Source organism: Gymnodraco acuticeps, unplaced genomic scaffold (genome assembly GCF_902827175.1).
Source record: "Gymnodraco acuticeps unplaced genomic scaffold, fGymAcu1.1, whole genome shotgun sequence".
In the NCBI taxonomy this organism is placed as follows: Eukaryota; Metazoa; Chordata; class Actinopteri; order Perciformes; family Bathydraconidae; genus Gymnodraco; species Gymnodraco acuticeps.
This window is the reverse complement of record NW_022992250.1, coordinates 2,413,661-2,652,389: the sequence shown is the minus strand read 5'-3', so window position 1 is coordinate 2,652,389 and position 238,729 is coordinate 2,413,661. Positions and strand designations below refer to the sequence as shown.

The 238,729-nt window shown below is 40.2% G+C and overlaps 6 protein-coding genes across 17 annotated transcripts in view; 2 read left to right on the top strand and 4 right to left on the bottom strand.

Moving 5' to 3' along the window:
* Positions 1-929: 929 nt before the first annotated feature.
* LOC117540213 (cytokine-like protein 1) lies at positions 930-9,927 on the bottom strand. The gene is made up of 5 exons (XM_034206787.1): positions 9,775-9,927; positions 9,349-9,393; positions 8,922-9,068; positions 7,714-7,859; positions 930-1,762 (listed from the first exon to the last, which is right to left on the bottom strand). The coding sequence occupies exons 1-4, from the start codon at positions 9,925-9,927 to the stop codon at positions 7,803-7,805; spliced, it is 402 nt and encodes a 133-aa protein (XP_034062678.1). The 3' UTR covers positions 930-1,762; positions 7,714-7,802.
* A 4,919-nt stretch (positions 9,928-14,846) lies between these two features.
* On the top strand, positions 14,847-84,152 carry stk32a (serine/threonine kinase 32A). The gene is given in 14 exon segments (XM_034206467.1): positions 14,847-15,141; positions 16,236-16,742; positions 27,192-27,247; positions 28,930-29,081; positions 42,603-42,735; positions 42,737-42,777; positions 56,079-56,116; positions 61,910-61,999; positions 64,339-64,442; positions 67,495-67,611; positions 69,473-69,598; positions 71,768-71,896; positions 79,809-79,873; positions 81,593-84,152. Coding segments are annotated over 13 exon segments (1,218 nt in total). The 5' UTR covers positions 14,847-15,141; positions 16,236-16,690; the 3' UTR covers positions 81,708-84,152.
* Positions 84,153-94,906: 10,754 nt separating this feature from the next.
* dpysl3 (dihydropyrimidinase like 3) lies at positions 94,907-130,165 on the bottom strand. Of its 4 annotated transcripts, none has more exons than XM_034206623.1 (14): positions 129,796-130,165; positions 116,317-116,405; positions 114,528-114,712; positions 112,700-112,864; positions 112,522-112,583; positions 111,246-111,326; positions 109,981-110,049; positions 108,988-109,108; positions 107,527-107,683; positions 107,135-107,276; positions 104,749-104,919; positions 100,972-101,151; positions 99,340-99,511; positions 94,907-96,737 (listed from the first exon to the last, which is right to left on the bottom strand). In XM_034206623.1, exons 1-14 carry the CDS (start codon positions 130,159-130,161, stop codon positions 96,643-96,645), a joined length of 2,055 nt encoding a protein of 684 aa, XP_034062514.1. In that variant the 5' UTR covers positions 130,162-130,165; the 3' UTR covers positions 94,907-96,642. The 4 variants fall into 4 exon arrangements, with proteins under 4 accessions (XP_034062514.1, XP_034062515.1, XP_034062516.1 ...); XM_034206624.1 differs by having other exon boundaries at positions 99,358-99,511; XM_034206625.1 differs by lacking the exon at positions 129,796-130,165 and adding an exon at positions 125,344-125,538.
* Positions 130,166-134,576: 4,411 nt separating this feature from the next.
* Positions 134,577-166,865, bottom strand: jakmip2 (janus kinase and microtubule interacting protein 2). 2 transcript variants are annotated; one of them, XM_034206605.1, is made up of 24 exons: positions 166,720-166,865; positions 155,727-155,974; positions 154,726-154,980; positions 152,918-153,160; positions 151,981-152,190; positions 149,594-149,692; positions 149,285-149,431; positions 149,033-149,173; positions 148,533-148,589; positions 147,318-147,440; positions 147,025-147,153; positions 145,316-145,399; positions 144,696-144,758; positions 144,362-144,460; positions 142,715-142,816; positions 142,418-142,471; positions 142,259-142,324; positions 142,097-142,165; positions 141,769-141,846; positions 141,410-141,460; positions 140,738-140,890; positions 140,493-140,558; positions 140,056-140,132; positions 138,783-139,067 (listed from the first exon to the last, which is right to left on the bottom strand). In XM_034206605.1, exons 2-23 carry the CDS (start codon positions 155,853-155,855, stop codon positions 140,082-140,084), a joined length of 2,469 nt encoding a protein of 822 aa, XP_034062496.1. In that variant the 5' UTR covers positions 155,856-155,974; positions 166,720-166,865; the 3' UTR covers positions 138,783-139,067; positions 140,056-140,081. The 2 variants fall into 2 exon arrangements, with proteins under 2 accessions (XP_034062495.1, XP_034062496.1); XM_034206604.1 differs by lacking the exon at positions 140,056-140,132 and having other exon boundaries at positions 134,577-139,067.
* A 2,121-nt stretch (positions 166,866-168,986) lies between these two features.
* Positions 168,987-181,974, top strand: LOC117540110 (sodium- and chloride-dependent GABA transporter 2-like). Its single transcript, XM_034206606.1, has 14 exons — positions 168,987-169,176; positions 169,308-169,442; positions 169,784-169,924; positions 170,231-170,318; positions 170,653-170,785; positions 174,020-174,154; positions 174,252-174,355; positions 174,982-175,106; positions 176,134-176,246; positions 176,328-176,462; positions 177,756-177,858; positions 178,046-178,146; positions 178,348-178,518; positions 181,852-181,974. Exons 1-14 carry the CDS (start codon positions 168,987-168,989, stop codon positions 181,972-181,974), a joined length of 1,797 nt encoding a protein of 598 aa, XP_034062497.1.
* A 39,731-nt stretch (positions 181,975-221,705) lies between these two features.
* p4ha2 (procollagen-proline, 2-oxoglutarate 4-dioxygenase (proline 4-hydroxylase), alpha polypeptide 2) overlaps positions 221,706-238,729 on the bottom strand; it is a 39,915-nt gene continuing 22,891 nt past the window's right edge. For 3 of the 8 annotated variants that reach the window (XM_034206627.1, XM_034206628.1, XM_034206632.1), the window contains 12 exons: positions 238,544-238,681; positions 237,118-237,357; positions 233,887-234,086; positions 233,066-233,242; positions 232,594-232,664; positions 228,610-228,709; positions 228,000-228,053; positions 225,896-225,949; positions 225,761-225,826; positions 224,428-224,496; positions 223,024-223,120; positions 221,706-222,830 (listed from right to left, as the gene is read on the bottom strand). In XM_034206627.1, the coding sequence (XP_034062518.1) occupies positions 222,754-222,830; positions 223,024-223,120; positions 224,428-224,496; positions 225,761-225,826; positions 225,896-225,949; positions 228,000-228,053; positions 228,610-228,709; positions 232,594-232,664; positions 233,066-233,242; positions 233,887-234,086; positions 237,118-237,357; positions 238,544-238,681 (1,343 nt within the window). In that variant the 3' untranslated portion in view covers positions 221,706-222,753. Of the gene's footprint in view, positions 222,831-223,023; positions 223,121-224,423; positions 224,497-225,760; positions 227,041-227,999; positions 228,054-228,609; positions 228,710-232,593; positions 232,665-233,065; positions 233,243-233,886; positions 234,087-237,117; positions 237,358-238,543; positions 238,682-238,729 lie in introns of those variants that run through there. The other 5 variants (XM_034206631.1, XM_034206630.1, XR_004568122.1 and 2 more) reach the window with 5 other exon arrangements.

Here is a 238,729-nt window from a genome sequence, read left to right as displayed (position 1 = left end):
GCACAGATACAGATAGACAGAGCAGTTTTACCAGGGACTGCCTATGATGAATACATAAGTATTGTTAAAATGATTGACAGATTTTTTGAAAGACGTATCTTAATAATCGTTTAAATCTTTAATCAAGTAAGATGTCCAACATTCTTAATACTTCCCAAATGTCATGATTTGTTGTTTTCATGGGTCATATTTGATAGTAAAAATAAAAAAGCACAACCAATTTCAAGATATTACCTTAGACTTTTGAATAATATCAATATGTTCTTGTGATAATAATAAAAAAATCAATTAGCCCTACAGTATATGATCACAACATCATGATGACAGCTAATTGTCTGTTTGAATAGTTTTTTTGGTCTAATCTTTTTAAAATTGCATTTCTGCTAAATAGAAAGGAATATGATTATATAACATATTTTATTGAGAGAACTTCAGACTTAAAGAAGTTTTCTTTAAGTCTGGAGCTTCTTTTTTGTTACCTTTTAGCAACTGAAGAACTTCTGTATAATATTACAAATCAGCAAAGGCATTTGAACACAAATTCTAAAATAGTCAGTGGAGAGAAATGGTCTATTCTATTGCGCTTTTGTTTATTAACATCACATTAATCCCCCCTCAGTCTTCGTTAATCAGTTTAACTTAAACACTTTAGTATTTGTATATAACAAATATTTAAATGGAGGGGTGAAGTACGTTTTGATATCTTTGAGCAACGTGTCCGATGTGCAGTTTTGTGTTATCAACCTCAGGTGGAAGAAGAAAACATGTGAGTTAAAGTCTGGGAAGTCAATTTCTGAGGAGTGCCTGATCCGCTGTTCTCTGTACAAATGATTGTTGTCAGCAAAATTAAATTCAAATCAATGCTGACATTAAGGAGGATGTCTTATTCTATCAGTCCATAAAGCCCTTCTAAAGGAAACTCATTGACCTTCATTTACCACCTAATTTGCATGAGTAATTCTCTCTCTGAGTTCTATTATATGAAAAGATTAGCCAATTATGGACATGAAGATTGGTTGAAGTGAGCGGTTTAAATGGGTTGGAAAACAGGATTTTGCATGTATTGTTGCAGTTTTCTTTCCCATTATCCATCATATATTAGGCAAATTTGTCTTATTTCCAATGTAATGCAAAATGAATCACTTTGTTAAACGTTCTCTTAATGTCACTTTGCACTCTTGATACAAAGTGAAAGAGAGATTTCATTCTGTAAATCCCTAGAGCCTGCAGTAAAGAGACAAGCTCATGCAAGTCCACACCGGCCCACAGAGGTTACTTATCCCTTCACTCTCATTACTTGCAATTGTGTTTGTACTTTGTACAGTTCCTATGACTACAAAAAGTGAATGAAGCTCCAGCGTGTTAACTTGATGCACTTTATCTTCCTCTAGCACCCCTTGGATTCACATAATGTATTTCATATTTAAGTTATTAGAAAAAATCAAATGTGCATTTTATTGTTAGATGTAAGACAATAGGGTATTTTGTTTTGTTTGTTTTTGATGCTTTCAATTATATGCTTATGTTTTTCTATACTACTCTGCTCTTGTGCCAAAAACATTCTTGACCAGTGGATGATGAAGAGCAGAGATCTTGAAGTAGACCTCTTTCACCTCTTAAAAAAAGGAAAGACTGGACAATATTGCAGTCTGTATTGAATGCAACTAACAAGCTTTTGTACAATATGATATCATATACTTATATCAGAATAGAAGGCATTTCCATAAAGTTTATTATGTGTTTCCTCAGTCTGATTCCACAGTTCAACCCGGAGAGACGTGATGTAAGAATTACATATTTATTGTTTACACGTCATATGAATGAAATGATTGCCATGATAGTACAACAGGAGAATGTAATGGTGTTTGGCGATTAGGCCCCCGGTTTGCAGGATAATCATTCAGGAGGGAAAGCACCGCTCCGATGAAATCCCCGGGGTCTAGACACTGGTGGTGGTGATGAGTAGGTGAGACCAGTCTGAAGGAGGAAGGTTTAGCTTTGTCCTGAAGGAGACGGGAGGCGAGAGGGGTGGAGGCGGGTTGCGTGTGATCATCTGCAATGACAACTGACAGGGAGGAAGAGCAGGTATTTAAGGCATTTAGCATGTGCAGCGATTGGCTGCTGAGGCATGACGCCCTCATATTTAATGAGGGGGGAAGGGAGCCATAGAGTGACGTGTGAGTGACTCGAGTTAGGTCTTCCTTATTGAACTTGCGCTAAAGCTTTCATTTCAACCCGGAGAGACGTGATGTAAGAATTACATATTTATTGTTTACACGTCATATGAATGAAATGATTGCCATGATAGTACAACAGGAGAATGTAATGGTGTTTGGCGATTAGGCCCCCGGTTTGCAGGATAATCATTCAGGAGGGAAAGCACCGCTCCGATGAAATCCCCAAAACCAGTGAAGTATGAATACTGAGATGAACTGAGTTGCTTACCTTGTGGGGTGACTGGTGATCTGGGGAGGAGAGATAATAGATTAACACGTATATGAGCGACACTGTGCCGGAATCACTGCCGGAGCTTACTGGTCATGCTGAGACTCTGACTGCCGAAATCAGTGCCGGTCTTATCTGAAAACGACCTGCGGGTCGCATGCCTGGCCAGCAGGGCTTGACTACGCCGAGGAGCGAGCGGTTTCGTTTTGTAACGGTGGCCCAACGTCCACGACACCGAAGTGTACGGTAGCCTTCCGCTACGACACCGAAGTGTACGGTGGCCTTCCGCCACGCCTGACTTCGCAGGCTATATATATATATATTTCTCTTTATTCTTTTTCCTTTGTTTTGTAACTGACACCGAAGTGTACGGTGGCCTTCCGCCACGCCTGACTTCGCAGGCTATATATATATATTTCTCTTTATTCTTTTTCCTTTGTTTTGTAACTGACACCGAAGTGTACGGTAGCCTTCCGCTACAACACCGAAGTGTACGGTGGCCTTCCGCCACGCCTGACTTCGCAGGCTATATATATATATATATATATATATATATTTCTCTTTATTCTTTTTCCTTTGTTTTGTAACTGACACCGAAGTGTACGGTGGCCTTCCGCCACGCCTGACTTCGCAGGCTATATATATATATATATATATATATATTTCTCTTTATTCTTTTTCCTTTGTTTTGTAACTGACACCGAAGTGTACGGTAGCCTTCCGCTACGACACCGAAGTGTACGGTGGCCTTCCGCCACGCCTGACTTCGCAGGCTATATATATATATATATATTTTTTTCTTTATTTCTTTTTCCTTTGTTTTGTAACTGACACCGAAGTGTACGGTGGCCTTCCGCCACGCCTGACTTCGCAGGTTATATATATATATATATATATATGTATCTTTTTTTCTTTACTCTTTGTTTTGTAACTGACACCGAAGTGTACGGTAGCCTTCCGCTACGACACCGAAGTGTACGGTGGCCTTCCGCCACGCCTGACTTCGCAGGCTATATATATATTTTTTCTTTACTCTTCATTTCTTTTCCTTTGTTTTGTAACTGGCACCGAAGTGTACGGTGGCCTTCCGCCACGCCTGACTTCGCAGGCTATATATATATATATATATATATATATATATATATCTTTACTCTTTCTTTATTTCCTTTGTTTTGTAACTGACACCAGAGTGTACGGTGGCCCGAGTCCACGCGGACTGCAGGAAATACATTTTACACTGATGCGTTTGAGCAAGGCCTGGGAATGAAATACCTGTGTGCCGGAGATGAAGCCCATTACCTGTAGTTGCGGCGTGAGACGAGACATTATTCCCTGTGGGCGGGGCCCGCGGAATTAGGACAGGAATGCAGTTTTGAATATCGGGAACCTTAGTGAGACATGTATACTTGTGAATGTGTTTGAGCCACCACCAGTTATATGTATAACTACCATAGTTGTTAGGGTCTGAGAGATCTTTGGGAAGCCCGTACGGCGCTGATGTCCGGACGAATGAAGGTTGTGAAGGCGGAGGAGGACCACCGTCCTAGTTGTTGTAGGGATGAGGTAGAGAGACCTTGATTAGCAGCAGAGGTGGCTGCACCTATCCTGAAGGAATGCCCGGGTATGATATGGGTGATAGGCTGGATTTAGTGAGAACTTGCTTGGGTAGAAATTGACGGGGGCCATGACCCTGCGAACCACTCTCCCTGGAAGAAACCCCCCAAAACCCATGGATGGGCGGCATCCGTGAAGACCTCATTGAGTCAGAGGAACGCACGAGGCCATCGTAAATAAAGTAATTCCGTTCCAGTGGGCGAGCAGGAGGGACCAGAACCGAAGGTCTGAACGGCAGCCTTCGTCTAAGAAAACGCAGTCATGGAGGTTGTCGACCGCTGATGCTGCGTCCAGGAGGCGGGAGATGAACGAGCGCCCCTGGGGGATGACGTGCATGGCGAAGTTGAGGTGTCCGAGAAGGGAGAGCAACTGTTGTTTTGTGATAACTTGTTGCTCGCAGTATGACTTGGTGATGTCCTGGATGCGCTGCGATTTGTCGGAGGGGAGAGACGCCTTCATGTCTATGGAGTCGAGGATGATGCCTAAGAACTCTAAGCGTGTGACGGGACCTAACGTTTTCTCTTTGGAGAGAGGGACACCTCACTCCTGAAGCAATGTTTAAGCTTGGCCAGTGAGATCCCTGAGCTGTCCTGTGGCGGGTTTATGGGGAGGAAGTCGTCCGGTAGGTGAAGGACGGAGGGGATTCTGACGATGTTCAGCAGGATCCAATGGAGCGCTTCCGAGAAGGAATTGAAGATGCAGGGGCTGCTTCTGCACCCGAAGGTCGTGCGAACGCGAAGATAGAGTTTGGACTCCCACTTAATACCGAACAAGTTCCACTGAGACGGATGAATGGGGATGATTTGAAGGCATCGGTAATGTCCGCTTTGGAGAGCCGAGCTCCGTGCCCTGTGAACTTGATCATCTTTATTGCATTATCCACTGAGGCATGGTGAAGGGAGAACTGATCTGGAGGGGTGATGCTATTGACGCTGCAGAATGGGCCGGAGCAGGGAGCGGACAGATCGAAAATCAGCCTTTTATTTACGTGTGGCTATTCCGATGGGATTTGAACGGAACACTGAGAAGGGGGAGGAGCTAAAAGGACCGATTATATATCCTTTGAGAAGTTCTTTGTCGATGAGCTGGGAAACTATGTTGGGTTCTTTAGCGGCTGTAAGTTTCTTGCTACGAAAGTCACTGTGGGAGATGGGAGGGCTCCTACCCTGAAGCCTTGGGAGAGCCCTGACGGGAGATAGTCAACGAACACGGAATCTGTAGATAGCGCAGCTGCTAGCTGAGGGATGTTAATGGGAGTGGAGGGGTGATATTCCAGAATGTTTTTTTTTTTTTTTTTTTTTTATGTTTCTGGCGCAGAGCCACTGTGACGGCCCGTCCACACGGTGGCGTGCGTTACAGATTCCGACGCTTCTGCCCATTCACTTTGAATGGGGTGACGTCACTTTTAGTAGAACTGTATTTTGGGAAGCGACGTGGAGCGTTTGCTGGCGTTGCTCGCTTCAAAAAGTTGAGCAATGTTCAACTTTTGGCGCCTCGGCAGAAGCGTCAGCCAATGAAGTCCCGTTTATGCAAATCTGCCGGTACAAGCGCTAGCCAATCAGACCGCGTGTATGTTGGGAGAGACTACGCAGGTAATTCCTCATATTCCAAAAATGTGAGGGAAAATTCATTATAGCGGTAGTGAATCACCCGGTGCTGTATGATCAGTCTCTGTTCATCTACCGGGATACAAACCAGAGGAGCGAGGCATGGAGGGAGGAGGCAGGGACAGTGGGTGAAACTGGTAGGTTTTCGCCTGTTGGGGATTTTTTTTTCCTTTCCAGTTTACTTAGTTTTAACATTGCTATTGCTTTGTGTGTCGGGCAAGAGATTCATGTGATTGGTTGTTGCTGCTGTGCGGACCGTAGCGTAGGCAGAAATTTACTTTAGGGTGGGCCTGTAAAAATATAGGGTGGGCCAGATTTTCTTCTGCGCATCGGAAACTAACCACGATCCCGCCGGTACCGGTGGCAGATTACTTTTAGAATACTTCCTTTCCTCTTCTTTTTCTTCTTTCCTCCTCTTCTTTTTATCTTTTCTCCTTTTCCTCTTCTTTCTATCTTTTCCTTTCTTCTTTCTCTTTAGAATACTTTCTTTTCCATAACAGATGGGTATGTTTTGGTGAACGGGAGACACGTATTTTACTGTTTTAATGGCTTATGAAGAGCACGAACACGACATTTTAGTGTCATTCTTGACAGCTCTCTCATCTGCACCGTACATAAAAAGAAAAACTCACCCAGACTGCATTCTTTGTACTGTCTTAAAACCTTTCCTTGGAAAAGTGTATGCATTGTAAGGTGTCCTTGGGTGCTTTGAAAGGCGCCCCTAAATAGAATACATTATCGTTATTATTTATTATCTGAAACGATGTAATCACTTTTAAAACTTTTCCCAGTTACTTGCCCCATGCATTCGGCAGCAGCAGGCCATTCAGTTAGATTTGATCCCGTTATGAATGTCATAATTTCGACAATACATAAATGCTACGTAAACGTTATCTTCCACGTTTTATCTAAACATCTCCGTTTCTACCTTCCAATATGTTTTGAAAGAGAACTCTCTCTCTCTCTCTCTCTCTCTCTCTCTCTCTCTCTCATCTGCGTGCGGGGCGGGGCCTCACGGACACGCTACATCTCTCGCTCGCAGATACGCTGCAGCGCTGTGCACACGGTTCTGCCGGTAATGAATATTACATTGTGAGGAAACTTTCCACCAATAATTCCAATAAGTATTCACTTCAGGTTTACGAAAGTAACTGCACTCAGTTTACTCGTTTTTTCAAATGTAACGCCAGCTGAATGTACTGATTTTTTTTTTTTTTTTCTTTCTTTTTCTTCCGATTACGTAACACCGTTACATGTATTCCGTTACGACCCAACCCTGTGTAAGGGTCGAGTGCAAACGTTTTCGTTAAAAACTAGTACCTGAGTGCAACGGAAGTTGAAGCTCCTGTGGCGGAGTCTTCCAGAGCCTGGAGGCGAGCATCGATAGCTATCATGGAGCTAGCCAGGGATTGCAGGGAGCCGGCCGCGCTACTCTCCATAGGGGTGTGTGACGCTCCCGGACTGGCGAGCCTGAGAAGGGGTGGATTTTTTGGAGGGGGACGGGATCCTGGAGGGCTCGACTTCCTGCCCTTTTTTTACCTCCGCGGCTGCGGCCTCGTCCTGCTCTCTGGGAAGCTGGCTGGAGCTGCTGCCCCGGACTGGGGAGCTACGCTGGAGACCTGGTCCGAGAGCTATCGCCGCTGAGAGAGAGTGAGGCCTGGGGCTGTGGGAAAGCCCTGCTGCAGGAGCCGGGCGATGAGGAAGTCTTCCTCTGTTGATAAGCCGCTGTGGGGAGCCGAACCGGGATCGGAGACTTCCAGAGAAGGTTCGTGTTCCGAATTGTCCGAGTTGGACATCTTGAGCTAGTTGTTTCTTACGGTTTTTCTCACGAGAAGCAGTATTGTATTGCAACTACCATTGCGTGTGATCATCTGCAATGACAACTGACGGGGAGGAAGAGCAGGTATTTAAGGCATTTAGCATGTGCAGCGATTGGCTGCTGAGGCATGACGCCCTCATATTTAATGAGGGGGGAAGGGAGCCATAGAGTGACGTGTGAGTGACTCGAGTTAGGTCTTCCTTATTGAACTTGCGCTAAAGCTTTCATTAGTTACCATAGATTTAGTCTTGCGTATTTTAGTTATTGCCCATGCTTAAGGAAGGACTGTATAGCTGTCAGACAGTAATATTGATATCTCAGTATCCAGGGTAGCGCTCCAGCACAGCACAGTCATAGATTGTGAACACCAAGTCCTGGAAAAATATCAAATAGATGTTTTTAGTTAAAACAAGTGCAATTGATTTAGATATTTGAATGCAAAGTTTTTATTGTTGGCAGTAGCTCAATTTCAAATGCAATTCAATCCTAATTCAATTCATTGTTATCTGAAATTAAACATTCTAGTAAACAGAAAATCACCAATATGCGTGTGTATACTTACACCCACACATTGTAATTTCAGGCTATTGTTGACATTAATTCTAGGTCAACCTTTTTCTGGTAATTAAGCTTGCTGAAATGACCGTAGTGAAAGTGATATAAAGCTGTTAATAAAAAAATAACCACAAACCAACACGAGTTGTCTCCACAGTTCAGCAGAGAAGGCTCAAATATCCAGAGTGATCTGAATGTTTTCCATAATCTGAATCATAAACCCTGTTTAATCCCGTGATATGACCCACTGAGTGACCCATTAAATGTTTTTTCCTTTTCTGTTTTATGTTGTGCTGCAGTGGTGCAGACTTTGGCTCAGTGTAAATGCAGTAGATAAAGGATCAGTTGTACCATTTTGTTTTCCCTCTAAGTATAATGTTCCAATAACAAAATATAACTACTGTAGAGTATTGGGAATACAGGAACAACAATTGGGCATTTAATAAATGATGTTATATAAATACCTATTACCGTAAATCCTATGTACCTATGTTTTTAAGATTGGGAGTCACCTTATTTTAAGATAAGCAGCACAACTTCTACTAACAATACAATATAAACAATTACTACTCAAAAACCTCCTCTATCAACAGAAAAGGCACATGTTGAGGTCCATTAAAAGTACAGACAATGTAAAAAGAATAATTTCTCGGCAATCTTATTTAATGTTTGCATAAATGTATCTTTATATGTCAGACGTCAGAGCGATTCATTTGAAGCCTGTTACATCTACTGTCACTGAATGCTCATGCTACAGCCCCAATGGCAAACTATAAATCCCTTTATATTCTGCAAGATGTTTTATTTTGTGTCCCCATATAATATAGTGCTATTTGAGGCTCATTGTGTTGAATCTATTTGGACCATTTGTCGCATCTTACCCCGCGACATTTCTCCGACATGAAGATGAAGAGCTGTCTGAGAGTGTACCCCAGCTTCATCACTTCTCTGGTGTAAGCGCAGCGGCGGTCTCGCAGGCCTTCCACCAGGGAGATGTAGGTCCTCATTTTGTGCATCACACAGGCATTCTGCATTCAGCATGAGTAGCAATTAGTGTCTCAGTGCGTGATTTACAGCTTAGGTTTTCAGACAAAATACCACAGCTGTTAGTGTGGAAAAATGTTGGACAGTGATACTACTCAAAACAAAAAGTGATGGATGAACAACAACTAAAAGTAGAAGATAAGAAAACTATTTTTTTTACCATGAAATAAGTAAATGTATACATGCCAATCATGTAAAATAACAAATACAATCTAGCATCATCAACACATGTGACAATCATGGGGAATTTAAAATCATACTTACATGGACATCAAGGTAGAGATCTGGCATGTGTGCCATGCAGTAACTCTGGATGCAAGGAAAACATATAATACATATAACATTCAATAATTCAGCATTGACAGGATAATATTATGTAGTTCTTTAAACCTATCCATTATCTTAGAAGTCACAGTTGCCAAAACAAACCCAACTGAAATGTGTCTACAAATTACAAGCTCACTATTGTTTTGATTAGATTGGATTAAACTATATTGATGCATATTTGTATCTAGAAAATAAATGAAGGAATACTATCACTATTTGTCCAAAGTACAATAAATAAAAAAGCACTAGATACTGAAAACATCACAGAAAATGTTTACACAAAACAATTTGAGAATATATGCTAAACCAAACTTTAGTGTACAATGTAATCGATATAGAGCAAACATGCAGCAGCGGACTTACAGTTTCATGGCCCCTCTTCAGATCTGCAGCCATCTGGGTGAGATCTCGCGCCATGCTCAGCACCTTGCTGTCGCATGTGGGGGGGAAGAAAGGGTAGCTCAGTACCAGAGGCACAAGAGACAAAACAAGAAACAAGTGTTTAAAGATCGCCATGACTCCCTGACACCTACTTCACTAACTGAAACGATGTTTGTTTGTGAACTGATGCACACACGCAGCCACGTATGCATGGAGACAGATTACAACACACCCTCTGTTTACTCCAAAATAATTATGCAACTGCAGGGGATTGACAGGAGACAACCCATTGTGTAAGATGAGACAGATGGAGAAAGCAAAAAAAAAGGCTAGAGAGAAGTGTGAGCTGTACATTTTTGTCAAAGATCTCTATACTGGAAAGACATACATTCATAATAATCTCAGAAATGAAGGGATATTCAGCAAGGTATTTTTTATTTCAGAGTGTAAGTTGTTGAATAAGAAGTCAAATTTGAATTTACTTTAGTAAGTGTTACGAATGGGTGAAGCAGGTAGGACTCAAATGCAGAATTTAACGAAAACCGAGCTTTATTAAATAATAAAAGCTGTGGCAAAAAAGGCAGTATCCAAAAAATCCAAAACAAACGAGCAGCACAAGGAACACAGACCGTGGAATAACATGGAGGGGAAACAATGAACCAACATGGAAGACTAGACTACTCACAGGACAAGACACAGATGGGCAGGGGAGGGAGAAACACAAGGGCAACAGGTGAACACAATGAGACAATCAGACACACCAGGGAAACTAACGACAGGGAGGAGGACCAGACAAAACACAAGGAGGAAGACAAAACACTGAATGAACAGACTTACAAAACCCATAACCAGACAGACAACACTAAAACCGTGACATAAACCTAGGAGTGTGACAGTAAGAGTATCAACACCACAGTGTAGAAATAAATGCTCCAAGTCATGCTTTTACTTCACATGTCAAATTCTATACGCAAACATACTCGAAATGCAGAAAAGACCCTTTTAGAATATTGTCTATTGTGATATTGTAATATGTAATATAATCATCAGTGATGCTTTACTGTCTAAATAATTTTAACCTTGGTGAACGTGGGCCTAATATTACATTATTTATAGACAGCTGAGTAGTTTGTACATTTTCCCAAAATGATCAAATGCAAAAAAGTCAAAAAATTGCATTTATGTTTTAAATACATTATCATTTTTCATCGGAAAAGTTAAAATGTCTCAACTTAATACATTTGACTGTGTAAAAATACAATAATTTCTGATTATAGTCAAGAATAGTAAATGCTCTTTGTTACTTTCCACTAGTCAATATTAGGTTTCATATATTTGATCTCTTAGTATTTGTACCACAATTATAAAAAAAAACATGACAGTGACTGTCTCTAGATAAATCTCTAAATTAAAAATACATTTAAAATGAAACTGCTGCATGTTTTAAGTGTCTTTGACATTATTTGCTGCTGTTTGCATTTACATTTTAGGCATATTGAGTTTTCACATTTTAACTAAATGTGTCATATTACCCAAACTGCCAAGCCAGGAAGGATCCAGACAGCCCTGAGGCGGAAAAGGGACCAGATCATTCAAATGTTCAACCTTAATATAGAAAAAGAACAGCTTTAATAGCCTGTACCCTGATACGCGTGTTCCATAATCTATCATCTCTGCATTGGCCAGGGGAGTGTGGTGTTGAGACCCCGACTGTAATATTGATCATGGCAGTGATTTATGCTGTTAAATATGTTCCTTTAATACCTTTGCTGTATAAACACCAGATGCTGTCATATCCTGTTATGTCTTTTTTTCTCACTAGATGGGGCTAATTTCACAGAGTTAAACACCTTACATCTTCATGAGCAGTCCAGCATGCTTAAGTGTCATGTTGAAATTCAGCAAAGAAGTGTCTTTTCTTTTTACAAGCAAAATAATATCCTCAATTAGGACAACATTGGCACACGCTGCCTGCCGTAAGTTAAGTGTCTGTACTGTGTTTCTCTCCAGGTGTGATATGACACTGGCATCACTCATCTCATCTAAAAGAGGAGTACACCCCCTGATGCCGCAAAGCGCACAATACAGGAGATGAGTGATGCTCGTCACCTCTCACAGCCTGTGTTGATAGTTTGAGGTCTGTCCCCTTCCTCTGTATGAAGATGGATGGCCCACACCGAGTGTGCCCTGGCATGACGGAGAGGCGTTAAGAGGAAGAAAAAGTGCAGCGTGGGCTGTAAGCATATCTCTGGTCCCACAGTCCCACCACTCAGCCGTTCTCCTCTCGACCTTGGCCTACTCAATTAACAGGGGACACGGGTGACAGTCCTTGTAATGGAAGGATGTGTTTTACAGTTAGTAGTTAATGGCCATGGAAGGTAATGAATTATTAGAGATTGGACTACAGGAATCTGTCCCTAATGACAGAGAATTCCAATGCGGCAAATCCCTATTATGGTTTTTAAGACCATAGATATTCATTACATATATCAGGTGACTCACATGTTTTTTTTATCTTTTCCTCTGTATTTGAAAATGTAGGCTCATGTATGGAGATCATCTTATAATTGAGGTTTAATACATCCGTTAAGTTGTAGAACTCTATCTCGATAACATATTTTCAAAAGAATAGGTCATAATGATATAATCCTACATTTTATGAAATAATAAGTATTGCAGGCCCAATGTAAGGCAAGGCAAGGCAAGTTTATTTATATAGCACATTTCAACACAAGGCAATTCAAAGTGCTTTATAAAAAACGAAAGACATTAATAAAATGGCATTTAAAATCAGTCATTAAAAAGAAAATAAACATTAAAAGAAAAAATACATGGATAAAAGTTACAGTGCAGTTTAAGATATGAATAGTTCAATTAAAAGCAGCGACAGAAAGAAAAGTCTTTAGTCTGGATTTAAAAGTAGTCAGAGTTGCAGCGGACCTGCAGTTTTCTTTGAGTTTGTTCCAGATATTTGGAGCATAATAACTGAACGCTGCTTTACCGTGTTTAGTTCTGACTCTGGGGACAGAAAGCTGACCAGTCCCTGAAGACCTGAGAGATCTGGATGGTTCATAATTTAGCAGGAGGTCAGAAACGTATTTTGGGCCTAAACCATTCAAAGCTTTATAAACTAGCAGCAGTATTTTGAAATATATTCTTTGACACACAGGAAGCCAGTGTAAAGACTTCAGAACAGGAGTGATGTGATCCACTTTCTTAGTGTTAGTGAGGACTCGAGCAGCGGCGTTCTGAATCAGCTGCAGCTTCCGAATATATTTTTTAGTGAGACCTGTGAAGACACCATTGCAGTAGTCGAGTCTACTGAAGATAAAAGCATGGACAAGTTTTTCCAAATCCTGCTGTGAAATTAGTCTTTTAATCCTAGATATATTCTTTAGGTGATAGTAGGCGGATTTAGTAATTGTTTTAATGTGACTGTTGAAACTCAGGTCAGAGTCCATGACTACACCTAGATTTCTGGCTTTATCTGTTGTTTTGAACATTGCAGGCTGAAGCTCAGCACTAACTTTTATACGTTCTGCCTTGGCTCCAAAAACCATTACCTCAGTTTTATCTTTGTTTAATTGGAGAAAGTTCTGACACATCCAGTCATTGATTTGTTCAATGCACTTACACAGTGTTTGAATTGGAGCATAGTCTCCTGGTGAAATTGTTACGTAAATGTGTGTGTCATCCGCATAGCTATGGTAACTTATGTTGTTGTTTTTCATTATCTGAGCCAGTGGTAGCATGTAGATGTTAAAGAGAAGAGGCCCCAAGATGGAGCCTTGAGGTACCCCACATGTCATATTTGTCAACTCAGATGTGTATTTACCTATAGAAAGAAAGTTTTTTCTGTCCTTTAAGTAGGATTCAAACCAATTTAGAACTGTTTCCGAAAGTCCCACCCAGTTTTCTAGTCGGTCGAGTAATATGTAATAATACTAACACTGAAGTTCTGCCACTGTCTGTGTTTAAGTGGATGTCATTGAAGACCTTTACAAGTGCAGTCTCAGTGCTGTGGTTTGGACGAAAGCCTGACTGGAACACATCGAAACAGTTATTTAAATGCAAGAAATTACTCAAATGTTGAAAGACTACTTTTTCAATGATTTTACCTAGAAATGGCAGGTTTGATATGGGCCTGTAATTGTTCAATGTAGCCTACTCTGTGCTTACAAGCATAGTATACAGAGCATCTCAAAGGGATATTGCATTATTGCCTAAGGAGACTATAAAAAAGGAATACCATAAAGCACATAAGGTCAGAAAAGATTAATTATAGAACACCATAAAGACATTATCCAATGTTCTCCCAGTATAATTACTATTTCCATATAAGTTTTAAGGCTATTATGAGACAGCAGGCTCAGCTCGTGTATAAAGAGGCTGCCCTTCACCTGGGGGGGGGGGGGGGGGGGGGGGGGGGGGGCTGGGGGGGGGGAGGCGCTGGGGGCACGAGGTTGAAACAGCATGGACGACAATGTGCCTGGCTGAAAAGCCTTGAGCAGAGTGGTAAAGCAGTATCAGCTGTAGGGGGTGCTATGCTAAAGCTGATCGTGACCTCTGACTCCATGCTGGCACCATGAGAGGATTTAACTGCCTGCAGAAATAAATAAGGTGGAGTATTTTTGAGGCAATGCACATTTTAAAGTGACAGGCATAGACTTTTTTTAAGCTAAAAGTGCATACATTATCTGATTATGTCACTCAACCCTCATTTGGGGCTCTAATGTAAGCAAGAAAAAAATCACTACAGGGTATTTTTAGTGACTCTGGGGCCCTTAAAGTGAACTTTAACTATGACAGGAACACTCGTTTACTTGACTTTATTTCCTAAATTAAATATTCAAGTTATAACCAATAAGGCGTATAGCCTATATGTGGAATTGTTGTAGAAATGCATCACAGAATACCATTGTTTAGCTAAGTGTATAATAACGACATGGGAACCCCCAGTCCCCCGATCCCACAGCAGAGCAGCCTGACCAGCCCGTGAAACGTGCCTCTCCAGACGCACGGTGCTGGCCAGCAGCGCATTACACAGGCGGCGATGTGGAGGTCAGTCGCTCATCAGTGCCGAGCAGTTTCCCCCTTAAACCCCTATCTCTACTCGTCGTCCAGAAAACAAACGGGATTTCTCATCTTACTCCATCGGTGCAATCCCGCAAGTCACGTCTCGCTGTATGGTTTTCATTTTTCGGGTGGCAGGTGTCCCGGTGCGTAGTCGTCCTCACACCGGACAAGTGATGCTCTGAGCTGCGCTGTTGCTGCGCTGTCGCCTCGCATCTCTGCAGCAAAGCGGATAGGGAAATGGTGCCAGGCTCAACTCTCCGGCGGCATTCAGAGGTAGGTACCTACAGCTGCCCTCCTGCATACATGCACACAAGGTGGGATACTTTCTAGTCAATGCATGTTTGTCCCATTTGATCAGATAACAGAGGCTCCGAGCACAATGTCCTCTGCAGGGAGCTCAGCACTGCGTCTCCACGCACTACTTTTTGAATATTTAATTTAACCCAAAATCGATACACAGATATTACTGTGGTGAATGACCTTATCATATAGTCTAGGAAAGGCAAACATGGAAGGGTTTCCCCTTGCGGATTTATTGTTGCAACGATGACTTGAAGTTTGTCTTTTTAACCCTCAAATGCATCTCAGTTACTCAGGGCAGTCATTCATTCTCCTGTTAGATATTATTATTATGTCATACAGTTTAAAATGATACCATTACAAACCAAAGCTATACATATTGTCATAAGATATTGGAGAAAAAACAAAAAATGTGGCATCCTGAATTCTTATATTCTTATTAATTTTATGTTTTGTATTTCTTTGTAATCGATTCATGAGGCAGCAGAGTTCCAGTTTTTTGTCTCTAACAAAGCGTAGTAACTATCATAATCTCACGTCCTGAAGAGGGTAGCCTGAGGGATCCCATTTACAGTACACAATGCCAGCAAACTATAAATCAAAAAGCCTCCCATTTTTGTTCCCCTAATGGGAAAACTGATCATGCCATTCATTACACATGCACTGCAGAAGGTGCTCCACTGGGATGAGATTATGATAAAGATATGAAAACATAATAATTGATAAATGACGGATTAAGTAAAGAAGAAAGGAAAGGAAGGGGACCTGTACAAATAGAAATGAGGGTAATTTCCCCTCCTCTTTGCTAATCAAGTTGATTTCTAATCAAGTCCTTAGCATTAATTCATACTACCTGCTATCACAGGTATTTTAAGTTGGCAAGCATGTGTTTTTCTTTTTGAATCTTAATTAAACAGAATGTGTCAGTCTTTCCATTTATCATTAAAAGCTGTGTCATTAATGTCTCAGAGGCTCTACCTTTCCACTTGTCCTCCCTCCCTCCCTTCCCTCCTCCCTCCCACCTTCACCCTGCTGATGGTGTCATGTTTTCCTGCCTCCTCTCACAGGTTAGACTCTCACTCATCAGAGGGTCAAAGCCACAAACACATCACCCCCTCACCTCCTGCCTGGCGAGGGTCCTCCTTCTGCCTGCATCCATCTGAACTGCAGCGAGGACAGACGGGAAACTTACACAGTAGTGGAACTGCGTGTGAGTGTGTGTGTCAGCGCCTCAGTGCCTCTAGTGTTCCCTCTAGCCCTCCACTGTGTGTGCAATGAGGTTTGTGTGTGTCAAGGTGGAGAGTTAAGAAGACAGGACCTGTTCAAGTCAGCAAAGTCTGCAAGTTCGTGTCAGGGCTGAGCAGTCCATGCACGTGAGACTCTGTGTGATTGTTTGTGTGTGTGAGTGTGTGTGTGAGGGGCTACTGTTGACCAGGCAATGAGTGCGTCTCAGAGGGAGAGGCCATTCGATGCTGAGTTGAGCTAAGGGAGCAGAACAGGAGAATCTGTAAGAGGAGCAGCCATGGGGCTCGGACAGTCCAGCAAGGCTCCGGTCACCGAGGAATCAGACGATGGTGAGTAACTTTTAATATTCTTATACGATTTTCCTCATTTGTGCATCTTTGTTGCTCTACTTTTGAGCTCCACCGTTGACTGCCTCATCCAAGGTTGTCCATCTTTTCTGCAGCCTTATCAATGTGTTAAGCTATTCCTATTAGCTAACAAAATGAAGTGCACTTACAGTAAATGCTCCTGACGGATGTAATGCTGATGAGGTCTGCCACTACTCTTCCTCAGCAAATGGAAAAGAAGGAATAACCCTTGCTGTAGCCAAAGTTTGACTTTGATGTGGCCACAGCATTATATATGAGGCAATATAATATAATAGAATCAAAAGTTGATTAAGATATCCATGAAATGCTTCTGGACATGTTTCAGTAATGTTAGCTTTTGGCTTCATCTTTATAATTCCTGAAATTGGCATGAATCTTGCCAGGCTATTATCTTAATTTTGAGCTTTTTAAGTCAGCATTCAAATGAGTTATAACTTTGATTGGCACAGCTCTTGGTTTAAATGTATGTTCCCTTTTCTTGGTGACCTGAGTAGATAATAAAATGTGAAATGTATTGATTTGCGATTTCGTCTCTGAAATGTATTCCACCGGCTTCCCCCAAGGACTTCAAATAAGTCAGTGTTACATGAGTCAGTGATTTAGTCTGGAGTGAGATGGCTTCCCCAGGTGTGTCCTTACTGTATATATGTTTTCTTTGTATCTGGTATCCTAAATGACCTGATGCATGTGTCTTTTTATAGAGTTGTAATATCTGTGTTTTTGGCAGTGTTATATTTAATTTAAAAAAAGGTGTTCTGCTTAAATAAGCGATTTAGTATTGTTAGTGGTATTTTCTTTAACCACAACTGTGTCAAATAGCAGCATCCCATGGTGAGGAAATTCATATTTTCTCTTTTTTACTGGAGGTAACCTCTATGAAATCCTTATCCACGGTTAACCTTGCTGCTTGGTAATTTTGCGGGCTGTTTTGCAAATGTCACTCACAACACAGCGTCTCTGAAGTCTGAGCTAATGCAACAGTGAGTGCACCTTCCTGACTTCTCTCTAAAAGAAAAACAGCATGGGTGATTTAACCGAGGGCAGGAAAATAATAAACAAAGAGACCCATCGTTTAGATTATAAAAAGCCCTTCTCACAGTATTCCCCTCACTGATGAAAGTCCCGCAGACACAGGCCGGGTTCTCGTAGTGAGGTCAGAGGAACCGGGCAGGTTAACATCGTATACATCACCCTCTGAGTAGCAATAAAGATGCAAATTGAGTTTTCACTTTACACTTCGGGAACAGTGGTGGATCGTTTGTTTGTCAATTCAACAGTGCACATTAATAAATAATGGCATTTTAAAATATATATTATTACCAAATGTAAATGCTCCGAGGGTAGCTCACGGTGATTTTCATCTGAAGTTTCTGTGCACCTGACAGCTTTAATTACAGTTGTGGGTAAAGCTATTAAAAACATTTTACTTATTTACAAGGATGGTTGAGCCCTCCAACCCTTACTTGCAGTTAAGATTGTGGTTGCATATCAAAGCTCCACTAAAGGACAGGTCTGCAAAAATGTGGCACTCTCCCATATTTCACATACAAAATATCAGTGTTAATTTTAGAACATATATGACTCGAATAAATACGGATGAGGATTAAGGCCACGTGTTAATTTTTCTTTTAGATCTGACCACAAGAGATTTTTTTTTGGTTTAAGTTCTTGTCAGAATTCTTACTCTTTCATCAGAAATCCGATTTGTTTAATACATTTTTCTGACTTCTCAGAATTCTGACTGTCACTTTGGGTCAGATCTAAAAAAGATTATTACATCTGGCCCTCCTCTTTCATAAATAAGTGTGAAATTCTGATAAATTAGTTATGCCCCTTACTTTTCGTGTTTGCCGCCTATAATCTAATTGTGTCTAAAAGGGGGTAAACAAATCAAATTGATGTCATATGCCACCTAGACATGTATTTCACAGTAAACGCAGCAGCAGAAAAGTTATCCAAAAATAACATTATCATTTTTAGAATAAGTTATTGCTATTGGATGGTACAGACAGACTGCTTTCCTTGCTGGAGTCAGTGATGCATATGTTGCGGTTCAAACTCTGAGTAGATTTACAGAGAGGCATGTGCATGAAGGTGAACTCTGTCAAGACATGTTTATCTCCTCTGAGAATGATGTGTGTCCCACATGTGCTCCCCCATGTGCCACATACGTTTTTCACCCTGTGAGCAGGAGGGTCTGGTTAATGGACAGACCTTGTTTACTGCTGATCATGCTTTATTCACATCACCGTGGCACATCGACCCATGGGCTCTGTTTCAGTTGTCAGAGCAACAGCATGAGCGCTGATGTCCCCATGTTGGTGGGTCCTTAAGTGATTTACAGGCGTCAGTGAGAGAGGGGGGGGGGGGGGTTGAGAGAGAGAGAGAGAGGCAAATAGAGTGAGACCGTGCGTCCACAATGAGACGGCTAATTTTGAAGACGTGATTTATGTTTACCGCACAGAAACACTTAAACAAGAAAATAATGGATAAATCAACCTTTCTTTGTTCTATAGAACAACACCGTGCATCACAGTCAAACTCTGGTATTGAGGCTGAGCTAGTTTTACTCTTCTTAGTCCCCTTCTGCTTTCTGTAATCACCTTTTCTTCACTTTATACGGACTCATGATTTATTTGCCCTTCATTTACATATTTGTCTGTTTCTGTACATCGGAATTACCACGACCAAGTGCTTTAAGGGTCATTAAGCTTCCTTTCAAACCATGCAAACACATTGCTGCATCGAGTCAGTCAATCACTTTATGATTGAAGAGTTTTGCAATATAAAAACAAAGACATGAGCCACCGTATTGCAGTGGTCCTTCACTAAGATGAACATAAAACACTTTAGTTTACTTAAAGCTGATCCATTCTTAACAAAAAGTACCAAATGTGTATTCCACCACTGAAAATAGAACACATCTGTTGAGATACTTTTACTAAATTAAACCAAAAGTTATTTTTGTTGTCGGTTTTCAAAGGAGGTCAGGCCGATTGTCGAACCTCAGATTGAGGAGGAACAATGCGGATTCCGTCCTGGTCGTGGAACGACGGATCAGCTTTTTACTCTCGCAAGGATCCTGGAGGGGGCCTGGGAATACGCTTATCCGGTCTACATGTGTTTTGTAGACTTGGAGAAGGCGTATGACCGAGTTCCCAGGGAGTTACTGTGGGAGGTGCTGCGGGAGTATGGGGTGAGGGGGTCTCTACTCAGGGCCATCCAATCTCTGTACTCCCAAAGCGAGAGCTGTGTCCGGGTCCTCGGCAGTAAGTCGGACCCATTTCCGGTGAGGGTTGGCCTCCGCCAGGGCTGCGCTTTGTCACCAATCCTGTTTGTAATATACATGGATCGGATTTCGAGGCGTAGTCATGGGGGAGGGGGTCTGCAATTCGGTGGACTAAGGATTGCACCACTGCTTTTTGCAGATGATGTGGTTCTAATGGCTTCATCGGTCTGCGACCTTCAGCACTCACTGGATCGGTTCGCAACCGAGTGTGAAGCGGCTGGGATGAGGATCAGCACCTCCAAATCTGAGGCCATGGTTCTCAGCAGGAAACCGATGGACTGTCCACTTCAAGTAGGGAATTAGTCCTTACCCCAAGTGAAGGAGTTCAAGTATCTCGGGGTCTTGTTCTCGAGTGAGGGAACAATGGAGCGTGAGATGGGCCGGAGAATCGGAGCAGCGGGAGCGGTACTGCAGTCGCTTTACCGCACCGTTGTGACGAAAAGGGAGCTGAGCCAGAAGGCAAAGCTCTCGGTCTACCGGGCCATTTTCGTTCCTACCCTCACCTATGGTCATGAAGGATGGGTCATGACCGAAAGAACGAGATCGCGGATACAAGCGGCCGAGATGGGTTTTCTCCGCAGGGTGGCTGGTGTCTCCCTTAGGGATAAGGTGAGAAGTTCGGTCATCAGGGAGGGACTCGGAGTTGAGCCGCTCCTCCTTCGCGTCGAAAGGAGCCAGTTGAGGTGGTTCGGGCACCTAGTTAGGATGCCACCTGGGCGCCTCCCTAGGGAGGTGTTCCAGGCACGTCCAGCTGGGAAGAGACCAAGGGGTAGACCTAGGACCAGGTGGAGGGATTATATCTCTTCGCTGGCCTGGGAGCGCCTTGGGATCCCCCAGTCAGAGCTGGTTGATGTCGCCAGGGAAAAGAAAGTTTGGGGATCTCTGCTGGAACTGCTACCCCCGCGACCCGACCACGGATAAGCGGAAGAAGATGGATGGATGGATGGATGGATGGTTTTCAAAGGAACTGTAGTCCTGCATACACACCATATAATTGACACACACCATATCATTGACACTATCAACTCCATTTCCTGCGGAAATTAAATAATCTTGCTTGGTGATTTCAACAAAAATTGGTTGTATAAATCATCTGATAGAGAGAAAACATTTTCAGTAGTCTAAATTAGGGCCGGGACTTTAACGCGTTAATTAAGATTAATTAATTACACAAAAATTAACGCGTTGAAAAAATTAACGCATTTTAATCGCACTTATTTTTGCACCGCGGAACGTTTCTCACTGGATGAGTTTCAGGCGTACCGATTATACTGGAGCACCAACTAACGTTCATGACTTCAGACAACAACAAACCACAGTGAACAACAGTGGGAAATGTTGTTTTAAAAAACGGACGGATGGAAGCGTCGATAAGAGCACGGTTGTGTGCAAATTATGCAAAAAGGAATTCGCATATCACCGCAGCACATCAAGCCTCAAGTATCACCTCAATGCAAAACATATAGCAGCTAGCGTGGAAGCTAGCGTGGACGTTAGCCTCTTTTATCGCGTTCACACCAAAAAGAGCCGGTACTAAAATTAGTTCAAGCTGCTGGGACTCCCAGCAGCTTCTACTGAAGCCAGTCCCCAACTCCGGGGACTTCCGGCCGGGGACTTTGGGTGGCAGTATACGCCGTGAAGTGGTTTGCGGCCTGCCAGTAAACCCAAAGCAGAAGAAGAAGATGTGACGTCAGCGGCTTCATTTGCCTAATCCACCCCCAGGTTCAAAGAGTTCTCATGAACTAAATTCTCATGAACCTTTGTGGGAAAAGTACTGCGGTGCGCCTAATGGTAGGGGTGCACCGAATGGGAAATTCTTGGCCGAAACCGATACCGAAAATAGGAAACAGTTGGCCGAAAACCGAATGCCGAAAGGCCGAAAATTATTAATAGAAATATATATATATAATGTATACATTTTTTACCAATGTTGTTCAGCTACCTGATTATGGAAATAGACATGATTATGGCAAAACTTAACTTAAATAATAATCACTATTATGGGTCCATAAAACATTTATTCAGCACTTTTGAATGCATACAGTACATTTATATATGTCATGTATTATTGCTAAAAAACATTATATCGCAGTCTTAGTGTCGCCAACTCGTTTCTAATATGCAAAGACAACAAATGCGTCTATGATGTATTTTCGATCAGACGAGATCTCTCTCCCCTGTCTGTGTGCGAGGGGGCGGGGCAGTTTACACACACGCAGCTGCTACATGCAGCGGAGCGCACTGCGGAGATGGCGGAGAGAACGCGCTCCGAGGTGTGGTTAAACTTTACCCGTCTCGATGTGGAGAATACTTGTTACCATAAGTGCAATAAGAGTTTAGCATGTAAGCACGAGCAATTTGTCTAAACATTTAGCAAAAGTGCACCGCATGCAGACGGAGGAATGTACCGGGTTCGACTGTCTTTCTAGCAGCTCTGTAGCTCCATCACGAGTAACGTTTCCACGTCAGGTGTTATGTATGCTAGCAGCAACACACAGAGTTAACTACATTATACAAACATGGGTTAATGATTAGAGGAAACTGAGTTATTTAGTTTGTTAAAATTTCAGCTATTCTGTTTACAGTCTGTCATCAGATTATTTAATACGATTTGTTAAAGGCTCAGGGCAATCTCGATGACAAAGGTCAATATCCCCCCCCCCCCTGTGAGCCAGCCGCGAGCATGGTCGCCGCGTCTTTATTACGTCATCACAACAACACGTTAGGTTACCAACGTAAGCCTGTTCTGACATTCGGTGATTTTTTCGGCCGAAAGCCGAAAGGGCCTTTTTAACCATTTTCGGCCGATAATTTTCGGTGGCCGAATATTCGGTGCATCCCTACCTAATGGTATACTAAAATCCATGTGAAAAAAATTGCTTCTCACTGTTCTCAGGTCAAATATGTATATGTGATTAAAAATGCGATTAATTTCGATTAATTAATTACAAAGCCTCTAATTAATTAGATTAATTTTTTTAATCGAGTCCCGGCCCTAGTCTAAATGTTAAACAGCTAATTAATGAGCCAACTCGTATCACTCTTAGAACCCAATCTCTGCTTGACTGGATACTGGTGTCACATCCTGACAGAATCTTAAAAACTGGTGTCATGTTGGATTGCTTCAGCGATCATTCAATTGTTTATTGCGTATGGAAAATCAAATTAAATTAAACTACCTCCAAAACTAGTCAAAATCAGACAATATAAAAAATGGAATGTTGATTTATTTATTAATGATGTTGTTGCACTTAATTGGGACAGATTTCAACTAATACCTTTTGTACAAGATGCTTGGGATTTTCTGCATAAAGAGCTCAGCTCACTGATGTCATGAACAAACATGCACCTGTGAGAACGGTTAAGGTCAAAGGTCAACATCTCCCTTGGATATATTCTGAACTCATCAGTCTCTTTAGGGAAAGGGATAAAGCATGGTCGATATATCGTCATTCAAGAACTATAGCCGATTGGGAAGTATACAGGCATCTTCGAAATCTGAGTAAAACTATAACCCGAAATGCTAACTCGAACTATTATAAAGAATCTCTCACATCGGACTTTAAGAATCCCAAGCAATTTTGGACTAAAATTAAATCTATTTTAAATAAATCAGGTAAACATTCTATTAATAAAATAAAAACTGCTGATACAATAATTCATGACCCATTATCCATTGCCCAAATATTTAATCAGCATTTTGCTAATGTATGTTCCACACTACTATCTGACTATTTGACGACTGGTATTTCTAATAGTAACTCATACTGCAACAGTTATTTTTCTTTTAAGAAGATTCTACCACACGAAGTTCATAATGCTATCACAGAATTAAAAGTGGATGGCAGTGCAGGACTCGATGGTATAGAAAACAGGTTCATAAAATTGGCGTCCCATATTCTCATGTACCCACTTGCTGATTTGTTCAACCTGTCTTTGTCCACCTGTGAGTTGCCCACTATTTGGAAATGTGCACGCATCATTCCACTGCATAAAGGTGGTGATTTACTTGATACAAATAATTATAGACCAATCTCTATAATCTGTTCTATTTCCAAAGTTTTGGAGAAAATAATTTATAATCAACTGTTACATTATCGCAATACTTATAATATTTTATCTCCAGTTCAATCTGGCTTCAGGCCTAATCACTCCACAACAACTGCCCTACTTAAATTTACGAATGACTTGTACTCTGCTGCAGATGATGGTGAACTCACAGGTGCCATTTTTATTGAGTTGACAAAAGCCTTTGATTTCGTTGATCGATATCTGCTCTTGGATAAACTTCACGGCATTGGCCTTTCTAATAATACAGTGTTATGGTTTAACTCGTACCTTCACAGTAGAAAGCAATGTGTGGTTGTTAATGGAAAACAGTCTGACCTGTTGATCCAACAAAAGGGTGTACCCCAAGGATCAACTCTGGGCCCAATTCTGTTCTCTATTTACATAAATGATTTATCTTCTTGTCTCATTAATTGTTGTACTCACCTTTATGCTGATGACACTGTCATATACATCCAAATCAGATTTTTCACAAATTCAGATCTCTCTTCAATCAGATTTTAATATCTTACAGGACTGGCTATCACACAATAAACTACTGCTTAACAAAACAAAATCTTATACCATGGTCTTTGGTACCAGGCAGAAGCTCAAATCCAAACCTAATGTAGTAATAACATGTAAGGATGGCACTTCTCTGCATAAAGTTGATAGCTTTAAATATATTGTTGTATGGCTAGACTCTGAACTTTCATTTAAACTACACATAAAGCATGTAATACAAAAAGTCAATTACGGAATCTGTGTTTTACACCGCTCTCGCAATTGTTTTACGCTCAGTGTCCGAAGAATTGCTTCTCAACTTATTCTTCCGATTATGGACTATTGTGATGTTGTCTACCAAAATGCACATAAATCAGATCTTGCTCCACTCAACATAGCCTACAACAGACTATGCAGATTTGTTCTTGGTTTTCCTTTTCGTACACATCACTGCACAATGTATAACCAACTTAAATGGCCTACTTTAAATGTAAGAAGACACACGCATTGGCTTCAGCTGATATTTAAATGCATTTATCTTAACTATCCCCCTTATTTAAAGCAGTATTTTGTACCCTACTCACCAAATCATCAAGTTAGACATTTTGTTCAGATGTATTTCTCTGTCCCCTCTGCAAAAAAAATTGATTGGCAGAAGAGCGTTCATTTTCAAAGCCAGACTGGAATACTTTACCTGCTGCTATTAGATCTCTTGCATCATTGGGTATGTTTAAACATGCATTGTTATCTCACTTTCAACTGGTCTGTACTTGTTATTAACTGATATTGATGAAACTGATTTGCTTGACTGTCTCAAATTGTAATGATTGTGTGCATTGCTTGAATTGTACTTAACAGTGGTTTGTCTTGTGTGTCATGTTTTGCATTTTGTCTTTTTGTTTATGTATGTCTGTAAGTTGTTGCTATTGTCGGGACCCCCTTGAAAACGAGATGGTGCATCTCAAAGGGTTTATCCCAATGAATACACATTTCTATATAGTGTGGATGAAGGGTAAGATCAGAAAACATTTTTAAAATATTTTGTTGGCTTAATTTGGACATACTAAAATACAAAGATGCAAGACAGGCGTATACCCATACAGTGCAGTCATACAGAGAGCCTGAAATAGTGTGAAGCCCAAACTGAACAAGCGTGGTTACTTCAATCCAATCTGATTAGCGTGTGTCAGTCAAATTCAAATTGACTAGCAGCTGAGGTCTTCCATCAGATGGTTTCCTCAGTTAGTTTAAGCCATGGAAAAGCTGCCAATGTGTCAATTCCAATCATGTGCAGAATTCAATCATTACACGCTCTGTTACTCATGTGTTCATCATTTATTATTGCGCATTAAACCCTTCAGTGTTCTGCTAGTAAAATACGAGTCCTCACCTCACTCCCTCCCAATCTCTCCATGTTGGCCTTGCTCTCTCTCCCTTTCCCTTTGTCCGTCAATTTGAAAAGAAAAAAAACAACATAGTTGAATCTCCAAGTAGCTCATGTATATCCGAGTGTGTGACTGTGTGTATGCTTTGTGTAAGTCTATGCATGTATCTATGCTTCACATAGTCCCTTTGGTTGTGTAAACACTCCAACATAGATAATGTGAGAGAAGTAAGTGCCAGTGATACATGACTAACAGAGCATAACATTAACTGTCACATCCAATAGATCTAGTGACTGCAGGCAGAATGAGAAAGTGTGTGTGTGTGTGTGTGTGTGTGTGTGTGTGTGTGTGTGTGTGTGTGTGTGTGTGTGTGTGTGTGTGTGTGTGTGTGTGTGTGTGTGTGTACCATTGCAAGAGAAGTAGATCATGTTTATGTCCAATATATGTGTGTATTTTGATGAAGGATTGTGAATACAAATGTGTGCAACTGTCTGTGAGTGTGTGTGTCAGACGAGTGCAGAGAGTGGGAAGCAGCTGTTTCTTGCTCGGGGTAACAACAAGAGGGAAAAACCTTCTGTCCTGGTTGTCATGGCAGCAACAAAATAAACAGCCCCATTTGGTACCAATTGGTAATAAAAGTTGCTGATAGATGGAGGAGAGTGAGAGATGGAGGCTCTGTTTTTTTAAGGTTGTGTGTGTGAGTGAAATCTTGTTCAATAAGTGTCCTGAGGACAGGCTGAGAGGATGTCGAGCTTCAAAAAAGATAAAGCTTATCGATCTTTTGTTCAGTGGGAAAACATGCAACGATCATAAAATATGTCTTTGTGCTGAAGCTTATTTGAAATCTCTGTTATATTGTCGGTGACCTGTGGTTGCCCTGCTGCCTCAGGTTGACCGTCTACTTTCTTCAAATGAGTTCAATGAAACCTCACAGAGTACCAACTGTAACTGTACTGAAGCTTAACCTTCATCTATTGCCATTGAAGTAAGGCAATGACCTAGTTTAATTTAAAAAAAGGGTTACTTTACCTTGCATGTACAATTCATTTTTCAAACTTTTACCATACAGCAAATACATTTAGGCCTATCTGGTATTGATCTTGTGAAGTAATCTTGTAGAGAAAAAACTTTTCCTGTTTTGTATTAAATATAAAATTAACTGTTTTCTACTTTTCTTTCCCTCAGTGAATTTTGACCACTTCCAGATCCTGAGAGCAATAGGAAAAGGAAGCTTTGGAAAAGTAAGTCTATGTCTTGATACATATATGAAACATATATTTATTAATGTCCCAAGGGGAAACTAGTTTAGTAAGCTATATATGTGCAAAGACAGATGAAGCACACACAACAACACAATACTAGTACTGACACACAAACAAACACACATTCAAGGAGAACATAATTCATACCGTAGTATTTCTCAGGAGAGCCTGCCAGTTCAATAAACTCAAACATATAACAATATGTGAAAAAAAACATCCAGTATAAAAGACCAGTCCCGAGACGAATAAATATGCAATACGTATACAATGTTGCCTTAAAAACATATTCAATCTCGTTGTACTGTATATTAAATCTCCACACATCATCACGTGATTCCAGGGGTGCAACTCTTTTTTGTTTCATCACGCATTAATTTGCCTATTTTCTATATAACTCAGTTAATCTTTGATATCGTCAAATACATTGTTTTGTCTGAACAATATTCCAAAATCTCAAGATGTTGAATTTACAGTTAAATTAGACAATAAGCAGCTGCTTCACAACGTTGAAGCTGTAGGCAGGGGAAATTAAGAATTATCGCTTGAAAAATGATATAGTGTAAACCAAGTGTATAACGGGCAACATATTGTCAGTATAATACCAACATAGTCTAGTATAGCCTTCCATTTTAATTTCCTTCAGACCAACCAACAGCTTTGCAGAAACACATCTGAGTCGATTGCAGTCGTGTGTCCTCTTGCTCTTAAGTCATAAGGTGCAGAGCAGGTCACAGCAGCACTTATAGTAAGCACATATAGCAATGCACACTCACATGCACACAGTCCCACAAAGCATCCACACTCCAACAACAGATAAGCAGTCTAATCACAGAGGATGGAAAGCTGTTCAATGGGAGGAGTGATGTGATCAGGGTTTGGCTGATTAACTGTGCCAGCTGCTCCACAGATCATTCCCTTAGATAGCAGTAATCACTGGCTTATTGACATGTGTAGCAGACAAACACTAGGACAAATAAACATAGGGAAAAACTCCTTTGCATATTACAAATAGTGTCCATTCTTAGACACATTGTTAAAAGGGTTGAAATGTCATGCATTAACAGCTAACACTGCACCAGGTGTTATGTTCTTCATGTTGCTGCGTACTGCAATTTATTTCCACCGACTTAAATACTGCGAGACTTGTGAGCAACCGCAGCCTCAAACACTATTTAAAAAGTTAAATTATGTAACATTGGACAATCCAACACGATACAAAATATATTAAAGACACATGTAGGTTGAAACCATTAACAAAATGTAATTTATTATTATAATTAATAATTTTTCATTCGGTTTATAAACAGGAGGTTAGAGATGTATCTTTAGCTACAAATAACAGATGGGGGTAGAGTGAGACATTTTGATATTACATTTTTAATACAATACATTTGTATCCAAGAGAAATGTCTATGTAACAATACTGTTAGTGAGGACTGCAGTCTTTACTGTATGAATGGATGTTTGCAGAAAGCCAAGTTTGTGTCACCTTGAACAGCCTTGAAAGTACTGAAGGCTTAGCCTTAGACTAACATATAGTATACAGGCAGAACACGAACAAATTATTCCAACCATGTTGAGCAAAGACAGTGAATTCCTGTGATCTAGCTGGAAGGCTTTCAGCTGGAAATTAATGGACCCCTTTGTGATCTTATCATCAGGTCTGCATTGTGCAGAAGAAGGACACTAAGAAGATGTACGCCATGAAGTACATGAACAAGCTGAAATGTGTGGAGCGGAATGAAGTGAGGAACGTCTTGAAAGAGCTGCAGATAATGCAGAACCTTGAGCACCCTTTTTTGGTCAACTTTTGGTAAGTCAATGTGCTTAAGTGAATATGTGAATGTGGGAATGTCTATCAATTCATGGGGACATACCATTTAGCGCTTGTGCTGTGACATTTGGGTATTTGGAGTGCGTACTAACCAACATAAACTGCAGAAAATACAAACCCTTCCTATGTCATATGCAGGCTCAGTGGATTAATACCAGCCCCTATCTGAGTATCTCCACCTATAGCATGAGAACGACCTATGCAAAGGTTGTACCATGTTTTTTTCTCGCAAGCCAATCAGAGCAGACTGGGGCTTTTCATGAGGTGTCCCCTTTGGGTCTGTGAGGTTTTTTTGTTAATGACAAATAACCCTAAATCCTTCCTTACTTAGTGTTTAAGAAATAACTCTAGCTTATTTTTGTATTCAAACTGACATCCACTGAGTGACTTTGACAGAATAAGCCTCTCAATCCCTTGAATATGAATATAAAAAGCAGCTGTGTAACATTTTAAGCACACTAGAAATGGTTTCCACTTCAGCAGATTCGCCTTCACAAAGGCTTGTATACACTGGTTATTACCATCAGCCGTAGCAGCCACTTGAATGATTTTGTAGTTCATTTTGTGTCAACCACATGTGAATGCACAGACACATAGAGAGACCATGTGCTGTTAAAGAAAGCTCTGGATTGGGTCTCTGGATGCATTCAGAAAGGTGTATTTGCCCACTCTCAAGCCTCTGCGTCATCATCTCACTCTTTGAAGTTGCTAAAAGGAAAGTGTAGTTTGTTCACTGATCCAAGCTCCACTTTTATGGGTCCAACTCTCCTCTCTCGGCAGCCTCTTGTTTGCCTTACGTTTTAGCCTCAACACTGTACAAACTTATTTAAAAAGCAAGTGCTAATCTAAGATGACTCATCAGGTATTTAACAAACTCATTCATCATAATTTGAAAGCCTGAGCTTATTTAGCACCAGGAATCATACTTTTGAGATCCCTGATAAGTATGGCTTGTTAAGTTTCAGTCTGAAAGGCGTCATTAATTCTTGATAAGCACTCTGCAACGTTTGAGAGGAAGCGGTTTTCTTTCTGTCAAGCAGAGAGGCAGAGAGGAGGGAATGTCTGTGCAAGCACGACAAAGAAACTTCCAAAGACGTAGTCTTTTTTTTGGTATTTTATTAGTATTAAATATAATTCTTTTTTTTGTTTACAGGTTAACTTCTTGCTCATTGTGGTTCAGGCAGCTCCATGTAAAATAATCTGCAAATGTGAACACTTAAAAGAGATTATATTCATGGGATAGGATTTTCCTTTGTCTTCTGTCCCACTTTTCTGTCCTCTATTCACCTACTTCCCTTTTCTTCCATTTCCATTTAATATATTTTTGAAAGCTTTGTTTTATCACTAATTTAGGGGAAACAAAACTCTTGCCACAGTAGGAATGAATTAGAGAAGACAAACAGTGAGAGGAAGAGAAAGGACAGCGAGTCGCAGGAAAAGGGAAATCAGGCACAGAGCAGAGAGGGAAAACCACTGAAGAGGTGAACAGAGGATAGAGAGATGTGTAGTGTACGGGCTCATCAGACAAACAACGCCAGCGCTTGCTTTCTTGCTTGATTGCATGCTGTGTTGAACAAAAAAAAATGGTTGGAAGTTAATGCTTTTGGCAGCGTAAATCCCCCTGGGTGGAGGTGATTTCCTCCAGAGATGTGCTTGGGTCAGCGCTGTGTCCCTCTCTCTTTCTGTCTCTCTTACTGTGTTGACTTGGCATATGTTTTGATTGTACCGAGGTAAGCATTCAAGGTCAGCCGATTACCCGCAGCATATGGACATCACTGAGTCACCTGCATGCAGGAAACAGGCTTGTTTTTCTTCTCTGTCCTCTTTTCTTTCACCTCTTCCTCTCCTCTCTCACCACCTGCTTCTCTTCCTTTGCTCTCCTCTTGCTGTCAATGCTACTGGGCATGACCTCAGGTGTCTGTGCTCTGCGTGCAGCCAGGCAACTTCACACTTTGAAGACAGGAGCAGAACAAATAAAATAAGTTCTAAACAAGTCATTGTCCCTCCAAACTATTTAGCCTGATATTAAAGGTCCCCTATTATACTGTTTTTCATCAATATATTATAGATCTCAGATATATACAAAACATGTCTCTCAAGTGTTTGGCTCAAAATACCAAACAGATCTTGCATTGTAGCATTCCATAATCCCCTCTGTTTCAGCCCTGTTTCAAAAGTGCTGATTCTGGGTCTGTTACTTTAGATGAAAATAAGGAGCCACTCCCCACGCCCCTCTGAGAGATGTTTGGTTAAAAAGAACACCATGGTGCTCTAGGAGGAGATTCAGGTGATAAGGTGGGTGGGTGTTACCTTGGTTGGTGATGGGCTAATGGTTACACAAGCCAAAAAATCGTTATGACATCATAAAGTGGCCAACATTCTGATCAGCTCATTTTCAGACAGGTTTTATATAAATGGATCAGCGAATATTTTTCCTGAAACGTTTCAGAATCTCTTTACACAGAGGGGACCACATGTTATGTATAAAAGACATGAAAAAGTGGATTTGCATAATAGGTGACCTTTAAGTGGTGATTTTGAAGAATCTTAACATCCCACATTGTGGTCCGGTCAGTGTATTGTTGTGCCAGCTGTGGTAGGGCAGACGGTTGTGCCTGCACTGCACTACAGTATGTCCCACTCTGTAAGAGGAGCCTTTACTGGCACTGCCAGAGACAGACACATACAGGGAGAGATTACCAGCATCAGATGCTGCTGTTTTCAGCTTTCAGTCTTGCTGCCTCTTTATCTGCAGATTTTGCAGGTGATTTGTTTGTTTGCAGTAGGGAATGTCACAGAGGAAGAACTTCTTGAAACTATGCTTGTGGAGAAGTTGGGGGAAAATAGAGACAAACAACATCTTTGTGTACAGCATGTGTGTCCTTCATTTAGTAACCAAGAAAACACAAGAAAAGTGTTGGAATTTCAAAATTCTAAGATTCTAGGATTAGGAATAAAGAAATAAGTTAGTTATAAATATCATTGCCAATTTTTTATTTTATTATGATTAATAATTCACAAATGATCTGCCTTTTAACAGTGTACAATTCACTTAATTCCAGCCCATCAGCAATGTCTAACCTCTGTGAAAAGTAATGCCATGATGCAACATGCTTTTATAAGTCATTTCATAACTGTCAAAGGGAAAATAAGAACATTAACAAAAGTCTGAGTTACAGGCTTCACTTGCTTTAGGGAGTCCCTCGTTTGTGTTAAGTTATTATGCAATCTCACTAATGCAGTCCATTTCTATGCAGAGCAAGACATCATTCAATGTTACACTAGATAGATAGATTGATGGCTTTTATTGCACCACAAAGGGAAGTTTACTTCTCTCAGGTCAGTACTAACAGACAATACATGTTACATATTAATCCCCATTCAAACAAAAATAACGTATGTCTCACAAAGGCAATGATTTTCTAAAGAAACCAAGAGAAGAAATCCTCCAAGCATTCTGACATAAAAGATCTAGTTCATCTTATGTGTTGTATTGCACTGGCATTATAGTTTTCTAAAATATAGGGTATATTTAGAATGAATGGCATAAGATAAACTAAGGTTGATCCCAGAGCCCATATTACAAGTTAGTAACGCTAAGATGTTATTGTAAATAAGGTATAAACTCTATCCCTGTGTTTATACAAATGTGCACTACAGTCATGCATTACACTTTAAATGCTACAGCCATTGCTGAACACCAGAAAGCATCATGTCAGCATGTCAAGTATTTGGATTTATGTCAAGGTGACTTGCGGACATTTGTGATCATACAATCAGTTGGGTTAGGAACAAAAAGTAATTGTTGGTTGACTATGTGTGGATTTTAAGTATATATTTTACAGGTGATAATTAACTTTCTGAGCTTTCAGTAAGAGATGAGTGTCTGTAATTGGCATTGCTGCGTCTGTGTGTGTGTATTCTCGTGGAGCATTAGACACAGACTGATGGGAGCTGTCACTCAAAGGAGGATGTGGGAGATGGGTTGGAGGAAGGTCGGAGGGCTGTCGGCATCGATCCAGCATGTCACAGTCTGAGAGGCTGGCCGGCTGTGTCGGTTTCAGCATGGGGCTTTAATCCGAGTGTGTGTGTGGAAATGTGTGTGTGGGCTCATGTATGAATAGTATTTATATTCAGTGTAATTGTGATACATTGTGTAGAACAACATATTCGTGACTAGCCATTTATTGGTGTGGATTCATGTAGTAATTCATTGCATAGATGGTAGCACAATCACTATAATTAACATTAAGGAGGTTTCATTTATTGTATAAAGGTATTTAGGTTATGGGTTATGGGTAACTGAGTGGGAAAAACAAGTCCTTATTCAGGAGAACAATATCATTACACTAATTTAAGGCTGGGTAATATGCCAATTTTGATGAGACTATATATTATTGTAGATTCTATATATTTTTATTTCACATTTTCTTTAAGAAAACAATTACACTATAATTGACAAGTAGGTTTCAGTATTGCAATTAAAAGTGAAGATTTGCACACATTGTAAAAGACAGAATCACCTGTCTTTCGGATTAAATACAGTACTCTAGTTTAAAAAAGGCTAATTATTATAATTATGTTTTTATCATGTATACAAATACTAGTTTGTAGGTTATGTATTATTTCAATTACCAGTGTGTCCACACATGTATGTTCTGTTACCTTTGAAAGGAAGAAGGACATGTTAACAAAAGCTGCTGAGACCAAGTGGTTTCTGGAGACTTCCATTACTGAAGTGGCCTGGGGCCTGAGCCTCTAAAAGCTCCATGCAGGATGCTCTCCCAACAGACTGACTGCCTGGAAGCAACCAAGAGGTCACATTGAAATGCATGTGTGGCGCAGCAGATATAGACTCTGAAAGAAAGACGGAAGGAGACAGAAGGAGAGAGGGGGCAAAAGAGGACAAGAGAGACAGAGAGAAAAGACGAGAGAGAACCAGCAAGGTAAAGAGAAACCAGATGCCAGCGAGGCTAATAAAAGTCTGCACCAACATAATGTACAGATGCTAATCTGCTGTTCTCTACACTCCACCGAAATGCTGGTGGAGGCAGCAGCTGCTAATGATGCTTGAGAGCATGTTCTGTCTCTCTCTGTCTTTTTCAGCCCATTGCCAATTGAAATAAAGACAGCTAAGTAGTGCTGTAGACAAAATTCAAACAGACAAAAACACTCACTGGTTGGCTGATTTTTCCCACTTCATACTTACACTGAACAAAAATATAAATGCAACACTTTTGTTTTTGCTCCCATTTTTCATGAGATGAACTCAAAGATCTAAACATTTTCTATATACACAAAATAACCATTTCTCTCAATATTGTTCACAAATCTGAAAAAATCTGTGATAGTGAGCACTTCTCCTTTGCCGAGATAATCCATCCCACCTCACAGGTGTGGCATATCAAGTGCTGATTAGACAGCATGATTATTGCACAGGTGTGCCTTAGGCTGGCCACAATAAAAGGCCACTCTAAAATGTTCAGTTTTATCACACAGCACAATGCCACAGATGTCGCCAGTTTTGAGGGAGCGTGCAATTGGCATGCTGACAGCAGGAATGTCCACCAGAGCTGTTGCCCGTGAATTGAATGTTCACTTCTCTACCATAAGCCATCTCCAAAGGCGTTTCAGAGAATTTGGCCAGTACATCCAACCGGCCTCACAACCGCAGACCACGTGTAACCACACCAGCCCAGGACCCTCCACATCCAGCATGTTCACCTCCAAGATCGTCTGAGACCAGCCACTCGGACAGCTGCTGCAACAATCGGTTTGCATAACCAAAGAATTTCTGCACAAACTGTCAGAAACCGTCTCAGGGAAGCTCATCTGCATGCTCGTCGTCCTCATCGGGGTCTCGACCTGACTCCGGTTCGTCGTCGTAACCGACTTGAGTGGGCAAATGCTCACATTCGATGGCGTCTGGCACGTTGGAGAGGTGTTCTCTTCACGGATGAATCCCGGTTTTCACTGTTCAGGGCAGATGGCAGACAGCGTGTGTGGCGTCGTGTGGGTGAGCGGTTTTCTGATGTCAATGTTGTGAATCGAGTGGCCCATGGTGGTGGTGGGGTTATGGTATGGGCAGGCGTATGGTATGGGCAGGCGTATGGTATGGGCAGGCGTATGTTATCGACGACGAACACAGGTGCATTTTATTGATGGCATTGTAAATGCACAGAGATACCGTGACGAAATCAACAACCTGATCAACTCTATGCGAAGGAGATGTGTTGCACTGCGTGAGGCAAATGGTGGTCACACCAGATACTGACTGGTTTTCGGACCCCCCCACACCCCCCCCATAAAGCCAAAACTGCAACGTTTCAGAGTGGCCTTTTATTGTGGCCAGCCTAAGGCAAACCATGTGCAATAATCATGCTGTCTAATCAGCATCTTGATATGCCACACCTGTGAGGTGGGATGGATTATCTCGGCAAAGGAGAAGTGCTCACGATCACAGATTTATTCAGATTTGTGAACAATATTTGAGAGAAATGGTTATTTTGTGTATATAGAAAATGTTTTAGATCTTTGAGTTCATCTCATGAAAAATGGGAGCAAAAGTGTTAAGATTAAGTGTTGCATTTATATTTTGTTCAGTTGTACTTATCTGTTTCCAAGACTGCTCACTGCTCCATCTCGGTCTACACAGGATGCATTCAGGCACAGTATTCAAGATGAAACAGGCTCTTTTAAATCACATTAGTCATACACAAATACAATATGTTGACATATTAACGATAACTTAGTTAACTTCTGTGATCCAGTGCCGCCCTGTGATGAACAACCTTAATGGGTACCGTGTCTAATTCATTTTGACAGCAGTGGCAGCACGCCACTTCATTCATATTCAAACAACTTCTAAATACTGCGTCGACATATGAGAGTGAGAGAGAGGGAGAGACAGAAAGAGAGAGGAAGCATGCTTACTTGTTTTGAGAAGAAATAGGGGTTGTATTGAGCAATTTACAATATAATAGATTGGGTATATTGCTTAAGGAGCATAGAGCTGAATTAGCAGTAGGTCCATCAGTCCCCAGGGGGATGATGTTGATTTGCAGCTATGATATCAAACATACAGTATGTATAGCACAATAAATGATTAATAAGTGCAATAATGTGCACTTTTGTAGATAGTTTAGATGCAGGAGCAGTTACAAAAAAATGACTACTATGTTTTATAGATCTATGTGTTTATCTATATGTATTTCTGCTTGTGTGTAGGAGTATGTCAATATGTACATTAAATATGGGACTTTCTAAGACTCAAATGCCATCGGATCTCAATCAAAACAAAGCTGGCTCATACAACAGGTAGTTGAGTGGAGATAGTATGCCTGGGTACACGTGTGTGTGACTGTGTGTATTCACATTATCAGAGTTTACTGTATGTGCCTCACTGCGTGTGTCACCACGCCAGGCTGTAGACCCTCTGTAAGGGGGCTTTTTCAGCAGGAACAATGTGAGAGTTTGCGGTGAATCAGTCAGTCTAGTTTTCTCAGAGGACAGAACTAGTCCCTCCAAAAAATGGCAGCCAAGCCCCTTTTCTGTTTTTACTACTTAGCTTCCGATGGGACAGAAAACACGGAAGCTTCAGTTGAGCATGAGAGCTGGTTTTCTACTCGATGGAACTGGTTTCATGCAGGGCTCAAGTGTGCTATTGACTTGATGGACCTGCTGTCCCTCTTTTACACTGAGCAGAAGTAGTATGTATTGTAAATGAATACATTGCTTTTTCAGATTATTAGCAATATTTCCTTTAAATTAAGTGTACTAGTAGCTCACCTGGTAAAACGGGCTCCTTGTAGTAGGGCATAGAAATGATTGCAGTTGCCAGATGTCGAATCCCATCGATTGTTGTCTCCCCTTTCCCTTTCTCTCCTATAAAAGGCAAGAAAAAATAATAAGTTGATTTATAGACCTGAATATTGGTTGTCAGCAGATACTCATAAGGCTTTTTTTCTGCCTCCTTAAGCGAATATCTAATAATAAATACATACCTACTTAAACAAAACAAGGCATTAATGATAAAAGGAGAAATTAAGTTAAACCTTACAAACATTATAAGTATAGATAGAGTCATTGAGTCCCATTGTATACATTAAATAATGTAGCAACTAGGAAACGGCAGTTTTCTGAGAAAGAAGCCAAGGTTTGTCTACCAGGAAAAAGAGCAATTACAGTTCAGTCTGTGTCCCCTAAATGTTTGTGACAGCAGCTTCTTGGCTTTTTTACCACCTTAACTACTTCTGCTGGGCGTGTGTGTGTTTGTGAGTGCAAATGTGAGTGTGCGCGCGTGCTTAATGATTAATAGACAGAGTTAAATGGTCTCCATTCTAGCAAACACACACTGCTGTCTAGCTCTCACTCAACTAAGAAGCTTGTTTCTCTTGCCTTGGTTTACAGTTTTTAACCAGACTTTGGTCTATGAATATTTGACAAACATTTAGTTTTGCTTTTAAAAAATATATATGTTTCACATTTTTGCATCCTATATCTCACACTACTGCCTTAATGTTTACTTGCAGGCTTGTCACTGTATTTAAATGTTTTCTCTTTTATGGCTATTATGTGTATCCTAAAATTAAAGCTTTAACTTAATGACCAATATCCAGACTTAAAGAGGAATCCCTGCATTGTGTTACAGAACCAGAGCAGGCCCATCGTTAATAATCTGAATGTTGTGGCCATGGCCGTATCTACCATTGAGGTCACCGAGGTCCGGACCTCTGTAATATTTTCCCGAGCTGTGTATAACAAAACTTGTGAAATACAATTGCACTAACCGGCATTCTTTGTAGTACTTCCATTTACTGACCATGGGGGCGCTCCATAACTACGTAGCCTCTGTTAAAGCAAACAGAAGAAGACGACATGTATCAACCGTATCAACAAACCTCCGCAGCCCTGTACCGGAGCAGCGGAGGAATGATGAGGTATCTTAAGATCTGAGTCCAGCGGGCTGCTTGTGTTTCTGCTCATCAGGACATCATATGACCAGCAGATCCTGTGTGAACGCTCTACGTTAGTCAGTGGACGTCCGACAACATGCACACTAACTTATATTGCAGCTATAGGCTATACTTTGGTTTAAATTGCGTGAATAAACTAGCTAGAGAGCTAAAGTTAATTACGTTCATCCAATGTCAGAAGGATGACCTTTTAACAAACGTTGTAATGCTTTTCTTTCATTTCAATTTGAGTAAAACATTGAAGATATAACATTGTATTGTTTTCTTTTTACACTGACTCAGATATAATGAAAATACTGTCAGTCGAAGCTCAGCTTTGGTAAGGAAGAGACAGGACAGGCAGAGAGAAAGAGAGAGAAAGTGATGGAAGTCAGGGAGGAACTGGAATCACACAAAAATAATGTAGGCTTATTAAGCCCATCTATTTATCTATCTATGTATCTATAACAATAGTCTTCATTTACAATAGGCATAATTTTAAAACATACATAACTGTCATAATAACATACAATTGTATAAAACACCATTTCCTTACATCTTTGTTCTCTTTTGAGAATCAAACAAAACAGATTTAAATTTAAAAAAGAATGCAAACAAACAAGTGAAATGAACTAAATAGCTGAATTGCTTTTAATTCACTGGCAGGAGCAACAAGTGAGGAGGAGCAAAAAGTGAACAACGAGGGAGAGATTGAACAAAGAGAAAGAGTAGAGGACAGAGAGAGTAATGAACAGGAAGAAGACAGAGAGACTAAAGACGATGGAAGAGAGGCTGCAGGTTATGGAAAGGAGAGAGACATGGAAAATGAATGTTGACAATGTGTTGTGATCATTTTAGCCTCTTCTGCATGTCCAGATCATTAATAGTAACAATCAACTGATTCTTATGTATTACACTTTAAAAATAATTTATGCTGACATTGTCAGCCCACTGACATGGGTTGAAATCAATATATTATCCAATTTGTGACCCCACACAGGACTTAAAAAGCACCTAACTAGATCATAAAAATCTCGGGGGGTATCCCCCGAACCCCCCTAGCATGTTTGGACCTCTGTATCTAGGAAATCCTGGATACGGCCCTGGTTGTGGCCATCCATGAACTCAGTCAGAACTGTGTTAGTCTCAAACACTACAAATCCTGTATCAAAGTGAAGCAATGCTTTGATATCTAAGTGAATGTGATTTTAATATGATCTCTGCTTGATCTGAGCTTTCTCTCTGCATGCCAGACTCAAGTGTCACATCATTTTCAACACATACTCTCTCGCTCTCACATGCATGCACACACACATTAATCCACTTTGTTGCTTTGGTTCTCTCACCCTTGCATCTAAAGTGTGCTAAGTCTTTATGGACTCCCCTTGAAAGTTCCTTCTTTTAAGCATATGTAATGTTGTCTTCTTACTAAGAGGCTCTAGATTACTTTTTTGCTGATTGATGGGAAATAGCATGTAACATATAGAATAGGTTTTGGGCAAACAATTATCAAACATCACATCACATACTGAAATATTTTTTAATCCATCTCACATTGACTGATTTACTTTTTATTTTGTTCTTCACTTTGAAATAAATGTGTTATTGATAACAGAAAAGCCCATAAAGGTTATACAAACATGATATGCTGTTTTTCACAATTAAATAAATGAGTAAATTGATTACAGCAAAGCCCAAAACGTTACAGACGTTAGCCACAACTTGTGAATACTGAGTTATATATGCATTCCCTATAGATCTCTTTAGGGTACATTAAAACGTACATGTTATATAACAGATTCTGACTTAGCTGGTCATTAGCTTTGGACTGTAACTATTCTCAGAACACACTTTAAGTTCTACAGAACAACACAAATCTAATTATCATTCCATTATGGTATCAAACACATTATAAACTTTTGCTAAAAACTTGGAGAACGTTGGTGTTTGCAGGCGTGGCTAAGACATTTCTGCTCGTCTGAGTGATTGATAGCATTGCAGCTGGTCGCATCCATTCAGCTATATTACATACTTTAAGTGAGAAGGGCCGGCCTCTTCTCATTCCTTTTGTTCCCTAAAAATGATATTCATTAGTAGAAAGCTATGTGGATTGTGCATCTGTGTTTAGACTCATTCATATTCCAGATGTCATATTAGTATTTGCCATATTTTAGAATAATACATCATAATACTTAATGCATGTTCTAACTGAAACCAAGCAGAAAGGGGAGGAGGACAGTGATGCATGCGTATGTACCTCTCCATGCATCTCTTTGTGATTGTGCTAAATGTGCTTGTGTATTTTCAGGACGGATGTCTAGTCTTTCCACACTCTGAGGCCACTGGCAATTAGATATTAAGTGGTCTCAGCATTATCTGAGCCTTAGCAGACAGTTTTGAGTCAGCTCAATCAATCCCCATCCATCCATTGCAGAAAAAGCACCACCTCCAGTTTATTGGAGAAGGGCCCCTAGGAGGAGAGTTCACCAACGTGGCAAAAACTACCCTTGGTCACTGAGCACTGAGTTTGAGCCAAGATAATGGTCCTTTCAGGGACGTATCCGCAAGTGGAAACCCAATGGAGTCTGTGGTGACAAAAACTGCAACCCTCTCAAAGTGTTCAGTGAAATTGTAGCCCATCAGGAACATGATGAAGGATTTGAGAGCGGTGGTAGTGTAGTATTTTATGGAATATCAGAAATTGCCAACGCTGTTTTGCACACAGGGAAATGTTGTTGGCAAGCCAGGAAATGTTGGTTGCTGGCTGCAATTTTATATAATATTCTTTTTGCATGAATTAGTTCCTTGTGGGAGGGAAACTAATTAGCTCATCGTTTAGAGGGGAAGAAAAAAAAAGTGTGGCCCCAGTGGGACGCTCAGCACGTTAAAATCAATGGAGATTTGTGCAACAGCTCATCAAATGGCAAAGCAGGGGGCCACATGCTGATAAAGGCTTGCTGTGGATGACAGTAATGGATGGACGGATTTATAGATGGATGACCACAAGTAGCATTACTACTATCATACATCACACACCAAGAGAAGACTGAGGAATATTTAACTAAAACTATGTACGGTCACCCTTACTAAAAACTAAACAAAAAAATATGAAGAAGTACAGACCATCAGGCAAAAGCGTCACGCTAGCCGATGTGCTAAATCTGTCTGGGTGTGAAAAGTGGTGGGGGGGAGCCTCTTCTTCTACTGTCAATGCCTTTGCGTGGACCAAGCCTATCTATCTTTGCTCAGCCTTCATTTTCAATCTCAACTTTCAAAGTTTGTAATGCCAAATCTTGTTCCTGGTGTGTAAAGGGGGGTAGCCATTGAGTTGAGAATAAAAAACGTTTTAAAGTGTATGTTATTTTATGCATAAATAGAGGAAGTGCCATTTTGTGTGACTTTGACACTTTTCTTCCAGCAGAGAGCAAAGCAGTTCAGTGTTGCCAGCTAAATCTTTACAGCACACACTAACATAAGGGAAATGTAATACATGTAATGGCCTGCTTTAATGAAATGGCAAGACACTCACCAGTCTGATGGGAAAACCTGTTAACTCTCAGTAGAGATAGGAGCAGGGCAGCGAGCCATCTGAGCAGACAATGTTGCTGAGTGGATGTAAAATTGTGCTCAATATATGACCTCAAATATTTTCATACCGCCAAAGCTGATGGAATAGCAGAAGTATACATTTTCAATAACACAATCACTTCATGTAATATAAAAAATAATAGCCAGGGTAGCCTGAATGCTAATGTAATCACAACAGAGATTATGTTTTCTGTGTCAACCTTATTTGCTGTAGAAAACAATGAGCAACAAAACAAGGATTAAACTATAATGATGATTGTGTCCTGAATATATTTAAAAAGATTAGATTTAATTTAACTGTTACAAACAGTTTGGTAACCAATTGATATTTTGTAGCTCAGTTTTGTTCTTCTTTTCTTTATATTTGCCATTATTAATATTCATTTGTCAGCTATATTACTGGTATTAAATGTGGGCTTTCTTCTTCTTTGAATAAATAATACAACTAAACTAAAACATGCCTAAACACTATAAACAAATATTGTAACGTTTAAAAAGGAAAGGGGGAAAAATACATCCTGTGAAATTGCATGTCCTTCTACTGTATGCTGTAAAAAATATGTTTAAACAGGAACACTGTAACCTTTCTCCCAGCCTCTTGTGTACAATGTATTTAAATAGATGTGTTACCTTATTAGCCTTAAAGACAGGATAATGAGCATTGACTCGGGCATTAGCCAACAAAGTGGCTCCCACCTGTATTATGAAAGAGTGTGACAAATCTATGTAAGTAAACAAGTATATGTCTTTTATTATTTCCCATTCTTTTTGTGACCAGTGTTATATTAATTTCCTTTTTAGAATTCTTCTCCCACTCCTATTGCATATACCTCTCTTCATTCAACCCTTCCTGGTATGCATCCTCATTTTGTAATCTCCTTTGTCTCCAACCGTCCTTGTCCTGGCGTCCCTCTGGATTTGTCACCTTTCACTCCTGACAGTCTGCTTTCCTCTGCAGGTATTCCTTCCAGGATGAGGAGGACATGTTTATGGTGGTGGACTTGCTCTTGGGAGGAGACCTGCGCTATCACCTCCAGCAGAATGTCCATTTCTCAGAGAGCACCGTCAAACTCTACATCTGTGAGCTGGCCCCTGGCCCTGGGTTACCTCCGTACGAAGCGCATCATACACAGGTTAGATACTCAGTCTGTACAAAAAACACGAGAGGTATAGGCTTTTTACTGGTTGCCCGTAATATCTCTTTCTTATATAAATCATGTCCCACTTCTGACTCTCTCCATTGTTTTTCACCACCAAGTCTAAGTATTATCTTTCCCGGTGTACGTTTCTCCTTGGCTGTCCACTTTAATATTATTTTCTAAGATGATTTGCTCCAACATTGAGCAGAAAGGTCTAGCAGTGTCGACATGAAGGTCACACCTGACACAACAGTTTACTATGAACTGCAGACTATGGCCCATCATGAAATGCACTATTTATGTCCCTGCTGCTTTGTCAATGCCTTATTTAATTGTAAAATGCAGGTTAAGTGCTTTTTAGGCCGAAATATCTGCTGCTATGGCACAGCCAATAGTTTCGCAATGGCCAAGAAAGACATGGCTACAGCCCAATATTATTATTTTAAGTTGTTGAAGTGACTCAAAGGACATCCTGTTACGGCCAACAACGCTGCCAAAAGTACCTTTAATCCTTACAGTGGTATCACATGACTCTTTCATAGAGGGACAATGCAGATAAGATTAAACAGCTTGAAAAACAAGGTCTCAAACCACATTTTGTCTGATTGGCTTTACCAAATATATTACAAATTCAAGTGTGTCATTGCAAACCAGTCAAAACTGAGGTCTTCAGTGTGGTGGTTGTATATGGGAACACATTTTGACATGGAGTCAAGGAGTTGCATCTAGCATCCCATTTGTTGTTAAAGTGGAATATTTACCCTCAGTCGCAAATACAATTAAGTCTTTCGATTTGTAATCTCTGCCAGATTTGTTAAAGGTCCCATGACATGGCAGGCTGTTCGCCACACACTCACAGCCTGAGAAAAGTTAAGGCTGAGTGAGTGTGTGTCCGCGATCCCAACTCGTCTATTACCAACGTTCAGGGAGCTCTATGCAAGTCAATGGGACTCCCTGATAGTTGAAAATCGACGCTAAAGGTCCCCCCACTGCGTTTGATAGCCAAGGGATCCTGGTGTGTGACGAGCTCCACGGATTGGTCCATTTGGACCAATTGGTCCATTTGGGTTTGGTCACGTCACTATACCCAGGAAGAAAAAAATGGAAAAAGAAAAATCTCCAACGAGGCGTTCTGGGGCAGCATAGACAGGTATTTTCTGTGTTAGAGTTTTACTCGCTACAGGGTGTACTTTGAGGGTTTGTGACTTTGCAGACCGTTTATATGCAGAAAAAGCTACATAACACACAAGGGGATGGGTAATAACCGGAAAAGCATGTCATGGGGACCTTTAAGTCTTCCATCTTTTTTTTATTATTGTAAATTTGGAGAGTATTACATTAACAAAAGGAATTCTGGAATGACATTATAATTAAAAAATATAGACAACTGCAGCACAATATAACAAATGATTTATTCCTTTCATGACCCTTTCAGTATAAGTGCATACATTTGTAGCAAATACGACCTAAATTGTACAACCTTAGTGCTTTGCTCCTATTTATGAGGCACTGTTCTCTACTCTGTTGACTGGGCATGAGGTAAACACAGAGTCCTTCTCAGGTTTTGACTAATAGAAAACAAAACCGCAACAGAGAACACTAATTTATCAACACCCCCAGATAACAAATTACACCATTTAACAGAGCAGAGCACTTGCTCTTGTCCACACTCCCAACTTTAATAGGAAGAGAGAGAGAGAACAATTAATAGAAGGGTTTATTAATATATGTATTTATTGAGTCCATTGAGGGATATGAATATTTAAATTATGATTTATATTTCAGTGCTGAAGAGGACAGACTTGATGTGCAGGTGTTGGGGGCGTTTGTTTGGATGGAATCAACATCTTTTCAATCTGCATTCATTAGCTTCAAATAGGAAGTGGGGCTGAAAGTAACTCTCAGCTCATCTCTATGGAAATTGAATAAATAATTTCCTCCATCAGATGTGGACGTGCTGACTTCAGTACAGCAAGTGATGCACTTCAGAATGTGGTTGTGTATATGTGCAGTGTGCACATGTACATGTAGGTAAAATGCAGGATATACATTGTTCTTCTTCCATTGGTCTGTGATGATATTGATTATAATGAGGAGATTAATCGAGATAATGACATGAATCCTATGTGAAATGGCAACAATGTAATGATGTTGTTCAAGAGTGTTTGACCATAACTTAGACAGAATATGCTTGAGAGTAGTTTGTTTCAGTATGATGGCCAGATTTCCACATTATGTAATTTTAAAAAAGTGTTATTCATTTGTATTTGTATGTCTTTATTCGACAGGACCTAGAAGCAGTCTGGATACAGGTTATGTTGCATTCACTGCATAGCATAGCATGAAAGATATTTTAGCTAACCTGTTCTGTGATGTCATGTTTATTCACTTTGAACACAACAAAATACTTGAAATGATGATGATAATGATAAGGAAGAGGAACATTAAAATGTTGTGCACTTGTGAAGTCCATAGAAGTTGTGCTACAGAGTGCAGAGTTAATAGCATGGGGCCTATTTGTGATCCCTGCTGGATACCTTTATTAACTAATTCAGGACTTCAACTAAAACCATACAGTCTACATGTATGTTTAAAACCAATGGCAACAACAAGAGTATTGATCCCACATGGGTAGAAGACAGTAGCAGAGGGAAAACATTTTTAAATTCAAGAATATGAATTCAATGTATTGTATTAGTGTTCTTACTGCTAAATTGAAATGTAGGTTTTGCGGTGCAGTCCAGGTAATGTTTACTTCCCTTTCTGTATCCATATTGAGATGCATGATAACATTACAGCTACAGGGACAACAACAGACATCGCTGTGATTAGCTGGTCCAATTATTTTCAATAATGAGCTCCTGCATTATATGACACTGAATGGCAAATATGAGCAATCTCAAGGCAGTTGGGACAGAGCAGCAGTGAGGTTAACAACAGCAGTTAGGCTCATCTTGACAGAGCCTGGATGGAAAATCAAAGAGACAGCAGCGTCATCATGGGACATACAGGAGCCTCAAAACATGCAGTATGATGCAAGGTGGCTAATTGAATTACACTGTGTTATTAAGAGGGACATTGATTTATTTTGAAGCCTACAACGTTTAATGATGTTTGCTTTCAAATAAAAAGTTATAATCAACTATACCAAGTAGCAATAGAGAACAGCTTTTATTTGTTTGCCATTATTAGATTTTAATGTTGATTCCAGAATAATGGCTGTAGAATAATGAAATAATCTGTGTTTAGATTGGTTCACTATAAGTCATTTTGCTAACAGGCAACTCAACAAACGAGCTTGAGTATCCCGAGGTAGTGGACTAACTGGATTAATATTATCTTTGAAAACTCTTCCCGGCAAAATATCCCTGTTGGCGAAGTAGGAAAAGGAGAGGAGATGGGAGAACGGAAATAAATGTGTCTTGTTTTACCGAGATAGTTCAGTCATTCCTAAAAAATCTGCAAATTATAGCATCTAAGAATAGGGTTCTATATATTTGGCATTGTTAAACTTGTTTCTTGTGGACAGTAGCTGGGTCATATATGTGGTTTTAGCTTAATACAGTGAGGTTAAGTCAGTATGTTTAACCCTAGCTCTCTTAGGAGTATGCCTTATTGACAATAGAATGAGTCTCAATTAGATTACATCTCCAGAGACGTAATGGGTCTCTCCAAACAACAGGAAAGATAAATGGCAAGTGTGTGTCAGAGAAGGTATGTGTGTGCATCTATACATTTACCTCACCACAGCCTCTTTGACATCAACAACAATTATCTCAGGCTGAATCCCCAGGTGCATTATGTTGCCTAACGGATTCATCATAATGGAAAGACTTGCTTGTTGTCAGCCAGCAGATGCTCTTAACAAGTCAATATCCCTTACTGTTTCATTTCAGAAACACTCTGCCCAGTAAAGTGGTTAAGGGACTAATCATTAGCTTCTTATCAAACTGACAGACATGGATGAAGATACTGCAGACAGGCCTTAGTCTACAGGTAAAATGGAAGTTAATCTTGTGAGACCAACTGTGAAACATTCACAACAGCACAAATGTAGTAGATTGGGTGGTAGAATTATTCTCCCATCAAAGTCAAACAGCCTTGAAAACAGACTCATTCAACAACCTGAAGAAAATAGATTAAATAAAACCAACAGTTTACAAGATAGTGCTTCAGCTACTTGGATGCGATGCGAAGCGTGCTTTCATCATTTTTTTGTGAATTATTATTACAGATAAGGTGTTTAGTTTGACTATTTTTGAAGTATTTGTTGAGTAAAAGAAAAAAGTTTGACATTTTAAAATGATCTGATTGTCAACAAATCACATACAAAAAATGCTTATCTATATTTTGCTTTAAGTGAAAAAAAAAATTCAAAACCATTTCATCCCCACATGCACTGTCTGGCAGTGTATTAATCCATAGCTGAAAATAGTCCCCAACAAACCGTGCTGCTAAAAAGAACTACAGTGCCCAGCTTAATCTATAGGCATGATTGGTAAATATAGAACTATATGGGCATACTTTGTGACACATTTTTTAAGATTTGTATCTGCTGCTGGAACAAATGAGCTCGGGGCTGAGTGCTACTGGAAGTTGGAAAGTAGGCCTATTGAGAGACGGACTAACACATTGTTGGTTTTATTCGTTTCATGGAAATTGTCCAATGTATTTATTCAGTTTCCTGAAGCGTACTGAGACCCAGCTGTTGCAGCAGCACGCCTATTTCAGCCAAGGAGGATTCTCTACTGCAAGCTATGATCTCTTATCTCTATCTCTCTCACACACACACACACACACACACACACACACACACACACACACACACACACACACACACACACACACACACACACACACACACACACACACACACACACACACACACACAGTAGCCTACACGGTGCTTATTCCTCATAATCTCTCTCGTTATCACTCCCATTTGTCCTTTTTTCTCTACGTACTATAATTTCATTTCTTCACAATGTTCTTCTCTCTCATCCTTATTTCTTGGTCTCGGTTGTGCAGAATCTTTCTTTGTCTCCGAGGGAGTGGCACAAAGCGTAGCTGTGCTTCAAATAATTGATTTGCTCCTTCATCCCGTTCTCCTCTAGCGGCCTTTTGCCAGGCAGCCAAAAGGGAATATATTCTTAATTCACCTATCTGGATAATTGAAGGTGAAAGAGAAACACAAAAATAGTCTCAGTGGGTCTTGTCATGGATGGTTCTTAAAATGAAGAGATAATATACACAACACTGCAGATTGCAGGGAGGCAGACTCCGTCATTACTCTTCCTCTCCATCAGCTGCTGGGAAAGGCGAGCGTTTGTCATGTCTTCAAGTGAAGTATTCTTTATTCATGGAGTGTGGTAATGTTTTATTTCCCAGCAGAAGAAGAAAAATATGAACAAAGAGGGAGGGAGAGTAGAGAGAATGTATACACTTATATTTCATAAATGCAGATTAAGGTACCAGCTGATGCCAGCTCACTGATTTCCACAACAAAATGGTGAATTAAGCATTATCGTTGTGAACAATCTCCCTCGGCTCACCCCAGCAGATTAGTGATGGGAGGAGGTCTGAGAATGTTTACTCGCTAGTCTGTAACAAAAAGATCGCTAATTGCCTGCTTGTGTATCTAACTCACGTGTCTGCCTGTGGGAGAAAGAAGGAGAGGGTTTTTGGCTACAATCATTGTATCTCAGCAGTCAGAAAGACAGACATGCAGACAGACAGGAGGATCTACCGGCAGATATACCGAGTCAAAGAGCGAGGAGAGAGCTGACATTCTTTGTAACACTCCCCGAGTGTTTCTGACTCTGTGAATTATTAATCACTAGTAATTGTGATGTAAGTTTTGGCCTTGGCTTTTTAGCGCCGACTGGCTGCTTTCAGTGTCTGCTCGGCGCTCTCCCGCCTCCCAAAAATCAGCTCCAAATTAGACTGGGGACTTGTCAAGGCCAACTTTTGTCAACCAGACGCACTCAGTAGCAGATATGTTAATGAATAAGGGATGAACATCTCTCAGCTCAGGAGTTGCTACTCTCATCTACGCACACACACAATATTTACTGAAGTGCGTAAACAGGGTGGCAGACATGCTCGCGTACACCTGTGTTGTTCTCACTCTTGTCAAAGCTGCTTTTCTGTAACAGCGAGAAGAAAGGGTGAGCGGGACACGCAGCAGTTAGACTCTGTGGGTCTAGTTGAGTTTTCAATTCACGTTCAAAGGCAGCGGCTGTCTGACTCGCTATTCAATGGCTGGTGGGCGTGGGTACTTAGAACTGAGGGATTCTGTAACTGTGCTTATCTGTGAGTGTGTATTTGCACAAACTGTGAGTTACTGTGTTTGTGTGTGTGTGTGTTTACTGTATGTGTGTGTGTTGCTTGTTTTGAGTAGTTGATGTAGCTGCTGTGGGCTAGGGCTTCCAGAACTCCACTCTCTATTGTTACCAAGAGGGAGAGGCACAATCTCAAACAGCTCTCCATTTTATTGTGGAGTGGAGAAGAGGGTTACTAAAGCAGCAGAGCCATAATAGAGTTTCTGATTAAACTGCCAGTAATCTACGGCCAGAAAAACAGGACAACAATTTCACAGCAGCTATGGATTAAAAAGTAAAAATCAACGAATTTAATATTTTACATTGTCTGAGAACATTACGTTAATATTTCATTTTGCCCCAGGACAGAAAACAGGAAAATGGCAGAAGTAATGTAACAAGGGGGCTGTGCAACACACCTTAGTTCTTCTGGTACAGTTTGAAATGTGTCCGTAGCACATGACTTAAAAAAAAGATAAACTAGAACAAATATTCGATACATTAAAGTGTCTTCTACTAGATGCATCTGTTTGATAGCTGGTTCATTGTTTAACTCATAATTGTAAACAAAACTGCCTTCTAATTTATTTATCTTTCACTTTTTATTTTATTTTCTGGGTTTTAAACTGTGATATGGTTTAGAGAAAATTATGAGGAAACATTCAAAACTAAAATATTTTATTTTTAACATTTTACAGACAACTATTATTTGATAAATAGAAAAACATTCATTAATAATGGATTATAAAAAAAAGTTGCAGCTCTATTATCAAGTTACAATGCCAACATCAAATGTCTGCTAGAAACTGTAATCTTGTTTAAATACTTTTTTCATCAGCTTGTTTATTTAATTTAATTATCTTGTGCGGCTGCCTGTTGACAGTATGATAACTTATTTACTTTACAGGTGTGTGTGTGTGTGTGTGTGTGTGTGTGTGTGTGTGTGTGTGTGTGTGTGTGTGTGTGTGTGTGTGTGTGTGTGTGTGTGTGTGTGTGTGTGTGTGTGTGTGTGTGTGTGTGTGTATGTATGTGTGTGTTCTTATTTTAACTCTACATGTGAGTGTGGACATGTGTATGCTTCCTTCATCTCTCAGTGTGTGGTTGCCTGACCTGTGTGTGTGTGTGTGTGTGTGTGTGTGTGTGTGTGTGTGTGTGTGTGTGTGTGTGTGTGTGTGTGTGTGTGTGTGTGTGTGTGTGTGTGTGTGTGTGTGTGTGTGTGTGTGTGTGTGTGTGTGTGTGTGTGTGTGTGTGTGTGTGTGTGTGTGTGTGTGTGTGTGTGTGTGTGTGTGTGTGTGTGTGTGTGTGTAAGCCTCCGTTCTCAGGTGTTTTGGCCCGCTCCAGTATCAGTGCACTATCATATGACCAGGTACAGGCTTCAGTTACTCCTGCACCTCTCATAGAAGGCTGTAATGAGGCCATTAGATCCTGCTAATAGCTTGTAGGGTCAGTCAACCGAGAGAAAAGCCAAGGGGATCAGCTTGCATCCAGCTATCCTGGCCTTTCGTCTCACTCAGAACAGCCCAAAATGTTTACCTGCATTACTTCCTTTTCTGTTTTACTCACTTGATTCCTTTAGCTCAGTTTGCTTTTTGAAGTCTCTTCCTCTTTCTTGTAATTTACCTCAGCGCTCTATATCTCACTCCTCTTAACTTTTAATCTAATTTGTCTCAATGACTCTCCATTTGATTCTCTCAGTTCATCAGTACAGAAAGGTATTAAACATTGTTTTCTATAAAATGTTCCTTCTAGTGCCATTAGCTCCTAATGTATTCCTATATCTTTTTAACTCTTACTCAATACATGTTGAGTATAGATGTCTGCATTATTTAGTCTACCTGTTCCCTCTTATTTTGGCCATAAACATAACATGTTATTACTTTCTGTTTATCTTCAAAAATGTTATACTTTTCTATTACCTGTTATTCTTCTATTTTTCTCAGCAAGTGATTCATACAAAGCTGTCAATTTCAATGTAAAGAGCGGTGTACATTATAACAGTTTCTCCTTATTTTGAGATTTAATGTCTTATAAACAGAAAGTCTGACTGCAAGATGTGCACATTAAAGTGGAACAATTTCAGGTAGCATTGCAGTGACATAATACAAATTGCTGTCATGATTTGGTGGTTGTCAGAACCCGAGCAGGATCTCAGTTTAGAAGCTGAATTCAAGTATCTCCTCAAATAGTTTTTTCCATCACATTTCATCTCATACAACTCTGACAGTGTTATCTAGACGCCATTTTGTTGTGTCACCTCTGAAAGCATCCCGTTCCAAGTAGTAAATGCTTGCAGATGGTTGAGGTGTCACCTCGCCAAGCAGGCCGTCTCCACACAGCTCCGTGTGACCGGGGCGGCAACACATCCATCTGTTTCTCTCACTTATAGAAGCTGCAGAGCACTTATACCAGCTAATAAACACAGGGCATAACTGCCAGCTGAAATGAGCAGGTGACAGCTTTAAGTACTCTTCTCTTCGCTTTAGTAAAGAAAGTCTATTTCCAATTCACACTGCATTTAACAACTTCATTCTATCAATGGGGAAATGGATCAATGGAATTCCTTTCTAAGAAACCTTCTCAAAAGTGTTTCTTATGTTTATTTATGAGTCATCAAAATGATTGCACGGGTAAACCAAAGACTTTAGTCTTTTAAAGAACAAAAACATATTAGCCAGACAACATCAATACAGAGCTGTCTGTATACTTCTCACTGTGTCTTCTTTTTTGGATATAAAGACTTATTTTGCTGGATAATTACCTCCTAATATAATTTAATTCATAGATCATTAAACTGAGAAACTTAGTATTGATTGTGACTGTAAGAATAAGCCACATAAGTCTCCATATAAGGATTATAAAATATTTACTTTTTTATGCAAAACCGCTACACATTCTAAATCCAAGGCTTCTTAGACTATTCATTTGTTTTTTTTCTGTGATGTTTTTAATGAATCTCATTTTCGTATTTTGTGCATCTTGTTAAACATTTGTCATCCCTTTGTAGTTTGCCAATAATTGCAGTTTCAGGCAGCTTTGTTCTGTGTTTACTCAGAGACAAGTGAAACATTTCATTGAAAAGCCATGTTTGTTTAGAAAGCTGTAGGAGGCTTATGGAGCCTTGATGAGAGGCTGACACGATTTTGATCAACCCTCATTTCCTCGAATCTCAATGGATAACGAAAGTGTACAATTAGTAGAAACAATAGCCCCACACTTGTATAATTTAGCAGAAAGAACAAATATTAAATTGAAATGTGCTCAACATTCACTTTTTCAGTTTACTGCAGAGTCACTTTGCCTGTCTTAAGTGTTAATCTGAAGACACCAGGAGGTCATGATTATGTGATCAAGAGCTGTAGCTGACAGTGTTGAACCACACTGAATTTTTAATGCAAATGCAGATGTCTTGCACCACTCAGACACATCTGCTCTCGTGACATGTTCCATCTGTCTCACCCTTGGTGGTGCAAGCTAGTGTTTCAAACTAGTATGGCTATACCCATTTCTTTAAAGGAGTAAGGGGCGTTTTGTATTAATCTCCACTGTCAGGAGACCCGGTCAGTGGTCGTCATCATCATCATCATCATCATCATCATCATCATCATCATCATCATCATCTCTACCTCAGCAGCATGGCTTTTACAACTCGCCACCTCCTAATGAGGCTTTCTGCTTTGCTTTATCTCTACAGCCAGTTGTCTCCTCTTGTCCTGTGGCTTGACAATGGCAGCATGGCCTTTAGCTAGAAAAGATGCCTCCTTGTTCTGCTATTTTAGCCGTGACACGTGCCCCTCCTCTCTCCCCTAGTGCCAGCCTTTGACGCAAATGTCAGCTAATTAAGGGTTACATGGTCGACCTTTCTCCCCACCACCTGGGCCCCCGCGCATTCAACCCGCCAAAGCTGCCCAGAGCCAAGCGCCATGCTACAGGTTGTCTTCATGAGTGTGTTGCTGAAACACACCTGTGCACACACAGACACGCAAAACGCAGGTTGGCCTTTGATATGCTAAATGCTGCTGGGGTCCTACAGGGCAGTGGACTCAATTAGAGGAGACACCTACTGTCTAACACTGAGGATGTACAAAGACATACCCTAACACCACAAGCAGATTTTAAAAAATATGTAATTTTCACTTAATCAGTCTCATTCAAACCAGAGTTGGTGATTGTAATAACAGTGGAAAGGCAAAAAATATATAGTTTTGACGAGTCTGAATTTGTTTGTTTCTTTTTTAATGTCATGTAAATCTACTGATGTCTGACTCAAGCCTGGTGTCCTTGAGGAGAGCATATTGATTTATATTGTGCATGTTCATGAATACTTTTAAAAGCCCATTTTGTTACCTTTGTATCTGCATTACGCATTATTTGTTTACTGAAATCCCCTGCTGGTCTGATTACAATTTCAGTCATATTTTAAACATGAAAAACTTGAAAAAATCACATTAACTTCACTCACTGCTAATGTATTAACAATTTAAACTGTCATCGTTCGTTAATGTTGATGTCAATTTAAAAATGAGCACTGCATTTGACCATCATGCACAAGTGGAACATCTGAGAGGAGCTCTGAATATTAAATATTGTCTCTCCAGTTCAAAGCATCTTTACATCTGTGGGGTCACGTTCCAGAGAAGCTAGAACAAAGAGGAGCGAAAACCACACCGAGCCTTTCAACTACTGAAGGATGAAAAAACTATGAAATACAAATCTTTGAAAATATAATAAATATCAGTCTGACCGTCTCTAAAACTTGAATTGTGTGGTAGTAAAGGCATGTCTGTGTGTGTCAGTGGGCAGTGGTGGAGACTAAAAAGGAATAACCCGAGTGGCAAAGACAGTGTTAGGTACAAGAAAGAGAACGTTTCAAGGGCAGATAAAGATCAGCGGAAATAAGAAGAAAGAAGAGAATAATTTAGCTTTGAATAAAAAATGTCACTGAGCTCTGAACTGTTCTTCGTATCAGCTGATCAGGTCAGCTGGGATGTTTGTATTATCACTGGTGTCTTTATGACACTTTGTAACAATTTGGGAATCGACAGTATGTGTGGCTTTGACATCTGTTGAGAAAATGTATTGTCTCTATTATTCACTTTTTATGGTTCCGCTACAAAGCAGATAAATCAATAGACTATCCCTAGTGCATTCGATTTATGAGAAGATAGAGGGATTCAGAAAGGAGGGAATTGAACAACAATCCACAAATGTGTCATCAAAACAACAAAAAAAGACATCCAGATGGAAAATGAAAAAAGGAATGCAGTAAATCAAACACGAACTGGGCTATGACCATTTCAAAAAGACTGTGTTTGTAAGGAAACTAAATGTCATGTTATTGAAAATGTAATCCATTAATCCTACACTGTTTCCAATAAGGAACAAGTAAGTAGTTACTGAAGTCTTAAAAACAGAGCAAATACATATTCAAATATACAGCTGGTTTTCTGCTTCCAAAAACAACTTGGAAAAAAACAACTTGGAGAGAATGGTTTGGTTCCGGATGCCATTTGGATTTGATGTGTATAAATCAAAAGAAAGAAGATAGGTGCAGACAAAACATCTGTTTAAAAACGGAGAGAAACTGGAGAAAAAAAGATGACGCAGAAGCTGTGCCCTCAGTAAGAGCTTCAGTCTACACCTGCTCCTCTTCTCATGTTTCTCATCCACTCCCACAGCCTAACCTACTGCCCTATCTCTTTTCCCATTTGTTTTCCCCACCTGGTGAAGTAGTGCAGCAGAGTACCATTTAATGGTTCGATCTACTGTATTATGTCCATTTTTGTGTTTTCCTGAAGTGAAATGACTCATCATAAAAAAAGAGTCAGCCTACTTGTACATTCACCTCCGGGAAGCTTTTGAATTTGATGATCTGAGCACGTAGTTCTTTCGGTAAGACTTTCGACACACAGGAGGAGTTTTGTTTACTTCAGCAGTATAAAAAGTGGTTTGTTAAGAACAAGTAAAAGAAGAACTAAACTGATATGAGCAATGTAACCTCCATGGAAGGACAGAAAAATATGAGGGTGCCACCTGGAGAAACTCAAGCGTCATCAGTGGTAAATGAGACATGAAGTACCACCCACTGGGTTTGAGTCACAGGTGGACTGAGCGCTGCTGAAACAATATGTGCTTATCATTATAGATTTTACCACAAGCCAAAATGAAGGATCTTGAAGATTACTACTCTAAAAGCACATTTCCCATAATGAATCTCACGGGACCAGATGTGAGATGATCTGATGAGACTTGTGTTACTAATGGCGTCATTTCAGTCTGTCACCACTGGCAGAATTTTCATATATTTAGTTGCCGTGTTAAATAATTCCTCTGGCTGTCTTATGGTGTCACTAAACATTTGCATACTTAAACAAATAAGCAGGCTGTTTGTCAGTGCATTCAAATGATCCAAAAACAACTTGTATGAATGTTTTATGATGTGTCATGTCATGCTTATATTTAGGCAACTAAAACCTTGCATTTTCTACCTACTTTAACTAAAAGGGCTGGTCTACAATGTCAAAGTAATTATGTAACAAAGATAACCAATCTTCCACGCCCACAGGAACAGCATTGTACTGTTACCTCATACTAAATAGTTTATCATCCATTTTGAGTCATGAGAAAAAGCCTTAAAGACCAAACTGGGCTTCTTTGCATTGTATTACCAAGGTTTAAGCTTGATACATATCAAGGACGCTTAAGTATTAACTAATTATACTAGACTGGCTTTTTTCATATTCTCACTTTACACATTTTAACTGCTGTAGCCTTAAGACTCTAGCACTGACTCTATTCTACTACTGTAAAAGCAATGTGCAAATCCCAGTACTGCTTGTTCTCCAAACAATATGAATATGAATTTCAAAGATCTGTTCATGAATGACAAATACAATCTGATTCTGGTTTTAGTTTCTACATAAAACCACAAATATACAGGGAAACATACTAATCCAACAGAACTGTTTTCCCTTTCAGAGACATCAAACCTGACAACATACTCTTGGATGAACATGGTAAGATCCCTTCTCTAATTGTATTTTCAATTCACTCATATTGGGGTCAGGGTTGGAATTTAAAGACTGTGACAATAAGATTTGTTTGAGTTTTGGTACCTGTTGACATATCATGATACCATTTGACTGACACACAGAGACCTGACTTGCTTTTCTAAATTCAAGACTGAACATCTCCTGACTAAGGATTTTATTGAACCTCCAACCCATGGGATCACTTCTGCAAACATCAAAAAGAGATGCAATGCTCACTCAGAGGCAGGTTACACAGATAGGGCTTGCAGCATAAAAAATACCTTATACCGTATTTTAAGAATTGCAACATTGGAAAGAAGTCGACTTTTTTATGCCCACACTGCCAGTCTGCATTGGGTTGAAGCACTGTGACATTAACATGGTGTTCTTTCCCACTGAAATATTAGATGAAATAAGACAGAGTGATGTAACAGTGTGTGAGAAGGACGGCATGATATTAATGATGTCTGCTTCTCTGCTGTGAGTTAAAATCATGCTCTGAATGATTGATTAGGTTTCATCAGAGGCTTTCATGTCAGTTACAGTATCAAACCAGCAGACAAATGCACATTACCACACATACAATGACCAACAGTGTGCGTTTGTATGCATGTCAAAGGGAGGGAAACAGCCCGGCATGAAGAGTAAATGCCTTCATTTATATATGTATCAAAAAGAATGTTAAAGTACTTTATGTTATGATCAATCTGGGATAAACACAGAAATCCTAGAAAGATGGTACAGTATGATCATACACTACATGGCCAAAAGTATTTATGAACAATACAACTACTTTGAAACTGTCCTTGTGGCTTTTACTTAGAGGGAAATCCTTCACATAGTTGTTGTTTAAAAGTAGTCTAAGCTGACTGCCTGGCAACCTCACAGACAGAGACAAAAACACTCTAGGAAGTTCCTGCACATACTGTACTGTAGGAAGTAGTCTGGCGTGCAGGGGTATTTATATGATATCGTTCACGGACAAATTCATATAGTTATAATGGCTTTATTCCAACTTGTTTATGTAGTAACGTCATACCGTGGCAAAACTGTTACTGGCTTGGTGAGCTTTATAGGTGATGGTAGGTGGATTTGTTACCTTTGTACAGAAATATAAATGTCCCCGTGTTTCTGGTCCTGTTTCACCAAGCTAAGCCGCTGTATATTACTGTAGTATAGATATGAGAGTTGTGGTTAATCTTATCATGTAACGCTTTGCTAAAGCAAAAACCTTATTTCACAAAAAAGCCAACTTTTCCCATCACTACACACTTTACTAGGAACATAATGAACCAAGTTCTTACATGTAACAAAGCATTGCCTGATATTCATGATAATCAGTTGGGCTACAATGGATAGAAAAACTCATGGACCATCTCTGCTGTCCTGTAAGTAGGTACTTTATTACAGCACTGGCACTGGCACCAGGAAGCCGACTCCACACTTCTAATAAAGTATAGTGTCAGCTTGACAGCACACTTTCAATAGCCCCGTTATACCCTCTCTGCCCAGATAAGATAGGTTCTAAGCCCTCTAAAACAGAATCTAGTCAGAACCAGATAGCAACAAATCTCAAAATGAAGACATGAAAAGGTTATCTAAACCTGTAACTGACTGTTTGAACATTCACTTGAGTTGAAAGGTTGGAACGCCCCGCTTCATAAAACATATGGTTAAACAGTAATTCAGCAATTTACGCTGATATATATGGTATTTCATTAATTTTATAACACAAGACTAAACCTTGAATTAACTGTCCATCTGCTGAATACAGACATTAGAAGTGAAAGACTCTTTGAGAATGAACTTTAAAGTTTAAATTACATAGGTGCACAATAAACTAGAAGGGTGTGCTACAGCTTCTGAACAACAGCTGTGCTCTTCCAGCACTGAAATAAAGAATTGAAGACATTTGTCAAAAGTCAAAAAGAGTAATTGAGTATTACCGAAAAGGTCTCAAATCTATATTTACTCCAACAAGAGAGTCTAGGTTATGTTCCGCACTTTCCTGAAAATGCTGCAACATGATCACGTTGTGTAGTAGATTTATTTATGAGCTGTTGAAATTCTAATGCATAAACAATGTTGTGATATTTAGCATTCAGATATTTGTTTGTTGGAACTTAACTGTTTTGGCCTGACCTTGAAAGAACAACCCAAGACCAAAAGTTTTCAGAAATGTTTTACATACACACAAACACACTCACTAAAGTCCTGAGACCTTGGAGGTTACTGGGCAGCTGCTAAGGGGATATGTGGGATGGCAGGCCTGCTGTCGCTACAAAATGGAAGCAGACAAAAGGGCGACAGACGGAGAGAGAGGAAGAGAGGGCTGAGATGCAAAACAGAGCGAGAATAACAGGGAGGGCCACGAGGACATGACAAGAAAGAGGAAAGTGATGAGCAAACATTTCTGGAAAAAACAGATTTGACAAAGGAGGGAGAACAGGGTAGACACAGAGAGAATGAGATATGAGCGATAAAGAGGGAGAAGATGGAGAAAGGCAGCCTTGTCATCCTGATTTCCACAGGACAACAGACGTTCACCTTAGCTTTAGCTTTATCTCTCTCTCTCTCTCTCTCTCTCTCTCTCATCTCTCTCTCTCTCGCTCTCTCTCTCTCTCTCTCTCTCTCTCTCTCTATCTCTCTCTCTCTCTCTCTCTCTCTCTCTCTCTCTCTCTCTCTCTCTCTCTCTCTCTCTCTCTCTCTCTCTCTGCATGCTTGCCTGTCCTTGCAAACTAAACAAACAGTTATTTCCTCATCATGCATTCTACTCGCACTTTTTCATCCTATGCAGATATTTAGTTTACCTCACCACTTAAGGCTAAAACAACGGGGGGAGGAGGGGGAGGTTGCTTTTGCAAACCATGTCAATTTTGCAACCTGGAAATTGATCCGTTGCTCAGGCGTTCCTCTGGGAGCTGCTTTATGGAGACAAAAACAATTTACTCACGCACATGCAATGTTGCTTTGTTAAATGTAATGGCCCCACATTGCTGAGAGAAGCTCCAAGAGGCTGTTTGTTATCCACTGTGAGCCTGTACGTATGCTTTAAAAGCATGCGGTACATTGAGTCGATATTGTAAGTAAAACCACAGCTCTGTCCTTTACTCTCCAACTGATAAACTGCAATGTTAGTGCATATGTTTGGCTCTTACACACTCATGGGAAAAGTCTTAAAAATACGGAGTATAGCTTTTAACAACAAAAACAACAATTGGAAATTCATAGGAACAATACATGCAGGCTAACATGGTGTTAACAATGCATTGGAGAGCTCTGTGGCTTCATTTTATCCTGCTTCATATAAAACGCCAATGTAGTTTTAGTCATGTTACATAAAGCTTCTGTATTCCTGTTCAAAGGTCTTAAAATACTCATGTATGTAACACATGTGTCCTGAGTTGTGCGGGTGTTTTGAGATAGTGACAAGATAATTAAAAATAGATGAGACATGCAGTAGAGTGACATAACCTAAGGATCAAACCCCTGACATTTGTGTAGGTAATCCCAGTAGAACACATTAGATAACTCAGTCACCACGGAACCTGCTGTACCATCGCTCAGCCATCACACACCAATCTCACACGCAGGGAACAGTTTGACTGCAGACAAGCAGGGGTTAATCTCATTTACTGACTAAAGGTTTTAAATCAAAACCTTTAGTTGGAATTTTAGAGAATAGTACCACTCTGACCTACAAGTGTTATTTGACACAATTCAATGTGACGCTATCATTTAGAGCACACACATAGTGAATGGTCTCCATAAAAAGAGTCAAATAGAAGCTTAGATTTTTTTTTAAATGCAACGAAGTACTGTAATTAAGGCTTAAAAACATTAATATCATTCAAAAGCAGATAATCCAGTCATATTCAGGCACTCTAAAACACCGCTTTGACCCGAAATAACATGTTTATATCCTAAACGGTAAAAGGAACAAGACAAAAAAACAAAAACCACAGAAGTCATTTTCAGCCTATAGCCTTCATTTAAATATTTGACATCACAAATGCTGACAGTGGCTGATGGTCACTCTATAGTACTTTAAAATCAAAGCACTCTCCCTGTCATCCACTTTGATTAAATGACAATGGGTCCCACCAGTCAGGAAGCAATGTCTAAACAGCCATTTACTGCAGCCAACAAGTATTCTGAGAACGCCACTCTGATGTACAATTTCCATATTGCAGATTTGAAAACTGTGTCATAGCTCATCTCTTAATCTCTCTCTTACTTATTCCATCTCTCTGACTCGTAATGTGTGTCCTGTTACAACCATATATGCCCTCTCTTTAAATAAACTACTCTAAAAATACACTCACTCTCACTCACTCTTATTCTTACTATTGGAAATGAACAATTCATTATTCAAGAGCAAACCCAGGAGTCTGAAAGCCTTGTATTGATCACCAGAGGCTGTATGTCTAGTTGCAGTACACCAGGTAAAACGTTTAAGCATTTTATTTTACTACTTGATACTTCTGGCCCAGCAGCCTACATTTTTGATGATGGTTTCTCATTTCTTCCTGCTGACTACCGTGTAAAACTCCTGTCCTAAATCTGTCTTCTCCAAATCTCCGAAAAAAAGGAAGATAAGTATGCAACAGAGACAGGAGACATTATTAAATATGAAAACAGAAAATAAATTCTTCTCTTACTCAAGCTTCACTTAAAGTCGGACGCTTCAGCCCTGCTGCACCTTTGACACAGTCATCAGGCTGCATTAACAATGGTCCCCTCAAAGCAACCCCCCTCTCACTGCACGGCTACACCCATACACCACAGCTTTGAGTAATGCATGCAGGCGTATTTCAAACGGTAAAGGACACAGAGGGGTAGAGGGGCAGGCATGAGCATAAAGTAACAGGAATGAGATGTAGGGTTTTTGGAGGGAAAATAAAATGAAAACACGAAGCTAGAGGAAGATGTGGGAGGCCACAAGGAATAGTGAAACGGTGGAATATAAAAGACATAAAGAAAAGGTTTGATAATGGAGAGTTAGGAACCATTGAATGAGGGAAAGGGAGATTTGTGTCCTCTTATCTGTAGAGATTGTGGCCAGCTTGTCTCTGCTTAATAGTCACACAGTTATCTGTGTTTGTTTCTGCCTTTAAATAAAAAAGTGTACAGTATGTCTGTTCAGCCTATGTGTGGATTTACCACACGTTCCTGTGGTTAGTGGGGACATCCTTTCATCCAAACAATCACTCTGCGGCAAAAACTCAGTATGAAGCACACACACTCTCTCAAACCCCCACACACACACATACATTGAGCTCATTAATGTGTACTCAGTGTGCATGGAGAAGACCATATTGCAGCACGGCGAGACACAGGTCAATGGTTTGACTTTGAAACCACAGAGGGTTCCCACTTAAACACCTTTTCAGCTCCGTGATAACATAATCAACAACACACATTTTATTCCATTTAAATAAAGCTACAGATGATTTGCCTTCGATGCCCTTTAATGATATCAGTGTGGCAGCGTCATGATTGCAAGGTGAGCTTTAGGCAAACGTATTATTTGAATGGATTACGTTTTTGTTATAAAATCCTATGATCCTGAGTTTTGCATCTCTAACACTCACTTAAGCAGCCTAAAGTCTGGCTATGTGTGAGCTGGGGTTGAATTTAATTGCAAAGTAAAAAGCTTGAACTTCATACTGATGGTGTTCGTAGAGAGCTCTGTGATCTTGTAGCTCTGTGACACTTTAGGATTTAGGGAGAATGGTCTGTGTTCTTTTGAGTTAATATCGTCCCTCTGTTCTACAGGGCACGTCCATCTGACAGACTTCAACATCGCAGCCATCGTAAAAGAAGACCTGAAAGCGACGTCCATTGCTGGGACCAAGCCATACATGGGTAAGAAAACACATTATTTAAAACAGAAGCTAAAGGAAACAGTTTGAAACGATGTGCTGTACAGAAACAAGATCAAAATCCATAGAGGATGCTTATGTTTCCAATGACAACGAGGAGACTAACTTTGTTAAGCCCAGCTTCCTTTCACTGAAGGAAGCATCCTCCCTTTGCTGTTTTGAGACTTTTTACTGTTCATTCATCACTTGATGTGAGGGGCCAACGCCCAACACTAAGAACAGATTCAGGTTATGATTCTGTCTACAGTTTCAAATACAAAATGTTTGATTCAAGAGTCATTTAAAAAATAATGAAGGAATGACTGATGGATTGACAGACACATAAGAAATACTTTTGAGCTTTAAGAAGAAAAGTAGAACATGCTCCTGTTCAACTTGGCATGATATATTTTTTCCGTTTAAAAACCATAAAGCCAAGTTCACAGAGTTTGACTTTTGTCAATATTTGCCGCCCCATTGCCAGGAACAAGACACAGCTAAAAATAAGTGGCTGGTTATTGACCAAAATGCTAGTACTTTGTTGTGAGGCACAAAGTGAAGGTTGAAGGCTTAGGGAGCTTAATGAATAAATAATACTTAGGAGGCCTTTTATGTTACAATTATTAGCTTGGATAAAGATAATATTGATACATTCCCCTTTTGTGTGTGCTTTTCTTCTGTTCCCAAATAGAGTATGCATCTTTGTTGAATTTAAATGCAGGGGTGTTAACATTTTAGATATTGCCTTTCGAAACCAACATTTTCAGCAACGCTGCATCGCCCTCTTCATGACCCTTAAGTACAGAAGTGATGTTGATGTGGATTCAGCTCCTCAGAGATCAGATAGGAGCTTAACAGGATTTCAGGGGGAAATGAATGACGAGACAGCGTGGGCGTGTGTGTGCGTGCGCATGTTGTTAAGTGTGTGCTGACTGTGCTCATGATAGAAAATGACTTTGTAACCAAGTGTGATTTCAGGCAAATACTCTGTAGTGTAATAGATCATTTATGGGTACACTTGGAAGAAGGAAATCATGACTCTTTCAGAAGCTTCAGTGAATAAACTAAACTTTTTCCTCTTCAGCAAGGGAACAAAGCAAACCTGATGGCAGGGAAGAGGGTGTGTGTGGTGTGTGTGTGTGTGTGTGTGTGTGTGTGTGTGTGTGTGTGTGTGTGTGTGTGTGTGTGTGTGTGTGTGTGTGTGTGTGTGTGTGTGTGTGTGTGTGTGTGTGTGCGTGCGTGCGTGCGTGCGTGCGTGCGTGCATGCATGTGTGTGTGTGTGTGTGTGCGTGCGTGTGTGTGTGTTCATGAGTATGTATGCTTTCTCTCAGTTAAGATTGTTGACAGTGGAATGCAGATAAAGAAGAAGTGCTGTGTGATGAAAATTGATCTTGGCCATTTAAAACCAGATTACAGTTGAACCACCTTTTCCCTATAATAGATTATTCATTTCCTCAGGAGGTAGAAAAACCTAACCAGCCAATTTAAAGGTGTTGATAGCTCCTCAATCCCAGAAAAACTTGTCTCATCAATGATTCATAAAAAGTGCATTATAATTCTACATTGGCTCAGATAAGATACTGATTATCAGTACCTGCCTGTGGCAAAAAGGGAGACATTTATGTTATTTTTATTTCAGATGTTTCCTATTCTGTGTAACAGTTTGCTTCAGCTTTTCAGAAGAAGCTGAAGTTACAACAGGTCTTACATATTCTGTACAGCTCGTGCTATTCTGCTTCAAAAACCCCAATGCATGCAACTTGTTATTTAAATGTGACAGCACCTTTACACATCAGTCTTGTGTATGAATAAACACCCAAATATCATTTTACATCAAATATTATCTGACTGGGTTTGGCCTGGTAACACTTCTGTAACACTTCCAACATCCAAAGTACTCCCAAGCTATTATTTCAGCCTTAATCTATGGCAATTGCATCTGATGATAAACCTGATGAGAACATTCATGAGGGCATTCACTGTGAGAAGAGGGAACGAGTGTCCAGCGTAGTAATGATGGTCATTAATTAAGACTTCTTCAACTGCAAAGCAGGTTTTAAAGTCTATCACTATTCAACTCCTTCTGCAACAGTTCTGCTACAGTATGCCTGAATATAGACATTATGGAACATTTATGTAAGAAGGACTGTGTCTGAATTACAAAGAGACAAGACTTTAAAAGAGGGGTGAAGCCAGCTATGTTATGTATTCCATGTCTGAAAGGGCTATAGTTCAAATACACTCTCCCTGACTAAAGCCCCTTAAAACAAAAAAAGGATCACAATATACACACTAAGAAATATACTATCATTTCACTTTCTGGTATATATTTTTTTCCATCAGCTCCTGAGCTGTTCCAAACCTTCGAGGGGTCCCATCCCGGCTACTCCTTCTCAGTCGACTGGTGGTCGCTGGGCGTCACAGCTTATGAGCTACTAAGAGGACAGGTAACTAACGCCATTTCGTCATATGAACACCATCAACACTTCCTCTTTAAAGGTCACCTATTATGCAAAATCCACTTTTTCATGTATTTTATACATACACGTATACTCTGTGTAAAGAGATTATTAGAGTTTCAGGAACAAATATTCGCTCACTTTTTGTCCTGATCCATTTCTATAAAAACCTGTCTGAAAATGAGCTGATCAGATTTTGGCTTGTGTAACCATTAGCCAATAACCAACCAAGGTAACCCCCACCCACCTTATCACCTAAATCTCCTCCTAGAGCACCATTGTGTATTTTTAACCAAATATCTTTCAGAGAGGAGTGGGGAGTGGCTCCTTATTTTCATCTAAAGTAACAGACAGAGAATCAGCACTTTTGAAACAGGGCTGAAACAGAGGGGTTTATGGGATGCTGCAATGATCTGTTTGGTATTTTGAGCCAAACACTTCAGAGACATGTTCTGTATATATCTGAGAACTATAATAATGAAAAAAAGTACAATAGGGGACCTTTAAATTCTCTGGCGAATGAGCAGCTGTATTCAGACATGGGCTCGATCGATTACACAGACTTGGTACTTGGAAGTTAGCTTGGTTACATCCGCTAAACATCAGTGTTCAACTGATTTTTTGACGTTTGCTTTCCCACATTCTGATAATGTCTAGATCATTTTAAGGTTGGAGTGTGTTAATGAAAGGAGCTTAAGAGACACACCCAGAGGCCCTGTTCTGATTTGGCATGAACATGCATCCTTTTTTAAGAGATCACAAGCTTTCAGTTCAAAGTAAAAGTGTGAATGCACCCAAGAGACCCCGTTTTGGGGTGGTCTAGGCAGCATAGGGCGACACTCTTCAAGCAGTGTCTAGTAAATATGTCCTCGGCCACATTAAAGGGTTTCCTTCTCAACTGATGTTCTAGGCATGGGAAAAACTAAACGACAACTCGCTGGCTTTGTCCATGACGTCGGTAGGGGTAGAATATTCTTCTGTTCATTTTTGTTTTTAAAGAAAAGTATTTTTGATGTATTTCTTATGTCACATAAACCACCAAGATCTTTGGTTTCATTACAAAATGTACCCAAACATCCAAACTTACCAAACACATATTGTTGTCCAGTGAAGAAAAGAACGCCTTATCGACACACAGACAAACACTGTATATAATGTTTAGTTTATGTGGGAACTATCACATGAAATGGAAACCAATTCTATTGCTAGTTGTCAACTGACATACTTCCGAGTTCTCCACTTTTGACCACATCACAAAAGACTGATATTAATGCTAGGTCTGAATAAGGCCAGAGTACTTTCCTGTTGTTTATATCACAATTCACTTCAGCATGGCCTTGCACACTTTCTGCAGTGAATAATACATGACACCTAAAATAGTGTTATTGATTCGCGAGTCATTTGCCTGAGCCTTGACAAAATAAAGCAGGGGTGACGTTTTAATTGAATTTTAAGTTCAAGCTAACCTTACTGTGAAGGATGATGTTCAAATGTTTAGTCATGGTGAGAGACAATTCGGTTCAGGAGAATAAGAAAATAGAGCTAGCCACATAATTGGAATTGATTTTTTAAAAGTATTATTTATTTATTTCATGCAGGTGCCATTTGAAGAAGTTCAATTCTGATGTCATGAAAATAAACACAGGGTATAATGCTTCCACTCAATACCCCAGCTATATCTGGCAGAGTCTTAGACAACAGTCTGTATATTTAGGACTCAACTTAGGCTGCAGCTCCAGAATGTTCTCTCATGTTTCAGGATGGTGATTACTCAAACTACAGTACCCTCTGTCTACACTGACAAGGACCCAGAACACCTGAAACTGATCTGGAGCTATCATCAAGTGATACTAAAATCAATAATCCTATTGCAACATTGAAGTGCTCTCACTTTCAACCTCATCCATAAAACCGTTGACAGTTATTTTACCCAAAGACTTTCTGTCTCTCTTTCTAATATGCATTCTGTCCTTTCTGTTATATCTTACTCCCACTGAAAAAGCTTTATTTGAGCAAACACCTTCCAATGAACAGCTTACATTCTGTCCTCTTTCTAACCTCAAAGCTGCATCACACCTACACCAGTCTTCTCTCTTACCTGAAAGCTGTGTCCTGTGATTTTTCAAGAACTTTCAACCTTCACTCATTCAAGACAGTATTGCCGAGCGTACACTTAAAGAGCTGGAAATTAACCAGTGTGACAGAGACGTTAGCCCCTTTTCCTAAGTTCCCTCTCCTAAACTTTCTTTCACCCCTCTCTCTGCACTCCTCACTGTCTCCCAACACATTTATGTTCACTTCATCCCTCTGTATCCTAGGGACTTTCTACTACACCTTTCAAGACTTTTCTTTGACTCCCCCAAATGTTGTATCATCTATAATGTATAAATCAGTCTCAGGGCATTAAATACCAGCCTGCAGAATTATTTGGCTGTTGAAAATTGAGTGCTAGCTCAGTTATCTAGCTCCAGGAGCCTTTTCATCCCTTCTCAACCATTACTTTATCTTGTTTCTTCCTAAGCTCCAGTAACCACATCTTACTTCATTCATGCTCTGCTGAGAAGATGGACCCTTCTCTCACTAATCAGTGTCAGGGTTGTATTGTAAACAAACAATGTGGGAGACGCAGGCAAAGGGAAGGACTGCCCACCTTCAACCAGTCTGACCCAGCTGTGTCTTGACATTCTCCAACTCGAGTTAGAGGAGTCTTTCCGTCCCAGACTCGAGAGTGGAGAAGGACTGGTGATAAGAACTTTCAACAGGCTTTTCCTTGTTTTCTGACCCACAAATTGCCCACTCACAATCAAAAGCAAAGAGTTGTAGTTCTTGGAGAAGGGTCCTTTATTCTCTGTTTCTTCTATCATTTGTTCTCATCAGTGCAGAAAATGGGTTCACAGAGGGCGAGTACAGCATAAGAGGAACAGAGTGTAGATAGGGCTAACTCTATAACAAACTTTGAGACTGTTGTGAAACAAACTCCTCTTGACACTGAACACAAGCTTTCTGTAACATATTGTCTCCTCTCCTCCCCTCTTTTCAGAGACCATATGTGATGAGATCCAGTACACCGGCTAATGAGATCCTGCAGACCTTTCACAAGGTCCATCCCAGCTACCAAGCAGCCTGGTCTTTGGAGATGAAGTCTCTACTCAGAAAGGTAACCGAGTGGCGTGTCACATATGCATAATGCACAATATACTGTAGGAGCAGATGGGTCTCTCCTTTTTGTTACTTTATACTTATCCTCCTACCACCACTCATGTACAGAACAAAACAAAACAACAACAATTACTTCCCAAAAGCCATTGGACTCAACAAAGATCTGTACAACCAGGGCAGGGGGTGGATTTTTCCATGTGTGCGAAAATGTTAATACATTACTGTAAAAGTATTGTTTGACATCTAGTAAAACCACACTGAGCAGCATCTGAGTCTGGCCCTATACATGCTTTATTAAAAAAAAAAGTTTATTTGATTATCACGTATTAGTTAATGCCGTTTCTCTTCATCCCTTCAGTAATATGTCAAATGTCTGCCTTTCAGTGTTGTTGTTAATATGTCTTCCCCATGTGAACTGACAACGACTTATGCGCCACTCCTACATAATAAATATGGCGTGTTTAGTGTACAATATGTGCCTTCCATCTTAAGCTCAGGACATGGAGTGACTACCCCCCCGTGATTTTGTAGTGTAGGGCTGATCTCTGTCCAAACTGGGTGGGTGGGGGTGTCATATTGTACAACAGATAGTTCTTAGAATTTGGTCCACCACGCCTCCACAATGAACTGGTCATTTATTTCAAACAGCACTTTTCACATAGATTATGCCTGGTGGCAAAAAGCCAAAACCACACTACTCAATACTACAATACTGTAAAATGACATGGAAAATGTTGACCAATCTGACAACTTATTGTAATAAATACTTATTGTAATAAATAGTTAACAGACGAGGGAGGGGCTAATCTTGATGAGTATAGCTTTTTCTAAGTGGCCCCTCTGCTACTTTTGGGGGGATTTTGCTCTTCAGCTTGAATCCTTTAGTTCCAGTGGGAATATAACTATCCATACCTGACACCAGCATTTAATTTGCACACAAAGTACATCTCCAGAATCTTAATTAGGGTAACTTTAATTATTGCAGCCCTATTGTGTATTCTAGTGTTGTAACGTAAGCAAAACCACGTCTGACAGTGCTGCTTTAGAATGATTAAAATCTAGATTAATTAGTATTCAAAAAAAGACATTGTTAGTGAAGAACTGTGACTCATTGCATTATTGTTATATGATGTAAAGGTACAGTGTAAACACACAGGGCAGTACAAATCTTGGCACTGAAAAAAGTGAGTGTTCATTTCACTCCTTAATTACAATCATTTAGAAGTATTTTCATTTAAGCTTGTATATTAGCATATCCTTAGATCTTAACAGCCTATGCATAATTAACTGCAAAAGAGTGTTATTTTTGTTTCAATTAAGCCACTGGCAAAGCTAACAGACACACTGTGGCTGTAGTATTTGGGTTTTGTCTTGGCAGCGATCCACTGCAGTCAAACTGTTGCATTGCTTCGTGCTCAGACTCCCTGAACCTCATTGGCATTCCAGTGGCACGTGTGTATGTGTGTGTGGGAGTGAAAGAGAGAGTGTGTGAAAAAGGAGAGTTAAAGAAAAAGAGAGAGATGTAAAGAAAGTGAGAATGTAAGGGGAGAATTCCATGCTCCATATATTTGTCCTTCACACTTCACGACCCCTTCAATCTTCCTCAACACCATTTCCTTCCTATATGTTCGTCATTAACTTTTCCTCCTTTGCTTTCCTCTCCCTCCCTCTCTCTCCATCCTCTATTCTCCTTTCCTTTAAAGTCTTCCACCCCCATCCTCTTCATCGCTGTATTCTCATTCACATCCTTTAGGGCAAACATGTGCTGTTGTCTCAGTGGGACTAAGCCTCCAACTTTTCTGCCATGCCTCCCGGTGGACAATTGTTATTACTATTATTAATCATTTTGTCTCCCTCAGTTGCTGTGCATAGATGTCCAGATTCGCATTTCCTGTCTAGCAGAGCTGCAGGATCTGGACTACATGTCAGATGTCAACTGGGACGCTGTGCTCAGCAAACTGCTTCCTCCAGGCTTTATTCCCAATGTGAGTATCAGAAATAAACTGAGCTACGACTCAGTGTTCTACCCAACAAAATGTTCAAATCTGAAGAGTGTTTTTCTGACGTCGGCAAAAAGTACAGCACTGTCCAATGCTTTCAAACCAAAACCACACTCGCAAAAAATTAAGAAATACGATAAATTACATTTTTGACTATGAAGGCATGATTTTCTTTTTCATTTATATATATTTCAGAATTTGAAGAAGCCAGAGCTACCCACTCCCCATCTAATATGTTCTATTTGGGCTGTAGACACCCCCCTCTGCTGGGCTTAGGTAGATCTCCCACTGAGTGTGTAAACATCCGGTTTCAGAGACAAAGACAAATAAAAAACACAGCCACACGCCTCAGAGAAAGCCTCTGCATGTCTACCTCTGCAGTCGGTCTCTGGATTGTTATGACGAGTAAGGGGAAGATAGTGTTTGCCCGATACATCAACATGCTGTGAGTGTAGCTGCTCGGCTGTGCTTTCTCTGTAGTGTCAGCTCTTTAAATTAGCTGCACTGATTAAATGTCCCCAGTTAAAGCTGGTAACTGTGCAGACTCTGAAGGTGTGACACAACATCTGAATGAAAGGTTACACCAGTAAAAAGGCCAGTTCATTTCATTCAGTTTGACAACTGCCTTAAGAAATAAACAAAAAATACAGATGTCACTGGAGTATTGAATCACCCTGCATGTATACCTCCTTTGAAATACTGTATCCATGGAGCTAACCAATGTTCCTTAATTATGGGCACAGATATTCATTATAGTAGATACAGTCATTATGGCTATGCCTCCATCTAATGATTATACTTACAATCTACTAATTGTTTTCTTGACAAATAAAAAAACAGTTTGTACTATAAAGTGCCCATCACAGTTTCCTTAAAGGTGGGGTAGGTCATTTTGGAGAAACCAGCTTGAGTGCGCTAGAATTTGAAAATACACAGCCGGAGGAAATCTGCTACTTCCTTACAGAGCCCCTCCTCCAACACACACGAACGCACACATGACCAATGAGGGCACGAGATAAGTTTGTGCACAGATGGAAGGCTGACAGGCAGGTAGGCCCATCCAATCATTTTAGCCGGCTAAAATGATTGGTCGTGCTTTTTACAGTACTACGGCTTCCACAGATGGCATTTTTTTATGGATTTTTTGTCAAAGCACTTAAGATATTCATTGCTATCGGGATGTTAAGAGCATTCCATGGAATTTAACAAAAAGTGTATCTCGAGCCGGTTTCTCAAACTTACCTACCCCACCTTTAAGTGTAAAATAACATCTTGGATCTTGTTTTATCAACCTACATTTAAAAAAACAAAAAAAACAGAGTTTTGGTTGGAAGATTACTTTACTGACTGATAATTATAGCAATGATCGAGCAATACAAAAACTGAATTGTTTTAGTGAAGCAGCAAGGTGACCATAACTGTCACTCTTTAGTGCCATGGTTGAATATGTGCAGAATAATGACTCTGAAAAGGAAAAGATGACTAAATGAATTTATCACATTTTGAGTGTGACTGTGCAGAGCAGCGGACATCCCCAGCGGGCAGGCTGGCACATCAGACGAACAGTACAGAGGATCGATAGGGAATTGACAGTGTCTATCTAATTATAGGCCTATCCTCTGTCTTTAGTCCTTTACAGACTATTATAATGCCGGAACAGAAAGGGAGAACTCTCTCCTGATGCTGTGTTTCCTAACTTCCCAGTCTGATTTGACCTGCTTGCTATCTGAGCCTTGTCTTTTTGTGTAGAATTAAAAAGGGGCACATTATTCTGTATTCCCTTTGCTTTGATCACATACAGTAAGCATACATCTTGTACTGTACACACACAGTAAGACAAATGTAAGCAATAAACAGCTCATTAAAGCACTTAAAATTGCTGCTGTCAATGTCAAAAGTGCGTATTTTCAGAAACAACAACAATGATCCTATTACTTTAACAGAATACCCGAGCAAAATGAACTGCACTTTACAGTCATAGTTCATATACTGACTTATTGACAGTGCACTGCAGAAACAGTTATAATAACCATCATTGAAATATTTTGGCATTTAGAGTTTGTCTTTACATTTGAATGAGATTCAATATTTGGACCCATTGATCTGTTGGTTGTTGGTTTTAATGTCTGCCTGCATGGTTCTGTGTTTCTGTAGAGGCGGAGATTAAACTGTGACCCCACATTTGAGCTGGAGGAAATGATCCTGGAGTCCAAACCGCTTCACAAGAAGAAGAAAAGGCTTGCTAGAAAAACCAAGGACCAGGGATCTGATGGCTCCCCACAGGTAAGGTGTTGGGAAAATACTCTTCTAATATCAGAGTAGCACATGATAACAAAGGCCCTACGTAGCTGTGTACGTAACAGGATGTATGAGAAGAGCGTCAGAACACGCTTTTTTAGGCATGATAGCTATGTGACAACCATTAACATGATGATTCAGCCTCTATGGAGTTAGACATATGACTGTCATGTGTATTGCTTATGCAGGCCTTAGCTAATCTGAAGTAAACATTGAATACTGCTTTGAACCGGCATTCTCCATCTTGTGACTGTGTAACACCCTCTCTTGTATATGCATGTCAAGGACACTTTTCTGGGAACTAGTTTTACCACGCAGCTCTGTGTGTGATGACTACTTCCATTCTTGCAAGGATAATAAATACATGTATCTTGATATTGAAGACCAAGCCGGTGACGAGTGATATTTTTCCTAACATAAGGCGTTCAACTAGAAACACTAAAATCAGTAATTCAGTACAGCTGAAATGGTTTGTTCCAAATAAAGACACCTGATACTTGATTGGGTAACAAATACATACTGTTCAAAAGACATTGGAAAACTTGACCTAGGTTTTGATTTTACATAATTTATAATTTGGCTAATAATTTGGCTGCTATGCATTTTTTTCCCGCCAATATTCCCCAGTGTTCTTGTGCATGTTATATCTTAATTTCAACACAATTTATGATGTGTATCCTGTCCTCTGTGGATCGCATATGCCTTTTAAAAAGGTGTCTCTCCCTCTCAGTGCTCGTGATCATTCATTTGGAGATTGCTGAACGCTGGTTCCATTTGACCCAGTTAAGGGTGACAAGTGTCTCCTCAGTTTGTCTTTTAAATGGGTCTGGGGTGCTATTAAGAACGTTAAGGACACATTTTAGAGCTCTGTCCTGCCTCACCTTCATCAGAATAAATGGGCCCCCTACCTGATGTGTGTATGGGGAAGGCAAAGAATGCAATCTCCTAGCTGGAGTCTTCCCCCCCCCATCCACATAAATCAGCTGTCTGGGTGTTTATACAAAACAGAGAGGAAATCACTGAAAGGTTAATTTGATCACCCGGCCAAGTGCGACGAGGGAGGGAACAGCACGCACACACACACACACACACACACACAGACACACACACACACACACACACACACACACACACACACAGTCATAGTGAAAGCAGTTATGCTGTAGTGATTTCATTTTTGCTTTAGTGCAGTAGTGGGACCTGATCAGTGCTGTCATTCTTGTTTCAAGGATAACTGCACCTCAAAAGAACTCAAGTCATCTGTGTTTACCTTCTTAAAAGCTTGGAGGAACCAAAAAACCTTTCTGTGTAACAAGAAAGTACGTGTTGTCAAGTTATTTTGCAAGGTGTTCTTCGTGGTGTATATCCAAAACTGGTTCGCTGAAACGAAATATTTGAGGGGAAGATTATCTGCAATATGTCTTGATGGGATATCTTCATTTGTCACAACTATGATCAATTGTTTGACCATTGCCATATAAGTATAGCTTTTCAGTCTTTCGACAACTAAAACTGCCTTTACACTAGATGTTCACACATTCGTAAAATGCACATCTTATGTTATGCTCATTTAGACACACATGGAAACACCAATGACAGACTTCAGTAGCAAGTTTGGGGTCTAGTATCTTTCTCAAAAAAACTACACATGCAAACTTAAAGGGGACCTATCATGCAAAATGCACTTTGTGATGTCTTTTATACATACATATGTGTCCCTGGTGCGTCGGGGAACTCACGCAGCATCAGAAAATAAAACCCTCTCTCTTTTCCTCCGTACCCAAATCTTTTAAAAACGGGTGTACAACGAGCGGTTACAGATTCCATCCGAACTGACGTCAAATCAGCAGCGGACCCACAGAAAGTTGCTATCAGAAACAATGCCTGACGTGTTTTGGCAGGGCTGCCAACACTCACGCATTGAGCGTGAGAGTCACGCAATCAACCCATATCTCACGCACTCACGCCACACTTGCCTTTCCTCACGCTAAGTTTTCGTCCAAAATAAATGTATATACATTAAAAAATAAAGTGAAGGAACAGCAAACCGAGCAGTCTATGAAATGAGACGGTCTTCTGGCTTAGTTCAGTAAAGTTGGAACGATATTGGGAGATTCTGATTTCACGGATCAATAACTCATGAACAAAACGTTATTCAGACACAAATGACGTCTCCTCAGTACCATGGTAAGGTCGACAACAAACTACAATCACATTTTGATCAAAAAAAGCCAACACGTGCCGTCCTCCGAGCTGGACACATTACATTGGTCTCTATCCACAGCCGGAGAAGAAACGAGTGCTCAGGGACCGTCTGCGAAGTGCAACTCCGAAAAAAGAGAATACAATAATATTCAATCACTATTATACAGCTTATTACTACCAAACTCACTACACACATCAATAGCTTGTGTGTCATACTACAGCAAGGAGTTTGGAAGAATATACTTTTGAATAATTTTAGGGAATATTTATAATGTAAAATCTTCAATAAATATGGCATCATCTTAAATAACTTTACTATTATACAGTATATTTCTACCAAACTCACTATTTGCATTGTTGTTGTTAGCATCTGGTTAGCTAGCTGCGCTAACGGATATTAGAAGCTGTTTCTAAAACAAGGAAAGGGAGAGCTCTGTCCTGTCAGACTGATAACTACAGCTCAGTGAGGTAAGGGACTCTCTGTTTAGATAGTTCACTTTAGTCTAGTTATCTCAGTGGGTCTCAAACGTTTTGGTCACCATTTATGAGAATAAATGAAAAACAGTTATGAAATACTATATGACAGTAAAACAAGAATACAGTTTAAAAGGCGAGTGATTTGTAAAATATCCATAAAGAAAAAGAAAATCTGTTTACCATAAATTCATTTTGCTCTCAAAGTGCACCAGGTTGATGCATTTAACTTCAATATTTAAAATAAAAAATCTTCCCAGGGGAGCATGCCCCGGACCCCCCTAGAGGAGGTGAGGACCCCCCCCCCCCCACTTATAAAATAGCACTTTACCTCTGCTTACACCTATATGCCATTGTATATGCTGTGAGCTGATTATCGAGCCTTCATTGTAAGAGTCGCCTTCATTGTAAGAGTCGCGGGTACACTGTGTATATGTGCGTATTCCACTGTAGCGCCCGGTACATTAATGGGAAACCCTAGTTTGTACATGTTCAATACATTTGTAACACTGTACACATGAACGTTTCTTTTTTCGGTTCACCCAAAAAAAAATCTCACTCCAAGCTGAACTCAAATGTTGGCAGCCCTGGTTTTGGACGTCTTTGTTTACATTAGCAAGCCTCGCTAACACTCAGAGCTAACCTGTACTGAAGAGCACATGTGTTTAAACAGCAGGAAATAAAAAAAAGAACTCACCTTGTGATAAACCTGCAAGAGAAAAAGCATTTGAGCTCCATACTGTTTCAGAAATAATCCTTGACGTGATTTAAACAGGATGGGGTTTTATCACAGCAGAATTTTAACTTTATCTCCGGTATAATTCTGATCAGGCATTAGCTCCGCCTCCTCTTCTTTTCTTTTTTTCATGCTAAGGACCCAAGATCTGCGTTTCTCTAACAGGGCTTCAAAAGAGGGGTTTGAGCAGAATGAGGGATGGCTACAATGGGTGAACTGTTTGGTATTTTGAAAAAAAACTTCACAGACATGTTTTGTATAGGTATGGCCCTACAATATATGTTTCAAATATAGCATGATAGTTCCACTTTAAGGAGCCTGGGATTGATCAGCCGATCTCCCAATTACTGGTAGACCTGCTCTACCTAGTCAAGAACTAGTACAGAGAGTTGTTTCACCACCTGTCCATTCAATAGTCTTTCTCTTATACAATTACTTACTTAACAGCTTTAAATGCTCATGAATTATTACCTTGCCCAAGACTGATTCCAGAAATGAACCTTTAAAACAGAAAGTCAGGTTTGTTTATCAGAAGAAATGTATTTACAGTACAGGAGTCCATTGATTGTTACAGCGGGGAAGAACCACCCTGACTTCTGGGCTCCTGTCCAATTTTAAATCTTATTTTCCATGGAGACAGTGAGAGCCCAGAGATCCGGCAGTGATTAGAAATAAACAGATCATGGTTTCATTTGTGTGCTTTATCAGTATTTGTGCTATTGTGAGCGTCTGCCTGCTATCCAACAACATTTTGCCCGACCATTGGCACTTCACACATACATTAAATCTCTGCACACAACCTAACCTATTGCATATACAACCTATGTCATTACAAAGTTAATACGTTTGGACCCTCTCCCACTCGATGGCACATTACAACAGTTTATGGGACTGTTTTCTAATAGAAGTAAAGCAATTTGTGCTGTCTAGACAGCTTGCAGTAAGAATTCAGCACTGGCCCAAAGTGTTCCATGTTTTATGAAGGTTGACAGCTGCTTGTGGAGACCTGCCTGTGTGTTTATATCAGTGGTATCTTACTGTGCAGCCAAGCATTTGTCATCCCCACGCCCGTTCAGACAAAGAGAAGGTCTCTATTCTAATGAAATAATGATGGTAACCTTTCAGGGAAACATTTATTTGTATGGACACAGATGAAGTACTGGAACAGGGTATGGTCAGACTATAGGATTCTAACATTAAATCAATGAAATGGCATTCCACTCTTTTGTCTTGCATTTCCTAATTAAATCAATGTTTGATTTATGCAGTTTAACATTAACCAGGGTTAATGTTATTCAGCTGTACAGGTCTTTCACATGACAATGGAGAAAGCAACTCCATTCAATTATTTCTGACAATAAATGACTATACAGTATGAGTCTCATTACAAGAAATATTAATGTTGTTATGTATTCTCGGAAAGGTCAGTAATTGTTTAGTAAAGCAATGTGTTGAGTATTGGAACGCATGTTAAAATCCCAGTGAATGGCACCAAGCTAATTAGCTAAATGACCCATCATTCCTTCACTTATTAGAGGGAAAATTAACTCAAATATATACATTTAGTACTGAAATGTCCTTTCAACATTGTTTAATGTGCATATTATTCATTCCAACTAGTGATATTTGACATGCCTGGTCTGTCTGAGATAATATTCTCTTCAATGTCTGTGTAGTAAATGTGAGTTTTTTGGTTTGTTTTCAATATCCTTTTACAAAGGTACCAGTGGGGCCACTTGTGATGAGTGCAAGTAAGAGAGAGGCTAAGAAATATAGTGATATGTCTTTGTCCATGCATGCATGCATGAGAAAGAGGGCAGGAGATGTGCAGCATTTATGAAGCATAGCAGATCAATATTGAATGAAGTCAGCCAGTTGCCCTAATGCCTGTCCCGGGCATCTTTCACTCATTACCCTAAGGCTGCTCTCCATTCTTTGTGCATTCCTCCCCTGCTCTCCAACCTTATTTCTCTTCTCTTATCCTTCAAAAATAAATACACTCGTCTTGTCTTACACTCCTTCCATAAGGCTGTTAAAAGTTAAAGTTAGGGTTAGTAAAAATATGTTTGCATATCAGAGCAGTTAAGAACAGATATGACCATAATACTAATAACAATAATAATGAAAATGTTTATAATGTCTAATTCTTCTAATAAAGGTTAAGGACTACTTGCTTGGATTAGGTGTAGCTGGTGTCTCACTGGGATGTTGCTATGATGTTTTGAGTGTGCTGCTTCATTGTTGTATACAGTTATTGTTAGGGTGTTTCCAGCTGCTGTAGGTACAGATTCATGTGTGCCACTTTAAAAAAAAAATAATAAGTCAGAGCTTGTTTTCGTTTTAGTTCTAAATGCTGAAATATCACCAGAAGAAGTCACAATTGTAGCTCAAATTTGTGACAGGATCAGCTGGAGATGTATTATAGATTGTTTAAATACCACATGTAATTCTTCATCACCTACAATCATTTTCAGATGTCACAATAAAACAAAAGCTGATCCTATGTTTGGGCAGAAAGCGAAGATAACGGCAATGAGAAATGTCCCTGTTAGGCTTCCGTCCAGCAGAGCACTCCCTGTTGGTTTGTCTCATTAAATGGAAAGTGTAATCACGCAGCTGAAGCAATAAGCTTCTGAACTGCCTTTTTAAACGCTGGAAATGGAAAGAGAGAGAGGGGGAGGAACAAGTGAGGAATAACTTGTTTTTTATGCAACATCTCTCGGCTAGTTGTATCCCTCTATTCCAGGAAAGCAACAAATAAGGTAATGAAACAAGGAAGGAATATCATAGGAAATATCAGGAATAAAAAAGACCTTTAATGTATTTCTCACCTCTTTTGTTATTTTTACTCATTGCTTCCTAGTCCCAGTCCTTCTATCCTTATTTGTGTCCTTCCTTTCCTTCTTGCTTTTTGTAAGTCCTTGATTGCTTCTTGTTTTCCCTTCCTTAAGTCCTTCTTTATTTGGTTTCTTGTTTACTTCCTTATTTTCTTCCCTCACCTCTTCTTTATTTTAGGCCCTTTTATAAAAAACAATACTCGTTATTGTTTAGCTGGCATGCAGGTTAAAAAATAGTTATTTTACTGAAGTCTGGAGGGAAGTGACAGGAAACCAGATTGGCTTTTAAAATGAACTGGTCTATAGGGAAAGGTTAGACAATGGTGGTATTTTTTCTTTTTTTCATCAGGTTCCGTCAAAGAATATATCATTATGACCCCATCAGAGAGAAATCAGACCATTTCTCTCATTCGCCATACAACTTATGTATCACATCTATCACTGAGGTTTGACAAATGATATATAGTAGTCCTCCTCTGTCTCTGTCTGCCTGTTGTTGTTTTTTGACCTTCCGGTAGGCTTCATCCCCCACACTCAAGGACAGCCTGATCTCCCTGTCCTTGACTAAGTGTCTAGTGGTTGTGTAGCTGTGTGTTGCTACAGTGTCCATACAAATGTGCAATTGTCCTGTGTGACACTGCTGTGAAAGGGTCCATCAACCGGGAACCCACAGGAAAACGCTTACTTCATGCATGCAAAACGATTACACAACTCAGTCTACACTTCCTGTTCTTTACATTTTCTTTTCTTTTCTCCCACCCTAATTGGGTTTATGGCTTTTGGTCTGCCAGTGTCTGCCCCCCACTGTGACAGCACCTGTACACAGCCTCTCTCTGAGTGACTGACTGCTCTGAAAGGAAGTCAGCCTCCTGAAGAGCTTTCCAGGAACTTGGAGTTTTGAGTGCCAATCTAACTGGAGGGGTGTTTCGGGAATAATGAGCCATGTGTGTTTGCATTTGCATGTGACCCTTTTCCTTGAGGATAAGGAGAATGCCCTTGGATGCCCTTAGTGAAGCATATGGAGGGCCCAAGTGTCTGATTTGGAGTTTAAATGTTACAGTTGTACCTCATTTAGTATGCTGTAAACACAAAGTATGGTTAATCGTGAATCGTTATCTGCACAAGAAAATTAAAGAACCATTTTGTTCATTTTCTCTTTTTGTGTTCTTGAGTCTCTGCTGGTTTGTCTCTGTCAGACACACACACAGTGTACAGTGTCATAATGATGATGTATGTCAATGATCCTCTCCTCACTGTCTCCTTGGGAGAATGAGAAAGCACCTGTGTACTTGTCTTGGCCCTTCAGCAGTGTGAGGACACACTGGCATGACAGAGCTGGATGTTCTCTCATGAACAAATGAGCCAAACACGTGTGAATGCATGAAGCTTTATTTTTATTTTTTAAATAACAAAAGAGTCATATAAGGAAATAAAGTGTGTACAGTCTACTGCCTGTAAGACAAAGCTTTTATTTACTAACCGCTGTCGCCAGGAGTTTTTATTTTTACATTCAATGTAGCTAAATGATTCAGAGATTGTAGCCGAGTACAATAATGACGAATAATCAGCCCAGAATTTGTGTTTTGTTTTTTTTCACAGCATTGATCATTGAGTTGCTGATGTTTTATGTTTGTCTCTCCTCCAGAACGGTCAGTTGCAACAGAGAATGGATAATGTCCAGAGAGACTTCATTATCTTCAACAGAGAAAAGTAAGGAACCTCCATTTCAGAGTTCCCGTTAGAATATTTTTTCGCCGGTCAACATGTCCGTTAAAGTTTAAATCTTCCGGACAAAATGAGAAAAGTACCGGTCAAAGGTCTTCTTTGTTATTTATTGTGCTTTAAAACAAATTGATATGATTCGATATTAAACAAACTAATTATAGCAGATTAACTACATTATTCAAAAGTGTACAGTAATTTACAATAACACGGGAATAATAAACGGAGCGCTCTCCCTCTCCTGACAGCCCGTCAGTATCATGCAGCTCGCGGATCCAGTAATGAGTGACCCGACAGTAAAACTAAACATATCTATAACTAGTTCAGGTAGTTTGAGAGGTCATTAAAATAGCTACGTGTGATATTCTAACCTGGTGTGTGTTTTGTTCCGCTCACCGCTGCATGTGATCATGCAGAGCTGCGTGTCGACTCGTCAGCAGCAGCTGATCTCTCTCTCCCGTCAGATTAGACTTCACTCGCGTTTCTGTCCATATCGATCAGATCTAGCTAGTTCTAGTTAATGATAGGACTACCTGCTTATCAAAAGACACCTAAACAATAAGTGTCGCTATGCAACTGGGTGAGGCCACAAAGTATAGCGCAGCATTATGCATTTGTTTACATGCCCACCGGAACCCCGAGGCATTACCAACAGATCAACGCACAATCAACCCATACAGGACATCTCTTTCTCCACATTAAGTGTTAGACATTATAATTGACTATTCTTGTCTGTCACATACTCTTTTGTCTGTCACATAAATGGCGCAAGTTGCGCAACTGATGTGGTATTGCGCTAAACGGAAATTATTTTGAACGGACACTTTGACCGGAGAGATTTAGATTTGCCGGTCTTCAGCATATTTTACCGGTTGTAGTCCGGTAATTACCGGCTAACGGGAACTCTGCTCCATTTCCCACAATACTCTTCATTTTGATTAGTTGGCATTGTTGTCTTAACTTAACGTTTCAACTTTCTTTGTTGTGAAACCCAAAACAACTGTGATACATTTTTTTTTTAAGTCAAAGGAATATATAATCTACTATAGTATATACTATAGTATTGTCATACTGATATTTTGTACAAACTGTAAAGTCCACTGAGACAAATGTAACATTTGTGATATTGGGCTATATAAATAAACATTGATTGATTGATTGATATTATTTAATAAATACTATGTTTGATAGGATTTATATAACTTTATGTTGTTTTTTGATTAGATTTAGATAAGTGTGGCATAAGATCCAGCACATGTATGTGGGTGTGTGATTAAAGCAGAAACTCTGCAGCTGGTAGAGTTTCTGGAAGTTAATCCAAAAACGGTCAAGTTAAGGATATAACGCTGTTGATTTGCATGAGGAAATGTTTAAACAGAGGAGACACCAAAACCATACCAAGTAGATCCTCAAGGTTATGGAAATAAATATAAGATTTGAGGAGTTCGGAAGCAAGATTTGGGTACTTTATACTTTTGTCCCTTTTTTGCCACTTTAAAGTAATAGCTATACACAATACAAACAAAGGTAGGTCAAATGTCATGACAGTTAAATGGCTATGTTTAGCTAACACAAGTATTTGGAAAAGGTACAAAAATAATGTCTAATACTAACCACTATCTTTGCCTATCCCAGGCCAAAGGATAAATTAAAATGCTAGAATAAAAAAAATCACGTGTTTTAATGATGATGTTCTTTACGCAATAGGTCAAAGAAAGCCGTGGACTCAGACTCCTCTGGGCTGACAATGACTGAGAAGAACAAGGCAATAGAGGATGGACAGAACAACAATGTGGAGCCGGTGGCCTTCTTATCAGGATAGGTCTCAAGACCTGAGACCCCTACGTAGTCCCTTATCACCTGCACCTTCCCACAGCTTGTAGATCAGCAATTGCCACCTATGTTCTATCAGCACAGGCACTCACAGGCCGTCCTTCAATGTTCCTGCACCACTGCATCGCTTCACAAACAAGAATGCTTGTGCTTCACTGTTCACCCACAAAGAAAACACATCAAGAACTGCAGGAGAGAAATGGGCTCTCAGCAGAGTGCCGCTCATATCCTGCTCCCTAACATCACTCTGGTGCTCTGAGGCCTGCTCAACATCAACTCTGGGCGCTGTGCTGAAGTGAAAAGGAAGTCACTGCCCTGTCAAAAAAAAAGGAGACAATGGCACACCTGCCCAAGCTGCTGCTTCCTTGGGTGTGACACTCAGATTTGTAATATCAGCAGTGCATATGCTAGTTAATAATAGTTATTTAAACAACAATGGTTTCCCAGTGCTACATGAACCTAATAATAATTGGCATAAGGAACTGGGTTGGCACCCTATATTGAAAAACAAACACTTTGACAGCTTTTTCCCTTGTTATTTACAGGACTTGAGATCCGAGCATGACACTAGTACAACGTTTAAAACAGAGAGGTCAATAAGGTCAAATGAGGCCTTTCTTTTTAACAGAGCAACCACAGATTCATCTTATTGAAAATGAAGAGTTGAACTGTAGGCTTGAGCCCAAATGGCTCACTTTATCAGCAGAAACACGGTTGTAGTGGTCATTGTGCTTAGCTTTGCTAGTAAAGCTTAAAAAAGATGGTAGGACTGCAACATTGGTACAATGTCCCAGCTCCATCAGCTGAAGATATCAGCAAAACCTGCTACAGGTCGAATTCACTTTAATATGCTGAAATTTGAAATGCAGGTAACATAAAATAATCTGAAACATTTTCATTCAAACAAAAGTATTTGAAGTCAAAAATATATCGCTGAATAAGGTAACACAATGGTGATTGTAGCTTTAACCTTGAAGGTCTATTCTTGACCTTGGAAGTCTATATGAAGTGTAAGCCATCAGATGTGGTTGAAAGCTCTGGGCACAACGACTGGACCTTTCGATTATTTATTTTGTAAAAGAGGTTTTAAACTCTTTAAAAACACTGACATCTTTGGCTAAGCTTTGCCTCAATTTGCAAATGACCAGCGGCGTCTCCAAATAAAGGTTTATCGCTATGAAAACGTAGAAAAGGTAACTGGTAGATGTTATATGTTCTGCACTGAACCTTGCTTTGCACATGCTTCTTCATCAACTGTAGCATTTATGCACAGAGAGACAAAAAAAATCTAAAGCTGTGAGTGACTACTTATTCCCTTAGGGATGTTTTTTATAGACATGGATTAAGCTGAGACCTAGATAACATTTATTTTTCAGTCACTGTCTGCATTGAAATTGTTGTCAAATAATGTGTCTATGTCCTTCCTCTTTTGTGTTGAATACAACCAATTACATGTACCCCCGGATAAGCCTGTATGTTTGTATTTGCAATTAATAGAAGAATACATTATGTGACAATATTGTTGTGCAGATGGTATAAAACAGGAAATTTAGCACCAGCTGACGGCGGGAGAAAAATCTTAATTTAGATTTTCACATTCAAAGTGGTAAATAAGAAAACATTGACAGAAACAAATAATACCCCAGGCTAAAACAATGTCCGACAAACCAAACCTGCCCCTGAAGCTTTCAGAGGGAAGCCTTATACCATATGGCACACAGTTTGATCCCTAAAACTATGTCTAAGTAGCTAAGTAGTACAAACCTGAGCTTTTTCACAATCAGTAAGTAAATGTGATTTCTACAAATGTCTAGTCATTCTATTGAGTCTGATTTATCTATCTGCAATACAACTCAATCCTTCAATTCTATACTTGATTACATTTAAAACATATTTCACTCTATTCAATTCATTACTGTTGGCACTTTTCTATTGAGAATTAGTACAATGTTTTGACTAAACTGTGTATTGTTGTGTTTGATGTTGTTGTTGTCATTGATGTCATTTTACAGAACCAAAATTAAGGTCTTGTATAAGATGTTACATTTAGTGAGATAGGATAACAGATGGAGTGATCCGAGATTCTTGGGGTATTTTATTTGGGAATAATTATCTTTTGTTATGTAACAGGAATCGATCGGATGGGGTCATTGCGAAAATCAAATTATGTGACAGATTCAACCCTTCAAAAAAATTAAAGTATACAATAATAATTTAATAGAAATAGTATTGACCTAAGTAAAACCATTTTTCAACAAAACTGGCCTATCTAAAAAAAAGTCTGGGAACAGCTTTGTTCCACACCTGTGAATCTCATTCCTATTAAGGTTTTGTTGTCCTTCAGTTGTCACTGTGTGTTTATTGTATTCAAATATGATGGAGTTGCAAACTATTAAGGTGTGCCTTAAATAACAACTTTCTTTTCTGAAACAAACTGACTATGCCTTGTGCTTTATTTCACTTCATGTATTTTTGAATGATCATATTATATTGAACAACGATTATAAGTCAAATTTAACAAAGGATGACATCACTGATATACCATTTTTCATCAAAATCAAGAACAGTGAAAGGGTGTAAAAAGAGAAAATATGTCTGAATGAGGCTCAAAGAAATGTGGATGTACTGCTTGTGTTGGTTGCTCACCACTATCTTTAAGATAATGCTGCCCCCCAAAGGCTACTAAAGAGTACTACAGTTAGTAGCATAAAGAAGTAGGTATACCAATCCATAGTTAATTTGTAAGTAAGTAATTCTAAATACAAGTGAATACAACTGGAAACAAAAACGATGTTTAATCTTCAACTTTAATGGCTGCTGTTTATCTTCAAATGTAATTGGTTCTAATTTAGCAAAGGGTTAGAAAGCAACACATCCTCACTCCCAGGTCGGCCTATGTTGACGTTATGTCAAGTCCCCTGTCGGCTTTTTCCAACGCAAGGGGGGGGGCCTTAGCGTCCATTTTCAACGCAAGGGGGGAGCCCTTAGCGTCCATTTTCAGCTTTCCGGGATGTCCATATGCTTCTATGGACGCTCATGGAAGCACGGCGTTCGTTTGTGTCGGCTGCCCTTAAAGGCAATGTGAGCGTCCATTCTCATTGGATAACGGAGAATTGTACACCCGGAAGTAAGTATTCCCCTTACTGTCGATTGATTTTACAGTGATATCTACACTACTCATCGACTAAAAAACACCAGATTATCCTTGTTAATTACACAACATTGATTGGTTTAAATTGTGTGCAATGCTTTTGTATTTTTCCCCTTCGATTCGGAGAAAGAAATATTTTTTCGGAGTAAAGGATGGCAGAAGACACTACACTACCCAGAATCCCCAGCTATCGTTTGGACTACACCATGTGCTCTGTTTGACGTCACGTGATCTTCAAATTTCTCCCTGCAGAAAAAAAAAACATGGCCGAACTTCGTTTTATTCTCGGTGGAAAATGCCTATTTTAAAGTTAGTTTGGCCATTAAAATGCGTTTTGATGTCATTTGATGCGAGAAATATGAGTTGTTATTTCAGATTATGTGTGCAGTGGATGTACATGATCTTTAGTTTACTAGTTATTACGAAGATTACTTCAGGAAATTGCGTCCATAACGTTTTCATTATTACCAAGGTGGTTGCTAGGGACGCTGCTATCGATATTATTTCTGTTATGTTGTGTAACTGTTTAATGGTGTTATCTTTATTGCTACCCCCTTCCCCGTCAATGTATAGTGTTGGTCCACAGCGAAAACATATTAGTTTAACAAAATCCGCATCTAAAGATACGTTATTTTCCCCTGTGCAATTCCAGTCTCACATCTCACAGCACATCGTCATTAACAAATACCGGAAACAGACCGAAAACATTTTTAAAAAATAAAATAATACTTTATTCCGAGTGTGCTTGCTTTTCTCTTTGAAAGTCATCACATACCGGCATTGTAATACACGGTTCGGCTGCATTAAATATTACATATCTGCCGTAGTTCTGTATTAATAGAGCCCTGATGAGAAGACTTCTAGACAAACATGAGGAACTGAAAACGTGACGTGGGTCATAAATATATCAGCAATTAAACAACATCTTACATTTCTTTTCACACAATACGTCTCCTTGCAGTGTCAACACTAATTCGGCTGACTTTTATATTTGATCCAATTGGTAGATAGGCTGTATTTACACCATAAAGGTGCACAGCTGATATAAAGGGACACCTAGTGGTTAAAGCATGTTATTGAATTTCATTATTTTTATTATTAGATATTAATAGGATCCCTATAAAGTATATTCATTACTCATATTCTCTACTAATAGTTAATTAAAGACTGTATATAATGACTATTTTGCACATCCCTTTCAAGATTTCAAGATTTTCTAAGGTTTATTGACATATCATATAGGCCTACACAACTATGGTGTAGTTATGCATTGAATGAAAAACTTGGATCGCAGGTTCCTCAATAGTGCATTACAAGACATCTATCAATATGTGTGCATACCTCCAGCAATGTTAACTATATGTTGAAGCATTTATTTTAACTGATATTATACATAATGTATTATACTCTTATAAGATGTATGTAGATATTTAATCTCCGGCCTTGTCAGGTATTGAACAATCAATAAATAAAGAACACAGAATTGTTGAATATAAAACACAGAATTTGTGTGATTATACTAAATGATTTACAAATAAACACCACTGCATATTTAACTGTTACACATGCTGATGTAACGCAAATGTTCCAACTTGGGATCAATAAAGTATATCTTATCTTAAGCTGATTGATGGCTACTGCCATATTTGCAAAATGTGCCTCTGAACCTTGACAAGTGCATATTTCAGGCTTATCAATTAATGTAATGTTATCAATTAACAACAGGGGTCACAAACATAAGACCAGCTGTTAAATAAAGCTCTTCTGACCTTAGCTGGCATGTGTGTATATATATTAATGCTGCCCATTATGGGCACAAGCAATTTTTACCCATTTATTAATTATATGTTTTAAATGTGAGTGTTTCCTATCCCCTAAACCTCCAGGGATGTACACAGTTTAATACTGGCAACTTCTTATTATGGGAAATACGAAAACGTCTTTTAAAACTACAACTCCCAGTAGAGACGTGCCATAGATAGAGAACATGTTGCGAAACAGAATAGCCAGCATGTGTAGTTCTGGGGACGCGGTGGACCCGTTCAAATCCAGTTTTGGACAGTCTGCCGTGATTCCATCCCATTTCAAGTGCTGTTCGAGGCTCGGCGTAACCCTCGGAGCACACTCTCCAATCACAGAGCTTGAGGACTATCACGGGGTTTGTCAAACAGAGCACATGGTGTAGTCCAAACGATAGCTGGGGATTCTGGGTAGTGTAGGCAGGGCCGTATCCAGGATTTCCTAAATACCGAGGTCCAAACATGCTAGGGGGGTTTGGGGGATACCCCCCGAGATTTTTGGGATTTTCATGATCTACTTAGGTGCTTTTTAAGTCCTGTGGGGGGTCACAAATTGGATAATATATTGATTTCAAACCATGTCAGTGGGCTGCAGCATACATTATTTTTGAAAGTGTGATGCATAAGAATCAGTTGATTGTTACTATTAAAGGTGGGGTAGGTAAGTTTGAGAAACCGGCTTGAGATACACTTTTTGTTATATTCCATGGAATGCTCTTAACATCCTGATAGCAATGAATATCTTAAGTGCTTTGACAAAAAATCCATAAAAAAATTCATCTGTGGAAGCCGTAATACTGTAAAAAGCACGACTGCCGCCCCTGTCTGTCAGCCTTTCATCTCGTGCACGCACAAATGTATCTCGTGCCCTCATTGGGCGTGCCGTAATTGGGCGTGCATTGCGCGTTCATGTGTGTTGGAGGAGGTGCTCTGTAATACCTCATTCACACCAACGCAACTCCGGTTCAAGCTCCGTGCTAGAGCTTTTCAGGTTCAGAACCAGTTCTTCGGTTTAGCTCTGGCTCTTTTCACACCGCCCAGAGTCCGACTGGTAATGCGTCGTTGCGTCATCGTTTGCGTCATGACGCAACCGTTTGCGTGCCTGCTTCATAAAGCCAAACCGCGCGGATGAAATCAGTTGCATTCATTTCTTATGGCTCTATCTGCAGCTTTTCCGGAGTCATTTCTGTGGTTTAGTTATATTCTTATAAAAAAATGTACTCGTGTCAATAAAGGTTTTTTAAAACACAACTGCTTCCGAGGTCGGTCTTATTTATTAAGGTGGACTGAACCATGAGTGTGGAGTAACGTTGTATCTTTCATTTAAATGAACTGTAACCAGGGCCGGACTGGGACAATAAGTCAGGCCGGGAATTATACACCCAGTCAGGCCACTACCAGTTTTTTGTGCCATTTTGCTGGATTTATTTGTCAACTTTTACAGCGTTCCTGCCCGTAGTGATAGCCCTCTAAATCTACTACCCAAAAATAAACATATGGACATGGGTTACTATTTTAAAAAATGCGCAAATCTGTTTAGGAACCTACGTGAACATATTTTAAGTCGGGGTGGACCTCAAATCCTATAGGGGGGCATGCTCCTCCGGTAAGATTTGTTTTTAAATGTTGGACTTAAATGCATCAATCTGGTGCATTTTGAGAGGGAAATAAAGAGACTACACCCATATGAAACATAACTGTATACATTTAAAAAATCATAAAATCATGGCCATAACCAATAACATACCATATCCAATATGAAAAAACATTGAAACTTGTTTATTTATTTGTTTTTGGTTCATTTATAGTTGTGAGTGTGTCTGGGCTCCTGAACCAGCCTCACCTGTCTCCCTCCTCTCCCCCTGCTCCTCTTTGAGGCAGAAGCAAAGACTAGTTCTAGCTCTCAACAAGTTTTAATAGTTTATCTTGCCTTTTTTCACCTAGTTAACGTTTTTTTTTAATATTATTCATGCATATTTTACTAATCACTCCCCCCTCAAATGGAAATATGTGTTTTACATAAATGGTGACCAAACCGTTTGAGACCCACTGAGATAACTTAGACTAAGTTAACTATCACACTCAGAGAGTCCTTTACTTCACCTGAGTTGTAGTTATCAGTCTCTCAGTCTGACAGGAGAGGACTCTCCTCCACCTTGTTGTTGAAAAAGCTCCTTATATCTGTTAGCGCAGCTAGCTAGCACCAGATGCTAACAACAACAATACACGTAACCGGTGTGCGCGCTTTATCTCACTCGCTCGCGCCACACATACACTAACACACACCCTCCCGAGCTTGAATGACACACAGAGACCAATCGAGGGCATTAGTATGATCTGTATGAAAGTGGCCATGTCAGCAGGCCACATCATGTAGACAGCCAGTCACCCTCTGTGAGGCAGAGTCAGACGAGTCAGACCCACATTTGCGCAGCGTTGCGTTCACAATACATACATACAAAAAAAAATCCTCAGGCCAGCAGGCCACTTAGCAGGCCAGACAAACCTCCCGGTCCTCCCGATGGCCAGTCCGGGCCTGACTGTAACCTTCACCCAGGTATGTAACAGCTGTTCTCAAATGAACACGTGAAGTAAAGTTTAATATTTATAGTTTTATAGATTTATAATGAGAGGTGATCAACGTGAATGCTCAGGTTCCACCTTAACACGCAGACACGTTGCTTCACCATGAGCAGAAACCTTTATATATACAGTCTATGGCAGAAACACTGAAACTCTTGTTAAGTTTCTCCATCGTTGTGTACAAACCAAAACGCGGGCTTTTTGTTGTTGTTCAGGAGTTGCCCCCGCCTCGACGTAAGCGTGACGTATGTGGTGCTTTTGCTCTGGCCAGACAATTTTTTGGTGCTTGAAACGAACCGGATTCCGGAGCTAAGAGGCTGCTCCGCTGCGGTGTGAACAGGAAAACCCGGTGCTTTTCAAGCTCCAGCTCCGAACCGGCCCTGAAACACCGTTGGTGTGAATGAGGTATAAGGAAGTCTGAAGGAAGGGGCGGATTCTTTTCGGCTGTGTACTTTCAAATGTTAGTGCACTCGAGCCTGTTTCTGAAACTTACCTACCCCACCTTTAAAGATCTGGACATGCAGAAGAGGCTAAAATGATCACAACACATTGTCAACATTCATTTTCCATGTCTCTCTCCTTTCTATAACCTGCCCCCTCTCTTCCATCTTCTTTAGTCTCTCTGTCTTCTTCCTGTTCATTACTCTCTCTGTCCTCTACTCTTTCTCTTTGTTCAATCGTTCCCTCGTTGTTTACTTTTTGCTTCTCCTCACTTGTTGCTCCTGCCAGTGAATTAAAAGCAATTCAGCCATTTAGTTAATTTCACTTGTTTGTTTGCACTTTTTCTTTTATTTAAATCTGTTTTGTTTGATTCTCAAAAGAGAACAAAGATGTAAGCAAATTGTGTTTTATAAAATGGTATGTTATTATGACATCATAACTGCAATAGATGTATGTTGTTTTAAAATTATGCCTATTGTAAATGAAGACTATTGTTATAGATGGATGGATGGATGGATGGATAGATAGATAAATAGATAGATATATAGGGTTATTAAGCCTACATTCTTTTGTGTGACTGTACCTGCAGTTCCTCCCTGACTTCCATCACTCTCTCTCTTTCTCTCTGCCTGTCCTGTCTCTTCATTACCAAAGCTGAGCTTCGACTGACGTAGTCTTTTCATTATATCTGAGTCAGTGTAAAAAGAAAACAATACAATGTTATATCTTCAATGTTTTACTCAAATTGAAATGAAAGAAAAGCATTACAACGTTTGAAAAGGTAATCCTTCTGACATTGGATGAATGTAATTAACTGTAGCTCTCTAGCTAGTTTATTCACGCAATTTAAACCAACGTATAGCTGCAATATAAGTTAGTGTGCATGTTGTCGGACGTCCACTGACTAACGTAGAGCGTTCACACAGGATCTGCTGCTCATATGATGTCCTGATGAACAGAAACACAAGTAGCCCGCTGGACTCAGATCTCTAGATACCTCATCACTCTTTCGCTGCTCCGATACAAGTCCGGGCTGCGGTGGTTTGTTGATACATGTCGTCTTCTTCTGTTTGCTTTAATCGAGGCTACGTAGTTATGCAGCGCCCCCATCGGCAGTAATTGGAAGTACTACAAAGAATTCCGTTTAGTGCAATTATTTCACAAGTTTTGTTATACACAGCTCGGAAAATATTACCGAGGTCCGGACCTCGGTGACCTCAATGGTGGATACGGCCATGAGTGTAGTGTCTTCTGCCATCCTTTACTCCGAAAAAATATTTGTTTCTCCGAATCGAAGGGGAAAAATACAAAAGCATTGCACACAATTTAAACCAATCAATGTTGTGTAATTAACAAGGATAATCTGGTGTTTTTTAGTCGATGAGTAGTGCAGATATCACTGTAAAATCAATAGACAGTAAGGGGAATACTTACTTCCGGGTGTGCAATTCTCCGTTATCCAATGAGAATGGACGCTCACATTGCCTTTAAGGGCAGTCGACACAAACGAACGCCGTGCTTCCATGAGCGTCCATAGAAGCATATGGACATCCCGGAAAGCTAAAAATGGACGCTAAGGGCTCCCCCCTTGCGTTGAAAATGGACGCTAAGGCCCCCCCCTTGCGTTGGAAAAAGCCGACAGGGGACTTGACATAACGTCAACATAGGCCGACCTGGGAGTGAGGATGTGTTGCAGAAAGCACTCTCTTTTCCAATGTGTCAAGGGCATTCTTAGATAATGCACGCTCAGCATCAGATATGCACCATATGCTTTTCCTATTCTCTCTTTCACACACACACACACACAACCGATTTTCGTCCATCACTTACTTAGGTCATCTAGAAGGCAAAGTCCTCTTTTAGACACAGTGGGTTGTGATGAGGCAGCACATTTGCACATTAATATCTGATCTGAGGGGTGACTCCAGTTGATAAGTGCGTCCCCATTCTGCTTAGAATCACAACAGATAAAAGCAGCAAACCTTGGTTTATCACATGAAAGTTAATATATTCTGATATACATTTGCTTCACACACATACATACATAGCCTATACACTTATCCTCTCCTGAAAATGTTTCTCAAAACAGTCATACACTCTCATTCTGTAACCAATGCCAACAAGTAATCGACACGCACACATCACTGTTTATAATAAAGTTGCTGACTCATCTCTTCATCCAGATATAGTCTGCATTTACCGGTTGTCCACTCTGCGATCGGACAGGATGACATTTTGTCATTATTGTCATCAAATTTCTATTCAACATTGAACAATGCCTGAGGGACCTTGCAGCAGTTTTACTGTTGGACCACACTGAACTCCCACTACTAAGAAACACAAAAGGACTGAGTGGATACATTAGTCAATCAATCAATGTTTATTTATATAGCCCAATATCACAAATGTTACATTTGTTTCAGTGGTCTTCACAGTGTGTACAGAATATCAGTATGACAATACGACACCCTCTGTCCTTAGACCCTCACATCGTACAAGGAAAAACTTCCGGAGAAACCCACAGTTTAAAGGGAAAAATGGGAGAAACCTAAGGGAGAGCAACAGAGGAGGGATCCCTCTCCCAGGACGGACAGACGTGCAATAGATGCCGTGTGTAAATTGAAAAGATAATACATTTGCGTAGTCATTAGACCACACAGGATTGTCATACATTTATTTGTTTTAAAATGTACACCCTTTCTTATCAGTAGCCTATATTGAAAGACATAGTACAGATACGACAATAACATATCGTGACTAATCTGATCCCTCTCCCATCTCAGCCCTAATGATTATCCATACAACAGGAAAAGGTAAGACATCTGACTTACCTTTGTGAACTGCTGTTTTGGCCTTCACCCAAACTGCCATAAGTATGTGTTTGAACACAGCTTCATCTTGTATCTTCACACTAGGTTATTTTGAAATGTCTTCCTGAAATGTTGGCAAAAATAACCTTAACCTTACTGTTCTTTTATACCCAGAACATTTATTAATTGCAACAGCAGGAAGTGTTTTATGAATAATTTCAAATTAAAACGTATCCAAGGAAAACACTATCAACAGGGCAAACGGCAAGCCATGACAATGTTGGTAGACTATCTTCCTAATCCAAGAACTCTGTAATTGCCAAACTGTTTTTGAAAGTTTTATGATTATTGGCATGAATGTTGTTTTTGACAAATTAAAACAACACATGTCACAAAATGAATGCAATTACCTTGAAGTCAAATTCCTCAGTCGGAGGAAATTGTTTGCTAGTAGATGTGTGCTAATGTGATTTTAGTTAGCTAACACTACCAAATAAACTAGCTTATTTAGGTTGAGCTAGTTTTCAGGACTGTTATAAGTAGCACAATCCTGTAGGCTTCGTGAGGGAGGCAAATAAAGTGGTTTATTGGATTTAAAAAAAAAATGTGATTCAACCACGTACTGTACCAATGAGGTGTAAACTATCACTACTTAAGTGTTTCTGAAGCAGTGAATGTCTAGCTCAATGCTGACCATAGTATGGATTGCATCAACATAGCAATACTACACTTTAGCTAATATTATTTAATGCAGCAAAAAGGAGTCAATGACCCAGTGTTTATTTTAAAGAATATTCTTATTTTAAAATACAGATACATCTTGCATGGTCACCCTAATTTTGACAACCCTGTGGCTGGGACATATGAGGTCAATTGTCCCTGAGATTATGGATGTGTCAGAGCTTTTAAATAAAGCATGATGTTGCTTATATTGCACATTCTGCTGATTCAACATTTCATGTGTATATTTCTGTCAGTAACTCATTGTCTGAATAAAGTGACAAGTCATCATACAAATATGAAGAGGGATATAGAGCCCAATAAGTGGAAACTTTAGGCGTGTAAATAAGTAAAGGATGTTGATAAAGATTCATAGTACCCTGGGGTTTTAATTCTGGTTTATTGAAAAAATTACAATTAGGTTTTTATAGACTCAATATGTCAAGTTATTCAGCCTAGACAGGGGCGGCGCCAGGGGGTATCTTGGAGTTGCTGTAGCAACTCCAACAATTGGCCTAGCAACGGCTTAGCAACCCCATTGTTTTGCACTCAGATATATTGCTGCTTACAGATTTCCTGTGTTCCAGCTTAAAGCCTTCTCCTCGCATTCAGGCTGTTTCTGTGCGCTGGTGAAATGTCTGCTCTCAGATTTCTTCTGTGCGCGCTCGGATCTTTTGTGCAACAACCCTGTCAAAACCCCTCAACCAATAGGAAGCCAGGTGTCCTTGCGGGTGCGTTCGCTTTACTTATTAGAGCGTCCCGTAAGGGCGGTTACTCTTTGGTTTATAAACTACCGCCCTCCACGGCTTTATAACATAACATAACATGTACTTCACTTGTTTGATTTACAACTTTTTGGGGGGGAAAGCACAGTTAGTATATATATACCAGCACCTTACATAATAGCTACTTTCAGTGGCGCACTGGGACTAAAAACGTGTACATTTGTAAAGTTATTTAGGCAATGTTGTTGGTGGGAGTAGAGACCGCCCCTTCCAGGTGTGTGCGTTTTCGGTGTGAGTGTGGAGGGAGTACGAGACGGTAGGAGTTGTGGTCGAGTGTGGGGGAAAGTCATAATGCGTGTTATACTATTGATTGGTTCTGTAAGGCGTGGCTGTGGCCGTCAATACCAGAAAATAAAGAGAACGTTTTCGACATTGAAGGCTCGTGATCTGTGATCTTGAATAGCGGTGAACGAACGCTACAATATGAACAGGCTCGTGCTTGGCCCACTGGTATTGTTTGTTTATTTATTTTGAAAATTAACTAGCAACGCCGTGCTGTCATATAGCAACTGCTAAGCTACTGCAGCTAACAAATCCTGGCGCCGCCCATGAGCCTAGATGGTGTTTATATAGTGTATCCACTTACATTTTCACGGCTGCATCTGCAAATTAATCGTTTGTTTAAAAAGGTATTCTAAAATGCTATGGATTCATTTAAAATGTATTTTTTCCAGGACACTTATGAGCACATTCTGTATATAAGCTGTATGTAGTGCTTTCACATGATTATTTATGGAGAGATAACACATTGATTGAGATTGATATCGACACATTTGTATGAGTGTTTTTTGACTAATGGGTTCTTTTTTGGATGACAGCCCTACTGTTATTTGCGTATGTCCATCCTTAGTGCATATGCCTTGTTAAATGTAATAATGTAAATGAGATATTTCAGTCACTCAGTTGCAACTCATGTTTATTCAGGAAACAAATCATACCTCCACAACACACCTTAGTTTTGACCTGCCATCTCTGGATTTTGATACAACAGTAAAAAAGAAACAACGTAATAACAAAGGTTGTCAAATTAACATAAATACAACAAACCACTACTCGTGCCTGCCTCAGAGTCTGCCCTACCACTGTCAAATAAAAAAACACGATCTCCTCCCCTCCCTCCCCCACAGTGGGACAGTGAAGAAAAAGCTTCCCTTACTGCACGGCAATCCTCTGCCTTGTCAAAAAACAGCACAGACATAAAAGCCTCTAAGGCCCCCCAACAGCATCAGAGTGTTTCAGGTCAACTCACTTAGGCCCTAGATATAATCAGGCTGGTGATAAATAACTATTGGTCAGGATTACATTAAAGGGACTTTGTTGGGGGGGACAAAGGAATGATGGTATTCCTCTTGTCTTAAAATCAGAGCCCAGTTTGTTAGGAATGAAAAAGTAAAGCAAGGTGAAGTGCTGTTATCTGAAAGCAGACATTTGTTGCGTATTCATTTAATTGCATCTGGTTTTCCTTGTTTCCCTCAATTGCAAAGCTCATAGTTAAAAGTTGCAGATGGGCTGCAGAGACAGTTGCATGTTTCGTACTTCTTGTGATCAGGTTGTTTTTTTGTTTTTTTTTATCCTTCCTTCGTTCTCTTCGTTTATCTTTGTCATGATGGTTTTAGGATAACAGTAGCAGCCAATTAGCTAGAAGCAAATGCAAAGGACGGTTTCTTACAATATTGTTGTTTGGATGGAACGCAGGTAAAATAAAAACTCACACAACCTTTTCAGGGATAAAGATTATAAAACCCTTCCTAAAATGTCAAACTTTTACATTTGTTGTTTCGCAAAATCATTTCTTAAGCAGACAAGTCTGTTTTCTTTCTTTTTTTAACATCCATAATTATTCAATCAATACATCAAGGGGATGGTATTCATCAAGTAACCTCAGAGTAGGAGGGGGGGGAACATGAATCACATCACTCGTATTATTGTGGCCCAGGCAGCTCCATGTCCAACAGCACTCCTGCTCTGAGACTTGATAAATACCTTTGACTTGGTCCAGTAAACACCAACAGGCTGCAGCAACATCATTCACAAAGCTACATTACATCTACTGTATATACAATGCCACCTAGAGCTAATCAATGGTACTGCATGATAATACATGGCTAATGTGGGATCTAGTGTTGTGTTTTGCTGACAAATGAGAAAGCAGACAAGTAAAAAGGGGGTGACATTAAAAGCCAAACAGGATGAAAGAACCATAGCATCATTCTGAGAAAAATCAGTATCCATTTCCCTTTGGGAACACAGTCTGAACTATGTTGGTTCGATGTGATGGTATGACGTGTGTTCCCATTATGAAACCATTTGTGGTATATTCTAAACTGAGAGGTAAGAAGGCTAAACACTAGTGATGTGAATTGCGCTGTGGGATGGGGGTAACTTTAACTATCAGTAACCATGTCTAACCAATTCAATTCAATTTACCCAGGGAAATGGATATAGTTCTCATCTGAGCATGGTCAATTAGTGACAGGTAAGGCATGAGGATTCAGTGTTTTGCTTTTTGTTTTACTTGTAACTAATCATGGTCCTCTGCATCTGCTCCTCCCTCCCCTTTTTCGTCCCTCCCACCCTCAATCCTGCTCTCTGGCTGCTGTTGTTTTCCGGATGCCTCCCCTTGTCTTTCTGCTGTTTAGCTGAGGGATGTGATGTTGGAACGACCACCAGGGGGCACTACAATACGGCGGCCAGCAGGCCTGATGGGGATGTCATCTGGGATGGTGGGACCTGAGCAGAGAAAAAAGGAGAAAAAGATAAAGTGAGTTACATGGAAAAAGAGCAAAAGGCATGTAACATGTTGGGCAGAAGTAATTGGGGGGAAAGAAAAAGTCATGCAAATTGAAAACCAGGAAAAGGAGATTATTAATTGGAGGCATTTTAAAAAAACTGTGGTTTGTATTCATGCTGGTCTGAGGGGTTTCCATATATTTCTTATCTTTGCAGAAGACACAATCACAAGGAATTAATAAATACAGGATTTCCATGCACACAATTTATAACAAACGATGATTGATATTTCCCCAATTAATTGATGTATTCACCGACATGTAAACAAACGTCGAAATTGTGTTTGGACTAACGTAGCTAAACAATTATTCTACTGTAAATCATCCCTGCTCTTAAAGCTAGAAATTGTCCTATTTGTCAATCCACTTATTACTTACTCCTTTTATTCTGTCATAGCCCACAAGTAATTGTCGTCATACACTCACATTATTACTTTCCAGTCACTAGAGGTTTTTCAAGTCACATTATTTGTCTCTATGATATATGGCATGTGTCACTGAGATGATAGGGGAATTACAGTTTCAGCAGACCATGTCCTTTGTGAGTGCTGCTGAATCATTAACAAAAGGAGCTACAGTTTGACATCAATTGTTTCCAAAGGATGAGCCCTGTTGCAGCAATTTATCAGCGAGTATATAAATGGAAAGTAGAAGGATGTTAGACTATGAAACATTGTATCCAGGCAAACAAGCCTTCCCATCTCAGTAAATCCACTCTGCAGGTGGTGTCCCTGGAAAAACTCAAATAGATCGAGTCATTCTGAGAGTATGTACACATATGCATGCACGCTTACGAGTAAACACACACAACCATTACAAAGCCTGGGAAACCAGGAGCAGCCTTACTCCCATATAAATTCAAGGACTTAAAAGTGGAAATTCTTTCCAGAGAAGGTCATCATCTTTTGTCATCAATGAGGTATCAGCCATGAGCTAAACTTGTAAAGACAGGTTGCTTAATACATCCTAAGACCAAACACCATTCTGTGGTCCTTCAAAATGAGTTATCAACCACTCAAAATACTACATGCATTTACGAAGACAGCCAATACCTGGGTGAGTACAGCTGGTGAGAGATTTGCTCCCATTGATTTACACATTCAATGTGACTGGAGGACATAATGACTGCTACAGTAATAGCTATGCTGTCTCTGTTTGATTATTAAACAGTGGAAACACTGACTAACTGGTTCAGGACTTTAACATAATGTACAAAGTGTCACTGCATAGTAGCCTGACAAAATCAATCCCACACTTGTTTTCTAAAAAGCTAACCCAATGCTGAACATACATATGGGCACAATCAGGCTGTCCCTCAGCAGCTCTGCCTAATGGAACAGATGTTGAATGTGAATACATAGTGTTATGACCTCTCACATTAGATAGGCTTTTTAATAGGCCGTGTCCAGATGCCTGGCCCAAAATCTTGTATGCAGTATGTTTTGGGCCTTCAGCCAATATTCATATCCAGCAAGTCTTACAGTAAGTGTAACTGTAAAAAACACTTAATTTGTTAATGTAGCTCGACATTACAAGAAGGCTGAAGTTAGGGGTCACAGTGTCCTAAAGAGCATTAACAAATATTCTTCTTGATATACTCCAACAGAGGGATCTTTGGTGCATTTTTTGGAGATGATTCCTTAAAGAGAAGATATGATCTAACAGAGTTAGGATGATAAAACAAATAAGATTAGTGCACATAATATGTTCATGTGAATTATGGGTGTTGGATTATACCGATGTTAACGATAACTGTGATGTTAAAAAAATGATGTTTATATCGTGTTAAAAATACACAATAATAATACTGTGTAATTAATCATCTGCCTTATAAATGATTACAGACTGCCTCTCCATATACTAAAGGCAACATTTTGCCAGAAGAAGACAAAGAACAGTTATTTTGATTACTTTTCCCTTGTAGTGAAAATCTGATATTGTGACTTTCCTATTGAGAATGCATGATAATTGAAGCCATCATTTGCTTAGTACAATGTGCATACTGTAATACAGAAATACAAAAGTACTTAGAGTTTGTGTGGTTTTAATTTGGAATAAAACTTCATGTCAAACCACAATAAAGCAAAAATATAGCTAACTGATTGTGTACATACATCTAACTCAATGCTGTGTGCCTCATTACAACTCTGAGGAGCTCAAGCTGGCCACTTAATGACTTGCATGAACAGACAAATTGCCATATAACACGGTAACAAAAATGCATGTCATTCTTTGCGCATCATAAAGTATGAAACAGGTTAGTAAGAGATTATTAGGTTACTTCACAGGCTTGATGATTATCGCCCAGGGTTGTGAATGCATCATACAGAGCAAAAGCATGCTAAAAATCACATGATTGTTGTACTTCACAGCATGACATAGCAGAAAAGGTCTAGAAGATAAAGGCTAGGCAGGATGGTGGATTGACTGATGCACATGCTCCTTTGATGTTTCTAGATGCAGTATAAATCAGTTCAGACCATAAACAGATGAAAGAAGGACCGGGTGATAGAGCTGGGTGTGTTTTGAGAAGTGGAGCTCACCACATTGTGCAGGGTTACCTGCTAGACTAAATCCAGAATGGTGAAGGTTTCTGGAAGGCTGTTTGGTGGGAGAGGTGCGTGCTGAAGCTGAGGGAGTGCCACCACGGGACATGGAGAACTCAGACACTGGGCCATCATACATTCCTCTGGGCACTGCTCTCAGGACCGCCAGCTACAGGAGAAATAATAACAGAAGAGATGGGTTGAAACACAGAGAGAAATGTATTTAATGAGTTTCGCATTATATAGTTGTTTGTGTAACAGATTCTCTCTGAATTATATATTCAGAGCCTTTTTCCTGCACACAACCACTTTCAGATTTACACATCACCGCACAAACATAGACATACTAGCACAAGTAAGCAAACCCTTTTATAGACTAGCGCAAAAAAAAGCTAACCATACACTATTTGTTTGTTTTTCAAGCAAATTCAAATTTGAGGCTGTTAATAAACAAGCCATTGTATGACAGTCTGTCTTTCAGTGGCATGACTCTTCTTGGATCTTGGAAGCTAAAAAGTTAAAAAGAGACATCTGTGAATGAAGAAAGCATAACAGTGACTGCTACCAAGATAAACAGCACACTGTTAATACAGCTCATTTCTTTTCATCGACAGCCAGCTGCAAATTAGGAAATTGTTAAACAATGAGATTTTTGGCCCATGAAATAAGAAGGCAAGAGAGCAGACAGCAGGGTTTGCTTTGAGTTTAAATAGTTTTAAATCAACTGTAACTGTAACCAGTTCATGTAATGAAGGTGGTAGGAATATCCTTTTTATTCCTTTTATACTGTTGAGGTAAAGCTGAGTCTTTATTTGTGGGCGCCACCATTATGAACTGAAAGTGTTTTAAAGAGGCTTTTGTGGTAACAGAAATATGACTGCTATGAATACATCAGTCATATTTAATGGCACACTTCAAGCCCACAATGTTATTCCTCTTCTCATATTCAAATGTGTCTGTTGCAGGGAAAGCATTTCCAAACCCTCTGGTTTTCCTGTAGCTTTTACTGATTTGAAAGCGGCATTCCTAAATAGTTTAAGAATCAAATAAGTCTTGTTGAACTACAATAAATTGTAAATCTGTATCTGTCTGTACATGTATGTGAGATCTTGGATTTCTTTCGACAACCGTTCATTGGATCGACTTAGTATAAGTAGTATGCACAAATGTCAAGCAATCAGTACATTTTAAAGGGGCTCCGCACTAGTTTGGAACTAAATGTAATTGTAGACTTTGTTAACAATTTTGACTCTGCTATATGTGATAGGTCTCTCTGGAAAGTCCAAACTCACTGCATCCTTTTTTTAAACCATGACGATTAAGCCTAGACCACCCTCACTGCATTGACATTTTGTTCTACAGTGTAGAAGCAGCCAGCGCCCTGTGGCTGAACCTTGGAGGCTGATGTCAGACTTATTGTACCTCCCCTGCATCCCACTTCACTGCCCTATATTCTCCCCACCATTGTAACTTTTACTTGAGCCCAAACCCCAATAAATCCTCACTCCCAAACCAAAGAACCTGACTCCTACCTTCCACAGTTATTTTATAATTTTCTCTCACTGCATTGTGTGTGTCACACGTTCTTAACAAAATGTTAACATGTTCAGAAGAAGAACCAGTGTTTACCTGCTTCCTGGCTTTAATGCGCTTGTAGGCAAAGTCAGGGAAGGCAGAGCAGGGGATGAAGCGACCCACGCCGGAGACAACATGGAGGGTCCCGTCTTCCACGACAATCTTCCCCTGGCAGATCACCGCTTGTGGGGCTCCACGCAACTCCATGCCCTCAAAGATATTGTACTCAGCAGCCTGAAGAACAGATAAACAGCTATTAGATACTTAAAGCAAAAGGTAATACATGTATTAATCACATACTGAAGCAGTACTCATTATAACTTAGGAGAAATTATGAAAAACATGTATACACAATAACTATATTTACAGTTATAGAATTATGTAAAATGATCAAAAGCAGGTACATTGACACTAATACATATGATTTGTAAATGTGAACCATATTCGTAGTAAGAGACATGTGCATACGCTGAAGAAGAAGAAGAATCCAAAAGTCCCATTTATCTCATAAATCAAAGTTTTAACAGTCAACACACGGTCTATAATTAATGGGACGATAGAGGCCTATCTTTCATATCTGAAGCAAAAGTTTGAACAAATAACAAACCGTCCAAAATAAAACCCCTGTAAGCTTCTCCCTAGGGACTGATGAAGGGGCTGAGGAGATTTGGAAGACACAACAGGGCGAGTTATGAAAGGATCGAATAGGAGACAGGAAGTTGAAGCATTAACTTTATGTCTGCTCAACTCTGTTATTCCCTCATGCTCACTTTCTCCCATACTTTATCATTCATCACCTTGTTTCTTACACTGTCTGTTTGGCATGCACCAACAGCTGCCACCATCCAGCTGGTGCTTAATGCCTTTATAGTACTTCTCACTCTCTTTCCATTACTCTCACTCTCTACCTCGTTCTCTCATTCTCTCATACCAGTTGTCTGTCTCCTTCATTCATTTATCCCCCTTTCTCTCTGTCTTTATCTCCCTCATCCATTCTTGTTTAACTTTAGTATTTTGTTCAACCTTATAACTTTTCCTCCTAGTCTGATTTCCCTAGTGCAAGCTTTCTTTTCTCTACATGTTTGTGATCTGTAATGGTTCCCTCCCCTCATTCCATTGTTGCTTATTCCTCTGCACACGACCCTGTTTTCTGCTGCCGTCCAAATTCAGGCCAGAACAGGACATAACTAAGACCCACAGCATGCCAAACATGATGTCATTACTGAGTGTGTCTCTGAGCCGAGTGTGTCTCTGTGTGTGTGTGTGTGTGTGTGTGTGTGTGTGTGTGTGTGTGTGTGTGTGTGTGTGTGTGTGTTTTGCTGCCTGCTTTACTCGATTCCTAATGTTTATCTATTTACTTTGTATTATAACACAAAATGCTGGTAAATAGGGTCGCTCCTATTTGGCCTTGCGTCACACTATCCATTAAGGTAGATTTATGCTGTAAGCTGCCGTGCTCTGCTCCCTGCTGTTTTATCTGGAAGGATGACGAGCAGGAAATGAGAGGGTGACATCATTATGTAAGAACCCAAGGATCCTCAGTGGATGTACTCTTGGAGAAGGCGTATTATTAGTCTCTCTGTCTCTTTCCATTCCTCCATCTGGAGACAACTTTCTTTCTCTCATAATAAACAGCCACTGTTAGCTCTTTAGCATATACAACATCTAAAAACTCCACTTCATTATTCCTAAATCCAATCCACACACATATGTAGTAAAAGCATTCTTCCCTCACTCCTGTATTTCTGCAAGCAGGATTAATGCTAGGCTGGTGAAGCCTTCATTTCCTGTGCGGACACTTCCTCTGCTGCCGGGTGGCATGCCTGGGATCCTCTGATGCGAGTGTAATAGTAGAACCCTCATTATGTAAATGTGTTAAAAAAGAGAGTTAGAAAGAATGTGTATGAGGCCCTTGCAAATGACTGAGCGCGTACAAATATAAAATATGTAATCTAGCTTAACTTTTTTTAAAGAAACTGCACTACAGGAGGATTCATTGATTGTCACTATGAAGTACAATGTCAAAAGAAATCAGTGCTAGCAGGCAATAGATTTGGTGACACTTTTAAATTACTGCCAGGTAAATCAATGTTTCCAAATATTAGTTAATTATGGAATCGGTGTTTTACACCGCTCTCGCAATTGTTTTACGCTCAGTGTCCGAAAGAGAATTGCTTCTCAACTTATTCTTCCGATTATGGACTATTGTGATGTTGTCTACCAAAATGCACATAAATCAGATCTTGCTCCACTCAACATAGCCTACAACAAACTATGCAGATTTGTTCTTGGTTTTCCTTTTCGTACACATCACTGCACAATGTATAACCAACTTAAATGGCCTTCTTTAAATGTAAGAAGACACACGCATTGGCTTCAGCTGATATTTAAATGCATTTATCTTAACTATCCCCCTTATTTAAAGCAGTATTTTGTACCCTACTCACCAAATCATCAAGTTAGACTGTTCAGATTTATTTCTCTGTCCCCTCTGCAAAAAAATTGATTGGCAGAAGAGCGTTCATTTTCAAAGCCAGACTGGAATACTTTACCTGCTGCTATTAGATCTCTTGCATCATTGGGTATGTTTAAACATGCATTATCATCTCACTTTCAACTGGTCTGCACTTGTTATTAATGAAACTGATATTGATGAAACTGATTTGCTCGACTGTCTCAAATTGTAATGATTGTATGCATTGCTTGAATTTTTCTTAACAGACTGTATGTGGTTTGTCTTGTGTGTCATGTTTTGCATTTTGTCTTTTTGTTTATGTATGTCTGTAAATTGTTGCTATTGTCGGGACCCCCTTGAAAACGAGATGGTGCATCTCAAGGGGTTTATCCCAATCAATAAAACATTTCTATATATTTATATTAGTTGATCCTCAAAATTGCAGGCGGGGGATGGAGTACTGTAGATGGTCGTCATGCTACACAGTTCTGAATCAGATTGCAGGAGATGTTTCCCATGACATCAAAAGCCTAATAACTAGAGCAGTTTGTAATCATGAGATGTGAAGCAATGTGTACACAGATTCCAAATATATTGATTGTTACTGTTTCATAGTCCTGTGTAATGAATGACATTCTTTGAACCCACTGTGGTTTTCCAATCATGAAAATATTTGAGATGATTTTGACTGTTATGGCCATTTTGGAAAACCTTTGCATTACTGACATCATTTTATGGTATTTGGATAGTCCTGTGAATTTGAATAACCCATATTATTCTCCTACACATTACTTCAGTCAAGGCTGAGGGTTAATATATGTAGTGTGGCTCAACTTGATATGGTTCTAGTCATGTGACGAGCACAGTATGAGTGTTGTTAGTAGTGAACATCCTCTGAGATTTGATTTCCGTTCAGAGGAACTGAGAGGTCTCTAGAAACTTTTCAAAAATGTGCTCTCTCTCTCTCTCTCTCCCTTATGCTCTTATTCACTCTCTCACACAGATGTACACAATTGTCTTTTATCTTGTTTTCTGTGTATCTCATGTGTCGGTTTATCTCATGTGTTTGATTGTTTTGTTTCCACAATAAATCTAACACTTTAATCTATTTTTTCATTTATCCCTTGTTCCTTTTCTTTCTCTTTGTTCACCCACACATTTACTGTTTATACAGCCAATCACATTGGCATTACACAAAAAAAGTCCCATGAGTCTTGATGTACTTGTCTTGCTCTGAATGAATCCACTCTGGCCAGGTAAAACCGACTGAGCCGACTAAGACAAGCCTAAATGCTGGGTTTCTGTTAAAGTTATTTTCACTGATATGTACATAATGAGCTGATACTGTATGAACCAAAACATGAAATAAAACATACAGAGTTGTGTGTCTTGGCAGTGATGGTGCGGATGGAGTCTGTGTCCCAGATGACCAGGTCAGCATCAGAGCCCACGGCGATCCGACCCTTACGAGGGTACAGGTTCAGGATCTTAGCTGCGTTGGTGCTGGTGACTGCCACAAACATGTTCTCGTCCATCTTACCTGTAGTCTGGGAGGGAAACAAGCATACGTAGGAAATAGTTAGCATTCTTCACAAATAGTTTCACTTGTTATCATATTCTTTAGTATCCATTAACCCCGGATGGAAATGGATACATGTAACTCGGGTTGGAGGTCATTTTCTGTTCAACAATTTCTCCTTTATCCCATTGATAAAATGGAGAACTAATAACCTGACATCAGAAAATAGAGTACAATATTAAAGAAATAATTTATCTGAGGATTCTTGCTCTTCTCAGAAAGCTGGCATCCAAGCTAAGAATAATGAGGCAAATAGGGTAATAGCTACATCAGTGTTGTACAAAAGAGAGAAAAATAAATGTTGGTGCTAGCTTTGACTTTAAGTGACTTCCCTAAGGAAAAAGATTCAGTGCAACATTTCAAAACCCATCATCACTATACAGTACAGCAGTGGTTCTCAAAGTGGGGGGCGCGCCCCGCCTGGGAGGCGCAGAGGCATGCCAGGGGGGGGCGCGAGAGACCAGGAGGAAAAATGGTTATTAAAAAAAAAAAAAAAAATCATAAATTGAAAAATTATTGATTCGAAAATAATATGATACAGTACAGTACTATTACGTCTGGGTCTCTGTGTTTCATTAAAGCTCAGCTCTGTGTGTGTGGAAGAAGCCATTTTGTGTGCGCGAGCGAGAGAGAGCTCGGAGAGATCGTTGTTGTTAGCTTCTGGAGTTTTTTCAACAACAAGGTGGAGGAGAGTCCTCTCCTGTCAGACTGAGAGACTCAGTGAGCTAAAGGACTCTCTCAGTGTTATCTCAGTGGGTCTCAAACGTTTTGGTCACCATTAATGTAAACAATTATTTCCGAGGCACACGTTTATATGATCATTATAGTTATAAAAAACTAAGAGAATAAATGAAAAACAGGTATGAAATACTATATGACAGTAAAACAAGAATAACGTTTAAAAGAGCACTTATATACTAATAAAGGACTGGCTTATCTAAAGCCAGTTGAGTAGCACTTGAAATGTTTGGCTCTATGAAACCTGATGTACTTATATGATTCTGTTTTCTTCAAGGTTGTGTCTTCCTGGTCGAATGTACTTATTGTAAGTCGCTTTGGATAAAAGCGTCAGCTAAATGCAATGTAATGTAATGTAATAAAAAAGGGTGATTTGTAAAATATCCATAAAGAAAAAAATAAATCTGTTTACAGTTCTGTTTCAAATGGGGGTTGAGAGATGTATCCATAGATCTCTTCATTTTGTTCTCAAAGTGCACCAGATTGATGCTTTTAACTTCAATATTTAAAAATAAATCTTCCCAGGGGAGCTTGCCCCCGGACCCCCCTATGTGAGGTCCACACCACCTATAAAAATAGCACTTGACCCCTGCTTACACCTATATGCCGTGAGCTGATTGTCGAGCCTTCATTGTAACAGTCGCGGGTACACTGTATATATACGTGGGGATTGTTGCAGTAGAGAATTCCACTGTAGCGACCGGTACATTAATGGGAAACCCTAAATGTTTGAGCACCCTCTATGAAACATCAAGCTACCACACAGCACCCCCAAAAGAAATCTCTGGCGCCGCCACTGAGCCTGACTATTTGTGTTGGGGGGGCCCGAATTTTTTTTTTCTCCAAAGGGGGGGCCTGACAGAAAAAGTTTGAGAACCACTGCAGTACAGGAAGCACAGCACTCCAGAGGCTGTCTAAAGCTACATTCTATGTGTCTGTACTGCTGATCCCGTGATAACAAGAGAGATGCTTCACGATGATATGCTTTGCCAGAAAGTAAATGACGTTATGTTCAACCTCTTATAATGACACCCCTTCTTGAGTTGTATTTAACTGTTTGCCCACTTTAACTCCCTCTAAATGTTTTCAAATTACTAAAGAAAGTAAGCATGATCAATTGTAAAAGCCATAGTTATAAAAATAGAACGCTGGTTAAAAATAATGGTACTAGAGTTATGTATCCAGAGGTGAAGGAAAGGACAGATGTGGAGATAGAAAAGGAAATGATAAAGCAAGGCAGAGGCAACAAGGTGAAGAATCAAAGTGGGAAAGAGTTGGAAAGAGAGGAATGAATAGTAAAAAGACATAAATAAAGAGATAAAAGAAGCAAAAGAGAACACAGGAGTTTTGCTCTGGTGTAAGTCTTCATTTTCATTTTACATTGTTTGATAGATTTTTGTCTTTCACTCTCTTCTGTAGTCTATGAAAAAAGAAAAAAAAATCACCACAGCTTTATCCCAGATGAGGCTCATCCTCTCCTCAACTCCGTTAACACCTTCTGGAATCTGAGTGAAGTCATCCTTGCCGATGGCCTTCTGGGCCACGCTGAAGGTACAGTGAGCACTGCCAGTCACGCTCAGGTCTCCACTGCGGGACAAAGAAACAAGTAAATATAGAGTTAGGATGATGGAATTACACCAGCACCACCCAATATGTGTACACAAGTATATTTGAGCAACAACGTTCATTTACTTTAGCATAGACAGAACAAACAGAACAAGTGTGAAAATATTCCAATATGGCTCTTGCCAAAAGGTTTTTCTTTGAGCACAAACTGTTACTCATGTTTTCAGATCATACAAGGCTCTAGTTCAAATGGAGCAGCTGTGATACGCACCTGGACAGCATTGTGTTCAGATAGTCTGGAGTGGTGGGATCAGGGCTAAGAGGAGGTGATGTTACAAAAGAAGCCGCCTTGGCCCAGTTCTTGCTCCAGTAATGTGTCCCATCAGTCCCCAGGCTGGCTGTGATTGGTTCCCCAAACACAACATTTCCTGGAAAAGAGATAACGGTAAAATGTGTTCAAAGTATCAAATTCAAAGTGTGTCAAATTGGGTTTGCAGGAGATAAACCAAGCCTTTCTAAAAAGTCAAACATCATCTTTCAATATACAGATTTCCCTTTGTATATTCTCTTGTGGTCAAGCTTGGTCTTCCATGAATGAGTGTCGGTTGGATTCCTGTCACTAACATCTTTGTGTTTCTGCATTGCCTTTTGCTCTCACGCCTTGCTGATGTCCTTTCTGGTTTAAATGTAAGGAAACATGCTTTGGAAAAGTTTCAAACAAAGGAGTCGAGCCCATAAATGGTGTACATGTCATGACTTCAAGTCGTTCTAAGGTCAGCCTGTTAAAACCTCATGTGGCCTTTCGCCAAAGACATCCAAACACACATTCTTCTTCTCTTCCCTCTCACGCTTTCCTGTTCCATTCTCAAATATTGTATATTTCACAACCCTCAGAGCTAGGCAGCTTCTCGGTTCACCTCTACTCTTTCCTGGGGATGTGAGGAATGGTCTGTGTGACAGCTCAACCACTAAAAAAGACTTGAATGACAAATCTGAAAATTCCACTGAGAATAGCATATTTTTTCATGATGTCAAGCAGAGCCAAGCTCTGTGTACATCAGCAGCTTCAGGAAGGATAGTCAAATCATCTTATAAGAGCATAGGTGCAGGGAAGAATTCCAAATGTCTCAGAAATCAGACAGAAAGACAGAAACCAATGAGCAGACTGAATGTCCTTTTTTTAGATTTATATTATTTTAAAGAGAAGCTTCTTTATGTTTTTTAATTGATTGGACTGCCAATATTTCACATCATTTAAGCTGTACAATACAAGAAATACATGATGTAAAACAATTCATGAGAAGGTATGGAAGGATAGATGGTTTTGTTTTATTTTAAGGGGAAATTGAAGATTATTTGGAGATAGATGAACACTACTCTATTAGTGATTTACTGAAATACACAATGGAATAAAGCACTGCTGTCACAAAATAACATGGCCAATACCCAAATATAAATCGGAAATGATGATCAGCATTAAGCAATATACACTGAACTAAGGGCTTCTCACATGTGCTCCATCATTTTCCAATTTGTATTGCCTAATCTGCTGTTAGTGATGACGTCGTTCACATGGTATGATTAAAGTAACTTTCTACAAAACATGGATGTAAATATCATGCTAAATAAAACAAGAAAGTAAAGTATCATTTTTAGATTATCACATTTGGATATAAACACCAGGTTTAGATATGTTTTGCAATGTGTGTTGACATTTAAAGTTGCTGTTTACCTCTTTTCCGGGCCTGTGAGATGATGTCAGCAGCACTTTTGCTCATGACGCGGGTAACGTAGAGAGGGCAGTTGGTCTGGCTGGCGATGGTGATGGCACGAAACACCGCCTCTGCCTCCAACTACAGAAAGGACAGGATATGTGGTTTACAAAAATAGTTCAAATATGTTAACCTCAGCAGACAATCTATTGTTGGAGTCAAAAATGAAAGAGGAAGCTTATAATGTTAACATCAAATTGGAGAAGCTAGGGATTTATTTACATTGAGTTAAAAGCAGTTTAAGTCTGTTATATTAGGAAACAACTGCAAAGACAATCTTAGTTGAGGTCGTAATGCATCATGCTTATTTACCCAATTGTTTTGGGGTAATGTATTGTTAATATTAGTGTTTTGGGGTAATGTATTGTTAATATTAGATGTCTCAGATGTCCAATTATATCTTATATTATTTGTGATTGAGCAAGAACATCCAACATAAAATGGTGAAGAAGCTGCCAGTAGAGGGCCAATGATTACAGATACAGATGTTGAGAGGGTTTCCTTAATGCCCCAAACTTGTGTTATTGTGTTCTAGTCCACAACCTCAACCTGGGTCCGATTAGCAATAAAATAAAACGAAACCCACTAATCCATCTTGGTCTCGGCTCACTTCCGAAGATGTTTGTTCCTAAGACTCCACTAAACTACTAAACCCAGTCTACTTAAAGGCAGATGAGCTGCTGAGTTAAGAACGTGGCTTTTATTTCACTGTTTGTTAAAGGAACATAAGCAGCAATAATTGGGAGAAACCAGAACATTTTCTCCCTAAAACACATGTGTGAAATTAAAACAATGTGTGTGAAGGCAAGTCCAAGAACGGTATCATGGACAATGTGAGTGTGATATCTAAAAAAGAATGGTAAGGATAAGTATCAATTCCAACTTGACTATTTCAATCATAAAAATAATTTATTTGTATTAGTGCAAAGATGTATACAGCGTGGGAATCGTACCTCTTCTGGCCTGCTCAACACGTGTCCCTCCGGTCCAGTGATTCCCATCTGCAGCATGCGGGCCTGCTCCTGTTGAAAAAACAACATGCACAAAGGAGGCTGTTAGCTCATCGGTATTGTTTTTTTTATTGTTCAGTGGTTTCAGTCCTCGGGCTGATTTGTCTTGGTCACACTCCAAAATAATATGAAGTTTCTTCTATTCCTTGCCTGTGTGAAAGATATGAGCAACAGTTTTATCATCTACATCAGGCCACACACAGAGGACTGTGGGAACCTGACTGTTGAGGGTCTTTATCTACCTTTAAACTGTCAGGTCCTCATGGATGCTTCACAATGACATACTTTGCCAGAAAGTATATGACGTTATTTTCAACCTCTTATAATAACACCCCTTCTTGAGTTGTATTTAACTGTTTGCCCACTTTAACTCCCTCTACATTTTTCGAATTTCTAAAGAAAGTAAGCATGACCAATTGTAAAAGCCATAGTTATAAAAATAGAACGCTGGTTAAAAATAATGGTACTAGAGTTATGTAAACTCATGGAGAAAGTGTAGCGAAAGTCAGAGATTTCTTAAAGCGTGCATCTGATGATCCTGAGAGGAACTGTACTTTCAGAAACGTTGTCAATGTTTTCCGCATGTATCCATGGTGATTGTAACTTGGTTGCAACATGTCCTCTGTACCAGCACTAACATTATTTATCGCACATAGGTCTCAACAAGGCTTCTTTATCTAAGAGCTCCTAAGGTAAAATCAGGTCATGACATAATCTGGGTATTTAGACAATTTTGGTTTTAAAGCTGATGTAAATCAGACTCCCACAACATCCTAGTTTAAGACTGGATAGGAGATCTGGGATTTGGGAGGAATCCGAGCCAACACACACAAATACACACCCAGTGACAGAATCCAGGCATGGTCTGGAGATCTGACTTATAACCAACCCTCTCAATCCACCAACTATTACGGTTCATTCACTTTCATTTGTCCAAAGCAGAGCCCTGTGTAAACTACACCCACACATTACTGTCCTGCAGAAATCATATTCCCCGTCTCATCAGTGGCAGTGTGTTTAGTCTGTGTACTGTAGGTGGTGGAGATAATGCTCAGCCAGAAAGGTGAACTCAAGTGAACTTAACTTAAAAATAAATCATACTTAACCAAAACAGATCACTGAGTTGGACATCAGTTTAGTAATTAAAGAGAGGGGGGAGAAATGGGAGGAGGAGCTGTATCTGTCTGTGTATTTATCTTTATGTTTACCTCAGCGATGATCTCGCCATTTTCAGCATGGACCTCAGCAATGCCTCCCCTCTCAGCCAAGAAGGAAAAGATATCATAAAGCTGGAGAAAAAACACAGAGAAAGTTAAAATGTACAGTGACACCTGCCTGGCTGTTTACACAATAATAAGACACTCCTTTTCTTTCTGGTCACCCTTTAATGCACAATATAAAGTAAGCGCACAATTAACATGATGTCTACCATGACACGCTGTAATTACTGTGTGTGGTCTCTAGAAAAGGTGAAACTCATGTGGGATGAGCTGCAGTTGCTGTAATGTTTCTCCACCACAGTTTTTAGTGAGCGGCATGACATCAGTTTTTCAAGCTGGACTGTTTCAGTTACCTAATGCGCACCACTAAACGATCAAATTAGCTATGGCTGCATGAGAAACACGAAGAGTCTTCCCTCACACCGTTTGGACTTTGTTTTTCTACATTTTCCAGCTAGATTACAGTATGAACATACAGTATTCGAATTTACAAGCGTCACAGGCTACGAGTTACATAAGGACAGTGTGTTTGAAGGTAGAAAAATGATTCATGTTTTTCTTTAACTTTGCACTAAGCTGTATTATGTATTATGGTGGACACAAACTAAAGGTCATTATTTACGCACTTTTTAGACACTGTGTTACTGCTTTGCCACAAGCTATTGCTATGTTTTCATGCTTCCTGACTATGCAGTCTTCCTTCTCAATTGCTCTTATTTGATTACTTAAAAAGGATAAGGGGGAAACCAAGATAATATCAACCCATGTTTTGGATTTCTGGTGCAGCCTCACATGCTGAAATGAACATAAACACTTAACTGAAGATGTTAAAGTAAAGGATTTCATAGGTCTGTCTTAAAAAATACTTATATGAACGGTTTATCTACTTTTAAAGAGATTTTGGACGCTGTAATAATTTCCATGTTCATGCTGTCCATGAAGAGATCCATTAATAACACTAGAACAAACTCTTTGTTCCACGTGTTCCATGTTTAATATTAGGGCTTCAGCTCCCTTACATATTAAGAGGACATCTTTCAAAATTAGTCTGCTGTGTGTCTTTACTGACTATTTCCTTGCTGAGCTGCAAGTGAGAGTTTTATTGAAACCAAAAAGGAATGTTGTCGTACAACTAAATCTGAGTGTAGAAGCCTCTAATTGTTGTATGTTGTGCTTTTATTCACAAAAAAAGACCTTTGGATTTTGTGCCCATCTTTAATATATAATATCTTAAATAAAAAATACATCAAGTAGCCTATTTTACCTCACTGTTGCTCATCTGGTAGTAGTCCTTGTAAGCCATGTAGACCTGGAAAGAGTTCACACCTGTACCAAATAAATCAACACACATAGAAACAAACATGAGAAAAATGCTACCTGAAAAGTTGAAAGGTGGATATAAAACTGATACGCAGATGTTAAGGTACACCATCACACCCTACCCTTCTCCTTGATGAGGCTTTCCACTTCCTGCTTCACGCTGTCGTTCCAGTGGGTGATGTCTACGTGGAGGGAGTAGTCACAGCAGGACTTCTCATCGGCCCACTGCCTCCACTGGTCATAGGCCTCCATCAGGCTGCAGCCGGGATCTGGGATCACGTGGTCCACTGGAGGAGGGGGGGGGGGAAGTGATGGAAGTGGAGAGGAGAGAAGCAGGTGAAATTGAATTCATGATAAACACGTGATAGAGTGGGGTGGGGAAAGTCATTTGTGACAGGGTGGTGTCAGGATTTGTCTTTGCTTGTGTTTCTACTTTATTCCTGGATTGTTTATCTTGCATAATCAGCTGTGTGTTCCTACAGCGCTCAGCCATTGGGGTTGACCTTGTCCCATTACCTTTTCATCATCTTTGTCTGGGTGCTGGTGTCCTTGACAAATTTGGGGTGGCTCCAACTGTGGATACTTTTAGACTTTTGTTTTTGTTATGTCACCATGATAATTTTTTGTTAGATTAGAACTTGGCACACAAGTTAAGTGGATTTTTTCCAACGGGACCACCCACTCTTTTGGTTACTGAAACATACAGTATGGGAGTTCTTGTGTTACAGTTTTGGTCTATTGGCAGTAGGATTAAGTGAACATTTTCAAACTAATAATCCTCCAAGAACAAACCAACCACCTGACATTTTTATTACAATAGTTGAATAGATATAGAACTTAAATTGATTAAAACTCTTATCCGTCACAGATTCAAAGACAATTCTTCACATAAGATCAAAGTGATTGATAAGAAATATGCTCAAGCACATAAGATTACAATAACAACACATAAAGTACAAGAAAAAAGTTTATAATGTGTGAACATTTCCATAATTTACTGTGTATATTAAAAATACAGTGAATACAGGTTTTATTCTATAAATGTTGTTTATTTTTATAACATCTTTTGTCGGTTTTAAATTAAATCATTCATTGAAGGTTTATCCCCATGGAGCACAACAGTATCACTGTGCACAAAATCCCTCTTAATTTGACTCATAATAAAATAAAACGGCCCGCTGGCTCACCAGCTGACTGCCATCTTTATCTTATTAAAGATGAGCCAATCTGCTTATCTGGCCTTTGCATGTCAATAGGGTAAAGCTAGAAACGGCAGTTTAAAAAAAAACACTGGCGTTAACTATGCTAACCGTATGAACTACTTTTTTGTTCACCGTCACACAAACACAACATAATTTGATAGTGACGACAGACGTAAGTATACAATACACACAGGCGGATACAAAACACAGTCTTCACTTTCTCTATCGCTCATCACCCCCTGGAATATAATCCCTAAATGAATGGAGCCCCTGAAAAGGGCTTACTACAGTAGCACGTCTGTTAGTGAATGTGTCCGTTTAAACACAGCGACGCACTGCCAGACAAGCAGCAGAGCAGCAGCCGGCTCAAAATAAGTTGATAATATGAATCAGACTGTGGGGCCTAGCAGCTGTTAGCCGTGATAGCATCTGGTCTGTTAGCTACATGAAACATACATACACCCCCATGCTGTACAAAGACAAGAAGCATGCAGACACTGGTGCTGTATTTCCCTGGGAGCAGTGTTTCAATCTAGCCGCCCCCCCCTCTCCTGATCATACCCCCTTATAGTCAGTCTTTTGTGTGGTCCTCTTTTGAAAAGCTGACCAAAAGCGGACCAAAATCGCTTCCCCTCTCTTCCTTTGTTCTGGTCCCGGCCCTCCTTCTCTTTTTTTTCCTTCTTTTTAGCTCCAGTCTCTATCTAACCTTTAACTTTTTGTGGGCACTACAGTTTCCTACAGCTCTTACCGATCATGGTGGTGCCACCGGCAAGAGCAGCCTTGGATCCCTGAGCAAAGTCATCCACGGTTGTGGTTCCACGGTACGGCATCTGGAAGTGGGTGTGGATGTCAATGCCACCAGGGATCACCATCTTTCCGTTGGCCTCAACGGTCTTCACCCCACCAGGCACGATCAGGTTGTCGCCGATCTGCCTGTGGAACAAAAAGGATGGTGTCACAATTATTGGATGATAGGATGTTGCATCCACAAAAAAAAGTTTAAAGGTCACCTATTATGCAATATCCACTTTTCATGTCTTTTATACATGTGTGTCCGCATGTTAACAGCATTTTAATGCATTAAGAGATTCTGAACGTTTCAGGAAAAAAGTTTTGCTCTCTTTTTCTCCAGATCCATTTCTATAAAAACCTGTCTGAAAATGAGCTGATCAGATTTTGGCCACTTTATGATTTCATAACGATTTTTTGGCTTGTGTAACCATTAGCCAATAACCAACCAAGGTAACACCTGCCCACCTTATCACCTGAATCTCCTCCTAGACCTAGAGCACCATTGTGTTCTTTTTAACCAAATATCTCGCAGAGGGGCGTGGGGAGTGGCTCCTTATTTTCATCTAAAGTAATCAGCACTTTTGAAACAGGGCTGAAACAGAGGGGTTTATGGGATGCTACAATGCACGATCTGTTTGGTGTTTGGAGCCAAACACTTCAGAGACATGTTCTGTATATAACTGAGAACTATAATGTATTGATGAAAAATAGTATAATAGGGGACCTTTAAAATATATGTTTTGTCTGGTCCTATCACTGTTGGTGCTATGCAAAGAGAATGAATTTAATCTGAATCTGGGATGTCACAAAATGACTTTCAAAATGTGTTAACTATGACTGACCCCAAACATTGGCCATGCTTGACACAGCACATTGTCCCATCAACATTTCACCCCTGCTAAACAAAATCCTGTTGTTCAGATTTCATAGAGGGGACGTGCTAGACGGACAGAGAGGCGGGAACAAGCCAAAGCCTCTGTGAGTTTGCCAACAGCCCAATGGTCTAGCAGGCATCTGGGTGATTATTATGCAACACCAGGCCCTCCATGGGTGTCTCTCCCTGAGCTGCCTCACTAAGGGGAAGCAGGGGACAAAAGCCCTATAACTGGATAATCAAGTGAGAAAAGAACTGGGGGGAATGAGAGTGAGGGAGACACAGAGAGGAATTCACCCACACTACCCTCGCCTTGTCTGGTGGGATGAAGACAGGCTCATATTAGCACATGGAATTGTGGACTAGACTGGCTGTTGTCACCATGTCTTTGACCCAATGGAAAAAGGAGTGCATGACATAGAGTGCATGATCAAGCAGCTTGTGCTCATGCATTTATTCATTAAAGTCTCCAGATCACGGATTCTGCGGGGGGAGTTATTAGACTGCTACATTTAGGTTGGTTTTTTTTTATGAATACTTTCTGTGGTTAATTTACTGACAAATTAAAATAAACTGTGATAGTAATGTTGGAAAGCTGTTTACTTCAACTGCTATTGAAGTCCCAAATCTCCTCAAATGTTTTGATTGATTTGGGAAAACTCAAACTGGACAATAAGGATTTTGTGTACATTAAAACATTTTCAACCACAATCTGCATTCTCATAAGAAGGAAACAGCTAAATGACGGACGTAACAATTACATTCCAAATAACTTGAATGAAAGATAGAAAACAGATCAAGAACCTCATAGTGAGTGGGGGGATGAAAGAAAATGGGAATGAATAAAGGCAGAGTGGAAAGGAGGACTCACTTAATGACACCATCTTCCATGTAGATATCAGCATGGAAGGACTGGTCATCATTCACGATCCTCCCGCCTTTGACCAGAAGCCTCTCGCTCTGTCGAGGAAAGATTGGGGAGGGACAAGAAGAAACAAAAATATGTTAAATCAATGAGATAGACTGAGTTTGGCTTAGACACTTTCAAGTGAGCGAGTCTAATTAGAGGACAGTCTACTAAACCAGATCATTTCTGTTGATAATTCAGAGCTTTTCCATTTCTCTGTTGCTAGATTATGTCCTTTTTGCCAGCTTGAAGAGATGAACCATGTCTAACTCATTCATAAGAGAAGAGAAGAGACATGTTTCTCAGTCTTGTCCCATGTAAACACACCATGTACAGTTGAGCTATGAACCCTGAGGGTCTGCCTGTCCAGCTCCCACTGGTCTTGTGCAGTAACGTGATTTGATGCCCCCCTGCAAGTGACCCGTATTTGCTTCGACATTCTCCTACATTGTTGTTTAGAGAGTCTATCAAATAAAAACATTGCCCCATCAAGCTCTGTTCCACAACAGACAATGTGTAGTATGTCTATAACCAATGCAGTGACTTATAGTTGTTTTCAGGGGTGTAAATCATTAGTTGTATTCCAATAAAAAATAATATATCGATTATTTGGACAACTATACAATATTGACTGAATCTGGGAATCTTCAAAAAATTAGGAACTACTTTTCAGCAACGCACATTTCTCATTTACTGATGGAATTATGAGTATTACATCTAGTTTCAGGAGAAGGTATTCATAAAGATAGACCGTGCAGCTTCAACTTTAACCTACATTCTGCAGTAAAATGACCTGGGTCCTTCATGGTGATAACATTTGGCAGGATGACATTTTGCTGTTGGAAGGAAACTGAAGCTGCTTTTAAGGACTGATCATGGATTAACATCTTAACCAAGTATATCCTGATTTAGTTATGCAACAACTGTGCCATGGATGTCATTTTCTATATCCGATCCGTTTATCCAACAGACAAATGCAATCGCCAAAATTCATTATTTTATGAAGCAGGATATTTTATAATCTGCATTAGAAAACAACAATCTCTATCACTGAGTGTGTTTGCAGAGCTAAAATTAAACTACAAAGCGTTGTCACATCTGATCGGCTTTTCAACCTAACATTTCGTAATGTGGTGTGATATGGGCGTAGTCATGACGCCACACAGTCAGACATCGAATCTGCTGCTGCTGCACCAAGGGCTGACTCTAGCAGGGCGTTGTCATGACGACGTGTGGACTGCAGGAAGACAGACTAAAGAGGAGGGGAGGCTGGGCGGCCGGTATTACTGACTGGTTGGACAGCTACCTCAGGCTGTTGAACGATGAGGAGGGATGCAGAGATAGAGGGTTGGTTCAACGTGAAGATAAAAAAAAGGACAAAAGTGTCTAGAGATTAAACCATATGTCCATTAATCGATTCAGTAATCGACTCAAGCTGATTTGCTTTGGGTAATAGGATAGGGTTAGGCCAAACAAAGATACTTGAAGACGTCACCTAAAGCTTTTGATCTTTTGTTTTTTTCCGTCTTTTATATATCTCCTAAACCAAACAATTAACCGTAGAAAATCTCTGTCACGTCATTTTGAGTTAAATGCTTTTTGGTTTACAGTCGAATCTTTCTTTAGAGCCCAATATGAAGAATATCTATGATCTGCACATATAAAGAAGACAATTCATTCAAAGCAAAATTAAACTTGCTTCATTGTGGAGAAACAAACGTCTGTCTGAAATGTAAGTCCACCTTTATGGAATAACTCGTTTTTTTAAATAATATTGTTATTCACTGACAATAGTCTCTGTAATACATGCACAGACTATGAGACAGCAGGGCTCAGGTTGCACCCTGCTAGGAGGGACACACTTCCATATATGTGTGCAGTGATTTACAGCCTGGCTGTGCAACCGCTGTTTCATCACTATAACAAACTGCAGCCACTCCCTCAAACAACAGAAACTGGAAGAAAAAGCACAATATGGTTTTGTAATGATATCTGCTGAGCTCATAATCATACACCATGTGTGTGTGTATTCTGGTGTCTCTGTGTTAGTGTGTGTGTGATGGAGATGGTGATGGAGTAGTATGAAACAGAGCCCAGCTTTCCCTGGAAACCACACCCTGAAGCAACACATTACAACACACAGTCATCAGTGGCTGGAGCACAGCAGAGAGCATACTGTAGAGCCCTGAAACTGTCGCCTATTACATAATCTCAGAGATTATTTCTTTATAATCCAGTTTTTGGATTTGAATATGGAGTGCATTCATCTGACTTCATTACTCCTCTTTTAGGGAAACATTTATAGATGTTGAAGTCTGACTGAATAAAATAAACCCTTTGGATACAAAAATAAGTCAGTATTTAAAATTATAAGTGCCAATACTTGGAAATGAATTATTAATTAGTTAAATTTAGAAATTAATACATAAACCAAGTAAAAATACCTAATGTCCACTGTTCCCAGTTTTGAAGATTTGTTGAATTGTTGCTTTTCTCTGTGTTATTTAATAATTGTAAGTTGTAAATGTTTTTCAGAAAAAAAATCAAGAGATGGATTGCTGGCATCAGACATGTAAAGATGTGTTTCTGATTTACTGCAGCAAGGGGGTGTGCCCTCGTGCATGGGGCCTAACTCAAGTGCCTCTGCATTTTCTCTCCCTCACACTCACACACACACACACACACACACACACACACACACACACACACACACACACACACACACACACACACACACACACACACACACACACACACACACACACACACACACACACACACACACACACACACACACACACACACACACACACACACACACACACACCACACACACACACACACACAAGCACACTTTGTCCATGTTTGCCTACTCTCCCCGCTAGCCCATGACAGCATGCAAGAGAAGACAATCATTTGACAATCAATAGCTTTCCATTTCCATTACATCCCAGCATCTGTCACTCTGCTGATTTCAGTGTTTCTCAATTAGATCATCCGACAGTGACATGAATAATGAAATGTTATGACTGTGATACCAGACGTGAGTTTTGCCAGTCAGTTGAAAACTAGATGTCGAGACATTTCAAAAACACTTCACTTGAAGTGTTAGTAGTATTTGTCAAGGCAGTATGGGGCACCAAACTGTCAAGCTTTTCAAAGACACATAATCTAAGAGGAGTTTTTTTCATTATCCCTACTTTATCTCACTTCATAAATATATCACTATATACTGTACAGACTGAACATTTCAATTGTGGCTTTTCCATGAATCTATGACAAAAAGGCTGCCAATTGTCCGAGTGTTCATGGAATTTGACTACAAACAGCAATATGTTACACTTCCAACATTTAATAGATAATATAACAAGTGACAGCATGCTTTTCCCCAATTTGCCATGGTTTAATTATTAATATGTGCCAAGAGACTGTTTATTGTTTCATAATGTATCCAGGATTATGTAATTTCTTCCGAAAATGATAGCTCAGCATTTCAGCCTTATTTCGACTATAAATAAAATAAAATCAGGGATATGACACATAGTAAAATGGGTCTTCCTGTGCATGTGTTGGAAATCATACCACCAGGAAACCCTCTCAACTTGAGTTTTGGAAGTTAAATTCATGGTGATATCATGTGGTTTTTGGAGTTACCTCAACAGTTTCAGCCCTAATTTTGGCAATGAAAATGTAATGGCAAAAATGATATTCTACTTTGTTTTGTAATGTTGCATTCTTACGTGTATACAGGATGTGGCAAATGCATGATCTGACCATGGTCTCTAGCCATTTAACCCTAATAGATATTGATTTCAGTTCATTGTTGTCCACTCTTTCTCCTTCATCCTACTTGGACATTGATTTCAACCAGTTGAGCTCCTACATTAACATCAGGAAGATGGTTGTGTATTGCCAAATAGCATATCAAGGTCAAATGAAGAGCTGACATATTTTTCTTTCTAAAAAACTTCATTTTAATAGTTTGTACACTGTGTAGTATTCTACAACACACAGATTGCTATAAGCTAACGGGATAGAATATTCCCACAAGATGTTGATCCTGATTTGCTCTGACCTACCATGGTCAATGACAATGTCCTCTTCTATCAATCATGTCGCTGTAACAGCGCCCAGTTTTTGGAAGGGAAAAATAAACTCCCATGATGAGAAGCACAATGAGGTCATTGTAGTTTGTGCTGTGTTTGTTTGCCAAAAACAGCCAATATATCGAATGTACAGGCATTAGCAGTAGGTAAGTAGCTAGTCGGCTATCTAACAACAGATGTGTTGTTGAGTGTCTGTGTGGCAGTAGACTAAGGACTCACTAGGAACTTTGAGTCTTTTACTTTCCTTCAGTCTCTCTAATTTCTCTTCAAAGGTCTGTGTTGTCGCTGTGTGTTGCTGTTTTGCTCTGTGTATATCTATACAAATATGTTGTGTACCAGCTGTACAAACAAATATCCACCTGGGACAAACTCTACATTTGTGCTATGAAGCCGAGTTATAAAGTGAAACATTTCGTTTGCACCTTCCAATTGAATTATAATGCAATCGTGCCTTTGTTCCACCTGAATGGTGGTAGCATGGAAAATAAATGCAGCATTGAGACAGCTCAAGAGGGGTTTTTGTATTGTTATATTTTGTATGGGTAATAAACACTAAACTAATGTATGTATGTGTGTTCGGGGAAAATAATGTAAAACAGTAACTTTACACAGAGACTGTTATGGCTCTATCCATCACAATTGTTTCTTACTTATCTTCCTTTCCATGGGTGTGCGTGGGTGACAGTGACCTACTGTTGGCGCCGGGTAAGGAGAGAGGATTTGGTGTTTTGTCAAATTCGGACAGTCGGAGGATTTGCTTTAACACACGTCACGCAGTCATCCCAACTGAGGTTAATCACAAATGCTTAGAAAAGCTAGCGTGTGTCGTTAATATTTAATGACACTTTAAATCTAAGTGGTTTAGTAAAGTGTGTGCTGCCACCTGCTTTACCCCTCTGATGCATTTTAAAATGTAAACTTATTGGAAAAAAGTATTTTCACTTTCTGCTTCTGCACTATGAGCAGATATTACTGCTGACAACCTCGTCTTATAAATGTTTTACAACAAAGGAGAATACGGGACTGGTGGAAGAAAAAATCATGTCTTTCAACTCTTAGGGAGAACAAAGAACCAAAAAGAAAACAACTCTCGCTGCACAGGAAGCTGTCATTTTCTGCTACAAAAGCCAATAATCTAAAATAGAAGACAGGATGTTATTCTTGTACGACTACTGAATGCTGACAACTTTTTTCCACTCCAACCAGACTGGAGAGAGAAGCTCATAAACTAGGATGCAAATTATAAGTAGCCACTCCTCAGTGCTTAATAAGCGGTCCTGTAAAAGTGTGTGTCTACGAAACAGGGGTTTAGAGGACCTCCATGAGCTCTGACCGAGACCCTTGTGTAGGTGGGGAGAGCCGTGGGGAGGCAGACGGCGGACCAGTGGAAGAGGGAAGTCATCTTGAATGTGCACCAGTTGCTTTGCTTCAGGCCTGTTGCCTAGCGAGCAAAAATATTTACTCTTTACCCAAAACTGCACAAGGTTTTTTTTCACATTCTGGAAAAGTGAAAACAATGAGGCTTATCAATCTAAATTATTCTTTGGAGGCCAGCCAGCCGGGGTCATATAAAAATCCTGCTTGTCTGGAATGTTGTTCTTGTGATAGGGCTGGAGTATAGTGTAACCATGTTACCAAGGCAACATGAAAACAAAAACTCCATATGGATCTGATTGAGCCAGCCAGGTTGAATTATAAACTCCCGGAGAAGTGTGTGAGTGTGACTGAAATGTGTGTCAGATCACATCCCCACACAACCAAACAAACAGAGGTTGTATTTTCCTGCCATCGCAACTGTATGTTGGTCGCCATGGTGAGTCGCACGGCAACGCCTGGGCAGCCACGGGGTATTTTGTTTGCACTCAAGCCCACTTTGCTGCACCGCGCGACGTGGTGATGCCACACTGTGGTGTGGTGGGGCTCTGTTTTGTGGTGATTCAACAGGGGGAACCGGTTTCATTTCCCGTGCAGAGCCGCCGTCTGCCGGCACTGTTTCATGCCCGCAGATGCTCTTTCCAGCTGGAGGGATTACTGATGACATGTACTGGCCTGGAACAACACCGAGGCTGCTGTGAGTGGGTATGAGGGAAAGGAGGAACCGCGCCTAGAAATCTGACAGAGCCACTGGCAGAGAGCAGATGTAAGGAAACAGCTGGAATAGAATGGGCAGGCATGGAAATACAGAAGGAAAATCTGGGGAGCGGGGTTATGAGCAGATATTAGGTTGTTGGTGCAGTGTAAATAGTTTATAACACCACCACTGTTTTACTTACTGGGGTGTATTGCAATAAATACTGGTATCTTGTTGAATTTAACATGAATAAATAAATACTATAGCTGATTTCCAGTGATGGAGCAAGCAGCATTCTCTCTATTCTGGTTTTGCTTCTTTATATAGTGGTTTTCACTGTTAGTGGCAGAGACTGCATTCCTGTGCAGGATTCAAATTGCGTTTTGACGCACAAGGGATTTACAGAGAGGATTAATGCACATACTCAATGTGATGTAGAAGACAACAGTTGGTGATGTTGTAATTTAAGTAATGTTTATGACATTGCTGTCTTTATTACTGAACCAACGTTCCTAATCCTTTCAGTTCGTTGGGCACACCCATGATATAGTTATTATGTTGTATTTGTTTGTAACTCCAGGTGGATGAGAAGTCCTCCAAATTTGATGATAAAAGAGCAATCTGCTATTTGTATGTCTATTTAAACACACTTGCCATGACCATCAGTAACCAGTCCACAGGTATCATAAACTCAACAAGGAATTATGTCAAGGATTATAACTCGTAGGAAGAATACGGGATACAATGATATGATGGGAAAATACTGATTTAGTTGGCAAAGCCAAAATAAAATGGCCTCTGTCATCAGATCATGTTTGAAAGCCAATGAAATAGTTCCCTCTGAACTGAGCGGTCAATGTTAAGCCACTTTATCGCTGCTCATCAATGAGATACTTTGTACTTTGGTAACAGCTAAATTGCAGTCTAATTCACATGTTGGTTATAAAGGAATGAAGTAAATCTTACAACAATCTCCCCACTGATATATTTTTTTAATTTTAATATGTATTTAAGTGATAGTACAACAAGTACAGGGACACCCAAACAGCTAAAACTAAATAAGACCAGGACAAAATGTACTGACATGTTTTACTTCTGTAACCAGAGGCATGTATCCCAAGGCAATCAAACTACACATCATTCCCTCATATTACAAATGTCTCTTTTCTGGTTTTTGCCACAGTACACAGGTATATATCCAAATATCTATGGCGAGTTCACATTATCTTTTCGTGGTGAGCCTATTTATTTCTGCTGCAGCATCCCTCACTCTGTGAATATGGGAGTTTTGGCCTAAATTGCATGCCATTTGCATGTAACCATCCTTAAATTCTACCATAAAGGAAGGCTTGAGAAAAAAAGCAACCTCTGTAGGGGGTTGTTAAAATGTCCATCCCTAATGACTGTGTAAAACCTGCCATGGAAAAATCTGGCCCACTTTAGCATATTATAGGGACATGGCCTACTTTAAAACTAATGATATACAGATACTGTTCTCAGAATATAGATGCAGGACCTCTACAGGCTCAAGCTACCCAGGTTTTACCAAAAACACCCCCTTTGGTGTAATATCAGCTGAGGAGGCGAGACAAAGGCTGTCTCCCACATCCAGGCAACACACCCCTGACTGCAGCCTGTGCTGCAACAATGAAACTGGAAGGCATGCATGACACACGCACACACACACAGAGAGAGAGAGGAGAGAGGGAGAGGTTTCTCCGCAGTTGTAACACACACCAGCTCCCGGCTGGCTGTGTTACACCAACCTGCCCCATATTCAACCTCCACCCCTGATGCTCTGCCTCCAGTTTGAATATCCCTTCTTCCCATGATGCAGAAATAAAAGCGCCCCATCACAAGGCCAGCTCATTGCAAATGGGCGTGTATTTTTTTCTCCTCTCACTCTCCTCTGCACCAGCGTGCAATATGAACAGTAGGCCTTGTCTGTAGGTGGAACACGTTTAGTTATTTTCATTAAAATAAATAGGACACTTTGTGGAAACAGTTATCTGAAGCCCAATAATTGCAAAGTAATTTCGCACAACCCATGTGTGTGTCTTTGTTTGCCAGCTCATAGCTACAGGAGAGTATAATAAGGCTAATAAAGTCTATTATAAGAACACTTCAGTACATCACTAAAAACATAAAACATCAGAATGGCAGAGAAGCTAACTGAAAATGATAGTCCCATTACTGATCAATTGTCTCCCATGCATGTGAGGCCCTAAACAATCTCCTTAAATGTGACAGTGCTGAACACATTTTTGTCAAAAAGGCTACAGCAGGATTAAGGAAATAATACATAATGATCATCTTTATATCAACCTTGTCTTTTTTCTGTGAAAATGTTATTGGGATATAATTAATGTAGTTCCACAATAATGCAATACGCACATTAATGACATGCCACCCAACTGTATATAGGCCTACTGCATAATTAACAGCTATGCACAGAAGTCCCTGCAGAAACACTACAAGGGTTTTTATGGGCGAGCCGGCTCGGCCCCACGCATGGATCCTCTCAACAAAGAAGATGCAGGACACCTTTAAGGAAACGCCTCATCTCTCCGCCTGCCTGTCACTATGGCAGCCACTCAAGCCATTTCACGGTGCGTATTTTTTCCTGCGGATTCATGCGGTCAAGTCTGACAATACAAATAAAAATTACAAGACCCGAGTCGTGCTGGTAGCTGTATTTATGTTTATGATACATCGCTGTGAAACGGCAGCGCGAGACACTGAAACGCAGTGATTTACAGCAGATGGGTTTAAAGTTTGCCATTCAATGAAGCATAAATAAGCGGTTTTACTCACTGTGATCTTTGGGATGTTCTTTTTTCCTTGGTAAGACATGTTTCGTCCGATTCCACCTTCAAAATCAAGCTTTGAAAAACGGTATTCCCCCTCTTCGGATGCTGCAGGGAATGGTCGCCCCTGTGTCAGTGCGATGTAAAGTGCTTCGCAGAGTGCTATTGGAGCGTCTGTTCTTCAGTCACCGGCCCCTCCCTCAAATGATCAATTGGGGAGAAGCTGTGTCACAATCTTTCCACTGGAGGGCGCAGTGCTCAACAGTCTGCATCCAGTTGTCTGCATTACTGGGCTGTCACACATTTTTCTTGCAGATATATGTGACATCATCTGCAATTTTGTATCTGAACCAAGGTTTACATTTACCAGTTTGTGCTCTATTCTTTATAAGTTCATCAGTGTGAAAGCCCTTAAGGAGTTAATTAATCAGAATAGAATCAATAAAGATGTGTTAGAAGAGAATTTGCACTATGTTCATAGGAAGTACCACAAGCAGGACTCTCTAAACTCTGCAGTAAATCACCATCATCATTCTAGTTATTGAGTAGGTAGAATTATTTATAAAATACGTACTATATTAAGTCAGGTACTGAATGAATAGGGCTGTGTATAATAAGACGGACAATAAATGACTAAATGTATGTCTTGAAGGGATTTTGAAATTGTAAAATGTTTGCAATAATTCAATTGATAAATTCATTTTACAAATGATTACCTACAGATTTAGTTTTTCTGAACATAAAGGAGGGGCAGAAATGGTGTAGCAGCTGTCACAGAGCCTGCCCACCGCATTACACACCCCACATGTCTACTCACCACACACACTGCATGTCCCCACCCAGCCATGTGTCTCTATTGTTTGGACCTAAAGTGGACCCCCCCTTCACTCTGGTCATTTGCCCCACCACTCCTTCTCTCAACACTAATGCACACATAATGAGGTTCAAGACATGCACGTGACTCAGGGTGTGCCTGCCTGTGTGTGTGTGTGTGTGTGTGTGTGTGTGTGTGTGTGTGTGTGTGTGTGTGTGTGTGTGTGTGTGTGTGTGTGTGTGTGTGTGTGTTTGTTTGTGTGTGGTGCGTGTGTCTTGTGTACTACCATCACTTAAATACGCTAATTAATTTTATACATTTCAAGGTTTTTAAGCAAAATATAAACAACATAAGTTTAGCAAGTATAGTTGATTTATGTGTAAGCTAATAATTTATTTTGTACATTTTGAAGTAAAAACCAACCGTATTTATCAGATGCATATATTTCAGAAATCATTACCAGTTACAAACGTTCAACAAACACTAAATAAATATGTGTTACTTTCAGGATGCAGAGTATTTGACCTTATAGTTTAACATTATGATAATATATTCACAAATATAGGGCTAAGGCCTCAAATCAAAACAGAAACGTTTCATGATTTGTCTGTCATTTGATCAAATATGTACTTGTGGCAATGCTGGCAAGTGTGTAATCAACTACAAATGTTAGGAGGAGATTCAATATTATTTTTCAATATGGCTTAATAACCGTGTTTTCCTCCTGCATTTGGCTGCAAGATGACAACTGCATACTGACATGTCCTTTTACGGCGGGGGGTTAGTAAGGCATTACCTCAGCATTCACAGGACTTTGAGAATGCATTAACAACACACTTCAAATTGCAGACCTGCTACCGCTGCAGCCCACATTAAGCAGCTGACACAGATAGACAGACAGGGCGCAGACAAATCAACGATGCAGAAAACACTGTCAGGTCATCATAACTGCGCCAGCAGACTCAGCACCCTGATGTCCCCAGAGGAAAAGTTACTCATTCCCTTAAATAACCAGCGATCACATTGAATTACATCATTAACTAATCACATTAGCATGAACAGCGAGCAATAGGATGTTTTTGAAGTTTACATTATGCAATTACTTTCTTTGCTCTGGTTGAATTGAAAGAGGCAATATACATAAGCAATTAAACTGTTCCTTCTACTCAACACTGAAGCATAGATATCCTTTGTCCCTGTAGCCTACATATCCCATAATGCAACTCAACAACCACTCCTTGTTTTACTGGTTAAACGCAGGTTTTTCCAATATTACACGATAGTATTATCGTTTTTTCTGCCCCTCCCAGTCTGACCGCCACCCCGCATGATAACAAAGGAGGGGGGGGGGGGGGGGGGGCATCCGGACATCTGGCTACCCACTCCCCATTCTTCACACCATTAGAGCAGCTGATTGCACTAATTACCTTACCGGACAGGAAACCAATTGTTATTATATAACAAAGCCAACAAATATTCCCATATGAACCCTAACAATTAACAGGCTTTTAAAAAAACTGCAGCCTTATGATGTAAAATCATTTTGAATTCATTAAAATCGTCTTGAAACTTGGAACACTATGAGGGTCAGACATCAGTCAGCTTTTGATTAGTTTGCATAAACTGTTTCAGGTTAGCCATGACGAACATCCAGACAGTCAGAAGAGAAAGCATGTCCTGACTCTGTTGTCAGTCTGATGTTCTCAAACACTTTTAATACAAAGCAACAAAAAAAACTGTCTGTTGATTCTGCTGAATCATCTGTCCCTCAGGAGTCAGGAGTCACAGTTTTGCAGTTCACTGTCAGGCCACATGAGGGGGGACATTTGTTCCATGCTATTTTGAAGATGCTTACAGTACAGTACATACTTAAAAAAAATCTTTTAAACAGTTTAGATCATGATAGACTGTGCCAGTTAAGGCTTATTTTGCACAAATTAACAACTATTTTCATACAGTCTCCTAATAAATCTTGTCGACAGCAGAAACAGCAGCAGACATTTTTGTTCTAATATTAGACTTGGATGAAGCAAAAGGTTGTAGAAACACAAAGTGAGCTTTGAAATATAGGGTGTTAGTTATAATGATGGTATATGTATTTGATATAATGTTTCATGTCGTCTTTTCTCTCTGAGCCAAAACTGTGAGTGTGTTTGTGTGTGTCAGAGCCAGAGGGAGAGAAAGAGAGACATGAATCATAATTTTTCTGTGCCCAGAAAGTGATCTCACTCTGGCATTAGAAGAGAAAACGTTCCTGCTCAACACAAATATCATTTAGCAGCCGGTGTAGTAAATATTTAGTGTGCCAGCTTGACAACACATACAAATAAAATCAGCCCGTTTTATTCTTCTATAAACATTTTTTGCAGAAAAACTGTGACCACACTTTTGGGTCAGAAACAAATATGAACCTCTGCCATCCTGAGGAATACTGAGTGTGCCAAAACATCCAAACCAAAGACATAAAGTCAAAATGTCTTCCTGTCTCCATCAAGTTGCTGAACTTGAATTATAAATCCCAGTGAATAGTGCAATAAATGCACAAGGTTTATTTTTAAAGATTCACGATGTAAATGTCTTTAATGTTCAGTTTGAGAGATGTTTTTTAAGTAAGGCAATGGACTCAAACTCTGTGCTCAGGACAAATTCACCCTCAGGCAAAATAAAGTGTATCCCTATGTGAATATAATTAATTAAAACAGGTGGCATACTAATAAGTTATATGGTATAGCTTTTTTGTACGTAAATAATTAAGTGTATATGAACATTTCCAACTTTGCTGCCCTAAATCAGTTCAGTATCGTTTTGCAACTTTTCCTTCAAAATGGTTCAAAAACTGGCACTTTTAATAGATTTATTCGGCAGCCAGACGCATTTTAGAAGTGTATATTTTTTATTTTTTTAACTGCAATGTACTGCAGGTTTTAGAGAAAGGAAATGCTCATATTTACCTATTGCATTGGATAAGTATTACTAGCAATCATATGTGTGCACATTGCAACAAACTACTAATTAGAATGTATACTATGATTTCTCTCAGTACCTTATGATGATATCACTTGTTCATATTTTTGACTTCTTGCTTTAATTGGCCTATAGTGACACATCCCAAAATGTGTGAACTACACTTCAGCTCCACTTGTAGCTGTTTGAATCTTTTGTTCATACTCTTTGGGTTTCAATGTATATACATTATACATGTATGATGATGAACTGTTAAGGGGCTGAATTTATTCCAAAATGCTGTTTTTCAGATTTATTTGTATCAATCAGTATTTTGATGTAATATAGTGATGGGGCGGTGTGTGAGTTGTGACAAATTTACAAATAACAATTTAGTATCTCATCAGTTCATAAAATGCATTAAGCATATAGCCTACGGTATTACAGGCTTTAAAAAGGTGGATGTGCTAGGGCTGCGATTGCAAAAATGTGTTACAGTATACATACTGTACAGTCTCCATTTTTTAATATCTTCATAGTATTGTTTTATAATTCATATGGAATATTTTTTGCAGCAACAACGAAGAAAAGGATACAGGATGAGCAAATAAGTGATACAGTGATACACACTTCAGAAACCACTCCTGTCATTGACACATGCTGCGTCATGTCTGTTGTCATTCACGCAAAAAACTTTCTTACCTTTTCATCCCCCAGGTTCTGCAGCACTTCTTTACTGCCACTGGTACTGAACTCAACCCGAGGTGAGTGTTTCCCTCCCTGCTTGCTGGCTGCGGGGCTTTCCTCCACAGGGGAGATCTTCCTGTCACTGTCCGGGCTCCGCGCCTCCTGACCGGTCTCCCGTCGGGCGGTCCTCGGGGTGCGGGACCCCCTCTGGCCGACGCTCAGGGCATCAAAGTCAATGGTTTTACTCTCAAATGCGCCCTCAACATTGCAAAACAAGCCTCCGTATTTCTGCCGGGGCACCTGGTCAGCAGTGCCAGGCCGGGCGAGGTAAACCGGAAGGTCGTCCTCTGCCTTGTCCCAGTTTCCCCTACGCTCTGCCATGGTGGAGTCCTGCACAAGTGACCGAGAAAGACGGTTAAACTAGCGCTGAAGTGGTAAGGTGTGCGCGTGCGCGCGCGCGTGTGTGCGTGTGTGTGTGTGTGTGTGTGTGTGTGTGTGTGTGTGTGTGTGTGTGTGTGTGCGTGTGTGTGTGTGCGTGTGTGTGTGTGGTCTAGCATTACTATACTTGTGGGGACCTAAATCTGTTTACATAGTCACGTGTGGGGACTGGCTTCCCTTATGGAGACAAATTGGAGGTCCCCATGAGGGGAATCATTACTTTTAGGGTGAAGACTTGGTTAGGTTTAGGTTTAGGATTAGGGTTAGGGTAAGGGTAAGGTTAAGGGTAAGTGTTAGGGTTAGGCATGTGTTGGTTATGGTTAAGGTTAGGATAAGTCTCCAGGAAATGCATGTAAGTCAATGTAATGTCCCCTGAAGTGATGTATACATGGTATCAGGGTTTCCGTTAGCCGGTAATTACCGGTTTTTAGCTGGTAAAATGTATTAAAAACCGGTAAATTCAAAACCTGCCGGTCAAAATGTCTGGTAATAATTAGGGATGCTCCGATAGATCGTCCACCGGTCATTATCGGCCGATATTCACTCTTAATAGTTTGATCGGTGCTCTCTATAAAGCCCGATCAGGAGAGCTGGATCTGATCGATATGGACATAAACGCGAGTGAAGTATAACCAGACGCGAGAGAGAGATCAGATCAGCTGCTGAGTCTGACAGAGACACGCAGCTCTGCATGATCACCTGAAGCCCCGCCCACTGTTTAGCGAGCTGCAGGAGAAACTGACGGGCTGTCAGGAGAGAGAGAGAGAGAGAGAGAGAGCGAGAGAGAGAGAGAGAGAGAGAGAGAGAGAGAGAGAGAGAGAGAGAGAGAGAGAGAGAGAGAGAGAGAGAGAGAGAGAGAGAGAGAGAGAGAGAGAGAGAGGAAAAGAGAGGATCCGTTTCTCCCGTGTGATTATTCAAAGTTAATGTAAACTTTTGAATAATGTACTTCATCTACTACAAGTAGTTTGTTTGAATGTAATAATTATGTTTGTGGAATCATTTATTGAAAAATGAATCTGAATTTTTTCGATCTGTTACGATTATAGACTGAAGCAATATAAAAATGAGCCCCGTGAACTGAGTTTTAAACATCAGCATATCTGCTCATAGTCCGGTAATTACCTGCTAACGGAAACTCTGCTACACAACTCTTATTATTATTATTATTGAAATATGACCGGTAAGTTTCAAATGTATCCGGTAAAATAAATTCTGCCCGGACATTTGACCGGCGAGAAAAAATCCTAGCGGAAACCCTGCATGGTATGTGTGTGTGTGTGTGTGTGTGTGTGTGTGTGTGTGTGTGTGTGTGTGTGTGTGTGTGTGTGTGTGTGTGTGTGTGTGTGTGTGTGTGTGTGTGTGTGGAAGCGTGAGCAGACAAGTACTCAGGAGTTGAGTCAAAGCCAAAAGTGGCACTGTGGTTCCTGATGCAAGGGTAACATATGGTTTATGTCAGATTTAAAAAATAAGTGGACCTAAATAAACTTGTGTTTTTGTCTGTAGGCCTACTTTAATTAGCAAGCAAAAACACAAAGGCCTTAGAATAAGAGAGTAGATTGGCTCTTTGAAAAAAAAAACGTGTCAGAATACCGAGTAAAAAGCCTAGTAACATACACTATTGTGTTGCAGCTTGAAATTAAACAATAAAACTATAATAAGTTTAGCAGATCCAATCATCTGCAATCTGATATCCTAATCAACTGATTGGAAGCAGGTGTGCAGGTAACACAGGTTCCCAAGGTGACGGAGCTGTACTCTAGCTCGCTGTCCTTTCAGCACCACTGTGTAACAATACCTGCGGCCAAACCTCTCAGTTGAAAATGAAGCAGTCAAAGTAAACTAAAGCTAACGTTTCTGCAAGTGCTAGTCTGGGCTTTCATTGACTACATGCTCCCCGGGCTGATACTCACGAATGATACAGGAAGTTGTCAGCAGTGGGAGAAGAGCAGTTTTCAGGCAGCTGGTCTCAAACTGAGAGAGGAGAAAAAAAACTCAACAGCATTACTCTGATAACAGGGATGCAATTATGGAACAGCCATATTCAGATTAAGGTTAATTTATTGTCCATTATAATGCCTTCTTAATGGCTGAGTTGTTAGTTGGGTCAAAACAGCCTCAGTCTTTCTTTGTCTTTTCTTTGTGTTCCAGAAAATACACTGTTTCCAGATAGTAGTAATTAAGGTGAGGACAAGAGAAGAGGTATGGCATTTCTCTGGATGTTGCTCCAATAGAAACCAGCTATAAAGACAAAACATTAATACATTACACATGTGCCTCATGTTATCAAGTATGACATGAATTAGCTTTTAAGATTCACATTATGATTCGAAATCATTGCCTTTTTGTACTGATACAAAAACACACTTAGAATTGTGCTATGGATAGGTTAAAAGCATAATGCAGTTCAGCCTGGGTGAGAATGGCTTTGGTTTCACTGTGAGGCCTGGTGGAACATTTCAGATGGATTAACGATAACAAGTTCTAGATTTCAGTAGAGTGTGTGTCTGTGTGTGTCTGTCATTTCCCACAGACATTGGAAAAAGTGTCAAGGTCAGTCACACTGTAGGCTACAGTGAGATCAAACAGGCCACATCCACAGGTCTCATCTAACAGGTTGTCAGCAGCTGAAAGAGGCCGTTGTTGTTTTTCAGGCAGGGGGGCACTTTATCGAGAGAACCCACCATCAGTGTTTTCCTAATATGCTCTTACAGGAGAAACAAACTCATGCATAAGAACGTCTAAACAACGTCTACAAACAAACATCTAACTGGCAGAAAAGTATGGAAATATAAGTTAGAAATAAATATATAGTTCAACCACCATTTTCCCTTTGGCTCAAATGTGGGCATCACTATGTACACAACCTTTACTATACATTATGTTTGTTTCATGGTGGCTGACATCGTAACAATATTTACCTCACATTAAGAAAACCCTCATGTCTAGGATGGAAAAAAATATTAGTGATGAAGCACTATTTCAGAAAAGATGGCTTAGTGGGGGTTTTTTAGGGGACTGTATCACTGTCATCAGTTCCTGTGGCTCTGTTGGAATCAGATACTTGTCCAGCCAGCAGAATGTTCCCATCACATGAATGTGATTCAAGCATCAAGGTTTGTGGATAACCCGAGAGCCCACTGATGTTCCTGCCTCTGTAATTCTCTGGTTAGCACTGAGGCTATGTGTTTTATGGCTTGTCTGTTATTTCCTCCGTGCTTCTGGTGTGTTTCTCATGTTTAGACAGTAAATAAGGCTGAGAGAAGGGAGACCAAACAAAAGTGACTGACAGCTTTATTTACATTTTCACTCATGCATCAACTTTTCGTTTTGGCTGGCTACACGTGGAACCAACCTGTTTAGATGACTTGCAAATAACTAGATATTATGTGAGAGCAAGGAAAGTGCTCAAAGCCTAGTCACATGTTTGTCTCAAACTTTTTTTATTTGGTGGACAGAGCAGACTGAGGCAGCTCATGCTCAGGGTTTCAATGTCAGTGATGTCATGATAGCTGCAAACCATTAAAACCAAACATTTAGTTGGTTGTTTGTTTCATGTTGTGGTTGGATGTCAACATAAAAAAACTTCTGGTGTTTTCCACTAATAATGATCTCAGTATTGGCATTGATCCTTATATATGACATCCTGTGTGATAAGGCTGTTTGGCACTGGTTCAAGATGCTTGCTTACAGGATACAGCTCAGACTTAATGAGGCTTTTAAAGGAACAACGGCAGGAATCCTGGAACAAAGCAGGAGACTATCCCCCATCCTCATATTAAAAATGGATCTCACAGATCTCGTGTTGCCACTGGCGTGTTCACTCAGGCATGATGTAATGATGGCAGATAGGACAGAGTTTGATGCATTCACCCTCAGTGGCCCTTACGGATTTGCCACAAAAGGCCTTCCAGCTAGTAAGACGCTGGAAGAAGTGGGTAAGTGGGCCACTGTTCCAAAGGCAAGTCAATGGGAGTTAATCAATATATGAAGGTTGGACAAGTTACAAGTGTGTTCTGCATTGGCGTACCTTCATTCAACAAACGATATAAAAAAATCGGAATAATACATTTCCTCAGATGGTAAGAATGTGTCCCAACCATGCACTTGTGACAGTTTCAATGTAAGCAGTATATGTACAACTGTCCAAAATAAAATGTTCTACCTCTAAAAATGTAATTCCCAGGACTTGCTAACATTTACACAGCAACATTTATTTTCACAACAGCCACTTACCAAATATTTAGTTAGTTTCACAGCACACCTGTATTGATTTCCATCTCAGCTACTGTAGCCTACCAGCTGATCTATAGGATAACATGCCCTAACACCTTCAGTTTGTCTGGATGTCTCGTCTTATCCGGCATTTTTTTCTGGTCCCTGATATTTATTTATTATTATATATTTTTAGACACTGAGTAAACAGTTATATATGTTCCCTTCATTATTCAGAACAGCATAGTGGTAGAGCTGTTAGAGCAGTAGCAGACAGTCCTGAGCAGCAGTGAACATTTGGCCGCAAACATCCACAGGATTAACAGGAGAGAGCAAGACAAAGGCTAGCATTTAATTATTGTCTTTGGCTGCTTGGATGAGCCTGATGCAGCCAAACCAGAAAGGAATGACAAACCGAGGTCAAACCCGCAGGAGAAAACACACTTCAGCTGCTTTGCACTCTCCTCCGAATGATGGAAATCAATCTGTACACGTTCACTGTAGTTATAAAGACGAAAAGCAACTGGTCTCACATGTTGAATAGAGATCTTACATGATTTCAGTGTTGCTAAGCATCTGAACAAAGCAGACCCTGCAGCTGCATCCGCCTCAGATGGTTGGGCTGCTGACCAGCTGCTGCTCAAATGAGGTTAAAGAGCCTCTGAGGATGTGCTATTAGACATTTCAGCATTGTATATCCCTTACAGCCAGGCAGGCTTTCTAACACAGTGACACAAGAGTTTTTATTTCCTCTAGAATGACGCATCATTTAAACAAAAAGAGTCATGTCAAAAGTGATTTAGTTGAAGCCATGTGCTGGAAAAGCATCTATACAGTAGTAGACGTTTTGCAGAGAAAGCTGTTTCGATTTTTGCTCTATTGTTCTTTTAGGACATGTTTAGGTTGTTCAATATCTGAGAAAAAGGCTGAATGAAACGTGGAAACTAGCTCTTTTCATGTTTCTCTTACACTTCATTTTGTATCTTTCTAAATAGTTTTGAGAATGCTGTTAGTCAGTGCAATGCACACTGTGACCTCTGAGAGTGACCTCTGTGTGAGTGCTGAGAGGAGGACAGATATAAAACACTTTTATGACAGACATCCTCTGGCAGGAGTGGTCTACAATACTAAACCTGGCTCAACCGCTGTTCTCCTCTGGCTTGGCAAGGACAGGCAGGACTAAAGTGAAAAGACAGCCTGTTATCCTGGACTAACCCTGCTCTGTGTCCTGCAAAACCTAAAAGAACAAACCTGAAGGCGTTACTGCTTCAATGTAGTAAGGTTTTATGACTCATAACATACCACAAGTCTTCACCGCAACCATTTCCTTATACTGAGCAGTGTTTTTATGAATGAATTCATGAAACACAATAGGACCTTGGTGTTGAAAAGTACTTTTTGACCTGCAAAACATGTACTTGCAGTCACTATGCTACATGTATTTTCAGAGTAACGTGCATCATATGGAAGAATAATCAATACCAGCCACAGCTCAGCCCATTTCCTTCTTCCTGCAAGAACAGAGCAGAACCTCATTAGCAGGGACGACTGGTGACAGCTACCAATAGAGACTGACAGGAGACAGCACTGCAACACAAACAACTGAGTAGTGCATATTGTAAAAATAAATCATGTTAACAAAGATAGCATGAAAGAAGTTCATGAATGATCTGAAGGTTCCTTATTGACCTTGGACACAGTGGATGACAAAATAAATCCAAAGTGTGTTTGAATCCATAGAACATTTCATAACAGCTAATAAATGGACCCTGTATTGGGATTATTTTGTCAACTGCTGTTTAAGGTCAGAAATAAAAAATATGGAGTCAAGACAAATGGCAACTGTTTTGCCAGATGAAATAAGTAATCATTAACTTGCCTAACTAATGCAAACGTGTACCATGCCGTGACAAGAAAAACAAATGCTGCAAAAGTATAAATTAAAATGCGTTATACTGTACTTTAAACATTTTAAACTGAATGTTTTAAATAGGTTTCTTTACGTTCTCCCCCAAAATCGATAAAGTCCATTTTATGAGATACAGTTCTAACTCTTCAAAAAGGTGAATTCTCAATATGACAGATTAGGAAAGAGAGAAAATTAACGTTACTCAGCTGAAAACATTTATGAAAATAGTAGGCCTATTAATAAAAGAAAAAATATTAGGACGGTTAAAAATGCTCACCTCCAACACAAAACCCTTACCATGCACACCTGTAATAATGATGTAAAAAAAGACAATTCTTTAAAGGTCAAAGGCCATGTTTTTTTTAATTTTTTACAGCATTACTCCTTTTATCTTTTTATGTAATAATCTAGACGAAAGTAGAAGGAGGGGTTAGATTCTCGTTGGAAGACAGACGGGATAACGTTTGAAAATTACTCTGTCAAATTAAAAATATATAAATACATTACATGATATCAACCGCCTGAAAGAATAGTCATTTAAGTGGAACATACAAGGGGGAAAAGGTGCATTTAAGGCAACTGCTAGTTAGCTGAGTTTGCACCAAAAGGGTCTCTTGAACCGGAGTTGCGTTGGTGTGAATGAGGTTCAGCCATGCCCCTTGGTAGAGTCAGTGTTACTGTCCGCTATGTAATTAGATGCCTCGATACCCTAGACCTGTGAATGGAGCCGGAGGGGGGAGGGGTATGATAGCAGATACACTAACTCAGGTACATAGGGAACAAGCCCGGTCAACTAGTTAATATTGCAGGGACTGGGCAGTTGAATTGGCAGGAGAGAAGTGGAGTAGGTGTAGTGTTGCGTTCACTTTCTCCCGTTTCATTTTGGGGAAGTGGCGATTAGTGTTACGTAAAAGAGGGTCGTTAGTATCAAATACATCTTTGTTAGTAAGAGAACAAGGATAGAGAGAACCTGCAGTGATCTTGAGACAGAGAAATGTGTACATTTTATTGTCTTTAAAGTTGAACTGCTTTTAATAAATCTAGCTTTTGTCAATTTGTTGTGTGTCAAGGAGAAACTGATGACATATTTTTTTTATTTAAATCAATCTACCAATTGTCCGACTAGAGTTGATGAGGATATTTTGCAAGGAAGCCTGAACATATTTACAAGTTTGTTAAATAATTTGTAACGTTAAAGGGAACATTTAAAGTAGCTCAGGTGAAACCAGCACCCCCTGCTGGTCAATCCGAGAGAAACAGATTGACTGATAAAGAACATTGTGACAGAGGGAGGGAAAGGAAAAGGGAGGCAAATATTTGATTATTCCACATTCATATTCCAACGATTTTTCATTTATAATTTTCAAGGAAATAAAGTTATTCTTTGCAGCCGTCACTACAATAAAACAGAGCAATGTGTACCCTTTAGAGTCATTTATAAACTACATCAACTGTTCAAGCTGCTTCAGAAAATAAAAAAAAGGTGCAACTATTCACAGAAATAAAAAGGGGAGACTACATTAAATAATTCAGTCACATGTACATATCAACAAATGTATATATTATAGTACAGAGTAGGGATGTTTTCTCAGTGGAAATCTTGTGACACAGTATCTGTGTGGTGGGAGCTGTAAAAAAGAAAGATAACCAGAGAGTAAAGCTCTTACAGTCTGCTGGTTTTTGAAAATAAATTAGAAGCGGTTTCACAATCTGTGGAGATCCAGGTTGAGTGGAGCTGGATCGAAGAGTGTCGTTCCCCTCGTGATCTTGTCTTTCTCTTTTGAACTCTCATCGCTTAAAGTCGTGAAGACGTGTCGACCTGAGTGTCCTGTATCCCCATTTTAGTGTCTTTGCACACCACTCTGCAGTGTCTTTGACCTCAGGAGAGTCCAAGCAGTCTGTGTTCGCGCCACTCTGGGATCAGCCATGACACACCATATTCCTTAGTGATCCTTATTATAACCTGACCTGAGACCAGTACTGGCCTCTACACTCCTGGGACCTGAGTTGGCTCGCTTTTATTCACCAAGAAGTTGCATTTGTGAAGAACATCCTTTTGGGTTTTGAAAGGAAAGAAGAGATGTTGTGGTCCGGAGGTTTGTTTGCCTTGTCTATGAGTTTTTTCTGTCTGCTTATACTGTGACTAAATGGTGATGAATGACACTATATTACCCTGCATGGCAGAGAAAACATTTCCCAGGCTTTGGTTTGGAATTGTCAAAGCATGTGTGTGTGTGTGTGTGTGTGTGTGTGTGTGTGTGTGTGTGTGTGTGTGTGTGTGTGTGTGTGTGTGTGTGTGTGTGTGTGTGTGTGTGTGTGTGTAAGTGTGTAAGTGTGTAAGTGTGTAAGTGTGTAAGTGTGTGTTTGCATCTGCATGCGTCTGTATATGCATGCGTGTCCGTTAACTGTGTGTATGTAGGTGTGTGTGTCATTCTTGCAGCCTGCTGCAGCACTCCTAGCTGCATTTACAGAAGTTTATTGTCCAATGCCGATCTAAAAAAAAGTCCCCCTGGGCAGTATCCTGAGAACCCCACCCCCATTTAAAAAAATGTAAGGATAAAATCTGAATTGCAAACGTCCATGGCCAACACACGACACATCCACCTACACTGACAGCAGTCACTGATGTTATGACACGAGCAGCCACTGCTACGCACATTGTTCCACAGTCGTCCAGAAAATAAATAACACTGCAGTCACAAACAAGATCCCCAAGCTGACACACCACCTGAGAGACAAAGAGAGAGGAGTCACAAAGAATTAGAGGAGTCAAAGGTAATTTCATTATGTTTTGACGACAGTATATATTCTACTTCTTTTTGGGGTTAAGCAATGTTTCAGCAAATCTGTCAGCCATCCACACTTAAAAATAAATCAACCTAAAAGTACAAATAAATGTTCCTGCACAACCATTTAAGAAACCCCAAAGTCTGGTTAATGAGAAAAAATCACGTAGAAACACGGGTTGAAATCAAAGAGGTGACAACAAACAAACACAAGATATGGTGATGTTGATGTGAAGTAAATATCTTATGCTGATGTAAAATGGAAGAAAATTAAATGTAACTGTTAAATTCAAAGACGTTAAAGGTGCAAAGATGAAGAAGAAATTATGGTTGAATGTTGAAGGCAAGCTGTAGCAGGTACATGTGTAGGAGGGAAAGTGAGCCGGCCAGAGTCAAATAGTTGGTCACAGTGCGGTAACAAAAAGATCCCCATGTACAAAATATTACTATTGTTCAGTTTGTTATTTCCTTTTTTAAAACAACTACAGATTAATTGTTGATAAATGATTAATTACATAATAAAATAAGTGTTGATGCATCATTTGTGTTGATTGTATAACATTTCTGTGCTCTTACTATCTTATTTTCATTTAACCATGAGCAGCATCTACAGTTCAAATAGGACCCTTTGTTGTTTACATTTGGGTATGATGAGTAAATTCCATAGATGAATCACTACTGTGCTTTTATTCTGAAGGTCAGGAGCCTATATAGGAAGTACTTATATTACTACAGAAATGCAACTTGCTAAGCGCTTGTCAAAGACAATTTAGGCTCCGTAGCCAGATCATTCCCAGCGTTTACTTTGGAGGCTGCACAGAGCCAAACACTTGCTGTGCAGGTTCTGCTTGAACGGGAAATTATTTGACCGAGGTCCAGAGAAGAGGCGGCGGAAGTCTGTAGTTTCTACTCAAAGCCCTCAGGACTCACCTCTGCTACAGGACACGCCAAAGACTTCAAGGCCATAGGATAAAGGCAAGAGAAAAGAACAAGAACAGAAACAAAAACTGGAGAAGAAAGAGAAAAAGAAGAGACAAAGAAGTTAAAAGGAGAACACATAGGTAAGTTATGTTAGTATCAGAAGAGACAGGCACAAAGGTTTAATGTACAAGGAAACTTGACACTGATATATATGAAATATTTGTCTTAATAATATGTATGTAAGAATGTAATCTGACATGTTTTTGAGCTTTTTAAAAAGATTGTTTTCACTACAAACAATGTGAAAAAATTAATACACTCAAAATGTAATCTTTAATTGATTTCACAGGCTTGAGAGCAGAGATATTTAAGCTATTGCACTTAGAAGTACTTCTTTGTTTGCATCAAAGTCTAATTTGTGCGTGTGAAAATGAAACATATGCTACCTTTTCCTCCAGGTCTTTAATCTGCCTCCTCTGGATTTCCGTCTTGTCTTCAAGGTCACGAATTCTCTGCAAATATTCCGAGAGAAAACTGTAAGGAATGCGTTTCTTCGAGGGGAAAAGGGAAGGCTCAATTATCTCTAGCCAAGAGGGATTTCCCACAAACAAATAAAACATACAAAGCTATTTCCACACAGCTTTATCATCACACACACAAATCCCTCTCCATCACACAGACGTCTACAGACCTGGTGTGCCTGGTGCAGCAGCTCCATCCTCTCCTGGAGGATCTGGCAGTCGTACTCTCGACTTTTCCTCAGCATCTGCCTCCTCAGCTTCTCCACCGCTGTCCGCAGCTCGTCCTTCTGAAGCTCGTCCAGAGGCTCGCCGTACTTTATCACCTGCAGGAGCAAAACGGGCATCAGGCACAGTGGATACCATAATGGATTTGTATTTCTTAAAGACACTTCTCAACACTTTGGTCCAGCTGTTCTTTCTCGAACACTTCTTGTGTCAGCAGTAGCTAAGACGTAAAAGTAATCTCAAAACTGTAGGAAACCCATGTTTTCTTGATGTGTGTTGATAATTGCAAAGTCTCCATAGTCACAAATGTATCCCTTTGCAATAACGTTGTACGTCGATCATGAGGACGTACTGCAGATAGCGCAGATGTTCCACATTAGTGTGATGTTCATGATCTCAGAATGTGTGCTATAAGAAAACCTATAATGTTGCGACACCATTCTTGACATTAAAATTGATGTCTTCATTCGACAAACATCACATAATTGAGTATATTAAAAGACCTGAATGTCAGCATTACTTAAGGTTAACAAGAGGTTTCCAGGTATATACTGATTATTTAAAATATGTAGAGTAGTTTTCATTTCAATTCAGCTGCAAATTGAGACATGAAGCACCTTGTCCTGCTGCAGGGCGTTGTATAACGTTGCTTCCAACTCCTGGATTTGCTGTCGGGAAAATAAAAACAAGGTGTTTGTTACTTTTGATGTCAAAGATGCAAGAATTAAACTTTGTATTAACCTACCTATATTACCTGCAGTCCTACTGTTAACCACATTTACTGTATACATAACCCTAAATCCTTCACCTATACTTTTCATGAATCTAACCATACTCTTACACCAGGAACAAACATTTAAGTAAATTAAGTACATTAGGGGGCCTGAATATTTGTCCCCACATAATAAATGAGTCCCAGTGACTAAACATATTTGGGCCCCACAAAGTGATACATCACACTCAAACCCACACGTACCATGTAGGCCTGGTCCAGGGCCTGCTTTCTGTAGTCCAGCTCCTCTTCTAGATATCCCTTCTGTTTACAGAACATCTCCTGTGCAGAAGAAAGTAAATCAGACACAGAGTTAGGGGGTATTATTTGTTTTCTTTTGCAACTCATTTGTACCGTGATACTTTATATAAACCAATCTGTGTGCTGTGCATGAGGCGTTATGGAGGATAACTACCTTCATATCACACTGAACTAAAGCTGCTGTGATCCATTGCAAGTAAGAAAACATGTATATGAAAGGCAATGTCATATTAAATAAATTATTAAATTTTTCTGGGTTGTTTGAACCGACCATCTCTATCTCCAGGTCCATCATCTTCTGGTGCAGCGACGCCTCCGTCCCCTCAATCTGTTGAATCCACTAGAGGGCAACAAATGGCAACAATTAGTTAGCACAACTATTCTGTGATTTATTTTTTCATTATTTAATAGAACCATAATATAGTTTCCAAACCTTTTCTGCTAGTGACAAAACAGTGCTAGCCTGAATAATGGCCACTTGCTCCTCATTTCTTAAGTTCTACAAAAAAGGAGAAATTAAGAACTCTGTTAATAATCTACCTACAGTATATAGTGTCATACATTATGAAAAGTTAAATGACATAATGATTACCCCGTTGTCTCCCAGGATATCTAGAAGTTTGATGAGATCTGGTATGCACACGTCCTGTAATGAAAACAGAATAAAGATCAGAATTATACACAAAAAAGGCATTAACCATTAATTTAGACTTTTAATCTAAACTTCTTTCCACAAAACATTTCTATTGATGTTTATAGGGTTGCATGCTCTAAATATGGCACCAAACAGCTTGTGGTTTGTACAGCCATAACATTCATGGGCTCTCTTGCTCTTATACTTTGTAATCAGTTACTATAAATAATGCAGTGGAGTCCTTCTCCTTTGTACCTTGACCCCCTCCTTCATACAGTAGATCTGCAGAGCGCTGACTCCCTCAGAGAAGGGATGCATCCTCAGGTGGTTGAATGGAGGGGACTTCCTCTCACGCTCCTATGAAAACAGCAGAAAACATACCATGAAACAGGGAAGGCACAATAACTAACAAACATTATGAGCCCCTCCTGACTCTATTAGAACTGGGATTAAATAGTATTTTTACTTGTATCGGCTTGTTTTAGACTTTCCGCTTCAGACAGCATTTTTCAAATAGATCCAAATCAATGTGGTCATTCAGAACTGAACTAAAGTCCCTGAATCAATCCTTGTTTCCATTTTTCTGTACTGATATTAAAGTTTCAGAACAGCAGGTGGGGAAATTGGCCTTGTTTAGTCATGAAAATGTAACTTATTCAAGTAAAATTGCTACCCCTGCTTCCATCTTTAGAAGCATTAGACAAACACCTTATGGAGAAAGCCTTTAATTACTGTTAAGGTGTGATCAGTGTATTCTCACACTGTACTGAGCTCTTCCCCTCTCTGCTCATAGGTGGCAGATGAGGCCCTCAAAAGCTCCCGCCGGTATCTGCACTGCAGCACATAATGTAACACAAAAACCACACACTGATAGACTGTTGGGTCGTCTGGCTACATGAGTGTCTAACTTGATAGGATATTAACATAGCTACTTTTTGTAGTCATTTTTAACGTTTTTATGTAAAAATTAGTGAGTTAGTCACTATGTTGCCAAGCATGGTAAAACAATTGTGATTGAGCCAATGGATCATTGATAGAAGTATTGCAATATTGATTAGGAACTTCTTTTTTTTCTTTTTGTATTCTTTATTTATTTGGGGTCACATTATAATACAAGTACAGTTTTTCAAATCATATATTTTTAAAGACCCGAAAGTGACAAATTAAATAGCAAACAAAATTAGTCCAAATAAAATAAAAACGGAAAAGTACACAGGGGTTGTTTGAAATAGCAAATGTCTACACATGTACATATGCATACATATCAACATACATATATACATTCAATACACATACATGTGACCATGCATACACATATATACATATACATTCAATCGGTGTATAGAAACACAGTCAAACAAGGGATGGTCGTCTTTGGGATATGTAAATTCTCCACTTTTTCCATATTTCTTCCAATGTGTTTTCCTGAAGCCTCATTGAGAAGGAACTTCTGACTGTCTGTGGCAATGCACCCCGAAAACAATAACAATAGAATTGCAAACCAAACCTTTGTTTTAATACTGCAGCTTGACATTAAAAGGCCAAATAAGTTGTCTTTTATTATGAAGTAGTCACAGTAAATGCAATGTGACACTGAGCGCCATCGTTCATCTAAAAATGTGCCTACAAAACGAGACAACAATGGATTTTGGGCCTTTTTTGTCATTGGATGAGTTTGAGATATTACAGGGAATAATGGAAGGGGAAGCTATAGTGATATGATAGATAAAGAGCTGAACTCCTCCTTACTGATTTCTTTAATAAAATGGTTTGTTTTGCTGTCCCCAGTATATACCTACAGTATTAAACCACAGTTTCTGTTACCACCAGTGAATATGGTGTCACTATTTGAACCATGATTGAAATAAAAGATTGCCACGTTATTCATGACAGGTGACTCACCTCTAGCTCCAGTATCCTAAACTCCAACAGTTCGTTCTGATCTCTGGAGTCTTGTAGTTCCTGCTGCGCCCGGCTGCTCTCTGACTCCATCTTTTCCAGCTGGACACCATAAAGGTAGAATTACCAGACAGGAAAAGGCAGTTGTCCACAACTCTAAACTGTAAATTGTAATATTTCAGGCATTTATAATGGTATTGAAGAATAATAGTGCTGCCCCAACATAAAATACTCCTTTGACATATCAGATACCTTTTAAACTGCAATTCACACAATCACAAACACTGAGAAACACTAAAGATGTGTATTTATCAGGAAAACTACGTTGAAGTCCAACCTTGTCATATAGCTCCTGATTCCTTCGTAAGAAGAGCTGCTTCTCCTCCACCCATTTGGAGTCCTGTAGAGGACAGAAACACTTGATGCATTACATCAAAGCTATTTAAAGACAGTAGAAATATCATTACATACATGTTCCCTGTCAAACAGAACAAAGATCAACTCCAAATGTTGTGATGGCATGACATTGAGGACAGTATGGGACATGTTGATTGAGAGGAGTTGTTTGTTCATATAACTAAATGTTTATTTATCTAACTAAATTTGTATTCGTTATATTTGATTCAATATATTTTGCTGTATACTTGTCTCTTAAAGAGATATACATAAGACTTTTTGAAATAAAATAAAGCATTAGCAATATATATCTTATACCATTTGCTATGCATCAATTTAAAAAACGACATTGTTATTACAGCCTTCGGTGTGGTGTTGTAGCAGAGAGTAAACATCACACAGACCTTGCATGCATGTGTGCACACAGTAAACTGCCTTCAAATATTTGTTTTCAGGATGTGCTGCTCATATTTATATAGTGTGATATTTCTTTTATTTTTCCTTCACCGTACATCAACACAATGATCCGCAGGTATCAATGTGTGTGTTTGTGTCTCCTACCTGTCCCTTTAGGTTCAGTTCCTTCTCCAAGTCTTCTATTTTGGCTTTATACCTGAGAACCTCTGCCTGGAGCTGCTCCTGAGCCTGAAACATCAGCAAAACAGACTTTCGTTAGTAACAAAATCACTGTTTCTCAAGTGTGGGTCCATGCAGGAAAGGGATTATTTATTTATTATTATAATGCTCATCAAAACCAGACACACACTTATATAGTTATTTTAAAAGAACCATTACCACATGACAACATATTCCTTTTCTTCCCTCATATCAATGAAGATAGCCTTTAAGAAGCTTTATTGTATTCACATTTGAATTAACATTACGAGACACCCTCTAAAGATTTACCTTATGTAAAGCGGCATTGGGTTCCTTGAAAGGCGCTATATAAATGAAATCTATTATTATTAATATATAAGGACAGATTGGTGATGCAGGGCCCAGTCAATTTGGTACGTGCAGATAACATCAGATGCATTGTTAGAAAGCCTAAGAGGATGCTTAGTAAAGGGGTGGCCATTACCTGACCTTTGTATAAGCAGCCTTATTGTGTTTGGGCTGTGCATTGTCTCTGTTATGTCTCCGTAAAGTAAACGGGAAGCTCTTGTGGTATTTCTTTATTATTTTTGTGGCAAATACCACTTATTACTGAACTGCATTGCCACTTCTCTCCTTCACATCAGATAAATCATGAACTCCTCTACCCTCTCTCTCAGCACTCTGTTACAGGTAGAATCAAAACAGGCTTGAACTGAATGAAGCTTTGTATTGTGTTGTTTTATGTAAATGTGCAGTCACAAATGTACAACAGGCTTACAGGCTTCAGTACTCAATAAAAAGGCTAGTTGTCACTGCATAACTTGTACTACTAACCCACAGTAAGGTATGTTGACCAGTAAATATATTACAATTGTGTGAAACTCCCAGTCTTTTAGCAGCCATGAGAAAAGTAAAGCAAAATAATTTAAGAAGCCTTTTATAATTCTCTCTCTCTCTCTCTCTCTCTCTCTCTCTCTCTCTCTCTCTCTCTCTCTCTCTCTCTCTCTCTCTCTCTCTCTCTCTCTCTCTCTCTCCTACAACTTATTCAGCTGACTGTGGCCATTCACTTCTAATTAAACCAATATTTAGACACATTCTCTGTGAGCCAATCACATTCCACTTCAGTGTGAAATGTATGCAACCCTGCTAAATGTCCATCAGGGGATCCTATACTACTTATGGCATCTCCACCACCCAAAAAGTGTACTACTTTGCGACGTATCTTAATCTCCAAAGAATCCTTGCATTCCTCAACTTTATCACCAACCTACTCCGAAACAGAAGAGTTTTTTCCTTTCACTAGATTGCTAAACTGAGAGGAATTGATCATACAACAATGGTATGTTTACAGTGTCAAAGCTCTTAGCAACTCTATTTGTGGCGATTCCCTCAGTTTCAGCTGGTGGTGAAGAACAGTAAGAACCATTTCTCAACCACAAAACAATTAAAAACATTTACTTAGAGAAACACAAAATTAATATCAATCAAATCACACCTGTGCCTTTACAACAGAAAATAGGTTTTTGTTAAAAATAAACAAATAAACAAAACATTGCCTGTGGATGAATAGTGATATTTAGATAGAATGTATAAAAAAAAGGGAAATTATTACAGTAAGTAAGTAGTATACGTAGATGGGAGTGATAAACAGTGATTTTCTGACTGTGTTTTACCTTGGCTTCCATCTCAGCATCCAGAATGCCTCCTTTCTGTTCCTGCAGCAGGGCGTATGCTCGCTGTAAGGCCTGATACTCTCTGGTGAGCTGACGGAAACGCAGCTCCGACTCCTCGTTGGCGAGACCCTTTTGTGACACACCAGGCAAGAGGTCAAAGTCTATAGGCGAATTTGGATACAGCATATGCCTATTCGAATGTGTCTGAATGGAGTAAATTCAGGATTTTGAGTATTAAGTCACTTAAGTAAGTTTTATCTTGGTGACTTGGCGAACATTAGGCTAAATCTCACCTCCTCCAGGTCTTCATCGGGAGTCGCAGGAGTTCTGTCCATCCTGAAGGAAGCCACTGAGGACGACTCTGAGTCCATCGACTCTTCATCATACCCGAAGAAGGTGTCTACTACGATGTGCCTCTGCAAAGAAGGAAGTTGAAATATGTACAGATCTAAACCATCTCTGACCAAAGTCCTCACTCTTGGGTATCCCAGAAGTCTTTTTATTTTCCTTTTTCAATGTGGTATTCAACTAAATTCAACAAAACCCCTATGGGACTATCCCTTACTTAATCAAAACATATCAATGCAGGTGCAAGTGTCAGAGGAAGAAGTTTACATTTTGAGTTTTGTGTAACTGTTAATGACTCATACACATATAGGTTCTACATGTTATACATTACATGTTACTTGTTAGACGCTTTTATCCAAAGCGACTTACATACTCAATACTGTGGGCAATCCCCACAGGAGCAATTTGGGGTGAAGTGTCTTGCCCAGGGACACAACAACATGCTGACTGCAGTGGGGTTTGAACCTGTGACCCCCTGATCCAAACACCAAGGCTCTATCCACTGCGCCACACGCCTCCCCGTGTGGCGTGTCCCCGTGTATTATACAAGACTCACTTTAATACGTGTAGAGCCGAGACATGAGATTGACAATTAAAAAGCCTTAAATAGAGTTATTTCTACACAGACAAATAATATACGCTTATACCACAAATAATCATTACTGAAATGCTCCTTAAAGGTAGGGTATGTAAGTTTGAGAAACCGGCTCGAGATCGCTAGAATTTCAAAATACACGACCGGAGAAAATCTGCCACTTCCTTACAGAGCCCCTCCACCAACACACACGAACGTGCACATGACCAATGAGGGCACGAGATAAGTTTGTGCACAGATGGAAGGCTGACAGGCAGGTAGGCCATCCAGTTATTTTAGCCGGGCCGGCTAAAATGATTGGTCGTGCTTTTTACAGTATTACGGCTTCCACAGATGATATTTTTTTATGGATTTTTTGTCAAAGCACTTAAGATATTCATTGCTATCGGATGTTAAGAGCATTCCATGGAATATAACAAAAAGTGTATCTTAAACTTACATAGGCTACCCTACCTTTAAGTGATGATAAAATGAATTCTGCTTCCAAAAAATACTCTTTCACAAAAGTTTTAACCAAACTAATTACATTTTAAGATTAAAAGCAAGAAACGACAAATGGTTCTACCTTTATTGGCCTTGAACTTCTTTTATGCCTTTTCTTTCTTAGTAGTTTTTCCCGGTCCTGGGAAAAAAGAAACAGGATAAAACAGCACTGTAAGAAGAGTTTTTCTCTCTTCTCTTTCAAAATAAATACGAAGAAAACCAACTCAATGACACCAATGACTCAATATACTACAGAATCTGTTCATTGCTGCTGAATAAAACATGGCTTTTATACAAAAACGTCCTTATAAGTAATTAGTTGAATTATTGATGACCCAGAAATCTTAGATTCTCACACTTTTAGATATATTAATTTATGCAAAACATGCAAGAAGAAAACAAGGTGTCTCACTATACTGTGAATTATTCATTCTACTTTTTTTAGTTTTTTTAACATAAGGGTAAAGTTGCATCACATTTCAACAGAAGCTCAGGATTAACCCCCTTGACCCTAACTGCCAACTATACAAATACTGCGTGATCCTGCTAAACAGCGTCCTCATTAAATCAGTGTAAACTTACTCTTGTCAGCTCATCAATTATGTTTTGTTGCTCCAGGACTTGGAGCTTGAGGAAGGCTATTTCCTGGTCATCGTGTGCTTGGTCCAGGTCATTCAGAGACTTTAGCTTCTTCAGTGGAGGATGGGAGCTGATCTTCTCCTTCTGCAGACACACAGCACACATATTTACCATAACCTTGTCTAAATCAGTCTGTCCCTGTTGACAAACCAAATACTTCATGCATATGTGATGCAGATGTGACTTTGTGCTGACCATCTCATTGTTCTCCCTGGACAGGATCTTGAGTTTGTCCTCTAGCTTCTGGATCGTCTGAGTCAAATCATCATTCCTCTTACTCATCAGCTTGTTCCTGTCCAGCAGTGGCTTGGACTGTTTCTCTGACTCTCGAACTCGCTTCAGCTGGTGGTGAGAAAGGGGCTTATGAATATACAGTAAATCTGGACTGACATGTGAAAGATAAAAGCTTGGAGATTTGAAGGAAATGCAGAAATATGAAGATAAACGAGGGAAGAAAGAGAATGCATAAGGTTCATGTTCTTTAAGTGAATCATTTGGTCATACCAGCTCATTCCTCTCATCCACCAGCAGTGAGTTGCGGTCCTCTAATTTGCGTACTGTCGAGTTGAGATCAGCAAGACGCCTTTGGTTTCTCCTTAAGTCCTGAAACAAACAAACCGTTTATTATTTAACATATCTGGAGTGTTTTACAACAAAATTGCCATATCTGTAAACTTTTAATTGCTTAAACTCATGAATATTACATCGAAATCAGATGAATGTTCACACTAACAGTCATGAGTTGACACGCTTTCAATGTGGCAATTGACTGAAACATTATTTTGATACTGAGCTGATCATGGGACTTCGACAAATCATTGATTAAACGCTGCTCACATATCTCATGCTTCTGGCAAATTTGAGGGTGCACAAAACTAATCCTGTGCGCCATTCAGTCTGTACGTGAACCTTTCCACTCAATCATGTGAGCACTGCTCTCTTAACTTGCATATCATCATAACTGTCTGACTTTACTGTATAACCTAAGCTAAGAAAGGACGCAGCCACATCCTGATGTCAAAGCATCTTTTCTAATGTCAAAATCCCTAATAGCAAAGATTAGAATATATATCTCTGTCGGATCCAATTGGCAACAATATCACTTTTAAAGGCGCCCTATTATGCTCATTTTCAGGTTTCATATTTGTATTTTGTGCTTTACTGTGACATGCTTCCATGCTTCAATATTCAAAAAGCGCTATTTTTTCCCCATATTGCTGTGCTGCAGGACCTCTTTTTAGCCTTTGTCTGAAACCAGAGCCCAGTCTATTATGATTGGTCAACCGCCTGGAGATGTTACGCCCCTTAGCCTATCACGTCCAATGTGTTGGAGCACTAACCAATAGAAGCGCAAGTGTTCAATAGTGATGTCACTGTGTTACGGCATTGTTTGTGAGAGAAACTCCCTCTGGCATGAACTGGGATTTTAGCCTTTGCAGACCATTTACATGCACAAAAACCTGTATAACACACTAAAGGAAAGCGTAAACCCCAAAAAGCATAATAGAGCCCCTTTAAAGGACACAGAGCTTTCAGTTTGAGCCCAAGATTCGGAGATTTAGGCCCAATCCCAAACCACTCCCTCAATCCTACCCCTCCGTGATGGAGTGAACTCCGTCTGTAGCCACACTCGCAGCTCAACGAGGCTCCCTCCTGTCAGATGGAGGGAGTAAATACAGCAGCAAGCTTTGGGACGGCCTCCCCTCTCTCCGGCAGAAACAGGAAATGCCGTAACTGTATGTAACAACGGCTTCAAATCAGCATCTCTTTGACAAAAAGTTTAAATGAATAACTCAAATAAAACTCCAAACATCTTTCATTGTGTTTCAAAGCTATTTTGGTTTTAAACCTGATGTTTATAAGCTTCTTAGTTTTTGCAACGGTCTGTAAATATACACAACTTTATAATAAAATGCACACATTTACCTTTTTCTAGACTAAACACAGGTATGATCCTAAGTTAAAAACATATGAGGTTATCATGAGGTTGTTAACATCGCAGTTTATCAGTGGATGTTTGCTGGAACTACTTGTAAACAGCGTGTTTCCTGACGGACACACACAGCGTTGAGACCGGTCAGGTAGAGACCGGTCTCAAGTCAGCACCGCTGCAGACTCGCTGTTTGAGGGCTTGATAGCCCACTCCCCCTCCACACTCGTTGCTTTGGAACAGCCCTCAATATGGCGGACCCTCCGCGTGAACGCGCAAACGGAGGGGTAGGGTGTAGGGCAGTGTTTCTCAAACTTTTTCATACCAAGGACCACTTAACCAATAAAAAAACACTCGCAGACCACCTAACTCCACAAATATCCCAAAACACATCGTTTTACTAGAAAACAGATTATAAATCGCCTGACAATGGTACAAACAAGTAGCAACATGTGTGACGAAGGTGTTGCCCTGGGCTTTATCATGCAATAGAAAGTGAAACTTAAGCTCCTTCCATTGCGGAAATATTCCCGCGAGAGTGCGGAAAACGTAAATGTATTTATTTATTTCAAATGTGAAATGTTACCAATATACTCACGGACCACTAGGGCGCGGTCACGGACCACCAGTGGTCCGCGGACCACACTTTGAGAAGCACTGGGGGTAGGGTGTAGGGGGCGGTTTGGGAATGGGCCTCAGACTGCCAAAATTGAGCTTATAGCATTTCTTTGTCAAATGGAGTTACACAAAATGTCATGCATGCTCAAATAATTTGTTACAAAACCATGGCACATTGCAACTTAGCTACAAATTGATATTCAAGAGCTAAAACAAAGGGGAAAGAATAGGGTTTAAGAAGTAGGAAGGCTTCCAGTTCTCACTCAAATTAAAAGTATTATCTAAATATTTGATATGATTACATGGAGCATGGAACTTCTCCCTGCTCTTCCTCTCTACTTACTGGGCTACCACAGTGCTCAGCTCCATCTCCAGCTCTGCCGGGAATCTCTCTTTTGGGGCTTCCCAGGCCGCACTCAGCCTCCTTCACCAGGAACAGCTGGTCGTCCAGAGCTTCCTTCTGGAACTGCAGCTTCTGCAAGAAACCCGCCGTTGAATCCAGTTCCTTCTCCAGAGCAAAGATGCAGCGATCTTTAGATTTGATTTCATCCACCTATAGTGAGGAAGAAGGACATCATTAAGTACTGACGTAACTTGGTTCTGTTGAACAGAGTCTCTTATTTCCGGTGTTACACTGCTATAGCTAAATGTTATCATTTAAATAAAAATAAAAGACAGTGAATATGTTGACAATGAAAGTACTCAAAAGAATATAAATATGTAACATTGTCCGGCTCTGCCTTTTTTCAGTTTCTTGTTATTGGTAATTGTAAGTACAAGCTGACATATTTTTATTATCAGGATAGTTTTTCTACTTAAAGTGAGACAAAATAAGCAAATTAAACATTATTCAAAATGTTTTGCAACACCATATTAGGACAGCAGTACATATGACTAGTAGGTAGACACTACAGGCACAATATACAGAGACTGTGGTGTGATGAATTTAATCCAAAAGTAATCAATGTCCTTCCAAATAAATAAATATTACATATCAAATTGCTTTCTCGTAAATTTGTGATTTTAGGATTTACTAGAAAATTATTTGCAGAATACATTTAAATAATAAATAAATAATACTGACTGAATGAAAATAGACAAGCTTTAAGATTATACCTCAGTACACATGAAATAGAAATGAAGCTGAAAATAAAATCTACTACACTATGCTCAATCCCTGCATGAATATTCAACAAGCACAGTGGTCCTAATTCATATTTTGGCCAATGGACACATATCGGTTCAGTATTTAATCATTTGGTCGCGGTGACTGTGCCTACCAGTCTGCGGATGTCCTTCTCAGAGTCCCACTTGATCTTAGAGATCTGCTCCTGGTGCTGCTGGTGCTCCACCCGCAGGTCGCCAGCCTTCATCTTGTCGGACTGGATCATGTTGCTGAGAGCCTCGTCCGTCTGCTTCTTCAGAGACTTCAGCTCCAATATCTCCTGCAGGAGCTTCACCCTCTCCACGTCGAAGAAGCGGCGAGCATCCTCCTTGGCTTCCATAGTCAGGGCTGTCCGCACCTGGAAGAAGCAGGCGGGCAAAAAGAAAGGTTTTCATGTGCGGGGATTTCCACAGAAAGGAAATATGAGTAATGGTTTTTTATTTATAGCGGAACTGTTCTTCAGAAGGGAGGCTGGTTATCCTGAGCCAATCCCATCTTTCCTGGCTTTAGCCCAGAGATGGCAAAAGTACACACATCCTTTACTCAAAAGCACCTCTGTGTGTCTTCAGGACCACATTGCCATGACGACACACACATGCAGACTCAATAGGTGAAAACAATACCAGCGTTGCTTTAGCAGCTGGTAATAATGGCTCTGAATTAGCTAAGAGTGACAGTTTGAAAAGTATGCAATTACCTAATTCATTATCTCTTATGCGCTAACCTATTATTTAATGTGCTTCAAAAGGACATAATGACTGTCGGCAGTGTAAACATCTTTGTTACATCTTTTGTAAAATGGATGTGTGTGATCTGCAGATTGGTGGCCATTGAGAGTTTGTTTCTGTAGTTTTACAAAAACTTTACAGATTTGACATATTTGGCACTGGTTTTAAATATGCAAAGGCCTCTAACTTTGTTGTGATGGCAGCATTTATTTGCTGTGTCCCCATTTAGCCACATATGGCTAATGTGTTTATTTATTATTTGTGGGGCAATTTAAATTTGTGTTATTTATCTTTTTTTTTTTCAAGATTTAAATGAAGCTCAGCGCAAGTTCTTTCAGGAAGACTGGGTGTATATACATTCACTCTGTAGCTGTATATAATCAGCTCATCACAGGCGTTCTCTTTAACCTATTACATTTCACCTCATTCTCCAGCAGCCAATCACCGTGCTGCAGCCACACTTTAAAATGGTTCTCCTCTCTCCTGCAGTCAACTGTGATTTCAGGTGTTCATGCACCTTATCATATGGCATATGTCAATAAATGTTCAAACTAAATGAATTCTCTCCTGATTGAAACATCATGTGTTGAAATAAACAACTGCAGTTCAAAATAAAAGTGAATTGCCTAATATTTTTGTTGTGGAATTCATTAATTTCTTTCTTTAAAGGCAAAAACATGAAAAAGCTAAAAAAAAACAACAACTATTGAATACAATAATTTCACTTAATTTATAAATGGTTAAAAAAAACGTGTGTTCACAATGATGGTAATTAAGTATATACAACTTAAAATTCCTTTTAAATCATACGGTAACACAAGTTTGAACAACTTAATTTTTGGAGTAATCAACTTAAAAACGTGTGTTCACAATGATGGTAATTAAGTACATACAACTTCAAATTCCTTTTAAATCATGTGGTAAAACTAGTCGGAACAACTTAATTTTGTGAGTAATCAACTTGAAAACATGTGTTTATGCTACCAATTATTAAGTAAGTGGTAATTTAAAACACCTCTGATTGTAGAGGAAAAGCCTTCTCCCCTAACTCAAATAACTTTGTTGCTTTAAGACAATTTCATTAGAAGTTGTCTTAACTCAATAAACATTGATACAAACTGTTGCGTTGATTTTCTTTGTTGAGCCAAAGCATTTGTTTTTAGAGTGTATCTTCACTCCCTTTTCTTAGTCTCACCTTCTCTCCGCTGCCATCGCGCATGGCGTTCAGAGACGCTTTGAGCCTCTGGTTCTCCTGGTCTTTGATTTTGGCGTGGCGGGCCAGCTCCAGCTCATGTTGCCGTGTCAGGTTTTCCCTGAGAGCCTGGAGCTCTTTTAACTTCTCCTCGTGCCACTTGGCCCGCTGCTCCGTCATCATGGCAGTGTGACGGTGCTGCTCCTGCTCCCGCACCCGCTTCACCTCCTGGAGCTTGTCGCGCTCTAGTTTGCTTACCTTTGAGAGGAGCGACAGAGGAAGAGAAAAGAGGAATTAGGTTTCCGTTTTATTGTACTCCAAGTAGGAATCACGCTCTGTGATTTACGTAGTTGAGGTTATAAGGGCCCGTTGTGGACTTGATGAGTTGTGCATTTTGACCACCCTCAGCAACATTTGTATTCAGCTTAATATATAAACAGGGGGAAAAAATGCCTTAAATCATGAAGAGGAGGGATGTTCCTCCTGCACTTTGTCCTCCTGAAATGTCCCTGTAAGGAATGAATAAAGTATATCTTCTTCTTCTTTCTTCTTCTTAAGGACAACATAATGATTGTTAAGATGGTGTCAATGTACCAAATGTAATAGTGTCTTGTTCTAACTTAACGTAAATCATCCACTAGTTTTCTACATGCAAAACACAGTACATCGAGTACAAAATGTACCATTTTGTATAACGTCAATATTCAACCTTATTCAACCTGATCTGCCTACTGTAAAGGACTAAAGAGGGACACTACATTTCAAGCATGTTATATAGAGAGGCTGTGCATTAACTCAACATAACATGCATGCTGTACCATACATGTAGGATGTCGAGACATAGGCATGCCAGTCACAACATTTACTCGAACCTTAAACCTAAATCTTAACTTTTTTTGGACCTGAAGTTATAGTCTTGCTTTCAAAAAAAAGAATTAAGGTTTCAAATCTACAATCGTTGAAACATTCAGAGGAAATGTATGTATTTAGATGATTAACAGTACCTTGCATTTTTCTTGGTGTAGTTCTATCTGAATGTCAGTCAGCTTGGACCTGAGGTCTTCATTGGCTGCCTGTAGGGCAGAGATGAGCGCTTCAGGCTTCTCGCTCTTCGTACGCCCTTTCTTGGCCATTGAGTCAAATACTAGAGGGGCTCTTCTAAAGCTTTCATTGAGACTTCACAGAAACTTTCCAAGGCGCTCCAATGGTTTCCAGTTCCTCCTCTTCCTCATTCTCCTATGAGAAAAAAAGGCTTGGGGGTTGGAGGAGACACAAGGAGAGACAGAATGAGACAGATTTACTTGGCACAGTATTCCTTTGAGCTATATGCGGATAACAGCATGCTAACATGCTCAAATTGATAGCATTTGGATGTTTTCTGTTAGATTTTTGGATGGTATAATATTCATGATCACCTACTTAGCATGCTTCTAATTTCTGCTAAAGGCCAGCAATTTAAGGCAACATTGGCCATCCAAACCTCTGACTGAACTGTTGGCAGACTAGTTGCATTTTGGGTATTGTAGGTGCAAGTTTTTATGAGGAAGAAAAATGCATGTAATACAAAATAAAATCTCCCTCTTACATCTGTTATATAAGTACAATGCACATGTACAATGAAGATTTCTTTGAAGGGATCATCAACGTAATAAGAATTTATCCTGTGGGGAACATGAATGTCAGGGAATCACAAGATTCGATCAGACGAAGGAAACCTCGTCAATGTATAAACAAAAAAACTAAGGCTGTCGAGTTATTTTTTTTTAACGCCACTAATTTTTTTAACGTGTGATTAACGCATGTGTATTTGTCCTCGGCCCGCCCCGTAGTTTCAGAGCCCAAAGGCTTGACGTTGTTGTTGTTGTTGTTGTTGTTGTTGTTGTTGTTGTTGTTGTTGTTGTTGTTGTTGTTGTTGCTGTTGTTGTTGTTAGTTGAATGGTGGGAGATTCTAGCGAGAGATATGGATACAAAAAAAGGTGTTTTAAACAGCAAGCCAAGCCCACAGCTGATGCTGACAGCCCCGCTCCTGCCGCTCGCTTGTGGCAGACCACGCTTGAAAGTTTGTCGGGGAGATGCCTGGACACTTCTACGAGCAGCAAGCTTTTAACAGCGATAGCTAAATGGTTGGCTACAGCTTAACATTGTGGAGGACGAGGGGCTGCGTTAGATCATTCGGATCGTATCCAACGTGTCGACTGCACATCACAGCGCATTATTTTGACCCACAGTGGTTCCCACTGTGGGTCAAAATAATGCGCTGTAATGTGCAGTCGACACGTTGCATGAGACGTTCCGTCTCATGCTTTGACTGAAGATGAAGACAGAGGAGCGGCATTTTGCTGACAACTGTAAACAGGCTTGTCTGTTTGAGCAACTGGCTCAGTGCAAAGAAGTAGACAGGGTTGGGAGAGAGTGTAAGAGAGAGAGAGAGAGAGAGAGAGAGAGAGGTTCCAGGTTGTTGTGTTGAGAATATTCAGGATAATATTTGTCATTGTTCAAATGATAATAAACAAACATTTGCATAAAGCATATTTGTCCACTCATATGTTGATAAGAGTATTAAAAACTTGAAAAATATTCCTCTAAGGTACATTTAGAACAGATAAAAAAATGTGCGATTAATTTGCGATTGATCGCGATTAACTATGGACATCATGCGATTAATCCCAATTAAATATTTTAATCGACTGACAGCCCTAAAAAAAAACCTTAGGCTCAAAATGCTCAGCTGAACGGTAATTAAGGGAAAGGTTGGCACAAATAGCATCACCTAGTTTCCTAGATTAAATTCTATAAATTATTGTCAAATCATTCGGTTTCTGAATCTGTTATACAGGAGCATGGCGTCTTTAATTTCAAGAAATTATTACAAATGCACATTAAAAAGCGACCTCAAATAAATTCTCTCCAACAGCATTAAGCAATATCACAACATCCTGCCATTACATGGCACCACAAAGATGAGGTCAATAATAGTGTATGAATGTGTGCAAGAATTATCTCGGAGAGACACACAAAGATAACAGATAAACTTTGACTAGCACTTCTAATAACACTTATAAACATAGTAGCAGACCAAATTGTGTATTAACATCTGTATGAGAAAACATCCAAAGGCAAACGTAAAATCCTTGGATAAATTAGCTTAAAGTTAAAGAAGGGCCATTAGGGTAATGTAAAGGACCAAATAATCTACTCTGCTATGTTGCAATGCCTTGTTCATATACCGTAGCTCAGAATGTGGACTTGGTCAGAATGTGTGACATACCAAGAGAATGTTTTTAGTTTTTTTTAAACAAATGGTTGTCTGGGTATGTAATTAGAGGTAATCCTTCATTCCCTAGTATTTGCCTTTTCTACCTGCACTGCTTGCGGTCAGCTGAAAGCCAAGGACCTACTGTGAATGACAATTAGGGATTCGGGGATAACACCCTTAAACAATGTATTAGACCGTTATCATTTTGGTTGTCATGGGAAGGAGGTTCTTCGTATGGGAACCACTTGCAATTATCCATAGATTGCCTCTCATCATTTAAAAATCAGCCTGCATTTCCACAGTGTTGGAGTGTGCATAGCTTCAACTTGCTGCTGATACTTAATATGAGAGGGAGTTGTAATATCTCTCATTGTATACAGTATTGGAGCCATTATGGCATGGCCCACAAGGGAAGTGCCGTTTACATGCTTTAAAAGTAGGTGCCTTTTTAGCATAGCTCTCCCCGACCTACACATAAACCCAATTCCAATCCGGCCTCTTCACCCTTTTCTTACCCACTTCTACTCCGTTTGCAAATTTCGCACGGAGGGTCCTCAACATTGAGCACTGTTCCAAATCAATTATCTGGGAGTGGAAGTGGGTTATAAAACCTTCCAACAGAGAGTCAGCATCGGTCCCATCTCAGCCTGCTGCAGTGTCTGACAACGTGTCATGCTGCATACGTCATGAAACAAGCTGTGTATACAAATAGTTCCTTAGCACCATTTATTACTAAGCTGTGCAAACTAAGAATAAGTTAAACTGTCTTACAGATGTTAAGAAATTAAAGATTAATATTGTATTATTAATAGTTTACTTATGATCCTATATAGCCGTGTCTAGTCTAGAAAACGGTAGACGTGTGATTGTACAGTGTTGTATATTTACAATATTTGTACAAATACCTAGACGCTCATTCACTAGAGTCTAGACAACCGGAAGATTGCTGCTGTATTTACAACCTAAACGTTAAAGGAGATTCAGCAGTGAGTGTGACTACAGACGGAGGTCACTCTAGATCTTACATTTTTGGCGAGGTTTAGACTACAGAGTAGGGCTGAACGGTATACCGTGTCATGGCGATAACCGCGATATGCCCATGCGCGATATTCACACCGCAGGGACGTGCGGTTTTATTAATTTGTTTTTAAAATGCTAACGCACTTTAGCACATAATTCTAAATAAAGATACCCTTATTACTTATCGAAACTGCACATACAATATATCCGATTAAAGCTGAGACTCCACAGATGATTTAAGTATAGTATCTAAGCGATCCGATCTCGCAACAGGGGAAGCAAACACAGACATCACAACACGTACCTTTTACGGAGCTTTTACGGGAGATCGTCTCACCGTAGCTGTCAATCTGATCAAAAGACGTGTTCAATGGCATTACAACGAGAAAAAACGCGGCTGAATCGGTTGATCCATAGGTTGATAATGTATCTGTGGCTTTGAAGCAATTGTTTATAATCCATAATTTCATTTTTATGTAAAAAATGGAGCACAAAAGTTAGCTACTAATGGTAGCCACCAGAGTGTATGCAGCTTCCAGTTTTGGCTACGCGTCACTCTCACTCCTTATTTGGTAATGTGTGTGTGTTAGACTCTTATTATAGGTTCTTATTATACATCCATGGTTAGAATGCGCTGGACTGCCGCTTAGCCAAGCCCTGAAGCAGCAGCCACTCTGGTAGCTACCATTAGCAGCTAACTTTTGTGCTCCGATTTTTAAATAAAAAAGGAATTATGGATTATAAACAATTGCTTGAAAGCCACAGATACATTATCAACCTATGGATCAACCGATTCAGCCGCGTTTTTTCTCGTTTTAATGCCATTGAACACGTCTTTTGATCAGGTTGACAGCTACGGTGAGACATCTCCCCTAGAAGCTACGTAAAGGTCCGTGTTGTGATGTCTGTGTTTGCTTCCCCTGTCCGAGTTCGGATCACTCAGTGATGATACTATATACCTAAATAATCTGTGGAACCTCAGCTTTAATCGGATATCTTGTATGTGCAGCTACGATAAGTAATAATGGTACTTTTATCTTGAGTTCTGTGCCAAAGTGCGTTAGCATTTTTCGCTCAGGGGTCATTTAGATGCTTCTTATGAGACTTGTGTTTTGTTTTGGTAAAAATGGTTTGTATTGTCAATTAGCTGAGATTACTTCCGTTAATCTGGTATAACACATTAATAGGTTCTTAAATATTAAGATCCCCTGAGACACAGTGTCTTAAAAAAACAAGTAAAGTACCCGCCGGGACTTTAGGGCTTAACAGGTTACAAAAAAAACGCAATATATACCGCAGGGGGGGGGGGGGGAAATCGCGATGTCCGTTTTTTTCAATATCGTGCAGCCCTACTACAGAGTGCTTCAATTTGTCCTCAGTGCTTATTTTGTAATGTTATTTTTAAAGAGCAGTGTGTGTCCAGCACATAAATAACATAGAAGCAATCAATGGCACTTGGCACAGATACATGCAGAGGCACTTTCATTTGCTATTAGTGTCACGGATCGAACCACAAATGCTGTGCTTACTGGTTGGCTACAATAAGGAGGTTGGGCACAGTGTGACTGTATTATTGATTAATTACCAAATGGCAAAACAAATGTAACCGACACTATTCCTGTAACTGCTGCTTTACCATACCTACAGTAGGGTACAAGTTAGAGTATATTATCATTAAGAAACTCTGACTTACAAGATGTGACTCCCTTTGTGATCTGCTATCAGATTTAGAGAACAAACACTGCACAACTTACCACTTGTTAGACTAAATAAGATGTCATGGTATCATTTTATTTTGAATCCACCATTTTTTACTAATCATTTCCAAGAAAGGAAGTGATATGTTACTGTAGTCAAAAGAAGAGGGTTCCTAGACAGGACTGTGTCATTTACTTTTTGAGTAATTATTGTGAAAAAGTGTTTGAATTTAGATTTATTTCAAAGGAATTCATCTTGTGATCAACACGTACTCTATAAACTCTACCCAGCTATATAGCACAATTTCCCGGTTCTTCCTAAACACCTAGCTTAGTGAGCGTATCCTTACTATGTGAACTGCCTAAATTTGTCATATTATCCCTACAATAAAGTTCCATAGTTAAAATATTATCTTTATACGCTATACTTCATAAGAAAAATACTTTAAGACTGTGGATATGGCAGTTGCACACCACACGTTGCACATTATGAGATGCATTGAGCTTAAGTGTATTTCAATTGATTTAATTCACATTATAGACAGTGATGCTATGAGTGCTGCTTGAAGGCTTTCGGAAAGTCGTACAGTATATCAATGACTTTGAAGCTTTAATGCTGTAAAAACAGTCATTTATCAGGGTTCATGACATTTGTTTGAAGTATTTACAGACCTGATGAATATAGTGTGTGCTTGTTGATATCAGTTGCTCATTTGTTTGTTGGTATAATATGTATTCTTAACAAATGATTTACAATGTTAATAAACTGCAAACACTTTGGCAGTGACAGGGTAACACTAATGACATAAATAACCAAATAAAGCTTCAGGTTAACTTCACCTACAGTGTTGTCTTTCTTATACCTTGAATGTTTCTTTTTCAAACGTAGGCTTAACATTTGGGCACAGTATAGCTATAATACCAACTATGTTTTCCAAGCATTTAGTATATAATTTTCCAAATTATTTAATTAGTCATTTAGCCTACTGTTTATTAATTAAAAGGTCAGTTTTTGAAAGTGTGTCGCTCTAAAATCATATCCTTTTCCGTGTTCCTGTGATGTACTTTTTCTGAACTCAAAGTGAACAAACTCAGTGGAAAATCTATTTTGTGCGACAGAATAATGATAAACATTATAGGATTATAGTTTGGGATTCAAATGTACTATGATTTAGCCTAAAAAATAGTTTAAATCAACTTTTGAAATAACATAATAGCTAGGTACAGTTTGTCCGCATTAAACCATCTGACTCAAAGACTTCAACATTAATTATTGTCCCGCAGAAATTATGTTTACAATTGCACAAAGGATAATAATAACTGGCATAGGCAAATAGTCGCCATTGAACAGATCTGTTTCTTTTTTGTAGTAACTTCAATTAATATTGTAGTTGCTTTTGAAGAAGCCCAGACTTTTGGCGCCACTTCCTAATGTAAGGCACCTTATTAAAGATATAACTAATGGTTTCTTAATGGTTGATTATTCATTTAGTTATGCTTTATAGATAAACATTTAGGTTGCCAGGATGTTTAAAATCTCTTTTGTTGATATTTATCCTTACAATTTTATTTCCGTTTTCCTAAATTATTATATTTTGTTGTCAGTATTGTATTTTCATTCTGCTGGTCATGCAACAATATTTACAGCAAATTGTTTTAAGAGTATGGTGTAAAAGTGATGATTCACTGATTCATCTTCAACCACCTTGGACTAGCCATTAATACACCACCACCATGTGAAGCCAATCACAACTCAGCATGAACACTAAGACAGTATTAACCTACAAACCATCCACAGCAGTGTGGTTTGTCCTGAAGGGGAAGACTAAATATGAATCTGCTGTGAGCCAATCTGATTACTGTCATATTTCATTTTCAGACTACACAGAGAAATAATCCGCTGGCTGGTCAAATGAGCATAACAGAGCCGCAGACAGGCATCATGGGAAATACAGGGTCATGTACCGGATGTTGCCTCAACTGTCTAACCAATTTTGATTTGCATTTCTATTTATAAATGTGTTACTTTAACTGTTGTTCATACTGCTCTGTGGAACCATATCTAATGTTAGGGTTAGGATAATGGTTAGATCACAAGATGCAAGGAATATCTTGTCTAAAATAAACATTTGGAATCAACTGGTTTCTTAAATAGCAGCTAATATATAATAATAAGGCTTAAATCTGAGCTGATCATTCTTAGATGCAACACTGCAAAAGTGTACTTTGTAATATGTATCTCACAGACAACATGGTTCTTGTAGTACATACATTTAGAAGCCACAACAATTGACCGTATTTAGTTTGCAAAACATTTCACAGCTACACTTTTACAATAACATAACAACAAACTCTGAAGCAAACGATCATTACATGATTGTGAACGGTTGATTGCACTAATTTCATTATGGGAAACAGACTGGCATTACAGTACTCAACATACAGTATTTCATAGAAAACCATCACCATATACAGCACCTTTCCAAAACTAACATAATCGGTGAACATCACGAAATGACAAACTATATAAAAAAGAAGATTTGTGTTCCCTTACACAACACGCCCTGTAGATGTCTAAACACCCAGCAGCTAAAGAGTGCAGTACTAGCTTATCCCACAAGGAATAGCACCATCTGACAAAACTGAAGACCAATAAATATGGACACGAGTCAAATAAATTGCTAGCCTCATGCCAGAAAGGGTTTAAAAAGCTGAATCTTGCTAAAGCTGGTTATAATATATTTCTGAGAAAAAGTCATTTATGTCATTTATTGAAATATAACTAAAATTACCCTAAAAGGAAACGTGCAAAAATAATACATTAATTAAATCCAACATTATGAGAATTAATTGAAAAGATTGAAAGTTGATACAATTTGTGCATATAGTAAGATGGCAGGATGGCACGCAACATACACATTGTGTATTTGTGTAAACCTATTTTTGCCGAATACTCTTTATTGCTTTAAATTATGGCCAACTGAAAAATGCAAGTCAAATATTCATTGCTTTGTTTGATTACCATTAACATAATAAATAAATATTTGTGTCTTTAGCTGTTTAGATATTTGACATTTCTTGCCAGCTAGTCAGAAACACTCTGTCTGCCATTTGGTGCTGAGCAGGGTGGTACATTAGAACTTCTAACTGAAAACAAATGCCTGCTGCTGCTTAAAAGGAGGTTGATAAGTGCAGTGAGAGTGATACATACAGTGTAATTCCAGTCTGTAAAATCAAATCCATTAGCTACTGAAAAAGAAATGGAAAAGCACGAAGGAGCTGCAGAGTTGAATGATAATTCTCTCTCTTATGCAGCACACTGGCACCATGACCCACTTTTGACTCCTCAGACGTCAATTTTGGGGGTAGGCGCTGGATTTTCCAGACACAGAGTACCAGGAATGGATCACAGAAATGCAAACGCTGCTGCTGTTGACTGTCAGCTAAAGTCTGATGGCCCTCTGGGGTCTTAGGGTAAAAGCCATTAATACATTTTTGTTGGGTTTTAAAAATAAAAAAATGAATTCTCTTTTAAAGATTTAAATTGTTCATGAAAAGTTGGTCTGCTACAATGCTACATTTAGTAACATCATATCATTTTTGTTAAGTCTGGCTTGCTCACTAATATTCCATTTACACATTTCATTAAAACAATTAAAGAGCTGGCTTCTGTATTCCACCAAGTATCAATTTTCATTAATAGTAGGGTATTGAAATGTAAAAAAACATGTTTAACTTACTAGACTGGACATAAGTGGATATCCTCTGTTCTGATCATAAACAAAAGTTGTTGGGTTGTGTCGTTTTTATATAACCAAATGTATTTTAAATCAGGACCTACCATCTGTCATCCACTACATTACATTACATTGCATTTAGCTGACGCTTTTATCCAAAGCGACTTACAATAAGTACATTCGACCAGGAAGACACAACCTTGAAGAAAACAGAATCCAATAAGTACATCAGGTTTCATAGAGCCAAAACAAAGGAACTACCCACTCATGATATTGTACAAGCCATAATTAGCCTTGGGTGAGGGTTGGTATTGATGCATTTGATTTATTACATTAAAATAAAAAACTCTGACAGACAACATCAATAGATGATGGTTAGATTGATACTTCAATCTTATAGTATTTGATAAAGGACAATACATAATGCAGTTAACATTTGGGTTTATGATCGTAAAGAACGAGCACACTATTGATTATTTGCAAGTGGGGCAGAAATCTAAAATATTCAGGTCGAGAGGGCAAGGTGCCAGTGCTCCAATGTAAATTAGCAACTTAAAACGATTTAGCCAGGAGTCTGACAAAGTGACACGCAGCTGGACTCAAGCATCACTTTCCTGCTCGTTTCTGGATAATGTTTGTCTGCTTCTTAGTTCAACCAAAAATGTTCTCTAATCTAATCCATGTTACTGAAGTCAAAATCGCAATACAGTACATGAACAGAGCTCTCCTATTTCCGAAAAATAGTCTACATGTACATGTGCTTGATAGGTCACAATAAATAGTATGAAAGTTGAATATACTTTGAATAACCACAAGATTTATATTGTTTTGACCTCACAGAACAACTGGGATGTTCTATTTGACACCATTTGTGTTTATGGACATTGTCAATGAGCAACTCAAGTGTAATGAGTCTGGATTCCGGTAGTGACATATGGTTCAAAGTATCATAAAGCAGCAGACATCTGCTTGTTTTTGGATAATGTTTGACTGCCTCTAAGTCCAGAGAGGAAAATACTTCTAATCTATCTGCATGAGGTCAACATATCAACACCAGGTACGAACAGAGCTGTACTCATACGGGAAAAAGAGCAGGAAAGAGCAAATGTCTGTCATGTAACATCTTGACATGGATGCGATTATCCACTGATGGAAGATGAGCAGTTACATTATGTGAATATATTCATTTTCAGGAATAAAGAAATTCCTCGTCTGGCCCTGAGCATTATAGAGAACCACTTGAAGTTGAATGTCAAATTCCAAAATCTAAAGCAAGTGTGGGTACACATTTATAGGGCAAAGTTACTACGACAGCTCTGACCAAATGGCAGAGAGATCATCGCCACATATGAATCATACTTCCTGTCCGTAAGTTTAATTTTCGTACCAAACATTACGACCCTTTAATAAGAGATTCATCTAACTTTTTTCTGGTTATGTTTATTTTATCTTCTCGCTTTATTTTGCTCCATCAATGTGTACTATTGAACGACCCCTCTTTTGCAAGTCAATCTATAAACTATTAGCATGTGAGCAGTCACCAGCCTACATCTGTGCTGACCCAAAATAAATAGTGTGACAAATGCAAATTCCCAGCAGGGGTGATGTGTGTATTAAATCAGGCCAGTGTGACACCCTCAGGCAGTTGCAGGCTGCAGACCTGGTCCCTCAGTCTGGAGGCCCTGCCAGCCCACTGTGGACTAGCATCCTCTTACAAAATCACTGCAGCATCCTTTCAAATTATGGCCAGTAATGTGTGATGGCCTGTCAAGCAGAGAAATGCACATCATGCAAACCATAGGAGCCAATGCGCATCTGGCTTAACCTGAGGCAAAATCCCAATCAGCTGTGGGCTTTAGTGCACAACAAGTACGGCTATCAGAACGGCCGCGGAAATGGGCTACACGCACAAACAGAGATGAGGCATCCGTCGTGTGTATGCTAGATGGCCCTACATGGTGGTGAAAATCCCACACAAGCTCCATCCTCGTCATCTTCGAGGGTTTGCTTAGTGTAGGCCAAGCTATGCCACTTCCGACATGCAGGCTGAGCCGAAGCTACATGCACGAATAAGACATTTATATTTTTTACCCGATTCTGGTATTTATTGGTGCACTGTGGTCCATTTTTGGCTGCGTGAAATGAAAATAACGTATGCTATTTTACACCGCTGCTGAGATGATCAACCTGTCTCAATCCAACAGGCCTGCTAGTCCCAGTAACTCCCAGTTCCGACGGTTTTAAACCCAACAACGGCAGTATTTACAGACAGCTGTTCATACCTTACCTCGCAATCGATTCTCATCATGTGAGGAGTCTTAATCTGCGTGAAACCGTGTCCATGGCATTTTGTTTTTAGGGGGGGGGAATCGCTATCGAGTGCGCTAAGGTCTCAGCATCAGCAGCAGCCCCACAATGAAGCAGTGATGGCCGGTGGTGATGATGCTGGGAGCCCCGCCCTCCTCTCCATGCAGCCGCGATGAGCTCACTGGTTTCCAGCTCCGCCGGCTCCAGTGCCGCCGCACAGACCCACAAACACACCCTGTGGTGGAAGAAGTAGACTACTCAGACTTTATACTTGCGTAAAAGTATCATTGCAAGATTGGCATTTTACTTCCCACGCTACTTATTGTGCAGTAGCTAATTTCACTAATATACAGTATACATTACTGGATTATGACTATTGATGCATGAATGTTTTCATAACAGCAGGTGAATGTGGAGCTATTTTAATTACTTTGTATACTGCTGCTGAATATCTTAACCTATATTATGTCATAGTGTATTAGTTTATTCATAGTTTTTAATAGCTGATAATCTGAATCTTTAACATAGCCTAACTGAAGCAGTCAGACGAATGTGGAGAAGAAGTAGGCTATAAAGTATAGCATAAACTGGAAATACTCAAGTAAAGTGTCTCAAAACAATACAAATAATAATAATAGCATCAACAACAACAACAGAATAACAATAATAATAATCGAACATCGGTGACTTTACGGCCTATTTCTAACCCTGTTTTTTATGGCCCTTAAATATGAAACATTCTCCCCTTGGATCTAAGAACAGCAAACTATCTTGGAATTGCAAAACATGTTTTAATGTATTATGAACACACTATCTGTTTTATTTTAGTTTGTATTAATCTCATCTTGTTCTGTAAAAGGAGCGTATAAATGCTAATATAATAATACTTATACTGAATACTTTTAAACAGTCATTTGTCAATCAATCTTATGTTCAACTGATATTTTGTTATATTATTCTAACAATGCTCACCTTCGACTAATATATTTATACTGTGAAGTTTGAAGAAGGGCTTTGCTGAAGCAATATGCCTATTTGTTTCAGGTTGTTATTGGCATATCATTGACACTGAAACCGTAACTGTTCCTTTCTCATTGTCAATGTTTACATCTGCACAAAACACGAGGAGGGGAACCTTAAAATCTGCATTCATGTCGACGCTATAAGCTTTATGTTTTTTAAACCAATGACTGGTGATTTCTTCTATTGTTATTTAACTGTTTCTCAGAGGTATCTCTGTCGGTTTCTGCCTTTTCAATTTTCAACATTGACCCAGTGGGCAGTTTATTGTTTTCCATGTACAAAACATGAAATGTGTTTGCAAATCCATACAACATAATATCTGCAAAGAAGACGTTGTACAACCTGCATGTATGAAAGACAATTAAAAAATAAAGAGCAGTACTCTCAATTAGTCCAAGCCCTATCACAAAAAATGGTTTGATTGAATTGAAATGATCAGGTGTCCTTTGTTCAAAGACTTATTCTAAAAAATAAAATAAAACATTCAAATGTGCATCCACTGTCTCATTGAGTGAGAGATAGTGCCCCCTAATGTTCGATCACTGAATTGTTTTCTGGTTTATTTGTTGAGTTCTCTACACAAATAAGAAAGCCATTCATAAATACTAGTACATAAAACGTCTGAAGCAAATGTATATTATAGCTACATGCAGACTCAGGCTTCGTTATTCCTTCTCAGCCTTGAAGTGTGTTTTCTGCAAGGTTATTCTAATCACATTTGTTTTCAGTGTTATCTGACTTGAAGGTCAAAGTAAGGCAAAACACTGAATACGTTTAATCTTAAATTTTATTGCAAAACGCATAGTTTTGTAACATTGATGCTTTGCATTGAGTATGGGATGTGACCAATTTCGCTATCTCATCTACCTGTTGAAATTGACCGGAATGACTGCTTTCCCCGTCTCATTGTTTCACTGTGTTTCAATGTGTTTGAAACCTTGCAACCTTGCAACCCATAGCCCCACCTCCCAATATACATCTACGCATCTGCAGCATAAATAGTTTGAGTGACAGCCAACAGCACTCTCAGTAACTGGACAGATCATTCCACAACACATCGTCAACTTTACATGAGCATCACATCACTTCACGCAGTTCAGGCGGAAACACTTAGTGTCAGAGTTATTTGGCAAGAACGCCCAAACTCGCATGTGGGTTTAGGAGTTACTTACACTGCAGATGGGCTTTGAGAAACGTACGGTTAAGTGAGTTAAAGGACGAAAGATGGCCATGGACGGAAAAAATGGCATCCACACAGTGTTGGTGCCAAACGGACACCCACAGACGTCTAAAGATAATGAGGGACGGGGTAATTGGAGAAACAAATCCGAGTTTTTCCTGACTGTGATGGGTGCGATCATCGGCCCTGGCAATGTATGGAGGTTTCCCTACCTATGCTACAGAAACGGCGGAGGTGAGTTACTTTTCACACAGCTGTTGCTCTCAGTTTGCGAAAATGTAAATCTAGGAGGATTCTTTAAGTATTTTCTAATTGTATCTACCCATCGCTGCATAAAGAAGTAAAGGCAATTTTCTTTTTCGCAGGCGTGTTCTTCATCCCATACTTCTTGTTCATGTTTACATGCGGAATCCCGTTATTCTTCCTTGAGACTGCTTTAGGACAATACACTAGCCAGGGGAGTATAACGTGCTGGAGAAAGATTTGTCCGCTTTTCCAAGGTAATGTCTTAACATTTCTTATTTTCCGTAGAATTTCCTGTGCAAATGTGTTCGTGTTCGTCAAGTGACTCGTCATATTCTTCACCGGATATTTTGGATGTGAACAGTGCGCGTAATTACGCACAAAGTGTATCCTTTTGGCTATGTCACCGTGGGCCTATTTCATTTTTTTGGAGCAGATTCTTTGTCATTTATCTATGCATAATGATGATCTTATTATTGACTTTCTGCACAGGTCTCTCTGTACAGAACAGACAGTGTTGTTGAGTGCAACAAGATACTATTATCTGCTTGCCACACTCCCTCACTCACTCTTGTATTTGTCTCCTTCTTTTTTTCAGGCATGGGCTATGCCAGTCACTTAATCATTTTATTTAGTGCAACCTCTTATATTGTCATCATTGCATGGGCGTTCTTTTACCTGTTCTCATCATTCAGTGCGGATTTGCCTTGGGCCACATGTGGACACGAGTGGAACACAGGTACCTGTCTTCAAACTGTTGGAGAGGGCTTCGGAAGCCTGTAGATATTGAGTATGAATAATGTATTTTAAGTTAATATATACTTATTTGATTACGGATTTCACTGCAATATTGTTAAAATAAAAGTGTTTGTGTAATGTGCAACACAAAGGATATCAAGCAAAAATATAGAACATTTTATTTCTCTTAATAGAATCTCTCTTTTTTTGCTTTATGGAAGTAATGCAAAGTTTATGAAAATATGTTGTTATCTCGGTTTGATGCACTATTGAAAATGTGGATTTTTACATTGTTTTGTTTCCCCAGAGTCTTGTCTGGATCCCTCCCATCCCAATGTGAGTCTCAGCATGGCATCAAGACTGAATACCACTCTTCCTGTTATGGAGTTCTGGCAGTAAGCATGAAGTCAACTCACACATTGAATTGCATTCCCTCCCCTTATATTACCACCACTGGAGTGACAGGGAGAAACAATGGTACCAGCATGCAGAACGTTATAGCATGCAGGGCAGCCAACATGGCACTGCATCAAGTTTTCTCCTAGAAGAGCAACAGATAATACACTGCATCTTTTTCCATCCACTACAAGCTCACTAGAGAGTTTATTATCACGTTGTTTCAACTGGAAGGACACCCTATCCCATTAAAGTGCTTTAACATTAACCTTTGGTGCCCCCTCTCCACTCCCACCTCTCTAACCCCCAGCATTAATCCCCTTCTCTGTCCAGGCACCGGGTTTTGAAAATCTCCAGTGGTATTGAGGACGTCGGTAGCTTGAGGTGGGAACTGGTCTTTTGTCTCATCCTGACATGGGTCCTCTGCTACTTTTGCGTTTGGAAAGGAATCAAGTCAACAGGAAAGGTTAGCTGGTCAAACACTTAACATTCTTGAAGAAAAATGCAGGTCCAAATAAAGTTTCAATGATTTTGTTAGTTTTCAAAATGTTAAAAAAGTTATTTTAAAGATACAGTATTATTCAAACCGACATCTATTCATCCAGTTTATATACAGCAGGTACTGTATATATTCATTGTAAATACTAGTGTAAATAGGCAACAATTATTTTTTAACCTACATTTGAGTTCACTCTAACTCACTTAGACCATTTTCCACAAAAAAAGTGGAGTACCTAATACAAAAACATGGACAGTATCCCTCACTGGCTTCACAACATGTACTGTTTTGGTTGTTTACAGTGACGGGTGTACTGATATACTAAGTTTATGAATTGGAATTCCACCATCACACTACCACATGACACTTATATTACACTGAACAAAAATATAAATGCAACACTTTTGTTTTTGCTCCCATTTTTCATGAGATGAACTCAAAGATCTAAAACATTTTCTATATACACAAAATAACCATTTCTTCAGTTTTATCACACAGCACAATGCCACAGATGTCGCAAGTTTTGAGGGAGCGTGCAATTGGCATGCTGACAGCAGGAATGTCCACCAGAGCTGTTGCCCGTGAATTGAATGTTCATTTCTCTACCATAAGCCATCTCCAAAGGCGTTTCAGAGAATTTGGCAGTACATCCAACCGGCCTCACAACCGCAGACCACGTGTAACCACACCAGCCCAGGACCTCCACATCCAGCATGTTCACCTCCAAGATCGTCTGAGACCAGCCACTCGGACAGCTGCTGCAACAATCGGTTTGCATAACCAAATAATGTCTGCACAAACTGTCAGAAACCGTCTCAGGGAAGCTCATCTGCATGCTCGTCGTCTTCATCGGGGTCTCGACCTGACTCCGGTTCGTCGTCGTAACAGACTTGAGTGGGCAAGTGCTCACATTCGATGGCGTCTGGCACGTTGGAGAGGTGTTCTCTTCATGAATCCCGGTTTTCACTGTTCAGGGCAGATGGCAGACAGCGTGTGTGGCGTCGTGTGGGTGAGCGGTTTTCTGATGTCAATGTTGTGAATCGAGTGGCCCATGGTGGTGGTGGGGTTATGGTATGGGCAGGCGTATGTTATGGACGACGAACACAGGTGCATTTTATTGATGGCATTGTGAATGCACAGAGATACCGTGACGAGATCCTGAGGTCCATTGTTGTGCCATTCATCCACGACCATCACCTCATGTTGCAGCATGATAATGCACGGCCCCATGTTGCAAGGATCTGTACACAATTCCTGGAGGCTGAAAACATCCCAGTTCTTGCATGGCCAGCATACTCACCGGACATGTCACCCATTGAGCATGTTTGGGATGCTCTGGATCGGCGTATACGACAGCGTGTTCCAGTTCCTGCCAATATCCAGCAACTTCGCACAGCCATTGAAGAGGAGTGGACCAACATTCCACAGGCCACAATCAACAACCTGATCAACTCTATGCGAAGGAGATGTGTTGCACTGCGTGAGGCAAATGGTGGTCACACCAGATACTGACTGGTTTTCGGACCCCCCTAGACGCACGTTTCAGAGTGGCCTTTTATTGTGGCCAGCCTAAGGCACACCTGTGCAATAATCATGCTGTCTAATCAGCATCTTGATATGCCACACCTGTGAGGTGGGATGGATTATCTCGGCAAAGGAGAAGTGCTCACTATCACAGATTTTTTCAGATTTGTGAACAATATTTGAGATAAATGGTTATTTTGTGTATATAGAAAATGTTTTAGATCTTTGAGTTCATCTCATGAAAAATGGGAGCAAAAACAAAAGTGTTGCATTTATATTTTTGTTCAGTGTATATGGAAACATGTATTACCTGATGTGCTCAAGATTTATAGGATATTTAAAAGCAGCGTTTTACATCAGCAGTTTTTTTTACAAGTGATATTACCCACCGTAGTAATGCTAATTAAAGTTAGGGGTGAGGAGTCGATGGCCCATTGACCCTTTGACCGGTGACCCTGTGAGCTTTTGAAATAGGGAGATGTTTTTTTTTTCTGGGGAAACTAACTCCTGGTAGGGTCTACAAAAGGCTTATTTGTTCCATTAGGGAGGCAGACTCAAGAGTGATTTTCAGGCCCTAAGCAGCGCAATACAAATGAGACTTTATGAGGTGGGTTTTGGTCAAAGGCTGCAACTTCGTTTATCAGATATCTGAGAAGATTAGAAATACAGGAAGGGTCTGAGGAGTCCATTATACTCCACACTGTTGACGTCCAACAGAAATGTTTAGCTTAAGGGATTTGCTCTTACTATCTGTCGGCCATTATACCCACATATTTGCTTTGCTCTAAATCCCAGACTGAGATTTAATCCATGCTCTTATTTACTGTTTACATCTCAGCTGGGTGTTAAGCTTAGAAGTGGTTATTGGCAGTAGTCACTTTAGTTTGGCATCTTAATAGAGCATGCAAATCGTCTTTTCGAGATATTTAGCTGAATGATATTAGCTGACAAGTTTATTTTAGGGATACAAGTTGTTCAAGGGTAACATTTGAGTTGTGGTTAAAGTAACGTTTAAGGTTTAGTAGTTATAATGGTTAGGTCTAGGGGAGAAACATAGACAATACAGATTCCCACAAGGATGAATAACAAGACAGGTTAGGCGTACGTAGGGTTTCCTCTAGCCGACAGAAGGGATAAGAAAGTGGTCTAAAACAATGTAAGTTTAAATGGTTATCAGGGCAAACGGTGGGTGAGTAAATATCACAGATAAGGCTTAGGGAACCCTCTATGTGCCTTGGTGGTGCAATACCTGGTAGTTAGGACTTGGTGTGTCTAATACACAGGTTCACTTTAATCTGACCCGTGTCCAGTTTAAGGTATCACACATGGATAAAACATATTACAGTGGCTGCAGCTAAGAGCAGTAATCCAACTGTACATTTATTTCTATTAGATGATGAAGGTGTTAAATCTGATGCTACATAATAAAGATATAGGTTATAGCCGCCTGTTACCCAATTAGCATGTTTAAGCTACTGTTAATTAATATGTGGAAGTTATTGTTTTCCCATAAGTCATAACTACACTGCAGCTATATACATATGACAATAAAAGCCTTGAATCTTGAATCTTGAATAACTGCTAAAACAATCAGTCGTTTCATTGATTGGTCGATTCATGGACTGATCTATTACATATTGGTGCAAGCTGCCAATAAATGTCTTTGTTTCTCTTCAGGCGGCTTTCTTTACAGCTACCTTCCCCTTCATTATGCTGTTTGTTCTGCTCATCCGTGGTGTCACCCTCCCGGGGGCGATGGACGGGATCATTTACTACCTCTACCCTGACATCTCCCGCCTCTCAGATCCCCAGGTAAACCCATGTGCTCTTTAGAGCAGAACCACTTTCCTTTACACAGAGTCATAACCATACACATATATATATTTTTCACACATATATTTGCATTCAGGTGTGGATGGATGCTGGAACTCAGATATTCTTCTCCTATGCCATCGGCCTTGGATTCCTAACTTCTCTTGGGAGTTACAACACCTTCAATAACGACTGTTACAAGTATGGCCTGACCTATCAAAATGATTATTATTATTTTTCTTTTAAATGTAGTGTTTCTTGTTCTTTATATAATTTTTCCGCAAAAGTATTTGATTTGTGTCAGTTTAAGGTTCCCGAAGTTGGCCAATCACAACTTTCTCTTGTCATAAATATAATTAATCTGACTGATTTTAGGCTTTATGTATTCTGCCACACTGTGGAACTTGAACATATAAAAAGAGGGAGTACCACTTAAACTGAATATTAATAGGGTAATTCAAACGTTATGTATGGTGTTCCTGGTCAGAAATGACCAGCCATAGAAAAATAAATATATTATACTTTACTATGTTCAAGCAGCATACAAATACACATTACAACACCCCCACACCAAAAACAGCAGAAATAGACTGTACAACTTCCAAGTGTTTACATGTAAAATCCCTTTAGGACATAATTTCCAAAAGTAAGTCTAGAACTTCTAATAATGACTAGGAATTAGGTTGTGCAGGAACACCGTCAATCTAACTTGAAAAGAGAGTTGAGCACAATGTAATGCTGCAATGCCAATATGTTCTAAATATCCTTGTGTATCAAATATCTTTACTCATTACACATTTTTAAAACTGTGCTCATTTTCTTTTCAGGGACTGTTTTTACTTGTGTCTACTGAACAGTGCCACCAGCATTGTGTCAGGCTTCGCCATTTTCTCTGTTTTGGGTTTCATGACCAACGAGCAAGGAGTGGATATTTCTGAAGTAGCTCAATCAGGCAAGTACTGACTTCTCTCATTTCACTTGATATTGAGCAGTAGAGTGAAAAACTGGTATATCACATTAACTGCTCACCTTGTTGGCAGAGTTCATAGTTTAAATTGCCAGAAACTTTCCCTGCTTAAACTCTCCCTGTGTGGGAAAATGTGCCAATTTATGTAGCGTTTCCTTATCCTTGTATCTTTCTAACCTAAGAGGCTTACGTTTGTCATCTTTTGTTCTTACATTTTTTGACAACTTCTCTGAACTATAACTGCATACACAGGTCTTATTTGCTCACATTTCTAACGGAAGAGGTTACATTTGCAGCTCAACGGCATTACAAATCAGACGTCAATTCCAAAATACTTAACACACAGTTTTTCTCGATGAAACTTGGCTACTTTGACTGGCTTTGTGGCTCTGGAACACTGGGAAGTTTGGGCCCACACAATACCTCCCACTTGGTGAAAACAACTCCAGAAATGTCAACAAAGAGCCTGCAAATGCATCAATGCTGGCAGTTGCATTAATATAAAATCCAAAATGACCATTAATCCAATAGATTCAGCTAATTTATAAAAGCTATACGCTGTTTGTTTGTGCTGCAAATACATAACACACCAAAATGATCTGTCGTAGAACCCTTTTCTATATATTTAACCAGCCTGTGCTGAATTTGATTATAACTAAGGGAGGTTTTTAAAAGCAAGTGAGTCTTTTCACTCAGTGACTATGAAAAAGAAGACATACTGTACATTTAATTCTGTAAACTTTTTTTTACTACAATACGACAATGTTGGAACATTGCAAGTAATAAAGGGTTGTTTCCTGTTTGTCCTATTTTGACAACATTGGATGATGAGGCATTCTTAAATAGATCTCAACTACTGGATGAAATGCCATGTGCAATCATCATCGTAATGTATGTCTAATACTTTGGTATTGCTCTAAATGTATTATATGAAAATACAACTAAGCAAAATGTTTGCCCATTGCCTTTGATTTATGTTTCTGTTATATGTTGTTACATGATGTGTGTGTAGGTCCAGGGTTGGCATTCATTGTCTATCCACGTGCTGTAGCCATGATGCCCATGCCTCAGGTGTGGTCGGTGTGTTTCTTCCTCATGATCATTCTGCTCGGATTGGACAGTCAGGTACCCGCCAAACCTCTCTGAATAAATAAATGTAGGATTTAATTAATAAACAAAGGTCTGACTCTCACTACTTTCTTCCAGTTTGTTGGTCTGGAGTGTCTGATGACGTCACTGACGGATTTGTTCCCTGCCCTGCGCCGAGGCTACAGACGTGAGCTGGTTCTGTTGGCTATCTGCAGTACCTGCTGCATAATGGGACTCTCCCTAGTCACTGAGGTTTGTATAGTAAAGTCCATGCAAACAGTTAGCTTTAGTATTATGTATGCTACACTTAAAATGCTTGGAAGACTGGTAAAATGGTACATCAAAGCACAGAGAGCTGTGTATGAAAGGGACTTTAAACTAACTACAAGGCCACCTCCACCAAAGCCAAATGCCCTATGGAAAATGTGATTCAGATGTACTACAACATTTAATGTGTTTTACCCTCTATGGTTATACCTTGGCAAATGCACACACTTTCATCAATATGTATGTAAACATGCCAGTAGTATTGCATAATACAGATAACAACTGACAATGAAACACAACCTTCTTGATTAATTAAGTCAATCCAACATCGAACATAAAGTGATGTTGATTACTTCCAGGACTGGAAAGCCTTCATGTTTATGTCATAAGCAAGAACCCTAAAAGGTACTGCACAACTGCAAACAGAAAAAGACAAATTGGCATTCAGATGCAGTCAAACCTCCCTCTGTTGCTCTAGGCTTGCAGGAGAGCCTTTTTTTCATCGATATGTTCTTTTTGAGAGTTGCATGGATAAAAACAAGAAAATAAACACCAATTAAATAAAAGCAGTATGAAAATATTAAAGCGTACAACCATAGTGAAAATAAAGAAATATATACACTTTCAGCTGCTATACCTTGGATGTCCTTCCCACCCTGAAAACATTACAAGACAGCGTCCCAGATCTTATTCAACGAACCTCCTCTATCTTCAATATAACATCTCAATCTCTCCAGATGTAATGTGTTTGCCATGTATTCCAACCACAAGTCATACCTGGCTCTAGAGTCCCTTGTTCACACTTGTAAGATTTACTTTTTGCAATCACTATTTAAAACACAAAAGCAATTATTTTCATACTATTAACTGGCGATGAGTAGCTTGTTTCTCTAAAAATGGCTATGAGCCCACCAGGTTCCCAATGCTTTCCAAGAGACTCCATGAAATAGTAGAATATGCTGTTCAAACATACGAAAAGTTGAATTACAGTCCCTTCACTTTATCATAACTAAAAAGAATGTATTAAAAAACTGATAACATATATTAATTGCAACCAGGTGAAACATCAGAACATCCAACTGTATAAAAGTGGGTCAAAGACATAAATTAGCAACATGAAACATTAAGAAAACTGAAATATTTTTTAATCTTGAAGCTCATTCCCATAGTGATTTTCACTTTTTTACTTTAAAGAACCTTGGGTAATATACACTGATTATGTCGTAAGAAACTTTTGGGAATATAGTTTATTTGAAGTTGTTTTGTCCTTGTATTTAGGGAGGCATGTACCTGCTCCAGCTGTTGGACCATCATGTCTGCAGCGGCACTACCCTGCTGCTCCTCTCCTTCTGCCAGTCTGTCAGTATTGCCTGGGTCTATGGTGAGTCAAAGACAACACAAATAAATCAAACAATTCACGCAAAAATGTATATCCTTTTCATATTATGAAAACTTGTATTACAACTTATTTCAACAGGGTAAACAACATTATGTACATTTGATGATAACTTAAAGCATAATCAAAGACAATATTGAACTTTCAAATATATTTTGTTTTCTCTAAAAAGGTGCAGACCGTTTTTATGGCAACATCACAGACATGATAGGGTATCGTCCATTCCCATTGATGAAGTACTGCTGGCGCTACATCACTCCCTTATTTTGTTTTGTAAGAGTTTTGTCCATTCATACATTGATGTTTCTTCCATGTTGTTATACTTCTCATGATCATTTCCATTTGATGTATGGTATGACACAATTGTGTACATTCATAAGAGATGAAAATGTAAACACAAAAAAGCTATTTAGTGAATGTAAACCACTTATAACAGGCTCTGATAGTAATCCCCTTTGTCTCCTCTAACCACAGGGCACCTTCATCTTCTCTATCGTGAAATACACACCGCTGAGGTTCAATAACACTTATGTTTATCCATTCTGGGCTAACATCTTGGGATGGGTCATTGCCAGCGTGTCCCTCTCCCTCATCCCACTCTTTATGTTATACAAAATGATGCATGAAAAAGGCCCTCTTCGACAGGTAAGCATAACTATCTTGTTTTCCTCTAAATTGTACTGGTAAATCTTGCTCTCAAAATAATAAAAAGTGACTCACTGATATTGATAGGTCAAACTTTAAACCTCTGATATAGATTTGAATCATTTTGTGCATGTGTGCAGTTAGTGTTAAAGTTATGATTTGTTAAAAGGTTGTCTGGACACCTTTGTGTAAAATATGATCCCTAGAGAATCTGCAGGATTTCTCTTGATAAACAGTACGCAAAACAAAAACAAACATGGGATTATATCACTGTACTAGAGATACATTTGATCTTTCACAGACTTGCATTACCTTTGCACATTCAGATTAATAATACAGATCATTATCAACCAGTAATTATAAGTAATATTAAACAGATTAAGGTGGTAGATTAGCTCCACTTTACCAGCTGCAACACTAAAGGGCTATATTATTGAATCAGTAATTACAATTTGATTATGTAATAGTTATTATTCAGATTTGGAACATTTTGCATGTTATTTTTATTTTATTTTAAGTAGATCGGAGTATCAGATACATTTTATAAGGTGGAATTGCTACTTTTACAAGACCTGAATACTTATTCCCCCAGATTTAAATCTGGTTATATTCTAGGTTTTCACTTTAAATGTATCCCATTAAAAACATTTAAGAGCAACAATGAATCCTACTGACAAGTATACGGTGTGCATCCACCGGCCAATGGGGGATAGCTAACAGCTACAGTAGCCATGATACAGAGCACTGATTCTACGGTTCTAAAACTCACCCTGCAAATAAACTTCATTTAATACATATATATCATTGCCAACAAGCGAGGCAGAGATATAGCCAAACATGACACGCATTCAGCAGAGAGCCATAAAGACAACAGAAAAAGGAGAGGGGGACATCCATAGCTGGCTGCTAAACTACAGTGGCTAACTTTAGCATAGATTAAATGAAAATGTAAACATTAGTGTTTTCGCTAGTAGAAGGACAGGGGGGTATACTACGAAGCAGGATTTTCGCTTAGCCGGCTAAATTCAGGGAAAACTCTGGCTTTCCGGTCCTACGAAGCTGGTTTTCTTTTTAGCAGGCTAGATCTCCATGGTAACTTATGCTTAGCGGCTAACATGGTCGGGACCAGGTTACCCCCTAATCCCACCAGGAGTGTCTGCGCTGCGTTGCGCTGCGGCTGCGGCGTTTTTAGCGATCGCGGCCACTCTAGTCAATGGGTGCTATTCCACCAGACACGCTGCGCCGCGCTGCGCCGCAGCTCGAAGCGTCCCAGAAGCTCCTCGCCGCAAGGAATTTCTAAAATATAGGATGAATCCTATTTTTGACGCAGCGCAGGCAGGAAGTGGAATGTTCATCCAACAACTGCGAGGCTGCACACAAGACGCTCCGCTTCCGCAACGTTTTGAAACGCGCCTGGCGGGTTAGGACGCAGGAGGAGGTCGCAGCGCGGCGCAGCCGCAGCGCAGACGCTCCTGGTGCGATTAGGGGGTTAGGTTGCAGGCTTCTGGGACGCTTCGAGCCGCGGCGCAGCGCGGCGCAGCGTGTCTGGTGGAATAGCACCCATTGACTAGAGTGGCCGCGTATGCAGAAGTATTATTTTAAGCAACACATTCAGTTGACGAAACACTCGAGACAAATGTAATTAAAGTCAGATCGTGTTTTAGACGGGGCAGTGATATCATAAACCTGTTAATGTACGCATTCAAACGCTTTTTTTTTTGCCAGCTGTATTCACCTTGCAGGTGCAGCTATGTGGCTTTTATCCTGGATAAAGTGTTTAAGTCATGGATGTTTAAAGTTTAACTTCTTCATTTTTGACTAGTATTAAAGTTCACTTTTCATTCAGGAAGTATGACGCTGCGCTGTCAGTACGCTTCTCCATGTTTGTGATTGGTCGAATGCTCCAAATACCACCCCTTTCATGTGAACGCGCACCTAACTAGATAGGAAACGGCTGGCTTGAGCGATCCACTTGATAACCAGCGTCGTAGTACAGTTTAGCGAGAGCGCGTATGTTTTTAATTAGGCCAACCGGCTAACTCAAACATATCCAGGTTAGGTTGAGCCAGCTTCGTAGTATAGGCCCCAGGTCTTGTGTTTGAGCAGCAGTACTGGATGATATGTAGATATAATTCTCGTAGTTATATCGGTTGTCTTCAAGGATATAACAAGATTAATTTAGTAAAGACTATGCAGCTACACAGTATACTACAGTAGCAGCAACACAAAAACAGTGAAACCGGAAATGACGAAAGACGCTTACCGTACGACGTCAGCAACGCCACGCTCTGAAAGACGTCCCGTTAAATCTGGTCTTGGCATTATTTAGCCACGTAGTACTAGGTGACAATGACATTTTTGTGTTTATCCCAAATACATTACGAAAATATTCCCACTTCATTACACAAATACAGTAGGAAAATATTCCCACCGTATTATTTATTATTTCTCGAGTTTAACAACTTGCTAAAAACTGTCTAGTTGTTTTGGGTAAATAAATATTGCAACTAAGAGGTAGGGAATGAGTGACATTGAAGTCAACATCATTGTTTGTTTTGGACTTTTTTCATTTGTATTTGAACAATAATTGGACTTTACAAATCATACAGAAACACAATTCCATTATTCATCCCACAGAGGGGAAATGTACAGCAGTTTAGCTAGAGACGAAAGATACAAATCTCCCACTATTAGATTAAAAGGTGTGCACATCGTTTTTATTTTTTTTAATGTACATAAGTACACATTCAGGGAAAACAAGCAAGTTATTAATCAAATAAAAAAGAACATTGTAGAATATACTGTGTGGTAGCGAGTTGATTGCATTGGTAGATACAAAATAAATAGAGGTGACTTGTCAGGGTTGAGTGAAGCAGGTAGGACCCAAATGCAGATTTAAACAGAAAATACCTTTATTTCAAGGCTAATGTAACAACAGAACTCTTCCCAGTGAACACAGTCAAGACAAATAAGGATCTCACAAAGACTAACAGGAAAAAACGAACCTAAATGCACACAGGACTAATCAAAGAAACAAGAGACAGGTGAGGAGGGAGGAGAAAACACAGGGGCACCAAGTGAACACAATCAGGAAATCAGACACAGGAGGGCAAACACAGAGACAGGAATCAACAGACAAGACAGGGGGTGAACACACACACAAAATAAAACAGGAAACCAGAGACAAACTAAACACAACACAGACAGACCGTGACATGAATAGTGCAAATAATCTCTCATGGTTTGCACAAATGAATAAAGAATGCAAAAAAATGTATCCTCGGCATCTGAACTGAATTTCACTTTTATCTTGAATGTCTTTTTCCCCCTCAGCGATTCTTAAATCTCTGCAAGCCTATGGATCTCACCTTGGACCAAATAAGTCTTCCGATGCTTGGAACCACTACCAGCGTGGAGCTGAAGCCCTTATTCCCAAATGGGGAACTTACTAAGTGAGCCTTGACAGAGGTTTTTCATGAGTAATGTTATTTTTTAAGTCATTCCTAAACATTTCTCAGAGGGTGGGTTTTTGCTCTTGTTTTTGTATACTTAAACCATCCAAAACAATGACATATGCTACTCCTAAGTAAGGTGAATAACTTTGATGACAAGTTTTCATGTTAAGTAATGCAGAGTTGTAACATTTTGAGTAACTGATCATTTTGCATGGATAATGAATTATTTCATTTGGTAAATATTGATTCTGTTTGGCTTCACTATTGACATTGTTAACTGTGTTCTTATTCTCGCGTCCAGGAAAGAGAAGCTTAAAAAGGAGACTAAATGGAGTCTCTGGAGGTTCAAATTTGGTACTTTAATTAATAAAAAAGGTGCGGTAAAGTCACAAACAGGATATTGTCCAACAGAAATACAGCTGTGCATCTGGCTCTCGTTAGCAGAGAAAGAGGCCGTACCCCTCAGGTCCGGTTGTTTATATATCCTCTCCTGGCTCCTCCCTGCGGGCCGGCTCTCCAACGTTTTAATGTCCGTTGTTACGCATATCAGAGGATACAGACATTGTACATTCAATATATATTTAAACACGCCTTTTCTCCTCCTTAACTCTTTCATGACTTTTCATTTAACACATTCCAAACGCTGTAATCAATACTCCAAAAATACAGGAAATACTTCACAGCAATTTGGTTTTCCGGTCGTTCCGAATGTTGTGACATGCTACCCACATCTGTAAACAATAACGTACTCAAATAAACTGTACCTTCATTTAATATCCAACAATAATAATATCTCGACGTCTATAGTTGTAGTGTTGAAATCAGTAGGTTTCGGTGAGCAACATAATATCGCTGCTAAATTCACCTCTAGGAAATGGTATATTAGCCTCATGCTAAATGCTAACCAGAGATGAAGGATTTTCAGAATAAAAGCTTAACAACTGGTTGTGCACAAGAACTTCTGGTTTTTCAGTATAAAACGGCATTTAAACTGAAGGTACATTTAAGGTACATTATGCCATCAAGACATTGTTTTTAATTTCTAACAACATGCATAACTTACATAACTGTTAAGATCACAAAGGTCGGTTTGTTGGAAACAATCTGATTTGTTGCTTGAGATTTGAATGTGCGTGTGTGTCTGCTTGTAGGGTGTGTGTGTGTGTGTGTGTGTGTGTGTGTGTGTGTGTGTGTGTGTGTGTGTGTGTGTGTGTGTGTGTGTGTGTTATGATTTTCACCTGTATTTTGTAACTTGAACTAAAAAAAATTGATAAAAATAGCATTGTGCCTTTTTGTTGTATAAACATTAGCCTGAGTTGAATTTTAAAACATTTACTGGCTAAGTTATTTTAAACTTTCACTCAGTTGGCAACCTTTCACTGTGTGGTGTTGCCGTATATGTTTACCTAAATATCACATGGGGAATGTAAGTGTAATGTATATGTACTAGTGCTACCAATGCCTTTATACAGTATAACCTTATAATCCTCCTTAAAACTATAAGAAGTGCCTTACAACAGAATATGTAGGTTATTACACCTTGATATACAGTACATCTGCTGTACGATTGTACATCTGCAGAATAGGTAACTCACGTTTAGCCATTTGTCATGCACTATTGTTCATAAATAAATATTTTTCAATGAAACCTGGTACTTTGGCATGTGTTATTATTACATTATGTATTTGGTCTGTCTGTAACAAAGGTAACTTCGTTACTATGGACTGACGGCTTTGGGCCCTTGTAATATTGCACATGTGGGTTTGCACTTTATATAACAACTTCCTTTTGCACAGAAATAATGTCACTCCACTTTAGTAGTGAGCAGTTTCAATCTATAGCGTGATTGCACAGTACAGTTTGACATTGCATATTTGCACATTTGTACATATTGTATACTAATTATTGAGGTAATATTTATGAAATGATTAAACGGTATTAATTGGAATGTTGTCTGGCAGATACTGGTCGGGTCCTCGGCTCCACCTGAAAAGAGAGGGGAGTATAGCGAGAGCGCCGAAAGTGTTTATGATTGTGTAAGATTGACAGCAGTTGAGATTAATCATTATGTGCAAATAATATGTATTGGCGTGTATTTGTTTTGATTTGATATACTTTATTAATCCCCGTGGGGAAATTGTTTCTCTGCATTTGACCCATGTGTTAGGAGAAGTGTGCTGCCATTTTGAACGGCGCCCGGGGAGCAGTAACATGACGTTAAAGTTGCTTTTGATTGTATAAGTGGACACTGTAAAGTTTACATCTATCACTCACCCATGTTGTTTCGTCCTGTGTCCTAGTGATGTGTCGGTCACGAACGAGTCGGTTTTTTTTTTGTTTTGCGGAGGGATCTAGATCGGCATGAAGGCACATTATGCAATGTGCAATGTGCACATTATCCCGCTTATTACAAGGCCACATTCTCAACAAAGTAACGACATGACTCCCAATATTAATTGAAATGCTTTTATGGATTTAGAAAATGATTTTATTGATTTAAAAAATAGTTGTATTTATTTATTTAAATTGACATGCATAAGTGGCGCAAGTTGCGCAACTGATGCGGTATTGCGCTAAACGGAAATTATTTTTGAACGGACACTTTGACTGGAGAGATTTAGATTTGCCGGTCTTCAGCATATTTTACCGGTCGTAGTCCGGTAATTACCGGCTAATGGGAACTCTGACTTGTGTACAGTCAATTGTTTGAGGCCCATGTGAACCATGTCAGAAAAGTGCTACAGCTGTTGAGAAGATATGGAATCAAATTGAAGCCCAGCAAGTGTGAACTTTTCAAGCGTGAGGTTCGATATCTGGGAAGAGTTGTTTCTGCCGAAGGTAGCAAAATCGATCCAGCTGACACCATCGCTGTGAGAGCATTGAAAGATAAGAGACCGAAAAATGTGGGAGAGCTTCGAGCTATCATGGGCTTGCTAAGCTACTACAGACAATACATACAGAACTTTTCCCGAATTGCTGGACCACTTTATGACTTGTTGAAAAGTACAGCAGAAGACAACAATGTAACAGAAAGCAGGAGAAAAAAAAGACGAGTCACAGAAAAAAAGAAAGGAGTGCCGTCACACAAACCAATTGTGTGGACTGAAGAACATCAATGCATCCTGGAACGGCTAATAGACTGTCTGGTTGAGCCCCCAGTCCTCTGGTTCCCTGACTTCTCACTGCCATTTGTCCTCCATACAGATGCGTCAAACCAAGGCCTTGGCGCAGTCCTATACCAACAACAGGATGGTAAACTCCGTGTGATCGCCTATGGTTCCCGGAAACTGACAGCCTCTGAACGAAATTACCATCTCCACTCAGGAAAATTGGAATTTCTCGCATTAAAGTGGGCAGTAACAGAAAAATTCAGAGACTAGTTGTACTATGCGCCTACATTTACTGTATACAGTGATAATAATCCACTACCTATGTCCTGTCGAGGGCCAAGCTTAATGCAACTGGATATAGATGGGTAGCAGAGCTTGCCGACTTTCACTTTACCATTCGATACCGTCCAGGGAACGAGAATGTGGATGCTGACAGTCTATCAAGGATGACTGTAAATGTTGAAGAGATGTTGAACAAATGTACTGAAGAGCTCCCATCAGACTGTGTGGCAGCTACAGCCCAAGCAGTCGAGACTCAAGACTCAAGCTCATCGTTGGTCTGCCCAGTACTTACCACTCTCCAATGTTCATCAGTGAGTGAAGCAATGTATAAATCATTTTCAGTTCCTGAAATAAGAAAAGCACAGGAAGACGACAAAAACATTGGTCCAATGATGCAGTGTAAACTGAGGGACAACAAGCCAGATAGACATGCATTTCATGCATTGAGTAAACAAAGCAAGTGCCTTCTCCGCGAATGGGAAAGACTCCATATCGATGACGATGGCATTCTTCGCAGGAAGACAGTTAACAGAACACAGCTTGTATTACCTGAGAGGCATACAATCACTGTACTGAAAGAGTTGCATGATGAGATGGGCCATCAAGGCATTGATCGTACAACATCACTGATTAGAGACAGATTATTTTCGCCATACATGCAAAAAGAAATTGAACACTATGTAGCGAGGACTTGTACTTGCCTTAAGCAAAAAATACCATGCAAAGAATCACGTGCACCTCTCACAAGCATTGTCACTACTCTCAACCCTTTGAACTGGTGTCAATAGACTTTCTTCATTTGGACAAATGCAGCGGTGGCTATGAGGCCATTTCACTCGTTTCGCCCAGGCTTACGCCACCACTTCCAAGTCTGGCAAAACTGTTGCTGATCGCATATTTAATGATTATGCTCTCAAGTTTGGTCTACCAACACCTATACATCACGCCCAAGGCGGCGAATTTGAGAACCAGCTTTTTGCCCAGCTGAAAAAGAACTGTGGTGTACTTGGGTCGCGAACAACACCATATCATCCTCAAGGAAATGGGCAAGTTGAGTGTTTAAATCGAACACTGCTACAGATGTTAAAGACACTTACTGATAAACAGAAGACAAACTGGAAGGAATCGTTAAACAAGCTGATCTATGCATACAACTGCACACGTTGTGAGGTAACAGGCTTCTCCCCTTTTTACCTTCTGTTTGGAAGATCCCCAAGGTTACCCATTGACCTACTGTTTGGTCTAACATCTGAAACAGGAAAAACAGACCATCGAACATACATGGAGAAATGTAAAAGGGAGATGCAAGACACGTACGAAATAGTGCAGGAGAATGCAAAGAAGTCAAGGGAAAGAAGTAAAATACATTATGATGGAAAAGTGAGAAGCTCCATGCTGTACGCTGTGCGGTGATCGTGTCCTTGTTCGAAACCTGACACCGAGAGGAGGCACTGGAAAGCTTCGTAACTATTGGGAAGAGAACATCCACTATGTAATCCGCCAGGTCGGAGAAGACATTCCAGTTTATGAAATCAGACCTGAGCAGGGAAGAGGAAGATCGAGAATAATGCATCGCAATCTGTTGCTACCTTGTGATCACTTACCTCTGGAAATTCAGCCAAAGACAGTGTCCAAGCAAAAATAATGAAAGAAGGATGACAGAAACAGCTGCTGAAGACACAGCTCAGGAACAGGAAGATAATGAAGAGGAATTTGAGTACTACTACAAGCCAGTAGAACATTCTCAAATGCCCTTTATTGATGTAACCATGGATCAGTCTAACACAGAAGATGGTGTTGAACAGAACACACCAGTGTTGAGTACAGATGAGCCTGTGGTTAAAGAGATGCCTATAACAAACGCACAAGAGTCTGATACACAGCAAGAAGATGTGCTGCCAGAGGAAAAGTGTGAGTGTGGAGATGTTCAACCGGTTGAGGAAGCACAGAATGAGAACCCAATATCCCCATACTCAGATTCAGGTGGAGATGAAAGGGAGCAAAGAGATGATCTACCAAGGAGGGAAAGGCGAGCCCCTATTCTTCACTTATGATCAACTTGGGACTCCAACATGCTATAGCGCAGCACTTGCTAATGGAATGCTTTGCCAGTATCAACCAAGTTTATTTAGGGAAGGTCAACTAGTGACAATGTGGACAAATCCATTTCAAGTTGCCCAACCATTATATGTGCAGGGATACTAGACTAGGCAAGGCAAGGCAAGGCAAGGCAAGGCAAGGCAAGGCAAGGCAAGGCAAGGCAAGGCAAGGCAAGGCAAGGCAAGGCAAGGCAAGGCAAGGCAAGGCAAGGCAAGGCAAGGCAAGGCAAGGCAAGGCAAGGCAAGGCAAGGCAAGGCAAGGCAAGGCAAGGCAAGGCAAGGCAAGGCAAGGCAAGGCAAGGCAATAGAGAGGCGAAGTCACGCCCATCTACTTCCGGTCCATGGGACCCCGGAAGCGAAAAATTATACATTGAATTCAATGGAGAGAGAAAACGTATATTTTGATCCCGTTTGAATTGTGCCACGAACTACACATATGATGTTTGTCAATCTTAAACAATCATTTCCATGTCAAAAAAGTCACATTTTGTCGTAAAACTGTTGAAATATAAGACTATGAAAAATACGCGACTACAAAGACTACAAATCCCATTCTGGGTCGCGTAAGTGATGTCACAGGCGATAATGCTCCAAGTGGTTGGTTCACTTTTACAAGATGCCTGTGTGCTTTATACCAGGTTGTAATCACAAAAGTGATCATACCACTTGCTCGTTCTATCGCTTCCCGTCTGATGAAAGGACCAGGAGTCGCTGGATCAGACATATCAGGTAATATCATAGGTAATATACATGTTGTGCATGGAACATAGTCAAGTTAGCTACCTAGCTAGTAGTGACGAGTAGCGAGCACGTTAGTTAGCATTACATTACTTAGCCTTGTCATTTTTAGTAGCCTTACCATGAAGTTATTATTTTATTACATGAAGTAAACCAAAATGTTAAACAGTAACCAAACATAATGGTAAGTATTTCGTGAAACATTTGAAGAGTAGCCTACTGCGCCCTCCACCGGGTGCTAAGGAAGCAGTTCAGGGAGAGTCGAAGGCAGGCATAGAGCTTTGCATGTCATTCTTCTGGACGTGTTTCATTGTGATGACAATCTGTTTGTTGGAAAGACAGTCGTTGTGTGCTTATTGAGAGAAAATTGTTAGCAGAGATAATTATTCAAAGTATTGTTACTTTAAAGTGTTGTTACTGACCTTTTTCTCTTTTATTTTCTTTACCTCACCTGTAACTGCTGAGACGTTGAGGAACATGCACACTGACCTGCTCTGGCAACCTGATTTCCACTGTACGTAATAGTATTTGGTTATGGTATATTATTGATATACATCAAAGGCACAATGCACCCCCCAGAGACACACATGTATTGAGTGTGATATTTTGCATAGGTCATATGAAATCATCTTTACATACTAGAAAACTGTAGGAGCGGCAACTTATTTTGAAATTGAATTTTTAATATCCGATAATAAAGTTGATCTGTTTTCTTTATTCTTCTCTCTTCCCAGCTCCACCCATCACCATTCTCTGTTCCTGCAGGTCCTGCTTGCTAATCAATGCTCATATTTTTTTACACAATTACAAATAAAGTCATTGTATTGTATGACATGAAGTTGTGCTTCATTCGGAGTCAATAATCAATTAATTCTGCCTTCAACTGCGCAATGATTGTGGACTGCACCGACATCCATGTAGCTGCCCCCCAGTAAGATGAACCAAGCAAAGAGGGTCACCATCATGCCCAAGGACATCCAGCTGGCCCGCCGCATCCGCGGAGAGAGGGCTTAGACTGACCTGAGACCAGCACACCCAAACACAACGGCTCTTTTAAGAGCCACATACAGTTTCAAAGAGTTGCAATCCTACGTTATTATAATGATTAAACTGGTTCATGTATCACTTAGTTTACTGAACCGTGATGAATGAAAGAAATTAGTGAGGTAGTGGTTTACTGAAGTTACAAAGACATTAATATATGAGTAACAGGTCAGTGTAAACACAAGCTTCTGTCAATTATGGATCATTCAAACTATTTATATAAAAATATGTAATAAAGTTCTAAAACAAGTATTCGGTATATTCCTTGATAGCTTTTGGAGAAGGTTGTTTTTAAGTTTACTAAAATCTATCGTTTCAACTGTTTCACTTTATAAAAAAGGAACAGGTAAGTAGAGCATCATTGAGTTTCTTATTCTGTCAGTAAATTATCCAAATGAATGTTTTTCATTATTTTAGTCAACCCTAAACAAATTGATTGTACCTTTTAATGATGACCTTACATGGTCGGCAAAGTTAAATTAACTTCAGAAAATCAAATCTGTTCTGAGAAAAAACTAATAAATGTTTAAAGATAGGAACTTGCCATCCCACTGAAAAACAGTCCGTAGAGATTTAAAGGCGTAGTTGTAGTTCAGTCCAACGTTTCATTTGGATTCATTTGACAACAGTCAACTATTTTCGTAAAGAATATATATATTTTTCAAAGTCAACTTTATTGTCAATCTTACTCAGTTTGAGAGATCAAAAAGACGTTTAAATAAAATTATACAATTTACAGATATGTATACAAATATATATATCCTATATACACCATCATGTATAATGATGGTGTATGATGTAGAAGGAAGTGTGGTAGATAAGTAAATATAGAGTTACATACAGATCCATGTTACAGCAAAAGATGGAATAACTCAGAAGCACGCAGTATAATAATAATTACATGCAACAATTAAATAACTGCTCAGCATCTCCACCACAATCCCAATCTGCTGTGTCCTGTTTTCCTCCCCCCTGCATAACACCCCATAACACATACGAAACACAACGCAGAGTCCGAGGGTGTTAAGAGTATGTTTATTGAAATGTCCTCCTCTCTACTGGCCAACACAGGGAGCATATGCTGGGTGTAGAATTTTTCCAGGAGGAGGAGATTTCCATGCCATGCAGGGTCTTTGGGGATGGGGATGATGATCGCCTCCTTCGTGGTCCACACAACAAAGTAGCAGAGACTCCGGTCTGTGATATGCAGCTGCCCCTTGGACTGGTGCCAGTATGGGTGATTCTCCTTGAGAATATATGACCCACCCTCCTCACGAAGACAGAAGGATGGTAACTGGACTGCCTCCGCGATGGTCATGTTCCTCTGGCTGTGTGGACACTTCACCTCCAGCAGGGCAGATGGCTGCACAAGTCCATCGGGTGATGCTCCCAAAACACCCGACTCACTCACAAAGAGACCAGACTCGATTCTAACACTGTCACTTGATAGGCCTCCACAAAAGCCTTCACCCCTTCGGCCTCGTTTACAACCACCCAGTTGACAGTTGGCGATGTCTCTGGCCAGTGGGTTGTATGTCTCCTCTCGCTGTTGGTAAAGTTGAGACACCGGCTGGACTACTTTTTAAGTGCCAGGCTTCCTCCACTGGCACTCAACATCTGTGGAGCTGATCTGCCACATGGCAAATATTGCCAATGCTGCAGCGTGGCTGCATTTGTACATCTCCTGTGCACAATCACAGACAGCGCTCTGCATCGCGCCATCGTCTCCCATGCAGATCTGTAAAAATAAAGTAAGTACCATTTGTTAGCATGCTATAATAGATTGAATGAGCAATAATACAAGGATGGTCCGGATCTGGGGGTGGGAGGGTTTATTTTTCCATAGTTTTGTCCTCTTGTCTGTTGTTATTGTTTGTTTTTTCTGTATTTTTTGTAATTTGTGTTGTATTGGTTGTGATTGTACATTGTATTTTTCTAAATGTGTATGAATACATTTTTGAAAAACATTTGATCAACAATAAAAAAGGATTTGGTCAGGATCTAGACTCAGTGTGTAGTTTATTAATTAATCAATGCTCTCTACATTAGGAAAACACATACCAGTGTACCAGAGGGAGTCATGCAGCTGTGCCTAGATAACCAAAATCCTTGAATCTACACACAGCAAATAAACTCAAATGACACAACGAGAAAAAGGAGATCACACATACAGTATAGTCGATATAAAACTGGCCGCTTCAATCTGAAGAGCAACTAAAACAAAACACGGGAGTGTACCTTGTTCTTGTGAACACTAATGTTATCCACAGCATACACAGAGACCACGAATTTCTTAAGGAGAAAACTAGTTACTAAAACAAAACACGTTAGTGTACCTTGTTAGCTAATGTTAGCTAGCTGACATTAACGTTACACATTGCACTCATATTACTCACCGAAACCTTGTAAAGCTGGTCCCGCTGCTCTTACAGAACCGACTAACTCCCCTTTCGTGTATGTACAGCTCTCAACATGCCCAGACTTGTAGTGATGTTCACCTCGTTTTATACTTTTCGCCTCATTCTGAAAGAAACAGGTGATATTTGCTAACGTGACGGCCGTCTTTGTGATGGTGACGCGTATTGTGCGAGACCAGAGACCTGTCATTCACTGAGCGGTGTCACACAAACAAATGTATAACTTCACAGTTTTACGACACATTTTTATTTTTTTGACTTGCAAAATGTTCTTTTAAATTGACAAACATCATATGTGTCATTCGTGGCACAATTCAAACGGGATCAAAAGATAACCTTTCTCTCTCCATTGACTTCAATGTATAATTTCCCGCTTCCGGGGTCCCATGGAGGCTCCCGGAAGGGGAGGGACTTCGCCTCTCTATTTATATAGCACCTTTCAACACAAGGCAATTCAAAGTGCTTTACAAAAAATGAAAGACATTAAGAAAATGGCATTTAAAATCAGTCATTAAAAAGAAAAGATAATAAAAGAAACATTAAAAGAAAAAATACATGGATAAAAGTTACAGTGCAGTTTAAGATGTGAATAGTTCAATTAAAAGCAGCGGCAAAAAGAAAAGTATTTAGTCTGGATTTAAAAGTAGTAAGAGTTGCAGCGGACCTGCAGTTTTCAGGGAGTTTGTTCCAGATATTTGGAGCATAATAACTGAACGCTGCTTTACCATGTTTAGTTCTGACTCTGGGGACAGAAAGCTGACCAGTCCCTGAAGACCTGAGAGATCTGGATGGTTCATAATTTAGCAGTAGGTCAGAAATGTATTTTGGGCCTAAACCATTCAAAGCTTTATAAACCAGCAGCAGTATTTTGAAATCTATTCTTTGACACACAGGAAGCCAGTGTAAAGACTTCAGAACAGGAGTGATGTGATCCACTTTCTTAGTGTTAGTGAGGACTCGAGCAGCAGCGTTCTGAATTAGCTGCAGCTTTCTAATAGATTTTTTAGTGAGACCTGTGAAGACACCATTGCAGTAGTCCAGTCTACTGAAGATAAAAGCATGGACAAGTTTTCCAAATCCTGCTGTGACATTAGTCTTTTAATCCTATATATGTTCTGTAGGTGATAGTAGGCTGATTTAGTAACTGTTTTAATGTGACTGTTGAAACTCAGGTCAGAGTCCATGACTACACCTAGATTTCTGGCTTTATTTGTTGTTTTGAACATTGCAGGCTGAAGCTCAGCACTAACTTTTATACGTTCTGTATTGGCTCCAAAAACCATTACCTCAGTTTTATCTTTGTTTAATTGGAGAAAGTTCTGACACATCCAGTCATTGATTTGTTCAATGCACTTACTCAGTGTTTGAATTGGAGCATAGTCTCCTGGTGAAATTGTTACGTAAATGTGTGTGTCATCCACATAGCTATGGTAACTTATTTTGTTGTTTTTCATTATCTGAGCCAGTGGTAGCATGTAGATGTTAAAGAGAAGAGGCCCCAGGATGGAGCCTTGAGGTACCCCACTTGTCATATTTGTCAACTCAGATGTGTATTTACCTATAGAAACAAAGTTGTTTCTGTCCTTTAAGTAGGATTCAAACCAATTTAGAACTGTTTTCGAAAGTCCCACCCAGTTTTCTAGTCGGTCGAGTAATATCCTCACAGCAGCGTTCGACACCATCGACCACACCATCCTGCTGTCCCGCCTGGAATCATCCCTCAACATCACTGACACTGCACTCTCCTGGTTGAAATCATACCTCACCAACAGACACCAGTTCATCCACATCAATAACTGCACTTCCTCCACTGCCCCTCTGAACCAAGGCGTCCCCCAGGGTTCGGTGCTTGGTCCCCTCCTCTTCATCCTCTATATACTCCCCCTTGGAAAAATCATCCGTCGCCACAACCTCCAGTATCACTGCTACGCTGATGACATCCAACTCTACATCTCCACAAAAACCATCACTGCCACAACTCACTCCACACTCACCAACTGTCTCTCAGAAATTAAATCCTGGATGCAAACAAACTACCTTCAACTGAACAGCGACAAATCTGATATCATCATAATCGGACCCCCATCCCGCACCAACACCACTCAGAACTTCAACCTCACCCTTGACAACACCACTCTAACCCCCTCTCCTCACATTCGCAACCTTGGAGTAATCTTTGACAGCCAGCTCAAATTTGACAAACACACAAACCACATCACCAGGACTGCCTTCTTCCATCTGAAAAACATTGCCCGCCTCCGCCCCTCACTCACCTTCCCGGCTGCTGAAACCCTCATCCACGCATTTGTCACTTCAAGACTGGACTACTGCAACAGCATCCTGTATGGTTCATCATCCAAAATCCTAAATAAACTACAATACATCCAGAACTGCGCTGCCCGCCTCCTCACCCACACCCGCTCCAGAGACCACATCACCCCCGTCCTTCAAAACCTGCACTGGCTCCCTGTTCGTCAACGAATACACTTCAAAATCCTTCTGCTAACACACAAAGTTCTCAATAACCAGGCTGCCCCCTACCTCTCTGACCTGATCCACCACTACACCCCTTCCCGCAGCCTTCGCTCATCAGAAGCGAACCTCCTCTCTATCCCCAAGAAAACCAAGCTCCGAACCTGGGGGGATAGAGCCTTCTCCATCGCTGCCCCCACCCTCTGGAACTCCCTCCCACAACACATCAGAGACTGCACTGACCCCCCCACTTTCAAAACACTGACCAAAACACACCTCTTCAGACTGGCTTTTAATCTGTGAATTATGCTGTATTGCTGTTTTAATAACTTTTAAATGTTATTTTATCTTGTTTTAATAACTTTTAAATTCTATTTTATCATGTTTTATCACCACTGTAAAGCGTCTTTGAGCACCTGGAAAAGCGCTTTGAAATGCAATGTATTATTATTATGTTGTGGTCAACAGTGTCAAACGCAGCACTGATATCTAATAATACTAACACTGAAGTTCTGCCACTGTCTGTGTTTAAGTGGATGTCATTGAAGACCTTTACAAGAGCAGTCTCAGTGCTGTGGTTTGGACGAAAGCCTGACTGGAACACATCGAAATAACTATTTAAATGCAAGAAATTACTCAACTGTTGAAAAACAACTTTTTCAATGATTTTACCTAGAAATGGCAGGTTTGATATGGGCCTGTAATTGTTCATTACTGAAGCATCTAGATTATTCTTTTTTAAAAGCGGTTTAATGACTGCAGTTTTCAGGGCCTGTGGAAAAATACCTGAGTGAAGAGATTTGTTTACTATATGAAGTAGATCTGAGGCCATGCAACGAAAAACATCTTTGAAAAATCCTGTTGGAATAATATCAAGGCAGCAGGAAGGAGGATTTCAGAAGTTGAATAATGTCCTCTAGGTTTTCATCATTAATCTGATGGAATTGTGTCATGGTGTTTGAATTGATATTAGGTGGACATAGGGACAACACATTTGCTGTACCTGATGCAGAGGCACTGACTGCTTGTCTGATTTTCTGAATTTTGTCAGTGAAAAAGGAGGCAAAATCATTGCATGCCCTGGTGGATAGAAATTCAGAGGCTACTGACACTGGGGGGTTAGTTAGCTGAAGATGCGCAGTAGTACCTACGTACCTACGACGTCGACCTACTCGACCTACTCTGTTAGTAGGGTTCGTTCTGCTCCCAGTCAGTGGCGGCGCCAGAGATTTTCTCTAGGGGGTGCTGTGGGGTAGCTTGACGTTTCATAGAGGGTGCTCAAACATTTAGGGTTTCCCATTAATGCACCAGCACTACAGTTGAATTTTATACTACAACACTCCCCACGCACACACACACAGTGCACCCGCGACTGTTACAATGAAGGCTCGATAATCAGCTCACAGCATATAGGCAGGGGTAAAGTGCTATTTTTACAAGTGGGGAGCGGACCTCACCTCCTCTAGGAGGGTCCTCACCTCCTCTAGGGGGGTCCGGGGGCTAGCTCCCCCGGGAAGATTTGTTGTTACATATTTAAGTTAAAAGCATCAATCTGGTGCACTTTGAGAGCAACATTAAGAGATCTATGGATACATCTCAACACCCATACGAAACAGAACTGTCAACAGATTTTCTATTTCTTTATAGATATTTTACAAATCACTCCCCTTTTAAAACAAACCGTTTGAGACCCACTGAGATAACTAGACTAAAGTTAACTATCTAAACACTGAGAGAGTCCTTTACTTCACCTGAGTTGAGGTTACCTGAGACTCTCCGTCTGACAGGAGAGTTCTCCCTCCACCTTGTTGTTGAAAAAGCTCCTTATATCCATTAGCTTGGCTAGCTAGCACCAGATGCTAACCACAACGATCTCCGGTAGATACCCACTGGTGCGCGAGGCGAGCTCTCTCGCTCGCTCGCGCACGCACGCACACAAAATGGCTCGTGCCACACACACACACACACACACACACACACACACACACACACACACACACACACAGACACACACACACACACACACACACACACACACACACACACACACACACACAGAGCAGGGCTTGAATGAAACACAGAGACCCAGAAGTAAGCTACTTGTACTCACGAGGCCTATTATGTGCAGAATCCCTCTCGCTTTCAGTTGGTTTTGATCCACACGTGGTCGTTTAAGGACTAAAAAACGATCAATTTTTCACTTTGCTGTTAGCAAATAATTTGGCGCTCTAGCTAACAGGAAGTCAATCAAGTGTCACAAAGTAATTTAGCCTATGGGTAGGTCAAAAATCGAATGGGTGCTGACCATTGGCCTAATCATATGTGTTGGCTTTATGTTTTTGGTCAAAAATGTGTTTGTTTCACATATGCATTGATGTAATCAATAATATTTCTAATTTAATTTAATAAAAATAATAATAATAATTTTCGAAAAAAAAAAAAAAACATATTTCTTGGGGGTGCTTAGGGGGTGCTTTGGCAATCCTGGGGGGTGCTTCAGCACCCCCTAGCTCCCCCCTGGCGCCGCCCCTGCTCCCAGTGTGACTCAAGCAGTGCTGGGCACCTGGTTGAGTCAGAGCTCTACCTGTTAAGTTCTGGTTGGTTTGGTGATTTTCGAGATAAGCTCGTCTGGCAATACGGGAGCTACAATTTCCCATAGTGAGACATCGAACGGAGTGTTATGAATGAGAACTATAGGTTACTTACGTAACCCCAGTTCTCAGAGTAACATGAAGTGAGATGTCTCACCAGACGGCCCTCCTTGCTATGGTGAAGCGAGAAGAGGTGCTTATTTTGAATGGCGCATGCGTTGTGGCGCAAGCTACTTATAGGGGGTGATTTCCCTGACGCTGACGTCAAGATCTCCAGCCAATCAGGATTGGCGTAATGATATTGATGCTTCTGTTTGCTCCGCGATGAGGCGCATCCCCGTCTACACTACAGGCATCGAAAAATCTTGAAGCTGGGCGTGTCTGAAGCTTGGCGATTTTTTGCGAGCAACGCGACCAACAACCAATCACATGAATCTCCCGCCCCCGACATACAAAGCAATAACAATGTTAAAACGAAGTAAACTGGATATAAAATCCCCAAACAGGCGAAAACCTACCAGTTTCACCCACTGTCTCTGCCACCTCCCTCCATGCCTGGTTCCTCCGGTTTGTATCCCGGTAAATAGTTCTGGTCGGAAAAAAACCGGGTGATTTGCTACCGTAATTTCTCGTTTGGAATATGAGGAAATGAACTGCGGTCTGGCTCTCCCAGCTTGCACGCGGTTTGATTGGCTAGCGCTTGTACTGGCGGGAATTGCAAAAACGGGATTTGATTGGCTGACGCCAGCTTCGAGCAAGCATCGAGCCTCAAAAGTTGAACATTGTTCAACTTTTGACGCCGATAGACGCTCGCGATGCTTGCAACGCCTTGCCATGCTACCCACAATGCAGTTCGGCGAAGTTTGAAAATATCCTACGTCACCCCATTCAAATGAATGGGCGAAGCGTTGAAAGCATTTTTTGACGCCTGTAGTGTAGACGGGCCGTTAGTCTGTCGACGGTAGCAAACAAGGCACATGCATTGTTTTTGTTTTTGGTAATGATGTCAGAGAAGAAAGACTGTCGTTCGTTTTTCAATTCCAAATTATAAAGGCAAAGTCTCTCTTTATAGATTTCAAAGTGAACCTGGAGATTTGTTTTTCGTCACCTACGTTCAGCTTTTCCACACTCTCTTTTACTAGGCACAAAACAGACATGGACAGTGTATTATAGAGAATGGTAGGACTGAGACCGTTTGACACAAACGGAAACAGTAGTTCAGTAGATTTATTGTGTTAATGCCAAAATGAATCACTTTATTAACACACCTCAAGATCAAATTGAACATTTCAGGTTTAAAACCTTTAGTTTATAGATTTTGAGATGTCGGGACGACATCAAATTTAGCAGGGGAGTGTGTAATAGATTGTTTTTGTAACATTGACAGTATTTTAACTGTTACTTTTGACCTTTGTTAATGTAGTTTAATTGTAGGATGAGAAGGTATTCTGTCTGCGCTTGTTTGTGTTCGTTTTGGAGACGTGTGATCTGTTAAACTGTGATCGACTAGATGGCCTTGATCTGGGAGATGGAGATCGATTGCTCTTGTCTCCGCCCACATATCTGGGGGGTTTCGCGGTACTTTCCTCACTTTGACTCTTGTCAAAATTCTTCCCTTTTATCAGGTATGTAGATAGTACAAAACCATAACAAATTGGGCCAAACTATAACATAACATGTGTAAGGAGTGTTTTAAAGCGGTTGTGTGAAATATTGAGTGTGTTATTATTACGTTTATCAGCTTGGGCTGATGTGTGTGATAGCCGAGAATGTGTGTAGTAACGTCTACATGGTTACATGAACAAACACTGCGCATTTGCCGCCATCTTGGGTATTGTGTATGCACATAGTTATATGTAATATGTTGTCTTTATATTTTAGTTAAATAATTCTGTGAGGGTTCTGCTATGTTGTCAATTATATTATCTTATCGATGATATTGTGGTAATTAAGGAGTCTCATGATTGAAATACAGTGTTAATAGCCAAGTTGTATGTGCTATTGAAAGGTGTTGCATTTGCCGCCATCTTGTGTATTGTGTATGGACACAGTTATATGTAATATGTTGTCAATTATATAATCTTATCAATGATATTGTGGTAATTAAGAAGTTTCATGATTGAAATACAGTGTTAATAGCCAAGTTGTATGTGCTATTGAAAGGTGTTGCATTTGTTGACTGTCTCGAGTAAAGTACCAGAGAATGAAACCTAACTTTGACTCTTGTCAAAATTCTTCCCTTTTATCAGGGGCGTAACACCGACACTAGTCGCTCCCTCACAGCAGCTGAACGGCGTTTGTCTGCCTACGACAGGGAGCTGTGGGCGATTGTGTGGGCAGTGCGTAATTTACGGCATTACTAGGGTTTTCTCCCCTTCACAATTATCACAGATCACCAACCTTTGTTGGGTCTGTGACGACTTCAGGTTGACAATGACAGGATGGAGCGTCATAGCCGTTGGGCTGTGGAGCTGGACCCATACGACTGGGTGATTGTGCACAAGAGTGGGGCCAAACACACAAATGCAGATGCCCTTTCACGCAGGCCTGACACCCCTGAAGCTTTGGAGAATTCAGGCAGTCTCGATGCCACATCCGCTCCCTTGAGTACAATTCTCCCTGGCGCTGGGGACAGTGGTCCTAGTGATGTGTGTGCTGTGGGGACTCCTGCCACGGCCCAAGCCCAGGGAACGATTTCAGGCCCTCCTTCTCTTGACTCAGGGTCTTCAGTGGACCAGATCCTAATCTTCACTCTGTCACATGATGGCTCCGGTATTAGGGAGCTCCAGCAAAAGGATGCAGACATCGGACAAGTTTTGGCCTGGCTGGAGCATGGCCAACGGCCCCCTAGATCACGCATGGGCAAACTAAGGCCCGCGGGCCACATACGGCCCGTTGGACTTTTTAATCCGGCCCGCCGAATATTGGTACAAAATTGTCCAAATTATAGTAATGACCGCATTAATTTTGCCTTTTTCCTGCAACCCCGTAATTTCAGTTTATTCCACTAGATGGCGCAATTGACCACTCGGCAACCCGGCAGGATCTAAGAACCGCATACGTCACCCTTACAATGGAGGAAATTGAGATTAACCTGAGCAATCATGGCGAGAACAGCGAATACAAGTTGTAACAAGTAGTAGCGCTGAGCAAAGCGACTAAAACGCGACCACACACTTATAAAAAACACTTATATAAAGTCAGGCAACACTAACCAGCTTAGTGTGATTCTGTTTATGTTTACCTTACTTTAATGACCATCCGTTCACCGTTATTGACAATTGTGAAGAGGCAGATGTTTTCCTGTTTTGTATTATTGCAGCTATCGGATGGAATCAATACATGGGCTACATGTGGCCATCACAAGTAAAATCATAACGAAAACTACGCCGGTAAAATGTGCCGATTTATGCCACAATATGATATCAACAAGTAGTCAATATAGTCTGATTAGCTTTGGTTGCTATGCTAACATCACCTGTAGAATGCCAGAGAAACAGCGTTGTGATGCCAAACAGCATCAATTCAGACTGACACACATTCACTGATGGGGAATATTTCTCAGCTGCTTGTGTGACAGTCGGACAGTGAATACTTTCCAGCGGCCGCTGCTGTGAGTTAACGGGAGAATAATCTCCGGTGGACGAGCCGCGCTCCAGCGGGCGGTAATGCCACTGAAACACATTAATAAACAATGCACCATGGCACTCTGGAGAAAGGTATAAGACTGGAGAAGTAGGACCTATTTATTTTATTTAATCTGGCTTTGTATGATTAAAAACTACCCGACGCAGTCCTCTATTGATGTTGTGAGCGGTGTTGCGGAGAAAATCAGCGACGTAAAACGCAGTTTGGGTCTTAAGAACTGTAGGCTATGTCATCGAGAGGCTGAAGCTACCTTGGAGTAAACTTGCCAATGTCACCACAGATGGATCGCCAAACTTAACAGGAAAAAAAGTCGGGCTGCTGAAAAGAATCCAGGATAAAGTGAAAGAGGAAAATCCTGAGCTGGATGTCATTTTCCTGCACTGCATAATCCATCAGGAAGCCCTGTGTAAATCTGTATTGCAACTTGATCATGTTGTGGAGCCAGTCATAAAACTCGTTAACTGTATACCAGAGCCATATAATAGATATGGCTCTGCTGTATACGAGCGAGGGAACTTCAGCATCGTCAATTTATTAAGTTCCTTGAGGAAACGGATGCTGATCACCAGGACTTGCTTTATCATTCTCATGTCCGCTGGTTAAGTTTGGGGAAAGTATGTCGACGAGTGTGGGAGTTTAAAGGGGAGATTAGCTCATGTTTGGAGTTAATCGGGAAAGCTGACGATTTTCCAGAGCTAAAAAAAAATCGAAAAGTCACTTCAGCTGGTTTCATGTCCCCTGTCACAAGACTGTGAAACAGCGCCGCAGGAGTTGCAATTGGAACTGATTGATCTTCAATGTGACTCCGTCTTAAAGGAGAAGTTCAACTCCCTCAAACTGGAGGAGTTTTATGCTTCACTAAGCGAAGCCAAGTTTCCAAACATTAGGAGGATGTCACAGAGGATGCTGGTGTTGTTTGGCTCTACCTACGTGTGTGAGCAGACGTTCAGCGTGATGAACATCAACAAATCACGTCACAGATCCCAGTTAACTAATGAACACCTCAGATATGTCCTGAGAATTGCCACAACCAAACTGACACCAAACTTTGATGCACTGGCAAAAAAGGGTGACCAACAATACTGTTCCCACTGAAATGAAATGTAAGTTTTCTTAACTTTTTCAGGTAATGGCTTTTACTTGTAATTTGTATTTGTTCACACAAACACTCTCCATCCATCTGCTACTGGCCCGGCCCGCCTGTCAAATTTTAAAACTCATAGTGGCCCCTGTTGTGGAAATAATTATCATAAGACGCCAATTAGTAACATACAGGACAAACCTCGATGTCTGTTTACCTTCTTTAAGGACACAGGCGGCTTAGCCAATAATGTTATTGTTCCCATTCTGTGACCGGTCAATACTGGGATACAGATGGTCTGTGTTGTGGGTACACTGGGACACTTCCTTCTCTGTATTTGTGGACTCCAAGGTAAAATCTTCGAGGTCATAAGTGTCCGAGGCAAGTAGCTCTGTGTTCCCACACTGTTTAGGCTATCTCCTCAAATATGTTGTTTACTCTCTGCGAAACCAGTTAGATGGGCTGGCAAGAGAGAGGCTCTCCAGAATTGACGTGGCAACTCTACCGTGGAGTCAGAACCTCTGACTCTTGGATTTGTGATGTGAATACTCTGGTTCCAACTCCAAATAAATCACAGTGGTTTGACATCAAAAGCTCCGACTCTTCCCGTGTCTCCTTCCTGAGTCGGTGACTCCACTGCATGCTACACAGAAGTTTCCTCTACAGCCCCCGAGCCTAAAAGTTTGCCCACCCCTGCCCTAGATGGAGGTTAAAAGATGCTAGTCGGGGTGTGAAGAGACTTTGGCATGAGTTTCCCCTGCTGACTTTTGTGGAGGGACTTTTATGTAGAGTTGTTTGGCTGTCTGAGGCAGGGCAGTCTACTCAGGTTGTTGTTCCAGCTGTCTTAGTTCCAGAGGTCCTGGGACACTTGCATGGTGCTCCACTGATTGCTCACCTGGCGTATGAACGCGTTTTGGCATGCGCAAGAAGTGTGTGCTATTGGCCCTCGATACACAGTGACATTCGATCATGGTGTGACCAATGTTATGCCTGTCAGAGAAGGAAGTCCCCGGTGCCTAAACACCATGCCCCCATGAGAACTTTGCATGCAGTTAGACCTTTCCAGCGTGTGGCGGCTGACATACTGGAGTTGCCGGTCACATCAAAAGGCAACCGGTATGTGTTGGTTGTTGAGGACTATTTCACAAAATTTGTAAATATTTATGCCATCCCCGATCAAAAAGTCCCCATGGTCGCGGAGTGTCTCTTCCAGAACTATATCTTGGAGCATGGGGTAATGGAAACTCTGCACACTGATATGGGCAGACAGTTCGAATCAGATGTTGTGAGGCATTTGTGCGGCATGTTAGGTGTGAAGAAGACGCACACCACGCCTTACAATCCGAAGTCTGATGGCATGGTAGAGAGGTTTAATAGGACACTTATCGATCAGTTGGCGACATCTCTTCTATCATGTGAGGGGGAGTGGGACTCTTTTCTGTCACAGGTCGCGTTTGCATACAATACCAGTGTGCATTCCAGCACAGGCTTCACGCCGTATTTTTTCACGCATGGCAGGGAGGCCAGGACTCCTGTGGATGTTTTACTGGGTTCAAAGCGGGATGATCTGGTGCAGGATCCCCGGGAAGACTTTGCTGGTTCCCTTCTCAGACGCTTGGACGCAGCGTTTGATCAGACAAGGGATAACAATTTTGCTGCAAGCAGCAAACAGAAGTCGTACTATGACGCCAGAGTGAGGCACGTCCCATATGAAGTCGGGGATTTGGTGTGGTTAAATGATCCCACTGAGAGCCGCCGTAAGCTGGCTCCCCACTGGAAGGGGCCTTATCTGGTGCAGAGGCGAATGGATAGGGGTGATGAAGTGGGGGTCACGTACCAACTAAGTAGCCCGTTTGGGGATGAAGCCTCTCTCCAAACTGTCCATTATGACAGGCTACAGCGATACAACCTGCCGGTAGCCTTTCCCTTGGGGGGACCATCAAGGTCTCTCTTAAACCTTGCTCAGCCTCTTCCGTTGCAAGATGCAGTCTCCCCACAGAGCTCTGGACGCTTGAGGTTTTCCGATGGGAAAAGTGACAGTGATCTTGGGCCGGGTTCTGGAGCTGGTGATTCCTCTGAGCTCGAACAAGCCGCACCGACGGTGTCCCGGGCTGGGAGGTTAGCGTGGCCTCCTGTCCGCTTTATGGACGTTGTTATGGGCTGAGTGACTGGTGTTTACATGTTTGTGTGCTTCTTTTCTCCTGTGTATTCTATGCTGCATAATTGTGTTTTTTTTTCATGTTTCAAGTGTGCAGGACAGGGGAATGGATTATGTCATACCAAGTTGATGTTGTGTTTGGGCTGTGGATGTGTATTGTTATTATTTTTTTATTTTTTTGTTGTGTTCTCACCATGTGTATGGAAATGGGGACATTTCTTTCAGTAAGGGGGACGCATGTAAGCATTGGGTTGAGAGGTCATGTGTTGTGAGCATGCGCAGTCTGTGCTGGGTGGTGAAGGAGAACGTGGTGTGACTCGACAATAATAAACGGAGGCGCTATCTGGGACGCTCCAAAAAGTACTAAGTTCCTGAGTTTTTGTTACACAGAAGTATCATTGAAGCCTTAACACCTCGGACGTTACACTAATTCGGCTGACTTTTATATTTGATCCAATCGGTATAATGGTATATGTACACCATAACGGTGCACAGCTGATAGAAAGGGACACCTGGGGCCTATACTACGAAGTTGGTTCAACCTAACCTGGATATGTTTGAGTTAGCCGGTTGGCCTAATCCAAAACATACGCGCTCTCGCTAAACTGTACTACGACGCTGGTTATCAAGTGGATCGCTCAAGCCAGCCGTGTCCTATCTAGTTAGGTGCGCGTTTACATGAAAGGGGTGGTATTTGGAGCATTCGACCAATCACAAACATGGAGAAGCGCACTGACAGCGCAGCGTCATACTTCCTGAATGAAAAGTGAACTTTAATACTATAGTCAAATATGAAGAAGTTAAACTTTAAACATCCATGACTTAAACACTTTATCCAGGATAAAATCCACATAGCTGCACCTGCAAGGGGAATACAGCTGGCAAAAGAAAAAGTGTTTGAATGCGTACATTAACAGGTTTATGATATCACTGCCCCGTCTAAAACACGATCTTAATTACATTTGTCTCGAGTGTTTCGTCAACTTAATGTGTTGCTTAAAATAATACTTCTGCATACAGTATGTGACACTGAGTGTTGCAGGGCCAGGTACGGCTAAAGAAGCTGACTCAGATAAGGAGATATATGATACATTATGATGTGATATGAATGATAATGGGACACATCGTCTGCACTCAGTGTACTTATGTTGTGGCAGATATTTAAGTAAGCTTTCTTAACGCTAATGTTATAATAGTCAGATTGCTCTGAAGATGGGAGGTGATATTCTATTAATGTTCACGTTCACACAGTCGGTGATTTTTGCCGGCCGTCTTTCCTGCAATGGCAGTTTTTCTGTATTTCCTTTCTCCTGTAATATGACTTGATCGCTTTAAACTCCACACACTGAGCTCTGATTGGTCAGCAGGCGGTGCTTTCACTGAGTTGAGCTCTTAGCCTGCAACCTAACCTGACCAGGTTAGCCGCTAAGCATAAGTTACCATGGAGATCTAGCCTGCTAAAAAGAGAACCAGCTTCGTAGGACCGGAAAGCCGGAGTTTCCCCTGAATTTAGCCGGCTAAGCGAAAATCCTGCTTCGTAGTATACCCCCCTGGTGGTTAAAGCACAGGTGTCTCATGTGACTACCTTCCTCTCTCAGATGCAGCTCTCTCGGATGCAGCGCTCTCGGATGCAGCGCTCTCGGATGCAGCGCTCTCGGATGCAGCTCTCTCCGATGCAGCGCTCTCGGATGATGACTCAGCTCTCTCAGATGATGACTCAGCTCTCTCAGATGCAGCGCTCTCGGATGCAGCTCTCTCCGATGCAGCGCTCTCGGATGATGACTCAGCTCTCTCAGATGCAGCGCTCTCGGATGATGACTCAGCTCTCTCAGAGGAACAAGAATCTCTCTCAGATGACAGTGACTCAGACTCTAGTGTGGGTAATCCATTTGGGATGTTAGGGAAAGATCCTGATATGGACTCCAAGCTAACTGCAGCAGGTACTACAACCAGGGCTGAAGCACTATCAATCAATGTTTATTTATATAGCCCAATATCACAAATGTTACATTTGTCTCAGTGGTCATCACAGTGTGTACAGAATATCAGTATGACAATACGACACCCTCTGTCCTTAGACCCTCACATCGTACAATGAAAAACTTCCGGAGAAAACCCACAGTTTAAAGGGAAAAATGGGAAAAACCTCAGGGAGAGCAACAGAGGAGGGATCCCTCTCCCAGGACGGACAGACGTGCAATAGATGCCGTGTGTAAATTGAAAAGATAATACATTTGCAACATAGGTAGTCCAAATGTTTGGAAATGCATGTGTGTATAATAGAAAGATGAATCCACAAGGATATCCATCCAGGACCTATGATCCAGGACCACAGCCACGACTCAAGATCCAGGGCTCGCGATCCAGGACACAGGACCGCAGGATCATCCATGTCTCCGGATCCCGGCGTATATAGACACCAAAAAGAAAGACATTTGGGGAAGCTGGGTTAATCGGAACATGAGAGTACACAGGTGTAGACAGAGAGAAGGAAGAAGTAAGATGTCCCCCGACAAACTAAGCCTATATCAGCAAAACTAGGGGCTGAATCTAATCAGCCCTAACTATAAGCTTTATCAAAAAGGAAGGTCTTAAGCGCACTCTTAAAAACAGATAGGGTGTCTGCCGCCGAACACAAACTGGAAGCTGATTCCACAAATGTGGAGCTTGATAAGAAAAGGCTCTGGCTCCCATTGTACTTTTAGAGACTCTAGGAACAACCAACAACCCTGCATTCTTGGAACGCAATGCCCTAATAGGACAGTAGGGTATAATGAGTTATTTAAGGTAAGATGGCGCCTGCCCATTAAGGGCTTTGTAGGCGAGAAGAAGAATTTTAAATGATATCCTGTGTTCTATAGGGAGCCAGTGTAAGGCAGCCAGAACAGGAGTAATGTGGTCCCTTTTCCTAACTCTGGTTAGTACACGAGCTGCAGCATTTTGAATCAGCTGAAGCGACTTGACTGACTTCTTGGTACACCCTGATAATAAGGAGTTACAATAATCCAGCCTTGAAGTAACAAATGCATGGACTAGTTTCTCTGCATCGTTTTGAGGCAAGATATGCCTGATTTTTGCAATGTTACGTAGATGGAAGTAGGCGGTCCTTGAAATTGATTTTATTTGGGCGTTAAAGGATAAATCCTGATCAAATATAACACCAAGATTCCTTACAGTCTCAATGGAGGCCAAATGAATGCCATCCATAGTTAGTATATCTTTAGATAATTTGTTTCGTAGATTCTTCGGGCCAAGTACAATAACTTCAGTTTTGGTCGTGTTTAACATCAAAAAATGTAAGGTCATCCACATTTTTAAGTCCTTAAGGCAGTCTTGAATTTTATTTAGATGATTAATTTCATCAGGCTTGATTGATAAATATAGTTGAGTATCATCCGCATAACAATGAAACTTTACAGAATGATTCCTTATAATATTGCCTAACGGAAGCATATATAATGTGAACAAAATAGGTCCGAGCACTGAACCCTGTGGCACTCCATGGCTAACTTTGGTTTGCGTGGAAGATTCATCGTTAACACGTACAAACTGAGAGCGTTCAGATAGATAGGACCTAAACCAGCCTAAAGCAGTTCCCTGTATGCCAACTAAGTGCTCTAGTCTTTGCAATAGGATATCATGGTCGATAGTATCAAATGCAGCACTGAGATCGAGCAAAACAAGAATAGAGACAAGTCCCTTGTCTGAGGCTATTAGAATGTCATTTGTGACTTTAACCAGAGCTGTCTCTGTGCTATGATGTGTTCTAAAGCCAGACTGAAAATCTTCAAATAAATCATTGTTTTTTAAGTAATCACACAGCTGTTTTGCGACCGCTTTCTCAAGTCACTAATCATGATTATGAGCCATGCTGCTCGACATAATATTACAGGTTCTCAGCTCAGTTATTTGCTCAAACTCATTAATCAGCTGTTTGGAAAAGATGTTGTCCCAAGATCTAAACATTCTTTTAACAAGATCTTTAAGAATAATTCAGAGATGGTAGCATTTCATTTTTATTGCGACAAATGTAAAGCAAACATTGGCACAAAGGAAGAAATACAAGATAACAATATAACAATGTGTGCAGAGTGCCTATTCCCAGTTGTGGTCAGTACCCTTAACTGTTGTGAATCGAGAGATATGTTAGGTTTAGTTATGTTTTTACTCTAGTTTTGTGTTTTGATCTTGTCACTTCCTGTTTTTATTTTGAAAGTAATCTTTCCTGTCATTCCAGATCCCACATTTCCTGCCTTTGTGTGTTTCCCGCCCGTGAGATTGCTTGGCCCTGCCCTGATTGTTTTCACCTGTGCCCATCCCCCTCACCTATATATAGCCCTGGTGTTTCTTTGTTCCTTTGTCAGTTCGTTATGTTTCATGTCGTGAGCACCTAGGCCTTTTGACTCCTGATACCTACCTTGCGATTTAGACCTTTTGCCAAGTGAGTTTTTGTGTTGCTGTACAACTTAGTTTTGGCTGTTTAACTACTTTCTATTTTTTGAAAGTACGATTTAGTTTTTGTTATTAAAGAACATTCTATTTTTGGACAACTGTCTCCGAGTCCTGCTTGTAGGTCCTGCGTCCTGTGTCTCGGTTCATAACAGTACGAACTGACCAAAATATGGACCCAGCGGATTCAGAGACAGTGAAGATAGTTCTGCGAGCTCAAGGAATGAGACTACACCAGCAAGAGGAGCAGCTGGGCGCCATCAACCTGGGGATGAGGGACCTGACCGGCCGTCAGGAAAATGTTCAAGCCTCCGTCAATACTCAGGTGAATCACCTTGCCGAACAGCTGCACCGTGTCCTAGCTCACCTGTAAGCTGGTTCATCCCCTCAGCCTCCTGCTGTTGCTCACACACCAATTGCTCCAGCTGACCATGTGCCACTCCATGCTCCACTGCCTCGTCTGGCATCTCCAGAGCGATTCTCTGGAGATTCCGGTGACTGTCGCCCTTTCATTGTTCATTGTGATCTCCATTATAAATATAACCCTGCTGCATTCCCCACTGATCACTCTAAAGTGGCCTTCATGGTGAGCCACTTAACGGGGAGAGCAGCGGCCTGGGCTACGTCCGAATGGGCGAGAGATTCACCTACCTGTAATTCTCTGGATGTATTTACAGACACTCATTACATTACATTACATTGCATTTAGCTGACGCTTTTATCCAAAGCGACTTACAATAAGTACATTCGACCAGGAAGACACAACCTTGAAGAAAACAGAATCATATAAGTACATCAGGTTTCATAGAGCCAAACATTTCAAGTGCTACTCAACTGGCTTTAGGTAAGCCAGTCCTTTATTAGTATAAAAGTGCTTCGTTAATAGTTCTAACGCTCGAAGTGGAGTCGAAAGAGATGAGTTTTCAGTTTGCGCCGGAAGATGTGCAAGCTATCTGCCGTCCTGATGTCAATGGGGAGCTCATTCCACCATCTTGGAGCCAGGACAGCAAACCCACGTGTTTTCGCCGATGGGAACTTGGGTCCCCCTCGCAGCGAGGGCGCAACGAGTCGTTTGGCTGATGCAGAGCGTAGTGCACGCGCTGGGGTGTACGGTTTAACCATGTCCTGGATGTAGGAAGGGCCAGATCCATTCGCAGCATGGTAAGCAAGTACCAGTGTCTTGAAATGGATTCTAGCAGTTACCGGAAGCCAGTGAAGGGAGCGGAGGAGCGGAGTGGTGTGGGAGAATTTAGGAAGGTTGAAGACCAGACGAGCCACTCTCACCAAGGTGTTTAATCGCACGGCTCCTGGAAGGGAGGCAGCCAGAGCACTGATGCAGATTAAGCAGAGCCAGCGCAGAGTATCGGACTATGCCATTGAGTTCAGGACCCTTGCAGCAGATAGTGGCTGGAATTCTTCAGCACTGCTCGACGCCTTTTTGTCTGGTCTTTCGGATTCCATTAAAGACCAGTTAATACCTTTGGACCTCCCAGAAGACTTGGATTCTGTCATTGCACTGGCAGTTCGAATAGACAATAGACTGGCCGAAAGACAAAAAGAAAGGTTCAAGAATGTGGCACGTCTGCCTCGACACCAAGGGGACACACCAAGCCATCGTCCCGCCTGGAGACCTCCTGCCGATACACCTCCTGATAGAAGAGTGCTCCCTAGTGTCTCAGAGGAGCCCATGCAGTTGGGTCGGGCAAAGTTGACTCCGGAGGAACGTCTTCGGCGCATTCAGGGGGGCAGGTGTTTTTACTGTGGGGAGCAGGGGCACCTCCTGGCTTCTTGTACAGCAAAAGATCGGGCTCATCAGGGACGAGGAAGACCCTGGTGAGCCGACTGTCATCTGGATTCCCTCCTCGTACGTTGACACAGGTACAAGTACAAGTAGACAGACATGTTTTAACTCAGGGGGTTCTCATAGACTCTGGTGCAGATGAAAGTTTAATGGATTGGGGGTTGGCCAAGAAGTGGAACTGTGTGGTAATTCCTTTGAAGCAACCGTTAAAGGCCTCTGCTCTGGATGGTCGGTTATTGTTTACAGTTACCCACTGTACTATGCCCATTGAAATAACCGTAAATGCAACACATACTGAACACATGACTTTCCATTTGCTCAGCGTCCACTTATTCTTGGTTACCCATGGTTAGTCAAGCACAACCCACACATAGACTGGAGATCTGGGAGAGTTAAGGGATGGGGAGAACACTGCAAGCATTTCTGTTTGAGAGACAATAAGACTGGTGACAACACTCCCCATGCTAGAAGGATTGAGACCCAAGCTGATGTTTAGATTGCATGTACAGAAATGACTGAGGCTATCCAAGTACAGGAGCAAGATTTCCCTGACAAGTCCAAGGTGCCCAATTGCTATTGGGACCTAAAGGAGGTTTTTAGTAAAGCCCGAGCCACTGACCTGCCACCACATAGGCCTAATGACTGTGCTATAAACTTGGTACCTGGCTCCCCCATTCCCAAGGGACGCCTCTACTCTCTTTCCGGACCCGAAAGGGAGGCCATGAACAATTATATTGAGACCTCCTTGCAGGCCGGACTCATTCGCCCTTCCTCGTCACCGGCGGGAGCGGGCTTCTTTTTCGTAGACAAAAAGGATGGATCACTCCGGCACTGTATAGACTACAGCCCTCTGAACGCAATCACCATCAAAAACAGGTACCCTCTCCCACTCATCTCCTCCGCCTTTGAACTTTTGCAAGACGCCAACATTTTCACCAAACTGGATTTAAGGAATGCTTATCATTTGGTGAGAATCAGGGAGGGTGACGAATGGAAGACTGGATTTAACACACCTAGTGGACACTGAGTACCTAGTGATGCCTTTTGGCTTGACAAACGCACCGGCAGTGTTTCAGGCCCTCATAAATGAGGTGTTGGGGGACTTCCTGAATAAGTTTGTGTTTGTATATCTTGATGACATTTAGATTTTTTCTCCTGACAACATAACCCACCAGCAGCATGTCCGTCAAGTCCTCGACCGCCTGCTACAGAACCAACTTTATGTTAAAGGAGAGAAGTGCGAGTTCCATGTCCAAACCACATCGTTCCTGGATTTCATCATTGCCCCCGGTCAAATAAAGATGGACCCTGCCAAGGTCAGTGCCGTGGCCGAGTGGCCAGTTCCTGTCAACAGGAAAAAACTACAGCAGTTCCTGGGGTTTGCACATTTTTATAGACGTTTCATCAGAAATGTCAGTTATATTGCTTCCCCGCTACATGTACATACCTCTCCTCCTGTCCCTTTTTGAATGGAACTCCAAATCTGCTAACGCTTTTCAAGCTCTAAAGGAGATGTTCACCTCTGCTCCCATCCTCACCATCCCAGATCCACTTCAACAGTTCGTGGTAGAGGTGGATGTCTCTAACCTCGGAGTCGGGGCAGTTCTCTCTCAGCGGGCTGCAAAGGATAATAAGCTCCATCCCTGCGCTTATCTCTCCCGTAAGTTGTCCCCAGCGGAAAGGAACTACGACGTGGGCAAACGTGAACTACTGGCAGTGAAATAAGCCTTGGAGGAGTGGAGACATTGGCTAGAGGGGGCCGCTCAGCCGTTCCTGGTATGGACAGACCATAAGAACCTTGAATACATAAAAAAGGCTAAGAGACTTAATTCACGCCAGGCTAGATGGACACTTTTTTTCAGTCGTTTTGATTTTACCTTGTCATTTAAACCTGGCTCCCAGAACACCAAGCCAGATGCCTTGTCCCGTCTGTTTGACCCTGAGCCTGCTGCCAAGGAACCAGAACCCATTCTACCACTGAACCGTGTGGTAGGAGCGGTAACTTGGCAGATAGAAAAAGAGGTGCAGCAAGCAAATGTTGAGAGCCCAGCACCTAGGGAGTGTCCGCCTAATAGGCTGTTTGTTACAGTGCCCTTACGCTCCAAGATCATTCACTGGGCTCACATGTCCTTGCTCACTTGTCATCCTGGGGTTAGAGGAACCATGTTCGCACTTAAGCAGCGTTTCTGGTGGCTGTCCATGGCTAAAGATGTTGGTGAATATGTGAATGCCTGTCCTGTTTGTGCTCGCAGCAAAACTTCTTCCAGGTCTCGGGCTGGGTTGCTGCAGCCGTTGCCCATTCCTCAACGGCCCTGGTCTGACATATCCATGGACTTTGTTACTGGTGTTGTGGAAATAATTATCATAAGACGCCAATTAGTAACATACAGGACAAACCTCGATGTCTGTTTACCTTCTTTAAGGACACAGGCGGCTTAGCCAATAATGTTATTGTTCCCATTCTGTGACCGGTCAATACTGGGATACAGATGGTCTGTGTTGTGGGTACACTGGGACACTTCCTTCTCTGTATTTGTGGACTCCAAGGTAAAATCTTCGAGGTCATAAGTGTCCGAGGCAAGTAGCTCTGTGTTCCCACACTGTTTAGGCTATCTCCTCAAATATGTTGTTTACTCTCTGCGAAACCAGTTAGATGGGCTGGCAAGAGAGAGGCTCTCCAGAATTGACGTGGCAACTCTACCGTGAAGTCAGAACCTCTGACTCTTGGACTTGTGATGTGAATCCTCCGGCCGTTTAACTCCAAATAAACCATCATGTGTTTGACATCAAAGCTACTGCTCTTCCTGAGTCGGTGACTCCCACTGCATAGCTACACAGAAGTTTCCGCTACAACTGGACTCCCGGTGTCTCAAGGTAATACCACTGTGCTAACAGTGGTAGATCATTTTTCTAAAATGACTCATTTTATTCCATTGACCAAGCTACCCTCGGCCAAGGAAACGGCGGAAATTATGATGGTCAATGTGTACAATACATGGATTTCCCAGGGATATTGTGTCAGACCGGGGCCCACAGTTTGTTTCCATGTTCTGGAAAGAGTTCTGCAGTCTCATTGGAGCCATCGCTAGCCTCTCCTCTGGGTATCACCCCCAGTCCAACGGACAAACGGAGAGATTAAATCAAGTGTTGGAGACATGTCTGATCCCTCATCGTGGAGCAAGCATCTAACCTGGGTGGAATACGCCCACAATTCTCTTCCCACCTCAGCCACAGGTCTGACTCCCTTCCAGTACGTCTTTGGCTACCAACCACCCGTGTTTGCTGAGACTGAAAAGGAGGTCTTGGTCTCGACTGCACATGCCCTGGTCAGACGTTGCCACCGCATCTGGGCGGCTGCCCGTCGAACCCTTCTAAGGAGTTCTTCTTCAATGAAAAGGGGGGCTGACCGACACCGCCGGCCAGCTCCAGTGTACCAGTCTGAGCAGAAGGTGTGGTTGTCCACGAAAGATCTACCCCTCCATGTCGCTTCAAGAAAATTAGCCCCCAGGTTTGTTGGTCCCTTTCCAATAACGAAGATTGTGAACCCTGTGTCTGTGCGCCTGCAACTCCCCAGGTCCCTGCGGGTCCACCCTACATTCCACGTTGGGAAGATCAAGCTTGTCAAGGAAAGCAATTTGGTGCCCGCAACTAAACCTCCGCCACCCCCCAGAATTGTTGATGGTGGCCTTGTTTATACGGTCAAGAAACTGCTGGCAGTCCGGAGAAGGGGACGTGGCAAGCAGTTCCTCGTTGACTGGAAAGGCTATGGAGCAGAGGATAGGATGTGGATCCCTTCTCGCTACGTTGTGGATCAGGAGTTGATCAGGGATTTCTACAGGCAACATCCTAATCTGCCTGGGCCGTCAGACGTCCCTAGATGGGGGGTAATGTTGTGACTTGACAGATATCTTAGGTTTAGTTATGTTTTTACTCTAGTTTTGTGTTTTGATCTTGTCACTTCCTGTTTTTATTTTGAAAGTAATCTTTCCTGTCATTCCAGATCCCACATTTCCTGCCTTTGTGTGTTTCCTGCCCGTGAGATTGCTTGGCCCTGCCCTGATTGTTTTCACCTGTGCCCATCCCCCTCACCTATATATAGCCCTGGTGTTTCTTTGTTCCTTTGTCAGTTCGTTATGTTTCATGTCGTGAGCACCTTGGCCTTTTGACTCCTGATACCTACCTTGCGATTTAGACCTTTTGCCAAGTGAGTTTTTGTGTTGCTGTACAACTTAGTTTTGGCTGTTTAACTACTTTCTATTTTTTGAAAGTACGATTTAGTTTTTGTTATTAAAGAACATTCTATTTTTGGACAACTGTCTCTGAGTCCTGCTTTTGGGTCCTGCGTCCTGTGTCTCGGTTCATAACATTAACAGTGCAAGGTTTTTCATCAATGTACCAGTTCCTCCTCAAATACAGCGCCTGCTTGAAAATCCAGAGGTAAACAATGAGTTGAGCTACAGGTTTGATCGCCCATGCAATGGAGTCATTTCAGACATTTATGATGGTGAATCCTACAAAAAATGGTCAGCAGCTGGTGAGATTTTATTGGATGTTAATCATTTCTCATATAATTTTAACTCTGATTCACCTGTGTTCAAGTCCTCAAAGTTTTCGATTTGGCCCATTCAGCTTCACTTGAATGAACTTCCACCAAATATGCGATTCAAACACATTATTCTGGCTGGTTTATGGTTTGGTTCAAGTGAGCCTTGCATGCATGTTTTTCTTAAACCTTTTGTTGATCAGTCAAAGTTACTTGTATCCAAAGGAGTGTCTTGGAAAAAAAATGGAATGCAGGTCAATAGCAAAGTTATAGGTGTCTGTTGTGTTGACTCAAAGGCAAGGCCCACCATGCAGAACACAAAACAATTCAATGGTTACTTTGGCTGTGGCTTTTACCTCCACCCTGGTAACCTTGTGGAACGTCAAGTAAAGTACACAATGTGTGCAAATCCAAACAGTGACAGAGATGCAGAAGGAATGTTGGCTGATATGGAGTTGGCATTAATTGAACAAAAAAGTGTCCGGGGTGTCAAAGGCCCATCTCCCTTGATCAACATGCCACAATTTGATATTGCGTGGGGGTTTGTGCCTGATTATATGCATGCTGTGTTATTAGGTGTTGTCAGACAAGTGACAGAACTCATGCTAGAGGGCACCAATCAGCCATATTACATTGGCAGACCTGCAACATTGAGGGTTATTGAAAACCGAATCAGATGCATTCAGCCACCACATCTGATCACTCGGTTACCTAGACCATTGAGTGAGCGGAAATTCTGGAAAGCCTCTGAATGGCGGGCGTGGCTATTGTTTTATTGCTTGCCCTGCCTTGAAGGTGTACTAGATGGTCGCTACACCAAACACCTTTGCCTGCTCGTTACTGCTGTTTTTCTCCTTTTGAAGGACAAGATTCACTTTGATGACGTGAACAAAGCAGATGTAATGCTCCTTGAGTTTGTTGTGAAGTGTCAGTCTTTGTATGGGGAGAGTGCAATGACATCCAATATGCATCTCCTGACTCATCTGGCTAAGTCTGTGAAATTGTGGGGTCCATTGTGGGCACACTCCGCTTTTGTGTTTGAGAATGGAAATCTCCTTAAAATGGTGCATGGAACCAAATGTGTTGCTCTTCAAGTGGTCAACAAGTTCTTGCTGCACAGAGCTGTACCACATTTCTCAAAGCAGTATGCAGTCAGTGACTGTCCTTGCATTTTGTCAGGAGATCAATTCAAAAGTACAGAAATGTATACGCTACCAGGACACAACAGTTTTGGATGATGGAAAGATCAAACACCTCACACAACACGAAAGGAATGCCTTCCTCACAGCATTGATAGAACCACCGATTACAATTGTTCTTCACAACATAATGCCACACAAGGGTTTGGTCTACACAAGTAAAAACTATACCCGCGCCATAAGACGCAATGATTATTGTGTAAGTCTGACAAATGGACGCTCTGGGGAGATCGAGCAGATAATATCATTCAGCTCAGAAGCAGGAGCAGAAATTGCCATGTTCTTCAAACCTTTTGACACACAGACTAGGTCCTTCCCCCTTCCACAGGGTTATGGTTTTGTGCCTCATATTTTTAGGGTAAATGAAGGTACATCCTTGATCCACTTGGTTCGAGTTAATGATCTTGAACAAAAATGTCTCCTTGTGAAGTCCGCTGATGGAATGTACATATGCAACTTCCCAAACCTGTATGAGAATGATTAAAATCATATCATTGTGTATGTAATGTCTGTGCCTCTGGAAATTTGAATTGGTATGTTCTTACTGTTGTGTACAAATAACAGTTAAGCTATTCAGCATCGTAAAAGCAATTAACAGATTAATTGATAACATATGAATGTATAACTCAATAATTTAGGTTATAAACTATACTTAGTTAATGAGCCCAATGAGTTAATGAGTTAATGTTGGTTGTGCCAATGTAGATGGACCATGTCTCATAGTGACTTTTTAAAAGATCTATAGTTTTGAAAAATGCATTGTAAGAATATAAGCTTTATATATGCTATTACTCCTTATTTCAACCCTATATCATTGCAATTCTTTCAAAGAAATTCTACATTTATCAGAATATTAACTCTTTAAACTCTTGTTTACGTAATGCCATTGCTTGTGGGGTATTTTTTCTTTATGGAATAGATCAATGATTCACAAAAACAAAATGCATTTGTATTTGTAAAGACAAACATGAGAAATTGCTATATATGGTCGAAAATAGTAAAAAGCTACATTTTGAAGTCAATGTCATAATTATTTTATGCTGCAAGATAGATCTAATATTGTGTTTTTTAACAGGGTAATCTTTGGTGTGTAAGTGAATAAATGTATTTAATATAGAGATTCTATGAATTTGCAGTTATTTATGTTCTGTAAATGTATATAAACTGAAATATTGGTATATTTTTGTATTTCATGCCATCTTAATAATAATAGATTTTTTTTTTTTTTTTTCATACCATGTTACTGCATGGACCAGCATGAAGTCCATGCTGGTCCATGCTGGTATACCAGCATAACCACCAGCATGGACAAGCTTGAAGTCCATGCTGGTCCATGCTGGTTTTTTCAGCAGGGTTGTCATTTGTATTAGCCTTAATATGAAGTAACATTAAGTAACCCTAAGACTGAGCTGCTCTTCCTTCCAGGAAAAGATTGTCCCACTCTTGACCTAACAATCAACATCGGCACCTCAGTTGTTTCCCCGACTCAGACTGCAAGGAATCTGGGTGTGACCCTAGATAACAACCTGTCCTTCACTGCAAACATCGCTGCAACAACCCGTTGCTGCAGATACACGCTTTACAACATCAGGAAGATACGTCCTCAGCTGACACAGAAGGCGACTCAGGTTCTGGTCCAGGCTCTCGTCATCTCACGCCTAGACTACTGCAACTCCCTCCTGGCTGGTCTACCTGCATGTGCCATCCGACCTCTGCAGCTCATCCAGAATGCAGCGGCTCGTCTGGTCTTCAACCTTCCTAAATTTTCCCACACTACTCCGCTCCTCCGCTCCCTTCACTGGCTTCCGGTAACTGCTAGAATCCACTTCAAGACACTGGTACTTGCTTACCATGCTGCGAATGGATCTGGCCAATCGTACATCCAGGACATGGTTAAACCGTACACCCCAGCGCGTGCACTACGCTCTGCATCAGCCAAACGACTCGCTGCGCCCTCGCTGCGAGGGGGACCCAAGTTCCCATCGGCGAAAACACGTGGGTTTGCTGTCCTGGCTCCAGGATGGTGGAATGAGCTCCCCATTGACATCAGGACGGCAGATAGCTTGTACATCTTCCGGCGCAAACTGAAAACTCATCTCTTTCGACTCCACTTCGAGCGATAGAACTATTAACGAAGCACTTTTATACTAATAAAGGACTGGCTTATCTAAAGCCAGTTGAGTAGCACTTTAAATGTTTTTGCTCTATGAAGCCTGATGTACTTATATGATTCTGTTTTCTTCAAGTTGTATTTTGTTGGTCGAACGCACTTATTGTAAGTCGCTTTGGATAAAAGCGTCAGCTAAATGCAATGTAATTTAATGTAACCCAAAAATGTTAAACAGTAAGAGTAGTAGTCATATTTCGTGAACCCTTTGAAGAGTACTGTCACCGGTGTGATCATTCTATAATACACAATTTAAGCCCGGGGGAGAAATGCTAACGCTACATTAGCACCTGCGATCTTTTCTACTTCATGCTATCTGCACAAATGGTTGACATTAAACATTAAAAAGACCAGGCAGTTCAGAGAGAATCAAAGGAAGGAAGGCAGGCAGCTTTGCATGACATTCTTCTGGACGTGTTTCATTGTGGTGATAGTGAGGGTAGTCAATCGTTTTGTTGACAAGACAGTAGTGACGGCAGGGGCGGCGGGTACTGTAGGCTAGGGAAGGCTAAGCCTTCCCAAATATTTGTGTCACTGCATCCTGGTCAAATATAATGTATAATGCCACCTGTGTCACCTGTGCCCTGTACTACGAAGCCAGTTCAACAGACCCTGGATATGTTTGAGTTATCTTAACTAACCCTAACAAACGAGATCTCGCTAAGTGGTCCTACGACGCTGGTTATCAACTCGGTAAATCAAGCCAGGGTTTCTCTCCAGCTGAGAGCGCGTTCACGTGAAAGGGGCGGGGTTAGCTACATTTGACCAATCACAAACAGGGACAAGTGTACTGACAGCGCAGCGTCATACTTCATTAATGAAAAGTAAACTAATATTAGACAAATGTGAACTTTAAACATCCATGATTTAAACATATAATCCAGGATACAAGCCACATAGCTGCACCTGCAAGGTGAATACAGAACAACTGGTTAAAAAATAAATCAACTACCGAGTGTTTGAATGCGTCACTGTCACTGATATCACTGCCCCGTCTAAGACACGAGTGGATCTGACTTTAATTACATTTGAGTATTTCGTCAACTTAATGTGTTGCTTAAAATAATACTTCTGCATACAGCATGTGACACTGTAGGTGTTGCACGGCCAGATACGGCTCAAGAAGCTGACTCAGATAAGGAAATATTGTGATATTATATGATGGATGATCTGATTGATGATGTGATATGAATGATAAGTGCGACACGTCGGCGTCTGCTCTGCATACGGCAGTTTAAACTGTATTTCCTCTACCCTGTAATATGACTTGATAGATTTAAACTCCGCACACTGAGCTCTGATTGGTCAGCAGGCGGTGCTTTCACTGAGTTGATCTATTTTGTATATGCATACGGCAGTGTTTCTCAAACTTTTTCATACCAAGGACCACTTAACCAATAAAAAAACACTCGCGGACCACCTAACTCCACAAATATCCCAAAACACATCGTTTTTTACAAATCGCCTGAAAATGGTACAAACAAGTGGCAACATGTGTGATGAAGGTGTTTATCTGGGCTATATCATGCAATCGAAAGTGAAACTTAAGCTCGCTCCATTGCGGAGATATTCCAGTGAGAGTGCGAAAAACTTAAATTTAATTTATTTCAAATGTGAAATTTTACCAATATACTCACGGACCACTAGGGGGCGCTCACGGACCACCAGTGGTCCGCGGACCACACTTTGAGAAGCACTGGCATACGGCAGTTTAAAATGTTCTATTGTAGGCTATTTTTATTATATGTACAGCACTTTGGCTAGACCAAAAATCGTTTATAAATGTGCTATATAAATAAAACTTGATTTGATTTATATAGACGCCGGAGGCGGGCAGCATCAGGTAAAAAAAAGTTATTTAGCCTTCCCAAACCTGAGCCTCACGCGCCGCCTATGAGTGACGGCCATCTTGGTGACGTGTGTTGTTCTGCGAGACCAGAGATGTAGTTCATTGAGCGTTTCACACAAACAAATGTGTTACTTCATAGTTTTACGAAACATTTATTATTTTTTTACTTGCAAAATGATCTTTTAAATTGACAAACATCATATGTGTAATTCGTGGCAAAATTCAAACGGGATTGAAAGATAATCTTTCTCTCTCCATTGACTTCAATACATACTTTTTTCGAAATAAGGTCCCATGGAGGTCCACCGGAAGGGGAGGGACTTTGCCACTCTATAGCACATTTTTAATTTTTTACTTTTTTTCATATAGGGGTTGCATTGTTTGGACCCTCACTGTAGCTTTCCAGTAGCTAGTTGACCGGGTTATCCACCCAGGTTGTGATCCTTGAAGGTCCTAGATATCATTTCTGGTGGACAACCTTTTACAACATTCCATGTCTGTAAAATGAGTTTGCCCCCTGGGTAAACAGAGTAAATGAAACCCTATGGAGAGCTGTTTTAAAAAAAAAAGAAGCATATTCAAGTATCAAGCATAATTTACATTTGACTGATTATAAAATGTTTGGACAACCCTTTTTTGTATATTGTATTCGTTTTATTTGTCCCAGAGGGGGAAATGGGTTGCAGCACATCACAAAGGCATTTAAAAAGATAATACAATACGTCACAGATTAACAGATTAACACAGATTAAAACAAACAGACATAAGAAAACCAGATATCGGCAGACATGACAAGGGGCCTATAGGCCCTCATATGCGAAATAGGGGGGACAGGGCCAGATCAGCTGGGTAAACAGTGCATCCTAGCCATCATTTATTTAGGAGTTTGATGGCTTGTGGGACGAAAGAAAGCCCGGATCTGTTATTTTTGAACAGAGGGGGACGATATTTCCGCCCGGATGGCAACAGTTCAAAGTAAGAGGCCTCAGGTCACTCACAATATTGTGTGCCAATTTTAAAACTCTGTCTCTTGTATAAGTATTCTATATTAGCAAATGAGATTACTGTCAATGGTGAAATGGGTTTGTTCAATAAAGACATGAAAGAGTGTGTGTGTGTGTGTGTGTGTGTGTGTGTGTGTGTGTGTGTGTGTGTGTGTGTGTGTGTGTGTGTGTGTGTGTGTGTGTGTGTGTGTGTGTGTGTGTGTGTGTGTGTGTGTGTGTGTGTGTGTGTGTGTGTGTGTGTGTGTGTGTGTGTGTGTGTGTGTGTGTGTGTGAGATTAGCTTGAGCTCAGTGTTTTTGATTATAACTGTGACTTAGATGATCAGATCACATTTAATGACCGATTCATGCATTAAACAAGGAAATCCGGTACCACTTTCCCTTAGAAAGGGTTTACGAATAGTTTGTAATTTATTAATTAGGTTGTGAACACTTTATAAATCATTAATAAGCTTTTATAAGACATGAGATAAACAGGGCAACTGTGAACAGTTGCTTGCCAAATAGAGCCCACATTTATCTGTACTGCTAAGCATCATGGCTACTTAGCTTACTTCATCTTCTTCATCAGCCAGCATCCTTGGTATCTGTTGTTCACCGAGTTGATTCTCGCTAAGTAGCCAATATAAAGCCTAGTCATCTTGCCAAATAGTGAGCCTGTGTTGATGTATGAAAACTATGTTAGAACTGGTTTATAAAAGGTTCTTAATGATTAATAAAGTGTTTACAACCTAATTCATAACCTAATTATAAACCCTTTATGAGGGTAGTCTTATTGTAAAGTGGTACCGGAAATCCCAACGGTCCACATGTCCACAGGTTTTCATGCTACGGTAAATGGCCTGACATGAAAATAAAATATACATTCATTCATCAATATGTTTAAGATTATACAACATTAGATTAAGGGGCTTTTTTTTAATAAAATAAACTGGTAACTGCTGGACAGTGAAATCAAAATATTATAATGAATGCCTAAAGAGTGTGCAATAGCTTCGAGCAAATCACTCTTGATATATTCTTACTTTGCTCACTCTGTTTTTCGGTGAATTAACCAGTAATAAAGTTATGACAGTAAACATTTTAATAAAAGACACAGTTTATTTAGACTTGCTTGTTTGCCAGCTTGACCAAAGAGCACAACATGTAACAGTGAAATAATTTAAACACTACATAAATAAAACATCATGGACATATTATGGAGGAAATGTTTCTCTTTCAGGTTTAAAGGAAAATAAACCCTTTAGATGCAAACCATAACAGAGTGTCAGGAGAATGTAATCAAGTATATGTGTAAATGAAGATAGAGTAAAGCCTATTTATGTCTACAAAATGAAAGTAGTATACTGTAGGTAAATAGTTTGTTTTTCTTTAAATGTTTCCTTATTAAACCTTCAAATAGAGCCTATACCTTTTCAATGCATCCATTGTAGCATTAGGTAATCATCAACTACAGTTAGGTAAAAGAGTCACTAAATCATTGAAAGAAGGTAATTTTTCTCAACTCAATACATATGTCTATCACATTGAAACTTCACTCATTTGCTCTGAAACCATTTTGGTAAGGCCTTCAACACACCAACTGTATGTTTCGATGTATGTTTTTAAAAGCTAGGATATTAGGTACATAAATAAGGGCTTTTCATTTTTAGGGGTTAGACAAATCTTATTGTGTAAATGGAGCAGTATGGAGGACTACAATGTAAAACATTAGTATTTGTTTTTTGGTATCAGTACAAAAGATTTGTTAGAGAACTCATGAACTGCTTATAACTTAATAACATATACTAAGATATTAGTGACTGTACAGTGGGTGTACATTGGCAAACCATCATAGCACTGACATAGTTCTGTGTTTTGTTTTGATAAAGGAATTTGATTTACAATTCGCACGTTTTATTCCTAATTCACTTTAGTGGGGAAGGTGTGGGAGTACATGTGTTTTGTACCTCTTCGCACCTCAGGCTGATATAATTTCCTCAAAACATTTACGATGTAGACAAGTTGAAGCAGAGAGCGCCAGGTGTTGAGTTATGTGTCTATGGGTTATTAAATAATTTACCGAATTAAGGTACTACTGAGGGTGTGTTTACAGTGCATGCGTCTTTGCACGTTTGTTAAGTGTGTGTTTAACTTCGGTCCACTTCTGTCAGGCCACAGGGTCTCCTGAACTCTTGTCCTCGCTCGTGGATCCACTTATTTGACACTGATGAAATAAAAGAAAAGATACATATGAGGAACAAAAAAGCCTAGTCGGATTAGTCATGCATTCTAAACAAAAAAAACAGCCCTGTTCTCTGGGACGGTAAGACTCATAATGACCAAAGATTCACCAAATATTATTCCTTCCCATTCAATGTAATAATTAAAAACCGTGATGAATCTTAACTGTTACTTACCCCATTTACTTCCTACTAAGACAGGACAGGCTGCATGCCTGGTCCTATAGTCTCCCTCCCCACTCTTGAACAGATTGTACCAAAACACTGCTGTCCCCTGTGGAGAAATGGAACAAATTCACACATAAAGCTCACATATGATGTACAGGAGAGAGGAGACGATAGTTAAAAGACAGATGCTGGGCTACAGCAGTCCTGGAGCACAAGCGGCTTCACGCTGAGTGTGGATCATTGCAGCAATATGACCCGAGTTTCTCAAGCGGACTATTGGTTGCTTGAGAAACATATGCATATATACATATATGGTATTGATTGAAAAATACACAGAAAACAAAAAAGTCAATTCTAAGTAGAATGTAAAGTTGTTATAAGCCAGCAGGAGAAACGTGAGGGTCTACTTTGGGACTCAACACTTCGAGGGAAATGATAAGGTTGGACTATTGGATAGACTGATAAGCAAGAAATTGGAAAACAGAGGTCAACATTGGGACACAACAACTGTCCAAGGCCAATTGCAGTTTGTTTTCCAAGCTACAAGTAAAAAGACAGCTGCCTTCACAGAGAAAGACATTCAGATAAATGACCAGAATTATTAACATCACAAACAAGTGTTTGAGGAGCGTGCAAAGTACAAAGAAACAGCTTCTTGGCAAAAGAAAAGAAAATATATTTGACATCTACACACTGCAGAAGATAGAAGAAGAACAAAGTGTTGGCAGACACTTTGTTCTGGTAGACAGTTCCCTTTTGTCCATGGTATGTGTATTATGTTGAAGGGTAGCCCAAAGCACCATGTACAAACAATACTATACTATATAGTGAAACACTATTTCACTATTTGCAGCGATTTAACATAAGTGAGCTAGCCAATGTAGTTCCAAGAGGATTCATAGTAAATGTTTAGTTACAGAAAGAGGATCATTCATTTGGTGTTAATAAAATCTTTTGTTTCTTTTTAACAAATAGGCCAATACATTTTTGTTAATGGTATTTTGATTTATGTGTAATGCTAGACCTATTAAAATAATAGACTTTCCAAACATTATAAATGATAATCATTTGGTGGCCTGCGGTAAGGGCCCCCATCTGTGCCACGGCGCCACTGTTAAAGAGCCATGACCTAGGGCAAATACTTCTGAAGTACTGCACAAAGTCTATAGTTTAAAAAATGTCACGCTTCATCAATTTTCATTTCAAAGTGATACCTAGTAAATGTAGAGGAAACCTCCCACTGAGATCCTCCATCATTCTGTCAGGACTTACAGAGAGTGGTCGTGTTTAATCATTGACTCGACATAACAACACAGAAAGATCTGTTTTTCACTAGCCCTACAAAGTGAACACAGTCTAAATTGGAAAATATTATTATGATATTTATTCACAGACATGCTTTGCTGTCATCACCTTTCTAGGCCAGATAGCTGCTCCAAAGTCAGGGAAGACGGTGGCTCCTCCTGCCTCCACATCGCTCATCTGAGGAAACACACACACTCGTTGGAAACTGCTTTAATTAAACACATGTTTTGTTTGTTTTATAATTGCTGTGAATGTATATACTGTATACATTGATTTTAATTTCAGAGCACTATATAGCAAGATAGATTATTGTGTAATGTAATTTCTTTTGTAAAAACATTTGAAATGTTGCTTAATGAGTGGCATGTAAACAGGGTCCAGTTAAGGACTTTGCATGAAGTAATTTGCACAAAATAAATGTATTTCTTACGTTGTTTTTGTTTGTAGAAGCGCCACATTTATTGATTTATTGTAAAAATCAATCTGAACTTTTTGATCTGTTATGATTATAAACTGAAGCAATTAACACCATAAACTGGGTTTTAAATTGTTTTTTTGTGAAGTCCTACTTAGTATATAAGGAAATGATGAAAATTAACAAATTAAATGTTTTAAAAATTACATCTCTGCAAGTGCTGAGGATGTAGCGATGGGGGGGGGTCAAAATTACCCCCTCAGCAGTTCTAGGAGTAATGGAATGTTGGCGGTTCTAGTGTTAATGAGTGGCATCTGAAGTAAAAAACTGGGTCCAGTTAAGGACTTGCATGAAGTAATTTGTACAAAATGACAAGCCACACATCTTTATACAGTGAGGGAAAACTATAAAGACTATAGAGATTTCAGAGCACAGAAAAAGTTCCTCTAAAATGACCCAGCAGTTGTTCCACACACTACTTCATCACTGTTATTTTATGTTAGTTGTGTCTCATATCTTTTTAAACGAGTCAAACATGCTTGTTGATCTAAAGTGATGATCCTTTATCGGAAGGATGTACTTTAAATGTGTGAAGTGTTTTACTCCTTGTATTCTCTGGATCATTCAGGTGCATACATCATTAAAAAACGTTCTGTTTTGGGGAGTCATTGTATTTTGTACAACCCAGTGTTAGCAAGTGTAAAATAAAGAGTTAATGGGGGATGGCCAACACAACTCTCTGCAATGTGTACTGGAACTGATTGACAGAAAAACCTCCTTGAAGTTTGTTTCTCAGTCATCCAAGTGATGGGGTAGTGAGAGTTTTATTTTTTTAATGCGACAGCCTCTTGCCTCATTGCATCAAGTGCCTACAGAATTTGAGAGGTACGACTGTGTTCGCCAAATGAAAGTCAATCAATCCAAGTCCAAGTTGAACCAGAGCATGAAGCGAAAACAAAGAAAGGCCGGTGTGTAGATTTCAGGAAACCGGCCTTCAACCAATGACGACTAAGTGCACATACTTACGTAATTTAAAAAAGTTGCCACACGATTTCCAGTGCCTAATCTTTTGAAAGCATCAGGTTCATCTTTCTATGAAGATAAAATTCAAGAGTGAAAATACATGATGAAAGCACTGCTCTCCGACCCACGCGTACTTACGTAGTTTAGGAATGTAGCAAGTCTATTTCCGTCGGGATTCTTGTCAAAAGGAGGCTGCAACAGATGGTTAGACATGAACCCATCACTAAAAAGACATGGAATAGGAGCCCCACCACTAAGGGCACTGTAATAACACATTATGTGATAACACCACATAATGTAATGTAAACATAATGTAATGTGTTATACCTTTCCCTGCATTTCATATTAAATTATAGCATATTGCATGTGTAAAAGTGTAAGTTATACCCATTTTATTCAACGCCATACTTAATTTTGACCCATTATCAGGCCGTTGTGTCCTTGGGCAAGACACTTTACCCGCATTTGCTCCTGTGGGTAATGTCCGCAGTAATGACTCTTACATGTCTAATATGTATAATGTGTACTTGTAAAGCGCTTTGAGCACCTGTAAAAGCGCTCTAATAAAAAATGTAATGCATTATTATTATTATTATTATTATTGTATTATATCAGTACTAGTCATGCTCAAATGCATCAAATATGCATTGTTGTTACAATGTTATAGCAATTTTTTTTTAATGAAGTCATCCATTTGTGTGTATTTTTTACATACTCACTAGGGTAAAATGAATTGTGTATGTAAAATGTGTAACAATCATTACAATATGTTATGATTTATAACAAAATACTTGGAAGTGTATCAATATAGTGTTTAGCAATTTCCTACAAATGCGGGTGTTATTACAAAATAATGGTACTATAGAAGAAAATGTTGTTAAAGGTTAACTACACTTACATCCAATGTCATTACAACTTAATTTCACTAAATGTCACGCAAGTACAACTTAAAAGTTTTAAAGGAACATAATGCATATAAAACTACAAAAAGTTGACATGTAGCACTTAATTATTGTATAAGAAGATGCATAAATCATAAAGTTGGCTACTTATTCAAAGAGGATCCTCAGAAGAAAAGACCAAAAATCTAATAATCCATAAATTATCACTTTGTCATTTTTTCACCTCGGCTCATTAATGTAACAAGAAGATTATTTAGCTGGCTGCACAATACATACAGCTATAGATCTTATGAAGACCATAGATCACATCTTAGATGGTTCCCAGCTGGAACACAGAGGGAACAGAGCTGGGATCTCTGAGGGAAAGGGTCACTTAGGAACCTTTAAAGGATGGGGGGGTATGAGTCCACAATGCACCAAGTTATACAGTCAGTCAACAAGCAGTGCAGATATTTTGACAGAGTTAAAACAAACATTACACAGATTTCAGATGATCAAACTCAGTGTGATATCTCTGTGGATATCAACACATATTGCAGTCAAAATAAATGGATGAGCAGGTAGATAAGTGACAAAACAGAACCACAGTTTAACAACAGTTAACTTTAGTAACACTGGAATTATGAGTGTAATCAGGCCCAGATTAAAGAAAAGGTGGGAGAAAAAGAGGAGATGGTTTTAAGCATTTAAAAGAAAAAGTAGAGAAATAAGAGGCACAGGAAGAGGAGACAGTAATATTCAGATTATGACTTGATTATTCACAACCAAACGGCACCGTATTTTAAAAAGGAAGTGCCATGCTGTTGTCTAGCAGCAGTTTCATTTTATTTGTCGGTTATTGTTGGGCAGGATTGAAATGTCCTGGCAATAACTGTATTTTCCAAACAACTGAAGACATTTTGAGTCTTCACACACTACGAAAGGTAGGGTGATGGCGATGGAAGGCCATAAAGGTTAGAAGTGTACCTCTAAAATCTGCCAAAATAACCAAAACAAATGTTTTAAATGTTTATATATTTTTGGGGGGTTTTACAGCTAAAATGTCAGGAGTCAAATGACTGACCCTAAAGAACACAGACATGTACAAAATGTGTCCTTCACAGTGCAGAGAATAGAATAATAGAAACATAAAATTAAAGGTAATAAGGGTTTTGTTGGTTTTCAAGCAATTCAATCTTAGACAATGAGAGAATGTTCATACAAGTAATGCGATGGGCTCCTTATAATAAAGAGTACTAGACACATTCACTAACAGTGATCTTCATAAAAGTATTGAAACTAAAACAATCTATTTCCATACCCACCCACCCACACCCACACTCACTCACACATTAACTCACCCTTGAGAAGTCATAGTGTGGCTCGTACTGTCCTCCAACTCCATAGTTAGCGACCTGGTCAGCCATTGACAAAGATGATTTAAACGTTTTATTCATTGTTTTATATCATTAGGCAAACATAATCAGTTGATAACAACATGATTGTCATCTTAATTGTAATCTATCCTGGAATATACAGTAATTGCTAAATTAAGAATAATTGTTGTATACTTTGCTTGAATGTACAACTCTTCTTAGGATATAAACAGGGATAACTTTTTTGTAAGAAAGTAGTTCCAGTGAGGTCTGTTGAATATCACTGACTGATTACATTACATATCCCACTACAGTTGGGCTTTTCTTTAATGTGATTTGTCCTTGCTTTAAATAAAACAAACACAATTCAGTTAACTTTTTTTATACTGCCTTGGATAAGATATAATGGGAAGTTCTGAATGTGTAAACCTATCAGTTCAACAAAATCGAATTAAATTAAAAACGTTACCCTGCACATATCACTTTCATTTTAGTGAATAAAATCATAACAATGGATGTCAGAATACTGAGTTATATGTGAAATAAGGGTGTGTTGCTTAATGCAATTCGGTCTATTGTCCCTGTATGAAATTACCTGTAGTAACTCTGCAGTGTCTACTTCGAGGCCTGTGAGGTCTTCTATTCTCTGGTTGACTCTGGCAATGACAGGATCATCTTCCTCTTCTAACCATGCACTGGGAAAAAAAACATTAAAGTGTTCATGTAAAAGCATATAGTACGATGCACAAACACACTTTAACCCTGGTGATTGAGTAATTCAGAGCTCAGGCTGGACACTCAGGATTAGATCCTCAAGTTTCTGTGCTCCTCTCCTGCTCCTCATCAAATATCAGTCCGAGTATTTTGCTTAACCTGTTAAGCCCTGAGCCTGTTTTCCAGGTCTCAGGCTCTAAAATGACATTCCCAGAACAAATGACCAGTTTGTGTTCGGGCGGCAGACACCCTATCCGTTTTTAAGAGTGTGCTTAAGACCTTCCTTTTTGATAAAGCTTATAGTTAGGGCTGATTAGATTCAGCCCCTAGTTTTGCTGATATAGGCTTAGTTTGTCGGGGGACATCTTACTTCTTCCTTCTCTCTGTCTATACCTGTGTACTCTCATGTTCCGATTAACCCAGCTTCCCCAAATGTCTTTCTTTTGGTGTCTATATACGCCGGGATCCGGAGTCATGGATGATCCTGCGCTCCTCTGTCCTGGATTGCGAGCCCTGGATCTTGAGTCGTGGCTGTGGTCCTGGATCATAGGTCCTGGATGGATATCCTCGTGGATTCATCTTCCTATTATACACACATGCATTTCCAAACATTTGGACTACCTATGTTGCAAATGTATTATCTTTTCAATTTACACACGGCATCTATTGCACGTCTGTCCGTCCTGGGAGAGGGATCCCTCCTCTGTTGCTCTCCCTGAGGTTTCTCCCATTTTTTCCTTTAAACTGTGGGTTTTCTTCGGAAGTTTTTCCTTGTACGATGTGAGGGTCTAAGGACAGAGGGTGTCGTATTGTCATACTGATATTTTGTACAAACTGTAAAGTCCACTGAGACAAATGTAACATTTGTGATATTGGGCTATATAAATAAACATTGATTGATTGATTGATGACCATATTTTCCTTTTCATAAACCAGCTCAAAGTCCTTTAACAGTTTAACAGTTTAAGGGACACAGGAGGTAAAAGCTATGATAATAGAAAATAAAAAAAATAAGACAAAAACAATAAATACGATAAAATATAAAAAGCTCTAAAATAAATAAACCAATACAAAAATAAATAAAATAAAAACCCAATTAAGATAATACAGATTCAAAGCTAAAAAAATAATAAGAATAATAAAGGTTATAAGAATAAATGCCTGTCGTGCAATAACTTGTCAAAACCATTTTGCCACCCGTAGCCAACTTGTAAATGTCCTAATGTAATTTGTTGTAAACGTCTATGTATCATCATTTTCAATTCTTGCAATTAAACAAAAAAAAAGTTTACATGTGTTATCACCTTTTGATTTTAATGATAATAATTTGGATTGATTTAGTCTTTTCTTGTAAACCAAATTACTTCTTTATTCTGAACTAGTGGAATCTGAGCACTGTTCACTGAACACTGCTGTGGAACTTGTTTTCTATAGCAGTCAACCTGTCACCATGACAACCAACTCCGGTCAGGAGCAAGAAGACAACATAAATCACACCTGGGAGTGTGATTCGCACACCATATGTATCTCGCGCATGTGAGGTAACAAAACAGAGGCCTTAGGTCACATTTCGGAGGCTAAATTAACCTAAATGCCTTAGGTTAGGACCTCCCCCCGCAATTACCCATATCTCAACACAGTTTGCAGGATGGACTCTTCTGGGAAACCTTGGAAGATAAGAATGATAGGGGCATAATTTCACAAGGGACTCAAGGTGGAAGGATGGGAATTTGCACCCAAATGTACAGCATGGGAGCACACAGAGTTCAGAGGATGAGATTTCGTGCTGTTTCCCTTAAATCAGCTGCAGATGTTAGGGCTGTATCCTCCAGAATGTGCTGCCTGTGACCTGAGGCAGCCTCTACGCAATCTTTCATTTGGTAAACATGTTTTCCTCTTAGGTCCAATGGCATTATTTGCTTTAATAGATTGGCAGATAATTGCCATATTCAGTTATCCGAGTTAAGTGAATAAAGTTAAATACCCCCTGAGAAAGCAGGCCTTTCAGAATAGATGTTGTGATACAGTGTGACATCGCTTTTATTCACTTGTATTGCTCATAAACTTTTCTCAAGGCCAGGCTAAAAAAAACACGTTCAGAGTTCAGCAGCTTCTGGGGTTTCCAATTACTCTGCTCACAAAGATATCCTTCACACAGGTCAGCATGCAACAGGCACTTTCATCATCTGCAAGCAAGGTAAATAAACTCACAGCACACCAAGGGGTGGCTGAGTGAAAAGCAGCTTTCACACTGCGGTACTTTTCCCACAAAGGTTCATGTGAACTTAGTTCATGTGAACTCTTTTATCGCGTTCACACCAAAAAGAGCCGGTACTAAAATTAGTTAATGTGAACCTTTTTACCCCCTCGAAAGTCCCTGCTAGAGAGCAGGGACTTTCGAGCGGCTCTCTTGTGAGAAAAGAGCTATATTTCTGATTGGCTGGAAGGATTGCAAACCACGCCCCGTAAAACTCCCAAAAAGTTTTGTGAAGCCGCCATTTTATTATCCTCGCATTAGCATTATTAGCATTAGCATTAGCCCAGCGCAGAAACGCAGAGAGACTAACTTATGGCAACACAAAATAAAACATGGGAGTGGTGGAGATGAGGAGGTGTCGGCGTTCTGGCGATTTACTCGGAAGGCTTCAGTAGAAGCTGCTGGGAGTCCCAGCAGCTTCTACTGAAGCCAGTCCCTAACTCCGGGGACTTCCGGCCGGGGACTTTGGGCGGCAGTATACGCCGTGAAGTGGTTTGCGGCCTGCCAATAAACCCAAAGCAGAAGAAGAACAAGTGACGTCAGCGGCTTCATTTGCCTAATCCACCCCCAGGGACTTTTTCCAGTGTGAACGCGATCTGTACTTAGTTCATGAGAACTAATATAAAGAGTTCTCATGAACTAAGTTCACATGAACCTTTGTGGGAAAAGTACCGCAGTGTGAAAGCGCCTAATAACCGACAACCACAAGCTCTAACTGACCAGGAGGAGAGACAGAGGGATAGTGTGTGTGTGTGTGTGTGTGTGTGTGTGTGTGTGTGTGTGTGTGTGTGTGTGTGTGTGTGTGTGTGTGTGTGTGTGTGTGTGTGTGTGTGTGTGTGTGTGTGTGTGTGTGTGTGTGTGTGTGTGTGTGTGTGTGTGTGTGTGTGTGTGTGTGTGTGTGTGTGTGTGTGTGTGTCTTTGTCTGTGACATACAGTACCAGTCAAAAGTTTGGACACACCTTCTCATTCGAAGTGTTTTATTTATTTGAATTATTTTCTACATTGTAAATTAATACTGAAGACATCAAAACTATAAAAGAACACATATGGAATTATCTAGTAGGCTAAACAAAAAAGTGATGAACAATCCAGAATATGTTTTATATTTTAGATTCTTCAAATTAGCCCCCTTTTGCCTTGAGGACAGCTTTGCACACTCTTGGCTTCTCTCAGTCAGCTTCACTAAATCATATTCTGGATTTTTTAACACTTTTTTCTTAACTAGAATATTCCATATGTGTTCTTTCATAGTTGTTATGTCTTCAGTATTAATCTACAAAGTGGAAACAAATGAACAAAAACCATTGAATGAAAAGGTGTGTCCAAACTTTTCACTGGTACTGTATAGCAGACACGTCGCACCCACAGGTGTGACACATTCCGTATAATTACTACTGACAGAGTTATAGCCACAGATTGACTGGAATCAAAGAATAAGCACAGGTTTCACAGCAGAGTGAGGATGTAGTTTGGGTAAAAGGCAAAGGCTAAACCCTGAATAACCTGAATTACACGGCAAATAGTATCAATACTAAATAAAAGAAAATCAGTTAACAGTAAGCCCTTTAATGCTTGTAATCCTCAAAAGTGCTTCCAAAAACCTTTTACCTTTTGGACACTCTGTAGTTGGCTGTGGTCAGGATGCCTGTTTTGGGGTCACGGACAGTAGCTCTGGCAAGCTTATGAAGCAAAAACAACACACAGATATACAATTATTGATGATTATGTTTATCATAAACATTACGCAGAAGAGTGTGTCCACTTATTCAATTTATCAACATGTTGGTAAGTCTATACATATTGCTGATTCAGACGCTTTTCTCTAAATAAACACCTTTTTATTCATTCCAAATGTAAAAACTATTGCTTTGTACAACTTATCTTTGAAAAAAGAAGCTGCACTTCATCACCTTACAAGCTCATGGCTTTAGGATTTTTTTGTTCTGAATTAGGTGTTAAACATTGGTATTTTGTTTCCTTTAAAAGTACTAAGGTCACTGTACAGGATTTAGTGTTATGTCCTGGGTTGAGTGCAGAATGTTTAGATGTATTATCATTGATGTATTGCTTCTTGTCTCACCCTGGGTTTGGCCAGCTGCTTAATCCTCTCAGTCTCCTCGTGTGACAGGACGTCCAGGTAGCGTACGATGCGGGGGCTGTCCCACTCATCCTCCTCTTTTATGGGCTTCAGCAGGAGACGAGGGTTCCTGTTTCTATCCTGGTAGCGGCAGTACAAGTGGCTACGCCTCACGTCATTCTGGTCAAACATACAAGATAAACAGAAACATTATGAAGAGAGGATTTATTTAGGAGAAGTGAAATCAGATTTGAAATGTCTGCCACACTGCTGCTGGAATCTAATGTCACATGGAAAGGATTGACCTTGGAAGCCCGTGCTCGCTTCAGGTGCACACATACAGGTTTTTAACAACATTTTGCTTGTATGGAAAATAAATCCTTGTCCTGTATACTTGGTAACCTCAAATATTTCCCAGTAAAACGTCAGAGCAGAGCAGAACAGAGCTTTTATTAGCTTAAGTGGAACATTTTGCTATAAACACGCCACATCGATCATAGCTGTAAATGAGTTTTATCAGCCTTTTCTTCCCAGAATTGCTCGACAACCATATAATCCGTCTTTGTGAAAGGGGTGTTTATGCCTGCAGTAATTGCAAGCTTGCTGTTATAACTGTCACTTTACTGCAGGTTTCTTAACATTGCTCTTGTATATTACATCAATTCCTTTATTTGTTGTTGAAGCTCTAATCTAATGTCAAAATAGGTATTTGCTCACTTCAAATGTACACCTCAGAAAAGTAGGTAGAGATCTAGTGATTTTGACTTCCTCTTTATATTATAGATTTTGTATCAATGAGCATTTTTTTTGTCCTTATGTCTCACCATTCCGAGCCCCTCTCCTCTGCAGAGAGCTTCGTAGATGTCTCTCTCTGGGAGGTGGTCTTTGGGTCTGGTGTAGGTTCCCAGCTGGATGGGCTCCTCAGAGGGCGGCGGGTAGTCCTCCTGGTTCAGCTCACTGAGCTGCTTGGTAAGCAAGCCCTCAAAATAACGCAGGTTTCCTCCTGCCCTCTGGTGGCTGGGATCTGCCAATACAAGAAAATGTTGGTCATTTGTGAAACATTTCTACTCCGAAGTGGAATTACCTGTAAAGCAGAGGATAACCTGTGTTGATGTTTACTATATGGCCACATTTTATAAAAGTGATTTTTATAGCTTTGATAGTTTATTTATTTGACCTAGTGGTTTAATTATGATTGAATTGAGTACAACATTTTGTCGACTTCATGAGTGTTATCTTTTAAATAAGCTTTATACTTCAACTCCACTATATCTCAGAAGACATATTGTACCTTTTACTCCTCTACTTTGATCTGAACAGCTATAATGACTATATAGAATCTTTTAGCACTTGGTATTTTGCATTTCTTCTTCAACAGTTATGTTATTTAGTCACATTTATAAATGCAGGTATTTGCTTAGCAATGGAGTAGCTGATGGTGTGCTTTTTGTAATGGTGAATAAAGAAAATGATCTTAATATTTCCCATGAGGAGTCCCTTGTGTGCTTTAGATATTATTTGAGGTATTTAAGCAATTACAGAAAGTACAGAAAGTAGAAAAAGCACACTACCTTGTGGAAGTCTGTGGACATGCACTAGTTCATTAGTAATCAGATGAATTACAGCACCATACTCTGCCGCTGGTTATTTTTTATGTAGGAACAAAGCTGCCTTGTGTGTACCAAAGTTACAGTAAACAGAGGGTATCTTAAGTATCGACTTGCTGGACAAAAATGTGCATTTAATTATTTTTGTTGAAGGGAATTTCAGACTTCTGAAACGAGGATTCAATAAACAACATAAATGAGTATGTATGCTATTTTCCAACAGCACTGAAGTACACTGATTTAGTAACACAAAGTATAAACAGTTTTAAATAATGGAGACATGCTAAAGAAACAAATGTTGATGTATGGATTAATGACTGGCTCTATGTTTACCAATATTTGTGTGGGTGACAAAAGGACCACACACTTGTTTTTGTCTTGCATTTTATCCATGATTCTCCTCACACTATGTAGTCTGGCTGTTTTGCACCTCACTGTTGCAATAATGTGTTTTTATATATGTCGGTTATATGCATTTGTTTTACCTCTGACTTGTATGTTACATTTTTTACTGCACTTCCAGTTTTATAGTTTATTTGTATCAGTTGAATCCGCTAACGTTCTCTATTGTATAGACGCTCTCCAACCTTTTTTAGGATGAGAGCGACTTTCAAAAAATAAAACAAGTCGTGAGCTACTTTTACTCCTCTTTTTTTTGTTTTTTGCAGTGTATATATTTAGCACATTTTAACATTATTATATGCTTACCTTTAACCTTTGTGTGCTGTTTGGGTCTGTGGAACCCGTTTTCAGTGTTTACTAAAATAACATGTATGCAATTTAATTATTTTTAACCTGCTTTATTTGGGGGTGGACCTCACCTCCTCTATGGGGGGTCCTCACATCTCTATGGGGGTCCTCACCTCCTCTAGGGGGGTCCTGGGGCATGCACCCCCGGGAAGATTTCGTTTTTAAATGTTGAAGTTAAATGCATCAATCTGGTGCACTTTGAGCACACAATGAATTTATGGACACAGCTCTCAACACTCAGATGAAAGGGAGCTGTATACTTTTCAATAATCCAAACATCTTTAGAATATGATCACAACCAACAACAAATCATTTAAACGTGTTTATTCTTATCTTATGTTACCTAGTTAACATTCTTTCTTTTTATTTATGCATATTTTACTAATCACTCCCCTTTTAAACTGTTTTTTTTTTTTTACTGTCCTATAATACGTATTGGAATGATTTCTTACTTTATTTTTTACAACTATATTAAATAGATAAAGGTGTGCTCTCTCGCTCTCTCTCTCTCTGTCTCGCTCGCTCACAGAGGCTGTGTGCTCCTCCATGGCGATGATGGCTAGCGTTAAAAAAATAAATAAACATATTTGTAAAGTGGGAGGCACAAACGGGATTTGGAAAAGTGGGGGGGACATGTTACTTATTGAGGGCTACCGGTCGCTCGCGATCGACATGTTGGAGACCCCTGGTATAGACGTCTCGACACGGAAAAGCGGATTCGGAGCCCGAATAGAGGCCCTCTGTTTCGCGAGCGCCGACACGGGGGGTGGCGGTGCTAGTGGAACACAGGCCCGAAACCGTGCCGCGCCACACTAATAATAAGCGCATAGCTGCGCTTATTATCAATTAGCGCTCCCTCCTCAAGATGAGGCCCCACGCAGTCTGCGTGATCTGCCTGTTGGGAGGGACGGCCCTGTTGTGTACACCCTATACGATCATTCCCTGAAAACGTTGACGCCATAGCCCCACCTTTCCTGCTCACCCCCGTTCGCCAACAACAACAATGGCGGATCACAGGGTTGCGTTCGTGCTCTACAGCTCCTCTACCACAACCATCAGCAAAAATAACAATTTAATATAATAATAATAATAATAATCGTCATCGGTCTTCTTCACTGCTTTTGGTGTATTTTGTGGCGGAGGTACAGCGCCACTTACAGGCCCGGCATATGTACTACAACGTCTCCAGCGGGTCGAGCGGTCTCGTGTGGACGGACACGTTTCTTGAGCCGATTCCATGTGGACGGAATACTTTTTTGATATCGAAGTTTTCGTCTCCCGTGTGGACGGGCCTAAAATAACAGTTACAAACCGCGGGCTCTTCCTTTGTATGGACAACACCCTGCTGCTCTGGCAAGCCAAGAGCTCCACTGCAGTGAAAGGAGAGGCATTAGTGAAATAGCAAGAAGACAACCTATCAATTAGCCTATGGTGGAGGAGTGCGGCCTTATTGGTCAGCTCACTGGTGTCTGTATGTGTGTGTATGTGGGTTAAGTGATCTTTAAATACAGTTTCCCTTTTTGATTTCTAAAAATAAATTCCATGAACTCATTCACCCATCCCTTTTGGCTGCATAAAAGACTGACTCATGCTGAAGTAAATGAATGACAGATTTGTTAATGATGTAATGTGAAAGAGTGTGCACACTGATTTGAGCTTCTAGGTTTTGTCTGTACACTTTCCCATGTTGCATCTTACCAATAGCCACCAGTCGCCGTGTCAGCTCAATGGCTCGAGGTAGGTCTCCCATTTGGTAAACAGAGTAGCTGAGGTAGTCCAATATGTCGCCCTTGGCAACCTCTGTTTCCTCCCCGGCATCCAGCTGCTTTAGGGACTGCTGCATCCACAGCACAGAATGGTAATAGTCTGCGTCATTATACGCCGTCTTCCCCATATCGAAGCAGTCCTCCACCGTCAGCATGACATTGGAGTGAATACCTGTGGCAAAATTCAATACATTAAAAAGCATACAATATTGTGTAATATCTTTACCTACCCAAGATCATGTTCTACACGACATATTTGTATGATTTCATTGATGAGTTTGGACTAAACGTTTTTTAGCATTATTTTTGTATATGCAATATTTTGGGTCTAAATCAATTTTGTAGGAAAAAGTATTATACAATTATTATTATTATTATTAGAACAAATCTAAATATAATGTATCCATCCTGGGTATATATATATATATACATACATTGTGGGGGAAAACTTCTGTGTAGCAATGCAGTGGGAGTCACCGACTCAGGAAAGAGACACGGGGAGAGCTGGAGCTCTGATGTCAAACACTGATGGTTTATTTAGGAGCTTCGGCCGGAGAATTCACAAAACAAGTCCAAGAGCCAGAGGTTCTGACTTCACGGTAGAGTTGCCACGTCAATTCTGAAGAACTCTACCCCAGACCCGTGTATTTAGCTAGTTCAGAGAGAATAATCAACATTGTGCATAACAAGATAGAATCATAACACCTCTATCAGCTGACGCCAACAGGCAGGAACAGGGAGACACAACACTGAGAGCACAGCAGCCAAGGTTACAGGTGCCTGTGCTCAGTCAGGACAGTATGAACTGATAAACTGGGTCAAAGTTATGAGCTTTGGAAAATATTTCCCCAACATACATAAGATTTTAAAGACAATCTCTGTACAATTTGAGGGTTTCGCACTGTTGCAATACCAAGTAGTATAAACCGCTAAACCTTACTGGATGAGAGTCATGTAACAAATAAACGCAAACTTAAGGAACAACGGATTCAACATGTGTCTGTGTATGATGCAACTATAACTGAGTCATTTGTAATGAACAGAACCAAAATATTAACCCTAAAAGAATCCCTTAATCTCCAACCCCACCTTTAATTAACACTAACTTTAAATTCAAGCCCTAACCCTTGGGAGTGAAGTGAGGGGTCCTCAACTTCACCTCATTTCACAAAAATGTTCCATATCAGGAGGGCCAAAACCCAAACTACTTATGCACACAATCGTGTTTATATAAAATAAACAAACCATTAATATAAAAGGCTTATTATAGGTGGGTTCAGGGAGCCTTCCTGTCTTTCTTGCAGAAATGTACACACTGACTCTATCCTCTTCTGTACTCATGTTCTCTCTTTGGTTACCTGGCAGCTTTCCTTTGGAGAAGGCCTCAGAATCCAGTTGGTACGTGTCCTGAAGACGCATCAGCGCCTTGGCTGCACCCTTCTCATCCTCCTCATCTGGGAAGAACTGCCTGTGTATGGACATGTTGGAAATGAACCCTGAGAAGACAGAAAATAAAAAGTTAGGCTGGCAATGTCAGGGTGGAA

Coding starts and splice junctions, on each gene's coding strand:
- LOC117540213 (XM_034206787.1), bottom strand. CDS start 9,927: ATGGCGATCTTTAAACACTTGTTTCTTGTTTTGTCTCTTGTGCCTCTG. Junction 9,394..9,774: donor TGAAGAGGGGCCATGAAACT/GTAAGTCCGCTG, acceptor CCTTGCATCCAG/AGTTACTGCATGGCACACAT. Junction 9,069..9,348: donor ATCTCTACCTTGATGTCCAT/GTAAGTATGATT, acceptor TGCTGAATGCAG/AATGCCTGTGTGATGCACAA.
- dpysl3 (XM_034206623.1), bottom strand. CDS start 130,161: ATGGCAGAGCGTAGGGGAAACTGGGACAAGGCAGAGGACGACCTTCCG. Junction 116,406..129,795: donor AGAACCTGGGGGATGAAAAG/GTAAGAAAGTTT, acceptor TTTCCTCGACAG/AGCGAGAGGCTTCTGGTCAA. Junction 107,277..107,526: donor CTGAACACAATGCTGTCCAG/GTGCGTATCACA, acceptor TTTGTCCCGCAG/TGGAGACCTGAGCGTGACTG.
- jakmip2 (XM_034206604.1), bottom strand. CDS start 155,855: ATGGCCAAGAAAGGGCGTACGAAGAGCGAGAAGCCTGAAGCGCTCATC. Junction 144,759..145,315: donor AACTGAACCTAAAGGGACAG/GTAGGAGACACA, acceptor TGTCCTCTACAG/GACTCCAAATGGGTGGAGGA. Junction 141,461..141,768: donor CCCTGGACCAGGCCTACATG/GTACGTGTGGGT, acceptor TTTTCCCGACAG/CAAATCCAGGAGTTGGAAGC.
- LOC117540110 (XM_034206606.1), top strand. CDS start 168,987: ATGGCCATGGACGGAAAAAATGGCATCCACACAGTGTTGGTGCCAAAC. Junction 169,177..169,307: donor ATGCTACAGAAACGGCGGAG/GTGAGTTACTTT, acceptor TCTTTTTCGCAG/GCGTGTTCTTCATCCCATAC. Junction 176,247..176,327: donor TGCTCGGATTGGACAGTCAG/GTACCCGCCAAA, acceptor ACTTTCTTCCAG/TTTGTTGGTCTGGAGTGTCT.